General features: G+C 44.8%; 18 protein-coding genes and 4 long non-coding RNA genes across 80 annotated transcripts in view; 8 read left to right on the top strand and 14 right to left on the bottom strand.

Annotated features, from left to right (window-relative positions):
• Positions 1-654: 654 nt before the first annotated feature.
• On the bottom strand, positions 655-5,249 carry mcrs1 (microspherule protein 1). The gene is made up of 14 exons (XM_057030884.1): positions 5,046-5,249; positions 4,302-4,456; positions 4,091-4,229; positions 3,834-3,998; positions 3,654-3,763; positions 3,457-3,565; positions 3,237-3,375; positions 2,997-3,072; positions 2,879-2,907; positions 2,690-2,782; positions 2,533-2,615; positions 2,371-2,458; positions 1,054-1,181; positions 655-978 (listed from the first exon to the last, which is right to left on the bottom strand). The coding sequence occupies exons 1-14, from the start codon at positions 5,046-5,048 to the stop codon at positions 892-894; spliced, it is 1,404 nt and encodes a 467-aa protein (XP_056886864.1). The 5' UTR covers positions 5,049-5,249; the 3' UTR covers positions 655-891.
• Positions 5,250-6,798: 1,549 nt separating this feature from the next.
• LOC130524606 (25-hydroxyvitamin D-1 alpha hydroxylase, mitochondrial) lies at positions 6,799-10,784 on the bottom strand. The gene is made up of 9 exons (XM_057030881.1): positions 10,360-10,784; positions 9,750-9,940; positions 9,314-9,504; positions 9,018-9,218; positions 8,742-8,905; positions 8,499-8,665; positions 8,335-8,416; positions 8,051-8,248; positions 6,799-7,711 (listed from the first exon to the last, which is right to left on the bottom strand). The coding sequence occupies exons 1-9, from the start codon at positions 10,570-10,572 to the stop codon at positions 7,598-7,600; spliced, it is 1,521 nt and encodes a 506-aa protein (XP_056886861.1). The 5' UTR covers positions 10,573-10,784; the 3' UTR covers positions 6,799-7,597.
• A 787-nt stretch (positions 10,785-11,571) lies between these two features.
• LOC130524615 (uncharacterized) lies at positions 11,572-13,902 on the bottom strand. The gene is made up of 2 exons (XR_008950172.1): positions 13,665-13,902; positions 11,572-13,576 (listed from the first exon to the last, which is right to left on the bottom strand). It is a non-coding gene; the product is annotated as an uncharacterized LOC130524615 (long non-coding RNA).
• A 61-nt stretch (positions 13,903-13,963) lies between these two features.
• mettl1 (methyltransferase 1, tRNA methylguanosine) lies at positions 13,964-18,024 on the bottom strand. 2 transcript variants are annotated; one of them, XR_008950171.1, is made up of 6 exons: positions 17,794-18,024; positions 17,321-17,448; positions 17,042-17,226; positions 15,709-15,822; positions 14,472-14,665; positions 13,964-14,340 (listed from the first exon to the last, which is right to left on the bottom strand). XR_008950171.1 is itself a non-coding variant. In XM_057030894.1 (6 exons), the coding sequence occupies exons 1-6, from the start codon at positions 17,874-17,876 to the stop codon at positions 14,224-14,226; spliced, it is 729 nt and encodes a 242-aa protein (XP_056886874.1). In that variant the 5' UTR covers positions 17,877-18,024; the 3' UTR covers positions 13,964-14,223. The 2 variants fall into 2 exon arrangements, 1 of the variants encoding a protein (XP_056886874.1); XM_057030894.1 differs by having other exon boundaries at positions 14,564-14,665.
• A 450-nt stretch (positions 18,025-18,474) lies between these two features.
• On the bottom strand, positions 18,475-23,786 carry LOC130524611 (E3 ubiquitin-protein ligase MARCHF9-like). Of its 3 annotated transcripts, none has more exons than XM_057030890.1 (5): positions 23,435-23,786; positions 22,416-22,653; positions 20,243-20,398; positions 19,932-20,124; positions 18,475-19,210 (listed from the first exon to the last, which is right to left on the bottom strand). In XM_057030890.1, the coding sequence occupies exons 2-5, from the start codon at positions 22,647-22,649 to the stop codon at positions 18,906-18,908; spliced, it is 888 nt and encodes a 295-aa protein (XP_056886870.1). In that variant the 5' UTR covers positions 22,650-22,653; positions 23,435-23,786; the 3' UTR covers positions 18,475-18,905. The 3 variants fall into 3 exon arrangements, with proteins under 3 accessions (XP_056886870.1, XP_056886872.1, XP_056886869.1); XM_057030892.1 differs by having other exon boundaries at positions 22,416-22,650; XM_057030889.1 differs by having other exon boundaries at positions 22,416-23,786.
• Positions 23,787-23,925: 139 nt separating this feature from the next.
• On the bottom strand, positions 23,926-25,459 carry LOC130524616 (uncharacterized). The gene is made up of 2 exons (XR_008950173.1): positions 24,590-25,459; positions 23,926-24,446 (listed from the first exon to the last, which is right to left on the bottom strand). It is a non-coding gene; the product is annotated as an uncharacterized LOC130524616 (long non-coding RNA).
• A 687-nt stretch (positions 25,460-26,146) lies between these two features.
• On the top strand, positions 26,147-33,128 carry LOC130524612 (cyclin-dependent kinase 4-like). Its single transcript, XM_057030893.1, has 8 exons — positions 26,147-26,415; positions 28,816-29,050; positions 29,133-29,268; positions 29,357-29,524; positions 30,416-30,525; positions 31,354-31,404; positions 31,499-31,634; positions 31,731-33,128. Exons 2-8 carry the CDS (start codon positions 28,827-28,829, stop codon positions 31,803-31,805), a joined length of 900 nt encoding a protein of 299 aa, XP_056886873.1. The 5' UTR covers positions 26,147-26,415; positions 28,816-28,826; the 3' UTR covers positions 31,806-33,128.
• Positions 33,129-34,682: 1,554 nt separating this feature from the next.
• LOC130524602 (arf-GAP with GTPase, ANK repeat and PH domain-containing protein 1-like) lies at positions 34,683-46,444 on the top strand. 2 transcript variants are annotated; one of them, XM_057030877.1, is made up of 21 exons: positions 34,683-35,026; positions 35,155-35,264; positions 35,706-36,919; positions 39,274-39,332; positions 39,416-39,503; positions 39,603-39,688; positions 39,781-39,922; positions 39,998-40,132; positions 40,223-40,344; positions 40,423-40,587; positions 41,003-41,086; positions 41,351-41,455; positions 41,542-41,701; positions 41,775-41,903; positions 41,993-42,130; positions 42,243-42,302; positions 42,474-42,625; positions 43,219-43,309; positions 43,695-43,917; positions 44,017-44,320; positions 45,134-46,444. In XM_057030877.1, the coding sequence occupies exons 3-21, from the start codon at positions 35,788-35,790 to the stop codon at positions 45,377-45,379; spliced, it is 3,621 nt and encodes a 1,206-aa protein (XP_056886857.1). In that variant the 5' UTR covers positions 34,683-35,026; positions 35,155-35,264; positions 35,706-35,787; the 3' UTR covers positions 45,380-46,444. The 2 variants fall into 2 exon arrangements, with proteins under 2 accessions (XP_056886857.1, XP_056886856.1); XM_057030876.1 differs by having other exon boundaries at positions 34,683-35,264.
• Positions 46,445-46,538: 94 nt separating this feature from the next.
• On the bottom strand, positions 46,539-52,590 carry LOC130524609 (phosphatidylinositol 5-phosphate 4-kinase type-2 gamma-like). Its single transcript, XM_057030885.1, has 10 exons — positions 52,309-52,590; positions 51,898-51,995; positions 51,085-51,181; positions 50,596-50,745; positions 49,690-49,836; positions 49,457-49,495; positions 47,853-47,966; positions 47,515-47,776; positions 47,295-47,398; positions 46,539-47,203 (listed from the first exon to the last, which is right to left on the bottom strand). The coding sequence occupies exons 1-10, from the start codon at positions 52,447-52,449 to the stop codon at positions 47,126-47,128; spliced, it is 1,230 nt and encodes a 409-aa protein (XP_056886865.1). The 5' UTR covers positions 52,450-52,590; the 3' UTR covers positions 46,539-47,125.
• A 773-nt stretch (positions 52,591-53,363) lies between these two features.
• On the bottom strand, positions 53,364-56,802 carry LOC130524614 (insulin-like growth factor-binding protein 3). Of its 2 annotated transcripts, XM_057030896.1 has the most exons (6): positions 56,675-56,802; positions 56,047-56,160; positions 54,548-54,821; positions 54,310-54,338; positions 54,107-54,226; positions 53,364-53,996 (listed from the first exon to the last, which is right to left on the bottom strand). In XM_057030896.1, the coding sequence occupies exons 2-6, from the start codon at positions 56,086-56,088 to the stop codon at positions 53,892-53,894; spliced, it is 570 nt and encodes a 189-aa protein (XP_056886876.1). In that variant the 5' UTR covers positions 56,089-56,160; positions 56,675-56,802; the 3' UTR covers positions 53,364-53,891. The 2 variants fall into 2 exon arrangements, with proteins under 2 accessions (XP_056886876.1, XP_056886875.1); XM_057030895.1 differs by lacking the exons at positions 56,047-56,160; positions 56,675-56,802 and having other exon boundaries at positions 54,548-55,976.
• LOC130524610 (SPRY domain-containing protein 3-like) lies at positions 56,763-70,010 on the top strand. 4 transcript variants are annotated; one of them, XR_008950169.1, is made up of 12 exons: positions 56,763-56,879; positions 58,132-58,260; positions 58,334-58,409; positions 60,223-60,347; positions 61,365-61,497; positions 61,587-61,775; positions 63,939-64,088; positions 67,107-67,164; positions 67,473-67,583; positions 67,661-67,782; positions 67,888-68,099; positions 68,687-70,010. XR_008950169.1 is itself a non-coding variant. In XM_057030886.1 (11 exons), the coding sequence occupies exons 2-11, from the start codon at positions 58,151-58,153 to the stop codon at positions 68,020-68,022; spliced, it is 1,209 nt and encodes a 402-aa protein (XP_056886866.1). In that variant the 5' UTR covers positions 56,763-56,879; positions 58,132-58,150; the 3' UTR covers positions 68,023-70,010. The 4 variants fall into 4 exon arrangements, 3 of the variants coding, with proteins under 3 accessions (XP_056886866.1, XP_056886867.1, XP_056886868.1); XM_057030886.1 differs by having other exon boundaries at positions 67,888-70,010; XM_057030887.1 differs by lacking the exon at positions 56,763-56,879 and adding an exon at positions 57,811-58,054 and having other exon boundaries at positions 67,888-70,010.
• Positions 70,011-70,072: 62 nt separating this feature from the next.
• On the bottom strand, positions 70,073-78,418 carry LOC130524603 (LIM domain and actin-binding protein 1-like). Of its 2 annotated transcripts, XM_057030878.1 has the most exons (10): positions 78,176-78,418; positions 76,256-76,395; positions 76,042-76,084; positions 73,611-73,979; positions 72,604-72,658; positions 72,417-72,505; positions 72,122-72,200; positions 72,013-72,044; positions 71,811-71,944; positions 70,073-71,742 (listed from the first exon to the last, which is right to left on the bottom strand). In XM_057030878.1, exons 2-10 carry the CDS (start codon positions 76,372-76,374, stop codon positions 70,821-70,823), a joined length of 1,842 nt encoding a protein of 613 aa, XP_056886858.1. In that variant the 5' UTR covers positions 76,375-76,395; positions 78,176-78,418; the 3' UTR covers positions 70,073-70,820. The 2 variants fall into 2 exon arrangements, with proteins under 2 accessions (XP_056886858.1, XP_056886859.1); XM_057030879.1 differs by lacking the exons at positions 76,042-76,084; positions 76,256-76,395; positions 78,176-78,418 and adding an exon at positions 74,782-75,979.
• A 3,224-nt stretch (positions 78,419-81,642) lies between these two features.
• LOC130524540 (LIM domain-containing protein 2-like) lies at positions 81,643-82,513 on the bottom strand. The gene is made up of 2 exons (XM_057030783.1): positions 82,071-82,513; positions 81,643-82,002 (listed from the first exon to the last, which is right to left on the bottom strand). The coding sequence occupies exons 1-2, from the start codon at positions 82,217-82,219 to the stop codon at positions 81,822-81,824; spliced, it is 330 nt and encodes a 109-aa protein (XP_056886763.1). The 5' UTR covers positions 82,220-82,513; the 3' UTR covers positions 81,643-81,821.
• A 2,177-nt stretch (positions 82,514-84,690) lies between these two features.
• On the bottom strand, positions 84,691-86,001 carry LOC130524338 (uncharacterized). Its single transcript, XR_008950107.1, has 4 exons — positions 85,900-86,001; positions 85,692-85,785; positions 85,531-85,626; positions 84,691-85,257 (listed from the first exon to the last, which is right to left on the bottom strand). It is a non-coding gene; the product is annotated as an uncharacterized LOC130524338 (long non-coding RNA).
• Positions 86,002-89,690: 3,689 nt separating this feature from the next.
• On the top strand, positions 89,691-107,681 carry znf740a (zinc finger protein 740a). 35 transcript variants are annotated; one of them, XM_057029133.1, is made up of 20 exons: positions 89,698-90,030; positions 91,531-91,693; positions 91,878-92,060; positions 92,260-92,406; positions 92,955-93,072; positions 93,306-93,389; positions 95,965-96,048; positions 96,671-96,754; positions 96,936-97,019; positions 97,363-97,446; positions 97,711-97,794; positions 98,252-98,335; positions 100,964-101,047; positions 101,369-101,452; positions 102,054-102,137; positions 102,522-102,605; positions 102,921-103,004; positions 104,231-104,314; positions 104,652-104,770; positions 104,867-107,681. In XM_057029133.1, the coding sequence occupies exons 2-20, from the start codon at positions 91,649-91,651 to the stop codon at positions 105,038-105,040; spliced, it is 1,878 nt and encodes a 625-aa protein (XP_056885113.1). In that variant the 5' UTR covers positions 89,698-90,030; positions 91,531-91,648; the 3' UTR covers positions 105,041-107,681. The 35 variants fall into 35 exon arrangements, with proteins under 35 accessions (XP_056885115.1, XP_056885113.1, XP_056885124.1 ...); XM_057029132.1 differs by having other exon boundaries at positions 89,699-90,026; XM_057029134.1 differs by having other exon boundaries at positions 89,701-90,026; positions 92,260-92,376.
• A 408-nt stretch (positions 107,682-108,089) lies between these two features.
• Positions 108,090-109,876, top strand: smug1 (single-strand-selective monofunctional uracil-DNA glycosylase 1). Its single transcript, XM_057030750.1, has 2 exons — positions 108,090-108,543; positions 108,920-109,876. The coding sequence occupies exons 1-2, from the start codon at positions 108,265-108,267 to the stop codon at positions 109,448-109,450; spliced, it is 810 nt and encodes a 269-aa protein (XP_056886730.1). The 5' UTR covers positions 108,090-108,264; the 3' UTR covers positions 109,451-109,876.
• A 594-nt stretch (positions 109,877-110,470) lies between these two features.
• On the top strand, positions 110,471-115,045 carry LOC130524522 (calcium-binding and coiled-coil domain-containing protein 1-like). Its single transcript, XM_057030748.1, has 14 exons — positions 110,471-110,620; positions 110,875-111,116; positions 111,211-111,310; positions 112,047-112,249; positions 112,329-112,541; positions 112,621-112,769; positions 112,842-112,911; positions 112,985-113,239; positions 113,311-113,436; positions 113,606-113,698; positions 113,786-113,864; positions 113,936-114,102; positions 114,236-114,300; positions 114,436-115,045. Exons 2-14 carry the CDS (start codon positions 110,985-110,987, stop codon positions 114,461-114,463), a joined length of 1,680 nt encoding a protein of 559 aa, XP_056886728.1. The 5' UTR covers positions 110,471-110,620; positions 110,875-110,984; the 3' UTR covers positions 114,464-115,045.
• Positions 115,046-117,505: 2,460 nt separating this feature from the next.
• On the bottom strand, positions 117,506-140,652 carry LOC130524460 (retinoic acid receptor gamma-A-like). Of its 4 annotated transcripts, XM_057030618.1 has the most exons (10): positions 140,497-140,652; positions 132,448-132,753; positions 122,818-122,966; positions 122,552-122,599; positions 121,568-121,709; positions 121,313-121,476; positions 121,044-121,220; positions 120,704-120,908; positions 120,441-120,599; positions 117,506-120,233 (listed from the first exon to the last, which is right to left on the bottom strand). In XM_057030618.1, exons 2-10 carry the CDS (start codon positions 132,614-132,616, stop codon positions 119,929-119,931), a joined length of 1,518 nt encoding a protein of 505 aa, XP_056886598.1. In that variant the 5' UTR covers positions 132,617-132,753; positions 140,497-140,652; the 3' UTR covers positions 117,506-119,928. The 4 variants fall into 4 exon arrangements, with proteins under 4 accessions (XP_056886598.1, XP_056886600.1, XP_056886599.1 ...); XM_057030620.1 differs by lacking the exon at positions 122,552-122,599 and having other exon boundaries at positions 140,497-140,651; XM_057030619.1 differs by lacking the exons at positions 132,448-132,753; positions 140,497-140,652 and adding an exon at positions 128,875-129,401.
• Positions 140,653-149,639: 8,987 nt separating this feature from the next.
• Positions 149,640-178,864, top strand: LOC130523987 (sodium channel protein type 8 subunit alpha-like). Of its 9 annotated transcripts, none has more exons than XM_057029650.1 (28): positions 149,640-149,938; positions 152,874-153,211; positions 157,984-158,102; positions 158,192-158,281; positions 158,363-158,491; positions 159,658-159,749; positions 162,053-162,250; positions 162,334-162,397; positions 162,831-162,972; positions 163,215-163,421; positions 163,503-163,784; positions 163,898-164,254; positions 165,321-165,450; positions 165,574-165,812; positions 166,420-166,593; positions 166,669-167,025; positions 167,109-167,282; positions 167,384-167,677; positions 168,110-168,227; positions 168,348-168,502; positions 168,590-168,763; positions 170,014-170,136; positions 172,240-172,524; positions 172,604-172,657; positions 172,739-172,876; positions 172,979-173,083; positions 173,163-173,433; positions 174,147-178,864. In XM_057029650.1, exons 2-28 carry the CDS (start codon positions 152,930-152,932, stop codon positions 175,307-175,309), a joined length of 5,916 nt encoding a protein of 1,971 aa, XP_056885630.1. In that variant the 5' UTR covers positions 149,640-149,938; positions 152,874-152,929; the 3' UTR covers positions 175,310-178,864. The 9 variants fall into 9 exon arrangements, with proteins under 9 accessions (XP_056885630.1, XP_056885629.1, XP_056885632.1 ...); XM_057029649.1 differs by lacking the exon at positions 159,658-159,749 and adding an exon at positions 159,303-159,394; XM_057029652.1 differs by having other exon boundaries at positions 149,643-149,938; positions 163,898-164,221.
• Positions 178,865-181,129: 2,265 nt separating this feature from the next.
• Positions 181,130-191,517, bottom strand: LOC130523986 (fidgetin-like). Its single transcript, XM_057029648.1, has 3 exons — positions 191,344-191,517; positions 190,411-190,668; positions 181,130-184,753 (listed from the first exon to the last, which is right to left on the bottom strand). Exons 2-3 carry the CDS (start codon positions 190,433-190,435, stop codon positions 183,609-183,611), a joined length of 1,170 nt encoding a protein of 389 aa, XP_056885628.1. The 5' UTR covers positions 190,436-190,668; positions 191,344-191,517; the 3' UTR covers positions 181,130-183,608.
• Positions 191,518-195,504: 3,987 nt separating this feature from the next.
• The window catches only part of slc4a8 (solute carrier family 4 member 8), a 19,995-nt gene continuing 4,425 nt past the window's right edge, over positions 195,505-211,074 (bottom strand). For 2 of the 5 annotated variants that reach the window (XM_057031194.1, XM_057031198.1), the window contains exons 2-25: positions 206,729-206,810; positions 205,663-205,815; positions 205,083-205,218; positions 204,821-204,981; positions 203,271-203,447; positions 202,944-203,032; positions 202,536-202,693; positions 202,360-202,447; positions 202,134-202,280; positions 201,961-202,061; positions 201,094-201,268; positions 200,881-201,014; positions 200,555-200,800; positions 200,363-200,468; positions 199,979-200,140; positions 199,789-199,902; positions 199,559-199,720; positions 199,229-199,480; positions 199,072-199,140; positions 198,808-198,981; positions 198,598-198,729; positions 198,413-198,510; positions 198,120-198,211; positions 195,505-197,970 (exon numbers count right to left, since the gene is read on the bottom strand). In XM_057031194.1, the coding sequence (XP_056887174.1) occupies positions 197,948-197,970; positions 198,120-198,211; positions 198,413-198,510; positions 198,598-198,729; positions 198,808-198,981; positions 199,072-199,140; positions 199,229-199,480; positions 199,559-199,720; positions 199,789-199,902; positions 199,979-200,140; positions 200,363-200,468; positions 200,555-200,800; positions 200,881-201,014; positions 201,094-201,268; positions 201,961-202,061; positions 202,134-202,280; positions 202,360-202,447; positions 202,536-202,693; positions 202,944-203,032; positions 203,271-203,447; positions 204,821-204,981; positions 205,083-205,218; positions 205,663-205,815; positions 206,729-206,810 (3,231 nt within the window). In that variant the 3' untranslated portion in view covers positions 195,505-197,947. The remainder of the gene's footprint in view (positions 197,971-198,119; positions 198,212-198,412; positions 198,511-198,597; positions 198,730-198,807; positions 198,982-199,071; positions 199,141-199,228; positions 199,481-199,558; positions 199,721-199,788; positions 199,903-199,978; positions 200,141-200,362; positions 200,469-200,554; positions 200,801-200,880; positions 201,015-201,093; positions 201,269-201,960; positions 202,062-202,133; positions 202,281-202,359; positions 202,448-202,535; positions 202,694-202,943; positions 203,033-203,270; positions 203,448-204,820; positions 204,982-205,082; positions 205,219-205,662; positions 205,816-206,728; positions 206,811-211,074) is intronic. The other 3 variants (XM_057031195.1, XM_057031199.1, XM_057031196.1) reach the window with 3 other exon arrangements.
• On the top strand, positions 203,480-204,724 carry LOC130524779 (uncharacterized). The gene is made up of 2 exons (XR_008950244.1): positions 203,480-204,156; positions 204,345-204,724. It is a non-coding gene; the product is annotated as an uncharacterized LOC130524779 (long non-coding RNA).

Raw genomic sequence — 211,074 nt, 5'->3', positions numbered from 1 at the left:
TTCAAACTAGTCAAACATTTTGAGTGTCATTCACCTCAAAGCAGAAAGCTGTTGCAGCAGGACACACTATTTTTTTCATAGACTAGGGGTAGTTTTTCTTTGTCAGCAGTGAGGAAGTATGGTTTGATTATTTTATTTTTTGATATATCTCAGACCTGCGTGAGAAGCGCCTCATAAAAACTGATTTTTACGGGATGCATGGCCAAGATTTTTACGCCAGTTTGCTTTCCGGCGGCGTTTCCATGGCAACAAGACCAGCAGGCCTGTGCCATTCAAGCTTGTCAACAGTCCTTATCTGGAGGTCAAATTTAGGTGAGGAATTTTAAAAAGGGTTTCTGGAGCAGAACATCCAGTTTATGAATGAATCAGAAGGGAAAATCTTGAGCAACTTGAGCCATAAATGTTCCATTCTATTTTTGGTTTTCTTTTCATGCTGAACACTAAATTTATTGTGTTTAACATTTGCCAGCTTCACAACACAACCTTTAAGGAATTCAACTTCACTTGAACTGCTCTGATTAATTGCTGGTAAATAGGCCGACTGCATTGATTGATCAGCCATCACTATTAAAATAAGATTAAATATTTCAGAACTCAAATGATTTTCACTTTCTGTGAACCTAAAAAGCTTCCGGATCCGACTGAAGACCGTAGTCAGAAATGTGTACACCTTTAATACATGTTTAAAAGCTTTAGTACACAACTTTTATACAATATTCTGAAAATGTGAAAACCAAAGCTCTACCATGACACCATCTACAGTCCTCTTAACTATTGTATTCCAGGTTTTGTGTGTTCAGCAGTTTCCTATTTCCCACTGATGTGGCAGTCTGATTATCAGATACAGCTGGACTGGATCCGAAGTGCCCTGTGTGTTCACATCAGCTGGGTTCACTGCTGCGTCATCTTTGCCGCCTCGGCCTTTATTAAGGTGATGAGTTCCAGGTTTATCAGAAACACAAATCTGAGACCTGCGATCTGCGGAGGCGGACACAATTGGTTAGCATGATTCGATTCAGCCTGAATTTAGAGGATAATCCTTCCTGCACGTACCTCTACCACTGAGTTGTTGTTAAGTTTCCACTTGCTGCCTGACAGAACCGGCCTGCCGTCGATGTAGATGGGCCGCCGTCCCTCGTTGGCGATGAGGAAGTCCCCGTTATTTTTCAGTTTGATAATTCCTGCAGAGGGAGACGCACATGATGGTCACTTACACAAACACAGACGCAGCAGCTGCAAACAGTAGTGATGGGACGGGCGACACTGGTGCGTCAACACTGTGCCGAGAGCTCAAGAGTATCGGTGCGTGTATCGCTTTAAGAAAGAATCATGTGACCGATACAGGAGCCGTATCGTTTGGATGTGCCACGCCAAAGTGTGTTTATAAGGAAACAAACTGTATCGACATGTCGTGGGTTTGTTGGATGGAGTTATGCAGTTGCGCAATTATGGATCGTTCTAAGAAGTTTTCCCCAGTGTGGAATAGTTTTGATCTTGTGACGCCAAACAAGGGAAATCTTTTTCTCCTTTGAGCATTGTTTACTGTTATATACAATTTTTAACGGTGGCGCATTGCACTGACTTTATCAAGTGAATGACCTGTGATACATATGATAGTCAGTTAAAAAGCCTTACAGTTGCTTTATTCATTTTATCTCATAATAACGAGATCCTGATCTCGAAATCATGAGATGGGGTGAATGCAATGCGCCACCTTAGTTTTGACTCTGTTCTGGTAAGAGGTTTGAATTGTTTTCAGATAAATTCACTTTTTATGTTATTGTAGGTGAAGTGTCGGCTCTGCTCCACAGAGCTATCTTACATCAATAAGAGCACTTCATCAATGCTGATGCATTATAGAGCTCGGCATGGCAATGAAGAATTGGCAGATACTCGTGAGAGAACCAGAAAACATATCCACATCTGCATCAACTTGCACTTAAAACTCTCTGCTCACCATCGTCATCTGCACCGTGTGAAAGAGTATTTTCTAAGGCTGGGGAGCTGGTGTTTAAGAGGAGAAATCACCTTGGAGCAAAGACACTCCAAAAACTTTTGTTTCTCAATAAAAATTCATAAACTAATCAGTTTTTGTATTATTTCATATGATTTAACAGTTAAGTTAACAAAAAATGTGTGTACATAAGTAAAAAATTGTAACTCTGAATTGTAATCCTTTCATAACTACTGCAGGGGTCACTATTGGGTGACCAACACCGTATCAATACAGTGCCGACACAGTTTGTGTAGTGTGTCAATACACTCCTTAAGGTATCATCGTCCCATCACTAGCAAACAGACGCTATTAATAATCCAATATACAGCGGCAAGATCGTGAAGCATCGGTTATAAAACAGTGTATTACTCTACCTTGTTTTCTCGATATTTTCCACGCCGGCCCCTCCAACGACAGATCTATATCTATAGGTTTGTCCTTGGTCGCCCTTCCCAGTGTTATCTATATGCACAACAAAGATAATACTAATTGGCAGGCTGATGCCATGTCAACATGGCTCCTGTAGTTAAACGTACCTCTCTTGACCTCATGAGGTAGCGTACCATCCGTCCTCTTAACGCCGCCAGCGTCTGGTTGTCAAAGTCAGGCATGCTCATCCCTGATGACCCAACACACACTTCAATAGACGCAAACAAACACAAGCCTTTTCTGGGCGAGTGACCTTTTACACACCGGTGATATTGTCGACTAAGACCTGCCAACGAGGCAACTCTTGCTCCAGCTGCCTGATCTCCTTCTTTTGGTGACGATCGGAAATCATCAGTTCTGCAGTCAAAAACGGGGGTAAAGGGGAAGAATTAAATCACCGTTCAACATTCCTCTGCGGGTCAGACGGACAAGACCTTCACGACTGTATCTTACCATGTTCCAGCACCTCATCTCGACCGTCCCTGAGTCACAGAGACAAAATTAGCCACTAAATATCTAAATACAAACATTTAGCTTGAGGTGAAAACTGCTGCAGTAAAGGGCGTCTTACTTTAACTTTACATCATCGACCATCTGCTCTGCATCAGAGAAGTTCAGCACCTGATCACCTTTAGGGAGCGGCTGAACTGCAAAAGCAAAACAGAGCCAAGAATCATCACTTTATTCAAGTAAACTCAGAAAGATTCCTCGTATACTTTAACCCCCTCCCCAAATATTACATTTTAACCCAATTAAACTGATTGACTCTTCAAACGTAGTTCCTTTGCACGTGCAAGATTAATTGTTATACCAGTTTGGTCTTCCAGTAGGTAGTACTGTTTTAGTAGCTGCCAGTGAACCAGGAGGCTCTTGGGGGTGCGAGCTGAGTGAAAGACGTGAGGGTGTTTACTCAGGAGCTCCAGGAATGTTTCCAGTTTGGGCTGACTTGTCTATTCAGGAAGGGGGGTGGTGTCAATGTTAATGCAAAAATTTGGTTGATCACCACAACAAAATCGAAAAGATTTACTTACAGAGCTGATCTTGGCCAGCAACGCCTCCTCGGCCTGACTGAAGAGCGCTTTGCTTTGGATCGCTGCGATGGCTTCTGGGTGCAGCTGACGCATGGCCTGCCATGCTAGCCTTGCAAGACAAATGGCAATAAAGGGTTCATTCCTAGTATTTCAAAGTGCAAGGGTGGTGTCAAACTGCTGCACGAGATGTCTCTTACTTGGAGATGACAGGATCATAGAGAAGCGCGTACCACCTCTCTTTAATCTCCCGCAGTGTGAAGCGACAGCTGAACTTGACCCCCAGATGGACGCAGGTGAGGTCTGAGGTCTACAGACGTATGGCGGCTCGTTATTTTGTGCCGCTTTATAAACAGAAGTAAATAACAATAATAACCAACCTGTAAAACTGCATTTATGAGCAGAAGGTCATCGGTGGATTTCCACCGGCCTAAATCTTTAGTGATGTGTAGAGGTTGTTTGCTTTTTTTCACTCTTTTAGTGATGGGTGCAGGGTTTACTACCATGGTGAGAGGCGGTGTGAGAACGCCTCCTGATTTTGTTACCTGAGTTACATAAACACACACAAAAAATATCCATCAAAACGCCGCCGTCTTCCTATTCCTCTGAATAATCCACAAACTCTTCAGTTACGTACCTTCTTCTTCTCAGTAGATGAAGGCTCGCTCCCTGAACAGCGGACAGGCTCTATGACAGGCGTGCCTTTGACTCGACTGGAGGACTTCACTAAACTGCTCTCCACCAGCTCATCGTCAAACTTTTTCCTCTTTATTGACCTAATACAGAGACCAAATTCTGGTTTTGGTGCACAAAAGGTTTCAGCACAAAAAGAAAAGTTTTGTTCAAACCTGGACGAGCTTCTACGTTTAGGAACACCACTTCCAAAAGCTTGTGCTGCTGTCCTTTTTACATCTTTTACTCCAAGCGACTCTTCATCCTCAGATCGACTCTGGGCACCAGTGACCCCCATTGGTGACCCAACCACAGGGTCACCAGCCTGCATCTGTCCAGACACAAGTCAATCCAGTTAAAACAGAATACAAGTACAGTAGTTCTCATATTTACTGTAAATAATGACTCATTGAGTTAAGTTAGATTTTCCATGGGTCAATTTACAAGCCTTTTGGGCAACACTGGTCAAGGAGAACAAGAACACTCCTTCAAATTTTAATTTTAAAACTTGTAATTCCAACTCTTGTTCCAAGAACCTGTAATTACAATGTGGCTTTACAGATACAATCTGTATTATTTGTAACATAAATAAAAAGCAGCTTCTTGTTTTGATTCAGGTTTAAAGTAAATTAAAAAAATACAAAACCCAAAAAACACTAACGACTAGCGACATGTCTTTGTTTACATGCCATGTTAGCTGTGCACCGCTTCCTGTTGTCGTCCATAAGTAACGTTTGCTACAAAACACACAGCTTTGGGGACACAACAATCATGCCAATTTTCGCTGCACACCGATACGTCAAATTATCCACTGCAAATTACTCAAAACAACGCGGGTTTTACAATATAATGATACTGAGCTAGCACAGTGTTAGCTTGAGAGCTAATGCAAACAGCTAACGTTGCGCCGTATGGCTCACCATTTCTTGATATCTGGCTTCTTTGCGATAGAAAATTCCGTGGTCTGGAGTTACAACGGTCTATAATTGGTCCTGATAAATATGTACTAGCTAGCTACATGACTAAGTATCTACAGTAAATGTTTAGTATCGCTCTCTGTACACATGTTAGCATTAGCTGCACCGTCGGCCTTTTTCCTTCTGCGAGGTTTTATTATGTTTGACAAACACCTTTGTGGCGCATTAGCGCCACCCTATGGATACTGTGTGGCATGGCAAATAATCCCGTACGATCATAAGCGTCATTGTCCATATTACATTTACAGACCCTGTTACTGTTTTTTTTACGTAAAACATCCCTTTATTATTAAATAGTGTGTCCTGCTGGATAGGATACTATATTATCATCATAATTGTTTCGTTTATGTCCAAAGAAATCCACCAAAATGTGTATTATCTGTTCATATCATACATGTATTTAGTCTGTTTGGTCTGTTTTACTGTTTTACTACTCCAATTCTTAGTTCCTCAGCTTTTAGCTTTTATACCTTTTATCCCATTTACTGTTTCAGTCCTTCAGTTTTTAGCTCCAGTGTCTCCTCATGGTGTTTCCTCATGGGGGCCTGCCAGGCTGGGAGATGTTTCTGGTCTACCGCTGGAGGTGCTGTCCCATTGTCGACCCTGGCCTGGGTGGTTAGGGGGCTCTGTGCTTTGGTGTGGAGCCTCCGGTCTGTCTGGGTCCGGGTGGTCTTTGTGGCGGTACCACCTGTGGTCACGGACCGTGGCCTCCCTCGGCCTGGTGGGCCTCCAAAGGTGGCGTCTCCTTCGCCTCAGGTCTCGGTGCCCAGCCATGTCTCAGCTTGCCTCAGCTTGTTTATGTGTTTGGGTGTGTGTGTAAGTGTGTTGTATGCATGTGTGTGTGTCTGTCCTTTTCTTGATTCTGTTGTTCTCTTTGCTGTTTTTATCCTTTGTGAGGCACTTTGTGCTACCTAGCGTATGAAAGTGCCATATAAATAAAGATTGATTGATTGATTGATTGATTGATTGATTGATGTATTGGCTAAATTATGATGTGGGTATAAATGTGCATTTTTATCTCAATGTTTTATGTTCTACACTTTCTCTATTGATGTCCAGACACGTAAAAAGCCATACCTCTTGAAATGCCTTTTTTGTCACTGTATCAGATTTAGTTCATATGTTGCACGGATAACAAACTGTGAGCTAAAGTTATACATATATAGTCAGTAGTAATAGAAGTTTATATAACACACTAGGTTTTTATTTTTTACCAAAGCCAGTTGGCTTTGGAAGAGCAAAGGTCAGTGTTACCAAAATGTAATCAGCTGTTCCTGGGATCATTCTCACTGTTTCTTGGAAATTTCATTAAAATCACTTTACAGACAGACAGACAGACAGACAGACAGACAGACAGACAGACAGACGTCATCTGTCACATAACCTCCTTGGCAGAGGTAACAAAAGTCATCTGCTGCATCACAGCCACATGCAGCCCACATGGCCGCATCTCTCAGGAACTTTGGCGCTCTGGGGGCTTATTACTTGAAAGTGACTGCCTGCATGAGTCATGGGCGTTACATTGTGTTCCTTCACATTATTTGGTGCAGCTGATGTTGTTAAATCTCAAGGGGGGATGCCAAATTATGACGCACAAAGGGGATTATTCTTGTCCTAAGAGACAACTGTGCCATGATTAGCAGCAGTGAAATCACCAAAATAAAACGCGTTCTCTAATGCATAAACTTAAACAGGGGCGGATGTCAAGCATGCAATGCTTTAATGAAATTTACACTCAGTTTTTCACAATTGCATTGAATTAGAATAAATACATGATCAGACGCTCGGGTCCCTATTTACAAAAGACGGTGGCGCATCAAGTTTAAACAGGAGTACATTGTACCGCACAATTGAACTAGAAATGCAAATAATTGTACAAAATGTAACTTTTTGGTCACTTTAAACAACACAAACACATACATCTACCCATCATTTTACCATCTGACTGACTCTAACCATCTTCACCATATTTCAGTGGAAGCTGAGATGTTTCAGACACATCCATGTGTCATTCTGAGAGGCTGCTGCCAAGCTTGGCTGATCATGCATCTCAGATTTAGAGACGTGTAATGTGCCTCATGTGTACTAGAAACATTCCTAGAAACAGTCGTCTGTGTGTGAGTGTGTGTGTGTGTGTGTGTGTGCGCACTGTCAGGAGCCTGCTAATGCTGATGTACTTAAGAGTGTCTATAATCAGATTGATCTTATCCAGACTCCATGTTCACTGAGCTCTGCCTCAGTCTTGTCTTTTGTGCAAATGTGCTTTATGTTCTGCTAGCGGAGGATCATCATTCGCTCAACCTTCTCCACGCCTCAGGCCCTCCACGCCGTCAGACGAGGGGTGCTTTGGTCTCTGCCGGGGTCAAAAGTTGAAGGATTGTTTGAAGTGATCCCCCATCCCCTCACGTACGCTTCCTGGGATAGCTTCGCCTGCTAGCGTGCGCTACCGCAGAGAGGCTCGTGCTGCAGTTCGTATCAGAGGAGATTAGAGCGGGTCATCGTTCAGTGAACTGCAGGTTGATGACATTTTCAGGGACCAGCAGTGTCCGTGTCATGGGCTTCACGGAAATCCCTTCTGGGTCCGGCTTGATGTCAAACTCCAGCAGGATCTAACATGGACAGAATACAGGATGACTTCAATGCATCAGGTCCCCTGGTGCTCAAGCACATTAAATCACCAAATGAAACCAGCCGGAGAAAAGTTTGTAACCACTGTTAAAAGTGCTGTTTAAATGTGCTATAATTATAACAAACAGTTTGGGAACTTTTTCTCCTTTTATACCTAATTTTTAGCCATTCACTTTAGTTATATTATTCATTCAGCTAAGCTAACATGCTAATAATAAAGACCACAAATTCACTGTTTTGGGATTTCTGCCTTTTTCTTTTGTCCAGTAGGGTCAATAATCTAATAGGACCAAACCAGCTCCTTTGCATCCGAAACTCACCCTGGCAACAGCAAGGTAGAGCTCCAGCTCAGCGATACGTCGACCTATGCAGCTGCGCTTTCCGACCCCAAAGGGTACGGAGGCATACGGATGGTGGCTCTGCTCCTTGTTCAACCAGCGCTGGGGCAGGAATTCATCCGGGCGTGGAAACACGGCAGGATCCCGCGATGTTGCATAGTGGCAGAGGGTGATCAGAGTCTGCATGGAGTCAGAGAGCGAAGACTCAACACCCGCAGTCAGATCAGTGCAGCGTGCCGGTGCACGTTTGCCCTTGACACACTCACGTTTTTTGGGATGAGGTAGCCTCCGACTTGAATGTCTCTCTCTGTGATCACTCTGGCGTTGGCAGGAATAACGGGGTACAACCTGAAAAACAGGAGTTCGCCCTTTTTGAAAAAGGTAAAGCAAATGTTTCTCCAAACGGGGAGGGAAACCTTTTGATTCCCACCTGAGTACTTCTTTGATTGTGGCCTTCAGCAGAGGCATCTGGGCCACGTCGGCTGCCGTCGGTACCCTTTGACCCCCCAGCACGCTCAGCACCTCCTCCCGCAGCGAGGCCTGCACCGCCTGGTGACGGGACAGCTCGTACAGCGACCAGGACAAAGTGCTGGAGATCTAAAAGGAGAGGTGCGGGTGACCGGTGAGCTAATCAGCTGGACCAGCAGGAGGTCGGCGGCGAGGTCGGTCCTACCGTGTCCACTCCCGCCAGGAGCAGCTCGGTCACATTGCTGTAGACGGTCTTCATGGGCAGACTGGTCCGCGACAAGAAATAGGTGAGATATCGCCCCTCCACCTCCTCTCCGCGGGCGATTTTCTCCGCCTCGGCGGCCATTCGCTGGTCGATGTGACCCTTCGCTGCAGCCAGGGAAGGTCAGATCATTGACACGCTGTAGCTTTCATGTTACTATGCACATGTGTATCATTTCTTCTTGTTTTCTCATCCCAAAGGCAGTTTGATGAGACGTACCGAAGTCAAACATGTAGTCCCAGCACTGGCAGAAGACGTTCCAGGGTTTGGGGAACAGTTGGTGCATCCAGCTCGGCATCGCCATGGTGAGGAGCGTCATCACAAACATGGTATTGATGCACTGAATGAAACGCTCCGTCTCCTCGGGGACGATCTTGTCCAGGCAGCCGATTCTGGACTCGAACAGCACCGAGGAAACGCCTGCGATTAAAGGAGAAATGCTTCATAATCAGGTCGTAATGCCGCAGAAACCCGTGCAACAACAGCTGTCGTGCGCGTGGGACACTCCCCCTCACCCTCGAGGCCGAAGCGATAGAACTCGCTGGCGATGTCGGTGACGAGGCCCTGGGAGCTTCTGCGGAGGCGGAGTTTGGTGATCAAGTCGTCGACCACGCTGTTGAGGGTTTGGTCGTAAGCTTCCACGGCCTTCGGTCGCAGCATGTGCTTCCCCAGGAGGCTCCTGATGGACTGCCACTCCTCCCCTTCGCTGGAAACAGGAAATTATAAAGAGGATTTAGGAAGTGACCACAAAGATGACCGAGGTTGTGGGTGTTTGACGAGACAGAGTTGAAATAAAGTACATCAAAGTCCATTTGGTGCCTAATGTAAGTGGCTCAATTGACTCTGTTTAGGACCTGAAAGTGTCCTTGAGGATTTTTTTTCCGTTTGAATAAAAGATTTTGCTCAAAAATTTCAGATGCAGGCGAGTCTTAATGAGACTGGGGGACTCACGATGTCAGCAGTCCATAGTGATGTCCTCGGAGTCTCCTGTAGTCCTTCCAGGAGGAGAGGTCGGAGCGCATGGGGTGCTGGCCCTCCTTCCTGAGGACCTGCTCGATCAGCGCCGGATCAGCCACGTGCACTGTCAGGATCGGACCGAAGCTCGCCTTCCACATGGGCCCGTACCGCCTCACTCCTTCCAGCTGTGAAACAGGAGACAGACAGAGGCCTGGACGGGTTAAGACCACATTGGGCTGCTCGATCCACATGCAAAAATCCAACCTTTCAATTGAACCGATCCTGGAGAGGTGGATTAATCTTCCTTCTCCGACCTTGTGTGGTGCAGGATTGCTACAATAATGCAACATTTCTGACACTTTACAACTTCTAATGCTGTGATGGAGAAGCCCATCACGGTGCTTATCCAGCAATCACACGAGACACTCAAATAACCTCCCAGAATTTGTTCGAACTCTCCAGTAAACTTCATTTGGAACGAGTCAGAAAGTGCACGAACGGTGCCCTTTTTCTGCTCGCATCCTTTTCACTCAACATGGGGTAATAAGTCTTATTTGGTCCGCGGTATTTGTGCAGCGTGCGGGGTTTGGGTGCGTCCTCGTACCTGTAACTCATGCAGTCGCGACAGTCCCCGTTTGGCGAACAGGTCCCAGGCGAAGCTGGCGACCGACGGTCCGGGCATGTCGCCCAAAGGCTTCACAGCCTGCGGCCGGGCTGACGCGCACTCAGCCCACCTCTCCATCCACTTAACCAGAGGAGAGGCGCTCCGGCAGGACACCCTGAGAGCTTGCTGCAGCATCTTTCTCGCACTGACCATGAAGCGGTGGCCGGACGCAGATCGGAACTCATTTTTATTTGCCCAACTGGAGGCTCTATTTATAAAGGGGCGTCGTGCTCCTCGAACCCGCGCAGATAAACCGAGAAATTTGCTTATTCTGGGCCAATCGTGGATGCAAATCCGGCCGAGGCTCCTCCCCGGCTGGATGGGAGCGCGAAGACGCGGGGAGAGCCGAAGGTGTGTCCAATCAGAGGACAGGAGATGGACCATCCCAGACACTGCACACGTGCAACTCTCACCCCCCAACACCCCCCCCCCCCACACACACACACACACACACACCAACCCCCCCACCTCCACCCCATCTTACACATCTTGATGTCTATAATCTAATTTCTATGATATAAAAATCCAGACTGCAGAAGTTATTGCGCATTGTTTGTCGCTGTTTCCCAGATTAGGTAGAAAAGTGGAAGGAAGCAGCCTCTGTCAGACCTGCAGCTCTGTTTACACAGATATGGCCCCCGCTTTTTGCTGAGTTGGTGGGTTTCCCAGCCAGGGAGGAAATTCTGACCTGATTTCATACGAAGTGGAATTTGTCCAAAGCCAGTGTGTGTGAAGTAAACCCCCCTCCCAGGTTTGTACCCAGAACCGTCTGTGGCAGTCGCCCCCATTATTTGATTTCCTTCAAACGATCACCCTAATTCACAGAATTCTCACTCTTTCCCCACACTGCTGACCCAGAGGCCAGACGGGAGCTGAACAATTGACCGTTTGAACAAATTCAGAACATTAATTGTGGATATTGTTTTAAAATATTGAGTTATTGAGTTGGAAATAGGAATGAGCTCATAATTACCTCATTGCGTGCGATAGTAATCGAGACATTATGAAAGCAAGATGTTTTACCTTAACAAACTCCTGAGAGCAGCAAAAATGCGAGTTGTCCACATATCGTTTACTTTTCGGTTCACCATTAGCCAGGTCGAACAATTGAATTGTGGGAACAAGCGTGAAACACTGACGGCTGGAGTCCCCTACTCATACATGTAGCATTTGCATTTTTATTGTGTTTTACAGTGGACAATCTGGTTTGTGCGTCTTTTTTTATGACATAATGGCTTCACAAAGGTCAGATAAAGTACCAATCCAATCTCCTGCTCTCTGAGCCAAGATTAAGAGGGGAATAATGAGCTGTGATGGTTATGGGATCTTGTCTGGTATATTTCCCTCTATTAAATCACTAAAATGGTGGAGATGCAGTGACAATGCTTTAAAGTGGTGTCGCTCTATCTCAGTTTTGCTTCAACTTGGAAAAGAGAAACAAAAAAGATAAAAAGCGGTGATCATGACAACAAAGCCAAGGGACATTGCACAATGATCACTATAAGAAATGATGTGGACAAAACATTTGTATTTTGTATTTAATGACCAGCGGAACACTGCTGTTACATATCGGACTTTTTGTTGCTGAGTTATGCAAAAAAAAGCAAAAAAAGAAAGAAAACCCCTGCTGGGAGTTATCTTTAAGGGTCAGGAAGATAAAGTTGCTGACCTATGAAATGCACATGTACACACAAACAAGCGTCGATCAGTCACCGGTTCCGTTATAGGTGAAATTGATTCCTTTTGCAGAAGCGTGTACACGGCTGCACAAAACCTTTTAATGCACTCTTATAATTTACATTTGAACATCCCTTCTTCAGCTGTTTTTTAGAAAAATATTTCCATCCTGTGGGGAACGCTTCTCTTCAGTTCCTGCCCACAGCTGGATGATCACTTTGGACCACACACACGGAGGAAGAAATTAAACTCCCCCCAAAATCCAGCCTTTTGTAACTAATCACCTTGGTAACAGGGGATTAATATCGATTAAGGGAAGTGTAAGAAATCCTGCAAAAGAATGCTTTCTTTGTGCTTTTGGGGTTGTGTGAGCTGATGAGTTCCAGTTGTAGATGTAGAGGTCAGCGGGGAGAGGAACCAGGTATTCACCCTCACTGTACTGGCATAATGCCCAAAGTGGGGGAAGAAGGGTGCTAAAAGTATGTTAAAAGTTAATGGCTGCTGGTCTTGGTGGTATCAGAAGGGTGTGTGGCTCAGAGGTGGAGTGGTGGGTCTGTCAACAGGACACTGAGGATTATATTTGATCCGCTTCTGCACTCGTAGAAGACTAGGTTGAAGATTCCATCTTCTTAGGATCAAAAGGGAAGGAAACACCAGCTACTGGCTCCCCAACCCCCACACAATCGACGCACATTAACCATGGAGGCGTCCCCGGGGCACAGATGTGAACCAGCGCTCAAATCTCTCAGATCAGGAAGGTCTAGACATGTTTGGTGACCAGTCCAGACTCCTGTTTGTTCAAGCTGATGTAAACACTGAAGCAGGCGGAATGTTGTGTGCGGCAGGTGGGACCAGTTGGGAGCTGCAGCTGTTCTCCCACTGACAAAGAACCGTCCGGCATAAAAGAAACTTTGGAATAATTAACGCTCATAAAGGTTGGCGGGATAAAACCTCGTTTAAGATGTACGCAGGCTGGATGGGCTCGCTACAGGCACTCTGTTAATGAACGCTGGCCCCATCACTCATGCCCAGGTGCAACCAATTCCTGGGGTATGAAGCAAAGGCAACATCCACATGGTTTTTCTGGTGTTGCCAAATGGCGACGATTGGATTTTTAGGCGCCTGTAGCTCATCTAGTCAAAAACCATGCAGTGTCCTGATGATCGGGTTCGCTCTCAGCGGAGGGTGTGGGCTCAGCCGTCATGGGGAGGAAGGATTTTTTTTCCCCCATATATATTTCCACCCTGCAGGAAGCCACAGCCTCCATCACCATGGGAGCTTTTTTTCCTTGGCCCAGCATCTCCGCGTATTCAAAATCGGTTTGTCTTGGAACAGAAAACATCTCAGTAAATAGCAAGACTGCATATGTGCACTTAAGCCCACAAGCACATGTTTAACCCGTATATTTTGTACGGTAGGAACAGTGATCAGTGCTGCTGTCACAGATTCCCTCTGTGGAAAAGCAGTTTTCAGCGAGCCGCTGAAAGAAAAGCACTGGTTAAAAGGGCAGATTTCATTTTATATCAGGATGACTGATGCTTTTTAGCCTGTACCGGGTCAAGATTCACCTGGCGTCTGTGAAACGGGTCAACAACATGTCTGGGTCACGAACGCTGAGAGCTAAAGGAGCTGATTGGAGACTCCAAATTTCCCCTAGATGGGGATGGGAGTGTGTGTGTGTGTGTGTGCCTTGAATGGAGACCTGTCCAGGGTGTATTCCTGCAAAAATGACTGGAACCACAAACGAATCATTAGGCTCCCCTAAAACGAGGCTTTTGATTTCACGGCAAATGAGAACTCGGAACTTCCCGCCGAATCCAAGAGACAGCTCCCGACCGAGACGCAGATCGAGACATGGAAGCCATGCTGGCAAAAGCAGAGGTTTTGTTTTTATTATTTTTAGGAATTTGCAAAAGGAAAAAAAATATATTGAAATGCAACATAAAACAATTCTCGAGTCTCCTGTGCATTGAGATCCTTGTCTCAGCTTGTTCCTCAGTTTGGTGTAAAAGCCGAGGAATAAAAATGATGTGGCAAAAAAAACCCCAACAAAACACCCGGTAGCAGGAAATGCCACGAGACTGTCCATCTGTTGCGGACCCAAAGAACAGATCACGCACGTCCCTCTCAGCTCGTTTCCTCAACCCTCCGGAAAACCGCTAGAAAATTCTTGCCTCCGTTCCTCTGGACCTTCTTTCCTTCCTCGGTACAGGTCCCCAGACGACTAATGATGACGTCACTGACCTGCCAAAATGAGAGCAACGTTCTAATAACCTCATGTGAGCGATCATCCAGAACCATGTTAAGCAGCGAAGAGCTACTGAGCTCATTAATGAAGGACCGAGGCTCAGCTGTCACGTGTGTCCATATTTCACCTGTTATTAGAATCCATCCCTTTAAAGAATGTTACAGTAGGAGTTGACCTCTTTTATACACTGGTGTATAACAAGCTGCAGGAGCAACGTACCAGCTCTTCCTCCGGGACACGCGTGAACAGCGGATGCTCGGCAAAGTGCTTCACCATCCAGATGTGCACTTCCTCCACGTCTGTCATTGTGTACACCAAACCCTGACACGAGCACACAAACACAGGATCAATAAAAAACTTCTGGGAAAGAAAAAAAGAAATCTCGCCAAAGACAAAAATCGATCGCTTTGTTTAAGCAAACTGTTGTCTCCCTCCTCTTTTAAATGGTTTCATCAGCCCTTCCTAAGAGATAAAAATAACCCAGTGGCAACACAGAGGTTAATCACCTTTGTCACAGAGGAGGGTTAGCAAATAGCCTTTCTAGAAAAAAGGGTTCGAAGAAAACTCTTCTGCGACGTGCTAGCTTGTCACACATGCATCCGCCACTAAAGGAATTCTAGTGAAAGAGACCGAGAGTGCTTTTAAACACGTGGGACGGAAAAATGTGGGATCGCGACCACCTCAGCATGCGTTGCTCTGACGTGCGCAACAGCATCGAGAATGTTGCCCAACTTTATTTCAGTGAATTGGAGGATTTTCTGCGGGCAGAAATCAATTGATAAAATAAGGGCCAAGCCAATTCATTGAGCAACCTGCAGCTGGTTTCCAGAACGGCTGACGTCCTCTTTGAATGTCAAATAATTCTCATACTTGGGAGTTTAATAAAAATGCAGTGAAAGTTTGTAAGGAGGACTATAAAGGCTGTGTGTTTGTTAAGCACAGAGAACACTAAGGCCAGGATATCACTTATAAATGTAATTTTTAATTCAATGACTCAAACAGCAGATGCAGATTTGCACCGATAATTGGACCACTAGCTCAATAAACTGAAGCACCTCAAGCTAAAACTCTCCACGACATTCGCCTCTGTAAAGGTTTGAAACTCCAAGAATTCCATTTAACAGCACTCCCAAGGATGCCTACGTCAGCAAAAGCCCAACAGTCCCCTTAAAATAAAAATTCCTGGCTCTCTATCAAAATTTAATTGGTTATTTCTTGGCAGGTTCCCACCCCCGCCAGGTTTTGTTGAAACCTTTCCATTTTCCCCCATTTCTTGCACAATCCTGCTAAAACAACGGACATATTGTACATCTTATAGTCCAAATTCACCGTCAACGCCCGAGCAGGGCTGCTTTCGCACATACCCCGACTCTCAGCGTGTAGGCGTACTCTGCCAGCAGCGTGGGACTGATGATTCGCCATTTGTGTTTGGTCTTCTTGAAGTGAGGGTCAGGGAAGAGGAAGAACATCTTACTGAGCTGAAAGACACAGCATATTTGCAGACAGGCTTTAAATTTTGCTGCTCTGGAAGCTGGTTCCAAACGCCGCTTTATTGTCTCTGGTGTGTTGAAAGAGAAGAGAAGCCTGGGAGAGGCGCGCCACTGGCTGCACAATGAACCAGCTTCATGTCAAATTCTCTTTAATCATAGTAAGAAGCCTCAGTTTACGCTGCACAAATAAAAGCTTTATTGTATAAAAGTGCCCCCCTTTCTCTCTCCCTCTCTCTATTTATATACAGTATATATGATCATTTCCATTTAATCATATGTTACTCATATAGAAACCTTGACCAAAATTAAACACCGTTGTAGCGTTCTGTTCCCCATGCCCGCCCCCCTGTCATTTTCAATCACGCCGGGCACTTGAGGTGAGTTGGGGTTTTTTTTCAAGGGGCTGAAATTACCCACGGTACACTCAACCTACTGTATAAACTAATACGAGGTTCAACAAGTCACAGATTACAGCGGCTAATTGCGACGGATAAATGGCGGCTTGCACTCCTCTGTGCTGAGCGGATGTGATGCCTTGCGTCTCAGTCAATGACCCCATTGTGGTACAATCCAGGATTTATGGTGCAATTCATATAAATAATACAGTCCATATGTTGCACTGGGTACAGTAATCCCCCAAAGCCCAAACTGTTTTTCCTGGGATTCTTATGGACCTGGCATTGCCCGCAACAGCCTGTTAGCATTAACTTAATGATAATGTAGGCTCATTCTGATGAGCTGTTATAGAGACGTATATGTGGCCCAATTAGGTTCAATTTATGTCACAGCTGTATTATTACTATATAAAAGTGCCTAAAGGGTTGGGCTTTCCAGATCAGGGGAAAATGTACATGTATATTTGTTCAGCGCTGCAGGTTGAGTGCAATAAAGAACAGTGAAATCTTTTGTTTTAATAACACTGGCCATGCTAGCAGCACTGGAGACCTTTCATCAGGGATGTCATGCTATTGCCGTTGTTCTCAAGTGCTACAATGCCCGTTGCCGCATAGAAAAACAGTCGTCACAGCTGTGGATTCGATGACCAGGTGAGCACAAACCGCCATGAAAGCGGATGAACACAGAGAGTGGAAGCAACCAAACAGCTGATACATAAATATAGGGTAAAAAACATTCAACAACTGAACTGCACAGCGAGATAAGATGGAAAACTCCTGAAAAGAGTGAGGGACGACTCGTGAAAATGTACCTGTCCTTTACAGAAGAAGTTGGGGAGGTACTTCATGGCATTGCTACGAATGCAGGCTATGTTCTGGTATTTCTCTGATTCTGAGGCCCGCAGAGACTGGATCCGATCCCGAACATAATCTGAGACTTTGACTCGGATCTCAAGGCCCAGCATGAGCTTGTCTGGGAAAAGCGTTGACAACTCCACTGGAGGAAGGTAAAGACACAAAGGGAGATGGGAATGAAGCTTTTAGGAGATAACCAGCAGAACCACATCCGAACAAAAAGAACGTCAGATCACCTAAAAGTCCCCCATATCCACACCCTATGTCTGCAAACTCAACTTGATGGGTCTTATCTTCTGAGGATTTGCCAGGGAAGAAGTGTGGATACAACTGGGACCAGTCCATTTCCTCCGGACAAACAGGGCTGAGGCAAAAATTGGAGGTTAAAAACAGAACTGGTTTCCAATCAAGAAACATAAAAACAATAATATTATTAACACAACTGTTGCTAACAATTTGGATAACAATATGTATAATAATACAATTAATGTGAAAACCGTTATTGTATTTTGAGGGAGAAACCAAAGAAATTATAGCTGAATTGTAACTAAAATAAAAAGCTCCTAAATGACACTAGCATTAGTCGAACTATTTTAGCTTGCCAACTCCTTTATTACGAAAAGATAAACTGGATAATATCATTATCAGCTCGTAATAAAAAAAGTAGAGTACAATAAAGGTATTATATTAAATTATATTAGTCACTCACTAATCAAACGTATGATGAGCCATTGGGTTGGAATGAGCTCGTTGTCTGTAGTATTTTTTCTGCGGCATTGATGACGTACTCATGTCGAACTGAAAGCACTGACGGTATTCTATTTAAAAAAAATGTAAAATGATAAATTATTTAATTTATACTACAGTCGTGACACACTCCCAAAAAGTCACGCTGCGATCGGTTTTGCGGGTTGCGATCTGTTGTGGGTCGCATAGTTTTGACGTCATCGCTAGGCGTCCGTTCCTCTTGGTGGTTGCCAGGTTTGTTAACAGGCATCACTATTTACCATACTGAAGGGGAAAAAAATCAACAACAATAATAATAACTATATATGTGTGCGTGTGTGTGTGTCTACAACTAAATAGGGTTAGGGTTAGGGTTAAGACACCAGTTTCACTTTTCTGTGACTGTTGTAACACGTTTTCGGTTTCCTCCCAGCTGTACCAACTAAGCTCCAAATTTTTTTTCTGTGTTGACAGTAAAATTTCACAAACTCTTATGAAACATGTAGCAATAATTATAGTTTTCCAAAATTCCAAAGAACAATATACATTTTTTTTGACTAATATAGAAGTCTAATGGTAATATAAATGCTTTTATTTTTTGTTCTAGATAATACCTTATGTGAATTTATTTACGTCCATTCACGCATCCACCAAAACACAATGCTTTTTTCTTTGAGAAGAACAAAAATCTTTATTACAAAACGTGAGGAGTATATTTTAAGCAAATGTTTCACATCGCTTCTGCCAGCTCATCAGACCCTCAGGAGTACGTTGTTGTGTAATAGCACAAAAGTTCACACCTTTAGACCATCTATTATACATACAAATCAAATCCCGTAACAATAATTAGATTTTTTGATGTTTTTCTTCACCAAAAGCATAAAATTGGGTCATTTAGCAACATTTGTTACAATAATAGAAAAAAACACATAATAATAAAAGCATTATGCTTTTGAAAAAGGACCCATAGGTTTTATTTTGTTGTGTGCCACGTCTGTAAAAACTTTCTGTGGCAGTGTTTCTGTGACAAGAGTTTTTAAAATGGATTAGGCAAACGCTTTGATCTCCCCCTCAAATGGGAAGGATTATCCACTTTCATACTGTGGTGACTCTCATGACCACTTCTTGGTTGGCACGGTGCAGGTTGCTGGGCCTTAGTTGGCTGAGGATGTGCAAAATGGTATAACCACAGTGGTGGTGGAGAACAGTCCTCACGTGATGGCTTGTCCTCTGTCTGCTGTCCACGGCACTGTGAGAGTTCCTCTCCACGCGACCTTTACTGCTAAGGGGGTCACCTAAGTCCTTCGCCTTCTCGTAATTCAGAACTTTCCACTGCTGATTCACCGCCTGCCAGCGTTTAAAAATCCGGTAAACAGATGATCCTTCGTGGATTATAAGGCCTGAGAATAGAGGGCAAATAATGTTACAGGAAAGGCTTCTTTGTTAAGAATTAAGTGTTGCCAGGTAAAGAATGTACAGAATGATAAGCTTTCTCAAATATCTATTGCATTTGCTAGATTAACTTGGTGTTTTGCAAATAAACAAGTGTCAAGAACCACTCAGCAAGTACACTTCAGCTGTTGAATTGTGACCAGATTAAGGTCACTTCCTGAACTCACAACAATTAGAACAAAAGTACCCAGAAAATAAACCACACAGAGAGTGCAGACCTCTGCCAAACAGGTCATTTCCCCACATAGTGTGATTTGGACCTGTAGTATAATATAGGCAGCATTAATACAAGGTCTGGATGATCAAAGTCCAAGGTCCCTCCGGAAACCAGAACCAAAATTTAACAATCTATTCCATGACCCATTGTCAACTAGTCCTGGAAATGTCATTAAAACCTGTTTAGAACTTTTTGAATTAGTTTCCTGACAGACAGACAGACAGACAGACAGACAGACAGACAGACAGACAGACAGATAGATAGATGCTGGCTGTCACACAACCTCCTTGGTGGAGGTAATAAATAGCAAATTCACCTCAGCTAATTATTATAAACAATGCTACAATGCTAATGTCTAGGAGTTGTTTGCTTTATTTAGTGTGTGTGTGTTCTCTAAATTTTTATTCAGCCAAATCTTTCACAGCATGACAGCATGAGATTGTGAGATTTACCTATACAAACAACGTCCATGAAGCCGTACATGCCATAGCATATCTGGAAGAGAAGGTCTTGCCGCTGCCATTTGGCTGATGGGCTGAGAGACGACCACACCAGCCAGGAAATACTGGCAATAAGGAAGAGAGAGCCCAGGATAATGGCTGCAATCTGCACCCGCTCAATTACAGTCAGGGAGATGGCCTGCCACTGCAGAGAAAACAGAAATGGGGGGAACTCAGTACACTAAAGCATATAAAATCCTTACAATGTGGTATTTTGTCGACATGTGTGTCTCACTCAGCTCTTCTACACCATTGTTCTCTACCTGCAGCGGGTTCTTGGTGCTGATGGCCAGGACCTGGTACTTGAAGTAGCACAGCTCACAGCTCCAGGAGCCTCTTTCGCTGATCCAGCGGATAAGGCAGGACTGGTGTGTGCAGCGCACCGAGCCGTCACAGCGACACGGGCCCAATAACTCCCCCTGCAGGACACATGTTGAATAGGAATGAGGCGCATAGTTTTGCTTTGGTCTTTTTTTTTCATGTTTTAGTCTTATTTTTGAAGAGCCCCCCTCCCCGTTTTTATAGTAGGCCACTGCTATTTTTATGGCTCTTTGTTTACTGGAAGAAACCATAGCTGCACTGTTACTTTGTTTGGAGACTGAGATGGAAAATGTTTTTATAGTCGTACTGCAGATACTGTAATATTTTAGTTCTGACCTTTGCGGTGCATCTTTTTCTTTCAAGAAAAAGAACCATCTGATTTTACTTGGCTGGCTTAGTCATCACTCAGTCCATTTGGGGTGATATTTTTGGAGAAACGATCGTCTCCCAATTTGCCACACTCGCAAAAATAACTGAGTTCAAAACAGGCCAGAATTCCTGAGGAGAGATTTTGGCAGCTGATCCCCTGCCGGTTTTATTTTATTACAGCTAAGTCTCTTACAAAAACGACTGCATCACATTAATCTAAAGATATTCCAGGCGTGTTGTGCTCTAAAAATAAATCCGCTCAAAGGATACATTTGCTTTGATGATTTGAGCCGCAAACCATGAGCCAATATATAAAAGGGAGTGAAGGTGTGCTTGTTTCCCTTGAACTGCCCGTTCAGTGCTGTATCTGGATTAGGATACATCACAATTAGTCTCAGAAGCAGTAACAGAATATCCGGCTCGGTGCAAAAGCCCTCAGACTGACAACACCCTTGCAACTCACACTTTAGTTTCTGTCTGATTCAGTGTGACACCGGCTCTTTAATTAGCCCACATCTAGAGGAAGGGGAAGTGAAACTTTCCCCGACTTCAAGCAAAGTCTGTCTCTTCAAGGTTGGTTTAATCTACGGGATTTGACACACTCAGACCACCACTGAAGACCTATATACACATTTTTTTTTTAAAAAATGTTTTCCTCCTTCTTCCCTCCCTGCTGCTCTCCTCCCTATGGAGAGAAGATATTTAGGTCTTATTTTGTGTGACCTTCCTGTAGCCTGAGAGAATGATGAAAGGGGCTGACGCCTGAATTAAAGAGTCCCATGGCAGATTACTGAAGTCACACTGCCTGTCTTACTCACATCTCGCTGAATAACAATGACAATAAATGGCTTTCATGTTTCATTCTTTCACGTGTCCTTTTCGGCACTTTTTAGCATCATATGAATGTTACTACAAAGACCCGACTGCTTCCCACAATAAAAGCCGGCTCTGTGCGGACGCCCTCCATCAAGCCTGCTGCTATTTTCAGATCCCTGCCGGGTCTGAGAGATTTATTCTTTCTCTTTTGGTGTCAGTAACTCCAGATTTCCAGGGTGATATTGAGACCGCAGGATGTCATTTTTATATGGTTATGGTCACGGTGATGCCATCAGGGTCAACACCGTCTGATTAATAACATATGAGGTTTTCAGTATAAGCAGGTTCAGCCATTTGGTTGTAAAGCACAGTCCTGCAGCTACTTACATACGAACCATCATCATTCTCAGGCTCTTCTTTCCCCAGTCTGCCTTGCAGCTTTAGATATGTCATGGAAGCTTCTGAGTGAAGCATGTCTTGTGACGTGTGTACAGTTGTGCTGCACAAAGTGGCTAAAAGTGAAGCTCATGGAAAGAAACTCACTGCCAATGGTATTCTTGTTGGCTCCTTAGAAACACCCTTTTGGGAATCCAAGGTGCCCTTTCATGACATTATGACATGTGTGCGTGCATCTTGTGTGTTCCAAAATCTGCTTTTTGAAATTAAGCATTAAGTTATTTTGAAATAACAAGTATGTGAATCAGTTCAAACATTAAAATTTTAAATATTTCCATCATGTTTCTTTAACTCTTTTTATGACGCCTACTATCTAAAAGACTGCACATCATCAAGTGCCAGGACACCAATCCTGTCTGTGAAGCATTTAACCTGGTGAAAAGGTAAATTGTGTTCAGTTGAGGGGCCCATTTGACCCCCAGCAAGGCCCTGGATTGGTTCCATCTGGAATGCAACAGTGCTGCGACCGTGTACCTTCTCTGGCCCCTGGAAGCAGATCCGGCATTGCGGGGAACGCATCCCGCTGTCCGAGAGGCTTGGAAGAGAGGAGGCGTCCAGGTTTCCTCCCTTGGGCTTGAACCTGTCTTCATCGTTCTCAAACGCCAGGCTGCGGGGCCGGGGGTCTGCGCCATAATATTCCTCCTCGTCGTCCCGGCGGGAGCAGCTGAGCGACGGCCACCCACAGTCCCCTACAGCCAGCCCCCGCATCCTGCTGTGAGAGACCGTGTCCGTGTCAGTCCTGCTTGATCCCGAGCGCATCAGTAGCAACAATTTAAGTTCACTGAAAAACATCCGGATCCGATATTTGAACATTATTCAGCACACAAATAGTTCTGTGAAACCACTTTCCATTATTTTTGTGGGTGCCGTTGTTGTTATTGTTATTATTATCACGGGCTTTCACGCAGACAGTTCACGTTTATCCATACAAAGAGCTGAAGAAACACATGATAGGCTCTGAGATCAGCCCATAGCTCTTGTATATCCTGTTGTCATAGCATGTGCGCTGCCATCCAGCCAATGGGGAGCGGCTGTTTCTCATGGACGGACGCGATTTCTTTCAGGTTTCAATGGAGGCTGAGAGACACAAACAGCGAAGCACTTGCATTTCAGTCCGTGCGCTGCAGCAGCATCGCGTCGTGCAGGTGCCCCAGCGAGTAACAGACAGTCCACGAAAAGAGTATGACTGAACGGGGTGGCAAAGGGGTTGTTTGGTGCAAAATCCTGTTAAGAATAATGTGCGAGTGTGTGTGGTGCGATTTTAGACGAGGAAGTTTTTCATTTCTTAGAGAGGTGGTGAGAACAGAGATCGGATCCTTTGTTGTCTCAGCAGCATCAGATCTTCTTGTGCGATGGTCGTTGTTTTCTGTTGTTTTTTTTTTCTACATCGAGCGTCCTCTTTCAAAAACAACCCCGACGGCCCATTTGCAAAGTTGCAAAATGGATTCGACAAAAAATACGCCTGGAGGTAGAGTTAAAAACATCCGCGTCACCTGAACTTGCGGCGCCAATTCCCCGCTTTCCCGCGACCATCTTTGCACCACCGATCAGCAGGATGGCAGACACGAATTCCTGCACAAACACGGACGAGCCCATGGCGGTCTGCAGCCGGCCCCTCTGGGTGCTAAAAAACAAGTGCACGTCGTCATCACACCTTGTCCGAAATTAAATCAAGGCCCGAATCAGGAGTCCCGCAACTTCATGCGTCTTCGCCATCCACGAAATGGTCAAACTCGACGATGTAAAACTTCCTCTCGTGTATATATTTCCAGATTTAGATTAAAAACAACACCCTCCCCTCCGACGGGAAGAGCGGAGATGAAGCTCCAATCCAAGGCTGACAGAGCCAAGGTGCCGATGTTCATGTGACGTGGAGACCACGTGTTCAGATGCTGAAGAAAAAGAAAAACAAATATTGCGTTTCAGCCTCAAGCTGCAGGAAATGTGTTAACACTCCGATCAAACACATGTATCAAAAAATGTATGTGGTACGTAAGGAATATTTAATAAGATTTTTTTTTAATTTTTTCAAAATCTGAAGGGTTTCCGGAGAAGGATCTAGTAAAATAGAACTGGTATCATAATTTAGGACCACTCACACTGGAATGATATTCAGAATTTGGGCTGATAGACGCTTCTGGAGGATCACAGTTCCATTTAATATTCTTCTGAAGATTTGAGATGGAAATGTGATTTCCAGCCACTTTCTTTTATGACGCAATCCTCCTTTGTGGGAGAAATTACAGTAACTTTGGATTTGGCACGGTGAGAGATAAGGACCTGCAGGAGAAGCAAGCACTTAAACTCATCATCTCCTAGATGGATTTCAGTCAGGGCAGCTTCTGGAATATCCACTTTGCCATTATTCTTATATATGAATTTAGCTTCCTCGCTGCTGCTGTCTGGGGAACTGTTGCCATTCAATTATAGATTCTTGTCCGAGCTGCTGAGGCACATGCTGAGGTTGCTGCACCATCCCGGTAAACATTCACTTCTGACAGACAGCTGGAACACAAGCGTAGCATTACTGCACATGGTGGGTCACACATGATGCTGCAAGATGATTTCTGGTTCCTGGTATGTTAAATCCAAAGAGGAAATTTAAAGATCAGTGTACCCTTCCATCAACCCCCTCCATGGAGCCTTACCCGATGTGCTGATCCAGTTGTGTTGGTTAAAATCCAGGATGAAGTTGAATAAAAGTCTTAGTTTTCTTTTCAATCAAAAGAAAATATCAAAAAGAAAGCTCAGTGCATTGAAGAACATTAATCAACACTCAGATCCATGATGATGTCCCAACTGTATTAAAAAAAACGATAAAATAGAATAATATGAAACAGCCACGCACACTTAGATCTTTGACGTGTGTCTGTTTGCATAGACAGACGTGTCTCCCAAGAGTTTGGTTTTTTCCTGATTATTTCTCAGCTGTCAGTCCTGTGATGGTTTCCAGAGAATTCTCTCCTCACATCAGTTGTCTGAGCACCTGTCAGGTAAGCAGCCTCTGTCATGTACGACCCAGCGGTGAACCCTCTCAGCTACTGCTGCACAACCTTATCAGCATGAATACATTGATATTATCATAATGATGCAGCCGCGTTTATCACTCTGTTGATTTGAGTGTTAATGTGTTATTGATATTGTTGTGTCCACCTGCTGGTCTAAACACCTCCCGCAGCTTCTTGAGAATGAACCCAGGCGCTCTTTGCAGGGTTTGGGGGATTTTTCAGGCCCGTGTGGTTTTTGTTTCCACCTCCACAATCGCAGTCATGCAGTCGTTTAATTTCGAGGACCAGAATTCTGAACAGAGATCTGGATCACAAACAAGTTGCATCTGTAAATGTAAAAGCAAGCCTAGAAATTGTGAAATTCTTTCTTTTTTTCCATGTTTTAAAAGTTAAAAAAAACCCACCAACATATTTTATCATCCACAAAGATCAACCATTTCACCACTTTGAGATTTAAGTATCACAACCTAAACTTTCCTGTATAATCTTCATTATACTTCTTTTGTTAAATAGATTAATTATTTTTCCTCCATCATCTCTACTACTTCAAATTCATATATTATATATATATTTAACAATGAATTTATGATCCTGCGGATTTCTTCCACAAAATATGAAATTGGAGTATAATATCACAGACAGGATTACACTATTTGACTGCATCCCCCCCAACCCACACACAGACACACACTTTTAACGAGATTATTCATATTTCTGCTCAGCCCATTATTACATTAAGAAACACATCCGTGTAAACACAGCAACGGTTTCCTTTACACAGGACTTTGAGCAAAAGTTCAGATTTTCTGATTTTATTTGAAAGACGTGTATTTTATTGTGAAAAAATCCGTGTGTTTTACTTGTTAAATAATATTTAATCCCAAGAATGATATATTTTCCTTTCTACTTATATTGAAAAGCGTTCTGCCTTCTTATGTAACTTTGAACCACAACCAAAATACAAAATACAACACAAAGAAAAAAAAACATGTGTAAAACAGTTCAAGGCGATTCGAAACAGGCTGTTTATTTTTTTATTTAAATGAATTATTTTTAATAGTTTAATGTTATTAATGAAACGTTTGAGTTGATTGACAACATTTGTACAACCCGACATTAGCACGTCTCTGGTTGTAACTCGCGACGCAGCTCCGTGCACGAGACATACTCTGGAGACTTTTTTTTTAAGCCCCGCCCTCTCCAGGAGTTGCTGCTAGACGCAACAGGAAGCGACAATCCCGAAAAGAAGAGAGTTCACGCTGGAAGACAAAACCCTCGGCAGAGGCTGAAACCACGCGTGCTGAATCGGCTTCTCCCCTGCGGACCGGCAGCACCCCCCCCCCACCCTCTCCGCTCCGGTCACCGGTGACCCGGTTCTGTGTGGAGTTAGACGTGGCAGCCTAGTGACCATGTTCTCATCGTGAAGCTGTAGTGAGCCTACCTGCCGCGGAGAGCACACGGGCGAGGTGAGAACAAGTCGTCCACCCGTGATTATCCGTATTGTATACGCGATTATCCGAGTGCGCGCGCGCGACGACACACACCGCGAGCATATATGTTACGTTGCACAGATGTGGAACTTGTGTGTCGGTGATCTGTTTCCTCCGCTCCCGGCTCTACTTTGTGCTTCTGTTTTTATCCTTCCGCCACGTAAGTGGTCGTGAGTAAAACCAGTCCCTGTGTGGTCGCTTCACTTTTTTTTCCTCCCAGAAAGGAGTCTTTTTAATCAGGGAAGCAGCACCACGTGTCGAAGGGCAGGGATTTCCACCGTCAGGGCCTATTTTTCTTCTGCTCCGCCCACATGGCCTTCACTATTCGGGTAAAAAATTGACTTGATCAAGTGGATAAAATGAATGAGACCGACTGGTGATCGATACAGACAGGCGCCCCTCCTGTGATCAATTGGAGTCTGCTGGGTTAACGACCTCGGGGCTGAGAGGCATCAGTGGAAACTTGACGTGATGATCCAAAATCTGATGTGTCACTGAAGAAAAACAGAAGTTGTTTTGATGAAGGGACGGAGCCCTTCCTGTGTGGAGCAGACACAGACCAGCCTGCACGAAGGAGAAGTTTCCGCTTTAATCCCATGGCCTGAAATTGGGATGATGACAATGCTGGGTTAAATGCTGTGGGATGACTCAGCCAATTTATACTAATATTTAGCAATAGTTGTAACAGAAAAGATCTGAAATACCTGTGCTGTCCTTTTTCTTCCAAATGTATCGTCTATATTGCCCCACTACTACATAAAGGATCATTAATGCTGTTAAAATGCCTACAGATGTGCATAAGTAGAGCAATAATCTTTGCTTTGCAGAAATCTAGCATAAATTGAGTAGTCCAATAGAGGTAAATATCTGCTCCTAATGAGGATCTATCATATAATACCATTACGATGCCTTAAACTTTAATGTTTAAGTAATTTAATGTTCTCATTGAATTAAATATTCGGTGTCCTGGTCACGTTTATCAGCAGGCTCCTTTTCATTGGTGTCGCCGTGTTAAATTTATAGCCAACAAGAGGCGTGGATCATCTGTAATCATCTAAACTGTTTGTTTTGGCTTCGCCGGTGTTAGCAGAGGTGTTAGCAGGGGTGTTAGCAGCAGCATCCTGTTGTGAATCGGTGCTGCTCAGTGTTTCTTTAAAAACAACAACAGAGAAAGTATTGAACATCAAACTGCAGCGTAACAGCAGCAGCAGCATCAGCAGCAGCGATGCGTTAGCCCGATATTCAGACCTTGCTGCGTCGGGAAATGTGCAGCTTCAGCTGCACTCCCTCTCTAGACTCTATTTCTTTGATGTCTTTGTAGCTGTGCCGCGTTACCGTACAATCTGCCTACCGTATCAGGTTTCACAGCGGCTGATTCACTCTGAAAGTCCACGTTTATGAGCCAAGCTACATGGGGGAAATCTGCAGACTCATAATGCAATCACGGTATAATAGCATTAACAACATTTCCGTCAGCATTTAAATTCATATAAGAAGATTACGACAGGGTTTTTTTTAGTTATATTAGCATTATGATTATGGCAGGTTTATTTTTAAGTTTTATTAGCAGTTCATTAGCAGTATTAAGAAATAAAAGCTGGACTTTTGGCGCTTTGTGTTACTGCATCACTAAAGTAAACTAGTTATTTGCTCAGATTCGCCCAGACTCATATTGACAGTAGTTGGCGTGTGCTGCAGATCTGCTGGAATCTGGACAGATTCTTGTCTGCAGACACAGCGTGACTCAACTTTCTCTGCGTGAGAGGAAGAATGTGGTGCTTTTGACAGGAAAAATGCAATACCTCCTCCCCCGAGTCAGCTGCAGTTCAGGTCGATCACGTTGCTAATTGTGGTTTGCGAGCCGATGTGAATATTTAAGTCCTATTCTTTTACATTGTGTTGTGTTATTATCACCGGACTGCGGGCAGGGCTTCAGCCTGTCGCCGATGCAGAATGAGATGTGTAATCGTACTGCCCGCGTTTGCACTGAGCTCATCAGAAGCTCTGGGGAAGTTTTCATGCACTGCCAAAAGGCTGTAAATATTTTATCAACAAAATCTGCCCAAAAGTGCTGCTTCCTCTGCAGCAAGTCGTCCAGACTCGTTAATTGATGGTGTTGATGTTGTTGTTTCAGTCCAAGCATGCTGACTCATGGACTGAAACTTTCAGACTTTCATTAACACAATGCTGTTTGCAATAGAAATGCATGTTTTTGTCATCCTGTTGGGATCCACGTTCCATTCCCCCGTACTTTAATGCTAATTAGTAGCCTTTAGCAGCCAATGCTAACAGGCTGCACATACACCTGCATAGAAAAAGTGATGCCTTAAACCCTTTTTTCTTAACTTCCATTTGTTTTGTCTGGTTCTTTTCCAGTCTGCTTGGCTATGAAAATGGCCCACGGCACCAGTGTCCAGTACGAGCCAGTGGCAGAGATCGGAGGCGGCGCTTACGGGACGGTTTATAAAGCTCGAGATACGGAAAGCGGGAAGTTTGTGGCGCTGAAGAGCGTGCGCGTTCAAACAGATCAAAATGGCCTCCCGGTCTCCACGGTCAGAGAAGTGGCTCTGTTGCGCAGGCTGGAGCAGTTCGACCACCCGAATGTGGTTCGGTGAGACCGTTTACCGGTTTTGTTTTGAGTTGTCGGTTCGAACGCCTCTCACAAAAGCCTCCAATGTCATTTCACGTGGCAGGCTCATGGATGTGTGTGCCACCCAGAGGTCAGAACAGGAAACCAAAGTCACCCTGGTTTTTGAGCACGTGGACCAGGACCTGAAGACGTATCTAGAGAAAGCCCCCGCCCCTGGATTACCCCCTGGTCGTATTAAAGTGAGAACCATCTGAAACTTTTTAATGGAGACAAGCTTTCTGTTTTTGAGAGGTTGAGTTCAAATCCAAATAAAAACATGTTTTGTAGGACCTGATGCGGCAGTTGCTGTGCGGTCTCGCGTTCCTTCACTCTAATCGGGTGATGCATCGAGACCTGAAACCAGAGAATATTCTGGTGACCAGTCAGGGCCAAGTGAAGCTGGCCGACTTTGGCCTGGCCAGGATCTACAGCTGTCACATGGCGCTCACCCCGGTGGTAAGAGCTTCGCCGCAACTTCAAGTAACATTTATCTTTACAGCAATCAGTCCTGTGATTAGCAAACACATTTGTCTTTGCAAACACATTCATTTATTCATAGACGCTGAGTTCCATTCATGATTCAAATCAAAAATCAACATCTAATATGTGGATCAGATAAATTATGGATCAAACTGAATGTATCTCAAAAGCTTTTTAAAGGATTCCGACTCCACTCTACATGTTCGCGCCGGTCATGCGTCCTGCAGTTGTTGGCTTATTCACAGCATTGGTTCATGTGACCTATATATGATCGCAGTTATCTATATAATGTTATAACTATTACATTTACCAGCATCCTATATCCCTTTAGCGTAATGACTACTGCCAGCACATTTAGCTAGCACACTCAAACATGCCGTTCAGCACGTACAATAAGATGAACATACAGCAGCTGGACGTTTGTCTCCAGTGGAAAACCCAACCCCCCCCCCGTCCATATCCTTGTCCTCATTTTCTGTCTTCTGTGCCGTATGGAAAACCTGAAGGTGAAACCATTTAGCTTAATGTCGAAGAACAGCTAGAGCTCAGTTATCTCACTGAAAGTTTAAATTGACTTTCATTAAGGGAGAACCCTCGATCCATACCTCAGGCTAACATGTCTATTGGGAAGACGATCTCTGTGGTTCTGGGTAAGTTGGTTTTAGCACTAGTGTTAGCACTCATTGCCCTGCTAGCATTTTAGCAGGCAATCTTTAACCGGTTCTTCAACATCTGCGAACCAAGCACAAGTTAGGCCATCCTACGGTCCATCAGGACGTCCTTATATCTGCAAAGTAACAGTTTTTGTTTTCAATAAACCATGTTTGTTGCTTCCAGGTTTTGACTCCGGCCTGTTTTGTTTTCCAGGTGGTGACTTTGTGGTACAGACCACCGGAGGTCCTGCTGCAGTCCAGTTACGCCACACCTGTAGATATTTGGAGCACCGGCTGCATCTTTGCCGAGATGTTCAGGCGCAAGTGAGTCATCAGAACGGGTGCTTTTATTCTAATTATAATCTCATTAAGTTTTCGATGTAAGAGCGACGGTAGGCGTCAGCTGGTAATCAAATTAATTAACTTTGATGACATATCCCGAATGTCCCTCTGTGAGGTGGAGGCCTGTTTTAATAATGTCGGTTCTAGTTCCTCGTCAACCTTGGATCTCAGAGTTCCAAAGTGAGACATTTAAAAAAGTCACATGCGTAATCCACAGCCGTGTATGTCTGTTGGACCGTTTGCATCAAAGTTACTTGGGCACTAAAGAAAAGATTGTGAATTTAGTTAAATATTGACAGAATCCTTATCCATACGGCCAAGATCAAACGTGAAGCCACAGCTTTTTCAGCAGACAGCAACTGGAGTTGTTTTTAATATTACCGCTACTTTAAGTGCTAAAATTAAATATGTAATTTCCGGATCAGTGTCATAGTTTCCAGGTCAGTTATCTGAGCAATATTAATTAATGTTGGTGTCAGTTATTATGTAGGTATGTATGCTCTTTTTGGCATACACATTTTCTATTTCAACACTATAATGGGAATGTTACATTTATTTTACAGGAAAAAATACACCTTAAAAAATAAGCTCGGTAAACAATAACAGGAAAAAACAAACCCCAGGTGTGTTTATAGTTCCGAGTTCCTCCTCTAAATGGACAGTGGCTCCTCCTAGTGGTGGAGATTGGGTAATGCACATGGCTTTATTTGTATAGAGCCATCATTTTATTCGAATAATTCGCTGTTTTGACGAAAATGAAACAAATCCCGCTCCATTCTTCTGATTTGTCGCAATGATTGTGTCTGTCAGACCTCTGTTCTGTGGAGAATCTGAAGTGGACCAACTTGGGAAGATCATCAAGTGAGTCTCGATAGGCTTCGTCGCATTTGTTTTTTTCTGCAGATGCTGAGAGATGAAATGCTAAATCTCTGTCGTTCTTTCTTTTAAATTTCAGGGTCATTGGCTTGCCTTCAGAGGAGGAGTGGCCAACCAATGTTACGCTGTCAAGAAAAAACTTCCCTTCCGCCTCGCCGAGCCCAATAACTGACTTTGTTCCAGAGATCAACGAGTCAGGAGCTCAACTGTTGTTGGTGCGTAACATGAAATGAACCGAGCCATTATCAATGATGAGTCGTTTTCCGGTTGGACACAAAGGAAGTAATACCTCTTTGCTCTGTCTCCTGCAGAAAATGCTGACCTTTGACCCCACCAAGAGAATCTCTGCCCTGAAGGCTCTAGAACACCCGTACTTTCAGAACTAGGGAACACTGACTGAAATGATGCAGAACCGTAAAAGGTGCAGAGAGGTTTAGACTTGACCCGACCGAGGGGGAGTTCCTCTTTGATGTTCCCTTGTTACACACACCGGAGCGAGGTCCGAACCTGAGGCGTGTTAGTGTCCACCCTGTAAATGTCCCAGTCGATGATGTCAGTGTGTCTTCAGAGGTAGCAGCCTTTTAGTTTTTGGGTGTTTGATTGTCTGCATCAACAGGGATCCAGGAATAGAATCCTGCTTTTGAAATGTTGCCGTTGTTATTCCCGCACAGCGTTCCCGGCGGAAAGATGCGCCCATTTCTCCTGCAAGCTGACAGAAGCCACGCCTCCTGATTATGAATGCATCAGTGATTTTTCTGTGTTTGTGTTCATATTTATCCAGACCTAAAGAACAAAAACAGCTGTGCGATGTGCTGTGTCCTGTGAGATGTAAGGGGATTTTATTTTGGTGTTTTTTTTTTTTTTCTTGAAATCTGATGATCAGTGCTGAAAACACATGATTTAATCACATTACGTTTTTCAAATGTTTAAAGCTATAAACATAAGTGAGCTGAAATGCGTGAAAAAAAAAACAACTATAACCTATACTAGCACATTAAAATGGAAGCTACTGCCTCCCTTCGTTATCACTGAGCAAGTAAACTCTTTTACGGAAGGGTATCGCTGCCACACACACACACACACACACACACAAGGACATAGTATTGCATAAACACATTTAACTTAAAAGTTAATGTTCTAACAAAAATAGGCCTTTTTGTTTCCGCTATATTTTTCATGTTAAAACGTAACATTGCGTTATTGGAAGATGTATTTTTATCACATTTTTGTGGATAAAAAGCTTTTACGTTATTTCAAGATAAGCCAGCCTAGTTTCACATTCAAACAAGGTAAAGTTCTGGTAAACGAAGGGAATCCACATTGTGCCACCTCACTGGAACCCAGGCCAGTGGGCTAGTTTATCTGGAAACAATGCAAACGTGACGTGATTTCCCCTTATAGCGTAATAATGTCACGTTAAAATGTGTAGAATGTATTGTTAAAACCCCAAAGACATTATTTAACTTCTTTAATTACTTGACAGTAGACCCTGTGTGTATGTGTGTGTGTGTGTGTGTGTTTTGTAGCAGTGCGCTTCTATAGTCGGCAGATGTGGATGTTTAAATTGGAGGGATGTTGGTTTGCTTTTCTGAGTGACTTGTTACTATGTGGAACACGATGCAAATGATCGTCGTCTTTCTGTGAGTTCTGTCACGCTGAACACCGAGTTCTGTTTATCGCAAAGAACAGTTAAAATCTCTGAACCCCGACGAGTGTTGCCGGTGACTTTCTTTGACTGGCTGTCAGGCCTCTACAGCTCACCTAAAACAAGTAAAGTCGTTGCCATGACGATGAAACCGATCAGGATATCGGGAACAGCTGTCGCCGCTTCCTAAACAGCTAAAGAAAATGAGTTACTGATGTAAAACATCGAAACCCTAAAATCTGGACCAGTCCAACGCTCGTTATGGTCCATCAAAGCACCATCAAAGGTCACAGATGCAGAACGTCAGTCATTTTATCCACGATCGTGTAACCCCCACTGGCTCTTTTCACAATAACTAGAGAAGACAATTTTTTAGCACACAAGCAGGGAATTAATGTCAGCAACGTCAATAAAAATCATAAAATAAGCAACATTTCATCACCCAGTAGCTGCCTGATGCTTTATAACCAACAGCCATCCTCGTTCTCATGACTCCTCTTATAAGATTTACAGTTCTAATCTGTTTGGAGAGTGGTCGTTGTGCTTTGATGGCTTCTAATATTGATTCTTTTATGGGGGGCCGGGGTTAGGATTAAAAGCACTTTGAATTTTGATGATTTTCAACCATGACGAGAAGGAGGGCAGGCTCGGACCTCCAAGTCGTTTAATTTCCATAAAACCTATTTTATCTCCTCCTATTTTCGGTCCCACTGCATCACCCGGACTCCCAGAGCGGTTTTGTCACTTTACCTTTGCAGAGTCCCACTTCCTGTGCAGAGCACAGGTTGGGTTTAATAACAAGGAGTCATTTTTAGCTCCTGCCTGGTTGTTCAATTATTTTCATGACCTTTGACCTGGTCTAAAAATGAAATCTTTTGGATACGATTGCATGTTGCACCAGAGTTTTATTTCCTCAAATTAGTTCATTCCTAATTGTGTTTGATTTCATTCTTTACTGTAGGTTTTAGATTTGCTTGAGCTCAAATGATGGAAACAGGAGGGGTTTGTTCTTTTACTGCAACCGACCACCAGGGGGCGATTTGACCCTTAAATAGCAGCAGATAGACCGAGTTAAATTTTAATCTTTTTTAAAATCCCAAATGGTGGGAATGGACGGGAAAAGGGGAAAAAACCAGGGAAGTCATGGCAGCAGTTCAGGAGGGCTACAGGTTATTGTTCTGGTTTAAAGTGTGTGACACCCAACTGGAATCCTTTTTTTTCTTTTTGTTCCTGCGTCGGACTCACTTTATCAGGAAGGATGGATGGAGAGGCAGGCGGGGAGAGCGGGAGCGGCTCGTAAATTGCGTTGGAGAAGGAGAGGGAAGATAAAGAGCCGGAGACGGAGCAGATGCACTGGCAGGAGCTGAGCTCTGGCGTTCTCCCTCTGCCTCCTGCCTCTTTTGTTGCCTCGACACAGATGAAAATCGGACGAGCGTGGGCAGGGTCGGCCGCCGTCGCCATCGCCACCGCCTCGCTGCGAGCCTCTCATCCACATCCTGTCAGCTGGAGCTGCATGCTGGCTGTGTGCAGCAGGCTAACGGTGGGCTAACGGGGCTGTGGGGGGGAAGGGGGGGACTGCAAGGCTCTGTTGCAGCCAGAAGAGACAGAGGGGTGGGGAGGGGGGAGCAAAAAAAGGAGGAGGGGCTGTGGTGGTGAACTGGTGGGCTTCCTCTGCCTTACAGACACATATTATTGACTTGCTAATTGGATGAGGCACTCTGAGGAGAGGATGCCGTGAAGGAGAGGAGCTGTTCTCCAGGGGGAGAAAGGAGCACACGGATGCCTCACTTGGGTCGCGTTTATCTGGATACTATCATTTTTTGGGGGGGTTGATGTAGAATTCTGGAGGAGACAACAACAGATGTTTTCCAGCATCTCCCGGTGACCCTCACGCTGTGCAGACATAATTGTATGCATGACATTGTCGAATGGAGGCTCCAGTTGCCAGACGCTTCGTGACATGTGAATGATTTTCCTCTGGATGTTTTTTTCTTTCTTTTCATTTTTACACATTGTTCTCTCGCGCTCACCTCTTCTCCCCCTCAGACCGGATTCTCTTTTCCTCCCCCTTTCCTTTCCTTTGCTCCCAGCCTTGTTTGGTATGGCTGTTTGATCCGAATTAGAGTCCGACGGTGATGAAAATTCTCCAATAAATCAAACGCACAAGGAACGGTGTGATGGATGTTCTCAGAAAATGAAGGTACGGCTCGATCAAAACTCTGTAGTACGTCGGCGTTCTTTCGACATGCATTTTGAGCCCAGTGGAGTGAAAGAGAAGGATCAATTGAATTTTCAAGACTGTTGCATAATTCCCGTCTGAAGTTATCGCAGTGATATAACGAACAGGGATGTCTTGTGTGCTGCGTGTCTGCATGTCAGATTGGTAGCAAATGAACAGGTTTGAGAGAGGAAAGGAGATATTATGAATGATCAGCCATGAAGAGCAGCAGTAGCAGCATCAAGTGAGGAGGAGAAGTGGATTAAAGAGTCTAGACTTGTTTGACCTGTTAGCCTAAACTACAAAAACCAGGGATTTCCTGTTTTAAACACATTGTGCACGAGGCCTAATGTGAGCTAGAAGCTAATACAGAAGATCAAGTGCCTGTCTTTAATCTCAGATCTTCTCACTCTTCTTCCTCAGTCTTGTCCTGGTTGCTATGGCTGAGAGCTTGAGGACTTAAGGCCAAAGTTCAGGGGACACCGTGCTGAAGTCTCCTGTCCCAATGAGCAAGGCAGGCAACCCACAGAGACGCAACACCTACCTCATCTCTCTCACGCTGGTCAAGGTTGAGCCCGTTTCAGAGGATGTAGCCGGGAACCAAGAGGAGGCTCTTCCCCAGGGGGAAGGGACCCCAAAGCAGGAGGAGAAGAAAGAGGAGAAAGAGGTGAACGATGCCGCCGAAAAGGAGGAAAGGTCTGAACACACACAGGAGGTGAAGAGAAGAAGCACACCGGTGGAGGGAGAGGAAGAAGCGGAGAAGTTGCAGGTCAGACATGGAAGTCCTGTCAAGAGCTGGCAGACGCCCGAGAGGTTGGACTCTCGCGGGCCTCCAAAAGACGACGTTCCAGCTGGGAAAAGCAAAGACGCTTCTTTTGTACAGCCGCCCATTCGACAGATGATCAAAGTTTACGGCAGGACCACCTCCGAGGGAACGGTGCGGCGGGAAGGGTCACGTTCGGAGAGCCTTCGCCCCAAGACAGAGCTCTACAGGGAGCCCCCAGTGCTGTTCCTGAAGGGGGAGAATGGAGCGGACCAGAACAGCCGTTCACGCTGCAGCCTTCCTTTTCCCATCCTGCCACAGGTGGCCCAGCGTCCAGAAGTCCCCATGAGATCACATTCAGGTGGAAACTCTGCGGGCTGGAGGGACCTCAGAGAGGCCAGCGCGAGCCTGTATCAGTCCACCAAGACTTTAGACCGCAGAGACAACCGCATCGGGGACCATTCCCCATCAATGGCAGCTACGACTCTGGGTCCCTACAGGGCATCCTGGGCTGATAGCGATGGTAGGGGCACGCTGATTCGTCCGATTCCCCCCGCCAGTGGAGGATTCTCAGGCGTGATGACCAGGGAGAGCCCTCAGGGGGAGAGATTTAAAGCCTCTGTTTCTTACCCCGCACCTCCTCAACGGAAAGAAACAGGTCGCACCTTGGACAGCAGCGACCTACATTCGGCCCCAGAGGACCTAAAAAAGGGGAAGGAGGCCCAGGACGGAACCATCCAGCGGGCTCCCCCTCGTGACCGGAAGATGCTGAAGTTCATTAGCGGCATTTTCACCAAAAGCACGGCTGCGCCTGCGGTCAGCACCGCGAGCTCGGTCTGTACGGCTGCAGAGAGGGGCTCAAGTGAGGAGGAGGGTAAGGCCTTCAGAGAGAAAATAAGAATTACTGTAAGGTAAAAAAAGACCAAAACTTTCCCATTGGAAACAGTCATTAAGACTTATTCATATTTAACTTGTGGCCGTCGATCTTTGACCTCAGTCCAGAGAGTAATAAATATTGAGTATTACTCATTTATTTAACCCTGATATTTCATTATTAAGTTTAAAAGTATTAATTGCTCGGTTTCCATTCGGTCTAATTTAAATGCAGACCTGAAATATCAAACTGTATTTATGAGTGTTTGTCTTTCATTTATAGATCAACATGGCTATAGCCATGATCTGTAACCCCGATTATCTAATGAGAGAATAAAATCTACCTATCAACACATTTATTATGTTTTTCAGTAAAAAGGAAAAATCCAAACCATTTTTTTTCAGAAGAAGAAGCTTATTAGCATAGTTTTGAGGACACTTTCTGGATCATCTTTGGTTTATTTTGTTGCCTCGACACAGATGAAAATCAGACGATGAAGCATCACCAGCTTAACTGACAGATGCCTCTTCATTGCCTGAAGGTTCCATCAAAAAAACGTGATAAATCATCCCCTGAAAGCCTAACAGGAAGGAATAATGGCCAGAATTTGCTACAAATCAGAACCAAAGTCGAATTGTGAACTTTATTAGTGCGGCATTAAAGACGGATTCATCTTCATAGACGTGTTCAACACAATATCACCTGTGTTTTTGGAGTAAGCTCAGAATAATGCGTCTGTAGTAAGTGGGACATGAATAATTAAGGTTGTGGATACACAGAGCTGTGTTCATCAGAGGGGAGCGGGATCCTGCCACTTCCTGCTCTGTGCATAGAGTTAATCAGCCTATAACTGGACCCTATTCATCCATCCATGCCATACCTCATTTGTGCTCTCAAAGATAATCACTGCTCTTGGCCTGTACATGTGCATTTATACATATACATGTATATTTACTGCAAAACAGCAGAGAACATTTTTACAACATCATCACCGTGTGTGTGAACGTGTTCATGTATAATCAGGTGGATACGTCTCATCCCTGTATCCATGAGACCATTTATTGTAGGAGACACAGACTGGAGACTTCTGGAAAATGGAGTTGCCATGGCAACAGCAAGCCATGAGAGATGCTATTTGGTGTGCGGTGTGACGCGGTTGATGGAGGGCAGCGTTGGGGGTGGCGGGGGTTGCCCAGAGATGAGTGTCTCCCCATGGTGGCGGCCATTGTTGTGGCTCCGCCCAAACACGATGTGCCGTAACGGCTTTGCGTGTGTCTGTGTGTGTACTTGTGTGCTTGTTTTTTGTGTGTGTTCACACATATCTGTGTTATCAAGGGTAGTTTAAGTGTCAGTGTGGGCCATTTGTCTTTGTATTCAGCTGCTTATCTGCAGGTGTCCTTCAGAGCAGCGAGCGTGTGCACGTGTACGTGTGCTTCAGGCTGTTTGTGGGAGGTTATTATTGGTCTTTGGGTGAAGACTTAAATTAAGGGTGAAACACACACTGAGATTATTTTAAGATTGGTATTGGAGTTAGGTATTGGTTCAAGCCGCAAATATGACATAAATAACCAATAACCAAAGATAGCTGTACACCGTGTGTGTGTGTGTGTGTGTGTGTGTGTGTGTGTGTGTGTGTGTGTGTGTGTGTGTGTTCCAGTGAATTTCTACTCTAACTGGCACCTTTTGCGATGTTTCAGCTCAGAACAGCTTGAAACCTCAGAAAGACTTTCAGTGTATAAAAAACAGTCTCGGCAGGAATTTATTGTAAGACACATCATCAAAGGCATCATGGTGATCAGGAAACGTTTCATTTGCGCGACAGCAGTGAACTTCTTTGTCTTCTCTCAACACGACACAGTTATGCAAATCCACAAAAGGCTAATTTTAGAAGATCATTGCCAAATATAAGATATACTTGCTACAATGACTCATAATAAACCCACACAGGCTGGTCACGCTTCTCATTTTACTCAACTTTTTGCTCACATAAGATTGAGTAGTAAACACATACACAAGTAATAAAAGCATTATTTTCTAAATGAGTCCTAAAAAATTAAAGCCAGAAGCTGTGGAGTGTCTCTTAATGCCAGGGAGGGTTAAAGATATATGAAACTTTTAACTCGTGCAGACTTGTAGGTTTGTAAACTTGACTGGATCAGTGCCTGGAAGCTGCCACCCCTGCACTCACAGGGAGGCCAAATAGAAAAAGTCAAATAAATAAACCAATAGTTTAGCAGACAGACTAGCTTAGCACGACGTACAGTAGCTGAAATAAATATGGTAAGCACAGAATTGGAACATTTCTCATGAATGAATCCCATTCCATTCTCTTTTAATTGTTACTTTGTCCTCAGTTGTTTGCACCAGCAACCAAGAATGGACCATGAGCCAGCCTATCCAAGAGCTGCACCTGGTAAGAACACAGCCAATACCGTTAAACGCTGCAAATATAGGGTTTAATCATATTTTTTTCTCTCCTTATGTCCTTCCATTCAGGGTGTTTTGGGAGGTCGGTGCAGCGGAAAATCGGCTCTGGTACACCGCCATTTAACAGGAAGTTACTTGCAGGTGGAGAATACTGAGGGTCGGTGTCTTTTCCTTTGGCTCTGAAACGCCGTGTGCACGCTGGGATGCATTTATCCGCAGGGGGAAAAGGTTTATAATAATGGTTGTGTATTTGCAGGGCGCCAGTATTTCAAGGACGTTCTGCTTGACGGACAGAGTCACCTGCTGATAATCAGAGAGGAGACAGAACTCCCAGGAGCTCAGGTCAGTTGGAAGACCTAATGATGTCACTTAGGCCTCTTGTTCCACCTGCTCCTCTTGCATTGTGACAGCTCCTCTCCTCCTCGTCTCTCCAGTTTGCCACTTGGGTGGATGCTGTCATCTTGGTTTTCAGTTTGGAAAATGAGGCCAGCTTCCAGGAAGTTTACAAAATCTACCACCAGCTCGCCGCACACCGGCCCATCTCTGAGATACCCTTCGTTGTGGTCGGCACTCAGGGTCAGACACATATGCGGTTAGGACTGGTTAATGTTCAAAAATGCACAGCTTTGCTGAATTTGATTGTGTGTCTAGATAAGATCAGCAGCACCAACCCCAGGGTAATTGATGATGCCCGAGCCAGGCAGCTGTGCTCAGATGTGCGTCGCTGCACGTACTACGAAACCTGCGCCACGTATGGCCTCAACGTGAACAGAGTCTTCAATGACGGTATGTGTCATTATGGCAACAATTCTCCTAGGAAGGATGCTGCAAATGCTTCAGGAATGTTGACTGTTTTGTATTTACTTTACTCCACAGCTGCTCAGAAGATTATAATGGCTAAGAAGCAAGCTGCTCTGCTGGCTTCCTGTAAATCTCTGCCAAACTCTCCCACCCATTCAGGAGGCTCTACCCCAGTCTCTGGTGTTTTCCCAGGGCAGGTAGGGCCGTTACGGCCGTCATCTTGCTAATGTTCTTATTTTTCTTTTTAAATGGACTCTTTTTTTCTTCCTCGGTAGGCCAGCAACGGTGGTCAGAGCAGTGATTACTCTTCCTCGCTTCCCTCCACACCTGTAATCAGCCATAAAGACATTAATAGGACCAGTAAAGGGGAAAAACAGGAAAAACAGGCCACGCCCGGATCGGTCCGTAGTGCCACCCGGAGACGGACCCCTCGATTTGCGGTATTCGCTTGTCATCTCTCGTTCTCCCTCTCTCTTTTAACTAATCGGGCACTTGCTGTCTGCTCAAGCAATTCCCATGTTTTGTAATAAGGTTTGAAAAAATATTACTGGACAACCAGTGTGGCCTTCCGTTGAATCTGAAATCTCAGAACAGTGCATTGTGCTTGAAAAGTGGCTGAAAATGATCGACACAAATGCTGGTAATCGAGGAAGCTGAGTAATATTCCAGTAATCAACAGGTCGGACGGATTCCCAGCACCCATTAATCTGAGAACTCAAGATGACCAAAGCAGCGACGATATCGATACAGTTCAGCACAGACATTATCCCCTTTTCTAAAAGCTTCTAGTGTCTTTGTGATGAAGCACGCTGCCACCCTTAAGGTAAACTGATGCACCTGTACTTGTCTGTGTAGGGCCGGAGAGGAAGTGACTCAAACAGAAGGAGTGCAGATTTTAAAGGAGACCTGGGCAGTGGACGCTCCATTCCCATCAAACAGGTAGGACACGCATTCACACAGAGACATGTTGTAGCTTGTGACCCTCTGTAGAGGACATGGCCCCAGCAGCGGCCCGCTCAGGTTGAAGTGTGAAGGCTGCGTGGCCACGTGGCGTGATGGAGTGTGACATTCCATACTGACCCGATGGCACCTGAAGAAGGACAGATGCTGTGTTTTGGCAGCCTCGTGTTGCTGGAATCCTGAGAAGAGGGATGAGAATTTTTCCATTAAATATCACTCTTGGGTTTTTATCACCTCCTTCAGGGCATCTTGCTGAAACGCAGCGGGAGCTCGCTCAACAAAGAGTGGAAGAAGAAATATGTGACTCTCTCCAACGATGGCATTCTCTCCTATCACGCAAGTGTTAATGTGAGTCAGTGTGTAAACAAAAAAGCCCCTCGGAACGCCAGTCACGGCTCAGGCTCGATGGTGACAGCTGCTGTTTGGCTTGGCAGGACTACATGCTGAACGTCCCCGGGAAGGAGATGGATCTGCTGCGGGTGACAGTGAAGGTGCCGGGAAAACGTCCACCTCGCGCTGTACCACCCAGCGGCCTTCTAGTTGGGCTCAATGGGAGGATGAAGGATGCACAAACACCTGAAGGAGTCAGCCTAGGTAAAGATATATATTTGCATTTTAAGTTGTTTACTTAAGCAAAAAATTGTCCAACAATCTTGGAAATGTTTAGTCCCAGTAAGTGCCAGCAGCATTCTGCAAGTGGAGGAGATGGAAGGACTTGGTGGTCCAGTCTTCCTGAGGAATAACCGAGGTGTGCAGCGATGTGCCTCAACACTGTCTAACCATGCTCAGAGTGTTGGTGAGTTAAGAAACTTTCAAAGTCTATAAATCTCTAAAAAATGTATCTTGGGACACTAATTTGGTGTCTGTCGGCATTCATGTCGCCAGACTCTGCAGTTGAGGGTGTGTCCAGCTCCTCCTCCACCAAAGATGTAGGTTCCTCCTCCCCGCTGACGGACAGGAAGAAGCATCGCAGGAAGAAGAGCATGAACCAGAAAGGGGACGCAGCCAGTGGCCAAGCAGATGGTAAACATGGTTTATATTTACTATTTAGCAAGAAACTGTTGGATATGAATTATTCAATAAAATCTGTCACATTCTATCATGATTTTCTTTCTTCCCCCCCCCCCTCGCACAGCCAAACGCAAAATGTGGAAGATTAAAAGCTTTGGTAGTCTAAGAAACGTAAGCAAGACAGGTAATTGATTCTTAAAGGATTTTCTGTGAATACTTTCTTTATGTATAATTTACTGGAATTCTCTAGCTTAATTATTTGACTAAAACTGTCCAACTTCCCACCTTTGTGTTACCTCATTTATAAGCTGAATAATGTTGTTTTATCCGGGTGTTTTCTGTGTATGTTGTTCAGATGAGGATAACTTTGAATTCCTTATCGTGTCGAGCACTGGCCAGACTTGGCACTTTGAAGCACAGAGCGCCGACGAGCGGGACTCTTGGGTCCAGGCCATTGAGAGCCAGATCCTGGCCAGTCTGCAGCTGTGTGAGAGCAGCAAAAACAAGGTAAGAAACTACAATTACAATGCGTAGATGTAAATCTGAGGAAATTCCTTAGATTCATGTGTGTTTTTCTTTTACACCAATATTTCTGTGTTTGGTTTTAAATTGAATGTTTCTCCTGTACAAACTCCTCCACTTTCATTAAGTTATTTTTGGAAACAGAGGTACTATTTAACGCTATGCAATCCAAATTTAGAGCTGTTGCTATCCACCTTTAGTTATATTTTTATGCCATTTATTTGTACATTGAGGATAACATTTTTTTCCTCATATTTGAAGCTGGCTTTTTAATTTAAGCCAGTTAAATGAAAGATTTAAGCCCATCAAAAAACCTAATTAAATTTACCATTACAAAAAGCACAACATCTAAGGAACTGGAGGCAGGCCTGATAGTGCCAAGCTTTTATTTCTGAGCAGAATTATTTTAGTCTTTTTGCACCAAGTGTCTTAAGGCATTTTTAAATGTCATAATAATAATGATATTCCACCACTGGAGCTCTGCTGGAACAATTTTGATTGTGTAATTACAAAATTTAGCAGCGCTGATTTCAAAGAGGGGTTAGGTTTCTTATATTAATAACACGCGTTTCCCACAGACTCGCAGGAACAGCCAGAGTGAAGCATTGGCTCTGCAGGCCATCCGCAACGCAAAAGGCAACAACTTCTGTGTCGACTGCAGTGCTCCGAGTTAGTTACAACATATCACTTTTCTCCCGCATGTTCATATCGGTTACATTTGTCTTTGCATCTCACTGTAACCATATTGCTCATCCCCACCAAGCGACATTACCACACTTTTTTTCATTGAACAAGAGTGACCCTTAATAAATCTATAGGAAAATATTTCTGGCATACTGAAGATTTAGCACATTTGCTAGGAGGCTACTTACCTAATTCAACCCATAACATTAAAATCAAGTTTCAACCCTTAAACATCCCCTTAAAGTCATGAGGTCCAAATCAAAAATGTCCTCATTGTGCAGGTGATTATTGTGGTCCTCACTATGTAACATGTGCGAGAACACACACACAGACACACACCAAAACTTAATTGTTTAAATTCTCCTTACAGATCCAACCTGGGCGAGTCTGAACCTCGGCGCTCTCATATGCATCGAGTGTTCGGGCATCCACAGAAACTTGGGGACCCACCTATCACGCGTTCGCTCCCTGGACCTTGATGATCTGCCTCGAGAGCTCACGCTGGTTTTAAGTGCCATCGGCAACCACCTGGTAAACAGCATATGGGAGGGCCGCACTTTGGGCCGCCGTAAGCCAGCCCCTGATGCTACACGGTAAAACACATTCAGCAACTTGTATGAGTCGACAGGATGCATGAGGTCCGCTACCTGTTGCTGAATTTTCAGAATTTTCTCCACATTTTACTTCTCCAGGGAAGAACGGGAGTCGTGGATCAGGGCCAAATATGAGCAAAAACTCTTTGTTGCACCACTGCCTCCTCCTACTCCTGGTGAGGGCCCTGATATCACGCTGTCCGGGCGTCTCCTCTTGGCAGTGATCGAGCACAACCTCCCAAAGCTGTTGCTCCTTTTGGCTCACTGCACTAAAGAGGACATTAATGGCCCTCTCAGCCTGGCCCTCTCCTCCAGGTCGCTCTTAGCGCTGAGACTCCCGGGCTCTGCCCTGCACGCTGCCTGTCAGCAGGGTGATGTGGTGATGACACAGCTTCTCCTGTGGGTATGTGAAATATTCAGCATCAACACAAGCACACGATTGAACACTGAAAGGCCACAACGAATATCCCTTTTAAAAGCATTCAAATGTTTGAAAATATTGGTTGGTTCATTGTACATTATTAATTAGCTCAAGCCAGACATCTCAAAACCTCATACTGACTCAGCTGCTCGCTAATCTGTTCTGGAACTGTGTTGGGTGAAAGGTGGATGCTGCTGCAGTGAAGCTTGTCTTTTTGAGAGATATTTCACAACATCTAGCATGCATTCTTTCAGAAAGTGGCCTCCATTAAATGTGTTTTTACAGTCCCATTGCAATGCTTCTACTTCTACTACTACGTCTATGTTGAGTGCTTGGGGGAAAAAGTGCTCAGAGAGCCCTTTGATGAGCTGTGGATCTGGTTTGCATCCCTCATGCTCTCATGCACAGTTCTTTGAATGCTTGGTTTCCCCTTTAGGTTGTTGTCTGATAATCATCAATCAACTCAAAACTCACATGTGGACATTTAAGTCGATGTCCACAGGAGGCCACATAAAACCCACTGATGGGCAGTATCCAGTCCGCAGGCCAGCAGTTTGAGAACTCATGAAAGAAAAGTTGACTAGTCATTATTGGTAAATGCGCTACTCCAATCCTCTTCAAGAGAACATATTAAGGAGAAGACAAAGATGGTTAACACAGTGTTACACCAGATGACTCAGCATACCCTTACAGGAGGATCAATAATTTTAAGAGGCACTTACACAAAGCCAGTTGTATTCGATTCATTGTGCAATAAAACCTCTAATCTATTCCTTTTAAAACCTGTTTTTGCAGTATGGCTGTGATGTTCGATATCGGGACACTCAGGGGCAGACGGCGCTGGCTCTGGCTCGCTGCGCAGGGAGTCAGGAATGTGTTGACGTCTTGCTCCAGCACGGATGCCCCAACGAGCCAGCCACCGCGCTCTGTTTCACAGGGCCCGCGCCATCCGGCCGGCCGGTCTCCACCACGCTGAAGCTCTCGCACAAGAGCGGCAGCCCCAGCTTGACTTACAGCACTTCCAGAAGAGCGGTGTCGTAATTTGAATAAACGGTGGCCCAGCACTTGTTCGTGTCTATACCCCAACTTGGGCCTGTAGGTTTGCAACCGCCAGATGGAACCAGCAGGACAGATGTTGCACTTCCTGAGACTTCTGCTTGTGTGATTTAACCAAAAAAAAGAGAAAAAACGAGAGATTTTACAGATTCCGCTGTTAAATGAAAGAACATTACAGGTTTCTAGGAATGCGTGGCGCTGTCTAACAGCTGGTTCGATTCAAATCTGTCATGCAGCCAATATTCTATAACCTGCAGTTAGGAACAGATACTAAGGATTTGTTGAAGCGAAGACTCTGCTGTTTGAAGTCCCACGTATGATCTTCTCCCCCCCCTCACAATTTAAATTCAGAGTGCATATCATACCGTGTTATGTTCTTTCAGTACATAAATAATGTTGTGTAAAATAATTTAAAAAAACACTTTATAGTGGCTATAAAAGAGGCTGTTCTTAAAAAAATAATAACTGTAGAGAAATCCATACCTAAAAACATATTATCATTCTATACATTTAAAAAGTGCATAATTTTAAAGATAGTTATTGTATGATTTGTACAGTCGGGTCTGTGTATACCACTGAAATGCATATCTGTTAACATCACAGAGTGCGTTTTCTGTGCTACGCCGGTGTTGCGGCATGTGAGGTGAAAACCACAGCTTGTGTCATACAGACAACGCCTTGACTTTTGGATTGAATGTATTTAAAAAAAACAAAAAAAACTGCTCAGAGTTCATGATTTCAAAGACTAATATGTTTCCACAATGCTGAGATTTCCACCGACATTGCTTTATTTACCTATTATAGCTGTGATATTGAAATGTGGGGAAGGTTGTATGAAACCGCTTTGATTGTGTTTAGCTGAAAACCAACATGAGGCAGAGGAATTTTTCCTGCTCCTGCAGTACTGTATGTATTTTGTGTCCGTCTAGAGAGGCTGCTGTGTGATGTATAAGCATATCGCCATTTGTATTATTTGTATTTGTTCTTTTTTAACTCAGGCATTAATTCATAGAACATTCATTATCAACACTGTGGCTATTGCCTAAAATACCGTGAGTTGTGTCTTTTTTTTTCCTCCGGATGGATTCCATGCAGAACCCTTTGAGTTCAGTTTTTCAACTGTGTCATAAATCAACAACAGAAATTAAATGAGGAAAAACAGTTTATTATGCAGGAATTGTGTAAAAGGCTCGGCTCAACTCTAGACCGTCTGGATCAAACCAGTTCTCCACTGGCTTTGACCTATATACAGTATTTCTAGGTTGAAAACTTGGAGACATTTTTCTTTCAGATATCACAATAGAGTAACTGGGAAATCCAACTGCTGACACCGAAATATCGCAGCGTTTAAACACAGTGGATGCTTTGGGTTCTCCGGGTGGAGAGGTGCGTCTCACCGGACAGTATTTTTAACCCCTCGTCCCATATATAACGACGACGTCAACGAACTGGACGTGCGGAAAGTGGGGCGAGCTAATGGACACGTGGTTACACTGTGACGGAAGCATGACGCCACAAGAAAGCTGGGCTGAAAATGTAGATCAGAGCATGAAACCAAGGGAGGCTACAGAAGTCGGTTCTTCGTGAGCGTTGAAATAGATTAAATAGATGCGTTGAAATAGTGATGTGCTGAGCAAAGAAGCAAATCTAGTTCAATTTATTTATCTATTTATTTCCAGCGAGGAAGATGCTGCAGTTCTCTAGCTGAGAAATGTGTTCAGGCTGCCTAAACTAGGCAAAGATCTTACTGATGAACTCCAGGAAACGCTTTGCATACTGATCTGGGTGGACTGAGATTTCGGATCCCGCCTGCAACACACAGAAACCGACGATTAGACATCCTAAAACCTCTCCCGATGATAAAGATCTGACAAACGCTTTGCGGCTGCTGTTCTCTCACCCCATGTTTGACAGCTTTGGCGGCATGAGCGGCTTTCTTCTTGGTGTCGTACTGCATCAACACATCAATCAGGCCCAGGAAATAAACCTCCCTTCTGGGCGCACCTACATCAATTCAGAGCATTTGGTAAGTGGTATGATTGCTGCAGCCTAGCATCAAATGAAAAGATTAGAGGTGTTCTACTTCAATCACCAGACCTGAAATGTCTGTCGGGACTCACCAACAACACTCTGAACAGCATACACATCCAGGTATGGGTCAAACTCGCCAGGACCCATGGCTTTGAAGGAGTTCAGGTAGCCACTGATACCCTCTGGTGAGCTAGAGCCCAGCAGAGGAGGTAGATCATTTTCATCCCCCTCTTCTTCCTCTTCCTCAGAGGTTGACTCCATCTCATCCTCCTCTTCCTCTCTCTCAGCCCGTTCTATGTCATGGATACCCAGCAGCAGGCTGTAGTCCATGATCCTCATCCGAACCAAAAACTGAATGAAAACAAATTCTAAAAACAAGACATGCACGAATGGCTAAATAAAGACAACATCCTCCCAGCTTCCTTACCTCGATATCTCTGCCAAGTTTATCCAGGATCTTCTCCTTCTCCTCCTCACTCACGTACACCTTCTGCATGTTATTCCGGAAGTCCACGTCTTTAAACGTTGGGAGCTCCTTCACCTTCAAAAAGAGCGATCATTCTTGGTGCATTTCCTCATTAATGATGTGAGAGTTTTCTGTTTAATGATGAAAAGTATTCTCTTATGTACCAACTACACTCACATTTGTAGTAATTGGCCTTGGGTTTTAGGCTTTTTCTTGCCTCCATCTTTTCTGTTTTCCCCTCTTGCTGCAGTATTGTTTAGCATTAATGTGCTACATGTGCGCTACTAGTTCCTTTCAGAAGTGTACCGTGTCCTTTGGAAAACTTCCTATGAATGGCCCTTTTTGAGGTATTCATCAAATAACTGATTTGTTAGTGTTAATACAAATGTATCAATTGTGTATTTTCTTTGGAATTGCCCTCATGCCTCACAAAGCTTATAACCTTACATGATTGCTCTGAGAGTGACATTCGCCATCTTAACATCCTTGAAAAATAACTCATTTTGTAAAAGTTTATTCCCACTCAAAATTTTACCATTTTAACCCCTTTTATCCTTAACCCTAGCTGTATCGCTTAAGGCTGTAAAATACTGAAAAAGAAAAAAGATGCTTTTTCATTTTCTTGACGTTTTGAGAACAAGAACAAAGTTCGTAAGGGAGACTCGAGAGCCAGTTGCCTGGGTCTCAGGAGGCACCCAGTCAAGCTGAAATAAAGTTCAGTCAAACTAAATTAATGAATTTCACAAATAACAATAGGTCCGTACAGAACAGTTTGGGCCTTGACCTTGTAAAAGCAACATGGGAACAGCAAGCTGTTCCTGCACACGACACAGATTTACTGAGGATGTGGCGCTAAACCCAGAGGGAGCCCATGGCTGTGTCACACTGCTTCCCTACTCATGACATAGAAAGCTGGCTTGAGTGAACTACTTGGTTCACTCACTGAAAAACTAAAATTCTGCTTTGGGACACTCATACAATACAGATTGTCGGTCAAATGATTTTATTTTTTCTACGAAAGGAATAAATATGAAACTGCTCACTGGCTCACTGGTTGCTCATATATGTCATTGTATTAATTATTTAATTAGCGTTGTCTCCAGTATCTCACATGCGACCACAAATGATGATGGGATATATTGCTTGGTTAGGAAGCATCGGTTGACCATTATATTATATTATAGCATCCATTGAGTGCACTATATGTGTTGCATTGATTCTCACATGACATTCAGACATCCCCACAAAGGCGGATATTGAGGGCACTAGCGGGTATAGGGGGTGGTTTCCTCACGTGTGTTCTGAGTGCTCCTACATTGCCAGCAACCTACTTTTGTTCATTACAAAAGAGGGGACCAGCTACAGAATCCCGGTGTGTTTTGTCTGTGAAAAGAATTCAGTGAAGTCATGGAAACAGTGAGCAGTAAAATTTATTTTCATGGATGCATGGGCCGCAACATTCAGCAACATTCATTTACCCTCGTATTGAAAAAACAAACAAGTAGAGCTACAGAAACTAGAGGCTAACAGGAGTTTGGGGGTAAAATATTTTAAGTTTAGCTCACCTTCTCTTTAAAGCTTGCTTCACGAGACACCAGGGACCCCTGAAGAGAAAAAAATGAGCACAAAAGAAGAAAAACTCTGAGTTATTAAATCTTCATGCCAAAATGATCTTCATAAAGTCAGAATTTTCTTTAGCTTTGCTTCAGTTAATGAGCAATAAAGCTGAAGAGAACACTATGTTATCAGTCCTTCCAACCCCCCACAGCCACTCCTGCTTGATTCACACAGGATTTACCTTAAGGTCATACTTCCTGTGGATGTGCAGTCTGTGGCTGAACACGTTCCTCATAACTAACAGGTAGGTGTCCTCGTTCTCCACGGTCACTCTGTACATGCCCAGAAACTGAGGGAGGAGCGTGTTGCCATGGCAGGTGACAATGTGCTGGAAGACAACACAGGGTCAAAGAAATGTTGCCAGCTCCACTTCAAATTTTGTCAATGCAGTACAAAAGAAAATGCATGTTGATGAACTTTCAATAAGAATACATCAGAAATGGATATATATGGAAACAAATGAGTAAAGATCTCTATTCATCCATAAGGCAGATGACATCCTGGACTTTACCTCTTGTTCCTTTTTTCATTTATGTGGTTTTATCTTTTGAGATGTGTGTGTCCACGAAGGTTTTGGCTATCCCAGCAGTATATTTGACTGTCACAGGTTTTTCTGACATTGGGTTCATACACCTCAGTTTAATTTTTGGCAGCTTTTAAACATGAATTACTATTTATGTTCCGTCATTCATTTCAGCCTTATAAAGTGGTTTCGTAGGTTTTGTACGGTGTCGTAACCATCTTTTAAAAATGATCTCCATTCAATAAAATGCTGCTGTTTCATTGTGCAGTTAAAGGTGTTTTAAAGTCATAATTTCAAGCTTCTGGTATTCAAAATGTTGGCTTGATTCACTGGAAGAGCAATGAAGAGACACGCGTGTATTTTCTGGATATTTTATGTTACATCTATTTGTAATAAGTCACGAATGAAATATAAATGCACCTCAATCCAGTGCAGAGCTGAAACGGCAAACGCGAATGACAGATGTTTCTATAGCAACCAGGGTTATCTTTCAGACTATTACAAAAAAAAGAGACCTTCGTGGATCAAGTGTTTTGATTCCTCAATGATTTTCCCCAGTCTTACCTGGTGATACTCAGACAGGATGTTGTGCATTTCCTCCACCTCCTCACTGGAGATTTCTTTCCCCACCAACGTGCGATCGTATGACGTCATCAGCAGCCCCACACACACCCCGTCTTCATTTTTGATGGGAGGACTGCGTGCTAGAGAAACCTGTTGGTGAGAATATGACAAGAGCACCTCCAGCTGCAGAAATACATCCACCCAGAGACTCTAAATCTCATTTTAAAAGGCATTACTTCTGTTGTCGGAGCGAAATGTTCTTTTTATGTGTGCGCTCTCAGATGCATCAAAGTTTTGCTATGCAAATATGTCCTCGGTAGAGTGAATAAAGATGCCTGGTGAATGCAAATGTCCCACAAATGAATGCAAATGTTGACCGGGGTGAACTTGTCTGCAAAATGTCCAAGGCCTGGATGAAGGTTTTTCTGTTTTTCCACAAACAGGCTAAATTGTGATTTGTGGGTGGTGCTGGTGGGATATTCGTCGTACCTGGTAATCCTGGTCTTCGATTCCAAATCTCTCTCGCAGGTTCCTGAACACCTGGGGGCAGTACTCCTTAAATTTGAACTGTCCCGGAAGATTCTCTCTGAGGAACAAAGGTATTTTGTTGAATTTCCCATCTTCTCATCAAGTTTAACGTCACGTTTCCCTCACAAATTTTGACAGCGAGGGTGTGTGATGAGGAATTGTGTGATTAATCGAGCTGCCAGGTCACGTCTGATCTTCCGTCCTGACAGGAGCATCGTTCATCCTCCTTCTCTCTTTCTTATCAAAATAAATAAATAACAGTTCACCATAGCAACAGCACATTGACTTGAAGCTAATTCTTCTTGGCGCCTCTTTATAAGTCTTTTTATGACCTGAATTCCTCAATGGATTAAAGGATTTTTTAAAGCCACTCAAGTTTTGGTGATTCCGTCCATATAGAGATGGAGCCTTACACTAGAACACAAAGCTCACTCCTCATAAATGATTATTTTGGAACTAAGTAAATTTCTTTCTCTATCACTGGCTTTTCCTGATGAGAGAATCTTTTTAATCTTTAAATACAATCTGCTGGTAATGCAAACATTAAAAAACTTTTTTCTTTAGTTTTGCCTGATTTTATAACAAGTAATGGCTGTAAATCTGGAGGATTTCAGACTATTGTTAGGCTGGTAATCGCTCTCTGAAAGGGTCTGCCAGTACTGATAAGCACATGCAGGAAGACGGATCATAGGAGCCAGAGAAATGTGTGAAAATCACAGGAAAAGCAGAATGGAGGTCTCTGTGAACCGGCACACAGAGGAGAGGAGCGCTTACTTGTTGAAGAGGTGGTTGTTCACTTTGATCTTGGTGCTGGCTTTGAAATCATCTGGCAGCAGCATGACAGGTACAGGCACCTGGCTCAGGTCATTAATCTGCACATGATCAATGGGTGAGAGAAAGATCAATTCACACCCGCACGCACACACACTGGGAGGTTTACACTGTCAAAGGAAAATAAAAAATGTCTCCAAATGTCAAATGTACAGACAAAATGTACTCCAGTAAAAAATAAAAATAAAAATTAAGAAAATAATATTATTTTGGACAGTAAAAAGAAGAGGACTACTTCTATTTGTCTGTTTTAATTTGGCTGGTTTTGGTTCATTCTTATTAGAGCCTTATTAGGGTTATGCACCTTTTTAATACAAAAAATATAATGGTGTGCGTGCACGCACTCACGCTTACCGTGTGATTGACTCCCCACATCAGGACGCTCAGCACCGGGTCACTAGCGCGGAAAACCTCCACCTTCTGCTGCACAAACTGCTTCTTTTTCGTCTTCCTCTTGGACGCCAGGGTGCTGGAGGTAATGTTGGGAGAAGACATGATGCCCTCCGGCCCGTGTGTGCGCCTCTCCGCGGGCTTTCGGCCACCCTCCTTTATGTAAAGCAGCCTGGGGTGACTGGCTCAGCCGCGGCCGGTGTTAACACCTCCTGCTCCGGTCTCACAGCAGCAGGTGAAGGGAAACTTTCTGGTATATTTTCTTTATAGTTGTTGCCTCTTCCTGTATATGTATTTTTATATTTTCAACTCATTATGCTCTAAAGGTAGCGGTTAGAACGCATATGGCGAATCATCTCCAAAACTGCATGTTTTGGATTAGTTAATTGTCAAATAAATGGACTTTTGGTGTTGCGGTCCGTGTAAAATGTGACGACACCTAGCGGCGAAAATACAGAGCGCTTCTTTATGGTGCCTAAAAATTAGCACTGATATTTGAAATATGTTTAGCCCCCCAATCAAATAGTTTTATAAAGAGCTTTTTTTCTAAACACACATTTTAAATCTTACACATGATCAAGGATTTAACCTTTTATGACTAACACAAGCAATTGTGATGAGTTTTAAAATTCCTCTGATTTAAGGGGAATGCAGAGGAACAAATGCAAAATGATAAGCTAGACAGCCTCCTAAAATATGCAAATGCATAATCCACTGAGTCGTCTCCAGGTGTGTGTTGACTTGTTTATTACGTCCTGTAGCCTTTTTAGCATGAAGACCAGCACAAACTCCCTTTTGCAGAAATATTTCTCAGGAAAATGTACACAGCAGCTGCAATGAGTGATAATATTGTGTTAATGAGTTCGCATTGGTCTCATCTTGATATTTAGTGTGCAAAAACTGCTGCTGACATTATTAGAAACATCACAGGGTTCTCTACATGGCTGCGTTTGTGCGCAGTGATCTTCGTTTAAAGAGCTATAATGGAAGTATTAAAAATAAATCAACACTCTCTCTGATTGCTTAATAGGAAGATTTAATTAAAAAGAAAATAAGGGCAAAAAGACACCAAGTCTACATCACAATTTCAGGTTTTATACGTCAGATCACTTGTCACTTATGAGCAGTGCTGTTAAGATAAATAGAATCATATTAGAGATAATATAAATAAGATTAGAGATATTACAGTAATTACAAGATCAGAATTTGGAGTAATTAAAAATACTTAACATAAATGATTAAATACCAAACAAATTGATACTAAACCAATTGTACAAAAACATGAAATGTATATTGCCTGTGTTAGTGTTACTTTTGAAGCAAAAATGCCATTTGTCTGGGTGCTTTGATGGAAGGTTTGTTTAGTGAATGTGGTCCTAAAATATTCAGCAGAGGGCGCAATGAAACAAAGTTACACCTGGTTTCAAAGCAGCTCTTCACCGATGGAGTGCTGCTTCAACTGGTGGAGGGAGAGGCTGAGCTCCGATGGTAGTCCTTCATCTTCGACTCCTATCAGGCGAGTCCCCGGGTCCAGTTTCTGTGTGCGTCTAACAGGCCAGGCTCCCCTTCTCACCGGTGTTTGGTGAGACTTGCATGCCGTTCTGATCCACGCACCAGCACTGGCCGCGCCGCTTCCCTCGAGATGACCAGCACTGCACCGAGGAGCAAAAATACAGCTTTTGTTGGTGTTGCCAAATGTTAATGCTGATGCTGATTTGAGCTACACGGGCTGGAGTTGTGTGGGTCTGTTTGGGGGTCTTGCCTGCTTCTTTCTGAAGAACCCTCGCTTGTCACAGTTGGGCATGTAGATGTCGTCTTGCGAGTCAAATAAATGGGCGTCGAGACCTTGGATAAGGGTGGTCAGCAGTCTCCGACATGGACCCTGCCAGAGGAGACGGAGGTCACCAGTTCTGCTCGTGTAACCAATTAAACAATTGGCTTCTCGCAAGTAGAAATATGTTTTACCTCATTTGGATCCTCTGTCAGTGCCGGATCTGATAGTAAATAAGGACATTGATGTTGGCAGCGATCATTTATTACTGACACACATCAGCAGCAGTAATCATCATTTCATCATCATCATCATCATCATCATTATTTCAGGGATGCTGAAACCACTGAACTGTGACAAGCTCAAACGATTTAAGCTCACATGTATGTCTGAAATCTTTCCGCATGCCGACACGTAAAAGGAAGCCCTTACCTGCCAAGTTAGGATTGACGGTCGGACTGATGCTGCTGGCGTTGCTGCAGACTCCCCTGCCTTCCAGCAGGGCTCGCAGGGGCCTCGGTTCACCCGGCGGTGGCGTGCATCTGAGACCCAGGGCACAGCTGAGAGTGTAGACGCCACACTGTCCTCCGACGCCTGGAGCGGTGGCGTTCAAAACCTCAGACGCCTGAGTCTGCATGAGCTTTGGCTTACAGGTGGGACACCCCCTGGACGGTGTGGTCAGCGGCACTGGGCTCGACAGAGCCAGCTGCAGGAGGAGCAGCACCAGGACGTTAATGCACAGGAGCATGTCACACTGGAGGTCCGGACGACTTAATTCCCCCGAAGGACTTCCGAACTTAAGAGGGAATGCAGTCTGTCTGCGTCAAACTGTGGACAGTAATTCCCACAAGCCAAGGCAAAGTGATAATGAGGCTGAGAGACACGGCTGGCAGCAGCTTTTAAAGAGCCCTAACCAGTGGGGAAAGGTATGATAGGGCACGTGATGGAGAATGTTAGTTTTCTCTTTCATTACCACACAGCTGAGCACACCCCATTCACCCTCGCATCTGACACAAACACACTCACGCACGCTCATGCCATTTGTTGTCGGTCATCTCGCAGAGCAGCAACGATTTCTCCAGCGACATAAATCATGCACGATTACCGTCTGCGCTCCTTCATTTTTTTTCCCTTTCCCCTACAGGTTTTTTTTTCTTTTTTCTTTTAGGTGATGTTTTATGTAAGCAACCAATCATGACTCAGCGGGCAAGAAAATGCGACTGCTGTTCATCGTCAATTTGAATATTGTCAGCCCCTCTTTGCAGCATCTGAAACGACAAAAGACCTCATAAAATAAAAGAGAAAAATGAATCCACCAGCCGTGCTGGAATCTAATGATGCACTTTTTTTTTTTTACTGTGGGTTGTTGTAAAGAAATAACTTGCAGTTTGTGGTTGCAGAATGAAGAGAATTTTGTTCTTTATCCTTGTTTGTATTCTGTTTCTGATTTTTTTTTTATTGAATTAGCAACCACTAAACAAATGTTTCCATACAGACCGTGTTTACCGGGAATATGACTGCAGGCCAAACATTCAGAGGATGACAATGAGTGGAAGGAGTGCCACTCAAGGTTGGATGACTAAGGCTGTAATAGCCACAGGCAAAAAGTCCCACCCTGTAAATTCCATTGTCCATGAGTCATAAACAGATTAAAGTAGAAGATATGATCCTAAAATGGTCTGATCTTCTATAACTTATTTATGCTATGTTTGTAGTTTGCTGATCCCATTTGGTTAAGATTTTAGCTGAAAATATCCACAGGTATGATATCAAAATGTATTTGCGGCTTTAAAATGATGGGACTTTGTAGGATAGGGTTTTAAATGTATTGTATTCAAGTAAACTGAATCATTTTTGTCTTTATTTTTCTCAGTCATTTACAGATTCACATCTTGGAGACAACATGTCTTGGTTAGTTTGATCATACGAACCATCGTAAAAGAATAATATCTCTCACAGATGCATTGGGTCATTTGTCCATAAATCCTCAGTCATAAACTGTTCCATTTTATGATGGGGTTAACTGGAGTCAATCCCAGCAGCCACTGGTGAGGGACAGAAATACACCCAGAACAAGTCAGCAGTTCATCACAGGACATAAATCATCCACTGGTGTCAAGAACATGAAACTGTCTCAAGAAAACCCACACAGACGTGGAAGAACATGCAAACTTCACGATGAACGACCTCAGCTGGAACTGAACCATGCAAGGACTGTGCTAATCACCAATTTAAATTCAGTCAAAAGACAGTGGTTGGTTCTATAACACATCCAAATAATGCCTTTTAAAAGGCCAGAAAGACTGGCTGAACATGACCAGCATAAAATACTCACTTTAACACTGCCAAAACCTCGAATCAAGAATTTCAAGGATGCGCCTGAATGATTTTTTAGGTTCAGTCAATCATGATGAGTCCAGAAAATTTGGTTTAAAAAAACAAAAAGAAACACAAACAAAAATAAATATTGTTGAAGCGAAATATTTTCTACAAACAACCTAATGCAATTTCTAAAAATGATCGAAAGTTATAATGAATCGTTTTATGCGACATACTTACTGTACATGTCAACAATAACAAGCTACAGCGTTGCACCCTCGGCGGTACTGCAGCAGTTAATTGCTTTTTTGTGTTCTGTCTTTTGATTGGTCCAAGGGGCGGGACTTCCGGCAGTACAGATTGGACGCTAAGTGACAAGTCTTCGCCTCGTTGAAGCTTGAAGGGAAAAAAAACCAAAGGACGACGCGATACAAGTTTCTAAACAGTAAGAAACCAATACGAAAGAGAACGTTTTAAAATAGTTTGTAGATACACCGGGCTAGAAGTGTGTTTACGAGACGTTGTTAGCCATATTACACGACCATGACGACTAGCATAAAGCAGCTAGCCGGCCCACTGTAGTTGAGGAAGCGCAGTGCTGCGTTCATGGTAGCGTCTTAAATAAGTAAACACACGACGATTAGAAGCAGATCTCATCAGTTTAAGCCTCCGATTTGTACGAACAAGACTTGATATCACTCTTAAACAAACCTAATCAAAACCGAGACAACACTTCTAAAGTCCAAACTAAAACAGTCAGCATTTTCAGGCTTTCTATACCGAGTTATGATATAAAACACTGTATGTACAGTGACACGCGTTAATTTTGAGTTAAAAAGAAATCCATATCTTTTTAAATATGCTCCTTTTTTTCTTTTAATGGTGTTTCTTGTAAATAATCTCCAGTACCTCAAGACTGGGTTTCTGTCTTTTTTTCAGTGTAGCTCAGAATATGGTTGCAATTAAGAACTAAAACGAACTACACTACAGTAGTATCCGAAAACAACTATATTATTATATATTAGAATATTACTACCACTACTGTTTAACTGTCTTTAATGTAAATGATCAATATATGGAAGTCTGCTCAATACCTGCTTTATGGACCGATAATCATGACTAACAGTTTATGGTTACAAGTTCCTACTTGATTTCTTTTGTTGTTGTTATTTCGTAAAGAAATAATGTGGAGATTTGAATCCAATGGGCGTGTAATTTAACCAGTTTCGCAGCCACACACACACTTGAACACACATTAATCTGGGAGTCTCACATCAACATGAAAACAAGTCTATACTTGAGTCCGAGTTCACATCGGGCGAAACACCCACACCTGACCACCGCAACAGAGGAACAGTATCACGAACAGGAGCCTCACGCTCGTGCCTGTCAACAGATCATCTGCAGTCAATTTAGGGGCTTTTGCCTTTCTTTGGAATGTGGGCTGTTGACGGTATGGATTAACAATAAATGGAAAAACACAGACACATCATCGCCTCCCGGAAAGGGCGTGTCTCAAGGTTCAAACCGAGGTCCTTCCTATTGTGGTTTTAAGGAAAAGCCTATTACCTTTGAGCTTTTACTGCTAAGTCTGAATCATCTTTTGGTGGAGACATCTTGGTAAACAAAAGACGTATACATCATGTAAAATCACCAGCCTTTATGCCGTGTATTCATTGTTTTTTCCCCTCTTTCAGATTGTTATGATTTTCAGACATGGGAGACGAAAACCATTATCGGATGAGAATTCGAGAAATCCGGCAAGCTCGAAGGGCACGATGGCGGGGTCAGCTGAGCAGGATTTTGAGGGATGGAGACGTACTCAGGTAACTAAGCTCCCCCTTAATCTATTGGCAAAACATTTGGCTTGTGAGTTACCTGGCATTTGTTGTTTTATAGGTATCATGGGAATTCAGATGAAGTGGGATGTTTCGTGGCAGCTCGGCCTTTTTCACGAGGAAATCGCTATTTTGAAGTAAGTGTTTTTGTCGATCCGACATTCAGCCCAGAAATTAAAAGCTCTTAATCATGCCGTTTAAATGCCATTCTGGCAAATTTGGTCATAAAGGAGGTACTACATGTATTCGATTCATAAATTACTTCTTTGGTACTATGTGAATATTGGTGTACTTCTACTATAATAAAATACTTCGATTATTTGAGGTTATTTTGACTTTTTAGACAAGTTTTCTAAATAGGCCTCACATTGGGAGGGTGTTGGTATTCATAGACCAATAACCATTTGTGTTATTGTCACACAGTTCACATGACCAAAATGGTCGAAAACAGCATGTCAGACTTTATTTTCTTTACTTTATTGTCACTCAACAACAAGCCGAAGACCTGCATGAATTTTAGTGAGTGGTAAATGATGGCCTTTCAGAATGTACTCTGTGTAGGATGTTGTGATGACATTAACCGCACAGCATTATGCTTTTTAAAGACATCATTTTTGCTTGTGAGCAACAACACTTTCAGCATTTTCAGAAAGAAATGAATATAATCACTTGTTTGACACACATTTACTGCAGCATTTTCTTGATGCATTTCACAAAATGTGTACCTGGAGTGGGCACATACATCCAGTTTAATGTGACTTGTCCCTCCACACCAAAATAACAACCTGAAACATTTATTAGTGTTACTGAAAGAAGTGAGTTTGATTTACTCCATCACTTAAGCAGTAGCTTTAGCTATGCTAATTGCTAATGCTGTGTACCAGATAATCTAGTGCACAAACATCCTAAAACAGTGACTCTTTTTTTCGAGTTCAAACTTGCCTAAGGAACACATCCTGTTGCGTAAGAGTAACAAATCATCTCGAGCTTTTATACTAATGGGAGTTTCAGAATTGTGACTAAGGACTGGATAGTTGTGTCAGAGTAAGTCATTTGCGTAAATGGACACGAGCTAATACATGATAGTAAAGTGAGGCTGGTTGTAGATTTCAGGGTTTGTCTGCTTGTTTTCCTCTGGTGCAGAAAATGGAGATGTAACTTCCCACTCTCAGGAGAGTGGTGCTGAGGTCATGGGAAACGTAAAAAAATTCCTACTCCGCTTAGCCCGGATTCTGCCGCCAATGCTCTCAGATTCTAGTGTGTCCGTAGAGCACCCTTGGGATGATGTCATTTGGTCAGTATTCAGTTATGATAACAACTTCGAATGCCAACTCTCTACTCAAGTGGTTTTTTCACGGTATCAGAACATGCAGAGAGATGCAATATATGACCGTGTTACCTAGGATGTGAAAAGAAAAAAGCAGGGTTGTTAGCACAGAGGGTGGGGCTTTTCTGCTAATGCTACAATTGAACTTTGACCTAACTTGAAATCGGTGGATGGTTTTATGACAATAACTTTAACCTCGACCTGAATGAGGAAGCGGTTTGGTCTGTATATTTGAGTGCGGCTCCAGTCTGTAAGATATAGAGGCTAAAGGAATACGGAAATGTTACAAATACCTGTCACCAACTTCCACCTTTCAAACAGGTTTGGAAAACCTACAGTAGCTGCTGTGGGACAAAATGGCTTTGCCCCTGACGTTGTGATATAATAGTTGCTGGGATTACAAATAACATACTGTAAATATTTGAAATACTGTCATTTATGACAGAACATTTGCGATTTGAACATAATTTATATCTACATAATTTTAGGTAAAATAATTTTTATGTCACATAATTGAAAAGCAGCAGGAAAGAAAAGTACTTTTGATCCAGATAAAAAGTGGCGTGCAGATGGTACTTGGGCAGCAAAGTCGGTCTGATTCATTTCAACCTTGTTTTTTGCAGGTAACAATCATCGACACGGGAGTGAGGGGTATGATTGCTGTTGGTTTGGTGCCAAAGTTGTACGACCTGGACCAACAGCCGGGCTGGCTCCAACACTCAGTGGGTTTTCATGCTGATGATGGCAAGTATGTAACATCAACAGCAGACTAAATCACTCCTCTTGTCCACACCGGTGCATGTAGACATTAATGTATGATCTCTGTGTGTTAAAAGAAACATGGTTTGGTTTTGATGTGTTTAACCATGTTGCTATCCACCCATTGTGTTGATTATGAAATTGTTTTTAATGGTTATGTTTTTGCCTGCATAACTTTGTTCCGTGTGTGGAAAAGGTTAAACAGATTCGATGTGTTTTTTTTGTTATTAGTCAAAAAAACAAATGGGCTGATGCTTTGATGGGGCAAGTTCAGGCAGACGGTGGAGACGTTCAGGTTGTCTCACATGATTGTTGTCCCAGGTGACCTCTTAAGAACCTGCAGAAATAGCAGACTTCATCTCCACGGTTACCAAAGTGGAGTAGTTTGTTGCTCATTTGCCTTCATGTCATTTTATTGTCTTATTTTTGACCCCAGCTTGTAGCTATGGAGATCTTTTTCAGTTACAAAAACATTAGCTTTGAAAACACTAATATTATTAAACCCAATGCATTCTGGGATTATCCTCCAGGTGTATGCATTTTTCATTAAGGGGGCAAATATGATAGAAATACAATATTGTTAAATGATGATTACATTTTTAAAATTATAGTGCCAGCCTGCTTGTGGCCCCAAGGGCCCTTGTGTTTGACGCGTGCGCTACCATGGTAATTCCAGACCAGTCTATTTCCAACTTTGATGTAGCACAGCAGAACTAAACTCCCCTGCAGACTTACAAACTGAGAGTTTGGAGTGTTAACTTTATCTTCCCAACAGTGTTCCTCAAACTTATATTACTATAAGTCTGTGACCTGAGGTTGGTTCTGTATATATAGCTCAGGTCGAGAGCCACCACATTTATCGAAGGGAGGTTTGAAAACATGTCTGCCTTCATTGGCGGCTTTACAGAAAAAATACGCATCCATGCAGTTTTTAAGCTGTTGCTGTTCACAGCAGAAGTGGTTATATATCCTGCAGGCTAAATGCTCACAGCCTGCTTCTCTACAGGCTGTATAATGGCAACACTGTCGGGCAGCAGTTTGGGCCAAAGTGCTGCCGAGGTGATAAAATTGGCTGCGGAATATCCCCAGACTCTGACGATGGACAGGTGACAGTGTTTTTTACCAAGAACGGAAAGGAAGTATGTGCTCTCTGTTCCACCCTCACATTCAACCTGCGCACGTTTCGTCGTTTCCGGCCAAACACCCTTGTGTCTGGATGTGCGTGCAGGTGGGCAGTGTGGAAATCGCAGCCTCTCTGGACACTCTCTACCCTGCCGTGGGGATGCACTCTCTGGGAGAGGAAGTGCTGCTGGACCTGAACGCCGAGTGGGGGACGGATGAGGACGACGGACAGATGATAGTGGACAGTCACGAGGATGACTGGAGCTGTCTTCATGATGTCAGACTGACTGGCACAGTGAGTGTTCCTGTTCAAAAGAAATACCGTATTTTCACGACTTATAATATGGAGCGCCTTGTGTGTGGACTGAGTTCCAAAATCTGCTGTGCGCCTTTGGTGGGTGCACTACGGTAAACGCTCCGCCCATCGATTAGCGGCACACCTACGCGTAAGGACCCCCTAAAATGGCGCCGGTCAAGCGAGATGCGTATGAATGAGGCTTACTTTAAACTGCAGGACATCGAATATGCGGCTGAAAATGGCAATCAAGCAATCTTAGTGTTTTCGCTTTATGAGGAGGCTTCATCTCTCCATACGCACAAGGACAACTGTTGCGCAGCGGCTGCCCGCGGATCACCAGGAGAGGGCGGCCATCTTCCCTAACCCTAACCAGGAGAGGGTGGCCATCTTCCCTAACCCTAACCCTAACCAGGAGAGGGTGGCCATCTTCCCTAACCCTAACCAGGAGAGGGTGGCCATCTTCCCTAACCCTAACCAGGAGAGGGCGGCCATCTTCCCTAACCCTAACCAGGAGAGGGCGGCCATCTTCCCTAACCCTAACCAGGAGAGGGTGGCCATCTTCCCTAACCCTAACCCTAACCAGGAGAGGGCGGCCATCTTCCCTAACCCTAACCAGGAGAGGGCGGCCATCTTCCCTAACCCTAACCCTAACCAGGAGAGGGCGGCCATCTTCCCTAACCCTAACCCTAACCAGGAGAGGCGGCCATCTTCCCTAACCCTAACCCTAACCGGGAGAGGGCGGCCATCTTCCCTAACCCTAACCAGGAGAGGGCGGCCATCTTCCCTAACCCTAACCAGGAGAGGGCGGCCATCTTCTGCACCTACTGCCGCGACAAGATAACCGCGCCCAGCCACATCACCAACATGGATGAGATCCTTTTAACATCCCTTTGACCCACAAAGTGGAGAAAAAGGGACCAGCACGGTGGCGATACGCACAACGGGGCACGAGAAGTCGTCGTTCACCGTGGTTCTCGGCTGCCACGGAAACGGACAGAGCGCTGGGTGACGGAAGGCGAACACTCCTTCACAAAGACTATGAGGCAGCGGCGGGCAAGTTATGCCACCATATGCGGGTGGATTGTAGACGCACGGGCTATGACACCGTCTTCATGTATTGGAAGAGCTTTCACAAAATCAACGAACCGGAACCGGTCGGTGAGTCAGATTCAGATGATTAAGAAGAGGAATTCGGGATGTTGGACATTGAAATGGCGCAGCTGTTTAATTCAGATACAGAACATGATGACTTTGATGGTTTTGTGGCGGAAGAATGAATATTTTGTTCAATAAATGTGTCTCTAAATGCGCCTTATGGTAGTGAAAATACGGTAAGCCAATACAGGAGTTTCTCTCTTTCATTCCCTCCATGTGATGACAAATCCGCCGTGTTTTTCTTTGACTCAGCTGTTGATAGTCATGAGACTGCAGTGGAATTGGCTTCAGGCATGGGCGAGTAACCTGTATATGACTCTCACTTTTAATTAGACTTTATTACTACAAATGTGGCTTCTCATGTATGAATGCAGGGCCCACAAACCGCAGCCTAGCTTCCTCACACACACACACATACAGCTGCACATCAAAGCAGTGCCTGACAGCTGCCAGGACAGGAAAGCCTCCTGAAACAGAGGTGGATTTCAAAGCAGCCGAAGCAGTTCGGGGATTATTCCCGCCTCTATTTAGCATCCGAGTCTCATTTGAGTCAGTGTTTATCTGTCAAAACAAGAACTTCAGGAGCTGTTTGGTTTCGCGTACATGTGTGGTTGTGCTGCGCTGGCACGGGCATTGACTGATCACGAATACACAAAAGAAATGCAAGATTCGCTGTCAGCTGTCACCTAAATGAGGTGGCAACACCACACCTGTAATTTATAGCCCACGACAAACAGATTTTCCCTCATGCAGATGGTGAAGAATCTGTTGAAGCTAAAGCTGCTGCTGATGGAACTGCACATTTTACCATGTTTACTAATATTAGCTAATTACTAATTGCTTGCTACTGATAGCTTGCAATTACCGTACTTGTTCCTTATGGTCTGTGATGTCACCACTTGATTTTGTTTCTCTATGATGATCATCCAAAGCCAATGTAGCCCTCCTCCATTCCAAGCCATCAGATCTTGTCCACATCTCTAATGTTCTCTCTCGTGTCCACAGCTGCTGAAATACGTGGGTAAAGGGAAGAGCATCGTGGATGTGGGCTTAGCTCAGGCCCGGCGGCCTCTCAATACACGCTTCCATTACTATGAACTCGAGATCACCGATGCTGGAGAGAAGTGTTACATAGCCCTGGGGCTGGCACGAAGGGTAAGAAACGGTTTCACACAGCGTTAATGGGACATTGATTCTGTCACACAGTCGCATCACTTCCTGCCACATCACACACCTCGTCCTAACGTTGGAGTGCTCCAACTGTCTCATCCCTCTAAGTCTTTGTCTTGGTATGGGCTGGTATTGTCTTGACTCAGTCTCAGGTTAGGCGGTCTTGTCTACCTTGTCGCATCTTTAATTCATGTAACATGAAGGGAAGACAGTTTTCACCAGTTTGTTTGGAGTTCTTTAACTGTGTGATACCCTCATGACGGACAGCGAGGGAGCAGTTCATGGCCTGCCTTAAATGTTTGTACACTGCAGGGTGAATTATGCACGCCAGAGAAGACAAATCAATTTTGCCAAGTTGGAAAAAAAAAAAACGAGGCGAATATTTGGACGCTCTGCTCTTATCTCTGGTTAAGAAGAACCCTCGAATGTACCCCAACAACAATTCGTCATCTTTGTTGCCTGTACGCTCCGCTGCTCTCACTGTTTCCAGTCTGAGTGATGGATGACCAAAAGAGGAAAAGCTAACAGAATAAATATTGTCTCATTTCATCCCCACATCTGGTTTTCCATCGAAAGCAAGTTGTTCCGTTCAGATGCTAATCTGAAAGAAGAAAAGGGCCCTCGTGCATGCGAGAGGTTCCTTTAGAGATGAAGCCTTCTGACTTCCTGTTTCCTCGCTCACTGTCACCATCCACAAGAAGAAATCAACAAGTAAACAATAACTAAACATGTGTGTGAACTCCTCAGGCTGAAGAGCTGATGATTGATAGCCTTATAAATGCCTCAATTAGGCGGTTTTAATCTACTGACAGCATATGATGAATCACATCTTGGAAATGAGTTGGATCAAACAGAAGACTGGATGTTAATCCATCAAAGATGCAATTGGCCGCATGAAATCATCACGAACTTGTCTGCGTTATGTTTAATTGTGAAGTGTAGCTTCACGGCACGCACCGCTCGCAGCTGTGGGAGTGACTCCAGTGTCACATTTAAATCGCTGCCTGGGAGGTGGCGCGGGAGGCGCCTTGACTCGGCCGCCGGTTACTATGTTGGAGTGTTGTGCCCCTGGGTCAGGCGGCACGGAGACTGAAGCTCGCTCTCCTTAGCTGATCGTTTGCCTGGATATGTTTTTCTTGTGTGCGCCTGTGGTTCAACGCACCTTATAAATCAATGCCTGATCATTCCTGAGGTTTCTCCCATCCACCACCCACCCCGCTGTGAAAAGAAGACTCAAAATAAAGGTGTTTCTCTGCATCCCGGGAGAAAAACAGTCCTTAATAGTTGCCAGTCGCTCGGAGCGGATAATTTATAGCGCATTCCTTGTGTTTTTCATTCCTTCAGGCACAGCCGTGTTTTCTACACACTGTTCATTACAGGCTCCTTATCTCTGTAATTCAGTGGTATTCCTTCCGCCCTCTCTTGCTTTCTCCTTCCAACAGTTAATTTTCATACCTGATGCTGTACCCAGTTTCACGTCACAGCTCCGCTGGGGATGGGGGTTGTGTGGCTACTTAGAACAACACGCGTCACACTAAGTGATTACCTATGAACCAGAAGTGATATTCTTTCATTACAATTCAAGGATTCCAGAAACTGATTGTGTTGCTGTGATACACATAGCAAACATACTGTTTACTATAGAATACAGAGTATATTACGGTCACATCATATGCCATGTGCCATATTAAAACAAAGTTCTAAATGCTTCTAAAAGTCCTTTCTACTGTCTGTTGCTTATTGCATCAATACAACCATTGAAATTTATCTCCAGCCAGTGATTAGACCCATGAATACATTTATTTTGATATGTTTTCAGCTGTGGTCGTAAACTGGTTTCATTTCCATACCTGCAGCCTGTCACACGGGGGCCCTTATGAGCTGATGTCACCCTTCTTGGACATTTTGGCTCTTGCCCGGAATCCTTTATTTAATTGTAATAATGTGATGTGACACGTTTACCCACGCTTCAAGAGTGCACTTGTCAAAAATCCCGGGTATGCAAATTTTCCATTCATTTATCACATGACAAAGTCGTCAGAGAGAATCTAGGTGTGTTCACCTAAATTCCTCGTAATCAGATAACCGCCGTTATCTGATAAGCCATATCAAATCATCACATTAGCTTATTCCAGTCGCAGTATGTGTAATAAACACCACGTGGGCACATTAACAAGGTCAGAAGTTAGCTATTTTTTAAAGCTGGGCCTTGATATAAATGTCCACGGTAGGGGAGAGCAGGGCGTGGGCTCTTGGGTGGCAAAGATGGCGGCGAAGATGGCATCTCCTACGCTGTGACTGTGATGTTAACCAGAGAGTGCGCTGTTTAATACCAGGACATTGTAGAAGCGTACGTAAATGACGACGTGACCGACGTCATGTTTATTGCATGTCACGGTGGGGAAACATTAGGGAACTTTGGGCTTTGCAGAATATCCTTTCCGCACCGGCGTAATTCGCCCGTGTGCAGTAAACACACCACAAACAGTGTCAAGTGAGACAAACGAACCCAAACCCGTTATTGTTCAGCGTTTTACTGCATGACGTCAAAGGAAAAACCCCTCTCATTTTCAGTGACTAATCTACAAGAAAAGTCTGGTTATCATTTAAAAGTGTCCATCTTCCGCCAGGGAAGTTAAACATGCTACATACTATGAGCACATAGTCCATTTGTAAAGCTTATTAGGAGCTGCCTTGTTTTTCCAGAATACGTCTTTACCTGTTTTTTCTCCGCTTGGTGTCAGAGCCACATGTGAAGCGGGAGAGAGGCGGCTCCAATGGCTCCGACACCCGCGAAATAAGAGCACCTAGCAAAGAATTTAGTGATTGGTAGGAGCCCCAGGTGGCTTCTAAAGTTAGTTATTTTACCCAGTAAAATGGCACAGGAGGCAAACGTCCCAATGTGTTTCAGCCATTTTGGCCTTTTGCTGCTGTACAGAGAAGCAGAAGAGACTTCCGCTGAGCTAATGGCTGATTTCTGATGTCTTTCTGTCTTCTGTGCAGGACTATCCTAAAAACAGACATCCAGGGTGGAGCAGAGGGTCCATAGCTTACCATGCAGGTGGGTACCGCATTCCCCCCATTACAAAATCGCCTCTCTGATTTTAGGCTAAGGCTTTTTACTCCTTTTAATCTGCGTAAACTGCAGCACCACGTGCTGCCAATGGCTGTTTTTCAAGTTAGTTTTCCTAGAATGAAGTTAAAGTGAATGCTTCTCTGCCGTGTGGGTTCCCTGGTTTAGGTCTGGTGACTCAGAACAGGAGTGAATGGTTGTTTTTTTTTGCTTTGTCCACTCAAATGACGGACGTGTCTGGACGGCTGCGTCGCCCGTGCGTGTGCTGTTGAGTCCCAATCGGCTCTTTGTTGCAGATGATGGAAAGTTGTTCCACGGCAGCGGCGTCGGGGATCCGTTCGGGCCGCGCTGCTTTGAAGGAGACGTCATGGGCTGCGGGATCATGTTCCCTCGGGACTTCACGGACGGTGACGAATGTTGCATCCCGTCTTTAAGGTGCTGTTCACCGGGCTTTAACTTTCTGTCGGCGCTTTTCTTTTCCTAGATGAGACAGACGACTGGGGCTTTGAGGTCTTTACTAAACCCAGCGAGGTCCAGAACGACTTGTATGCCGGCCAGGAAGAGGAAGAGAGTGAAGGAGAAGATTTGGAGGGGAAGAAAGTCGTGGTAAGATGGTCTCAAAGCCTGAGAGGAGGGTGATGGTCTGGACACGCCGCTCGCTTCACTCATTTGGTCTGTTAATCCCTTTGCTGCCCCCTTGTGTTCAAACAGGTCTTTTTCACCAGGAATGGAAAGCTAGTGGGCCGCAGGGAAGTGGCCTTGCCTGTAGGAGGCCTGTACCCCACTATTGGAATGATGAGCTCTGGGGAGAAGGTGAGAGTGGACCTGCACCCTCTCAGTGGCTGATCCAAGGAAGGATCGAGGACGAAACGTGACCATCGGTGGATTAAATAAAGGTTACCTCTGCAGCAGTGAGCGCCAAGGTGATACTTGAAAAGGAACCTCGGAAGAACGCGGAACCTTCATCCTGTAGGAAGCGTGAAACGAGTATATAACGTGCCTCAAAAACAACGATTGCGTCTCGCAGCAGGTGGCGTCAGTACAACGATATTTTTGGAAGTTTCAACAGCGCAGACATGCCAAAAGCTAACACGTGGGCAAACCACTGAATGTAGAAATCAGAGACGTTATTCAAGGTGTGCGCTGCCTGTACGCCGCCGCTCGCAGCTGCTTTGTTAATGGGATGTGGAAGCGTTATTAACTGCATATCAGCGAGAAAACGAATTACCTTTATTGACCAACGGTTCCAAAGCGTCATTCATGAGCATGGAATCACCTGTTGTCACGATTCATCCTTGCAGTGATCTGCAGCATGAAAACACAAACCTTCCCACACGGTTCCACTGTTGACGTGTTTGTCACGCAGCTACGTTCGACAATATGTTCTTAAAGCATTGTTCTTACAGTTTGCCTTACAAGCAAGCTAACCAAATCCGAAAACTGAAAACCAAACTCTGCAGCCTTCTGATAAACTCACTCATTTAATCGTTGTTTTTTTTCTGTCACGGAGGAAACGAAACCGGTCCGAAGAGGGGAAACAACCCAGCGGAGGATCAGGGAGACGATTGTGTGTCCTAGCAACTTTCTAACTCGATGAACAATGATGTGATGCAGATATGGATGTTTGAAACGAGGCCACGCCCTCGCTGATATTTGCTGCTCTTAGGCGCGTTTGCAGATCGAAATACTTTGTCCGCGAGGGGATTTTTTTGCTGCAGATGTTAAATCAAATCAGCAACTTGAGACGCGCCGACCAGCCGAAAAATTCAAATCAAGGACTGGGCAGGAGACCTCTGGTCAGGGTCTCCTCGGGACATCTTGATTAGCTTTGACAGCTCTGAGATTCTTTATTTTTGTATTCCACCAGTCATTCTTGGTTTTTGGAGGTCTGACTGTGTCTGCACGTCATCAGTAATACTGTACCCGCGGTGCTGCGGCGGCGTCTCCTCTGGGATTTTAAAGTTGTGGCTGATTTGGAATTTTCCTCATGTTCTTGTTTACTCAGCCTAGTTTCCACTCTTGTGCAATTGAAGACTGTTGCAATCTGAGATTCTGTCATGCCAAATTTCACGCAATGCCTCGGGTTTTTGTTTTTTTAATGAATCCTGCTCCAAATCACCATATTATTTAGACACTTTTGGCTGTTGTGACCTTAAAATACAGCTTCTATAATTTACTTAAAGGTGTACATATATTCTGACCTCGCAGAGGTTATCAAAAGGAATCTTGCGTTTGGATGGTTGAGTTTGATATTTGCAGGACTAATCAAAATCTCCTGGACGGATTTCATGGAAACCTAAGAGGATGAAGAACGAGCCAAAGAAAACCAGCAAAAATGTTGCTGCGCTTTTGAATAAAGTCCAGGAATTTGACTTTAAACAGACTGTTGGGCTGCAGCGAGTGCAGCCGGGGGGATGGGGGGGGGGGCTGTAACGTGACGGAAACGGTCGCCGCCACTAGCATGAACGCATGTGTGAAAGGGATGTGGCTGTTTGTTAGGTAAACCTCAGGTTGAGAACATTTGCACTTGCACACACGTTTGCAGACGCCACCGACGCCGAATCTCTTCAGGTCCACGCGAGGCCGTTCCTTGCGTTTCCAGGTGATTGCTGCTCCAGGTTTCAACGGCTAGTTTTTGTTCAGCGAGTTCAAGGCGCCAGTCGTGAACTTTTGAACCAACCGCTTCAGCGACTGGGTCCTGATGTCGGGGGGTTTGTGCGTCGTGTTTGCTGGACTTGATTCTGCTGTTCTCTCTTCAATCAGAAATGTTTGCAATCTGGAAAAACAAGCCAAATGTAGTGTAAAAGGGAAATAAAGAATATTTCCATGTGTAAGTTAGCGCCGTCTGCTGATGTGTCTGGTCAAGTGAAGCCAAACTCACACAAACACACTCGAGTTCCGGTTCAACGTTTTAATCGCCTTCCAGTTTATGCTGAAAAGCCCAAAATGTCACATTACAAATTAGTTTTCTTTTTAAAAAAAATTCAGCAGTGCAAACATGTTTCAGATTTGAAAACCTTAGAAATGGTATCAGGCATAAAAAAGAAACCCAGGCCCCCAAATGTGCAATATATTGTGTCATTAAGGAGATTTTACTGATCGATTGATCCTTTAAGCAATGATTAGAATGATGCCAACTCTTAATCTACACTGCTGCCATTCAAGGTGTGTCTTTATTTTAGAAAACTTGTTCCCTGTGTAAAGTTCAAGCTGATATCAATTAAAAAAGCTACTGTGCCGCTTGACTTGTTTGCTGAGCGAGGGCGCCACCTGCTGGCGGTTTTCTTTTACGAGGGGAACAGACGGGGAATGCCTAACCCAGTAACTGGCCAACTAATGCAGAGATTTACTAAAAACATACTAAATACGCTCCCTTTTCGATTTGAACCATTTTTAAATGAGATGGTTCGTTAAGATAAAAACATTCTTTGGAATAATCTGTGGAAGCCCCCAGATGCTTCCAGGATTAGAACAGAAGAGTTGTACAGATGTTACAGATGATGTGAAACAGTCAGACAGTCACGAGAACAATGAGAAGGCAGTTTCCCAACAGGTGATTGGTTTTTTCTCTCTATAACACCAAAGGGTGGCAGCATTATTTTGATCTACCTCAGGTGGGCCGACGCTCTGGCCGCACGCTGCTTCTAAGAGTCAGAGTCGTCGTCGTAGTAGCGGTTCCTCTTGATCAGATCCTCCGCGCTCAGCTCCTCTGCGTCGCTCCCTTCCTTCTCGTCCTCCCAGAAGCCCACGTCCTGGGAGGTGCGGCTCTGCTTGGGCTGCAAAGGTGGAGAAGGTGATGACGCAATATCTGGCGAGATGCTTCTCAGCGAGCCCTCCTCCTTCGCCTTCGCCTCCTCTGTGGCGTTTACGCTCGGCTCCTTTGCCTTCGGAGGCTCCTCGGGCGTGGCCTTCTCCTCCAGCGATGCTCGCCACTCCATCAGGGACTTGAGGGGGCGGCGTTCCCTTGGTGCCAGAGTGGGGGCGGGGCTGGGTCTGGCGGCGAGGGTGAAAGGCCGACTGCGCTCCTTCAGAGAGGAACTCCTCCTGAGGGTCACCAGCTCTGCCCGATCCGAGCTATGGTGGACCGACGGGCCCTCGTCCTCCGGAGGCCATTTGGCTTTAAAGGGTCGTCCTGAAGCGGTTCCTTCCGTGACCGGGCTGAGCGCCGTTGTCTCCGTCTGGCCCTCCGTAGCCGGAGGAGGCCAGGCCACCCTCAGCCTGCGCGCCTCCATGGCCCTCTCTCTGGACTGCACGTTGGCCCCTGCCCGCGTCTGTGCCCGGCTCTCCAGCAAGGCCGTCAGGTCTGTGACTTTCACCTGTGGCGGCTCCTCCTCGGGCGGCTCCTCCTCGGAGCTCTCGCGCGCTTGGCGGGTCGCCGCGACCGGTTCCTCCTGTTCTCGCGGCTTCGGCGACTCCTCGCCTTCCTCTCCGTTGGTCCGGGGCTCCCACAGCTCCTTGTGAGGACGGCGGCCGAAGCCCTCGTCGTAGTTGCCCTTGGTTTTGAACAGCTGGTTGAAATGGGGCTTGCAGTAGATGTTTCCTTGCAGGGAGGCGTAGTTCCCCAGGCTGGAGACAGAAGACCCACTCAGTCATCCACAGCCTTCCAAGAGATCTCCGACCCGCCGAAGACTCACCTGACTGTTGTGTTGCAGTGATGGCAGCGGAAACAGCGTTTGTGATAGACGTGCTGGAGTGCGACCATCCTCTCCAGAGGATAAACCGTCTTCTGACAGGCAACGCACGTCTCTCTTGGCGGGAGACGGAACCTCTGAACACAGAAACGTTCACGCTCATTCACTGACCTCTTTCATTGGCCGCCGCTTCCTGCTGACTCACCTGAGGTGCTTTGCCGTGGTCGCCGCTCTCTCCTGAAACGGACGAAAACATCAGGCTGTGACACGGGAGACATTTTGACTTCATCCTGCGTGGATTCTCGCCCACTCACCGTTGCACTGAGGCGGGGGGGCGTGTTTCGGATCTGCCGACGCTGGTGATTTTAGAGCCGGCACCTCTGGGGTCACACCCTGGTGGAGGAGAGAGAGAGAGAAACTGAGAGAGAGGCCTACATTTCCTCTTTCAGCTGAGGACAGAGGGAAAAAGGAGAGAAACAGGAAGAAGGCAAACAATCCCAACGCGGCCACTTTGATGGCTGCACACACAGATAAGGCGGCATCGCATGATGTGGCTACAGCCGCGATATTTAACGACATCGTGTGCTCAGTCGTGCTGCGTGAGCTCACAGGCTGAGCGGCGCCTTGTTTGAGAAGGGCAGCCTGGTACTTGGCCATCTTCTCCTTCGTGGATGTCGACTCCAACACTCTGTCGACCGCTGCAGACAGAACAGTCACAGTCAGAGCTGACGCCTTTAAAATCGGGAGAGATTCCTGACTGAAGTGCGTTTAGTGTGGTCGAGAACGTGTATCTGACCTCCGTGTTGATCCGCATCATCTGATGAAGAACTGCGCAGGGCCGTCCTGCCGGCCTGGAAGAATATAAAAATAAGCCAAAGTAAAGTTTGGTGAGGTAAATTTGCATATCTCTCGCACCGGAATTCACTCGAGAGAACCGACTCATTTGTGAAGTGCTTCATTTGTGTGTGTCCAGGTATCACCGACAGCAATGAAGAAGCCAGCACACACACACACACACACACACACACACACACACTTGTTTAGCTGCACTTGCAGGGTCCACCCAATTAAAACAAAGAAACCTCATAATGAAATTGAATAATAAAGGGGCCCGTTTTGGTCAAACCCCACAGTGTGAGTCTTTGGATAATGAAAAACACACACAAGGAGGAGTGTGTCTTATGGGGACACCCATAAATCTAAAGCTGGTGGTTTCAGGTGCTGCTGACAGGATACACGTTCCCATTGTCTCGTTACTTCTGTACCAGCCATGACGTCATTGGGCTCCAGCAGCCAGCGGTAAAGAGCCATTAAACCGTGGCAAAGGTGAGCTTGTATCGGAGTAAAGTTTTTAAAAAAACAACAGCGCTGTTGATTTTCTCACGTCCGTGGACATGAAGTCATTGAGTCGCCGCAGAAGAGAAAAGTCAAAAGCTGAAGCTCGTCGCCACTTGAAAAGCGAAAACATGAGATGTTGCGAATGAGGAATGTGAGCGAGCGGCGAGGTGTTCCGCCGAAGTGTGGAACAGCCTTAGGTCAGGAATGTTCCTGCATTCCTCCGCTTGTGGAAGGTGAGGAGTGGAGGGCTGTAGATGTGGTCTCAGGGGGGAGGGACAAGGAGAGGGAGTGTGTGAGTGTGTGTGTGTGTATGGGGGGGGGGGTACTTTAAGAAATACAGAGAAAACAGATCTCCAGCAACAGGTCTAGAGCCCAAAATGAGCTCATCTGACTCCAACTGTAGAGTGGCTTTTATGATCACTACTACTTTGAGAGGTCTTCTTCAGCCAACAGGTCTTTAATCACCTTGTTCCGAGCGTCCTCTCCTTTCTCAAACCTCATCTTCAGGTTGTTCAGGGGCACCCGGGGTTTTTCGTAAGAGCCGCGGGGGCTGTTAGGAACCTGCTCCTCGGGCGTTTCGGGTCCCTCCCTCTGTGTCAGCTCATCACTGTCCATTCCTCCGTCACCCTGGGGGGCCTTCCCAGCTGCAGGGGGCTGCTGGTCGTGGCGGGTCGCGAGCTGACCGCCCTGAAGGAGCGGAGCCGGCCTGGAAGCGGCCGGCGGCCTGCTGCGTGGCACGTGCTGGGCGGGAGGTGGGACGGAGGGCTGCTCCCAGCGTTTCTTCAGAGCGCTGAGGTTAGCGGACCGCAGCGAGGGCGCCACGACATCGGAAGCCTACGAGAAGAAGGAGAGCCCATCAAAGACTGAGAAGCGGCCAGTCGGCACGTCTGGAAAACGGCGACTCGGCGCGATTTAAAATCAAAACGTCGAACTTTGAGCTCGGTTGTTAGCGACGGTTGAAGCTGACAGCTGTTCGCTGCAGCTGCCGAATGCAACAGCTGGCTGGAGGTGCGGGCGGGCGGGCGGCGGGGCCGTGCCCGCGGAGACGCTGCTCTTCCCGGCTGCATTCCTTTCCACACAACTTCACCTTTCCAAGGAGCGAAAAACTCAGGGGGGGGTTGTTTCGCCATTCGTGCCAACAAAACAAGGAACCACAGAGCAGCCGAAGATCATGTGACCTCCAACTTCCCCAAGTATAACAGAGGAATGCTGAACGGACACCATGCAAATAAATCACCCCTGTCCATGTTTGCTAATCAGCTAATAAAGCTTTAAAAAAAAAAAACGCCACTGTGTTAAAACCATCCAAACTTCATGTCACGCCCATTAGCGGTGGCAAATAAGCACGCGTGATTACTGGAGATCTTTTAATCTATTAGCGTGGCACAACATCAGATAACGCCATGAATAAAGGATTTAAACAAAGAGCACCCCCACCTCCTCCGCTAGACGTACAATTACTGTCTTTGTGACGCCAGTCCAGAGAGAACAAGAACTGGACAAGATGGTTCCTCCATTCACGCAAAAGCCCACGCCAACACACACACACACACACAAACTCCAAACTCCTTAAATGTTGCTGAAGTGACAGAATAAACAACCAGACCCCTTAAAAGGTCAAAGTTCCAGCAGCCACCTTCTGCAGGTCAGAGCTCTTCCAGATGTTAGCCGCGGCTCCAGAGGAAAAAAGGCCTGCTCGCTTGAACTGGTCCAATCCCTTTAACAGCAGGACAATGAATGAGAGGGAGTCATAAAGCCCATGGAACCGAGGCAGGAAATGATACATGCGGGGAGACGTTAACTCTTTGTTCGCCGTGTCGAGAGTTCGTCACTCTGGATTTTACAAACCCTGATGAGAAATGAAGCCAGTAAAACCGGCAACGTGGAAATGGAAAATTCTCAGTTCTCATTAATGGGCGGCTCCTGGACCTGCGTCTAAAAAAAGGTAACTAACAGTTACTTTTGAACACTCTGTACTCCAATCTCAAAGCATTTTTAAATATTTAGACTCAGTCCATGTTCATTGTTGTTGATGTGTTGAGTGAGTCGAACTTGTTCTACGCGTAATTGGAGGATAACTAAAACTACTGTGTCCTAACATAAACCTGACTTTGCCAAAAGATAAGAATTACTTTTAATTCCATCAGAACAACATTTATTTTCCATTATCTATTAATAAATATGACCTTTAATTGAGGAAATACAAAATCTCAACAGAACCATCTCATTTTTTACAGATAATCTTTTACATTTTCTGGTATCACAAATTGTTTAAAACACCCTTTTTCAATTTTATTTCGATTAACTTCACACTTTTATTCAGGACGTGCGTTCAATGAATAAGTCTGGAAGTAAAGCTTAACGCTTCTCCTGACCAGCAAACGGTTCAGTTCTTGTCAACAGTCAGATAATTTCACAAGGGAGGGAGGGAGATGAGCTGCCTTTGTCTCTGTCTCACACACACGCACACACACACACGCACGCACACAAAGTCCACGGTTAAAGTAACATTACCTCGTGTTTCTTCATCATTTCGGTTGATCAGTTGCAGCTTTGTTGTGAAGACTTCTGCACGCTGACAGTGCAGCCAGACAAAGGCCGCTTCAGAGGGATTACACGCTAGTAGGATTACGAGTTTTGTGATCTGCCCGTCGCAACAAGTGGCCAATTAGAGGCCAGCTAAGAGAGTTGGCATGGCGAGCCTGCGTCTGCTCATTTCAACACGCAACAGTTAGTCCAGCAACATCAGCAGTGGCTGAGCAATTGAGGCGCGAAGCACAAACACCTCGTTTAAGCGATACACTGCCAAGGAGAAGCTCATTAAAGCGATACAGGTTAGGGTGTGTGATGGATTCAGTCTGGTTTTTGACAGATTTGGACAAACAGAAATACTCACTTTTTTCTTCTCTGCACTCGACTCCTCAGCTGCCTTCTGGTACCTGACGGGGATGGACACAACACTGACCTCTGGTGGCTCAAATCAAAACGGCCTTTTTCCATATTTTTGGGGGTATTTTTAAAAGCGTTAGAATCAATGCGAGTCATTGCATCCTTATCAAATATATATTATGTGACAACCAGAAGCACAAGGACGAACTCGTGTCACTCACTTGGAGAAGCGCTCAGCTATGGCGTTGTGTCGCCCTCGTCCGCTCAGCGACAGCTCCTTAGCTGTGACGCGTAACGACTGCGTCGCCCATGACCGCCGGTTGAACGGGCCGCTGTCCATCTCTGCCAGCTACTGAATAATCTGAACAGGAAATGTTTGAAATTATACTTCGACGACAAAGTATCACTGATAAAAAAAGAGCCATTGAGGCCCTTTGAACTGAAAATTGGGACTCTGCGTCCTCGTCTCACTGAGTTTTAAGTGGAAAAATGATACAGAAATCCACTATGGTGTGTTTAGACTCAGCATCATTGCCGCGGAGCCGCTCTCCTTCGGATTAGCCGTTTTCACAACTCCAATACCTGACACGCATACCTAAGGGTGCTCCTCACTTGCACCGGTGTTCACGGAGCTATGCGTGTAAAAAAAACAAACAGTCGGCCTGCTTGAACTTGCAACCGTCCTCGTGAAGCTCAAACAGAAGCGCGGCTACAAACTGTGAGCAGACGACTCACCAAAGGTAGCAATTTAGGTTGATCACAGCCTGCAGGGCTGTTTGTCTGGACCTTTTCAGTGAGGTGGGCCCGTTACGTCACCCCTCAGATACAGATCAACACCAGTGACAGGACTTTGGAACTGAACTGGGTTGAGAATTCAAATGCAGCGCTGTGTTACAGGCTAAGCAAATTAGCTAATACAATATGCAACTCATCACCTGTTAGTTAGCTGACGATCTTCAAACTCAGATGTTCACACACAGGAAAAGATAGAGTTGTGTTTTTTGGTGCTACAAGATTTAATTCCTGACAGATTTAGATACTGTTATCATGATGACCTATTGATTATCTTCGCAATGTGGCGCTCAGCTAATGACGAAATGGTAAAACACTGAAAGATCGAGTTTAAAAGTTCAGTCGGTCGGACTGTGGAGTTATTTTTAGCACATCGACGAAGCTGAGCGGGAAATTCCGGCTTCATTAATTTGATTAAAATTAAAACGATGGTGTGTTAAACAGACAGCAGACCGAAAAGGAAACTAAACTTCCTGTAAAAAAAGTTGATGCTGCAACTTTATATCTGCTGATCACGCTCTTGCGTTATGACATTCCCCGCTGCTGGCCACGCGAAAACACACACTGAAATTCCAATTTTGAAAAAAATAAAAATAATACTATTTGTCCACACACAGAAACAGAAAGAAAACAAATACGGCTATACTCAAATAAATATGTTATAACCTCCAAGCTGGAGAAGACAGCAATTAATTGAAGACATTGATACTTGTTTAATTATTCCTCCCTGCAGTAGCAGGTGCTCTGAAAAAAGAGCCTCCAAACCTTTGTAGGCCAACAGATATATGAGCTTTTGTAATCTGATCATCTTCTTCACTTATCAGCAAAAGGTGGCTGCTGACCTTTGACCCCCTCTGCAGCAGCAAACACTTTTACAGTGTGTGGACTCAGGACGAACAAGGAGGCGACGTTGCCTAAGGCAGGAAGGTGTAATAACAATTCTCTGGGTTATTAATAAGACAACAGTCTATTGTTTGTGACCAACGGGTAAAGGCAAAGTTGTAGATTAGCCGAACGGTGGCCAAACAGGATTAGAAGATACCTTTTAAATCCAGGTGGTGGATTTAGAAAACATCTGTCTTGAAGAAAAACCTGCATAAATAGTTTCTGAGGTGTATCAGGAGACGCCATCGACCTAATCTACCCGATCCAGCAGTTGGGCTGGTTTTGGTATCGATCATCGCGGAAGGTGACACACGCACGTCGGCTCACCTTAAAGAAAAGACGCCGGATAAACTAGCTCTGAAGGACACGCTCGACATTTAAAGACTTATATTTCACCGTCGTTTAAGTCAAGCCACTTGGTGGTTGGGTTTTTCTTAAGTTGTTGCTGGGAATTTTAGTCTTACCTGTGCGAACTTCCGTTGAGCGAGTCGGGACACCTGACACTAGCTGCTGCCACTGCGTCACCGCCTGATGTGGGCCAGGCAGGGCCGGCGGGCAGCGCGGAAGGTGCGGTGGGAGTGGTCAATAGCCGGGTCACGTGGTTAAATCAGCCAATGAGAGGGGCGCTTACCTCTACCTGCCGGTCTGTCAGGTTTCGACGCCAAGTTCAGTAATAAAAATGCCTGAAAATACAGATTTACTCAACAGGAAAGGATCTAAGGGGAAGGAAATAAGAGGAGGCGCGTAGACAGCGCGTTTTGTTCCGCTCCCACGTCTGCATGTTGCGCGTCACGAATCATATGCAGTGACGCCTTGAAATGACGGAAGTAGTTGTAAAGCCATCGCTAAATAAATCGTTAGAAAGGTCCACCGTGTGATAATTTTTTGTTTAAGATAATTTAGTAACAGAAATCAAATAGAAGTAACAGGAACACGTATATACAATGTGTAGCATTAGAATGATGTTCAATTGTGGTTAAATTTACTGATTTCTTAGCTAGATATACAGCAATAATCTCTGAAAATGAAATTCAGGAGAGAAGAAATGTGCAGATAAAAAATATATATACGTGTTCTTTCCAAAGCAGAGAACATGAGTTTGTTTCCTAATACGTCCACACGTAGAGGTGATTAAAAATCTTCTGGATTTCCAAAATATTAAACTTCAGATAAGAGTGATATCTCCGGAATCTGTCAGAATACTTCAATCACCGGTGTAACCGGGTCGTTAAACCGTTCATAGTTAAAATAGTTTTGTGTGAGGTTTGTGTTTTCCTACATTATAAACTTAAGGGCTCGGTTACACTTAATTCCAGCAGTTACCATATTCCAAGAGCCTAAGCTACAGACACGAGCACGGTGGGATTTAGAAGGGGGTGTCTTTTGAAAACATTCTCCAGTGTTTTCTGCTCTCACAAATCCACAATCGACTTGAAACCATGATTTAAAACATTATTTATCTCTTCTTGTACTCGTCAGTCACGATGTTTAGAGGTTCTGATCCGGAACAGATTTTAATGCTACCTGGAACCATTCAGAGCCTATTTAAATCTCGTGGGTTTTGTTTGTTTGTTTGTTTGTTTTTGAGAAGGATGGTGCACAGTAGAGGTTTCGTGTGTTACATTTGAATGTTGCATTGTTGTGTTTCTCCTATATTGGGGTAGTTTAATGGAGAATATAATATATATTCTAATATTATATACGATAGCATTATTATTATTATTATTGTTATTATTATTATTATTATAAACCCACATCAATATAAACCCATCTGTACTACATCTGATTTGGAAAAGCACCTCAATCATTTGGTCATCATCGAACCAGCTGATTTCTAGGTTCTTCTTTTATCCTTTAGGGAATGTGTTCACTGCCCTTATGTATTTTTTTAATCAATATGTGATTTTAATATCAGTACATTTAATCTTAATGGAGCTAGGACTGATTTTAGAAGAGTCGCTATTTTTAAATTACCGGTACTGGACATTAAGCATATTGACATTATGCTAGTTCAAGAAACCCACAGTTGTCCCTACATAGAAAGTGAATGGAAGAGAGCTTTTACTGGGGATGCCATCGGTCCAGTCTTGGGGGGGGGGGGGGGGGGGGGATTTTAATTTGCTATGAGGTTTCTACATGGCTCTTTTACTGTTGGTGAAGTCATTCCCGGTGTTTTATTGAAAGTTAAAGGTGTTTCAGAAAATGTGAAACTTGTGCTTTTAATAGCATTTTTGAATAGCATTTTTAAGCAAGTTAAGTGTCTGTGTAGCAAAGACTGATTTACAGGATGCATCTGGAAAGACGCTGTATAAGATGCCGGTGAAGACCATGAACAGGCACAGACTGAACCAGAGAGCTGACATACCCTGAAGATGGTACTTTGGCCTGGCTCCAGCCCGCAGGCCCCAGTGGAGGACACTGTACAACCATCCACTCTCTAAGAGTCACACTGATCACCCCTGTTAAGTCCTCCATAGTATCTTCCTAGGAAACTTAATCATAGCAATCAATAATGAAACTGTGAAAAAGTGTCCCTTTTGTGACAATAGGGAGACAACTTTGGATACACATGTCATCACAAGTGTCAGCTTTTAAACTTTGTTTTAGGGCAGGCCAAGGTGGTAGTGTAGGTGGAGTTTTTATTTGCTTTATCTTTGCAATTAATTAATTTTATTACTCAACATTCCAGGTGTTCCTCAATTAACTTGTTTTTGATCATAATTCATCCTTCTTGTATACTTTTCTTTTTTACATTTTGAATAAAAACACTTTTTATATCACTACCCCTCTAATGCGCAACATGGGTCTAAAATGACCCATAACCATTTCCCATGTTATTTCATGTATGGCTGAGTGTTTCTAAGATGAATGTTTATAATCTATGTATTTAATAATTTGTTAACCCAACTATTCCTTCAATTTTAATTGTTTTATTTAGCACAAATCATCATATTAAGTGTTCTGTTCTTCCTTTATGAATAAGCATTGTCAGTCTTCATGAAGTTTTCACACATGGGTCAGAAATGACCCACATTTGTGTAACATGCAGTATTTACACTATTTACCACTGTGGAGAACTATTTGAAGACCTGAAACATGTAGGTCTTATTTTACAGTAATTATCAACTTAAATATGCTATATTTATATTATATTTATCATTGTAATTATAGTTATTGTTACCATCAATAATAAATATATAATAATAAAAATAAGTAAATATAACTGATAAGGTTTAAGTAACCTGGAGAAAAAGTACATTACTTGTCAGAGAGGAAAATATATTCAATACTATTAGCTATATTGTATTATAGCATATTATATTGTAGCTAGCAATCTATCTTAGCTAGGACACCAAAATAAAGCTAAACTAGTGCGACAGTTGACAGATCCTGTCACTAGAAATGCATGATCACTGCACTGTGATCAGTTGTTATATTTTATTTGGTCACAAATTAGATGTTAAATGGTTAAAATATCAACTGTTCAACTGTTATCAGAGGTATGTGTCTACAGAATGTTCATGTTTGTGTACGACAAATAAACACATTTCAAATATAAAATGTATGATTATTTGGCCCAAAGCATTGCTGAAGTGATTATTTGAAGCAAGTTATAGTTTGAAGTAATTTAATTAAAAATCACACTTGGATAAATGGGTCATTTTTGACCCATGTGGTGTAGTAATCCAAAATCTATTTTTATTCCTAAAATAATAAACAGACAATGGAAGCATTGGCCTTGTAATTGACCTTCTAATCAAAAACAAGATATTAAAATTATAATTGGGACATTTAATAATAAAATGATTTTTTTTAAAAACAGCAAAGAAACTCACCCAGCCTGAAAACACATGGAAAATGAATTTTGACCCATGTTGTGCATTAGAAGGGGTGTTCATATGTTGTGCATCAAGGGGTTAAGCTGTAGGAAAGATAGAAGAGGGTTTTATTGTTGAACCTGTTACAGTGTGTATCAACATGATCATGTCCAGACTCATCATTGATTTTAAGTATAAAAAGGCAGCTGGGAATCTGGACTCTTTTGAGCAGGTCCGGTGTTTTAATCACGTCCTTTGTTTTTTGAATCTTGGCAGCTTGGAGATGCACTGGTTACTCTTGTTCTTGTGGCTCCCCCGATTCCTCGCCTTCCTCTACATTGGTCTGGGGCTCCCCCACCTTCTGGAGTTGACTGCGGCCAAAACCCTCGTTGTAGTTGCCCTCGGTTTTAAACAGGAGCTTGAAATGGGGCTTGCAGTAGATGTTTCCTTGCAGAGCGGCATAGTTGCCCAGGCTGGAGACAGAAGACCCACTCAGTCATCCATAGCCTTTCAAGAGATCTCAGACCTACCAAAGACTCACCAGACTGTTGTGTTGCAGTGATGGCAGCGGAAACATGCTTTGTGATAGACTTGTTTGTCTGCGATCAGCCTCTCCAGAGGATAAACCGTTTTCTGACAGGCAACGCACGTCTCTCTTGGTGGGGGACGGAACTTATAACACGGCAACATTCACACTCGTTCAGGAATTGCACAGGCAAAAGTCGGACCTCTTTCATTTGCAATCGCTTCCTGCTGACTCACCTGAGGTGCTTTTTCTGTGGTTGCCGCTCTCTCCTAAAATATATTCCTTTAAACAAAGCCCATGAGCTCACCACACCTCTGGTTGAATGACCTCTCACACCAGGGGGAGCAAGGAAGACCCTTGCTGTTGTAGGCCAGGGAGATAGCCCCTACAATCCAGCGGGAAAGCCTCTGTTTGGACAGTGCTTTTCCCTTAGCTGGATTAGCATAACAAACAATCAATTAGACAAATAAATGCACACCCTGGGTGCGATCCATATGTGCATAATGTACGCACAGGGCATAAGGAGTGCAACCTCCTCTGCTCCTCAGAAGCAAAATAATAAATATCTAATATCTATCTAATAAAATATCTAACAACAGGTTGTTAGGTTTTTTTATGTTGCTGCTGGGAGTTTTAGTCTTACCTGTGCGTACTTCCGTTCAGCAACTAGGGACACCTGACAGTGACTGCTGCCGCAGCGTCGTCGATTTATGTGGGCCAGACAGAGCCGGCGGGGAGCGAAGGAGGTGCAGTGGGAATGGTAAATATTCTGATCATTTGGGTAAGCCAATGAGGGGGAAGGGGGGTTCCTTACCTCAACCGGCCAGTCTGTCAGGCTTCGACACAAAGCTGAGTAATAAAAATGCCTTAAAATACAGATTTACTCAACAGAAAACTATCTCAATGGAAGAAAATAAGAAGAGTCGTGTAGGTAGAAGTAACACGAACAGAGTGTGTAACAAAATAAGAATATTGTTCACTTTTGGTTAAATTTGCTGATTTCTTAACTAGATTTTTCACAATGAAACTTGAAATTGAAAACTAGGAGAGAAGAAATGTGCAGATAAAGGAATATATAGGTGATTAATAATGTCTGGATTTCCAATGTATTGCAGGAGCTTGGGTTCTAGGTTGTGGAAGAACTCAGATGAAGAATTCTGCCTTCACATCAGTCTCTGTATCCCATATACCTCTCATCTACAGGAAGTACCACTTTCTTAAATACACACAGGAAACACATGAACGAAGGTAAGTCTTCAATCACACACACAACCTCGCTCATGGTGTGAAAGCAACCAAAAACAGCAAATAAACAGATCAACAATTAGAGCCAAAGCAATAAAAGACCAACATTAAGGAGTTGCCAAATTGCAAAAGACAACACCTACAACAGACAAGGAAACAGGGCTAACACCAACTTGAACCCACATACACCAACACAATGCATGCTGGGAAACCCCCACATTGACCCTCTCCAGCACGGTACAGTATTAAACTTCTCTTTAATTGTCAAAACCTTTCAAATAAGAGTGATATCTCCGGAATCTATCAGAATATATCACTCCCCAGTGTAATCAGGTCATAAAACCATTCATAGTTAGAACAGTTTTGTGCGTTGTCCCACATACGTACAGACATTCGCGCACATTTGAATGCTTCATTATAAATCTAAGGGCTCCTTTATACTTATTACATCAGCAGTTACCATATTCCAAGAGCCTAAGCTCCAGACACGAGCACAGTGGGATTTAGAAGGAAGTGTCTTTTGAAAACATTCTCCAGTGTTTTCTGCTCTCACAAACCCACAATCAACTTGAAACCATGAAGGCATCAGAGAGCACGTGTCTTCACCTCAAAACATTATTTAATCTCTTCTTGTACTGTACTTGTCAGTCATGATGCTTAGAGGTGTGCAGATATGGAGCTGATACCTTATTAACTATAATAATAACCCACCTCAATATAAACCCTATCTGTATTACATCTGGTGCAAAGTGACCCAATGTGTCCCTCCTGTTGGTACAATAAGGTTTCAGGCTGCCACAAATGGTGGAAATAAATACTTTAAAAACATAACTGTTTATATTTTTATGGTTACACAGTATTTCTCCAGGCTTAAAAACTCAGACATAAAGAGTTTGACAGGCTCAAGAGCGGTTCCTCCACAACTAGTTAGTGCCAGGAATGCCGACTGGCTGGTCGTACAGGCTGCAAAATGAGTTGATGAGAATGCAGAATTACACAAACAGTGGAAGGTGTTTTTCTAAAGTGGAGGAATTGTGAAGCATGAAGAGCTGCACAGAAACAAAGAGGGTCTGAAATACTGTAGATGACATGAATGAGGGAGTTTTTTAAATTTTGAATATTTATACAGTACAAGTGGAATCTGTTTTTCAATTGTTGGTGATACAGAGAAACAGGAAATCTCTCTTTTAAATATAAATGGAAGAAGTCAGCGAAAACATTGAGTTTAAAACATTATTTGTAGTCAATGATCCTTCCTTTAACAAAACTGAGATCTCATGAAGCTCTCTGCCTGAGGTGTCTCTACCACATTAATTTTTGTTTCCTTTTTTGGTATATTCTGCAAATTGTGTAACTGCCAACAATACAAATAACCAGACAGAAACTGGGGACAGGTGTGTAAGTTCTCTTTCATTTCAAACAAGGAAACTTAAATGGCTAATTTCAGTACAATAAAGGACAACTGAAATAAAAACAAATACAGCAACGGGGAGGTTTCAGGAGATGTTACTTAAGGCAGAGCCATTCAGAGGAACTGGGATTGAAATTGCTCCAAGGATCGTTGGTGGTTCCTGGGGAACAAGATTCTGCTGCAAAGGATTCCAGCACTGAACTGAGCTGGGAACAGGAAGATTCTAGAAGCCCCAGATAGTGACTCCCTACACAATAACCATGATTAACAGTTGAATACTTTTCATTCAGATTTGGACTGTTGTTGATTTTCAGGATGTCAAGTGACTCAGGAGATGAGGGTACATCAAGTACTATAAATGCTTGGATGGATCCAGGTATGAGCAGAGCAACTGGTGGTAACATCCAGACATCCCAGCCAAAAATGCAGGAACTCGCCAGATTGCATGATGAGTTTGCACGGTTAAGCGATGAAGCAAGGCTTTAGAGTGCTCTCACACTTTCCTCGTACCAAAAGAACACCAGGTTTCAGTGTTTAGTGGGGAGTCTGGTAAGGATGGAAGAACAGGAGATTACTGATGTGGAAAGAGCATTAAGGTCAAGAGCAGTCTCAAAGAAAGCAGTGTGGCCATATATTGGCACTTTTACGCGGTCTGGCATTAGATGATGTACGGTTGGGTGGCGGAGCACTCAGTGGGACCAAATGTTCTATACTCCTACCTGAGAGATGCTATTGGTGAAAAGCACAGTCCGACACAACTTTGGCAGCCCTTTTACAATCGTAAACAAATAGATGGTGAGGATCTTCAGGACTACTCACATGCGATGAGAAAACAATCCTGAAGGAACAGTTTATTGAGCGTCTAAGGGGTCCGATGGTCTGTCGTGAGCTCCAGAAACTCCTGATTCCAGCCTTCTATAGAAGAGAAATTAAGCTCTCTTGTCAGCAAATCTGAGGTTTCAGTTATGAAGATTCCTCACGGTTCCATTGATGATAATGATGAATCTACAGCACTGGACAGTATCCAAAGGGAAGTAGCTCAGCAGGAAAAACAGCTAGCTGAGCTAACCTGTGCTGTGGGTAAAGTAAGCACAATTTAGCGACAACATGTTACGGAATGGGGGTTTCTAATAGAACCCGAATGCAGGCCATTTTACAGTGGTAAAATGGTCTAAAGGTTTTATTTACAGGGCAGGGGAGCAACACACGAGCAGCCCTCCAGGACTGCCGAGCACCAGGGAACAGAAGCAGCCCTCCAGGGCAACAGGAAACTCAGGAACAGGAGCGGCACAACCTGCTTAAATAGGCAGCAAGATGTAAATTGCCTACAGGTGCGCCTGCCTGCAGTGCCAGCTGCCACCAATCGTGCTCCACACCACCCCCTGCAGGACAAAGCCAGACACAACCCAGAACCCCAACATACCATGTACAAAGTCAAGGCTCAGGCCACAGCCAAAGTTCTCACCAGATGGCCAACCAATTTGTTTTAAGTCTTGTGCTAATGGACACATTGCAAGAAGGTGTCTGCAGGCCCAAGTAAGTCCAGGTTCTCTAACCTGTGGCCCCTTTGTAGATCAGGAAAACTTGAAAAACGGTTGAGGGCAAACTCTGGAGAGTTGTGGTGCTGCGCCTTCTTTACACCGGTAGCCAGGTCAGCGCAATATCTGAGAAATTCTTTAAAGAACATTTGGCTGAGAAGTGGGAGACCATCCATCCGACATTTATGTGGTTAAAGATCACTGCAGCCAGTGGATTGGAACTGCCCTATACAGGTTATGTAGAACTAGTGTTACAACTTGCAGCCAAAATTGCAGCCAAAGGCAGGACCCAAGAATGCAGACAGGTGAGACAGTTGACAGTGAGCAAACGATTTCTTTACACAATATTTACAGTAGTGAAGGAAAGTGCATGTTTCACTAGTGCGTGCAATGGCAAATGATGTGAGAATGGTGTTACCAGACTTGTCGAGATGAATATTGTTGGAAAGTGCAGAGAACTTGTGCACCAGGAGTTTGACCCCACCATGGGTGGGAAACTAGACTCGCGCTGGAAAGAGTTTTTTCAGCACCTTCATACAGTAAATGTAGCAGACAAACCCTATTTTGCTAGAATGGTGGGTAGGAATGTAGTACATTTACCTGCCTTGTCAGTTTCTACAGTCATGGACAAGGGCCTTCGAACAGTTGGGGAGAAAGGCTCCCTGTCCCTGTTGGAGCCTACAAGCTTATCTTTGCCAGCAGGGTTGGTTGTGTTGCGAACCTCCAATCTTTTTCCTGTCCAAGTAATTAATCTGTCCCATGAGGACATCTGGTTCAAGTCTTTGGGAATCACTTACTCGTGTGGAGGGGATTCAGAGTAACAAGACTGGTGAGGTGCAGTTTCTAAGAATTTCAGCAGACACAGGGGAAGTAAGCATTGATAGACATAAAGTAGAAACACCAAGTGTACAGTCAATTTTGGACCAGCTCAATGTTGGTGGTAACCAAGAACTGCAGAAACTGCTGGCTTCGCTAGTGGCTAAGTACTTATTTATTTTTGCTACAGAGGACAAGGATTTGGGTCAAATGGACAGAGTACAACATGAGACCCACTTTACCGATGATGTTCCTGTGATGTTCCAATACTACCCAACCAATACTGAGAAGTTAGGGAATACATTGGTAAATTACTGAGAAAAGGTGTGATCCAGGAGAGCGCTAGTCCTTATGCTTCCCCCATAGTGCTAGTGCATAAATCAGATGGTATACTAAGGCTTTGTGTTGACTACAGGAAGCTCAATACAAAGACTTGATGAGATGCTTTGAAAGTGATGAACGTTTTGATGCACTAAGAGGGGTGAAGTTCTTTTCCACCATAGACTTGGCAAGTTGACACCACCAAGTGGTGATCCATGAGAAAGACCGGCCAACAACTGCATTCACCACACCCTTTGGTTTGTCTATGTGAGAACGCCATTTGGGTTTTCCAAGTGAGATCTCTGCATAGACTGGACTTTTTTGGGGGTTTTCTTGACTACATTTCGCCTTCTCTTCAGAGGGCTTCTTCAGCTTGGAACTTAGGACTCAGAAACCACAAGAATATCATCTAAATAAACCGCAAGGATTTGGACAACCACATCGTTCATTATCACTTGAAGGCGCCTCCTGGGGAGAAGACAAAACATCTTCAAGAAAACCCTAAGAAGTCCGGTCGATCCAGAGCTCTTACTTGGATAACCATGACCTGGATGAATAAGAATCTACACAGACACCATTTGGGTTGTGTAATGCCCCGGCCACATTTTAAAGGCTCCTCCAATTGATAATGAACAATCTGGTAGAGTACTGCGTATAACATTACACCACACTCATCCACTGGATGTGCACCATAATACTTTCTCTTTGGGATACAACCACATCTTCCAGTGGATGCTTTGTTAAGAAGAGAGTGTGAGTCCGATAGCAGATGGGATTGGTTGGTTGTTCACCAGGAGAGACTCAAACAGGCACATGAAAGGTCAAGAGAGTGGATGTGTTCCGTCCTTTGGTGGAGGTTGGTCAGTTGGTGTTTCTGAGATAGACCTGTGGGCAAAAATAAAATCCAGGATGGACTCCTAAAGTCTATAGAGTGATTGACATTCTTGGCACCACACACCATTGAACCAATAGACAGAGGTCCCTCTAAGAGGGTTCATAGGTCAGGATTGAGGCCATATGGGAGGCCAGTGACCAAGCCCAGAAAAAGAGTAACAGAAGTACATAGTGCACAGCCTGCAGTGAGTCTGTCAGATGAGACAACTGAGGCTGATTTGGTTGTCAAGTTATTCTGCCTCACAACGCAGAGTGAGCAGTCTGCCTGATGTCACCGATGGGGTTGGGTTGCCTGGGGTTATGGCCAGCAGTGAGTTTGACCGGGATAGTGAAGGGGCCATTAAAGATGCTCAGAGTGAAGAAATGGGTTCTGTGGTGTCCGACCTGTCTGGTATGCCAGACCAGGAAGGGTCTGCGGTTACACATCCAGTTTTGGGTGTAGCAGTGAAGCCGGCACCCGTGCCTCCAGTGGAGAAGTACAAGGGGCAACTGCTGAGTCTCACTCGGACCCGTTTCACTTACCAAAACCCACCTCTAATGCTGTCAATGTTAGCATTGACATGGTTCCTCAAGTCCTGACAAGCCTTAGTGCTGCCTTTCTAAAAAAACATAAGGCTTTGCAGAGAACATTTGCTGCTTCAGGAGTTGTGCAGGAGAGTCTGTAACTGGGTGGTGAAACCGTTCATAGTTAAAATACTGGGTTACTGGGCGGTGATGACAAAATGAGTCGCTACATGTCTGCTATGCGTTTCATGGGTGTTCGGAGTGACTGGTATAGGATTGGTGTGAGGGTATTCTCAAGTGTAGTGCTGCTGTAGCATTTTTGGTGGCCATCTGTGAGTGCGCAATGGCGTGTCCAATTGGGTGGCGGAGAAGAGACCTTAGCAACGGCCAATTAGCTCGACATTCATGTGTAGTTTCTTTCCCACTGCTGTGTTTTTTCTTTTTGGTTGTCTCTTTATTGTACTGAAATGCTCAATTTAAGTTCCTTTGTTTGAAGTAAATATAAATGAAAACTACACACCTGTCTCCAGTTATTAGTATTCTTGCCGGTCACATTAAAAAGACAATAAGACATAACCTCTCATGCACAGTGTGGTGGCTTATCACAAAATAATGACTGAATTATGAAGTGGCATTATAAACTGTGAAAATGAATAAACAAGAGATTAGATTAGATTGCCCAGGAACGTTTGAAATCAATAATGATAACGTGTAATAGCCTGATGAGCCAACTGCACTAACAATAGCCTGCACAACAATGGTGAATAATTAACATCGGCTATAAACGAAGCGTGGCTCATGTGGGGGTGCGGGCAAGGATTCAGAACGGATCAAAAGAAAATCATTTTTTATTATCTTATGTCATCTGGCGCCCGTTTTGAGTCATTTCAGGATCCACTCCTTTTTTTTTTTTTTGCAACTGCAGCTCCTCGATCGTCGACCGGATCTGCGGGGATCAGCAAGAAGCAGCGCCCCCACATCTACAACCGCACTCGCCTTGTGCCACTCAAAGAGCGCGCATCATCATATTAGAATCGGGGGGGAATTAAACGAATCAAACAATGTCGAATGTGTGCGCAAATACGAGCGGTGTCGTCGGGGGTGGAAGAAGATGAGCCCCCTTTTTCCTGGCTGGAGGAGGCTGAGCTGCTCGCTGTGTGGGGGAGTGGGTCACATCCTGTGGCGCTTCCTGTGTTTGTAAACTAGACGGTCTCCAAAGCGTCGGGCCACACAAACCACAAGGTGGGTACGTGTAATTTCATAGAGCGGCGATCCTTTGTGAGCGTTCGGCCACGCATTCGCACGTTTATGGTATCGTGAACGGTAAACGTGCGTGTTCGATCTCCCGCAAGTGGATTTAGCAAAAATCTTACGGCGTCGGTGTTAGCCATTGCTAACTCGCTAGCTTCGTCTTCGGGAGGGGGAGGCACTTGGAACGACGGCCATCACGAATGTCTTTATCGCTAAATCTCGTATTGAACGACCACGGCCCGTTGTTAATAATGTTAAAATGGCGGAATTTTTAGTTTCCCCAGCTCTCAAGGGGGGTTCGTTAATGGAGCTCCTGTATTGAATCCTCGACTAGGTAGGCTTCAAATGTTAATTTTCCAACATTTCAGTGGGCGAGGGCGCCAGCGAGCACTTAGCTTGCTTGTGTTAGCATTTTTCCCCAGCACAAGCAAAACAAACGGTGTATTTGGTGGTTGCATTTAGACTGTTTAGCCCAAACATAGAAAAAAAATCAAACTCGAAATATTTAGCAATACTTGTGTATTTTGTATGGCCACCCGTTGCAAATAATCACATTAGCGTAGACATTTCCGAAGCGTTAGCCTCATGTAGCCTGCTAGGCTAACCGTGTATTATCGACACAATGTTAGCGGGTAACTCTTAACATAAAGCATTGCAGAGCTACATTTAATCTCTAATGTTATGGGGGCATTTTTTTCTGTGCTTAGGGTTAAACAAAGTATCATAAGCTAACGTCATAAGTGCAATTTTCCATCGTGGGCATTATGTGCACAAATACTCAGTAATTACACAGAATTCATCCGTTTATATTAGCATTGTGTTCGAGAAGAGCGCCTTTAAATGTGTCTGTACTGCTTTTGATTTGCATCATAAACAGGGATTTAATTGATTGAACTTATTCAGTTCTAGCTTTGTCATCTTTTAATTGTATTTGTGCACGAAAGTCCTTGGATCAGTTGTTGAAAACAGTTGGAAATAACTAAAAAAGACAAGTTGTCTAAAAAGAGTTTATGCAGATGCTCGTGTTTTATAATGTCTTTGAACAATATAGCAACAATATCTTTAATGTGAATCGTGAGATGAATGTTTTCTCATACTGGGGGGGGGGGGGGGGGGGTAATATTTTTTTCTTTTAAAGTCATTTGCCTTAATTATAGACTTCCCACAAACCTGCAGTGTAGCGTGCACGGGGAGGACATGTTCTCACAGTGGAAATCTAAAGTTTTATATTTGACTTTTTGACTCAAGACCAATTGTAAAAGCCGAAAGCACAAGATTAAATAGTTCAGTAAAGGGGGGACTAATATGTGAAAGCTCTGTATGCCGTTCTTTAAAATCACTACTCAGCCTTTAATATCTTTAGTAGTTCTTTGACTTATTAAGTGACCCGATCATCTCGTGTTTCACTAAATAAAACATAGACTGTGTATAAATGAAGACAGGAAGCTAGGCTGTTCTTTAATGGTTGTTTTCTCCACATCCTCCTGTGTCTCAGTTTTAATGCTAGATGAGTGAGGTGGGTGTGGCTTCCCACCAGCCCGACCATCCTGATTGACGGATCTCTGGATGACCTTGTCCCCACCCCTGTCCCTGCGCTCACATACACCACAGCAATGTCACATCTGCCCAGCAGCTCAGTCCGCGACCATATGAAATGGGTTTGTTTTGAGAACTCCAAAGTGGTTACAAATAACTTGAAATCTTATGTCACTCAGGATGTTGTCGTTGATACCTAGCTTAGCAGCTGCCGCGTCAGCGGCAATAGATTCAGATTATTTCAAAGTGGTTCCAAGTGACTGATTGAGTCCTCAACTGTTGCTCTTTCCTTCTTTTTTTTTGCAGGCAGGGCTGCTTGGATGTGAAGCTGTTCTCTCCAGTATGGCCCTAATGCAGGCCAGCTCCATGGCTGCTCCGCCCAAAAAAATGATGACTCCTCTTGGCCACGGACCACCGCAGAGAGAGGGCCCGGACCGTGGTCCCCAGAGCCACATGATCCTCCCATCTGGAATGAGCTGTCCACCCCTGGTTAGAATTCACTGGGAATGGAATTGGGGCTGTTGTGTATATTTTCTCTCTTGTAAAATATAACAATCAATTGCCTTGACCTCGGTTGACAATTCTTAGAAGCAGAAGCGCACATGTAGTTGCTCATCACATGTTTTCACGATTTGTTCTGCAAACGGAACTGAAATCAGAAATTAACAGTCTTCCTCTCGCCCTGTAGCTTATCCGGAAGGAAGGTGAATTCCAAGCTCCCCGCCTGCTGGACGAGAAGGAGATGAAGGCCAACGAGGACATGCAGCAGAAAAAAAAGAACAGGAAATCAGTAACGCCCTGTAAAGTGAGAGAACAAGAGGGAAGGGGTGGGAAGGTCAGTGGCTGTGGTTGCCAAAAAGGGAACGGTCTCCGCGTTTTCATTTCTCCCCACATTAAAATCCGCCCCGAGCTGTTTGGACTCGGGTTTTGTAAAAGAGTTGAACTTTGCTCTTCACTTTTAGTGTCTGGCTTCAAGCTGTCCACTGTGTACTTTGTGTTTGTGTGGGGGTGGGGGGAATACTTCAGCAAAGATGGGGAGGGGGAGGAGGAGCAGGAGAGAGGAAGGAGGGGGAGGGGAGCAGGGTGCAACGGAGCACAATAACTGCAGTTGTGTGTTTATCGGGGGGCTGTAACATGAGGGCATTAGGCCATTAGAAGGACACGGAAGCCATTTTTCATATTAAATATTTGTTATTTAATAAGAGGAATTAGCCAATTTTGCATTTCTTTCTAAAAACATACATATAATCCTGTTTTTTTAACAAAAAAAAAGAAAAGTGGAAAGTGTTTATTGTGGAAAACTTGCCCCCAACCTCGGTCATTTGAGCTTTTCTTTGAGTAATTGTCGAAATGAATCATTAAAATAATTTTCTTCGTTCTTAGGGCGCGGGAGACGAGAACGGTCCGTCGTCCAAGGTGCAGAAAAACTTTATCTGCGATCACTGTTATGGCGCTTTTAGGAGCGGCTACCACCTGAAGAGACACATCCTTATTCACACAGGTACGGGTCGCCCTCCCATCAGGTCCCCCTCAAGCCAAAACAGCTCTTGATGTCTGATTACACCAATCATTTGTTGCTAGGAGCCCTGAAAGTGTGAGTTTAGGAGTTTGCAGCAACTATAGTGCTTTGCAATGGCCTGCTTAAACGCAAGTTGTCTGGTTGTAGCTTTTGCCTCACAGCAAATTAGTGGAACCTGTGAGGACTTTAACTAAAACTGGTGCTCTTCGGTTTAGGGGAGAAGCCGTATGCTTGTGCCGTATGTGACATGAGGTTTATTCAGCGTTACCACCTGGAGAGACACAGCCTCATTCACACGGGTATGCGTCCTTTAACCGTACCCATATTTCCGAAAGTGGACTGCATTACAGAGACTCGCAGGGTTCATTTTTGTCTGTGGACAGTTAATTCCAACAAAGCCACCCCTTTTAGATTGGTTTATGCCAGTATTGGTTTCACACTAATAAGAGGGGGGGTGGGGGCAGAAGATGATGTCATAGTGTGGTCCAATGGTCCTGAGTCCACTATTAAAAAGTGTTGTTTTAACATGTAGCATAATTTACTGCTTAATATACTGTTTTTTTTTCCTCCTGTTTGGATATTTTAATATTTTGCTCAATTCGAGCTGTGTTTACGTCTTCGTCTCATCCGAGACGCTCAATTTAGGACATGTAAGCGTCCTGAAGGCTTGTGTTTTCACTTCCCCGAGATACACATGCTAACCTAGCAACACAAATCGCTCACAGTATTTACTATAATTTGTCTGAAATTGTGTTGAAGTTGAATATACACAAAGGCACAAAAATGGCACAAAGGGAAGCAGTTCTGTCGGGCTCGACCCCCCCCTCTCGTGGTTTCCCCCGCCGCCTCCCCATTTCCAAACGTTGCAAGCTTGGCGATGCAGCTGCCCACAAATGATCAGCCGCCTCCACTGGTAAACCGTTTAGCAAATTCTGCCAACATTCTGTTGACTGGAACCATAAAAGTACACGAGATGAGCACCTTTTCTCCAAAGGTCGTGTGAAACACAAGAACAACGATGCTATCTAGTCCCTACATGGGTGCAGTGCTGCAACAAGACAGAAGAAGCCAATGGAGAACTTTATTGGTTTATATTAAGACTTAATATTTGTGTTTTAGGACTTATCTTGCCATTGCCTAATAAACAACCACGAGCAACAATGCTCCAGTTGTGAGTTTACACATGCACTGTTTAGAAGGGGAGTGTCGGCCTCAGATGTCATCTCAGACATTTTTGCTCCTCCAGACTGAGCTGGGTGGGGCAAACACGGGGCATTCTCATAAATGTTTAACTATTGGGCAGTGACCTTGTTTCCTTGGGTAACTGCAGCTGTAGATTTGGAAAAGCTCTTGTCATCCTGCAGAGCGTCACCTTTACGCATTCGTAATCCACTGGGTGAAAATGTCGGGTGTACCAAGACTAAATCTGGTGCAAACAACCAGATATTTTCACATTTGGAATAAAAAAATCCAGATTAAACTGGTGTGAAGTGCATGGGTGAAAGAGCGCTGGGCACAGTCATGGTGGCGTGCTGGTGGAACACTGACGTCTGGTGCTGGGTCGTGCTGCTGCTCTTCAGTTCACGCTTTAACGGCATTTTTGGGCGCTTTGTCTGGATGGGATTTGACTTCAGAAAGTAGGAGTGTCCCTTTGTTACCTCGGCTCTGCTCTGGTTCTGCACACACACACGGGGACTTAACAGTAGCTGTGGTGGCAGAAGGATTCTGTGAGGGATTCTCCGGTTAACACGGGGGTGAACCGTGGCGTATATTTCAAAAAGGTGTGGTTTTGTTTTTTATATTCAGGCTGTTTTAGTTTCATTTTGTACAACGGTAGTGTGTGTATATGCAGATTTCTGGATATCATTTAAAGGCCGCTTTTCAAAAAGACAAACAAAGTATCAGTTCTGCACCTGTAATGTGAATTATGGATGCTATATGGATTAGACTAAACCATTTTTGGTGGAACATTTGCTTTTGAAATTTAAAGACCGCTGGATTTGCCTGAAACCCTTTTGACCTTAAGAAATCGAATTATGCTGGTTTATGGCAAACATTCACATAGTGGTGAGTGCAAACTCTTTACAGAGTTGTTTTGGTTTTTTGATGGATGCCTGGATAAAGTGTGTATTGAGTAGTGTTATAATACAATGCAGGACTAAAGTACAAAGAAATGAACACTGCATGACACAACATTCAATGATCACACCCTTAACTGTACCATTTGTTTTAAAATGTAGTCATTTCTGTTTGAAAGGCAGACACACGGGATTATGTTGTGCAGGCCTAATTTCATTTGACAGAAAATCAACTCTTAAACCTTCACCGGCTGCTGCGTTTTGTTAAGAATTAAGGGCAAAAGAAACAAGATTTTTTGATAGTGGACCTTAAAGTGGACTCAAACAGGTGGACCTAATAAATTTGAACGCTCTCAAAAACAGGCCATTAGACTCTAGACTTTTTTGAAGTTGTGTGTGTTTTGTCCAGTTAAAACAGCTGCATGGACATCAGAACACTGTTCATTATTTCCTAAGTCAGAGACTTTAGTTCAAATACACCGTTCTGCATCCTTTCACACAACATTCTTTGTTTTTTGTTGTTTAAGAAGTATGCTGTGGGTAAGTCATCTTTCATTCTAATTGTTCAAAGCCAGTGAATACCAAAGAAATGATCACATGACAAATGAATTTGCCTCCAGTTGTACCTGCCTATGATATTTATTCCAGTATTATCCCATTGGCTTACGTAAGCAGTCGATCTGTTTCTGTTTTTCCTCATTTCACATTTTTAGGAACCCCCCCCCCTCCCAAATCTTTTTGTTCTCAGCTGTCTGATAGGCGTAATAGCTAATAATGTTATGTTCTGTGTGTGTAGGGGTGAAGCCATTTGCGTGTTCCATGTGTGACATGAGATTTTTCCAGCGTTACCACCTGGAGAGACACAAACTCACTCATACGGGTATGCGTCCATTCACCGTACCCTGTTCAAGTTAATCCAACTGTGAGATTCAGTGGTCTTGCAGATTGCTCATTGGGATTGTACACCTTGACTACTCGCTGCTTATTGTTTTATGTGACGATATTACACACAGCAATCATAGCCGCACACTCCCTGACAGCTGGTTCAACTCTTGAATTAATGGTGGAGGTCTACGGTCTGTAAAAGGCACGCTAGGATACAGTTAATATTCCATAAAGTGAGCCGAAATTTCAGCCTGTGTTAAATTGTAACATATTCAACAGAATTTAGGAAAAGGGCTTTTTTAATTTCCATGAAGTGATGGCTGTGTAAATACGCTAATGCCCATTTAATCGCCGTCTCAGATCTTTCTTTGCCACCTTGCTGCCTTTTATGTTGTTTCGAACACGCTTGGCTCATGTCTGGTCGCTGCACTTGTTTCCTAATGTTCTCCGGGTTCTGTCTACTTGACACATTGTGTTATTAGAAGTGTACCGAATGAACCCCATGCATGAAGCTTGATTGGAATGTGTCTGGAATGTCTGCCAGGTCCTGTGACTCATGCTTTCCTTTAATGCCTCAGGAAGGACATAGCTAATGTGTTGATACTCTGTGTATGTAGGGGTGAAGCCGTACGCTTGCTCCATGTGTGACATGAGGTTCTTCCAACGTTATCATCTGGCAAGACACAGCCTCACTCATACTGGTATGCGTCTGCTTATCATAGCTCATTAAGTAGTGTTGGTTCTGACATTTCAAAACAAACAGATGTGTGTAAAGCCGAGGGCACAAAGCAAAATGATCCCCTTCTTTTGGAAGGGTTTGAGGGTTAATATTTTTCTTGTGTTTCTAGCTTTTATATTTACATACTTGTTATGTGTGTGTAGGAGTGAAGCCATACGCTTGCTCCATGTGTGACATGAGATTTTTCCAACGTTACCACTTGGCGAGACACAGCCTCACTCACACGGGTATGGGTTCAAACTTCTTTGCTACATTAGAGCCCATTTACCCAGTTCAGAGAATTGTTTTGACGTGTTTTTTTTAATGCATACATGGCAAGTAAATTAAAGATTAAAAACCTAGTTGTCAGATTCAAACTTTCCACTTTAACTCAGGGTCTATAACATATAGACTGACCTCGAAAGGTCTTATAGAAGTTTCCTGTGCATGTCAGCTACTGTCAGTATTCCTGCAGGCGTAACAAATAATTAATGTTATTTTAGTGTGCAGCACTTGGCATATCTGGATACATAATTGAATTGAGTGTGTCCTGTTGTGTTTTATACCAATAATTTTGGTCTGTGTGTGCAGGGGTGAAGCCATATGCTTGCTCTATGTGCGATATGAGATTTTTCCAGAGATACCACCTGGCACGACACACTCTCACCCACACGGGTATAAACTTTAATTATCCCTCTCACCCTACAGTCTCAGGGGTTTTAAATACATACTAACTCTGGAAATACCTTCAGACAAATCCAACTGTATTTTGTAAATATTCCTTTAAGGTGAAAGATTAAAAAGTTGTTTTTGCTTTCATTGGGGTTTATACCACAGTAGCTGTGATGACAACTGCATTAACTGACAAACTGCATGTAAATGATTTCTGCGAGGTTCATGATACATTTTTGTTAAAAGTTTGGTACTGTGTGCGTTTAGGGGTGAAGCCATACGCTTGCTCCATGTGTGACATGAGGTTCTTCCAGCGTTACCATTTGGCAAGACACACCCTCACTCATACTGGTATGCTTGACTTACTTGTTCATCTTTCATTATGAATAACCTATGAATTATTTAAATTTATAGGTTAAACAAATTAAAGTTCCATCCGTACACGGAGCGACAATTATACCATTTCCCTTCTAATGTGTAATGACACATATTAGGCTTTGTTGGAAAACTGTCCACTGAAAAAGTGACTCTGTCAGTTATATTTTTAGGGTGTGACCCTATTAATGGTACAATTGCATGAGTTTACTTTTATTGTTCAACGGCTGACACATTACACCAAGTTTGCAGATTAATTCCTGTAAAAATGGATGAAAATGACTCCAACCTTCAGTCTTGATTTATTGATGTGACCACCTGACTCTCGTAAAGCTTTTGGTGTAATGTCTCTGCAGTGTTTAATTATTCAGTGCTCACTTCATGGCCTCGCTCATTGTGTTGAAATCCATCTAACATTTCTGTCCTCCGTCAGGGGTGAAGCCGTATGCTTGTACCATGTGTGACATGAGGTTTATTCAACGTTACCAACTGGAGAGACACAGTCTCACTCACACAGGTACGTCACCCTCTTTCCCAAGCTTTAATCGTGCTTCCCCTGACTTCCATCACGCTGCATGCGCTACATATTATTGGTTACATGGCTGCTTCAACCTCAAGTCTGGGTCGCTTTCTGTCGCTAGATTGACACGCGCTAATGTTTCATGCATCTGCAGGGAGCTTCATAAACTCTTCCATACAGTAGTTGCATCTGTACTTTGTGTATGAAATGACATGATGATCGAACCAACAGGCCAACATCGCTGTTTGGTTTTTAGCTGTATTTAACAGTTTCTTCGCTTAAATAGTCAATTCTGACCCCGATAATAGACTGATGCATTTGCATCAGCGATCCGCAACAGCGGCAGAGCCGATTCTCTCCCGTTTGAATCCATGCGTGTGTGAACGCGGGCTGAGCATCTGTTGCGTTCCGAGACTCCGGAGCACGACACAGTGCAGCGTTCGTGGGACAGGAAGTTGCGAATTTGTGAAAAATCCAGTAAATTTTCAAATTAAAAAGAATAAAAATATACCCAGTACACAATAAATCATCTAACTATTTGACATTTGAAGGGAAATGATGGATTTCGCATAACAGAGGCACAAACTCTGAATAAAAACCACAGTATATCCTCTAGTCGGGAAAAACTATTTTAGTTGTCTTTTAATTGGCTCATTTGATTCACTATAAAACACTATCTTGTATTCTTACCTGAAGTCCTCAATTTTAGGTGCCGGCGTAGTGGATACGTAACTCGGCCGTTCTGCAATACAAATGCAAGCGGTGTGTTATTAGGGTGAGATTTATTGTCCACCTAGGTAGATTATATTTAACTAATCTAGTCAGCAGTGGCCATATTTAGGGTTTGGAGGTAATGATGGAAATGAAACTGAGGTCATAATTGACTTATTTGATATAATTAAAGAACAATTCTCAATGTAGTAGTAGTACGAGAAGAGCGTCTATATTTGTAAAACCCCACATTTCCTTGTCTATTACCAGTTAACCCCCCCCCCCCAGTCAGAAAATGCTGAAAGTGAAAACTGCCTCATTGAAAATTACATTACAAAAATTTCCCCCCTAGTTGATTAAATCCCATCATATTAGCTTCTGAGCATCTGAGGGGCAAACTATTTATTTACTTGATTTTTGTTCAGTTTTTCTTTTCCGTGCTTATTGAGCATAATTACAATGCTACAATCTCTGCATTTTATTATTATTACACTATTTTCACTAAATGTCGTCTGCACCACAGGTTAATTCAGATAAAGTTTTGCCTCTGGGCCGATCTTAACACGGCGTAAGTTATAGAGAGACAGCCTCTGTACCTCCATAGAGGAGCATCACTGACCCTCTTTTGGGTCTCCCAGCTGACACCACACTGACCTCAGTGGGAATACAAACAGTAACAAAAACGGGAGGAGATTCACGTTGGTGGCAGTCTGTGGGGGTGCATCAAGCTTGTCTATTACCACTTAACCCCCCCCCCCCCCCCCCCCCCCTAGAAAATGCTGAAAGTAAAAACTGCCTCATTGAAAACTACATTACAAACATTAGGGGCTGCCATGTCAGCTGGTGTGTTAATACCAGATCAATATTAGATTTTAATATGCCAGACCGTGTGTTGGTCCAGTACCAGGGGGGGTAAACTGACCTGTGAGGGGGCTCACTTGATGTGATTGAATTCATTGTGTCATTTCACATTCAAAGTAATGGCAATGAAACAACTGATTGCTGAATGCTGCTGTTTCACTGTTCACTGTTTACGACCTGCGAACAGGTTTTTAGAGAGGTGGAATATTGCGGCTCGACTTTACAGAATAGGTTTTATACGTGGAATGGTCCGAGTTAAATCACAGGTTAGGTCCTGTGAGGTTTTCTGGACCATTTCTGTGACAGTCGATATCTTGTAGTTGCTCTGCAAAGGAAATGTCTTAAAGCTGGAGTGCGGGACTTTGGCAATTACAACATCTGTTCCATTGAAACCCTCATAAAAACCGGAATTCACACTATTTTAATAAATTAATCACCACCTTATGAAGCGCTTTGCATTTCACAGGATGGTGGGATTTTAAATCTCTGGATTGTAAAGACATCTTTGCTGTATTGACAGTAGGGACACATTTTAAGCTCTGATTCGAGTCAAAACGGGGTGGAACAAGAGCTCATTATCATTGCAGGGCCAAACAGCATCCCAGAAATGTTTCTGATGCTCCAGATTAAGACAACCCGGTGCTCACTGGAATCATATCAGAACCGCCACTGTCGGAAGATGAGGAATAAAGTTCCGCACTACAGGTTTAATGTGCTGTGCATAGTTGTTTCCCAACTGCCTAAAAGCTTTCAAACTCTATGATCAGCGTCCCAAAACTCGAAACCTTTTTGACCTGTTGCCAAAAATCTGAAAATAGAATGTTGGAAAAAGTTGCTGCACAAGTTGGAATTGGGTGTTTTTTGTTTTTTTATTTGAAATTTCCTCTGTAATTTCAACTTTTTATTAGGCTTTTTCAAGCGTTCCGGACCGCCGCTGCACTCAAAGCGCTGATAATTGCCACCAAACTTTACTAACCAATCAGTAAAGTTTCATGTTGATCGTTTTCGGCAGTTGAATGTTTTCATGCTAAAGTTGGTACTCTGTGTGTGTAGGGGTGAAGCCGTACGCTTGCACCATGTGTGACAAGAGGTTTTTTCAGCGCTACCACCTGGCGAGACACAGCCTCACTCATATGGGTATGCGGCAGCTGAACGTAACCTAGTCATAAGATTAGGTTACTGAAATACCTGTGTTCTTCATCTAGTCCTAAATATTTGTACTTATGCGCAAATTGTAGCCTCAAAGACCTGATGAGAACATGAGTTGTGCTGTGTAAATGGAGTTTAGACCTGAATAGGATCATATCATATCGTACTGTCCCTTGTCTGTAATTTCAGGGTTTAACATTGGTTATTAACCACCCATATCGTGGAGCGATACACACTCTAATGTCGGACTTTCTATTTCCTGTTGGTGGCACAGAGAAAAAAGTAATTCTCTTGATGCTCTGCGTTTAGGTGTGAAACCTTTTGCTTGTTCCATGTGTGACATGAAGTTTTTTCAGCGTTACCACCTGGCGAGACACAGCCTCACTCATACGGGTATGGGTTCGCACACGTGCCCATGACATCCAGTGTTAGAGATCAGTCTGCACGTTTCATTGAGTGGTTTCATTCACAGGAATGTCAGAGTGAGTTCATAACCAGGTTTCCAGGTCTGTTGATGACAAATATCACAGTCTTGACTGGTTGGGGACACACCAAGGCCGTGACAGACGGCTTGCTGTAACGAATCCCAAAAACCAACCGCTAAACCAAGGCCCTAGCGCTCAAACAGCGCGAACCAACAGGGGCCGCTATTTGGTCTAGACGTAAATGATAGCAGGGAAACCAAAAACCAGGCGGTGATTTTTCACTGGCGCCAAAACTGGGGCTCACTGTTCTCACACCAGCAGCTGGATCCGTCAGACGGACGTGGCTGCGGGTCAGCTGACCGTCAGCTTGGTGTGTACCGGCCCCAAGTCACCTTTTTGTGCCTTTGTTTTTATTAGCTAGCTTATCAACTCCTAAACAATAGAAATGTGCTCTTTAATGGAATTGACATTTGTGTGGTTAATAACCAATAGTGCAAATATTGAACAAAGTTACATTGTAAAACTAGCAAATGAGGCAAAGTATGACAATATTGCTACTTTGCATTTAGGTGTGAAACCTTATGCTTGCACCATGTGCGACAAGAGGTTTTTCCAACGCTACCACCTGGCGAGACACGGCCTCACTCATATGGGTATGCGTCCGCCCACCTTACCCATGTCACTGAGACCAGACTATCACGATGATTTTAGAAACACAAACCAGTCGTCTGAGGCATATGGTCGTGCTCTTTTCATGATGGAAAGTCTCTCAACTGTGTGTAGATACAATGCATAGTGCTAGGAGACACAGGACTGGGACATCATCAGCTCATGTGATGTGTGAAGTTGGGGATTGGACAATTATTCCAGGCAGCTTGATGCATTCTTGATTGGATCCTGTGAAATTCTAAACTTTGAGACCAATCCAGTGGTTAACGACCCATCAATTCTGCATAGATGTTTCCAGTGTTTTGTTATTGATGGATTTTGAACACACAATACAATCTGAAAGTAATGCCACGATGCTCTGCATTTAGGTGTGAAACCTTTTGCTTGCACCATGTGTGACATGAGGTTTTCTCAGCGTTATCACCTGGCGAGACACAGCCTCACTCATACGGGTATGGGTCCGCACACCTGCCCTTCTCACATGTGACCTCGTCACTAACATCACACTTTACAGCACAACGAGCTTGTTTATGTTCAGATAGCAACGATTGGATCCGTGCATACGTCAAATCAGTACGTTTATCATCGGCAAACCATTATTAGCATGGATGCAGCTAAAACATTGAGTTTTGTAGCCATACATTGGAACCGTTCGGCATATTGTTTGTGCATGAGTTGGAAAATGTGTGTTTAATAACCAATAGTTAAGTCATTTATCTGTAAAGAATGAAACCTGAGGTAATGTACTATTGCTACTCTGCGTTTAGGTGTGAAACCTTATGCTTGCACCATGTGCGACAAGAGGTTTTTCCAACGCTACCACCTGGCGAGACACAGCCTCACTCACATGGGTATGGGTCCGCCCACCTTCCCCTTAACACAGAGATCCCACCGTTTACACGAGATGCAGGGTTGCCGTCTGAGACGAGGGTCAAAGTTACCGGACCGCGACATCATCAGCTCATGTGATGTGTTTGAAATTTGACGCAGTTGAAGCATTCTGATTTGGATTCGGAGAAAGGCGGGAAACTCCTGAAACTTACTTGTCAGAAAATTTTTCCACAGCCAGCGAAAGGTGGTTAACAGCCCATCAATTGTAATCCATAGTTATTCTGACTGCTGATGGATGGATTATGGCAGAGAAATGTAAAGGTCCTGAATGTCATAGTGGGCTCGTCTTTATCTTTTTCTGTTTCTGTCCATCAATAAAAGCTGATGAGGCCCATACTTAATATGAGTAATAAAAGTTTCAACGTAGAACCAAATATTGATCTTATATCCTGTTTGTATTTTGTAAATATATTTGGTATAATTGATTGTTATCGAGACTCTAATGGTGATTAAAGGCTTATCTTATCCAACAAATGCTACACTACAGCTTTTCTTAGTTTTACTTTAAAACCATTTAATTTAATAGCATCAAATTGTTTATAATGTAAAATCCTTGTTAGTTGCATGCCTCCATATTAAAAAAAAAGTTATACCCATCAAACGTATACCCTTTTATTAGCGGTAAAAGATATTTTTCTGATTTTAAAACTGTAAAGGGGCTTATGCATTTAACACCTGCGGGACATTTGTCTTGGAGGAAAAAATCTTTTACAACAAGGAGGGAATAGTCTAAAGCAAACTGGAGCATGTGAGGTACATTTTCTCCACGTATGGACGAGACTTCAAAGAAAAGGGTAGTGTATGTAGTCCAATGTATATGTGCATGTTTACAGTTTCACCATTAAAAAGCCAAGTGATGCTTCTAAAAACTGATTGGAGGGGTTTTAGCCATAAGGTTGTGTTGGCGGTGATGTCCAAACAGCGCGCACTAAAGACCTGGACACTTGATGCACATTGTGTAGAATCTCCAAATGACATTTCAAAATAGATTTACATATATATGATGCAGAAGATTCAGAATGTAGCTTTCGTAGAACAGTGTTAGATGTTCAGTCGTGTCAGTCTCCCAACCGGAAAACCTCTGCCAGTATTTTAGCTTTAGCCTAGTTTGAGTTTAACAGTTTTGTGTGTGTGTGTGTGTTGCACTTGTGGGTCGTAGGGCTAATGCATTGCTCTGTGTGTATAGGAGTGAAGCCATATGCTTGTTCCATGTGTGACATGAGGTTTATTCAGCGTAACCAGCTGGAGAGACACAGCCTCACTCATACGGGTATGGGTTCCCGTTTTTGCATCACAGCAGGCTCACAGCAAACTCAGACCGTCCAACCATTTGATGGGGTGTTGAACCAGCTTCAAATTCTCCCCCCACCCTTGACTTTTGGGGGCGGCTACTTTGCACGAAAATGCTAAATTCCCGATCTACACATAATGAGTTGATGAAAAAATCCTTTTAGACTGTTCAGATGACACACTGTTAATTGATCACTAGGGGAGGATTTTTGTAAGTATCTCAGTTGTGTAGATTCACCTGGACTAATTGCACAAACTTTGATTTAAATGAGGTGCCAAAACTGATGCATTGACTCTGTATTTGTGTGCTCTTTTAGGAGAGAAGCCATTTGCTTGCGACATGTGTGATATGAGGTTTATTCAGCGCTACCACCTGGAGAGACACAAGCGTGTCCACAGTGGGGAGAAGCCGTACCAGTGTGAGCGGTGCCAGCAGGTACGGCTGGATCCAACCTTTCTGAACGCTCCCAGTCTTTCTTCACCCCCTCCGATCGTTTGACTGAACAGAACCTTCTGCCTTCTTGTTTTGAAGAACTTCTCGCGGACAGACCGGCTGCTGCGGCATCGGCGACTGTGCCAAGGTCGGAACGTTGCCAAAGTGGAGAACCAGCCGTGCTGCGACCCGCGCCCGTACCCGCAAGAACCCCCGCCGGCACCCCCGACCTGGAGCCCCCTGCATCCTCCTCCGGGCCGGCTGGCTGTCTGACATTCCGCCTTCTCGACATCCCCAATGCCCCCAGAGACGGATCAAGCCACAGGGTCTCTTCCTCGCAGCTCTGTGCTGTTCGACACCGCACTCGGGCAGGCGCTGATCTTGCAGCTGCAGTCTTGGGATTACTAACGACAGAGGGACGGTCGCATTTTCGTTTGTTTAAATCTCTCTCTCTTTTTTTTACTGTGTTTCATTTCCCCCCCGGGTTTTTTTAATGACCAGACTCTTCTGCGTGGAACAGTGGTCCGTTTTTCTACTCAAACTGTTGATTTGTTGTTTCCTCAGCTTTTTTTTTATTTTATTCAGCTATATTTGGATTTGAAGGTACTTGGAAAGGTCAGGATTTGCAACAAAGTGGGATAGTGTGGTTGGATGACCTATATGAGCGTCGGATTGATACTTTTTGGCCCATTTTGAATCAAAGGTGTTATCATTTGTGTGAAAATTTAAGTTGGAGGTGGGAAAACAGAACTCCTTAAAGCAGGAAAGCACTCCTGACGCTTTGTGTAGATGGGATTCTCCTCCAGGTTTACCATGAAATGAACGGTCTTAAGGGTTCTTCTTGACTTTTCCAGTATAAGAGATACAAGTTTCAATCATTTTGTGTAAATATTTAGACTTTTTTTTTTTATTTCGCTACAAGACTTAAGTGATAATTTTTTAAATGCACAAAGGGCCTGAAGTAAATCGGTTCATATATGTTCTTTTACCATGATCCTAAGGAAACCTGTGTTACAGAAAAAAAAGAAACAGTGTTTTGAGTTGTAATCCAGGATTATTTTTTTTTAATTTTTTTCCGAAAAAAAAATGCAAGGACAACCTAGGGGAAGAACTGAGTTATGACCTCACATCTGCTCTGTGGGCTCGTCCTGGTGTGTAGATGGAACAGGTTGACCTCTTGATGTCCCATTATGTTTGTACAGATTCTCACATTGTGAGACACGCGGGGGGGTGAACAAAAATCTTGTGGCCTTAGTTTCTTTCTTTCCTTTTGCATTTTTTTCTCAGATGTTTATCCTGGCAGATCCGCCGTATTCCCTGACGAGGCAGCCCTCCATCTGTCTGCTGCCAGGGTTACACACACAAAAAAAAGAAACCGACGGCTTTAGTGAAGCTAAAATCCATTTTCCTGTCGAAGTCGTCTCGGCGGCGAATATTTTGGACACCGTTACTGACAGTTTAAGGCAACTCGAGCTGCCCTCCCGAGCTCGAAGGTTGAAGTCGGACACCAACGGCCGTCTCCCAACGCGGCGCTCTGGCGGGTCGGCTGAACGGACACTCACTTAATTCTAGTACACACTAACAGTTGCCTTTTTGTCCCAATATTATGTGGTTGGTGTGTTCTAATGGATGTCTGTCGTGTCATTGGGTTTAGCCTTAAATAAGTGCGGATACACATAATCGTAGTACTACCTGCTATTGTAACATGCGATTTCTTTGACCTACGGTCGTGCTGTGTGGAATGATTTGACCGTGAGAGATCAAGTCCACTGTCAGAAACATTTCTCAGACTTGCATCCGGGCGTGACCGCAGAGTGGGTTTTTAATCCGTAAAAGGTCCGTCGACAGATTCCAGACGGATCTGTCCGTATGAAGAGGTGCCGGCAGAAAGCGCCCAGGGCGCCTCGATTCAAGAGCTTCACTTTGCCTCTTTTTAAAGGACAAAACGGCTCATTCGGCTGAAAATTATTGGATTTTTTTTTATTTCTCTTCTGTTGTTTTCGGATGCTTTGGTAAAATGTTACAGTTCTCAAAGTGTTTTTAGGATCCATGGTTAGATCATGTAAAATTTGGCAGCATCAAAGAGTCCAAGTTTGAGAAATGCAGTCATGTGACGGCTTATTGGGTATCTGGAAGGGAAACGCTGGCGAGTACGTAGTGAACTGGCTAAAGGGCAATAGGATTCTAATGTTGACCTTTGTTAATACATTTTTGTCATTTGTTTTTTAGTATTCTTAATCTCGTTAAAATGCAATAGCATCGCCGAGTGTCGGATAACTTGTTTATAAGTTTGAGGGTTTTTTTCCCGAGATTTCCTCGTCGCGTTTTGATGATTGTTTCAATGAACTTTTTTTTTTATTCTGATGAAATTGTAAACACTGGAGTGAAAGGAAAAAAAAAACAAACCATGAGATTTTTTTTCCCTTCAGACTGAAGTAGACTTTAGGTTTTAGTCTAAGCCTGATTCTCCTCAACTCGGCACAGAAGGTGGACAGAACATTTTGGATCAGTACAGCGGGGAGCCCAGTATGGATGGTAATTAGAGGTGGTAACGCCACAAGAAAATGTTTTCTTTCTTCTACAAAGTCCCTGGTATTTGTAGTAAATTATATTGATAATGTTATTAGATGAACAACAGCAGCAGTAGGTATCACAGATTAGTTGTTTTCTTTATTAGTCTTGCATGCAGAGTTATGGTCCTCAGTTAAAATAGGATCTTGATATTGATTATTTTGTGTAGGAAAATGAGTGCGTAAGAATAACTTCCTAAAAACAAAAAAAAAAACCATGTTACAATGATTATTGTAAAATGGGGTAACTAATATGTACCCTTGTGATCCAATTAGTTTCAAGTATATAAAAATCAGAGGAGAGGCTTCATACTATTATGATAAATAAAGAATTTGTAAAGGAATTTGTACCCTCCATTTTGTTTTTTCAGATTATTTCAAACGACTGGGCTGTTTAATAAAATCATTCGGAACAAGGTGAACAACTAGTCATTAAGTTTTTCCTTCCAGTAACTACCGGTTGCAGAAAATTCCAGGTTGATCCTACTATGAATTTAGAGGTCTGTGTCAAGTAAATGGAAATTTTAAATTGCATAGAACTTGGTTACATACCAAAACATCAAATTAATGAAGTGGTTTTAGCTACAGGCATTTTTTTTGTAAATTCTTTCTTATCTGGACAATTGTGCAGCAATATACGAATATTTAATTCAGAGAATAAGTAAATGAAAGTCTATGTGTCTGCGCTGCTCGGTGTTGTAGTTAACTAATTTAAACTCTAGGGGGCGGGAGAGTGATTCCATTAGTTCTGATGACTGTAAAGAAAAATCAGAAGAAGACGCAGCTGGAAGTTTAATTTTTACCTTTTCATCACACCCAGTATCGAGTGATACACCTTAAATGCTTTAACCAACCAAGTCAGTCGCAAACAAAGGCTACTTATAGACGTATCCTTCCAAATCTTGTTTATTACGGTCGTAGTGAGACATGTCAGGCGACGGAAACCGGCTCGCTCATGGGTTCGAGGCTTTAAATCCAGCAGAGGAGGCGACCCTTTCTCCTGCCCAAAGATTCCTGCAGGTCGAACTGGAGCTGAACGTCCATCTCAAGCAGCTCACTTTCAGCGAGCCGGTCCGGTACATTTACAAGCCGCTGGAATACGCCTGGGAAACCCACCGCTGCTACGTAGAAAAGTACTGCCGAGGCGGACAAAGCATCCTGTTTTTAGGGATGAACCCAGGACCTTTCGGCATGGCGCAGACAGGGGTGAGGATGCGTAAACATACCCGCTCAACTGCATTTGTAGGGTTTAGTCCCGCAGTTATTACGCAGTTATTACGCAGTTATTTACACTAAACAAACGCATAACACCGAGTTCTTTCACCTGGGGGCAGTGTTGTCCAATCTGCTGACACATGGACGGGTCTTCATTTATTTATCTTTGTTTCCTACATTAGAACCAGCAGCCTCTCCAAGGGACACCAACACAGCTGAGATGTATTCTGAGCAGCTGTGAAAGCTTTTAACTGTCAAACCTCCCAGGTTTTTAGCTTAATTTATTTATTAATTTATGTACAGCGCCAATAACTGTTGCTTTTGTTGTTGGAAAAAATGCAAAAATGATCTGCATCTGTCTGCACAGGTGCCGTTTGGTGAAATCAAGTCGGTCGTTGATTGGCTTGAGATCACGGGGGAGGTTAGTCGGCCGCCTGATGAGCATCCAAAGCGAAGGATAACCGGACTCTCCTGCACTCGGAGCGAAGTGAGCGGAGCACGCTTCTGGGGCTTCTTCAAGAAGCTGTGCGACGAACCGGCACGCTTCTTCCAGCACTGCTTTGTGCACAATCTGTGCCCGCTCATCTTCATGAGTGCCAGCGGCAAGAACTTAACACCCCCTGAGCTGCCCGTAGCTGAACGGAAGTCCCTCCTGGCACACTGTGACACCGCACTGTGCCAGGCTGTGAAGGCGTTGGGGATCTCCATGGTGATCGGGGTTGGAAGAGTGGCAGAGCAGCAGGCACGGCGTGCTTTATCTGCGGCAGGGATCGATGTGCGTGTCGAGGGGATCATGCATCCATCACCCAGGAACCCACAAGCCAATAAAGGCTGGGAGGAGGTAGTTCGAGCCAAACTGGAAGAACTGGGTGTCCTTTCACTGCTGACCCGTGCATGACTGGGTTGAGCGCACAGAACAATCATTAACAGCAGATTCTCCATCTTTGTCACCTACAAGGCTGCAAACACCAGTCAGAATATTCTCTGAAACCATAGGTTTCATCAGTAGCCTGTCTCTTCTTAGGCTTATTCAGTTGTTTTTGTACATATTTTATGCTTTTTGGGACACCTTCTATTACATTTTACTCTAAAAAGCTTAAACTAAACATTTATTTATACTGCTGCACACACTGCACTTTTTAAAAAAACATGTCATTAATACAAATCACTGGATATTTATTTTTAAACGGTTCTTTTCCCCTTTTCAGATTATTTTAAAAGGTTGTATTTGGGCTCTTCGTGTATTGTATGTGTTTTGTTTCATATTTTGCTTCAAAATGGTGTAAAAAAAATCTCTCTTTTAATAAATAATTTCTATACTGGGGTCTATAATTCTGTCAGTTGGGAAAAAAGTGATTAAAAAGAAATTACTTGTAAACAGATTCAATTATATGGCAGAACTTTTGCTGCTAGAATCCTTTATTAAATCCTTTATTAAATTTTAATGGACGTATTTGGGCTGCAGCCAGAGTTCACTTGCTTTTGTTTGGGGTGAAACTAAACCTAAATATGTCCGTAAGCGCATTAGTGAAATCACTGAAACGTGCAGATGAGGCTGGGTGGTTTAAATGGACCACAGAGTTCAGTAGACCATAGCATGTCTGTTCCATACCCATCAGCAAATTCATGACAGCACTCAGAATAGCACTGGGAAAAATAACACAAACACTTATGCCACCTAGAACAGCTCTTCTATCCCATAATACAGTACTGGTCTCCCCATAAGCCTGAGAGAATCTCCATGCCTTATATCAAGGAGATCCCAGGTTCAATTCCATGAATGGACATTCTTTGTGGAGTTAATTGTTTTCCCAGTGTCTCTGTGGATTTTTTACAGGTTCTTCCCACAGTCCGTGTCCGTGCACATTAGACACCACGGCTGATTTTGATGAGCTGTGAACTACATCTCCCATGAGTCCGTGCTGCCACACGGGTCTTGTGAAATTCATGCACCTGACAGGATTTCTCATCACAGATCATCCACAGATGAGAGCGGCTCTGTCCTACACCGGGCTGCTGAGGAGGAACTGCTTTTTTTTAAAAAAGAGAGAGAGAGAGAAAGAATAAGGTAAGAAAGGATGGATTTCTCAAAGTTCTATAATTTAATTTGAGCATCCATGAATAAATCAGATGTCTGCTTTTCCGGGGTCTCAGATTCTGAGTAGGCATGTGTTTTGTTTAAATCGTTGTACTGCTAAACAAATGACTGAATTTTCTGATACATGTTGGTGGCTGATGTGTTCCCGCAAAGATTTCACAATAGAAATCAGAAATCAGGATATGAGTCCGCTTGTTGTTTATCAACTAATGATGTGGCCACAGGCATCTGCACGGCGTTTCTGCACCGACTCCGCTATCGCCTTTCATCAGCTGTCCTCCTCCAGACTGAAACTGGAGCACATTCCATCTGTGTTTTCTTCCCGAGCCTTTCCATGGATAAACAGCCCACAGTCGTGTTTCGAAATGTTGGGCAACTCTACTTCCCCCAAACCAGAGTGGAGTGCCACTACAGTCTGACCCCAGACCATCAGTGGAACAGCAGCGACTGGGTTGGGATTTTCCAGGTGCTTTTAACTGTGTAGCATTGAGCTAACAGGAAAAAAGGTGTATTTTGGGTGTTAGCAACAACTTTATTAATCTTTGTTTACTTCTCCATAGCTGGGCTCTTCGGTGAAACGGTATCACACGTACACGTGGGCTCTGGTCCCAGAAGGACACACGGATGGCAACAGTGCCAACTGCTGTGTTGTTTTCCATGGTAAGACCGCAGGCAGACTGGATGATAATTTGGATCGTCGTATCTGTAACACAGGGTTTCACTGTCAGGCAGAGCAAAGCCTGTCAAAGTGCTGCAAAGAAACAGATCATTTCTTGTTCCTGGAAGGATCTCTAGGGGCCCCACATGTAGAGAAACAAAGAAGCACAGACATGTTTGTGTTTCTATCTTTGTGAGGACATTGGCCTAATGCATTTTCCGCCCTAATCATCGCATTTAAAATGCTAACCCTGACAGTGACCCTAACCCCTGACCTAAATCCACATCTAACCTGAATTTTAAAACCAAATCCGAACCCTCAAAAAGACATTTGAAGTTGTGAGGATCTGCCAAAAAGTCCCCATACCCCAAAAATATCCTCACTTGTGAAGTTAAATGTCTCCTGGTTTACAATAAACAGCTAAGCAACCAGCACAATAGCATAAAAACAGAACATAAAAGCAATATAAAACCCAAGAAAAATCACAAAAAAGGAGGAATTGTGAAGAGACAACAGTGAGGGAGCAAATCTAATTTTAGGTGGGGGGTTTCCAAATCTCAGAGAAGGCTCTGTGTCAACTGGTGGTTTAGCTTCGATTAGGTAACCACTAGGGTGGATTTATCCGCTGACCTCAGTGGATGACTATAAGGTAGGGAGACGTTTGGGGAGATAAGTTGGAGTCAAATGGTTCAACAGGTTTGCTTCTTCCTGTCTGTTTTTTCTCTTTTTCCCCTCCAGCGTCATATCTGCCGCAGCCCGGTGCTGTCAGATATGAGTTCAGATATGTTGATAAGGTGGGACAGGTGTGTGCCCGGAGTCCTCCTTTCACTTTCTGCCTCCCGAAGCCACTGGAGGAGCTGGAGACGCTAAAAGAGGAGGAGGATGAGGAGGACGGCGAGGAAGAGCTGCTGCTTGTCGTCCCCAGGGCTCAGCTGTTGCAGGTGAGAACGGGGACAGAAACATGGTGTTTAGCCATCTGTGCCTGACGTTTAAGCCCCTTTTACGTGATGTTGCGGACAGAGTCGCCTGGAGGAGTGCTTAAAAAGACAGGAGGAGGTCCAGCAAGCGCTGGACGTGACCGAAAAGGAGGTGGAGAAAGAGAAGGAGAACAGCAGGAGAGCGAGGGGGGAGTGGGAGCGGGAGAGAGACGCCATGAGGGAGGTGATCTCCAAGCTCAGAGATGGCATGAGAGAAAATTACGAGAAGCTGAAAAAGATGGAGGGAAAGCACGAGGTACGTTTGACCTTTGACCCACAAAGCACGACAGGAGGAAATTGACAAGATTGTGTTTTGCTTCCTACAATCCTGCCAGGATGTGAAGTACAGTCGTGAAAACCTGACCTCTGAACTGACCACTCTTATGGCTGAAAGAGCCGAGAGTCAGCAGCGGATTAGAGATCTGGAGGAGGAGAACAAGGTCCTGAGACAGGGAGAGAGAGAGGGAAACCTGGAAATTGACAGGCAAGAGTCCCGCGCTGGATTTAACACGGCCGTTTTTATAAATTCACGAGACAAAATCGTTTTTTCTCCCAGGCTGAAGGAGAGACTGAAGAAGACCTCCAGTCAAATGAAGCATGATGAGGAAAAGAAGAAGACTCTGCAGGTGACCGCACCTGTAACCAAACAAGTTGTTTGTGCGATGAAGAGTCCTCCAGAAGTCTCCTGTCTGTTGGCAGGCAGAGACAGAGGCCGCCCTGCAGGAGGCGCGGGGCCTGCAGGAGCGCCTGGAGGTCAGCGAGCACTTGGCCGAAGGTCTGCGCAGGGAACTGAGGGAGCTGGGTGCCCGCCAGGGCTACACCCACACCGAGCTGCACCAGGCCCGCCTGCAGGTGGCCCAGCTCACGCTGCAACTGTCCGAGGAGGACCTGCTCCTCAGGGAGGAGCGCGCCAACTGGGCCCTGGAGAGGGAGGCATATAAACACGGGGCGGAAGTGAGCGCGGACTGCAGATCAACCACGATATTCCAGCCTTTTGGGTTTAACTCGTCTTTTTCTTGGTGCAGAGCGATAAGAAGAAGATACAGGAGCTGAGCTGCGAGGTGCAGAGGAAGGAGGAGTGGCTTCAGGAGGAGAGGAGGGAGAGGGAGAAGCTGGAAGCTGAGCTGGGGAGCGATCGGGAGTGCAACCGAGTGAGTCAGTGGAACCAAATCATTCAGCTATAAACATCTCCCTTCATGCATGTTGGAAGAAAGTTCATGCTCAGCTACTTGGATTACACACACACACACACACACACACACACAGTCATGTGACAAACAGCTCAGATGATCTGCATGGTGCAGCTGCTGCCCCCTGCAGGTGCTGCTGAGCAATGCCAGGCGAGAGCTGCAGGAGCTGAAGTCCAGCCTCAGAAAAGTCCAGAGAGAGAGAGAAGAGCAGGCAGACAAGAAGGCAACAACTCTTCCATTTACAGAAGTGGTGATGATGAACGAACCCCCAGGTTCCTTTTTCATTTTCCGTAAAATCTGTGTGTTGCAGGAGCGGCTGAACTCTGGCCCTTGGTCAGTGCAGGGGTCTGGAACCGGACCAGAGGTTGACTCCAGTGGCGGAGCCCCCTGTGAGTGACATCACCTCTGCACGCTTCCCGTCATTTCATGAAGTCACGCTTGCGTCCCTCCATTCAAACAGCTCCCGGTTGTTCCTCTGTGGACGAAGAAGGTTGTTCCTCAGCTTCGCCCAGATCGATCGATTCGCCTCTTTTCTCATCCGCTGACCCGGAACAACCCGGCGCACCCGAGACCTGTGCCGAGACTCGCATTGTGGACAAAGAAGACGCATTTACCGCTGGTACACAGGTGTGTCCCCTCATCCATAAAGACCCGAGGGACAAATATTTGATCAGTTTCTCACCTGTGAGACGAGTAAGGTGAGTGGGAGACGTGAGAGTTGGCTGCGGCTGACAACCTCCTCCTGCTTCTGTTTTCGCAGGATGAGGACGCGGCAGGTGACGGGAAGACACTGGACTTTCCCCAACGTGTCGACTTCATCCTGAGGTGAGAAGTCTTGTAACCTGTGAAACCATTGATTCAATTCCTTCATCACTTTATCCTATAAAAAAACCCCAAGAAGCTGATGTGCATGAAGCTAATGTTCTGATTCTGTCTCTCTCTCTCTCTCTCTTTCTGCAGTGAGCTGGCTGACTCGCCCATGTGGTAACAACTAGAGGAACGGTGCTTGTTACTGTGTTTTTTTTTTTCACCCATCTGCATATCCTAGAGACAATGATCTCTTTAGATGAAGACTCAAGCGTGTTGAAATGAGTTTCGAGTTTTTTTTCTCCCTTATAACCCTTAGAACCTTGGAATATTCCTCCAATCAGACAACAGATACCGGGATTCTTAGATTTGCGTGCGTGTGTGTGTGAGAGAGTGTGCGTGTGTGTGTGAAACACGTGTTGAAACGCGTCAGGTTTGTAAAAAATGAAATTTGACATTCGATGCTTCGGTTGGTTTTATATGACAGTAAATTCATGCTGCTGTGATCTGTGTTTTGGTTGATTTTTGTAATCTGGAGATCTACCTGCTGACCCTGCTCTGTGGCTCAGACCATCAGGTAATCTGGAGGGATTGAGTTCTTTAAAGAACCCATCGGTGATCCACCTTGTTCGATGCGGATGAATAAATGGGGTGTGAGCCATGTCAAAACGTGTAATAGAACAAATAATTTTCATGTTTAATAAAGTTTGTGAGGTTAAAAGAGCAGCAAGGATAAATAAAAAGCACTGTTGCGGCTATTGAACTGTCGCCATCACTCTGTTTAATATCCCAGGATATAAAGGAATGACTCAAATATATATTTCATTACACTGATGATCTCCTTTTTTATGTTTCCAAGCCAACAGAGTTTGTTCCACAAATATTAAAGATGTTAGAATGTTACAAACTCAGCTTTTATAAAAGTGAGGTTTTCACCGTTGTTGAAGTTACAGCCACAAATCTGCAAATCTGCAAACACTCCCCTTTAAAGTACCGAAGAAAGGTTTTACATATCTTAAGGTGACGGATACTGAAAAATGTAACAAATGTTTGAAATCTCTTTGAAATGTATTTAAGCGTGTACAACACACTCCTCACTCTCAGTCGTTGCATTCATCTTTGGCAGGGAGAATCAATTCAATTAGATGAAAGAACTTTCCAATTTACTTTATTTTTTCACCGCATATTCCCGCTTTTATTCCAAAGCCCACCTGGCCTTGTTGGAGTTTATTTGGGAATAAAGGATTCCCCAACTATGTAAAAATGCCCTACAGAATCCAGAAAGCCATGGTGGTACAGGTGGTACAGCACTACCCAACTCTTTATTTTACTACTGGGCTGCCAACATGCAACCAGTTCTGCCCTGGATGCGAGTAGGTGATAATTCCCCTGCTTGGGCCATCTTGCCTTCCAGCCTCTCTCTCTCCACACTTCTTGCTTGCTTCCCTGTCTCTGGCATCCATCCCAGGCTGGAGACTGGCAACAATACACTTGCAATTTCAGCTCTGCCTGCATGGAGCAAGTTTTGCAGACACACTGGAGCTCGCTACGTCTCTGGATGCCCCCTCTGTACTCATCTACAGGTATCGCCGCCTTCAGAGCTGCATGCAGACCCACTGACCCACTCAACTTGAATCTACCGGCAGCTTATTTTAATTAATATAATGTATTTCTGTATGTTCTACCTATTCTCTCCTCTACCTGTCCTCCCCCCTCTCCTCTCTCTCTACCCAGCCCCCCATCAGCAGGAGGGTCCCCCTACATGAGCCTGGTCCTGCTCAAGGTTTCTTCCTGTTAAAGGGGAGTTTTTCCTTGCCACTGTTGCTTGTTGGGGGTCAGGCCCTGGGATTCTGGAAAGCGCCTAGAAACAATTTTGATTGTAACAGATGCTATACAAATCAAGATTGATTGATTGATTTTGCTTTCTCCTTCACTGTGAGATGAGACCTATGAGTTGTGGCGTCAGAATGGTTGGGTGCAGAGAGGAAGGTGCGCTTGCTTCATTGCTGTCCATCCAACATCTTTCACTATATGGTCCCAGGATCCAAATGTAGATCTGTCAGATTTATGGCGTCTATCCTCTTGCGTGTCCATTTGTCTTCTATATGTGTATAATTATTCAATGCAAGCTTCTATGTCCTTTATATAGGACAAAAACTGTCCAAACTGTCCCATATTTACTCCACCATTGTGATTGCCACTGTGCTCATATGTTTTGGATGCGTTTTTCCATACATACTGGGTTTCTATATCCTCTCATGTCCGCCACCCTCTGCACACTGTCATCCACAGCCAGAGAAGCCTGATCAGCCAGAGGCTGCGCCTCCCCAAGTTCAGGACAAACAGACTGGGGAACTCATTCATCCCCCGAGCCATCAGACTGTTCAACTCCTCACTGGGGGGGAGGAGGGCCAACAGAAGGACTGGAACAACACTGCAATAACATAATACTGGGACATCCATTCATTCAGTTCATTCATTCATTCAGTTCATTTATTTACATTTTTATAGTTTTATATTTTATTTTTAATTTATTCTATTTTATTTCTTATTTTATTCTATTTTTATTATCTTTAATAGGTTTAATGGTGTGTAATGGTGCTGGGTAATATTGTACAGTGCTGTGCGTTTTTTTGGAGATGCTAATTTCCCTGATGGACACCCCCTAAAGGGATCAATAAAGTACTCTGAATCTGAATCTGAATCCTCTGTATTGTATTTTTAAAAAACCTCTTTCTTTTTGGGTGCGTTTCTTTGGTTGCCATACGTCTAATTTTGAGACACTAGGAATCACAAAATCCACATTTATTGTGGATTAGGAACATATTTGCGTTTCCATCACTCAAAAAGATTCAACATTTCAAGAGAGGGCCTGTGTCTAAATTTAAGGAAATGCAGTGCAAGGCCTTACATATTATACATCACCCATTACAGAAGGTCCTGCTTTGTGGTCTACGACTGTGAGCGTCCTCATTTAACTGGACTAACTCTGGATTGGGTTTTGAATTATGTATGTGAGACCCCCCTTTCTGTTGTTGTTTCTTTTCATTTCCCTCATGGCCCTATTTTGTATCTTTTATTACGTAAGTGTATCGGTATTTAAAAAAAACTTCCAAAAAATATATTTAAAAAAAAAGAAAAACACAGATGGAACATTTTTAGAGGGAGAAATAAAGAAATAACTTTTCCACTTCACAAAAAAGGGGACAACTGGGCACAAAAGTGAGTAAAAATGCATTTTATCAAATTTAAAGGCCATTATTAACAAATAGCATACAAGCAAATGATAAACAACAAACAAGCAAATATAAAAATTTTAAAAATAAAGGCCGATTAGACCAGTCTGTCCTATTAGGGGTGTGTACATGTAAGTGTTTTAGAGCTACACAACCCCCTGAGGACAGCAGACCTGTTGGTTGTACCTCTCCTCTGCCACAAATGTGCCATCAACGAGCTGAACTGATTTTGTTTCAACATAAATCAACATGTTTCTTTTTCCATCATGACCCTCTTTGGTTTTTGAACTCCGCTCACGCGCTGAGTCGGACGTCCTCCTCACTTTGTTAGTCCACGAGGTCAATTTGAAGCTGACAGCCATATTCAGGTAACAAAAACGCAACATTTTGGCCTCGGATTGTGATGGCTTCAGTGGAGATTTGATGCTGGACAGTTCTGATTAGGTTTTTGGCACATCTTCTTGTTACTTCTGCCAGGAAGTAACAATCGCTGTCTGTCCTGAATCCCTCACACTAACGCTCCATCAAAGAGCTGCTGCTTCGGTGCTTCACTGTCAGGCTGCTGGACAACCATATTTCTGAGGACTTGCATTGCACCAATAATGACATTTCCAAGACTTGAATGGCCTACAGGACAAGCATATTCTTAAATATTTATTGCCTAAATCAAAGAGCGCACTGACTTCTTTTGGTGTTTAAGCTTTCATGTTTAACATCTGCGAGCTCTTTAACGGAAACTAAGACTTGGACCTCTGCAAAAACATTTACGAGTTGACACTTAGTTTCTAATAAACACACACACACACACACACACACACACACACACACCTGAGGTTTCCTGTCATGTAAACTTTTTGATGGTTGTCTTTTGAATTTCTCTTTGATCTTTCAACTTGAAACTATTATTGCATATCAAACACAAAGATTTCACCTCTTTGGCACAATAAGAACCTTTGTTAGAGTTTATGGCGTCCACACTGACAGTTTTCTCAAAAACCTGTGTGAGATGTGGCCCTGATAGAGATCACCTGAGACTGTGAAATGACAGTAAATCTAGCTGGCAGATTAAATAATCTGAGTCCCCCCCACCATGATATGTTAGTTTAATCTTATTGACATTAAATTATGGTTTTTTCCTCTGCTCAATGCACTATTTTTGTAATCAGTGTTATATTCTTTTTGAAATGGAGGATTTGATTTCAGCCATTATTTAATTTTTCTTTTAGACAACAAAAGGCTGTTTGGGTTCTTTGTTTTAATGGTCATTAAAGGTGAACAGAATTCATCTTTTGTCTTCAGTTTAGTGTACCATAACAACTGAGAGTCCAGTTTTTCCAGGTTTTCCTTCTCTGAGGCCAGATGTCGTCACGGGCAGCATAAGGCGACAAATAATTTCGCCCAGTCATGTCCGGCAAGCCCACAGAGAAAAGTCGTCAAATGTATTTAAGGCACTCCTAACCTGCACTTAATCTACAGAAATCGGAGGAGAAAGGTTTTTTAACATGAAGATTTTGCAGTGGAAAAAAACAACAAAAAAAACCCAGCAGTGCAGTTTTTCACTGCATTTTTTTGCCTTTCACAATTGATGTGAAAGGCATTACTTAATCCAGGCTTATATTTTGATACACCAAATAGTAAATGTTGCTCTCTCTATTTTTCCAAAGACCTTGTTTGTCAATTTAATTTTCCTACTATATTACAAAAATATGTATTTATTTATTTTTTACTGTTTTTCAGCATCTGTTTCTGTAAAGAATATTTATTGACCCAAAGACGCACGTACCATTCCTGTCACGAGTCCTGCTCTCTGTTTTCGTTATCACCTGTGATTTTGCTTTTTTCATTTTCATACCAATACAACTGAAATGCAAAAAAGGGGCAGAAGAGACTCTTAAAACATGCAAATGGAGTGATAATGACAAAAATGAAAACAACAGAGGCAACACAGGGTCCCCAAAACAGGTACAAGGAAAGTACAGACATAAAAACATACTTGGAGAAAAAGTACAATAAAAAAGAAATAAGTAGCATATCGCTGAATTGTAATAAAAGGAATTTTGAGTAAGACGCTTGTGGCAGGTTGGCACCACTTAGAGTTTTGTTGCATTTTTAACATTGATTTTATACAAGAATAGCCCTTATAGATAGCAGAGGAGTGCATTTGCTTCTGTCCACCGCCTCTCAGTCATCTTTGGATGGATGAAACATTTGAAATTTCTTTTAAATTGTCTCTTATTTTTTTCCTGAAGAATGGGTGATATTTAGTGCTTTCGATTTTCTCATTCATTGATCTCACACATTTTTCCTTTCGGGCAACAAGTGGCGGTATATGTAAATAATGGATGTGCTGTTATGTGATGCCATTGTTGTTTAAGAGCCTAATTTGCCGCTGCGCGTCCTTGTGTCTTTCTCACTGGGGTTTTCCTTGTTTCTGTAAGTCCACCACTGCCTCCCCACATGACTCCCAGTCACTGTCTGCACTGCGGTCTTTGTCCTCATCCCAGTGCTCATCTTCCTCTTCCTCCTCAATAGTTGACTCACATCTGGTAGTCTCCTCCTGTTTGATAGCCTGAATGGCAGGAGGGGCTGCCGCTGCAGCGCTGTCACCTGAATCGCTGCTGTCCTCAAAGGCCTCAGGGTTTTCCAACATCTCCCTGATGAGGGGAGGCATGGGCCCTGGGATCTCTGTTTTCAGTGTGATGGCTCTCTCTGCACCTGCACGTACGTATGCCCACATTGGTTTAAAGTTAAATTAAAAAAAGAGAAATATCACCATGAAATTCCACCTGTTATTGCTATGATCATACAATATGCAGATGATGGTGTATTCTGTTTTAGAATACTACTTGATAAAATGGCCTTAAGCAGTAATCAAATTCAGATTTTTATTTGCTGATTGCAATATGTAAAAACCAGGTTTACCTTTGGTACTGATTCCTCGCAAGTCTGTGACTTTCATCAGCATGCGGGGGAACATGTGAGGCTTGTTTGGGCGTCTGCGACGGGTGTATATCTTCAGCGCCTCTAACAGGGGCTCCTGCAGCTTGTCCACCTTTTCTGGCTCCTCCAGGTCCATACGGTCTGAAACAAAGAGTCAACATTTAGGGAAATGAAACGATGACCATCTGACAGGGCCGTGGCAACCTGTGGCAAGTTGAAACCAATACTGGCAGAGTTGAACTCACCTCCACAGATGAGGCAGATGGCACTGAGCAAGCCTGTCTCTGTGTCATCCATCTCCAGGGGGAGCAGTTGACCAGCAAAAGCAAAGACTAGGTCTGTGAGTGGACCAAAGCCAGCATTATGCATTTGGGTCCTGTTCAGAGTCAGGCCATCTGAGAATGTCATTGTGTCCTGTTCTGGGGTGTAACGAGTACATATCCTCAGCATCTAAGAGAGGGAAGGAATTTAAGAAGAAAGAGATGGAGAAAAGAGTGATTTCTGAGATATCATATCAACAAGTTAAGCCATGTTCCATGTGAAAAAGCCTCGGGTGGATGGACGGATCAGTCATGCGGTTTGTACCAGAATATCTAGACATGCAGATTTGAGAAGGGTGATCTGGTCTGCGATGGTGAGCGTGGTGAAGCCTGGTAGCCGCTTGGCAAACTCCACAATCTTTATGATACACTTGGTGGACAGCTCGCTGAACTTATCCCACAGGCCCAAGTCCAGCTGCACTCTGTGGTCCGAGCTTGAGTTCTAGGAGGGAAAGACAGAGAGTTTGTCTTTGTGGCTGCAAGGACACGAGCTGACGCCTTGTGGAGCGGAGTTGCCAGCCAATTGAAGCTTACCGTGGTGTATTTTCCCAGTTGGCACAGAGAGGGAAACGTCTCTTGGTGAGCTTTGCTGACTTTATTAACCAGTTCCTCCAGTTCTCCACTCAGCTCGTAATTTTCGGGAAGCACCACCTCCTCCTTCACATCCTTCTTCTTTTTGTTTCTGTCGTTACGCACAGCTACACATAGGCACAGACACACGCAGATAAACATAATTTCCTAGCAGCCACCTCAAGTTATTTGACAAATAAAAGAGAAGACTCTTCTCACCTTCTTTGGACATGCCAACCTCAAAGCACTTCTGGAGGCGGCAGTACTGGCAGCGGTTTCGAGTCACTTTGTTGATCTGACAGTTTTTGTCACGGTGGCAGGTGTAAACCATGTTCTTCTGAATACTGCGGCGAAAGAAACCCTGGAGGGGACAGAAAAGAAAATCTCTTAAATAACCTAAAATATGCTCACAATATACTGTACAATATTATAGTATTCCTCTCAATAAATGTAGAAAACATTGTAATTGAACCTGGACTTCTATAGGCCGGTTTTGCTTTTGACTCTACGCATGAAGAAGTGGAACATTTACAAGAAGCACCACTGATCCATTTGTGTTGCTGACAAAAGGAATGCAATTCCACCACTTCTCTAACGATGGACAAAGTTTTAACTCATAACTTCAAATCAAAACCAAGTGTGAGTAGTTTAATTTTTTTCAGGTTTCATCTGGAATTGCTTCCAGTTAGACTGCTTATTTTTGGACTATACCAGGGCATTGTGACAGATATTCAGTGCTGCCCCCTGCTGTCTGCTTGCTGAACCGGAGCCTCTTTAATTGACGTCAGCCGTTCCCTTCATACATGTCTCCTAAAACGGCTCTAGAGCTCTTTAGCGCCGCCCTAGTGGCTCACTGGAGCTTTTTCAAAAATATAAAAATCCAAAAAGATGAATATATTTGTTGTTTTAATATAATTTCTGTAGGAGGAAAACATGACTAATATTCTTAAAGTTTTCCAATGCTGTAAAAATGTGTATAATAAATATTTAATTTCAACAGCTCTGTCAACAAAGATTTACATCATAGCCTGTGACACACATTTCTTTCAGCTCGACGATGTGCCGGACAGGTGGCTGTTGCAAACAAACCGGCGGGTGTGTCATGGGCCATGGATATCAAAGGGAAAAAGAGAACGGCAGCTAAGGGATAAGTGGATTCAACCGTTCTTGAACCGAATCATTTGGAATTTAAAATTAAAGCACCATGTACAGCAGAGTAGTCACGTGGTGCGTCATTCTCTCCAGGATGAACTGCAGGGAAATAAACACTTAATCATGAATCATGAATGCTCATTATATATTTGTAGCCTACTTATCATTTTGATAGTCGGCTAATATAGACACTTACAGCATGTGTTGCCTTCATAATAAGGCTTATATAAGGCTTTACATTTTTTGTGGCTCCAGACAGATTTGCTTTTCTGTTTTTTTTGGTGCTAAAACCTTCCTCTGTCTCCGGCTTTCTTTACCTTGCAGCCCTCGCAGGAGCTAACGCCGTAGTGATAACCGGAGGACTTGTCCTGGCACACGAAGCACGGTTTGTAGATGCGGGGCGGCGGAGGAGGGGAGGGGGAGCTGGGCACCATCTCCTCCGAGCTGGTGCTCTGGGTCTCCACCGCTGTGGAGCAGGAACAAAGGGAAGTGACAATGGGTATCAGGAATCTTCCTTTTGAAACACTGATGAAAGCTAATACAGCTGATTAGGGAGCGCTGTCAACAAATAACACCCCCCTACCCCCCACCCCTCCACATGCAGGTCACCTCCTTGGACCCAGAAGGAAGGCTCAAAGGCAGGCATTTTTAAGAGAAAAGGGAGGGGAGGGGGGGTTGCTCCTGATTGACAGGGACTTAAAAGAGACACAATTAGCTGATGGCCAGATGGTTCTGCAGATAAAATGCTGATTGGCAGCTGAGATTTGATTGGCTTCTCCATTTACAGCCGAGTGGGGGATCGACATACCTCTGCTGACTTTTTGACTGACATCTGTTTTTTGGTTTTCTTTCTTTCTTTTTTTTTGCATCAACTCGGTGAGTTTGCGGGCACACAGGCACATGTGCAAGCTCACGGGTTGTCCAGACCTACCCGTCTATATACTTTGAGCCTCGTGTGAACAAACACAAGTGGAGAGTTTACGGGATGGGGCTGTCTCCTTCTCGCTGTCTTGCTGAAGAAAGCAGCAGTCCATATAACACCATTTGCTACGTGAGTAGCCACAAATGAAAAGGGTTTCAAAAAAAGAAAAACCTGAATGTCTAGAAAGTGGACGCATAGAAGGCCCGCCATACATGGAGCAAAAACCAGATTTAAAAGTGATGACTAAAGTATAACCTTTGAACATGCATTTCAACTTTCACCTTCAGTCACCCCAACTTCACCTCTTTCTGCTGATTCCTCCCCCCACTCTCTTGTTTCCTGGCCCTAAATTCCTCAGCACAAGCTGGACAGGGTTTAATAGTTGCCCAGGCCCGTAAGTAGAGCTATAAACCCCAAGTCTAGGATGGGAAGACGGCCCCCCCGGCCAGGCTGACACCCATTTTATTGGGATCCAGTCACCTTGGGCAGCTATTCACATGAACCGCTCCATCCTTGGGTTCCTTCCTTGTAAAAATAAAGAATCTGGGGTCAAAACGCACAGTCACAGCCCCTTCTGCCACCTTCAATGGATAAGAGAGGACTGGACCAAATGTGGCCCCTGTCCCACCAGAGCAACCCCAATCTGAACCCACAGCTTGTCGTTAACAAGAGTGGTAAGGTTTCAAAAACAGAGGGGCAAAGGCACAAAGGAATAATCTAATAAAACAGACTGGGGGAAATGAAAAGAAAAAGTTAGGAGGAAGAGGTGAGTCCAAGGACAGAAGTGTCCCAGTGGCCAAGAAGTTCAATAAGACCAAGACCATTTAAATTTGACCTTGACTGAAGGAAAACTCGCTGCTAACTACACGTGTGTGAGTGTGTTCAAGCACGACCAAAACGTCTGACCTCACCCTGGTTTAGACAGTGTTGGGAACGTTTGTCATTTATTAATTTGTATCAATCAGAGACAAAGGACAATCAGACAGACAGGACATTAGCGCTTCTGTTTTTAACAGTGATTAAACTGGAATTAATCAATATTCAGAAAAATCCATCAGAAAATGCTAAAAATAAAATAAAAAAACAAAAGCTTTCCACAACTGCTGATGGCATAACAGGGAAGACTCGTTTCACCCGGGAGACGTGGTTGGGGCAGTCCTGAACTGTCCCTCTGTGGGAAAACTGGAATGACAAAGCAGGACTAAGAATGGCTACTCATGTGTTCGACACAATTGCCCCATGATGATTGTATAAAATATTTGGAAGGAAAATATTTGCTGTATTTTGACATGGAAAGCATTTAAAATCTTTGCATTAAAGCTAAATTCTTTTTCTTGGAGTCAAACCCATCCGGTAGCTCCACTCTCCTTCCCTCGTGCTAACAGCTACATTAGCACGATATGCTGCACTGGCAGAGTGACAAACACTTTGTGTTTTTTTTTCGCAGTGGGTAAAAATACATACAGTGAATACATGAATTCCAGGTGTCGGAGGTAGAGGTGGGGCTGGGTGAATAGCAGTGTAACCTGATCAGTTTTCTGTTTATATAGTAACGTGGACAATGTAACATGGCTCAGGCAGAACAAACAGCAGCCATTGAAACGGAGAGACGGCATCTGGCGCCAGGGGAGAGGCAGTGACTGACACTGTCTGGGGGTGGCATGAGAGTGGGCGAGGAGGGACGTGACTTCCAGAAACATGACGGAAAAAGACAGCGAGAGACACCAGGGCAGAAGGGGGAGGGTTGGACTTTACCTGGTGTGGAAAAAGAAGGAAAGGAGCCAAAAGCTGTCAGCAGCTGTCATCACCCTGAACTGAGCTCGGCCTTGGAGCCTCGGCTTGAACAAAAATACCTCTCTCTTCTTAACCCTCAGCTCACCCCTCAGCATGTCACAACATCAATCAGCACACCTCTGTCAGAGGCACAGGAGACAAGATGGGTCCCCCGACTCAAACCCATTTTTATGAGGCTCTCCCTTTCTGCCCAGCGCAGCTGACAAAGGTGCACTGTCATAAACATTCTGACCAATCAAATTAAACCGGACCTGTCCATTTTATTAAAGTTTTTCCCACACTGGTGTCCTTTCACCTGTTTACGGTTATTTTTAACATGTCTGATAGGACAGCAGAAGCTTCTGAAAGCACACACGTCTTGAAGAAACCCTTTTTGCTCCTCCTGCGTTAGAAATTGCAGTTCAAATTCTTGCTGACGTAATTGAAAAGACTTTGGGGGAGCGGAAGGGATCCGTCATCCTGGACGGCAGGCATGACTGAGCAGTTGTTGAAACAACAAACTGCAAAAAATGTCTTGATCTTTGTGACATTGTGGAGTGACTTTTGGGCCACTGCTTCTTGACATCACGGCCCACGGCCTGCCAACACCTCACCGAGCCAGTCTTTGACTGGAGGACCTCAGAAAGCCGTCGCAGTTGTGCAGGAATCTCTGACATCGTCATCATCAAGTCTGAGGTCACGTGCTAAACGAGGGTGCGTCTAGTTAATTTCAGCGAGCTACTTGGACGTAACTCGCCACGTCCTGACTCATATTACCTTACATAATATGCCTGAGCGGCATCCTCAACACACCAGGTGGGTTTTTAAGATGGCAGCAGGGAGGAGGTGGAGGAGACTTCAGTGATAACCCCTTTCATCAGCTGTTGTAAGTCTAATAATGATTCAATCAACTCCCCGCTCAGGCTTGGCTCATAACCCCTTTCCCCCCACTTCTCTTCCTGCCCGGCCAAGAGGAGGAGACCTTCCTGATAGTGGAAGTGCTTTTTTTGCCAGGGAAAAGCTTTGAAAACAGGACTACTGTCCAGGAGATGAGTCCATAAAACACCCCAAAACAGGACACGCACTGAAACTGCTGGGTGAGGGGGATTTTTATGAAACAGGCTTTTAAATTTGGTTCTTTCTCAGCAATTTCACTATCAAACAATACAATATTTGTTTTTTTAAAATAACACCATGGAGCTGGAGCTGCTACACTGGAATTCAATAATAATCCGCTCTAATTTGAGCAATTTATTGAGCAGAATAAACATTTTAGTGTGAAATCAACAGTATGTTGATGACATTTGCTCCATAACGGATTTGGTTAAGGTTCTAACCTGGTCAGACTTTTCAGCTTCTTTCCACTGTTGCTCCATAAATGTGCATATAAATCACCATATTTTGCTTTACTTAATACTGTTGTTATTTATTTCTTCAGGTCACACATACATTTCACCAGACTGAACTTGAATTGGTAGGTCCGATATGGTAGCATTGCTCCTCTCAATGCAGAAAATCACACTTTCTATGGATGTTTACATCCAAAAAACATCCCTTCATCTGGCAATCAGCGAGCAGCATTCCATAGCTGTTCTTTCCCCAGCTATGCAGAGATGTGACGGCCAAGGAAAGTACCTCCAAAAAGCTTAAAAAATAACAAAAGAGTGTCCAAGAAAGGAGATTAGTGATGAATGCAGAGGAGAGCAGTTCCCCCCAGGGCCTGAACCATGAGGAACAAAGAGTTACAGGAGGATGGTTAATCCCAGATCCAACCTCATCCTTCCATTCTTCTCTCCAGCCCCCCTCCACCCTGCCTAATCTCTTAATTGACCCTTTGCAATTGTAGTGGAATCGTTATAAAGTTCTTGCTTACACAACATGAGGCGTTTACAGTCAGCTGAGCCATTTAAAGCAGAGAGCACACACACACACACATACACATACACGCTCTGCAGCAAGGGAAGATCAAGTGTAAGGCAAAATGAAAGACAGGTTCTTAGAAAGAGGGGAGAAACAATGTGGCAGAGAGGAAACTCTTCCCCCCCAGCAGCAAACTTTGGTTTGCCTCTTTAATGTCTCCTGACGCTGAAACCAGCCGATGGTGGAAACAAAGGAAGGCAGAGAGGTGCTGAACAGCTTCACATAAAAAACAGGAAATGATGACCCCCGCTTAACACACACACACACACACACACACACACACACACACACACACACACACACACACACACACACACACACACACACAAAATGCTGGGAGGAATTTGGAGCTGCAGTGTCAGAGAACGGGACATGTTTTATTGAGAACCGCCTGATTCACACTGGGAATATTGTGAAATATCAAACTCAACTGTTCAGTGTTAAGTAGCAGGAGGTGGAGGGGTGAGGGGTGGGACCACTGGGACCATAGAGTGCTGATGAATCAAAGCAGGAGAAAATGTTTCTTTTTAAAAATCAGCCTTTTAACAACTCGAGATTGTAAATAAAGCTATAGAAATGAAAGAAAAAACCCAGATGATAGTAAACATCCAGGGAAGGGTTTGACCTTCACCCGAGCGTTGATGCTGCTAAAATCTTGGAAGTGGCGTGACATTTCTTTTTAAAAATCAGCCACGATGATTTCCATAGAGAGGGCAGATGATGAAAGGACACGAGTGGACATTTGTCTGTCAGGCTGACATCTGGTGAAGCTCCTCAGCAGGTTAAAACAGGCCCTGCTGTGGTGTTTGTCATCCTGACTGGTCATCCGTCATCATTAGCGAGCACCAGCGGACCGCTGCTCGATGCCGTGGTATCTAAATAATTACTGAAGACAAATAGACTCAAGGTGCTCGACGGACGGATCTAGAACGCCGTGAGCGGCCCGGAGAGAATTTATTTATTTGTAAATGCTCAGTGGCACATTGGTGCAGAAACCTCAGCAGGTCTGTTTCTATACATAGACAGAGTCAATGTTTGATTTTCCAAACCAAGAAAGCCAACAGCAATCAGACAGTCCGAAAATGGACTCCAGGACAATAACACAAGACCTGCTTATTATTTCCGCAGTCAGTTTGATGTATTTTCCCTCATTTGTCTCAGCAGTGTTTGTCTGTCTGACTGGCCTCTGTTTCCTTCAGTGTAACCTGATGCAACGTACGCCCTGTTGGCCCAGGTCTTGCGAGGAGTCGTCTAAAGAATGTCCACCTACAGGAAATAAGGAGTGCTGATACATGTGTCAGGTGACTAATGCTTTATCTTTCGGTAACTTCCATCTTACAGTCATCTTTCCCACTAAAGCTACCTTGGGCATTTGTCAGCGCTTGCTCTTGTAAACAATAATATCCTGTTTTTTTTTTTTTTTAATGCTACATCATTAGCCTCCATCTGTTTCTGCGTACCGGCGGTGATTTTCAGAGGGGGTCATTGGGTCAGGTCGCCGGAGTGTTTTGAAAGAGCTGTCAGTTGAGCAAAGTCATTCATAAAGAAAACAAACAAGTTGGTGTATAAATATGCGCTCCGCAGCCCACTCACTCAGCCCCACAAAGCACGCTAAGCACATAAACAAACAGAATGCAGGGCGAGAATGGGCACATAGAATTGAAAGGAATCTGACTCTTCCTGCAGATAGAACTGCATGATAACAAAACTGGGCTCTGATAAGAGCACACACTCACACTCTCACACACTGAATACTCACACTGAATGCTGCTAGTTCCGGCCCAGGCGAAGGGATCCAGACCAGAGAAGTAAGGGGTGGCTTTGGCGAGCATGCAGGATCCCTGCCCGGACACATCATAGAGGGGCCTCGGGGCCAACCCCAGAGCCTCCATACAGTCAAACATGTCCCTCTTCAATCCCAGCATGCGCCAATAACCCTAATCTGCTTTTGTCCTGCGACCGAGCAGCGCGAGAGCGACTGTTGACACTCAGACAAAAGTTTCCTGTGGCTGAAACTCAATGCCCTGCGTGGTCCAGGTGTTCCCTGTCTTTCTGTCCTTTGGGCCCCCCACTGCTCTTACCCCCTGTCTGCCTGTCCCGCCTCTCTAAAGCGTCTAGGCTTGGACTAAATCTCTTTCCTCTCGACCAGTCTCTGCTCTGAAAACCAGCTCGGATCACTTGCTAGCCTGCCTGGGTTGCACTGACTTCTGTAAGTGATCTCAGCTTTCCTCTCGCCTGCTCTCCGGGCCTCTCGCGCTCGGCCAACAATCTGCATGCTCTCCCAGCCCACAGAGAGGAGGTGGGGTCCAGGAGGAGAGAAAGGGGAAGGCAGAGTGCCCCTGGTGGGTGTGGAGCTGCTCTCTGATTGGCTGTGCTCCAGCCTCACCCTCCCTCGTGCTTCTCCTTCAAGTTTTCCAACTTTGCTCTTCATATTTCATAGTCAGAGCAAAAACAAACATTACCCCCAACCTCTTTCTGTCCTTCTCTTGCTGAGAAAGCCTAATTCACAGAAATTATCCAAGGAACGCGACGTTTCATGTACGGCCGATGTGTAACTGAGAGAGGGCTTTAAAAAGAAAACGGGCTTTAAAAAAAGTTGAACTCTGTTTGAACTGCAATTTGAGGTTTAAGTTGTGATGGATTCCGGTTTCACGTTAAAGCAGCAGTCTGATCTTTCGTCCTCCCACTGTTTCCTTGGAGGTTGGAGGCTGTGTGGTTTTGGCGCGCTCGGGTGTCCAAGTTCCCCTCCTGGAGCCCGCTGGATGCTCCAGACACGCTGAAGGACGACTCCGTCTTGGATCTCCGAGTCTGGATGGTTTTTCCACCCTCCTCCCTCTCCTTCCCTTGTTCAAGTTGGTGAACTCTAGAAGAAATCCCCACTGAGACCCCCCCCACCACCACCACCACCACCACTGTTCTGCCTACAGCTTCATGTGTTTCACACAACTCCTGCATCTTACAAATGTCTGTTTTTGATTTCTTTTATCTTTTAAGCCCGTTAAACTCACTCATCCTTCTTCTTCTTCCCCTCGGACTCTCTACCTGCCTTCCACCATCACAGCTTGGTCACATGTGACAATGACCCTCCACAGGAAGTAGAGCTCATATTATGGGCCTACTCTCTCCCCCAACACCTTAAGACAATTACTCACCCCCCCCCAACACATGGCTGCTTTGAGGAGAAAGAGGCCATTTAAGCTGGGTGAGTGGAAAAGTGAAAGAAAAAAACATGGCGTCCTCCCTGTTTCACATACTTACACACGCTTAGCGAGAGGAGCGAGTCACATTACAACTATTCATAATCAGGTTCTTCGGCTATTCATGTAGTCAATATGTCTGACAGGACACACACACACAGAACAATGGCCTCCCTCTCTGTCTCTATATCTCCGTCTCTCTCCGTACCAGCAGCCCCTCAGGGTCTGCTGCAGATATTTGCTCACATCTCCCTCGCACATCGACAAATATAGTCACAAATGAGTGCAGCACAATTACAGTATTATTACATTATTCTCAGAGGTGTTGGAATGTGAAATCTCAAGAGTGCCTGTCGTAAGTTTTGAGTTGTGTGTCTATGTGTGTGTGTGTGGCATGATATTTGAAACGATAGGCACTGAGTGAGAATGGTGTTTTTCTTTGTGTCTTTCATCGCAGCCACTCTGTTTGAGCGTACACACACTAAGCATCCACAGTCCCATTACACACACGCGCACACCCACACACACACCCACAGACACACACACACACACACACATTCTTGTATGTCTGTCTTTGTGAGGACTCAGACGTAATGCATTCCCCAGCTCCCAACCCTAACCCTAACCATCCCAACTAACCCCCAACTCTAATCTAAAGCCAAATCTAACCTGACCTTAGAATCAGATCTGAACACTCAAACAGATCTTTGAAGATGTGAGGACCAGCCAAAATGTCTTCAATTCCCAAAACCCCCAATCTGTGTATTTTCATATTTTCATATCCAGACAGACAGACACACACACACACACAGACACACACACACATCATCTTCTTTTGTGTCTACACACTCAAAACACACACACACACACAGACACACACACAGAGTCACATCATCTTCTTTTGTGTCTACACACTCAAAACACACACACGCACACAGACACACAAACACACACATGCGCACACACACAAAAGATGATGTGACTTGGGAAATCAGAACATAGTGTTCATTGTGGGAAATAAAGTGCCCTTTCTTCTCATAATTGCTGTGCAATCTGCTTTATTCAAATAAGAAAGACAAATAGAGCTATTTTCATTTATTTGTATTTAGAAGATAGAGGCAATTCTTGAGTTAATTTTGCCAATTTTCGCTTTGATTAAGATTGAGCAGGTGCAGCATTCTTTCAGGAAAATGTATCACTCTCTAAGAAAATGGGTTCAATATTTGTTTGATAGAATATGACCATAAATCCTATTTTGGATGGGAACACACTCATATTTTGAAGTTGCTACGGGAACACAAATGTTAGCATTTACAACTCTTAATGTATCTATAAATCCATTTAAGATCACATGGATTCAGACAGTTGCACAACTTTCTAATGGCTGCACACCAAGTTCTTTAATCCATCGGAAACAGTTTGTCTTCAATTACCTCATTAAAAAGGCAGTTAAAGAGTCCCCGTGCTCACTGTCTGACGAACGTTCAGGAGCTGCTGCTTCTATTAACATTTTCAAGGTAAAAACATAAAATAGGAGAAACGCATCTTCTTGATTGGGTCAATGTGATTCGTCCCATTTCAAAGTGACTCAGTTTAAGGTCTGAACAAAAGGTCCTGTCAAAGCAAAGGACAACAGCGCCTCCTGTGGCTCTAAACGCAACTGCACCCAAACACACCGAGCTGAAAGGAAATCTCTTTCTGTTTCTATCTGTCATCATGAGGCACTAAAAGATTTTCATGTTTAATTGGAAAGCACAAAAAATGGAACGTTTCTGCGGTTTTCATCACCGCCATTTATGCCCTCTGTTCACTTATCAGTGCATGATTTAAAACCCGATCATTGGCCCCAAATGAGCCTGGAAGTCTTTTTAACGACTTTGTCAGCTGGTGAAGGCATTCGGGACATTGTGTGGTCACATGCAAGAGTGTCAAATTAGGATTTCTCACATCCTAATTTTTTCCCATCATGAATCTCATGAGTATGATTTACTGCATTTTTGTTGCATGTCAGAAGAGGTCAAAAGTATGGTTTGGACTTAAAGAGTTTGTTTAAGTTTCAAAGGCTTTTCTTGTATTTTGTAACCAAAAAGAAATAATCTGGACCTTTTGGATAAAAAATGATTGGCATTACTCACACAAAGCAGCCATCTCTTTGGGAAGGTCTGCTCCAAACTGGCCAAAAAGGTGGCTGCTGGCCAGGAAGTCGAAGGGAGAGTGGCTCCGCATGGAGTTAAAGGTGAACGGATACATGGCACGGGAGAACTTGGTCACATGATGCAGCTGATGCTCCCTGTTGGTCGCCATCCTGGAAAGTGCTGGTGGTGGTTACGCCGTCCTCTCTGCAGTCGTTGTTATTGTTTCCACCTCCGGAGTTGCTGTGGTCGGCTCAAGATCGAAATGGCCATTCAAGTTCGCTGGCAAGACCTGACCGGACCCAGATTCTGCAGAACAGAAACGGAGACAAGTCGCTTTAGACACACAAACCGCAACAACACCCCTGAAGAAAACTGCAGCAATAAGAAGCGGAGCGCCGGCGAGGCCGCTGACGGGTCAGGGGCAGAGCAACACTTCCCTTCTGCTTTATGTCTGTCTTCAAAGTAGTGAGATGATTTCAGGCAATGCCGTATGATTCCAATCAGCGGGGCCGCATTATAAAGAGTCTCTCTGTTCCGTCTGCCAGCCTGACCTTAACCAGCCTGTCCGAGCACAGCCAGCCACAACATGGGCACAATTAACCCTTCACAGTGAGGGATGACAATGTGCTCACTCCCGCTGCACCTCGGCACCACGAGGCCGCGGCCTCAGACACACGTTCGAGAGGACCACAGTGTCCCCCATTTATCTGAGTGTGACGTGGTGCCTCTGAGATGCTGCCAAGGAGTTAAACGAGGGCAGTCCACCCCTCCTGTATCCCTCCCTCTCTCATCCCCGTCATTGATTTCATAAATGGGCGGAGCTTGGCTCACCACCGTGGAGCTGTGGTAAAGACAAGCCGGCCAAAGAATGTCGTGTTTTTCTGGGCCTGGGAATCAAACGCCCGGGGTGTGACGGACGGGGCAGAGAGCGGCGACAGCACACGTATCGGCGTCAAGAGCTCGCCAGCGTTCGACCAGAATCACAGAGGATCCTCTCAGTTACAGCTGCACGGCACACCTGGTTGAAGCAGTTTCAGTGACTGACATGTGGAAGTTGAGCCCCTTGACAAGGAAAACGCACGCAAACACACAAAAATACAATCAGGTGGGCAAAAACACCCCCCCCATCCCAAATTACTGCCTGTACCTGGCCATGCAGGCTCTGACTTTACTTGTTCTGTTAGACGCAGCTTTAAACCCTGAAAATCAGCTTCCCTCCCGACGCGGAGAGGCATCGACTGCAGCTCCTAAGAGCTGCGAAATCAGCCCTTTCTAATATCCAACAACGTGCATCTTTGCTATAAGTGGGAAATTCTCCCACATCCTTTTGTTGTTGCAGCAGCTACCCCCCCAACACACACACACACACACACACACCACACACACACACACAGATGAACAATGGCCATCCCACATTCACACGAAGCGGCGCAGTCAGCGAGGCAAATGTTGTTTTTAAAGTCATATTTTCATGTTGACGTTTAGTTTCTCTAATGGCCTTGCTCTGCTGCGGTTTTTCTTCACTGCGAGGGCCGGCCGACAAGCGCCATGAAGAGCTCCTGTGTTCGACCATCAAAGAATGTCAAACACAGGTTGGATGCAGTTCATAGTGGCTATAAAAACAATTACACACACGGAGCGGAGTGGTCACATCTAGCAAACATATGCACACGCATGCCTCTGGTACAAGCGCTGACATGCAGGCGGCAAGAGTGAACAGATGCAGATGTTCGGCGACTTTAATCATCTTCACGGCCAAGTAATCAGGGGGAACCTCGCCGCGCTCGCACGCGCTGAAGCGACACCGAGGGCTGCAATTGACCTTAGAGGACAGAGAACTCAAAACCGAAGAGACCGAACTAACCGGCACGAAAGCCAGATGTTTGAAAGGGACGGGGACAGGGGAAACCAAACCGTGTAGAAGCGGAGGGGGAGAAAAGGAGGAGGAGAGAGAGATAGCAGAGCAAAAAGAGAAAAAGAAAGAGTTTTCTAACATCTGGTGGAGCATGTGTAAGAAGTGAGCAAGAGTCCATTAATTAGAGCCAGGTGAGGAACCGGATTAATTAGGGGTGGTAAAAAACAGCATGGGGGGGGGGGGGGGGGGGCTGAAGAAAACATACATAAAAATAAAGCATCTGTTTTTTTTCCCACCAATAAACTATGAAATAATGTGTTTCTCTCTAATGAGTCACACCTCCCCTTTCCCCCGTCCCGCCCCGGCTCTGCCTCTCCAGGGGGAACACACTTTGGGCAACAGGGCAACAAAAGCAGCGCTGTGTCTCCAGGCCTCAATGCAGCATTTATGAGACCTGGCTCCTTTAGGTCACGCTGGGTCGCCTGGTCCTGCGACACATATGCACACACGCACACACACACACACACACACACACACACACACAGATGAACAATGGCCATCCCACATTCACACGAAGCGGCGCAGTCAGCGAGGCAAATGTTGTTTTTAAAGTCATATTTTCATGTTGACGTATAGTTTCTCTAATGGCCTTGCTCTGCTGCGGTTTTTCTTCACTGCGAGGGCCGGCCGACAAGCGCCATGAAGAGCTCCTGTGTTCGACCATCAAAGAATGTCAAACACAGGTTGGATGCAGTTCATAGTGGCTATAAAAACAATTACACACACGGAGCGGAGTGGTCACATCTAGCAAACATATGCACACGCATGCCTCTGGTACAAGCGCTGACATGCAGGCGGCAAGAGTGAACAGATGCAGATGTTCGGCGACTTTAATCATCTTCACGGCCAAGTAATCAGGGGGAACCTCGCCGCGCTCGCACGCGCTGAAGCGACACCGAGGGCTGCAATTGACCTTAGAGGACAGAGAACTCAAAACCGAAGAGACCGAACTAACCGGCACGAAAGCCAGATGTTTGAAAGGGACGGGGACAGGGGAAACCAAACCGTGTAGAAGCGGAGGGGGAGAAAAGGAGGAGAGAGAGATAGCAGAGCAAAAAGAGAAAAAGAAAGAGTTTTCTAACATCTGGTGGAGCATGTGTAAGAAGTGAGCAAGAGTCCATTAATTAGAGCCAGGTGAGGAACCGGATTAATTAGGGGTGGTAAAAAACAGCATGGGGGGGGGGGGGGGGGGCTGAAGAAAACATACATAAAAATAAAGCATCTGTTTTTTTTCCCACCAATAAACTATGAAATAATGTGTTTCTCTCTAATGAGTCACACCTCCCCTTTCCCCCGTCCCGCCCCGGCTCTGCCTCTCCAGGGGGAACACACTTTGGGCAACAGGGCAACAAAAGCAGCGCTGTGTCTCCAGGCCTCAATGCAGCATTTATGAGACCTGGCTCCTTTAGGTCACGCTGGGTCGCCTGGTCCTGCGACACATATGCACACACGCACACACACACACACACGCAGGCGCTCCTTTTTTAGTACAGATTATGAGGACTTTTAAAACCAGCTTTGGTGTAAAACATTTAATTCTGTTTTTCCAACCTCACAATCAATAACTTGGAGCACATTTTTGCGACACTTGATCACAGTTGAACTGACAAAAAGAATGTTTTCAGGTAGAATATTTGCAGTTTTCCCTCTGCAGGTCCTGAAACATGGAGCATTTTTCTGTTTTCATCCCGCAAAATCAACATAAACGCCGCTCAGTTTTCTTTATGTCTGATGGATGGATTCAATAAATTTGGGATATTTCCTTTCAGCCGCGGTTTTCGTCCTTCGGGTTGCCACCGAAACGCTGCTGGCTCTGTCGCCAGCTCCGTTTTCCTCACTTTACCAGACGTTTCTAAGGTAACTTCAGCTGGAATGTGCTTTTTTCCTCTCATTCTTGGAACCTTTAGAGTTGGTGTTTTCATATGGACATAAACATATAACAGATAAGCTTGAATCTAGAATCCAGTAGACTTTCAATTTCTGTAAATGAACAAAGACTTTGGGTAAATAAAGGAACGTTATTCTTTCGACGCTTACATCACTGTTTACACAGTCAGAAACGCACCTTCATATTATGGCGACTGACTACAGTGGTTACAACCACCAGAACCAGAATGGCTCAGATTCCATGACTTTTTGTGTGGGAAATCTACGAGTCTAGTCCTTGTGTCAGCTCCAGTCCTGAATATATCTCTAAATCGCATGAAATCTACCCGTTGGAGCATGTGTGGCCTACCAGTTATTGCAGTTAATTATTCCAAACGGTGTCTTTGATGATCATGAGCTGTGTGTGTCGCACGCCTTGGCTGAAAATGTCAACGTCAGCGTCGCCGCTGTCTCGGAAAAAGGCGCGAGTGCCACAGGAACACGGGAAGAAATGAGCAACTGCAATTAAAGACAGTTCCAAAAATAAATGGTCACATTTTCCATCCGATTCGGGACGTAACAAACTGTAGCCAGAGGGCCTAAGAAAAGGGATGCCTTTTATTTTGGTTTCGCTATACTGGAATTACATGTTGGTCTTTCGGATGCAGAAAAGGACACATCAAATGAGAGCTCTGTTTCTCTGCGTTTTAATTCTGCCGTTTGCTCTCATTCATCCTCCCTGAAGTGTTCTCAAACCAGCGCAACATGATCTGGAAATAAGCAGGTGCTGAAAGGGTAGCGAAAAACGCTATCGGCGTCCCCCTTTTTGAATATTTCGGTCCAGCTTTGATGTAACGTCTGCGTGAGTTCTCGCTGCTGTTCTCTCTCTGTTGTAGCTTCGTACCAAGAAGAGAGTCGGTGGTTGCTTTCTGTCGGTGATGTTGTTTAGCTTGCGTCTGTGCTGAGTGTGAATACAGCCTCTGTGTCTGAAACCGCAGAACTTAGAGCGGGCCTAAAGACAGAGTCTGGCCGAATATGAGACCCAAGATGTAGACAAAGGTTTAAAACAATGATGACGTCAGCGGGACAATTAGCATCTCGCCGCAAAACCGCGTTTAAATTTGGCCTCTGAGAACTGCAAGAGCTGAACTGTAAAGGGCGGAATATCCCAAATATACAGAAACCGTTAGGGAGGAGAGAACTTCAGTTTTAAACAACATAATTGGATTTAGCAACAAATGACCATATTTTACTTTGTCTTTCAGATCTGCAAGAAAGCCAAAGGAGCCAAACACATATTTTAACCCTTTAAGAAACAAAACACACGCATATTTATCAAGCTTAAACGCTGACGTCAACTATCAAAATGATTTCCACACATTTATTTGATGGAAATGACTCACAATGCCCCTTTTTTCTATATTTTGATGCTGTTTTTTCAAAAGACCAGAGCTGGAACTGAACCCCTTCTTGATGGCACCTTGTTTAAATTTGGGAGCGACTTCCTGTCACTAGGCAGGATCTGCTGATTTCCATGGCAACAGTACACAAATGTTCTTTGTTGGAATGATTTAAGAGACATATGGGACGCAGCCGTCCTAAACAAGACAATGCGGCCACACTTCTTTTTTTGCCGTCAGGTAACGTGTGGTCAGAGCCCCAAGACACATCACATTTATGACTTCACCATGTTTAGTACAAAGAAACAGCATTTCTCTGAGGTTGTTGTTAATTATACAGACAGTAACTATATGCTGCAAATTACTGAATGGATCTTGAGCTTCTCTGTCTGTTATAACATCATTGTATCTGTCCAGTAACTCTGTAAATACATAAGATCTGGGCTATATTACCCAACTTTTAGTGGCAGAAGGCAGATTTTAGTACCTGAAATAGATGGTGCTATTTTAATAGATTAGTTGATAATTGGTCCTTCCTGCCCGATTAACAGTCGATATTATGGAATAATATGAATATAATATGAGTATAATTTGTGCCACTGAAACCAGTCCAGGGACCCTTTCGTCCCATGTCTTAGTGTGGGGTTTAGTCCTTTGTCAGAACATTCATTTTATTCAATTGATTCATAAACAAACACAAGAATATAAAGTGCTAATCATAATTTAGAATCTTATCCTTAAATTTCTTTTTTTCTTTTTCTATTTCTTTATTCATCATCCAAAATGATCTTAATAGTAATGCAAACCTTAACAATTACTTACAAACACTAACAGAATGCTAACAGAAGTAATAGCATTTTAGCACACATAAACAAAATAAATTCATATCCATTTTAATCACTACACCTAAACACCCCATAGAAATAAAAATAAACACCAAATCATTTTTGCTCGAAAACAACCTAAACCTCATGACGGAACCTGATTTATAGACTTAAACTTAACCCCCAAATGAGGCCTGACGTATTTGTAATAACATGTGTGTGAGTAGTGTGTTGGACCCCATTGGTGGGAGTGACTTTGATAAGAAGCATGTTTCATAAAACACATAATGTTATCATTATGTGGAGGCAACCCTGTCGACTGTCGGGGGGCGCCAGGTCAGAGCTGGGGTCAGCGCCTTGTCGCTCCAGGCTTGATACCCCAACCACGGGTCAGGCCTAAATGAGCCATTTGGTAGGCAGCTTTTCATTTAGTATCAAAGTGAAAAGTGAGCCTGAAGACTTTTTAACCCCCCCTGGACACGGACACAGACACACACACACACACACACACACACACACACACACAAAAGTGTGTTTCTCTCTCAGTCACATACTCTGAATCAGTGTGTCCTGCTGTTCCTTCACAGAGAGGATTTGAAGTGTATTTAGAAGGACTTGTACTGAAGAACAGCCGCAGGCAGCACTGATTAAACATTCTGAGAAGCTTGATAGGCATTGAGAGATATTCAGGACTGAACAAAAAAGTGACTTATAAAGTCTCTGAAACCAATTAGACACATCCAGTCAAGCCAGCAAGCTCTTAAAATAACTTTATGGAAAATGAAACTCCATCAAAAATGTCTTTGTTTTTTAAGTCCCAAGTGGCCATTTCTGTGGGGAGAAAAAACTCATTTTATTTCCTCTTTATGCAGAGAGAAAATATGGAAGGAAGACATCCGTTGGATGGAGAGAAAGAGGGAGAGGAAGAGAAAGAGGAGCCAGACAGCCTCCTCAGCCTGAGGGGCTGCCATTCTGGAAGCGTGTGGGGAACAAAGATGAGACGCCAGCACAGTTTAAAAAGTTAGCATCCAGCACACGCACACACACACACGTGTGCGTGTGTGTGGAAATTAACAAAATGCCGATGACTCATCCAGTCTTAAACATCTGAGATAAGCAACCAGCACAAAAGATTAGTGCTGAATTGAAACCAAGCTCTGGATGAATGGCAGACCAACGGTACTATAACCAACACACACACACACACACACGCACATACACTCCAGTGACGTCCAAAAAAACGCGCATGCAAATCAACCACCAGGCGCCCGCACAGCCCGGTGATATCAGCTGCACACAACCCCCACCCCCCCATCTCTGGTGCTTTCCAGCCCATTCAGTTGCGTTGATGGAGACCTGTTTACACAAGTGTCGGGCCGGTGTTGCCGGTGGGGTGAGTGTGTACACACCCAGGTAGACCAGCGCTACTCAGCCATCGAGGTTGCTGATGGATGGTCCTTGTAACCCTGACAGCCACCCTGCAGGCTGAAGAAAGCTCACCTGGAGCGCTCGGTCTGACCCTGAGGGATGCAGGCGACCGTCTGAAACGGCGACGCTGGCGTTGCGCGGGGAACACCGAGGTTCTATAAATAACCGCCGAGGTGCAACATCTGTTTTTAGCACAAAAGCTTCACTGATGAGCAGAACAAGACTTCAGCAAGAAATTAGAGAAAGCAAACACACACGCGCGCTTACACAGAGAGGAGTGGGGGGCACGGGCAGACCTCAGAGCACATGCAATTGCTGATCATCTTTCATTCCCCTCCTTTGCTGTTCCTGTTCTTTCTCCCGCTCTCAAAATCTCTGTTCCCAATTAAAGCTGTCCTCAGGAAACTCAGTCGTTCCTCTTTCCCCAACCCAGAAACACACACACACAGACACACACACACACACACACACACACAGAGGCAAAGATAAAGAGAGAGAAATACAAAAACATCTCACTCATGCTCTGGCATGTCTTCTGTCTCTCTTCTTCTCACACACAGACCATCAAGGAACTGAAGTTGTTGAAGGAAACAGCCCTCGAACCGGCCAAACTTACCCGAGGAGGTCGGATGGGCTCGGCACGCGGTCCCGTGGACGGAGAGGGTAAGTCAGTGGTGAAAGGAGCCGGGAAAGAGCGACAGTATTGGTGTTTGTCGGTCTGAAGTCCCTCTGGCCGCAACGAAAGCTCAGCCTGTTGCATTCCGCCTCCTTCTCCTTTCCCTCTCTCTCTCTCTCTCTCTCTCTCTCTCTCTCTAACGCACACCCTCTCCCTCTCTCCTCCTGAAATCATTGTGTACTTTGATTCACAAAGCCTGCCTCTGTCATGTGATCCAACACTTCAAATATACAGCACTACTTTTCTTTTTTTTTTTTACCCGCCACAGAATGCCCAAAGGAAGGGAAAATAGGGTCCAAACGGCTTGGGTTTCCTCCCCTTCTCCTCTCCTCCTTTGTTTACCCTCTCTCTCTTTCTCTCCTGCCTCTGCTTCTTCCACGCTGGTGTTAAACACACTTGTTGTATTTGCATGAGTGTAACATCTACATTTATGGCAACACCCTCTGGAGAACACTACAGGTGCACACGTGCTCACCTTAACAGTCCCGCTGCGCGGCGGCCGGGCTCCTTTGGGGAAATCGGGATCAGCCTTCAGCTTTCACTCAGTGTTTATAATGCCTTGACTTGGTGATTGGGGCCGGTATCATGGGACCCCCAGAGCCTGGGGCCACTGAATAGTCATCCAACGTGAAAACTTGTGAGTAATGGCAGACAAATACAGCGTCCCCTACACGCCCGTAGCGATGCTGCTATCCAGACATTCCGGATCCACTGGAACATTCATGGAGCTGACACGATGGTGATTATGTCTATACATCAAGGGCCGCAGACCGATGACACTTCACAAATCCTCGCAACACACCTTGAAGGTGGCCGGTGTGTGATACAGCACGCAACACTGCGCACACACGCTGCTTCCCTGTCTCTGCCGGTCTGTTTCAGCTGGAACTCTGACCATGAGGATCGACGCGCAGATGGCGTGTGTGTGTATTTGCACAGATTTATTAAAGGCAATCACAGCAGCAGGTCTCTGGGAGCATTTGAAGCAGGCCCCTTGGTTCTGTGACGAGATGGATCCTGAGGGGCCGAGGCCCCGGGGGACAGGGCTACCTGCCTCGTCCTGTCAGACCTCAGCGTCTGCTCCCGTCTGACCGCCCACAGCCGTCAGCGCAGTCAGAGCCCGAAACCTGGCCGTGAATACGAAGCGTGAAAACATGTTACCGAAGGAAATCTGTAAAACGTCGTCTGGCGGTTAATCTGTAAACACTGTTTTTTCGATGCATCTTGGTGCACTGGATTCGCATTTTAACAGTTTATATCATATTTTGTCAGCTTTCAAAAGAGACGTCAGCGTTCTACCTGCACCAAAGTAGTGTTTTGATTCAATGATTTGCTCGCAGGTTATTAAAATGACAACTAAATGTGGATCAGATCCTAAAATAGAGGCAACTATATGATTTTTTAATGGAAACTGCGGGTCTGTTGGGCCTAGTTGATGGTTTGTGCTGTACTGAACCCAACAGCCCTCTCAAACTATTGATTAAGCCCGACACCTGGATGATAAAATCCTGTCTTCCTTCTGCCTTAAACATTAAAAGTCCGGTATGATTGTTCCAATTGGCAAAACTGCTGTTAAAACCTCAGTGTTTTGCGCCGAACATGTCGACGGTGCACTTCTGTGAACTTTGCATCTCCATCTGTGACTACCTCTACGTGGTTTCCTTTCATGACAATGAAGAACAGATTAAAGCCACATGGCAAGGAAGGAATGGATAAATGAATAAGTAAATAGTTCTCTGAGGGGATATTATATGTATGTTTTCAATAGTGAAACAAAAGAGAGGGTGGGGGGGGTATCTGGAATGGATTTTGCCTCTGCACTGCTGCCAGCCGCAACACCTTCAGGAGAAGACAATCACAGATGAACGTTCAGTATTTCATATTTACATATTTATATATTTGCTTCCAGACGCCTGACTCGAGTCGCACTCTGGTTCCTTGTGGGGGCCACAAATATTGACCCGGGCACCGTCCAATCACAGGATCAACACCTCGAGCAGCTCCAGTCACGCTGCTCATCAATAGTATTGGCAGGGAAGGTCAAAGGTCACTGGTGTTTGTGTTCCTGCAACAGAGGAGGGCGGCGTGGATGAGTGTGAAGCAGTGTTTGTGTATCTGTGCAACTCTACGAGGCACATGCGTCAAAGTGGTGACATGTGCATGCAAACACACACACACACACACACACACACACACACACACACACAAGTGTGTGCGTGCACGCTCGCAGGAGGACTGATTCCTCCAACTTTTGTTCTCATATGCTGAGTCGAAGCAGGTCAGATAGAGCTGGGACGTGAACGGGGGCCTAGACGGAGCCTGCAGCAGCTCGGGGATAAAGGAAGCACAAAGGAGCAAATGGAGAAAACCAAAAAGGGGAAAAAAAGGGCAAATCATAACTTTCTGTGGAGCTACAAATGGGGCCCTTTTTGGCAGGGAGCAGCAGGAGAAACCACAGAATGGTGGGACTGACTCTGGAGCTGAGCAGCAGAGGCAGAGGTGGTAGGCTGTGGAGGAGGGGAGGCGGGGAGGGGACGGCGGCGCTGACGGCAGGTTTTAATCAGCAACAGGCCGTCGGTAATGAGATCACTGTCCCACTGCTCTCAGATGGATGTCATGTGAAGCGCTGCGGTGCAGAGAGGCATGCGGAGGATGACAGGCATCCACCACCAGTCAACCCACTTGCAGGCCATCAACGCTGAAATGGTAGGTCCATATCGCGTTTGGCGAGTGTCCAGGAACGCGAATCAACACTGGCGCCCCCACAGGTGCAACTTCACACCCACACTTTCATCAGAAACGTAGATTTTCCCCTCATAAGGCGCCGGGCGAGAGGGCAAAAGAGAGGGAGCAAAGGAGGAGTGGAAAAAGAAGAAAGGTAATAAAACTCAGGAAGAGGAAAGTGGCTCTGGGTAAAAGTTGTGAGTTTGAGGTCGCAGCACCGTTGCTTAATGTTCACTAAACTGCCTGTAAAAGAAAGTGCAACCACTGACCGGCACGAGTGTTGCTTCTGATTGGTGTTCGGTCGGAGAAAAGAAAGAAAGAGGGCGCCACGGCGAGCGACGTGGGCGTACATGTGCATCCAATGAGCTGCGTTTTTTTCCTATACTTTCCCAAAAATTCAACCATGATGTCACCATGAACCTGTCGTGAACTCAAGTCTGTCAGTCGCCATTAGCATCTCGCTCCCTCATTCCCACTGCGTCCCCAACCGCCTCACCGCACTGCCCACCCATCTTCTTCCACTCCTCATCTCCTTAAAGGGCTTCATTTCTTCTTCGTGGCTGGCCAAGCGATGCTCTCGGCGGCATTTCTTTTTCCATCAGTCCCCCCCTGCCTGCGACGCACAACCGCTTTCTGCCGTTTTTCCGTGACCCCCCCCCCGGACACATACACAAACGACTCACAGCCATTTGGAAGGTCTCTAGAACAACGACAGTTTTAATCAGAACAAGCTGGTATATTTTGGCCGGGACCTGCACTTATGGTAATTCAATCAGAACAGGAGAGGAAGGTGTGTGTGTGTGTGTGTGTGTGTGTGTGTGTGTGTGGTGTGTGTGTGTGTGTGTGTGTGTGTGTGTGTGTGTATGTGTGGGGGGGGGGGGGGTGAAAAGGGGCATGCAGAGGGTAGTTGAGTTTGTGATGAAAAAGAAAAAAGGAGGAAAAAGGAGACAGCGGGTGGATGGGAGGGTAAGGCGGGGGTTGAGTGGGTGAGGGGGTTTGATCCACATGTGGGAACGATTGTCTAATTACGGCAGATATGTGTAAGTGTTCCTGCCTGCGGGACAGATGGTGACTGTCGGATGCAGAAGCTGCGAAACCAATATGATTGGATGAGAAAGAAATTAGAGCCGAGGAGGTGAACTGTTCCGGGAGAAGCGCCGGCGTGGCTCAGCGTCTCCCTCGTATTCCTCCGCCAGCTTCTGCATCTTTAAAGGGTAAAGCGACTGTCGCTTTCTCTCCGGGCCTGATGCAGGCTGACCTCTATTTCTGAATAAATGCCTCACCAGTACCTCAGGGTTCTGCCGGGGCTCCTGGCACTAACTTACTGCTACAACAAAACAAACCGGACTGCTCTGCATTTCATTAGGCCTTTTTTTAATGAAGCCAAGACAAAATTAAGGTGTGAGGAGTTGAGACGCTGCCTTCAGGCTCGCATCAAGTCAGACTTCCTGCTTGCAGTGAGAACGTAAACAGATCAAACAGCCAAACCGGAAAGCAGTTTTTTTTCCAACTGTGTAGTAAGTATGGCTCAAGATGTCCCCAATACTCAAGCATCTGTAGGATTTTCCATTCCAGTAAAAAAGAGAACTTTGACCAGCACAGGATGCGTGAGCTAAACGTCGAGCATAAACACAAACGGCTCGTGCGGTACAGAACTGACTCCCAATCAACCAGATGGTTGGTGGCGATAATACTTGTCCTAGAGCATCACTGGTGTTCCAAAATCTGCAAGAACAACCCGGGTCCATTCATCAGTGTTATCAGTGAATGAGCGCACAGAGACTTCATGTGAAAGTGAAAGTATTTCTTGTGCAACACAATACTGCAACTCACCAATATTCATCATCTGATTACCTCATCGTCTTTCCTTTGGATCAACTTTGAATTCTTGGTCCTGGCTTGTGGCTCCATCCTGTTACTGTCATTCTCTAGTGCAGGAGATTCGCCCCCCCCAACAGCGCCCTCTTCTGGACTTCCTAATATAGAGCAGACGCACATCTGGTCCAGAATTACCAATACCGGTATTTACAAAGAGGGTGTCATAATGAATCAGCCTGAGCTTTCTCAGAGGAGAAACAGCCAGTTGTGGAAAGAGCTCAGCTGGATTAAGATTGTTGTGTATGATGAAACTGCAGCAAATATAGCGATTTAAAACCGATTCGACGTGGAGCAATTCCAGATACTTCAAGCATCTGCACATCCTGACATTCTGCCAGGGAAAAATCTAACCGGGCGCTTAGCTTTTCCATCTCCCGCTGTCCAAGTTCCTCTGCATGACCTGGCAGGGAAACGCCCTAAAAAAGAGGAAAGGGGTGAGTCTATTTCTGATGGAGGTTACAATCAAACTGCACAGAGCAGAAGGAACCCACACAAATGTAGTAGTAGAATAAAAATGGCCAAACCACACACCATCCTCAGAACTTCTGGTGCTGTTGGGAAAAGGAGAGACTGCCAGCTGTGAGCAAAACAAAAATCTGGGTTAGTTTGGATGAATTGTAGCAATTTGGTTATTTCAAATATGGGGCAGCTTAAGGCTCAGCATTTTTCAGAGAAAAGGGCGTGAAAGATCATTTAAAAAACAAAGCAATGCACAAGAGGAGAGGATCCACCCAATTAGAGGGTGGACATAGATTCTTAGATGTATACTGATGGTTGAATGCACACTCAGGCCACGGGATAGTTCTATTCTGACTGAAGAATGAAACTCCACCAAGAAACGCCTGAGCTTCAAACCTGAATCCCTCTTACTGTGGTGACTTATAAGAAAGCATTCACTACCATGTCACTCTTATTTCGAGCTATTAATTTACTGGTATTTCATTTGCTGTTTTCTCTCAGTACATATAAATTCGTACATAGTTTTGATAAATGATTGCCATACAATTCATTTTAATGGACGCAGACCGCTTTTATACGTACAAACACTGCCCTCTTGTGGAATAAATGCGCCGCTGCATTTTAAGATAAGATAAGATAAAACTTTATTGATCCCACATCGGGGAAAATTACGTGTTACAGAAGTAGCCCGTGGTGTACAATACAGTATAGTACTAAAAGAAAGAATAAAAAAGACTATTATGTTATGTGCATTACTATGTACATTATACATTATATACAGAAATTTAAAATTATATACAGAAAGGAATGTCAGACAATATGAAGAAAAATGAATGTGCAAATAAGACATTCCGGAGGTAGAATGAGGAAGTAGTGCGGAGAAAATATGAAAAACCATAGGTTATGGGTGCTGCATAAAGAGTTGTGAATATTGTGCAATCTGACAGCAGTTGGGATGAATGGCCTGCGGTACCGTTCCTTTTTATACCGTGGGTGTAACAGTCTGCTGCTGAAGGAGCTGCTTAAGGCCCAACACAGTGTCGTGTAAGGGGTTGAGAGGGGGTGTCCATAATTGATGTCAGCTTGGCTAACATCCTCCACCCATCCCCCACCTCCTCAATGGAGTCCAGAGAGCAGTCCAGGACTGAGCCAGCCCTTCTGACCAGTTTGTTAAGTCTCTTCCTGTCCCTCTCTGAGTTTCCACAGCTCCAGCAGACACCACCGTAGAAGATCACCGATGCCACCACAGAGTCATAAAAAGTCCTAAACAGTGACCTGCACACTCCAAAGGACCTCAGTCTCCTCAGCAGATGGAGATGACTTTGGCCCTTCTTGTACAGGGCGTCTGTGTTATGAGTCCAGTCCAGTTTATTGTTGAGATGAACACCCAGGTATTTGTACTCCTCCACGATCTCAATGTCCAAACCCTGGATGTTCACAGGTGCAATGTGAGAAGCCTTCCTACTGAAGTCGATCACCACTTCCTATGTCTTGCTGGTGTTGATGCGCAGATGGTTCAGTTCACACCAGGCGACAAAGTTGGTGATGACCTCCCTGTACTCCAGTTCGTTTCCCTCAGACACATGTCCAACGATGACTGTGTCATCAGAAAACTTCTGGAGGTGGCAGCTGTCTGAGTTGTAGCTGAAGTCAGATGTGTAGAGAGTGAAGGGAAGGGAGATAGAACTGTACCCTGTGGTGCCCCCGTGCTGCAGACTACCACATCGGACTCACAGTCACGGAGCCTCATGTACTGCGGTCTGTTGGTGAGGTAGTCGGTGGTCCAGGCAGCCAGGTGACCGTCGACTCCGGCTCCCTCCAGATTCCCTCTCAGCAATGATGGCTGGATTGTGTTGAAGGCACTGGAGAAGTCAAAGAACATGACTCTCACAGTGGTCCCGGTGCCCTCTAGGTGTGAAAGTGACCGGTGCGGCAGGTAGATGACAGTATCATCCACACCAAAGCCCGGCCGATATGCAAACTGTAGAGGGTCCATCTTGCCGTCCACCAGCTGTCCTCTCCATGGTCTTCATCAGGTGAGAGGTTAAAGCCACTGGCATGAAGTGGTTGGGCTCCGTGGCGTGCGCAGTCTTAGGAACCGGAACCACACATGAAGTTTTCCACAGGAGTAGAACTCTCTCCAGACTGAGGTTTAGGTCACAGATCTGCAGGAGTACTCACAGAACTCCACAGAACTGATCTGCACAGTCCTTAAGTAGTCTGGAGTTGATGCCATCAGGGCCAGGAGCTTTCCTCGTCTTGGTCCTCCTTAGCTCCTCCCTCACCTGATCAGCTGTTATGGAGAGGCGAGGTGTGACTCCTGGTGGGTGAGGACGGGGGTTGGAGTGTGGGGGTCGATCCGGCAGGGGGTGGAGGGAGGTGGCGTGGTGTGAGGAGATAGAGGGGGGATGGTGATGTGACAGCACAGTCAGGTCTGGGCTTTGGTGAGGGGGAGGGGCGGCACAGTTGAATCTGTTGAAGAAGAAATTCATCTCATTTGCCCAGTCCTGGCCCCCAGATTTAGGGCCCCTCCCACTGTCCTTTATGTGCCCTTGTGTTTCCTGGCGTTGCTCCCCTTGAGGTGCTCCTCCAGCTTCCTCCTGTAGCTGTCCTTGCCTCTCCTTATCCCCCTTCTCTGCTCCTTCTGGACTCTCCTCAGCTCCTCCTTGTTCCTAGATTTAAAAACCCTCTTCTTCTCATTCAGCAGGGCTTTTAGTTCAGGGGTCACCCAGGGTTTGTTGTTGGGGAATCACCGAACCTTCCTGGTAGGCACAGTAATTTCCACACAGAAGTTAATGTAGTCCGTGATGCAGGTCGTCAGGCCGTCAATATCCTCCCCATGAGGTTCACATAAGCAGTCCCTCAGAGCCATGCTGGTCTCCTCAGACCAGCTCCTTACATACCTCATGGTGGGTGGTTGTTTATTCACCATAGGTATGTATGCAGGGGACAGATGAACCAGGTTGTGATCACGGCTCCTCACCCCTCCCCCCGACCCAGGGGGGGAGGGGTGAGGAGGTGTATGCGTCCTTGGTGTTCACGTACATTAAATCCAAATTTCTATTGTCTCTTGTGTGGCATTTCACATACTGGGTGAAGGTTGGGAGAGTGGAGGACAGAGAAGCATGATTAAAGTCACCAGAGATGAGGGTGACGTGTGAATCCGGCGAGAGTCCATTCAGCCAGGTCTCTCTGTGAAGCACATGAGGCTACACTCCCGGTACTCCCTCTGCAGCCTGGTTAGCGCCGACAGCTCATCCATTTTATAAGGGAGAGATCTCACGTTCCCCATGATGACAGACGGTATGGATGGTTTATACCGTCTTTTCTTCTCCCGACGCTTTGTCCCTGCTCTGCATCCCCTTCTTCTCCTTAATTCCGTGGGGATCTCCGGTCTTTCCGCGGGAAGCACCCTCGTGTTGCTCACTGCTAACAGCTGTTCCCGGGTGTAAACAATGGCGCCATGGGTGAAAGGGTCGGCCGATGTAGATTTAAATAGTCCCAGTGAGACGAAAAGACACCCAAATGATTTCGCTTATGTAATTAATGTCATAAATAATGTAACATCTATCTATCTATCTATCTATCTATCTATCTATCTATCTATCTATCTATCTATCTATCTATCTATCTATCTATCTATCTTGCACAATTGGTAATCTGAAACTGTCTTTGGTGTTTTTGAAGGTAATTTCAGACATCCCTCCAACCACTGCCATCCACACACACACACACACACGTGCGCGCGCGCACACACACACCACCACCACCACCACTATAAATTTCCCTAGCTTGGTGGATGGTCGATTCAATATTATCGCACTAATCAAAGGTTCAAGCTTTCGATTTTTAATTTTCCCCAGCAGGATTTTCTCCTCCAAAGAGGGCCCCTCCACCCCCCTATCCCCATGTCCCTTTTTAAAATGGAACTGAGCGGGTGGCATCGCATCCGTCCGCTCTGATACAATTTCAATTATTTTATAGACACCACTATTATCAGGTCATGTTGCAAAGTTTACATACGGCGTGTATCTTAATAAGATGCGCATCCGAGCTCCCACTGTTTCATTCTTCCGAACCTCAAATCATAGAGAATTTTTTTTTTCTTATGATGCTGCGGTCTGTGCCCGTCAGTGAAGCTGGAGGCATTTGCCGACACTCCCTAACAATTTGCTGAGAGTCATCAATTATGCAGGGGACCCGCACGCACCGAGAAGCCAGATAGCAGCAACAATATGGCGACAACCGCAGTTGCTGCAGACTCTTTTCTGTATTTGCAGCTCAGTAACAGCAGCCTGGACTCCTGTTAATGCCAGAAAAAGTAAGTAGGCGCTCTGTTTTCGGCTTTTCCTGCTTTAACGCGTGTTCGGACGCATCCTTGTCCGACTTTGGACGCTGACTGCATCCCGGCCAGTGCCGCAGAGCGGTGTCTGAGCTCAGCGCCTCATCCTGGCGTCTATGGAGGGCTGCCTGCCATCACATGCGCGAATATGAATGCGGGGCACCGCTGACAAAGACGCGTTTCTGTGATTTTTCGCCTCATCGCGCAGGGTGATAGAGAAGCTGGTCATTTTGGGGTGTTGGCCTGCAGCTGGATGGAGTGACATTTGAATGTACGCAGATGGGATACGGAGGCGATCGCGTCAAACTTCTTTAAACTGGTGGCACTTGTGTGTCCGGCGCATGAGAGCGGCTTCTGCGTCGCCCGCAGCGGGACTGTCTCGCTTCCCATCAGTTTATAACTGGGACCTTTCAATTTCCTCTGTACTGCGTGAAGGAGGCCGGTGCGTCTCCAGTAGGGCAGCCCCCAGACGGGCCGCGGCACACCTTTCTTCTGCTTTCACGCAGCATTCACTGAGCATGAAAAAAATATGGCCCGCATCATGCGGAGTTTCTGACGCCCGTTCCTCCGACTTCAAACACGGGTGTGGTGGCCCATCTGCGGGACGAACATTTGCTGCGGGAAGGGTGTTTTAAAGCAGTTTTGGATGTGAAATCGGACGGCCCGGGTGCGCAGGGTACTTCAGGCCAGTCATGGCATTGTGAGAGTTTGTTAGTCGCAGTCTGTCCAGCAGCAATAAACCACACTGCAGCATTTCAGGTCCTGTAGGACAGGCGTGAACCTTATGGTGACTAACTCGGTTCGCATCGGGATTAAAAATGCAGCGATTCGGGTGGAATGCGGCTCATGCGTGAATCTGTTGGTGCTTTTATTCGGCCGCGCGCTGATGCTCTGGGCGTGTAAATTCTAGATGGGTCCGTGCGACTCTGATGCAACTGTCCTGCACATCAGCCTCCTCACGGTGCGGTTCTCCGCGCCAGTGGTGGATCGTCATCGCCGGGACGGCTTGAGTGACGTGTTTTCCGGGAGCTTTGCTTGAAACTGCTGAGTAGAACCCGGTGCTTCTGTCAGGGTGGAGTTGCGAGCGTTTCGTCATGCATCGGTTCTGATTTCCGGATAATGGATCCATCCGAACCGAACGCGCTGAATGGGGCTTCAGGATTACGTGCGTAATGATAATTCCATCACTGTAGCCGTATTTGATCTTAAACATCGTTTCGTCTTGGGCTTTTTTCCCTTTAATTCGTTATTTTGGTGAGGGTTTGGAGATTAATTAAAGCCTTTAAGGTGGTCGCTCATTCACTTTTTGAGGATGTACACTGGCGTTATGCGTAAAGTGTGCTCGCCATGCTGTTGCATCCTGTTTTCAATCACCTTGACTGTAGATCAATTGACGTCCTAGTAGAAGGAGACTTGGAGGTTGTGCCGAGGTCGGGTTACTTGACTTCATCTTTCTCATCCACGGGCGCGCAGCACCGGATTGTTCTCGCATCGGTGGATATCTGCCTCTTTTTACGGCTTCATTTCCAGGTTTGTACCGTCGTCATTGTTTGGCTGAACGTTATTTTCAGGTTCCCTGAATTGTGCCTCGACTGTCAAGCAGCCTCTGGCGTGTCAAACTCCGTGGCCATCAGCCAGCTGGCCAGAGGAAGTAATCTGAATTAGAAGTCTGGGTGTAGTTGATGTTGTTTAAAGAAGAATGAATGAATCAAAGCCTCAGAGTTGAAGTGATGTCCTGTGATAATTCCTCCACTAGCAGTAATTATAAAACATCACAGCAATTTTCTGACTGGAAAGCCTTTAAATTAGTCCCAGTTAATAAACTGTGTGCTTTATTGTTTCTTACCTTTAACAAAAAAGCATCAGAAGCTAATCAAAATTAGAGTAATCAGCTTTGATGGCCTGTTGGAGGGTCCAGCCGCACGAACATGCCCGTGATCTTAGAACAGCTTTTGTGCTCGGAGCTGCTTTTTTGGTCATTTGAAAGCTGGGAGACGTTCAGACTCCAGACTGCTGAGCCAAAACAATAAGCTAAAACCTGCACGGAGCGCTGGACCCGTGTGGTTACTGTAGATCTGCGCTGAATATTGAAATACTGTTGTGCACAACAAATGTCATTCCAAATGCTGCTGTGTCATGTCAGCACTGAAGGAGAGGGCCATGTGTCCTGGGACGAAGCCTTCTTGGGTTTTTTTGTTTGTTTGTTTAAAACAAAAAAGAATTAATGCAAGAATCGAAACAAACCTGACACGATCCATCTTACTGCTATAGTGCACAAAGTGTTGCAGGTTCGGTACTGTAGCCATTGCAGCTGATGGAGGTGGCCGAAAGAGAGTCTTCCAGATGTTCCAGTATGTGTTTGTCACTTGGTGTCTTTTTTTGCAAGGATTTCACAAGAAAAGTATGAAGGAGATCCACTTTGCAGATATTTTCTGCACCAACCTGACTGTATTTTTTAATGAGTGTCTCCTGATCCAACACCAAACCGGCAGAAACGAGTGGCAGGAGAAGCAAACAGGAAATACTGACAATTTGCTATGTGAAGAGCTAAGTTGGATGGTTGTTTGGGGCTTGTCAAAGTGCTAAAAGTCAAAGTCAAACTAAACTTAAAGATGTTACTCATCATCCTAAAGGTTCTTCAGCTAATGTGGGTCTCAGGTTTTTAACCTCCAGTGAGGTTGGCCCTGCACCAAGGAGGGTAGGCGACCTTGTCGCTGTATAATCCCGGTTATCACCGTCTGGTGGAGGTTAAAGATCTGGGACTGGGAGTTAAAAAAGCCTTTACAACGAGAAGGAAAACATTATCAGGGATAAATCCAGTAGAATTTGACTCATTTGATTAATAAATCAACATCATGTTCGTGAAGGTGATGTCTTAACGCCTCCTCGCTCTTTCACCCTCTCTTCCTCTCAGAGCTGGGTGTCTGGGATGGAAAACAAATAAAGAGGAAATAGCTGCAGGATGAAAACATGGCCGCGCCCCTTTTTGCACCTCCAGGACCTGACAGCTTCAAGAAATTCACCCCGGAGTCTCTTGCTAACATCGAGAGGCGCATCGAGGAAGAGAAGAACAAGAAACCTCCCAAGCCCAGATCGGACAGTAGTCACCGTGACACCTCTGACGAGAATGAAGAGAAGCCCAACAGTGACCTGGAGGCCGGGAAGAGCCTACCCTTCATCTATGGAGACGCTCCTTCGGGGATGCTCGCCACACCGCTGGAGGATCTGGATCCGTACTACATGAACAAGAAAGTGAGTTTTAAGCCCACAGATCAAATGTGCAGCCTGGTTTGTTGTTCTTTTATCAGCTAATTCCATTAAATTCAGTCTGTAAATCTGTTGCATGACTTGTACTAAATGTACCTCTGATTTTTACCGTTATTGGGTTGGGCGCTTTTGAATAGTTGCGCTTGAGTTGCTAAATGATTGATGTGTTGGATTTGAACGTTGGGGAACCCAAGACGGTTCTCCGACGAGCTGTTTCCTGTATCTGTCACGTAGCCAACCATCAGACACGTGGAAGGAACATCCATCCCAGCGGCAGGAACGGTCTCGGGCGCAGATTGCATTACATCTGACCCATTTTCACAAATGACATCCCAACATTAAGACGCTGAATAAGAAAAAAAGCCACAGCGGCTCAATAATGCCTTTATGAATTATTCACTTGTGGAGTTTGTTCTTCAGTAACACCCTGAGCCTCCTCTGGCCACGGTGTTTGCTAATGTTGCTGTTTCAGATGTGGTGGGCTCCATCAGGAATGTTCGTGTCTGGGTTGGGAAGCGGGGTTTCGTTCCATCGTGTGTGGAGTGTTCAACCTTCATCTGCTCCTTAATCGCCTCCCAAACCTGAAATATTAAAAGGAAGCAGGCTGGAGAGTAGGGGAGGGGAGGGGGGCCGCGGCCTGGCAGACAGGTGGAATAGCGTGATGGAAGCGATCATGTGAAAGAGAATCTGCAGCAGCGAGAAGCCCCATCAGCAGGACTACCGCTCCCAGAGCACGGAACCATCAAGTCTTTGTGCCTTTGGTGATCTATTGATCCACAGCTTCACTTTGCTGGTGCACACAGGAAGCCTCTGCCCTGTAAAGCCCAGCGCACACTCCCTTATATCACATATATCATGTGTGATCATCAGTGAAAGGAAACAATGTAATTTTTGTATTTCAGCTTAATTTCTCAGGGTTTCCTGCACACCAACCAATAGAAGCTAACATTGCGCGACGAATGGGAACGGTAGCTAGCTGTGTGCAGATGTTAGCGGCAGGAAAACATGCTCATTTGAGGAAGCTTTAAATTTAACTGGACATTAAGCATATTTATGTCTGGTCATGTCATTTCTCCAGTATCATTTGGTGCAAAGACCCATTACAGTGTTTCTAATTGACCGAATTAGCACTCGGCTGCTCGATTACCAGCTAAATTATTTAGCACACAACTGCTAATGTCACACGGTGTTCCAGTTCACAGGAACTTGTCTTCATTCTGCTTAGTCAAGGTCTGACTTCATCATATCTGCGTCGTGTCAGCAAATTCGTCCAGAGTCGGAGCCTCGTCTTCTCTCTCCATCTTACGATCATTCATAACCATCGTTTTTGGATCCCGCTAATGCATTTGTCCTTTATCGCACCCGAGAAAAGTGCCTTCATGTGATTTCAGGGTTTTCATCGTCCCCCCCGCTCAACCCGCGGTCGTCCCGTTGCTTATCATTGTGTCAGTGAGAGAAAGGGAGAGATTTACTGTCAGCTGCAGGAAACCTGATCGCAGCACTCATGCATCAAAGAGGAGGAAGGGGCAGCGGCGAGCAGGAGAAATGCAGCGTTGCAGTTCTCCTTTTCCCCTGCGATGGGCCGAGGAGCGCCTGGGCTTTTCAAACGTCTGATGCCATTAGCTGATGTTAAAGGTGCTGCGGTCACACAGGAGGAGCGGGACAGGATGGCTGGAGGGCGCGCTGGCGTTTTGACATCCGCGCTCATGTGATCCAGCGCCGCGAGGACGAGCTGACGGTGGCGTTGGTGCAGAAGGTTTTGTGTTTGCAGATGATGGATGAAATAAAGCCACTCTTAGTCGCCCCCTAGTGCCCAGCCCCAATAAGGAACCTCTCCATCAAGCCAGAGAAAGTTCTGAATTAGAGGTTTTTGGTGAAATTCTGACATGTGTTCAACTTTTGTTTGCGCTCATCCAATTCCATTTTGCTTAAGCTGATGCTCGAGCCAACTTTTTTTTGGGGGGGGTGGGTGGCGAGAATTCTGTTCTCATCCCATTTCCCCTCCACCATTTTGCCTCTGGGTTCTGCTCCTTCCTCTCCGGCGGTGTTGTTTTCTCCGGATATAGTAAATTAGAGGAAGGGCCAGGCCTTAGCGCTCCGTCTGAGTCCTCCGTCTCTGATGACACAGCATCCTTCCACACTGCGCCGGGGAGGGAGAGCTCGGGAAGGGAGGGTGAGCTGCCACTGCACACTTCCAGAGGTGGGGTGAGGAGGGAGAAGCAGGGCTTTTGCAGCAAAGCGTCCAGGTGATGATGCAGGAAATGAGTCTGAATCTAACATGTCGCTGCAGCCGATGGTGTTTTCCAAACCGTCAGAGGTTGATAAGGAACGAGTGTGGCAGCGTTGCCTCTGGCTCCCTGCAGATTGAACCGAGCGGCTTCAGATTCCCCATCAGCTGCAGACCCCTCCCCCGCTCATCCGAACATTCTTTGATTTGTTTTCCTGTTGAGCTGCCAATGGAAAAAAATAAGTGAGGAACTTTTCTCGGACAGCCGACTAACGTGATCAGTAAAATGACGTCATGTGTTCTTAGAGGCTTTTCTGAGGCATTCGTGGGACTTCTCCCTTATATCCACAGTCAGTTCAGTACAACGGCCCCCCCATCTATCTTTCGTCTCTATTTTTACCCTGCTTCTTAGATCCCACTCGTTCTCCACCCCCCCTTTCCTCCTTTCCACAGTCTCACTTCTCTGCTGCATGCCTACCCAGTCGTCCTCCTCCCTCCGTCTTCCTATCCATCTCAGGTTTGGCTCTCTCCCCTCTGCAGCGCTCTGTTCTGCATCACTCCCCCTCCACCCCCTCTACTTTCTCTTTCCTATGAATTCTAGCTAAAACCAGAGCCGATCTGAAAACCTGGAGCTAAAATGGGTCTGCCTTCTTTAAAGGACCCAGAACCATAGAGTTATACTAGTGTCTGTCCAGAAGAGCCGCCCTTTGCTCAATATTTCACCTTCAATTTTTAGTTTTGTGTTGTGGATTTCCACCTGTTTTTGTGTTAGTGGATGTTTGCCTTTGGTTTGATTATAATATGAAGAGTAAAGAGTATTGACGGAAGACATCTTTTCAGCAGCTGCAGATTTTCCGTCTCTTGGCTCGTGTTCGGGAGGTTCCCGAAGATGTCCAACATCGAAATTCAGCCCCAGCAAGGACAAGCGTGTGTCCGAGCCACCCACGATAACATGATCCCCATGAGTTGATCAGCTCAACGTAGTTATGCATGTGGGATATCTGCAACCTGCTAATGAAAGATTGATTGTTTCCATCCTCCTCCGCCTCCTTCCATCCTCATGCTTCCATTCTTGTGCGGTCAGCGCTTCATGTGACCTCTGCAAGAAAGATGGACGTCACTTAAGATGCCTTTTCCTGTTGCATCGTGTTGATAAGGTGATGATAAGTGGTGGCTGCGCTTGATGCGCACATTCGGAGAAGGAGGTGTTAAGTAGGGCAGAGGCTCAGCAGCAGCGAGCGGGGAAAAGGAAGCAGCGAGAGTCTTCTGATGCAGAGAATACATTTTGTCTTTCCCCAGACTGCGGACACTATTTTTAATTTAATTAGATTCCACTGCTGGTCTCGGGACGCTACTGGTCACCTCTTCCTTTCCTTCCTGAGGTCTAAGCCTTGAAACCGTGGTGCGCTTTTTAGGAACGTGGCTGGGTGCACGTCTGTGTTTGCTACCACCAAAGGTTGATCACGCTCGACCGTAATGAGATCGTTCTGTCTCGTTCTGGTGTTGGTGGGTTCTCACATGACTCCGCCGACTGTCAAAACTGTTCCTCTTTTCTGTTTCTCAATTTTTCCCCCCCAACGATTTCCTGAATCTCTTTACTCATCGCCGAACCTTTCCTCCGGACGTCCTTCGGTGAAACCTCTTTTCTCCTTCCGAACGTCACGAGTCCAACTTCTTTGATGTTCCACGAAGATGCATCTGTATTAAGGGCAACGTGCGCAGGAAGGGCAGCTGCTCATGGGCAGCCGAAGCTGTGTGGTTGTTCTGGGGCAGGCTACATAGTGAAGACAGGGACACCCTGTTCATCTCCAAAGTGAGGACAAGGTCCTCACAACTTCGGGCTTGTTTAAGGGTTTTAAGGTTAGAATTGGGCTTAGGTGAAGGTTTGGGTCAGAGGATTAGGAAATCTATGGGAGGGTTCACAAAGATGATGCTCATAGGTGGATGCATGCAGGTCCGAGCGCATTCCTACTGCATTTCCTTCTTCTTGTTTGTGACAAACTTTTCCTCTGAACAGTCAAATTCAGAAGTCGTACTGCAGCAACACTTTCACTAACTTTTCCGGCGGTTTGTTAGCGGTGGTTTTCCATCGTTCAGCGTTGACCCCACGGGCACAAATACCCAAGACTCACTCGCTGCTGCAGACAAAAAGACGTCGCCGCTTCACCCCCGGCGTTCAGCAACATTGCTGTTTATGGGTGGGGAGTGGTTGTCAAGAGCCCAGAGTCAGCACATCTGCCCCCTAATCGATGACACCATTTGCGGTTCTCTTCCAGTAAGAGCTTTAAACTTTGGTCGAGGCGGCGTTTGGCCACGAGAGCTTCCTGTTCACCTGCATGCTGCTCGCACAGACGTGTTTGTCAGTGGGGAGAGCCATGGGGGCCGTTTGTACAGCAGCGGCACACAGTAAATCTGAAATGTTAGCCTATGTTGCACAACGCTAGCAGGGATTTAGAACACGGCAGAAATCAGTGAGGTCCTCATGTTCTACAGATTATGCACTGACTGTCTTCTCTCCTTCTCTCCACAGACATTTATAGTCCTAAACAGACAGAAAACAATCTTCCGCTTCAGTGCCACGCCCTCCTTGTACATCTTAAGTCCTTTTAATCTACTTAGGCGAATAGCTATTAAGATTTTGATACATTCATATCCTTTCAAGAGCTGCACCTTCTCTGTATCGCATGACTGTTATTTAAGCAGAATTCCAAGACTTTCCTTAACGCTGCTCTCCTCACGTTGTTCAGCATGATCATCATGTGTACGATTTTGACCAACTGTATATTCATGACATTCAGCGACCCGCCAGAGTGGTCCAAACAAGTAGAGTAAGTCCCTTTTTGCACGTTTTCTGCAGCTTCCGCGCACCCCTGTCTTTGCTGTGTAAAACTAGCTCCTCTGTCTTGCAGGTACACCTTCACGGGTATCTATACGTTTGAATCCCTCACTAAAATTGTGGCCCGAGGCTTCGCCATAGATGACTTCACCTTCCTCAGAGATGCGTGGAACTGGCTGGATTTCATGGTCATCTCAATGGCGTAAGTATTGGCGTAAGAGATGGTTAAACACCAAATTGTGTATTCACACATGCCGAAACAGAAGAATGTGGACTAGAGAACATCAAGGAAATAAAATGTGAAACTCTAAAGGCATTAGAACTTAAAATTATTATTAAAGTAACTTAACTGGGCACCCATGTTGACTTCACCACAGTTTTCTTCGAGGCTAAACTGGTTTATTTACTGGTTGTTTTAGTTCTACTACATTTGGAGATAAACCCTGTACCTTATAAGAAACAGAAAAGGATAAAACTGGAGCACTTTCACACCAGGAGAGTCCGGGGGACGTCTAATCTTCCTTTGGTTGACCTTCAGCTGCCTGTTTGGGCCGGTAATCGGGAAAAAAAACACTAAGAAGAAGAAGAAAACCAAACTAATGGATTGGCCAGACCGAAAAATGGAAATCCAAACCCTTCCCCCAAAATAAACGGTAGCTTTGGCTAAGCAAAAGACATTTTCCCACTTTTTCTACTCCCGCTAGTCCTCGTCTTTGGACTGCGCCTTTTGTTTCACTTCCTCTGGTTGGTCAGGTAGTCCGATAGATAAACCAACGTTTTGTGGCGGCCGCTTTCAGCCCTGGTGTGAAAGCGGCAGTACGTCAACACTCTGGAGCCGCAGAGGCTGCAGAGCTGATGCAGGCTCCGACTCCACGTGTGCGCGACTGTGGGCTCGACTAACCTGCAGCGTCATTAGCACAGTTTAACGTTGATTCTGCACATGTAACTATCTCTACTTTTCTCTCCTCTGTCTGGGATGGCTGCTGAGTAACTGTATCTGATCCACCTTGCAGGTATATAACAGAGTTTGTAAACCTAGGCAATGTGTCAGCTCTGCGTACGTTCAGGGTTCTGAGGGCTTTGAAAACAATATCAGTTATCCCAGGTAAGAGAGTCCAGGTGTGTGGGTTTGTGGATGGGCGCGTCGCGGGGTTGATGTTAGGTGTGGTTTTGTTCCAGTCCTCTCTTCTCCTCTTCCTCGTACCTTCTCTGGGGCTCTCCCTCTCACACCGTGGTGTCCTCCTGGTCTTCGGTGGTGGTGCTGGTGTCGTGCTCTTGCGCGTACATGCGTGTTGATGTCGTTATTGTGCGTGCGTGTCGTGTGTCATGGGGTTCTTTGTTCTGTGTGTCATCCCTACCTTGTTGCAGATATATTACAGAGTTTGTGGACCTTGGAAATGTCTCGGCGCTCAGAACGTTCAGGGTTCTCCGAGCATTGAAAACTATTTCTGTCATTCCAGGTGAGATTCCCATTTAAACACAAAGGCTGAGTTCATTTATTTATTCAAAAAAAAGAGAAGATTTGAGCATCTCTGCATTTTTGTTTTCGATCAGAATCAGAATCGATATTTTTGATAGGCTTAGCAGTCTGAGTGCTCCCCTCCTACCTGTTTCGCCATTTCTGCCACGATTGAAACAAAAACATTTGCCCTGGGACAATTTAGAGGACGCGTCATGGCCACAGAGTTTTAGGATGCCAAAGTTACTTTTTTGTTTCGCTTTATTTCAAGCATTGCCCCAATTTTTGCAAAATCTCCAATGTGGCCTTCTCAATTTTTAGGGCTTTCCAAAGACTGCCAAGTCTAAATTTCATGCTGCATGAAGCTTTGAGAAACATGCTCCACTCTTTTTATTACATTTGAATATTTTAGCGCTGATTTCTTTGCTTCCAGCTTCTTTGGAGATATAAATAATACATAAAGAAATGAGTTTTGTTTCTTTTTTTAGGCAGATATTAGCACCATGTTGACGTAAGGTAGAGGGTAGTGAAGACAAAATGTATTTCAAATGAATGTTTTAAAAATGTATTAGAAAAAAAAATGAAGGGCGTTCCCAGATTTCCCCCGTGGCCTGTGTGTTTGGCCCAAATACGTACCGTACTTCTATTTCGACCAATATTACTCCAGTGGGCTGACAATCCTGAGGCTGAGACCCTTACTGGGATTCAATAATGCCAAGTTGAATATACAGTACACTTCCTCTCTGTTGCTGCTTCAGGATGGGTGAGGAACGCCCCGGATTTAATGAAAATATCACTGAAAGAACCTATTTTGCGTCATTTGCCCTTATTATGATCGGATCACAAACCTTTGAAAGCATCTCTGTTAGTAACGTGTTGCTGCCAGAAACAGTCCTCTTGCCTTTAGAAGGCAGCGACCGGGTTTAACCCTTTCAGCCGCACCCGCCAGGTCTCAGGATGGTGCAGCCTTGATTTGCAGTAGACGCTCTGCCTTTAAGACTCGGAACCTGACTGCAATAAACGGACAGTTCACGCTGAAATGAAAACCCCCAGCATCGCCACCATATTGATGCGACACTAAAAGCAACCCCACCACACTGACTCGGAGGCTGTCTAAGAGGTCCTTATAAAATAAAGATAGCCAAGAGTTTGATTTATTTATTCTTTTATTCATTCATGTATTTATTTATTTGGCCAGAACACCGTCACCTTCAGCAGAGATGAATCTAACTTCAGCCTTGGCGTTTAAATGATCTGCATGCCACCTCTCATTTCCACCCAAACTGCTCTTTCTCCTCCTTTCCTTCCTTTCTTCCTTCCTCCTCCTGAGCTTGCTGCGCTGTTCTCTGCTGGATTAAAAAGTATTTAATATGAAATGCCTGCTAAACTACCTGCAGCGTGGAATGTTCCCTCGGGTGGACCCAATAAGTGGAAATTTTTTTAAAATCGGATTCCTCTCATCCAGATGCATTTGAGATCCAGCATCTGTTCTTCCTCAGGGGAGCATATTTACAGTTACACTGTTGTGTAGCTCTTCATTTATACAGTCGGTCCTAATTATGGGTCTTTCTGATGGAAACATCCCATACAGCTGCGGTGTTTGGAATGGAATGTGTGTCTGCGGATGAACTGGAATGCAATGTCAGAGTAGAATAATTGTTTTTGTTTGGAATCTTTTAATATTTCTTGATAGCAGAAATCTAAGAGGGCAGCCAGAATTCATAATACATACGTATATAGATACACACAGGCTAATTACTTATGATATTTAGTTTTATTGCTAGAAACAAGTTCTAAACATGTTGGATTTTATGGTGAAAAAATGTTTAATCAGAGAATTCCTTCGCTAAATATTTTTACACCCCTGTATATTTAAAATTTTGCTTCAATGGAATCTGCAAGAAATTCATGTTGCAATATTTAATTTCATTTAATCTTATAAATCACGAGTACTGTACTAATATGATAATACAAGAAAATATATATACAATAGACAGACAGACAGACAGAGCCAGCTTTAATTAGAGTGAATCAAAGTTATTAAAAATTGAATTTTTGTGTGGAGCCATTTACTCTTTCCCTTGTGTTCAGGAACATCAAACTCAGACACAAACGCTCCACTCCAACTCATGTGGCTGTTTATTTCCACCATGTTTTTTAGTCATCCATGTATTCTCAGCTCTAAACAGAAAAATACCAGCAGTACTGATGTGTGCCTGTGTGCTGGCTGCCTGTTTTCATTTCTGTGCATTTGTGCACACCTGCGTTCGTATGCGTGTGTGCTCATCATGTTTTAACTGACAGGCCTGAAGACCATCGTGGGCGCCCTGATCCAGTCTGTGAAGAAGCTGTCGGATGTAATGATTCTGACCGTCTTCTGTCTTAGCGTCTTTGCACTCATTGGGCTGCAGCTGTTCATGGGGAACCTGCGGAACAAGTGCGTAATCTGGCCGGTCAACATGACCAAGGACTTTGACTTTGGAGAATACATCATGAATGATAGTGAGTTTCTACTGTAGCCTGCGAGAGTTTGGACCTCAGTAGTTTAGCATCTGGCTAATTTGGCTATCTCTATGTTTCCACAGGTAATTTCTATGTCCTTCATGGTGAGTCAGATGCGCTACTGTGTGGCAATAGTTCTGATGCAGGGTAAGTTTGTGCTTTTCTTACTGAATGCGTGACTTTATGTTTGAAGGCTCTCTGTCACGATCTGATCTGAGTTTGCATGCGTGAGCGGAGCAGGATCGCCTTCGTTTTGCGAAACCATTCAAGCCAGTTGATCCTGGGCTGTGATGAATCTAGAAAAAGGCTATTTTTAAGCATCAACCTGGTGGCACATATATTACTCAAGTAATATATTACTCAAGTATGAAAGAATCCAGTGAAACACAAGCATTTCAGATGCTTAGGAAGGAGCTTGTTTGTAGCTTCTAACATTATGGTCTGTGTCATCGTCAGATTTCTTTCAAGCGCTTTCTTGAATAACAGGGTTTGTCTCAAGGACACGCAGCTTCAAATCCCGTTCATGCCCAGCAAAAGTAACAAGTTTAAGTTGTGTTTTCTTTTTTAATTGTAATTTCAGAAATTGTCCAGAAGGCTTCGTGTGTATGAAAGCTGGACGGAACCCCAACTATGGTTACACCAGCTTTGACAGCTTTGGGTGGGCTTTCCTTACCTTGTTCCGCCTCATGACTCAGGACTACTGGGAGGGTCTTTACATGCAGGTAAATCACCTGTTTGTATGGCAGACGTGCACACAGATGCAGGAAGACGAAGCATTTTACAATTCACATCCCAGAGTGACTCAGCAAAAATGTTTCTCAGCACTTTAGCTCAGTTCATTTTCCCTGAATGCAGACTTTTAGCTGCGTGTATGTGTGTGTGTGTGCGCGCGCGTGTGCGCTCATGAGACTGAAAACATTATATTCTGTGTTTTTATGTTTGTTTGTTTCTTTGCACCCGTCAGACTTTGCGAGCTGCAGGGAAGACCTACATGATCTTCTTTGTCCTGGTTATCTTTGTGGGCTCCTTCTACCTGGTCAATCTCATTTTGGCTGTGGTTGCCATGGCTTACGAGGAGCAGAATCAGGCAACCATCGAGGAGGCGCAGCAGAAAGAGGCTGAATTCAAAGCCATGCTGGAGCAACTAAAGAGGCAGCAGGAGGAGACGCAGGTTGATCTGACTCTCTCTGTGGAGATCTCTGCCCACTTTTTTGGAGCCCTTGATTATTATGAGTTTCTGTTTTAATTATAGGCTGCTGCCATGGCAACATCTGCGGGCACCGTATCAGAGGCTGCATTAGAACATGAGGGAGGGGGGCACTTGTCCCGCAGCTCCTCTGAGGTCTCCAAGTTGAGCTCGAAGAGTGCCAAAGAACGGCGCAATCGGAAGAAAAAGTGGCGCCAAAAAGAGCAGGAGAAGGAGAAAGGAGACAGCGAGAAGGTTGTTAAGTCTGAGTCGGACGATGGCAGCAAGAAAAGCACCCTTTGTTTCCCAGGAAACCGTTTGGGGAGGAAGGCCTCCATCATGAATCAGGTGCAGGTGCAATACACTGCAATGCTACGCAGACACAGAAATGAGAATAAGGCTTTTGTCGTTAATGATTATTCATCCATTGACGCTCCTCATCTGTGTCCCCCCTCCTTTAGTCGCTCCTCAGCATCCCCGGCTCTCCTTTCATGTCTCGCCACAACAGCCGGAGCAGCATCTTCAGCTTTAAAGGCCGATCAAAGGACATGGGCTCAGAAAATGAATTTGCAGATGATGAGCACAGTACGGTGGAGGAGAGCGAGGACCGCCGAGGCTCTCTGTTCATCCCGTACCGCCGCAACAGCTACAGCGGCTACAGCCAAGGCTCGTCACGCATCCACCCACTGGCGCCCCACCCTGGAGGGAAGAGGAACAGCACAGTGGACTGCAACGGCGTGGTGTCGCTCATTGGCCCTGGGCCTGGCAGACGGCTTTTGCCTGAGGTGAAAATTGATAAGGCAGCCAGTGATGACAGTGTAAGGACGTCCATGGGACACCAATTGAGTTTAGGCATGATGACGGTGGCCCCCGGCTTCACAACCTTCTCCTCTGGCTCTCCTTTCTTCTGCTAAATCTCCTCTTGTCTCTTCCAAATATCAGGAATTGTTCTATCAGGCTGCCCCCGTGCTTGAGGATTGTAATTAAAAACTTCTTCTCTTTTCTGGAGAGATTTCTAAATCTAACTTCTATTTTATCCCACCTCTCAAGCCCCTTTTCTGCATCATTTCTCTCATTTAAATGCTAAAACTTTTTTTTTATCTGTAACTGGATTTCTCCTCCTTCTAGCTAGCATGGTCAATCCCCTTCGACTCCGCTGACGTACCTGCTTAAACCTCTTTACTTGTCTGTATATGCGGCATGGTGATGAAGGAAATGTCTACGTCCCCTTTGTCCTTGACAGCATGTCGTGCATGCAATCAAATGTTTCTCTTAAGAATTGTAATTTGGCTAAGGATTGTACAGTTCACATTAAAAAATATCAAACACAAAGCTAATATAGCTGCCTGTGAGCACCTGCAGTTCAGACAGTCAGACAGAACTCCACAGTCATCCATCCAACTCGTGTCTCACACCTGAAGACATGGCTTAGAGGATTTTATCTTCATAAATATTTGGAAGTTTGTTCATCCATTCTGAAGACTTCTAACCTTTTTCTTCTTATTCCGAATGAATCAGCTGTCTAGTTTAGTTTAAGATCTATTATGAAGTCCTCATATATTTGCACTGGTTTCGCCCTTAATCCAGTGGTAGTAAATCCAGACAACAAATTTAGATTGTTTAGCCTGGGCTTGATCTGTCAAGAGCAATTAAAAAGCTCACATTAGGCAAATCAGGTAGATTGAGCAAAATTCTACATCAGAAACAAAGTGCTAGTTGATAAATGAAAGGTTGTGATCATCGCTTATGTTTTGACTAGGTCTGTCCTGCCGTTTATCACATTAACAGCATAAAAGCATGAGACCCGTGACATGTCTGAGTATGTGCTGCATTTCATGACTGTGGTATCTGCGACTGATGTTACATCCATCCCTCTGGTTGCAGAACACTGATGTGGAGATAAAGAAGAAGCACTCTGGCTCCCTCATGGTGTCAGTGGATCAGCTCAGCTCTTTCAGGGGAAAGGAACGTGCCAACAGTCAGATGAGCGTAGTCACCAACACACTAATTGAGGGTACAGACAGGACACACAATGCCTGTAAAGTGATTCGAACGATTCACAATGAGAACTGCTTCCTTCAAACAAGGAATCGGTAAAAGCCATCTGTTTTTTGTTTACCCTCATGTCTTCCCGCAGAGTTGGAGGAATCTCAGAGGAAGTGCCCTCCTTGTTGGTATAAGTTCGCCAACACCTTCCTCATCTGGGAGTGTTTTCCAGCTTGGCTGAAAATCAAGCATATCGTATATTTGATCGTCATGGACCCTTTTGTTGACCTGGCTATCACCATCTGTATTGTCCTAAACACTCTTTTCATGGCCATGGAGCACTACCCAATGACTCCCCATTTCCAAGATGTTTTATCGACTGGTAACCTGGTACAAAACTGCAGTTCTCCTCTTTGTTCCGAGCCGCCATTTGTCTTTATTACTTTCTATCCCTGCACGAAGTTCAATATCTCTCTCAGGAGTTGGAAAAGCACTGCAAGTTCAGTTTGCTCCTCCCACATAGCCTCAAACCGATTCGTCATTCAATAATTTGGGATGTGCACTTAACATAAACGAACGTTGTGTATATTGGACTCTGATGGGGCCTCATTAAAAATGTATTTCCATTTTAATGCAGCCAGCTATCCTACTCCCTGAACTCTCCTCATCTCTGCATTCTCATCTCCACTGAGCTCCGTCTAACACTCCTGCCCATCCACACACACTGCACTGACTTAACGGAGTGTGTATAACCCGATATTAACTATACGTACAGTGGATATTTTTAACACTTACTTGCCTGTCATAGTTAAGATGATTGCTCAAGGTTAGCTAATTTGTGTTCAGGGTATGAGCATTAGCTTGGCTGTAGCATTGACTGCAGCACGACATTTTACACTTCCCAACCACATCCTCATCATTTTGACCTTGTTTGATTAGATTTTCTTTTTCATGGCGTATTCTCCATTGTCACAGCGTGTGTTATGTGGATCTACAGGTTTTCACAGGCATCTTCGCTGGGGAGATGTTTGCCAAACTGATCGCCATGGATCCATACTACTACTTCCAGGAAGGATGGAACTGTTTTGACGGCTTCATTGTGACACTGAGTTTAGTTGAGTTGGGACTGGCTGATGTGGAGGGTCTGTCTGTGCTCAGGTCATTCCGATTGGTAAGTGAAAGAGTCCTTACAGTGCTGGTGGTAACTGCTAAATCTGGATGTCCACGACTCCTCTTTCTCTTGCAGTTACGAGTGTTCAAACTGGCCAAATCTTGGCCGACTCTAAACATGCTGATCAAGATCATCGGTAACTCCGTGGGGGCTCTGGGTAATCTGACCCTGGTGTTGGCCATCATCGTGTTCATCTTTGCCGTGGTGGGCATGCAGCTGTTTGGCAAGAACTACAAGGACTGCGTGTGTAAGATAGCCCCGTCCTGCGAACTGCCTCGCTGGCATATGCACGACTTCTTCCACTCCTTCCTGATCGTGTTCAGAGTTTTGTGTGGGGAGTGGATTGAAACCATGTGGGACTGCATGGAGGTGGCAGGACAGACCATGTGTCTGACTGTCTTCATGATGGTCATGGTCATTGGAAACTTGGTGGTAAGAAAACACTTAAGTAAAATGTCAACAATCCACTTCCTGTAAGTGCATGGCCGTCAGTTCTGTATTTTTTTCCCCCGAAGGTGCTGAACCTGTTCCTGGCCTTGCTACTGAGCTCATTCAGCGCAGACAATCTGGCTGCAACAGACGATGACGGCGAGCCCAACAATCTCCAGCTCGCAGTGACGCGGATCAAGTTTGGAATCGGCTGGTTTAAGGCTCACATGCGGATCCTTGTAGCCGCAATCCTCAAAAAGGTAACAGCCAATTGAAGAAGTCCACCGGTACCGGCGCTGTTTGTGTTTTTGGTGAAACCACCTCAGTGCACTTTGCTGAGCACGGCTCTGTTTCTGGAAAGCAGCCCGTGGAGGATGAACAGAAGCCTCTGGACGAGTATGGGAAGAAGCTCAACTGCATTGCAAACCACACTGTGGACATCAACCGCGAGCTGGACTACGCTAAAAACGGCAATGGCACCACCAGTGGCATTGGGAGCAGCGTGGGAAAGTACATGATTGATGAGGACTTCATGTCCTTCATCCACAATCCCAACCTCACCGTCTGTGTCCCCATTGCGGTTGGCGAGTCAGACCTGGAAAACCTTAACACGGAGGACTTCAGCAGCGAATCAGATGTGGAGAACAGCAAAGACGTGAGTAGCAAGCTGCGTCCAAACAGAAGCAGCGATATCGAAGATCAGAGACAATTTAGGGATTCACCACGGTTAAAACAGATTATTCACAGCTCAGAGACGTGCTTGTTTTAATCCATTATGCTGCCGCACTACGGACAACATTGAGCCAACATGAACAGAACACTGTTAATGCGGGAAAAAGAGCAAATCAGGTACAAAGCATGCTGGGATGCCTGATGAATGGGTCCCCTTGACCTGGTTTCTAGTTAGAGGACGTTGGAGCACGCATCGCATCTGTACCTGCACCAGGTTGATATTCCAGTGGGCTTTCATTACCAACCCCAAAGCAGTCATACCCAGAATAGAACAAATATTTCAGCCAGTTCTTTTTATCTGAATTCTATGCCACTGTATCAATTGAACAATCTCCTCTCTCCTCTGATTGTCCAGTTGGACGACACCAGCTCTTCTGAAGGCAGCACCATAGACATCAAGCCCGACGTGGAGGAGGTGGCAGTGGTGGAGGTCGTGGAGGAGTACCTCGATCCTGATCCCTGCTGGACTGACGGTACCCCATTTTGTGCCACACACTGACAGCCCGACATCGTTTCAGTGCCGCCGGTGCTGAGATTTATCACGGGACTGCTTGTAGCTGTTTCTTCAGCTGTGGTTTTGATTTGTCGTGCAGAATGTGTGGCCAAATACAAGTGCTGTGACGTTCCCATCACTCATGGTTGGGGGAAACACTGGTGGTTCCTGAGAAAGACCTGCTACCTGATCGTTGAACACAACTGGTTTGAAACCCTCATCATCTTCATGATTCTGCTCAGCAGCGGAGCCTTGGTAAGTGGATTTGTGCTACATTATTATTATTTTTAAGAGGGTATCATTTAATTAACATACCAGGCTAATGTTTCTGCTGTTCCACAGGCCTTTGAGGATGTGTACATCGAGCAGAGGAAAACCGTGCGCATCATTCTCGAGTACGCAGACCGAGTTTTCACCTACATCTTCATCCTGGAAATGCTGCTGAAGTGGGTGGCCTACGGCTTTGTCAAGTACTTCACTAACGCCTGGTGTTGGTTGGACTTCTTCATTGTGGATGTAAGTATATTTCACCCACTAAATTATGGGAAAGACTTGAGAGAATACCCCACTGATTATTAGCAGAAGAGACCCTGGTAGTCATGCTGACTCGTGCCCTTATTTTTCGATGCAAATGTTCAACAAAGTGGGCGGGTGTAAACGCTGCTCTATCAGATTTGCTTTTGCAAATGTGAGCCATTAAGGCAGGAAGTGGGGCTAATCTGTTAGCCGTTGAGCTGCCTCGTATGATGCTGTTTATGTATCGCTGTTTTTTTTTACTTGTGTGCTAATTTGTGTTATTCGTGTAGCTCGGCTGTCAGGCGCTAAGCTACGACAGCACCTTTGATCTCCGCACAAGGGTCTGAACACGGACAGGATCGGTGGCATCTTGCAACGCTGCCTCCTCATGTTCTTCATGTTAATAATTCCCAGACACTCATAGATATTCTTTGATGGTGGTTTGAAATATAACATCATTTGTTAAAGAGGAATGTGATGCAATAGTGTGCATAGCTGCAAAACCTGAACTTAAAACATTCATTCATTCATCATCTGAGTACTCAGATTTGCACGTCTCTGAACCAGCCTGGCAAGCTTTGATTAAAGTTGACTTTCGACGGCACTGACAGATGCAGATGTGACTCGTTTGACTGTCCTTTTTCTCACAGCAGGTGCGTCTCACTGTGTCTCTCTTAAAGTTAAGAGGCACGGTGCTCAGCAACCAAGAGGGAGTCAGGGGCCTGTGTTTGAGGGGGCCAGGGTAAGGCTTGTGTGATGTGGACTTTCACAGGTCATCCTCTCTTCTAATACTGAAAGCTCTCCTCGACCCCCTGCGTTTTCTCTGAAATGCTCTCTGGCGTGGAGACTGTACCGTTTCGTACTACGTGTGTACCGTGTCATGTTGGTTTGGTGTTTGTGGATACGTCTCCTCTAATTTTCTTCCCCCTTTGTTTGACTCTTTATCTTCTCTTCCTCGCAATGTGTCAACCACAAGTTTCTTTCCAGGTGTGCTCACTTTGCAGACTGGTTTGCCAAAGTGAAACAAATGCAAAGACACTAAGGAAAATGAGCCACATGAACTTATCGATCTTTTCCTGGTTTAGAAATCCCTCTTTACCCCTTGTAACACACCTTTCCTGTATATCACCATTTAGCATCCTCAGATATTTCCCTGTAGGACCCACCTTTTCTCTATATCTCTCTCTAACTGTGTGGGTCCTGTCTTCCTTTGCCTCTGTCTCCATCTCCATCTGTCCCTATCTGTGTAGGTGTCTATAGTCAGCCTTGTAGCTAACGCATTGGGCTTCTCCGATCTAGGCCCGATTAAATCACTCAGGACACTCAGGGCCTTGAGACCCCTCAGGGCCCTGTCTCGTTTTGAAGGGATGAGGGTAAGACCTGTAACGTACCCGGCTGCATGTTGACTAAGTAAATGCATCAGAAGCATGCTAGAGATGGCGATGTAGGTCTTAACAAGATTCCTTTATTTCTTAGCGTTTATTAGTGCAAAGCTTTTTTTGCATGGATGCATCTCGGAGAGTATTTTTACATCTAATTTTGATTTATCATATTTTATTTCATGTATTAAATATAGTGATCTGCAATAATGTAATCCTAAAATAAACAGTACCATATATATTTTGCAATACTCTATTTAGAGCAGGGGTGCTCACACTTTTTCAGCATGCGAGCTATTTACAAAATGACCAAGTCTTTGTGAAGGAGTGTTCGCCTTCCGTCACCCAGCGCTCTGTCCGTTTCCGTGGCAGCCAAGAACCACGGTGAACGACGACTTCTCGTGCCCCGTTGTGCGTATCGCCACCGTGCTGGTCCCTTTTTCTCCATTTTGTGGGTCAAAGGGATGTTAAAAGTCAGAGGGATCTCATCCATGTTGGCGATGTGGCTGGGCGCGGTTATCTTGTCGCGGCAGTAGGTGCAGAAGATGGCCGCCCTCTCCTGGTTAGGGTTAGGGTTAGGGAAGATGGCCACCCTCTCCTGGTTAGGGTTAGGGAAGATGGCCACCCTCTCCTGGTTAGGGTTAGGGTTAGGGAAGATGGCCACCCTCTCCTGGTTAGGGTTAGGGTTAGGGAAGATGGCCGCCTTCTCCTGGTTAGGGTTAGGGAAGATGGCCCCCTCTCCTGGTTAGGGTTAGGGTTAGGGAAGATGGCCACCCTCTCCTGGTTAGGGTTAGGGTTAGGGAAGATGGCCACCCTCTCCTGGTTAGGTTAGGGTTAGGGAAGATGGCCGCCCTCTCCTGGTTAGGGTTAGGGTTAGGGAAGATGGCCGCCCTCTCCTGGTTAGGGTTAGGGTTAGGGAAGATGGCCGCCCTCTCCTGGTAATCCGAGGGCAGCCACTGTGCAACAGTTGTCCTTGTATGGAGAGATGCCGCCTCCCCATAAAGCGAAAACACTAAGATTGCGCGAAGGCGCACCGTCGAATTTTGAGAAAATCTTAGTGTTTTAGGTGCGCCTTATAGTCGGGAAAATACTTGCATAACCGAATGAGCCAATATTACAAAACACACATAATAATTAACTATTAACATTTCCCATTCCGTATGAAGGTGATATATTTTTGTGACCATAAGGTTTAGCGATGGCTTAAAATCATGGGTAATTCGCTGAATAGCTTAGCGCTTAGCGCCGTTGTTTGCCTAAAGGTCAAAATTCACTTGTCATCTGACTGGTTGTCCTGTATGGCAATCAAGTAATGGGATTGATGATAGGCTGACATCGTAAGTTCTGCTGTACTTAGTGGCTTTGTTTGCGCTTGATTGGTCACCTAAATGTCAAATTCAGTTGTCATCTAACTGGCTGCCCTGTATATCAATCCAGTGACGGGATGAATGATAGGCTGATATTTTTTAATGTCACGCCGTGATCGACCAGTACTACCTCCGCGATCGACCAGTAGATCACGATCGACATAATGAGCACCCCTGATTTAGAGCATGCGCACACCCGTGAAAGTGTGTGCTTTGTTTTCCAGTCTTTTTGCCTTCCTCTGAGTTGAGGGAAGGATCGGGTCGACCCTTGTTGTTAAGCAGAAGAACAAATCCTGCCAATCACAGCGTTCTTTGACTGTCCCCCTGCTTCGAGTGTCCCGTTATCTGATCTTATCACAGTTTGGCTTTTGGCATTGTCACACTGGAAGACCAACAAACTTCTGGTTGCAACCCTCTCCCCCACCCCCCTGCTCACCTTGCTTCCCCTGCTTCCCCCTCCGTCATTTACACAACCACCTTTTTGTGGTTGTTTCATGGTTTCATGGTTTGGCGTTTGGTTACCATGGCACCACTCTTAAGAATTGCACATTCCTGTGTGATAATCCTTGAACTGGATTCATCATCTCCACACCACTTTCGAAACAAAAATGTTCTACAGGCATAAAACCTTCACAGGAACGTGCATTTCTTTGTGTGTTTTTTTTAACTATGGTTCCATGCGGTGAGTGCGAACTTACGCTGGCTGCATTTCTTTGCACTCGGCTCTCAGGTGGTGGTGAACGCCCTGGTCGGCGCCATTCCCTCCATCATGAACGTGCTGTTGGTGTGTCTCATCTTCTGGCTCATCTTCAGCATCATGGGTGTCAACCTGTTTGCCGGGAAGTATTACTACTGCTTCAACGAGACGGCCGAGGAAATGTTCCTCCCCCATGAAGTCAACAACAAATCGGAGTGTCTGGCGCTCATCAAGGCCAACTACTCTGAGGTCAGGTGGAAGAATGTCAAGGTCAACTTTGACAATGTGGGCACGGGTTACCTGGCGCTTTTGCAAGTGGTGAGAAACATTTGTTGCCACTTGTCCTCTTTTGTCGTTGAAGCTCTTCTCTCACACCAGACTGTTGCCCGCTTTACAGGCAACATTCAAAGGCTGGATGGACATTATGTACGCAGCTATAGATTCCAGAAAGGTACGTTTTATATGTTTGAAATCCAGACTGGTAAGCAAAATGATTATTATGTTAAGACTTCTCTCATGGACTACTGTCCAGGTGGAGGACCAGCCTATCTACGAGGACAACTTATACATGTACATCTATTTTGTCATCTTCATCATCTTTGGCTCGTTCTTCACCCTAAATCTCTTCATTGGTGTCATCATCGATAACTTCAATCAACAGAAGAAAAAGATAAGATATATTTGCCTCAGTTTAATCCATTTAATTAAAAACTATAGGTAGCATTTTGATTTCAAGCGGCAGATTGTTACCATATTTGTTTTGTCCCTTCACTTTGGAGGTCAGGACATCTTCATGACAGAAGAGCAGAAGAAATACTACAATGCTATGAAGAAACTGGGGTCAAAAAAGCCGCAAAAACCAATTCCCCGGCCTCAGGTGAATGCCTCTTCACTATTCCCCAACACCAAGGGGGTGGGATTCAAATATGTAACCATCAACTTTTGATCCTCCTCAGAACAAGATCCAAGGGATGGTGTTTGATTTTGTGACACAGCAAGTCTTCGATATCTCCATCATGATACTCATCTGCCTCAACATGGTCACCATGATGGTGGAGACCGACGACCAGTCACCTGAAACAGAGGAGGTGCTTTACTGGGTCAACTTTGTATTCATTGTGGTCTTCACTGGTGAATTTTTGCTGAAGCTGTTTGCGCTGCGTCACTACTACTTCACCAATGGCTGGAACATCTTCGACGTGGTGGTGGTCATCCTTTCAATTGTGGGCAAGTATTCACCATTAAGGATTAAAGCTTTCTTATCTGTAAAGTATGCTATGCAAGATACAGTAAATTGGAAAGTAGCAATAATGTATTACTGAAAATGCTAATTTCAAATTTGCCACATTGGCTTCCAGCACCAAAAAAAGGCAAGCCCAATAAATAATAAATAAAAACACTCTAGAAACATCTGTGAAAAGTGATTTGTTGTGTGCATGCCAGAGTCCTGCAGTCTTACTGCTGTGGAAAAGAAGCTATTACGCACCCTGCTTGTTTTGATTCTATGGAATGGGATGGATGGTAAAAAGATGGAACAGTCCTTGGGAAGGGGGTTTGGGGCGCGCTCATAATGCAGAAGAATTTTCTTCCTTCAGTGGAGGAAAGAAAGACCTTTCTGACCTTCTCAGCTCGACTCCTCCTGTCAGACACTGCAGTTATAAAGATGGACGATGTGCGAGTTCCTGAAAAGTGAGACTTGGAGTCATTGGATTGCCATCTGGAGATTGAATGGAGAAAATGAAGTCCATTCCCTCCATATTGCTTTAGACGTCCTAACAGTAAACTAGTCCCCTGCAAATGTTCCCCAAGTGATCTATGTTCTCATCAGTTCAGTTGCTGTTTATTTTCTGGTGTGTTCTGTTCGTGTTTATTTGCTTGTTTTGTATTTCAGGTTGCTTATGCGCAGTGAAAATCATGTATGTGTCTTTTTTTCTCTTCAGGAATGTTTCTGGCAGACCTGATCGAGAAGTACTTTGTGTCACCAACCCTCTTCAGGGTGATTCGTCTGGCTCGCATCGGCAGGATCCTTCGTCTCATCAAGGGTGCTAAAGGAATCAGAACCCTGCTGTTTGCTTTGATGATGTCTCTGCCGGCCTTGTTCAACATCGGTCTCCTGCTTTTCCTGGTCATGTTCATTTTTTCCATTTTTGGAATGTCGAACTTTGGCTACGTGAAACACGATGTATTAATCGACGACCTGTACAACTTTGAGACCTTCGGGAACAGCATGATCATTTTGTTTATGATGACCACGTCAGCTGGCTGGGACGGCCTGCTGCTGCCCATCCTAAACTACCCTCCGGACTGTGACCCCTTACTGGAGAATGCTGGAACCCCCAACACAGGAGACTGTGGCAACCCTTCTGTGGGCATCTTTTTTTTCGTAATGTACATCATCATTTCCTTCCTTATTGTGGTCAACATGTACATCGCCATCATCTTGGAGAACTTCAGCGTGGCCACAGAGGAGAGCGCCGACCCACTTAGTGAAGATGACTTTGAGACCTTTTATGAGATTTGGGAAAAGTTTGACCCGGACGCGTCCCAGTTCATCACATATGCCAAGCTTTCTGACTTTGCTGATGCACTGGAACACCCGCTCCGAGTCCCCAAGCCCAACACCATCGAACTGATCACCATGGACATGCCTATGGTGAGTGACGACCGCATCCACTGCCTGGATATCCTCTTCGCCTTCACTAAGCGCGTGCTGGGCGACAGCGGCGAGCTGGATATGTTGAGGCAGCAAATGGAAGAGCGTTTTGTGGCCGCCAATCCCTCCAAGGTCTCGTATGAGCCGATCACCACCACTCTGAGGCGTAAGCAGGAGGACGTGTCAGCCAGGATCATCCAGAGGGCCTACCGCGTCCACCTGGCGAGGCGGGGGTTTGTGTGTAAGCGCAAACCGACCAATAATGCAGTTGAGAATGGTGGGAACAATCAGGAAGAAGAAAAGGAGGGCACCCCCTCCACTGCCTCCCTGCCCTCTTATGACAGTGTAACCAAACCGGACAAGGAGAGACAGGACGACAACGACGAAGGGAAGGGAGGGAGGAAAGAGAAAGGACGGAACCACAAAGACATCAGGGAATCTAAATGTTAGAGTGGGATAATAATCACAGGAAAACATAATAACGTAACTGCAAGCGAGGCAAAAGGAAACTCACCCACAGATGTACAGAGTATTTCATTTGCAAGTCAGAGAAAAAAAAATCAGTAATTTTGTTTACTGACTTCATTCTTATATTAATGCGGAGGACACAGCCTGGTCTGTTATCGCTTGAAAACTCATTCAAACCAAACATAATCAGCATACTGTGTGACATTTTAACTAGACTACTGATCCTAACAAAGGGGAGAGAAAAAAGGAAGTGTCAGCGTCTGCTGACGGGCAGAGAGATCAGGCACCCCGGGGGGTGAAGAAGACTAACTCTGCACCGGACAAAGAGATGCTGACGGAATCCAGGAAGTAACAGATTCCTGCGGGAGATGGAGCGCTGAAGGAAAAGACTATGAAGAGTTGTCCTCTTACAGTAGCTGCTGTGTGTGTGTGTGTGTGAGTGTGTGTGTGTTAGCGCCGAAATGTATAGAGGAGAAAAATGGACAAAGACTAAGAGTTGGACAGAGGACTGGTGAGTGACACAAACGAGAGCGCTGGAAAATAATTTTGTTTTATTGAAGCTAGATTTGTTCATTTGAGCAGCAAAAAAAGAAAAAAAAGAAAAGCAAACTGACAAAAAAAACCCTACATCTGACCTAAGCTTTTACACACATTGAAGAGCTTTTTTTTCTTCTTCTTCTTCTTCTTTTTAACATGGGCTTTCACACCGATTGATTAAGGGGCTGTATATTATGGGGTCGAATCGGGTCAAGGGCTCACATTTACTCGGATTTCCAAACAAATACATAAATAATTGTGCTTGTTCAGTGCATAGAAATGACTTGCATGATGGCATGTTTTTGATCAGAGATCTTGCATGAATTTTCATAGTCCACAAGACACTAATACTCAGACCACAGCGGTGGATCCGCCGCGGGACACAGGAGTTCTTTTAATGAGTCGGGAAGCTCGGAGTTCAGACAGATTTTACGGACGGTCGATCAGCTGAAAATGCATCTGAATTTCTGTCGCATTTTTTTAAGACATTTAAATCACCGTCACTTTAGAGTCGTGGAACTTGACGGTGCATTATCCCGCAGATCACCGGGTTAAATCCAAACAATTATTTGCTGCTCTGGAGATTAGGAGGGAGAGAGAAAGAGGAAAGAGAGAGAGAGAGAGACGGATGTCTGCGTGCATCATGTGACTGAATGTTTTCAGTGGCTGGTTAGACCTTTCCAAAAGCGCTGAAAAACAAGTTTGGACAATTATACAGTCTACATCATTTATTGTCACGTGTTTTGTTGTGTTTCTCTGTTGTTTTGTCAGGGGATAAGTTGCATTTTATGCACTGTCATCTGTTGAAGTAGCATTTTGTTTTTTTCATTTAATATAATTCTCAGCGATGGAAACCTATGTGACGAGAACCTGGCGTGTGGAGAAGCCAAAGAGATCTGCCTTGTTACCCCTTATTGCCCTTTGTCCATCGAATGGGACGGGGGGAATTACGCCCTGCTCCATTTTTTGCTGTCATTCTAAGACAGGGACCCTAGAAATGTATGCAATGCTTGAAAAAAAAATCATCCTTTTTCTCAGGAGATATTACTGATGTACTTTTATGAGCTCTGCAACAAAATGCAAGTGAATGTCTTCGGAGTATTTATGAAATCATGATTTTTTTTTGTGTTCTGACGCCATTTTGACGGACAATGATCCTGGCCGGCTGCATTACTTATGACAGCTGCCTGATCAGAGGCCAGTTTGGTGCTTCCTGCTTACCACACTTAGAATTTCTGCATAGGGCTAGAAGCATCTCAGCGAAATTGTAACATTTCACGCGCTAATGGCAGCATTTATATTAACAGCAAACTACATTTGTGGTCGTCACTATGGATCGTCAACCCACCTTAGTTGATGGGTGATATGTCACCGCAGTTGCAATCACAGACACAGGAAACACTGAAGGGATATCATGATGTGATGGTTCGAGCCGTTTCCACAGCAACAGCGGCACACTGGGGGGATAGGCCCCAGATGTCAGTAACAACAGCGCCTCTCCTTTGCCATCTTCCTTCATATTACTCTCCTGCATCACAAGAATCAAACAAAGCACCAAATGCGTTCTTATGTTACCGTGAGCCCCTGCACTACACCACGGAGCTCCACTGTGTGGGCCCCCTCCCACACACACACACTTCCTGTTGTGCAGTGATGTCACATCCTGTTTGAGAATAACTTCCACATTAAGTTCTCAAGTTTTACGGTCCAGTTGCTGCATGAGATCTCCCAAATCAGTGTGGTGTTAATCTGAACCAAATAAAACTCTAAATGATGAGAATAAGAGCTACTGCTGTCCATTTTCTTAAAGGTAACCATGGATACACAGGGGAGTACCAGAAACGAGTGGAGAAACCCAGAAAGTCAAACACATACAGCAATTTGGGGGGGTATATTATTGAAGAGTGAATAATATTTTTAAAGGCATGCGTAGTTTTTGTTTTTCTTAAGCTAAAATATAGCTAACACCCAATAGTAAACATAAATAGGACGGCTTCCCCTTTTATTCGATGGAGTTGAGGGTTTTTTAAGGCCATTTTAACATGAAAAGTGGAGAAAATAAAAATAAGTAATAAAAAACAAAAGTGTATAAATTGTATAAAGCAAACATGTACAGATATGTTACATATATGTATACTTATATGCAGTATACATATATTTATGGGTACCTGTGTACAGTGCATGGTATTTACCGGCTGCTTGCTGAGATTTTGGAGCCTGCGAGAGAATTGTACTACCAGCATACCATTTTGTACATGTGTGTTGATGTCTTGCCCCCAGTTTCCTGTTATATACACACAAGCATATATAGACGCTGACACTCACGGCCTTCTGTGTCACACCTCGTGTGGAGTCACGACTCCCCCCGTTCTTTTGCTCGTTTCCACTCTAATCTCCGTCTTCTCTATTTAACTCTCTGCTACAGACCGAGGGTCCACCTGTCATCCCGCTGTCAATATGATAATATGTAACAATTTAAAGGTTAGTTCATTTAACCGTCTGTGTGTTTGTTTATGGTGCAATATCTCATAACGGCACGTGCCTTTCTAGCTTCCTATTTAATGTGTCGAGAAAATCTGATTCACAGGATTGAATCGAGAGCACGAAAGATGTACTGAGTTCAAAATTAACCTGTAAAGTGAAACACACCAACTATATTAGACTGTCTGGACTAACATCTCTCTCTGGGTCTTCTGTTTACTGGCTCTTAGGTTGGTAGGAGAACAGGTTTTACTATATGTATTAATTTCCAAATGTTGGTTTAACAATTAATATGATTCATTTTTCTTCCTTTTTGTGGCATGGCTGATACAAAATATGTCCTTTTCTTTCCTGAAAATTGCCCAACTAGTAACAAATCAAAACAAACAAAAAAAAATCTCTGTGGAGAGAGGGTGCGTGTTGCCTAAACACACGGGACACTTATGGGAGAATCGGTGAAAGACTTAATTTCATTTGAGCACGAATCAATTTCCAAACAATAAAGCAGCCTTACAGTTACGCCTCTGGCTGGTGTCGTTTTTGGGTTTTAACTGCTGCCACTTTGGCTTTTGTCGCTGTACCGGAGCTGCAGTGTCGCAAGTAACCAATGTGAGATCTTTTCAGAGGCAAATCTTAATGGCAACAGCAAAAACTGACACAACTCTACCTGTTTTCCATGAGAACATGTTCTTAATGCTGTCAGATGACCATTTCTTTAAAGCATTGGTGTGTGTGTGTGTGTGTGTGTGTGTGTGATGGCCTGCTATGGGAAGGGGAGAGGAGGGAGGTAAGCAGAGACAGCACTGCAGTGCAGATAGATGAATGCAGTGGCCTGGGCTGAGTCAGCAGCATGTTCCCAGCAGGCCCAGGCGTTACAGTGCACTGTACAGCAGCAGGAGAGCTAAGAATATGAAGTCTGCGCGAACAAAAAATGTTCTTTTTGCTCTGAATCGGGGATACTGACAACTGGTTACTGACAAGATTGAAATGAAGGAGTTGCATCACACATATAGAAAGGGGGTGTGTAAGTACAACAGTGGTATTTCAATTAATCAGTGTGAATTTACTTTAAACAATTTATTGACCCAGTCCCTTCGTCAAGCGTGACAGCGTGATGCCTTTGTGCCTCTGCCTGTTTGTTCTGTCGTGTTGTCACTGCAGTTTAAAGTACTGCGTTTATTACAGGATCACTCAGCGACCCCAGTCAACACTTACAAACATCTGGCGCCCTCTAGCGGAATGTTGAGGCGTAAAGACAATTTTGCTGCTGCTGTGGGATTAAAAATAAATAATGGATGATGACATTCAGCTCCCAATACATCCGTTGCGCCACGTCAGTACTGTTTTAGCGATGATGAAGGTAAGTGGTGGCTTTAGATTTAAAGGTGGCATTCTTTAGATTTAAAAGTGACATTTTCCCACCTGAAACATTGTATAAATCGTATACAGCTGCACAGAAATTGAAATGTCATTGTGGTGAGAAAAAAAAATCACATCCATAATCTGTTAAAGAACCTGAGGAGGTTTAACCTTCCAGAGCACTGCTGGGTCACATCCGTCTCCACCTCCTCCATCACCGTCTGGTTACGCTGCTGCCGTTGCCAAGGGCAGGTCGCCATGGTCAAACTTTCTCCTCGTCTGTCACTTTTTATATATAATATAGTGAAATAATTCGTCTTAAATTAAAGCAAATTTTCAACTTTCCATCCTGCTTCGTATTTATTCAGACAGGTTTTGTCCTTTATGTCCTTATTTGACTGTGGTTTCAGTGGTTGCTATGCAACAAGCTATTTTATGGGGGGGTTAAGCCTCCTACATTACATCCTACGTTATTGTATATGCTATATGGTTGCTCCTTATGTAGGCTGATGGTATTTCGGGTACCAATCAGGACATCCGATTAGGTGTATCGAGAATCAACTTCAAAACTATGGGGTGTGCAATAGTTTCAAGTGAAAACCGAAATGTTTTTTCCCCGCAGGTGAATATAACTCTATCTAGTTACACCTGTAGATGTCCCCATTGTGCAGCAGCTTAGTGTGACTGTGCAGAGGAACTCCATTTGACGAAAAGAAACTAACTCCTCACCAGTGTTGGTAAACAGACATAAATGAGGGATCAGACTAAATAGTTGAGTAAATATGCCTACGTTTATGCAGAAATGGTTGGTGATTATACGTCTCTACAGTATATGTTTGATGGAGCTGCAGAAGGGTTGATTTTAGAAGTGATAATAGGATAAAAGTCGCAAGCTTTCAGTCACTGCCTAGTGCGCGCCCCCCACCCTGCAGACAATGCAATGGATGGGGGACCTGAATGGGGTGCTGTCTACCAGAGGGGCCTCAGGATGGTCGCCCCCCATTCTCTCTAATACTCTGCTCACTTTGGTTTCCAGTAGAGTCTTAATATTAAACACTTCTCTCGATCTTTACTACGATTATGCTGAAAACATCAATTATCCCAAATAGCAGGTATTTTGTCTATTAAATAAAAATCCTTCTGGAAACTGTTAAATTTAGGAGAGGACCCTATAGTGCCCTATAATCCGGTGCACCCTATGTATGTGTTAGATACAGAAGTAGCACCTGTAACTGAGACTGTGCCTTTAAATACGGTGCGCCTTATACGGTAATTTTAAATGTTGTAACAGATCTATGTTTTTGTATGGAAAGAACAGAAAAGGAAACATCTTTACTTGTCCATTCTAATGTCTAGTGAAACTGCAACAGCTGGAATCTTAATTGTTTCAAGACTAATTTCACAGGCAAGAAAGACAACAGGAGGTTTGACGTGATATCTTCATTTCCATTACACAACAGCCTTTAGTGAGGTAGACTACAACAGGTCAAGAACTGGAAACACTGCTCTGTGAAAGGAGCGAGTGAGATGACAGGAGATAAATATTTCCATGAACAAAGTCTTCAAAATGAGGTAGAAACGGTTAGAGGAAAATGTACATGATACAGCAAAAGCACAACAGGACAGCAGAGACTGACAACACTGATTTTCTTTCTCTCTGTTGGACATTTTTCAGTGACACCCCCCACCCCACCCCCACAAAAACAAAACAAAAAAAAAAAGCAAATGTCACCATCTGTTTCAACTTGTAAAGCACATTTCTTTCCTGGCACTGAAGAGCATTCATTGGTTTTTGCCTTAAGAGCTTACAAAGACATCATTGTCGTTATTATTATTTGACTGCCTCGTTATTCATCTTAGCTCTTGTTGGGCCTGTGTGATGAGGGCAGGGTGTGTTTTTACCCCACACACAGTCACATTCCAAATATGTTTAAATGAATATGTTCTTATATCTCTAAAACAGACATTGAAACACCTTAAGTGGGCAGTTTCAGATTAATGACAGGCTTAAATTTTATGATAAAAATGGTGATAAAATTGGATCCACTTTGTCGGCAAAGAAAAAGAGCTTCTTCCAGCTGCCTAACTGGCTTATTGGCACACCATATTAGATGATGGCTTGGTGGAGAAAAAGAGCCACATCTCAGTTGTTAAAGGTTTAGAGGTGTGACTGTATCAACCATTCTAACAGTGTATACTATTAAACCTGTCCAAGAAGGTCAAAAGACTGATGAAGGAGTGAAAATGGACACATTAAGACATTAAAAAACCCAGATATTTTATACCATAATATGTGTTTTGTCTTGATATGTCAAAGGTCATATTATTAGGAGTGCTTTGTTTTCATTTAGCCATGAAACCCGTTTCCCACTAACTACACTAGCACATAACACGTCATTCATTTCTCCACCAAAACCTATAAGAGAATTACATCTATACATGAAAAAAATATGCTTTATATATCTAAAGACATCAAAGATGTACATTATGGCATGTATTGTCATTAACAAAAGAAGGAAAAATCAGAATTACATTCAACGTTTCAGGCCTTGTTTCAAAAACCTCAAGTTTTTTAGAGCCAAGAAGCTGTGTGTGCATGTGTGTGTGTGTGTGTGTGTGTGTGTGTGTGTGTGTGTAGTGTGGGTGTGTGTGTCATTGCTCTATTTTCATCTTGCGCTTTAAAGCTCCCTACAAACACTGTCAGGTTAATAATATACATTCTTTTTATCATTCTGAGGTAATCATATTCTTCCTGAGTATTCAATAACACAACTATAAATCATCCGTTTGAGACACAAAAGTAAAGAGAATGTGTTATCTTTTTTTTTTTTTTTTTTTACAAAATTAAATCAGAGCAGGCAAGCAGGTTGATCTTCATAAAGAAAAAGTGGCCATCGCTGAAAACGCCCGATGCAAACCCGCGGGCTTCATTTTTGGCCTGTGCATCCAACTGAAGCGAAATCAAGGCTTTCAAACCATTTCCCCCAAAGCAAACACATTTGTATTTTTCCACTTCTGCATCATCATCATCATGGTTTGCATTTTCTGTAGAAAATATACCTCTCCCTTTTTTGGATCATCAAAACTCCTCCAGTAAACAATGTGTTGGGAAGATGCCTTGCATATACGCGTGTACGGTAACCTTCTGATGCGCTTGATGAGCAAACGTATAATTATCCTCTTCATCCCTCACATTAAAACCTTATGAAGGGCGGCACCATGTGTGTCTGATAAGCAGCGTGATATGTGTAAACTAGAAAGAAAAAAAATTGTCTGAGTAGCTCAGAAGGAGATGAAGGAAACAAAGAGGAAAGGCTGAGGAGACCGAACAGTAAAGGTCAGGGGGAAAGAGTGTGACAAGCAGTGTAACATTCATTTCTCTCGATCCGGTGAGACACCAGCCTTTGGAGTTTATCGTGTAAATAAGCAGTGATTGTGCTAAAGGTTGTGTGGCAATCTCACCATTTCACTTATTGCTTCTCCTGCCTTTTTGGTCAGTCGTGATTTTTGCGGCAATGTTGTAGAACTGCTTGCAGTGAACATAGAGAATGGCTACAAATTTTTACACCAACGTCTGAAACAGCAACGTGGCTGTACTGCAAATACAGTAGTGGAAAGGAAATAAATAGGATCCTGAGAGAGACAGACACTCATACATTTAGAACGTCTTAAAGCTGTTTTTGTAGAAGATGCCTTAGCCTTAACCCTAAGACTTACCTCAACCTTTTAGCGCATAAGGCGCCTCTAAATCTTTGGGGGGAAAAAACATGTCAAAATATCAAAAATGAAAGACCAGTCTTGTGCTCTCGCATGAAATTAAAAGTTCACTCATCCAGGTGTTTGTTGATTTAGCACCTGGTGGCTTCACAGAGTAAGAGAATCCTCTGATTGGGGTTTGTGGTGGTCAGCGTCCTCCGCTGGGGTCCTCGGAGCGTGTGTGCGAGGCGGGTATCTTCATTGACATTCTCTGTTGCTGGGGAAAGCTGTGCTCGCCTGGCACGCTCTCTCCCGCGAGGCCTGAAGGGGGGCTGTAGTCCCTTGTCCCACCATAAGGGGGAGACATCAGGGGCTTTAAAGGTTTGAACGACTGTGGGTCAGAGGCAGATGTGCTCATGTCATAGGCATTGCCATGCCCTTTGCTGTTTCCATGGCCATTGCCGTACTTTCTATAGCGTGATCCCTCTCCTTCTGTGCCTTCTGCCCCCTCCTCTGCCATCTCGAAGGCCTTGCGTTTTAGAGGTATGCCTGCCTCTGAGCTTGCTCCAAGGCTGTGAGATTGGTAACTGTAACTGCCTCCCACGGTTGGCCTTGGTGCAAGAGGAGTGGGCGCGCTAATCCCAGAGGGCAGGTAGGAGGCACTAGGGTGGTTGTATCCAGAGGACAGGCTGGTTTGGGGGTAGCACCCCGGGGGGTAGTTGTATACAGGAGTGCTGGCACTGTAACTCGGCACCAAAGTGGAGGCAGCCTGTAAAGAGTGCAGAGGGGTTGGAGGAAGTGCTGCACTGGGCTGTGGGCAATATCCTGAGGACAGGTAGGTGCTATTGTAGGTGGGTGGGTATTCCTGAGACGAAGGAGCACTGCAAGGGCCGGCACCACTGTAGCCTGGCTCAGATGCCAAGTTACTGCTAACTACTGTCACGCTACCCGTGGCTGGGATGCCCACTGATGCAGAGGCCACCTTGGCACCCGATAATGTCTCCAGTCCAGGGTAACATTCAATGCCTTGACCGAGAGGCCATTGCTCGGGCTCGGTTTTCATGAAAGTTCCAGACTCAGAATATACCCCTGTGGTGGGGCGTTCGTAAGAGAGCTCTAGACCCGAGTACTTCTCAGCATAACGTTTGAGCAAAGAAGAAGCAGTCAGGGCTGATATGTCGTCACTGGCCCAGGGGTAACCTGCAGGGCCAAAGCCACGGCGGGCTGCTGTAGAGTAGGGATCATGTTTGTGGGCAGAAAGCGGGGAGGTGGTGGAGGTGACATCCAGGTCTTGCTCAGGCCACTGAGATAAGGGGGCAGCGTGCTCCGGAGACCAGTGCATCTTCAACAAACCTGAAAGAAAGAATTTGAAAACATAGTCAAGAAAAACACTCGTCTCAATCTTTATAAAAGTAAATTTAAAATGAAGTAGCAGTACGTTTATATCACGCCCTCAATACTCTGGATTAATAATTATTTGCCCTTATAAGTGTCTTAGCTTGCGGTCTCTTTTCCAGAATCATGTCAATGCTTAGCCCATGCCCCTCTGCACTGTCTTAACCATGCAGGGGACAACAGCTCTAATCTTTATTTGAAACCAGAAGCATAGCCCCCAGCCTGGTCTCCACGGTGATAAGCCTCTATCAGTGTGCTCACTGCTTTATGCTTTTGCCTCTTGCACATTGGAGCCATTGTTGTCTCTGTGTGACTCTCTTAGCGCACAATCCACCCCCACTGGGCGTGTGATCTAATTCAGCCCAAATCTCAGGGGTCTGCTGGACAGGGGGAATAGAGGGCTGGTCCTGCTTAGTAACGTCCTGCAGTAGTTTTTTCCCCCATGCTGTAAGGGAAGACTGTGAACTTTAATGTAAGTGCACCCATTTTTTGTACAGGCAGATTTTCATATTCCATTTGTGATTATACATTCATATTTACACAAACGGAGTAATCCTCTGCTTGGGTGATTGGTTGTTTTCCCCTGGCTGTTGAAGGCCTTGTCTTTTTTCAGCAGGCATTAGGATAGCATTCCAGAGCATTATTAAACAGTCCTGACCCCAGGCCTAGGCCACAGGGGCTTCCCTAGAACGGCACCAGACAAGAGGAAGACACCTCTGTTGGAGTCTGGTAAAGATTAATAAAGAAATCAAATAATGGATCACAAAATATACATCAGCGCTAATATCATGATGCCCTCTATCCTGTTTGAAACAGATCTGACTGTTTTCTTTTTACTTATTTAAGGACTCTTTTATCTTAGCTAACACACACACACACACACACACACACACACACACACACACACACACACACAATACAAGTCTGCTTGTAGATTGCGCCAGGTCAAGTCACATGTCATTCCGACCACCAGATGGGCCTCAAATGATCCACATGTAGATCCCTAAATTAAATGATCCTTCAGTCCAATAATCCCACTCATCCAATCCACCACGGAGCTCTGGACCAGCCGACACTCCTGCCTGAATCAAAACAAATCCCTTTGCTATGGGGAATTCCAAATGGCGCCCTTCTTCACCACAAAAACATTGCCATTAACACTTTTAGCAAAAAATCTCTGCAGAGACTCAACACTGAAGAATATTTCTGACTGTATGCTCAGTTTTGGTTCTTCGGGAGTTTGCTGTGTGTAAAAAAGCTGCAATTCAAGTGGTAAATGTACCAAAATACTGGACAATACTCTGGACTATAATCTCACAACAATGAATGAGGAAAATCCCCACGAGAACCTTGGTTTATGAAAGATCATATGATACTCACTCGTCATGATGACCACAGACGCAAGCTAATCATGCACTGCTTTGCCTTCATACTACTCCTCTTTGTTCTCCTTCACAACGCTCCGTTTGACTCATTAAATTCTTTTTCCATTCCGCAAACCGGACGGATTCGACGTGACTGGTAAGGTGCACCAAGAACCAGAGTGAAGAAACCAGACTAATGATGGATTAGAGCTCGGAGGGCTTATGGGAGTGTTGGCGCTCGGTGACAATCTGACAGTCATGGAGAAGAATTTAAGCACCACCAGTTTGAGCTTAAGGTTTGCGACTCCTCCAATGGTGTTGTGTCGCGGCACCATTCAAAATTTAAATTCTAAATGACTAAAACTCTCCTTTTCTCTGCACACAATAGTGGAGTTTCTCTCTGAACACATTACATCGAAGGCAACATTGCCTGCTTGCCTGTTTTTTTGGATTAATGCAAACCTACTCACTGTTCACTAGTAACGTACCATTGTCAAAACAAGGATATTAGGGACTGTGGCTGCATTAGGAGGGATGAGCAACGGAGCCCCTAACCCTAATCTACTACCTCTTATTGTTTTGGATCTCGGAAAGAGCCCTGCAGGCTCGGTCATGCTTGGCTTACCAAGCGACAGAGATGACCATTAAGCCAGATTGGTGCAATGACAGCTTTCCTTAATCATCGTGATTATTGTACCATTGAAAGGCCCCGGCGTTTCATCCTGCAGTACTTTAGCTGAAGGACACATCAAATGATTGGAAAGCCGTGGAGAAGAGGGGAGAGAGATGGCGATCAAAGGTCGAGGCTTTGAGAGCTGTTCGTTAAGATCTTCCTTAGAGTGCAAAACGTTGTCAGGTTGACTTTGTGGCTGCTTCTGTGCTTGTGTCCTAACTGCCTAGCAGGACCCTTGTTTCCTTTCTGACACAGTATGCATTCACTGATCTACACGTGGATCACCACCACCTTGCAGATTGAGGAGATTATTAACTACTCTAATTCTGTGCTGCACTTAAAAAAATCAGCACTGAGCTGCTCCATGGAGCCTCTAAAGAGATTTAGCCTCTCTCCTATCTTCATCACACTCATACATTTTGTGAAGCCCACTCAAAAGGTGATTAAATAAATCAGGTTGAGTGTGGTAGATCCGTTAGCTATGCCTTTGTACAACAATCCACACTGTTTCAAGCCAGCAGTCTGATTTTTAGAGTGTACAGAAGTGTCCAAAAAAAACTGTCACAAATAGCCCTGTGGCGGTTTTCAGTTAAACTCTTCTGATTCATCAGCATGTGCACACTTGCACCTTTGCTTTGGTGCCAAGGGGATGCGAAGACAGGTCAGCAAACACAGGTAATGCAACACTTACGGATGACAGAAGGAAGACGCTGAACAAGTTTTACAGAGTTGTTCATTTTGTTCTCTTTTCGGTGACATTGCAAGGGAGGATCTGCTGGTGTCAAAGTCCTGTTCGTGTCTCAACACACGAGAGGGTCACTGGAAATGTAAAACTGACGAATAAAAGGAATTTTCTTCGAGGACTGATATTTTGAAACGCATCGTTTGTCAGGCAAATGTAACCCCGATTTATTGACTTGAGGCAGGAAAGAATCTGCTCGGGAAAATGGATCTCATGCTGGAAGCGTTCCTCAACATTTCAATTTGACCACATGAGGCACAAACATCAGCATTCCTGTTCCTGATTGACTACCATAATCCCAGCAATGTCGTCAATCATCTGCACCAGTGCAAATGGATTTCTGTCTGTATATCAAGAAGTGACAGTCGTGCCTAACGTCAGGAAGCCCCTAAACACAAAAATATACACCCCTTATGTACTTTCATGCATAAGCAGGTCGACCCACCTTTTGGTGCTCTAAACTGAAATCATCAGCCTGCAACTAGAAAAACTTTCTACTACCCAATCAGGAATTTCTTCGATTGCAGATTGAGTTTGTAAACTCGGCAGATGATTTCCTGCGTAAAGGAAGCACAATAATGCAAGTCATGGGTGTTTTCTCAGGGGAGGCAAGGTTGGCCCGTCGGCCGCTGCATGGTCAGTATGAGTAATTAGGGGTTGATTAGATGAAAGTGTGCGTGGGGGGAAGGGTTCCGACTGGAATGGGATTTGGGGGTTGTTGAGCATCAGAGGCTGGGTGACTAGTAACAAAACAAGCTTTCAGCAGCTAAGACTTCTTGCTTTGGGCTTTGTTTTAAGTTATTGCTATACTCACATTAAATACAGACCATTACTTACACACAAAGAGGCTTTTACTGTTGCCAACAGCCAGAAGAGCTCTTGGTCATCCGCGGGATGACTCAGACTACTGGAATTCCAGGAATCTAACCTAAGATCTATTTACAAAGCACATATCCTCTCCATACGCACCCGCACACTATCCATTCCGTGACCCAAGGAAACGAGCAGAGGAGATGTTTAGGTATGCAATGTTTTTGCGCTGATGCATGAACCAGCTTTCCGTTCATGGTTATTGGGTCATTTGTATTAATTACAGAGAATTCACGCCTGTAAAATCAATACAGAACAAATCAAGGGAGAAATGCTGCATGCAGAATATCAAGATACTTTTAGCGTTAAGCTAAAGAAAGCCACTACAGGCGTACACGCTGCATAGTTGGCTTTGGTGATCTTGCTAATGGAGTAAACAAAGGTGAGATTGTTATGTAACTGCTGACCATCTTCTCCAATGCAGTGCGTGGAGCCTGAAGCAGGAACTGCTGGGCAGAAATCCCACCCTTCTCCCTTGTCCCTTCCCCCCCACACCCTTTTTTTCCTGCAGGCCAGGATGGTCCAGCAGGCCACGCCGCTGTCAGCCAGGCGGCCCCGCTTGCGTTTCTGTCTCCACTTTTGCAAATCTGTAACCAGAGATTTGCTTTCCTGCTCTGACAGCACGAAGCAGAATTTACCCTTCAGCGCTAACAGACGTGCCGGGACGCGCGTTTCTTTTCTCTGAGCGCTCGCCGGCTATTGAGCCATCACAGATGGACGCAACTTTTCGTTGTGTCTGTTCTTTTTTTCTTTTACTTTATTTCCATTCTCCCCCTCTCCCAGTTCCCCCTCCTTCCTGCACCATTGTAAAGACTGGACCGTGTGTCCGCGCTTGTGGTCAGTCGTCCCCCTCCCCCACGGCTTCAGCACACACACATGCACACATGTGGCCTGGCCCCTCTCTGCTTATTGTGTCCACTCATATATCAAGCTGCAGTTGACCAGTCTCTCCTGTCCTCTCCATCTGCCCTTCACTTTGCTCTCTCTCGGCCTCTCTGTCATTACACTAACAGCGGACCTTTGCGCGGTGCGGTAATTTGCCTCACAAACCCCCTGATTGCTGTTGAGCGCTCACGTTAGTGCGTAATGTTTAGTCGGCACCACCATACAGGCCTAATGAGAAGCTGCTGACACCAGCTTACTAATGATGCGGCTTTCATTCACAAGAATCGCTTTGACAGCGAGGATAGATGCTCATTACTCTCTCCATGTCACTCTGGCCCCAGGGTCCATAATGAGGTGTGCGTGATTGAGATTATACGTTCTCCTGGATCCTCTTCCAGGGCGGCTTGTCAAAAGAAACGCCAACAAAAGCCCATGTGTAGGTTCCATGGACAGAAATATAACGTAATGCTGCGAGAGCCTTTAAGGGAGGAATGTGACATTCGTGCGCTAGTAAAGACTTTCTTGCTGTCTGCCGCAGAAACCAGAAACAAGAACTGAATCCCTGCTGCATTATTCCTATCAGGTTAGAGTTGTAATCCTGTTATAGCTCAGTCTAATCAATATCACGGTCAATCAATAGGAGTATATTCATCAAGCTAAGATAGCAACCTCACAATTAGCAGTTTTGTGTCAGAGATTAATTGGATTTATTCTGCTATTTTAGATGATGCACAAAGTGTGTGAATAGATTAAGGTCACGCCGTTGCCTGTGTAAACAAGTTGTTGCCATATAGTCATGTGAAATAACAGCAACTGACCACTTTCTGTGAAATTCCTCAAAGCAAAGCCTGGAGACTCAGCTGTCAAAACCATTAGCATATCTGCCATCTTCAAATGACTTCTCAACAACTCCCCCCAGAACCACGGGAGATGAGCCCCAGACAAAAGGGTTGGAGCCAAACTCAGTGAGGTGGTCCAGAAAATGAATCTAGGTCCTGTTGTTTCCATGCAACATGCCAAACAGTCTCATGCATGTGGTTGTGGTGAGCATAGAGAAGGGGGGCGGAGAGTGAGGACTTACTGTATGAGAGGACTGGACTGAGCATTCTGCAGCCCTGGTCCCAGATGAGGAGGAAGAGGACCAGGTCCACTCGGTGTTAGTGTAGGCACGGCCGCATGCTGCGGGGTCTTCCCGGATGACTGCTAATGGTGCTGCTTCTGCTTCTACTTCTGCTGCTGCTGCTGCTGACTGGGCGGCTGCTGGTTTGGCTAGTGACCGTCCGCTCGCTTCCCTCCATGGTTCATTTCACAGATCAACAGTCCTCCGACACACTGCCAACTGAACAGAACACACACGCCAGGGGCCCGTCCAAAATTGTCGTTAGGCTGTCTGCTTCTCTTTGATGGAATCACTAAAGGTTAATTTGAGGTATCGGCAAAAAATATGTAGAATGTGCAGGTGCTGGGAGCAAGGTGTTTAATATTCCTGCCAAAATGACAAATGACTACTTCTCACGTGCAAACAACATACTTTATGTTCGTTTTCAATGTTTGTTGTGAATCTGTCCACACATGCACGTGTGGGTGTATGTGTGGACGATCGAGAACCGCTTGAAGGCTAAATGCTCTGACAGAAAAGGAGGCTTTTTGCCTCCAACAACAAAAACTGCACGGCTGGTGGAGGGAGGTTGGTTTCTAACTTTTTGACGCCACCAAGTTTCAGTACAAACAGTGAGCACAGACGCAGAAGGAACTTTGTCCTCTCTGCAGAGCGAGGAAGTCTGCTGGCTAACATGTGGGACGTAAAGGTGAAAAGGAAAACAGAAAAGGGGGGAAACCTGGAGAGCCAAGCTACAAGCATGCTGTGCGCGCAGATCAAATAAATGATGATGCACAATTAAAAAGGAGACTGAAAAGTGGGATGAGCCGTGGGAACGTGGGAGATGACAGAAATCACAAGAATCAGCAAAACATTTGTCTTTAATGCTGAAAGGTAACAAAGTGCTTTACTGACCTGGTCATGCCTCAGACTTGTTGACAGTTGATTCTGAGTCTAGATCCACAATTGTCCAAAAAAGCGTAGCACGGGGGAGCCGCCTTGCATGTGTGTGTGTGTGTGTGTGAGTGTGTGACTGCCTGTGTGAAGCACGTACTCACTCCTAGGACCCTATCCTTCCCTCCCACTGCCACCCCCCCACACTGCCAAGCCCCCTCATCCCTCCCCCCTTGCTCTCCTCGCCTAGTGACAAGAGAGCAGCACACGCATCCCCTCCCCCAATCAATGCCACCCCTCCCCCTCCCGCTGCTTTTGTTAAAAGTGTTTCAGCAGGAAAGGACAGAGGGAAAAAGTGACAAATCCTGCAGTGTCAGAGAACCTGTTTCCCCTGCCGTGTGTGTGTGTGTTTGTGGGCACGCGCGCGTGTGTGTGTGCATGAATTCTGTACATTTCCCGTATGATCTGAGTCCCACGTGCGAGTGTTTTTGGGGCGGGTGTGATGGATGAGCTGGTGGGACACACACTGCTGAAAAATACTGAATTTTCTTCTTCACTGATCACATGAGAAGTTCAGTTGTTGTCAATGACTCCTATTGATCTGGCACATTGATCTCGGCATTGTTGTGAGGACGGGGGTTGAATCAACCATGTCAATATTACCTAATTCCTGTAGTGTCCCATCCCCCGCCGCGCACAAATAGTTGTACGCGCATGGGCCGCCACAAATGACCTCCACATTGGCCTCAAACCTCTGACTGAGAAGCAAATTCATTTCATAGGTGGGAAATGTGTCAATATGTGATATTGTGATCAGCGGAGCGCCGTCTGGCGTAGATCAGCTCCGGTCCGTCGCATGCAGAAAACACAGCTGTGTTTCTGCTTTTAGAGTTATGGAGTAGGAGGGACGGACTGCTCATGTTACTGCTGTAAACACTCAAGGCCCTGCAGCTCACACTCCTGCTTTCACTGATGCACAGGCGCACGCACACACCCACCACACGTTTTACACGAGCGGGACATATTTCAGGAGGTAGATGCTGGAGGCTCAGCCGAATTCTGGGATTACAAATCAAAGCTGAGGCCAAGCGTTGCCGCATTTCCTCCATTTGTGATGCTTTTGAGACCTCACGTCAGGTGACTCGACTCCTTTTCTCTCACCTGCTGACAAATGCTAAAATAAAGCAATAGTCCCGAACAACCCCGAATGTGCCGCCCGGTCTGTTCCTTTCAACGTGGTTTTGATATATTCCCGGTTGAAGCTCCCATATGTGCTCTGTTATTACGTCACGGGACGCCTCCCTGTTTTGTGGGCGTTTGGGTCTGAAGCAGGTCACTGGGACAAGTGGCTGGGGGGGGGGGCACAAAGGGCAGGACATGTGCTAGCGACAGTGGAGCAGAGAGGCCCAGCTGACAGACGAGAAAACCCCTTTTCATAAAATACGGCAAATAAACAGGAGAGATTTACACGCAGGCCCCAGCACGTACTGGAGACGGTAACCTTAAACCCGGGTCCCTTGTGGGTGGGACGCGTCACATGATAGCACCCAGGAGAAGCTCAGCTGTTTGCCACTCTAATTCTGTCTGGAGCAGCTGGGTACCGGCCCGCTGCTCCACTGAGCTGTCACACTCATGATAATAGTGCACGTGCGAGTCTGTGTGCAAACAATTGTGCGCACTCGCCATTGGAAAGAAGCTAATAACCTGGGACAGGCTGCAGAGGAAGTAACTTAAGCCACAACAACATTTTGGAGAGGGTTTTCATATTTGTAGGTCGATGACTTCAGAGACAAAGGGAATGGCATCCAGATAGAGAGAGAAAGGACAAAACAGGAAGAGGAACTCTTTATAACAGGAAATGTGTGTATTATTTCACAAGCAGTGTCAGCACAGTAGTGAACAACAATGCTACTGCAATCTACCCCCCCAAAAAAAGAAAGGAAAATGAAATGTAACAGATTAACGTTTCTTGATTTTATTCTAGTGTTGCTGAGGTGGAAAACAATGTTTTTATTCAAGTCAGAGACACACACCCCCCCCCCCCCACACACACACACACACAAGAACTAGTGATACACACTATCATGAAGAGGTTGTTGGTTTTATTCTAATTATGTATTTGTAACTGGTCTCTGTCTGGGAAATGATACTCTACTGAAGAGGCTCAGTGGAACAGCTCCAGCCAGAGCCTGGCAGACACCGTGGGACATGTGCACATTTCCCATCAGGGGCTGAACGTCAGTTCAGCTTCAAATTGAAGCTAAACATCAGTTCAGCTTCAATTTGAAAATACCCGGCAGCAGCTTCTACACTCACATCATAACAGAGATTTATTAACTCTTCATGACCAGGTGCCTCAATCTCTGTAACAAGACTGTTATTACCTATTCATTACAGCTTTGTCTAATTCCCTTCAGTATACTGTGTTGTATAATCATGGCACCCATAAATGTAGAAAGAACAATTTGTTTATCTGCTTTTATGAGGATGACTCAGCTAAATGGCCTTAATCATTGTCCTAAACCCAAGCAGAGGGAATGTTATCAGTTTGTAGAAAAACTGTTTTTAATTGTTCAGATATTATTATATATTAATTATACATGTATAATACTTTATATTGCTTTGGCTGGAATAAAATGAGCCAAGAATATTCTGATGGAACAGCAAATCCCAAACACAGTCACACTGAGATAGGAAACAGAGAGAGAACGCGCACACACAAACACACACACACACGGAGGTCCAAGCTAAAGTGGCTCATTGTTCTCCAGTGTAGAGAACACAATATCCAAGTCTAGTAATGGAGGTTAGATTAATTGCTGACAAATCTGTATTCAGCAGTTCCTTTTCTTTCTGCCTGACAGATTTATGACAGAGATTGATGGAGGGGAGGGAAGAGCAGAGAGCTGCTTCTGTGTTGTGAGAAAAAAAAAAGGACAACAGCTCAGCGAATCTGACCGAGATAGGACCAAAGGAGCAGAAGGATTGTTTTTGGTCGGATCATACACATCACTATGTTGTCTTTAAGCGATGAAATGCTCTGAACCACTGGAGTTTTCAAAGTTCTCTGTAGTTTTTACTCTTTTGTTAAATGGAATCCATCCTTCATCAAACCAAAAATAATGACAAATTCGTCAACCTTCTGTTAATTTCTTTCTTTCTTTTAAAGCTAGCCGTGTTGGTTTTTACAATTTTATCTCACTTCCACAATTTGCATGCACTGACACCCTTAATTAAACCTCCTCCCACATGCGCTAACAAACCAAACCAAACCAAACACTCATAAAACAGCTCAGATCCTCCGCGGCAAATTAATGACACTGCAAAAAGCCATTAGGACCACCTAATGGCTGCTAATCATTTTTAGCATTTTGGTGATGAGCCTGTGAAGAGGGGACAGGCATTCCAGCCTGCATTCCGGCACCAGTGGCGTCTTCTGCTTTTCCTTCACAAAACCACAGGACGTTCACATGAGCACAAAGGCTTTCTTTGAATGCTGAAGACAACAAAGACATTTGGGAGAGCTGAACAGCTCTGCGCTGGACAGGAGCTCAAATATACACAGGCCGTGACGCGTATTTTAAATTCTTTCAAAACCTTTTTGAGCTCCAAATCTGACCTGAGAATGAATAAGTCATAATAAATATACCCAACTTTGAAGCCCCTCCCTCCTCTTGATGTCAGGGCCAGCAGCTTATCTGATTGGCTGAGGCTGGATCCCGCCAGCTGTTTGTAATCAGCAGCATTTGGTGTCCGGATCACATGACACCCTCCAGGCACACATGAACACGCGGATTTAAACATACAGAGTGCAGTGTGTCCTTAACCTGACAGCCCTTCCCCACAGGCGAGTCAGGATCACCTCCAGATGTGCACACCATGTTCTCGCCCCAGGATAAAAAAACTGGGGGAGGGGTGTGGCACCGGGAGGGACGGGCCTGGCCAATAAAAAATGAAATGAGAGGTTGGAAAGACACGGATTAAATACCACGTATGTGATTCCGTCTAGGGGAATGTATTATGGCTTTAAATTTAAAGAAGTATTTTGAAATCTACTCGCAACTGTCACCGTGAAGCGCTTCGTCTGCCCCCTCGTGGCTGAACCGGGTAACGACTGATCCCTTCCGCAGCGCCGCATGTTTGTCCACTTATTTGATGCAATCATTGAAACAGCACCGCACGTCCTTTGAAATGTGTGGATTTATTTCGTATTCTCTCAAAAATTAAATCACATATAAAACATATTATTTCACACAATACTAATGTTTAAGGAATCGCTCTTCCAGGAGCTCCACAACAATGGGAATAGGCGTTTCACAGGTGCCGGCGTCCTTAAATCCTCTCTCCATCCTGGAGGACTGACCTTGTCCTTGAGGGAGACGTGTATTTTTTTAAATTTTATCCAAGGATACAGCCTCACTCAGGTCACAGTATTCACTTTATTGTTTTCAAGGACGGTGACGCTGGAAGGATTCGAAGGATGTGACAGCAAAATTGTACAAAATGCAACAAGAGCCTAGTGCTCATCAATGGCTTTTTTTTAAGGTGTGTGTGGTCGGATGAGATATCACCACAGTTTTTATGCAGCTTATGACAAACACAGCACATATACAGAGTTTATGCTCACATCCATTGACACCTGCAACCTTTTCTGGAGCCATGTTTAAAGTGGTAACCCTACAGCACACTGAAGGCATTTACTGTACGATACTCATACATTCACACATACACTGAGAGTGAAAATCAAATTTAAGACACGTCCTCATCAGTGCTACAGTTGCTAAATAAATTGCACAGATCCTCTGAATGTCTCCTCCGCAAGATTCGATCTTTTGTTGTCCACAGTGGAGTCATTTCTCCATTCTTTTCCCCCCTCCTCCATCACAATTCACACATTTGACGACACTCGCCGGTGTGGTTTTAAATACATATTTAAATACATATTTACACAGTGAATAATATTTAGCCATGCTGTCCGTTACTTTGTGGGGCCCCCACGGACACACGGAGGCCGTTCACATTCAACCATGTGGACAGAAACATGGCCACAAACACCAGAGAGTTTACTGCATGTGAGAATTGTGCACTTTGTTTTCACATCACCTGAATAGAACCGATGGAGGAAGGAGCCTTGAAAAAGGGATTTTGGACTGGACGATGAAGGAACCCCTTTTTCTAGATGATTACATAGCTCTATTTTTATATTCTTCCTTACATTTTCTAAATAAAAAAATACATTAATTTAATAATTAAAATAAAAGAACTCTAGTTGCGTTATTTTCCAGTTAAACTGGTCTAAGAGCAGGTTTAGGGGTCTTTGGCCCTCCACCAGGAGCAGATGGATCTGACAGAAACATTCTCTTCTCCTGTCATCTCTTTTGGCTTTGTTTAACAATCTAGGACATTAGTTATATGCTGCATTCTTCAGCCGTTCTTATAGCTTATCTTTAATTATAACATATTTACACACAACAGAAAGTGAACTCACTGGAATTTCATCTAAAATGTGCTTGTAATCAATAATAATGTAGTTTGAATTTACTGTTAAATCTCTCAGAAAAGTAATGATTTTCAAAAAAAACAATCTACAAATAAATGATTTAAATTGATTTTCTTTACACTTTAAACGCTGCTGCACCTGAAAATCTTATATATTATTTATTATTCAGCCTTTTTTTAAAAAAAAAATCATTGCTTACATGCAACAAATCCACTGAATTAAGGTGTGGAAGTGTTGAAGGGTTTATATATTTTATCCAGTGTGTTTGGAGGATGGAGTGATGAAATCTCATGTTCCTGGATGAAGATCTGCAGAGAGATCCGTGAGATTTGAACCCTGGTGGAGAGTGAAATAATCTGATGAACCTGCCATTTCTGAGGGCCTAAGATCAACTAGACAGCCTCGATCATGGAGAACAGATGAAAGTTACATAAATAACAACACAGGCCAGTAGATTAAATAGCATGTGAGTGTTGTTCTATCTTTGTGAGGACACTGTCTGGCCTTATTTAATGTTTAATATTTGCTTTTTTGAATAAGTTGGCTGATGAGATGGCTATGAAGGGACGGTGGAAAGGGGGAACACTAATGAAAAACAGCAGGATTTACAACAGGCCGCGGTCTTGCTGGGGGCTTGTAAAGCTGATATTTATAGGTTAACAACAGCTGCGTCTGCCTGAGCTAAAAACACTCTCTCTGACATTTTAGGTTGACATTTTTGGAGCTCGTGACACTGAACTGCTGACTGATGTGACAATGCTTGAGATCACACAGACCGAGTTTATGCCGCCACTTCGCAGCAAAATCACTGCGACACTCGTCACACAGGTGAATCACCTCTCTGTTAGATGATCTATGCACAGGGGAATTCATGCTAAATTATCTGTAGCTATTGCTATTAGCACTGGGGTTTTGTGTTTCCAGTTTAATAGGTGAAGGTTAGGAGCTAAAGTGCTCAGTCCTCTCAAAGATAGACGTTTATGTGTGTTTTTTCTGATAGGTTTGTTGGTACAGAAGCTGGTGGAGAGTCGATTCTCTGAAGACAGTGCTGACTTGCAGTGGTCCAGAAAAACGATGCAGTGACCCAGCTGAGTCCAGCGGGAGAGGAACGCATCCGTCACTCATCTATGAAAGTGATCCCCTCAATCCTGCAGAGTTAAAGGATACAAACTGGGAATTTAGGCCCCACAGAGCACACTTTGGCTGCTGCTTTGATAGATTTTGCAAACCACAAAAGAAGTGATTGTGTATTATTTCCACATGAAGGGGTGAGGAAATGAGGGGGCGGGGGTCTTGCCTTCTTTGCGGTCCTTTTGGTTGGAGTTGAGGGATTTCCACACAGTGGTTTTAGACATTTCATCAGATATGTTAATATCAGAGGGGTCAGACCTGAGGAGCGGGCAGAGGAAGAGGAGGAGAGCGAGGGGGGGTGAAGTGGGTGCAGCTCGGGGAGAGAGGTTAGTCGCACAAGAAACCAGACCAGCAAAAAGGAGAGAAAGGTGAAATTCACCCAGTTCCCTACACCATTAATCATGTCAGTGTGTGTGTGTGTGTGTGTGTGTGTGTGTGTGTGTGTGTGTGTGCTCTCACCTGGGGTCGTGTGTTTTCTGGACATGAGCGGGCTTGCTGCTCTCCATGGGAATCTCAACAGTATTTTCCCTCTTCTCGCTGAGCATAACCTGTGATTCCTCAAGGACAAACAAGCCCACAAAAAGTCACTAGCTGCACTTTTACACATGCGCGTTCACTCGGTTTGAGTATTCCGTCTAAACTACCTCTTCTATCTTCTTGGAGGCGTCGTCGAGGTTTTTCTTCTTCCACTCGGGCATTAAGTCGTCCAGGTAACTGAGCTCCCGGTTGGAGAAGCACAGGTCGAGGACCTTTCGGACGAAGACCAGAGCCAGAACCTGCAAGCATAGGAAAAAAACTGTTTATATTGTTCATATTTAGAGGGGGAACGGGGGGAAATGTGTTTGTAAACTCGCCATCATGGGGAAAACAATGGCGGCGGGTGAAGTTTTGATGACCCAGAGCAGCACCAGGCACGTGAGCTGGGTGACAGTGAACAGGTGAACCTTCCTCAGGGGGACGTGGCGCAGGTAGATGAAGTCGGGTTGGTGCTTGGGGGGCATACCGAACAGCTTCAGACGGTCGAAGAACTGAGCAGAATATATGCATCAGCAATAACATCGAAGGAAAGCGATTTTTAAAAGATTTTAAAGAAGAAGTTTGTTTCGATGGTGATTCACCTGGATGCCTTTTAATGAGGAGACGCCCATGTAAAGAAAAACGCCATACAACACTGGCATCGGAATGAACTGGGAAGAATTAAAACCGGATGTCAACGGTGCCGTTCAATCTATGTTTCAGCCACAAGAGGGCGGCGTTGCCCAGCGTCAGACAAACCTGTAGGGCTCCGGTCATGAACACAGAGCAGCCCATGAGTAAAAAGATGACCAGGCCCGTCAACCTCTGCTCCCTGATGCCCAGGAAACGTGGCTGCTCTCCCGGAGCCGAGCTCTCCGACTCCAGCTTCAGGCTGTTGACATGCGTGATGGACAGAACCGTGGCCGCGACGAACCACGGCAACCCCATGATGGAGCAGACCGCCAGCATCACCCCGACCATCAGCAGGTCCAGGTGGTACCCGCAACCCTTCTGCGTGACAGAGATGAGAAGCTATTAGGACTTGAGCCTCAGGCAGCAGCTCTGGCCTGGGTGAACAGCTTTTTCTACCAGCAGTTTATGTTCCTTGCGGTTGATGATGACAGCAGTTATCTGTTGGTCCATAAAGATGAGGATGGTGCAGAGAAGCGCAGGAATAGATGCAGCCAGGACTGTCCACCAGGGATTGCGTCCGATTGGGTTGATCAACCAACCTCGGTCATCTCTTGTAGGCTGAATTTGATTAAATTAAAGTCAGGGAATGTTTAAAATTCACATTATCAATCATGTCATCTCATTACCTGGAATTTGCTGGGCACCTTTAGCTTCTGAGAGGGCACCCCAATGACAAAGTCGAGCAGGACCATCACGACAATAGTGAGGAACACGGCAAAGTCACTGATGGTGGAGCGGACCTGACACAGAAAGGTCAAAGGCAGTTAATCGTGTGGACATTCTTATGCTCCAGGAGGAGTTTCACCAGCTGGTCACCTTGGTGGGGAAATAACGGCTGGTCTTGAACTGTTTCAGGAAGGTAGACATGAAAAAGGTGGAGAAGAACAAGATGGTGGACCAGAACAGGACATCCGGGGTGTAGGGTCCATGATGACCACACGCCGTCCCGACAAACTGACCGTGCAGGCTGATACACTCCTGCAGAAATACACAGGAGGAAAAAAAGGGGTCAAGACTTGTGTGTGACCGGTGTCCTGTGTCAACGTCTCGGTGCTTGCAGAGGTTCTTAAGATAAGAGGGTTGGTTGAATGTTAACAGAAGTAAACACAGCGCATTAATGTGTGAAAGTTATGCCGAAACTGCGTGTGCGAGCGTGCGTGCGTGCGTGCCCTCGTGTGTGTCTCCACAAAGTTGCGTTACCTTGACAGTAAGGTTGGACCAGGGCACCACAGAGGCTGTGACGTTCCTCTCTCTCCAAAGTTCTAATGTTTTGTTGGTGGGAATGTCAGGCTCTGCACAGCGACAGCTACAGACAGACAGACAGAGAGGACCTCAATGACTGACCAAAATAATCTTAAAACCAGCAGTAATAGTCTGCAGCGCATTTCTCACTAGGCCAGCGTGAGGTGGTCCAGGTCGCTGTGGGTGTTAAACGGATAGACCTCCCCCAGGTGGCAGAGCTTCTCCAGGGCTTCGTAAATGAAGATGAGGCAGATGAGGGCAGCAAACGCCTCCTCTGTGAACCGTGTAATGTAGCACACCAGAGAGCTGGCGTCCGTGGCAACCAGGAACAAACACAGGAGGGCCGTCCACAGGCCGATGCAGGCCCTCAGGGACAGGTAGGAGAGGTCGTAGTCCCTGGCGCGACATTTGAACAACAGCTTGACGTCACGGCGGTGACGGTGGGAATGTCACGGGGAAGGTGTTGGGATACATACTTGCAGAACTTGAAGAGGATCTTCTCGAAAACCAGCACGGGGCCGGTGCTGCCCAGAATGGTGAGCGGCTGCCCGGCAAACAAAGAGTAGGCCACTCCAGTCATGGAGGCGCCGAACAGGGATTCGATGGCGCTCTGAAGCACACGGTCGAAATACAGATGTGTGTTTGCAGCACAATACTCAGCATTGGCAGTGTGACGCGTGAGCTCTTACGATGCGTCCCTCTGTGGCCTCCCCCAGCAACCCTCCAAAGGTGATAACAGGCGACATGCAGGCACAGTAGAGGAAGAGGAAGGAGGCCACGCACTGGAGGCTCATTCCATCCTTAAAGTCACTCAGGTAGAACGGAGCTTTCCTCTTGATGTCCTGTATCAGCCCCCCAAACAGCCTGACCACAGCACACAGACACACGCAGAGACCTCAGGTTTACCATCAACACCAGGAACATCATCAGCAAACTCACGTTTAACGGTGGTGACCATAATTAGAGCTCTGGTGTTCTTAGCTCCTGGTTATGTTGATTTCTGGAATCTGTGGGCGTGTGGGTTGCATTTGTTTGAAATCAGCCCACGAGGGGTTCAGGTGTTCTCATTTATGTGAAGCTCCACATTAATGTTGTGAATTTGAGACTTTTGAATGCTAACTACACAAATGGGGGACAGCTTTGGCAGCCGTTAATGAGATTGTTGCGCCCGGAGGAGTTGCACCTGTGTATGAAGCCCAGTTCAAATATGTGGTGCGGCTTGTGTGGGTTTCCCTGACTGGTTTTGTGTGTTTCATGCTGCCACATTGGCTCACGGCAGCTGCCAATGGAGTGTCAAACTTCATCTGATCACAAACCCAGATTTAGAGCTGGTGACCAGGGACACAGACAAACCCAGTGGCAGGTGTGAAACTGAGCCTCATGCTTCCACAGGTCCCTATAGTGTGCCAAATCTGTGTTTTTCTGCAGGCTCCCTCCAGCTTAGCTTGATATTCAGTGCTTGTAGGCGTTCCTGTTAGCCTTATCATGCCTATATTTGTTATTTTTGCCATCTGCTTGGCATGCCTGATGCAACAAGTTTATAGGAAACTTCTCACTTTCCAGTTCTCTGCAGTTCCGGTCCGTGGTGCTCCGCGTGCAGCTCCTCCTCCACTGGACAGGCCGTTCCGTTCGGAACCCCAGGCATTTTCCTTTTCTCCTACATGTTACAGACAGATTTTAAAACTGCTAAAGAGTTTCTTTGAGTCTACAAGCTGGGCTTTAAACCTGCCTGAGAGGGGACGCTCTTCGGCGGTTCTATGCGGATGGAGGGGTCCCACTCTCCTGGCGGGAGCACGGTGACCTGATCCAGGAACTCATCTATCCCAGCCAGCAGGTCACTTCTGTCCTTTGCCTTGTAGGCTACATCATGGAAGATCTGGTTCAGAGAGAAGTGAGACATAGAGGACAGATTTAGAGAAGCTGGATTTATTTCTAATTTGCTGGAAAGTTCTTACTTCGTCCGTCATGATGGTCGCCATAGAGCGTCCGATTTCATGATACTGCTGCGCCTTTCCGTCTGGGCCCAGGAGGATGAAGAGGAACCTGGCATTTGTCAATGGATTATTTTAATCTATGAGGCCTTCCTGAATTGCGGAATCTCCACAAATGTATTTTAATTTGGTCATCACACCTGGTAGGAATGGGGACCTCAGTGAGCCCTGTGAGCAGTACAGCGGGGGAGAGGCGCACGAAGGCTACAATGGGCCTTTCAAGGAAGTCCAGTTCTCCCACCAGCACATTGGAGGCCTCCGCACCCTCAGGGATCTTCTTCATAAAGTGCAGGTCCACCTGAGGAAAACCAGTAGAGAACACTCAAACTCAACTTCCCTACAGTTCAACTTGATGTATAGTTCCAGTTGAGAGTTTAGGAACACTCATCATCAGAGTTTTGCTCTGTAGTAGATTCTCTTGCTCTGTCCACTTCCCATATACCTCATATCAAACATTTGATGTCCTGCGGAAATTTGCTTGAACACATGCAGTTCTGAGTTGGTTCCTAGAGGGCACTGTTTTACCTGTGACTTGGACCTCAGTTTACCTTGCTCAGGTCCACCTGGGTGCTGTCCTGTCCACCGCCGTTCTTGGCAGGATCTGCAACAGGCTGAGGCTGAGGAGAAGTGGCCGTCCCTGTCAGACAATATTGAGTGGTCAAAGGCCTTGATAGCTACATTTAATCAAGGACTGTTGGGTAATTTTCACATTCTGGCAGGGAAGTCAGAAAGTTATTATTAAGGAGTGTTTTTTTATATCAGCTTATTTGGTGAAAACAAGATTCTCTATTTCATCTAACTCCATTGATTGAAAAGCTCGGGTGCACTTTAAAAGTGACTTCCTGTGGTGTTCCCTGCTGAACTGTTATTCCCACCGATCAGATGGGGTTCCGACTGTTTGCGGGTCCCCTCGGCAATAGAGCGCACAATGGGGATCAGGTTCTTCTTCTTCTCATTCTGGTGGTGGTGCCTCTTCAGCAGCGCCTCGCGCACCTTCACCCTCACACTGTCGTCCAGCTCGCTGGATGCCTCCTGGTGGTCCAGCACCATGTCTGCAGGCAAAGGACAAATGGTTCATCCTGGAAGGAAGGTCTGTGTCTCTCAACTTTAATTTTTTACAAAGACTTGTTGAGTCAGTCTGCAATGTCCCTTCCTTATTTCTTGCCCTCCTGCACAATGAACCAATTTGCACAATACACACACACACATACACACACACACACACACACGCTTCAGTGCCTGGATTCATTCTGTCCTAAGTTAATGTTTGCTAACATAATCTGCCCTATAAATAAGTGTTGTCACAAGACACAAAGGAGCCTTGAGCATGTTCAAGGCTGGTAACGGCTACATAATCTCCTAATCTGAGACAAAAGCTCCCCCAGTGTGTGTAGGACTCAGCGATTAAAGAAACTCATTCAAAAGCTCTTTTATTTTACCCAGTTGTTTTTTTCTGTACTGCAGTTTTTTTTTTTCAAATTGGGCCTTGAGGTTGAACCTTGCACAGCAGAATTGATCAACTGATAAGACTGTGGAGAAATCACTATTTAGCACTCCCTTAATTTCAGTTTGTTCTGAATTTTAATTTTTTTTCAAATCACAGTCTAACACTTTGGCTGCCATTTTGAGTCCAGGTGGAGAAGAGAGGGAAGTGAGAAACGGAGAAGAGGAACGGTCGCAGGCAGCAAGGCTGCTCAATACTGTAAACCTGTCACACTCTGACCATGGCGAGCACTGACTGATGGAGCCGCCTAAGTGCGGGTGCGCACGTGTGTGTGTGTGTGTGTGTGTGTGAGAGAGAGAGAAAGCAAGAGAGAGCGAGAGGACTTGGACAATGTCTGTCCCCTCTGGCATGGACTGCGTATGTGTCTCCTCTCTCAGGAGGATAAACTGATTTGTAGCAAACATCCAGGAATGATATACTGTCTGTTTTATTTCAACCCTTCCAGAACTGACTCCAGGTCGGAGGGAAATAGCTGCTCCAGGAAACCAGTTGGAACATAAACTATGAAGCTGAACATCGCATATCACTGTCACAGAGCAACACAGGCATGTCTGTGTGTCTGTCCCCAATCACACACACACACACACACACACACACACACACACACACACACACAAATAACTGGCACCTAATTCGTGACCAAGATTAATGCAATATAGAGTCACAGTAATCAAACTAATGTGCATGTTTTTAGACTGTGGGAGGAAACTGGAGAAAACCCAGATGGACCCAAGAAGAACATGAGAGCTTGCATGAGGTGCAAGCTAACCTGGAACGTTCTATTGCCCAGAAAAAATATGTAATAAAATTATAAAACGCACAAAACTTCTCATCCCCACTGATTTCCTTGAACTAAAACCCACACCCACAATGATCCATGACGGATACACAAAAATGTTGGATTTTCACAACAAAGATCACCTGCGATCTCCTCAATGCAGCTTGCGCGCATGTCAAGCAACACGCTGCCGTTGATGATGCAACTCCGCAGCTCAAACAGACTGTGCAGGGAGAGGGTGGCCACGTAGGGTTTGCTCCACCTTTCGCCTCCATCTTCCACGTCTTCTTCAAATTTCAGCCACCTGTGAGGGGAAGAAGGGAGGCAGAAGAACTTCTTATTCCATTTGAATGATTCTGGAACAGGAGGAAGGAGGAGCTGAGAATGCAGGAAACAGTTCCTGACCTGGCTGTTTCCTTCCACTCGGCATCCTTTCCGTCCTTCACACAGATCTCATCCAGCTCCGTAAACAGCTCATGGGCTACATGCTCGGCGTCGTCCTCTGCGCCCAGGATGAACTGGACCCGCTGAGATGGTGTGTCTGATGAAAGGAGACATGAGAGATGCCTCAAACACACTTCCATGTTCATACAGTCCACACATGAACGCAGGCACAGGCCACACGTCGGCCATGTTCTCTGGGACCTAATTGGGGCTGGTCAATTTTTGCCTGGGGTGTTTTATGCCTGGACCGAGCTGACGGTATTGATATGTTTAAGGCCCCGCCCCTTTTCTGTCACTTCCTTGTATTTGGAGCTTTACCTCCTTCCTCACAGTGGAACTTTAGGTTGAAATAAGACACATTCGAAGTTGACAGTGGTTTCCAATAGGCCACAAAAATGAATGAGGTTGTAGGATGTGTTCAACATCATCCTCAGACCGACCAGCAACGGTGTTTACAAGGTCGAAACGCATCACTGCGGATGCAATTTTGATGAAACATGAGCCGTCTTGATCTATGTCGTTCTAAAATATGACACGCTACCATGACTGGAGGTAATTGTCACAGACTCTTCACTTTGCTGCGTAACAATGCTCCCCGTTCTCTTCTCTCTCTTGCGGTGTCGGGAGCCGTGGGGCTTGTGGTGGCGATGACTCTGCCGGGGCATCCGAACGCCTACAAACAGAGTCCTGTGACCTGAAAATGAGGCAGGAAAGAGAAACGTTATTCATGCTTAACAATATAAATACCCAGCAATGTAACAGCAACTCTGAATATCACATCGTCCTACAGGAACGAGAGGGTCAATTAAACCAGGAAATCACTGAATCTTTTCCACATGTCAGTCATCTGCAGTTATGTGTAAGTAACTAGAGAGAAAAATATAAAATATATAGGTTTATATTCAGATTATATTTGATGTGAGACAAATAAGTAGAAGACTTGACTGACAGTTGAGAGGCGCTCTATTTCCTCATGTTGGCTCCGAACTAAACAAAGGAAACCAGGCAGCAAATCTCTTTTTATTCCCAACTGTATTATTCAATACTGTATTGATCACAGCTACAGCCAAAAGGCAGAACAGAAACAGCTTTTTCTATTCTTTGTTTCTCTCTTTGAAAAAGAGAGAAAAGCTCATTCACAAGTGGCAACATGATAAAGTTGGTTAGGCGGCACGTGTAAATGCAAATGTGCTTGCATTAGTTCACGCTGCTCCTTTTAACCCGGCAACAAAAAAGTACAGCAGCGCCCGAGAGACGTTTGAAATGTGATTTATGGTCGGCGTTTGCTCTCAGTCTAATTAAGTAGAAACGGATTTCCTCCAGCCAGAGAGTAAGTTGCTGCTGTGGAGGTAGTTGCTATGTAAGTGGGCACAAGGGAGCAGCGGTGCTGAAAGAAGAGCTCCTGATTGGATGGAGAGGGAGAGCAACCTGTCAGAGCGCCCAACAGCCGAGACCAGCGAGACCGCTTCAGTGGTTTTAGGAACAGTCACGTGATGATGTAATGATTTCTGAGAATATGAGTCCTGGAGACACATGCAGTCAGCATTTGGGAAGAGAATATTATTGTCACATTTGAAGCGTGTGGCTAAAAACCAGCCTTCCTTCACCTTCCAGTTCTTCCTTCTCATAGTGGATGTTCATTGCTGAGCTGGTTCCTCCCTGGTCCACCACCACCTCCTCATCTGGCCTCTGGACAACACAGCAGCACACACAGACAATGTGAATAATAATAATCACATGAATAACATAACAGTCATCTGTGTGTGGCAGCCATACTGCTCGTTAAGACAAGGTCAGCTTTGTGGAACGCTGTTGAGTGCATCGAGATCGGCCTCTGAAGGTCAACCATCTGGAAAAACTCTGTCAGGAACAAACTATTGACCGTGTAGCAGAGTTGCTAATGGATCAAACTGGCACAAGCCTTCCAACACTGAGCATTTATGAGATAGAGCCCAGGAGAGATGTAGTTAGAACCTACACAAATCTTTGTGCTGCTACACACGCATGCACGCACACACACACAGACACACATATACACATGCACGGCTCCACTTTATTGGACATAAGATCAAATCAAATTAGCGGTGCTACATCTGCCAGGATGCTGCTGTTGCCAGGCTGCTGCCGCTCTCTGAGTGACCAGCATTTCTTGGTGCTTTTGTGTTGCGGTTGCGTTACCATGGTCATGTATCGGTCATACGATAACCAGGGCGGAAGAGCCACACACAGGGGGAAAACCTTTTGCTCCGTTCTACTGAGACGCCTCATACGTGATTTGAGCAAATCGCAAATCTTGACCTGTTTTAGGAAAATGAACATTCAAATCTTTGCCAGAAATTGGGGGGCTTCAAATGTGGCGCCGAGCGATCAAATAATGCAATCTATGGAGGAGGGTAACAAGTACACAGAGATATACATCTTAGTAATTGCATGAATAGAATAGATGCTTCTGAATATATGTTAAATTCAGCATAAAAATTGGTGATTTATGGTGCTTCGAATAGATGAGACGCATACAGGAGTATATTACAAAGGGGTTATACGTAATGACATCATTGATCTTTCTGAGCTGACCTTTCATTGTGTCTTTTAGTATCATTATCAGTATCATTTCAGTATCATTAAGCAAGTCTAGCATTTAGTTAACATTTCAGCTGGTGCTCAGCTACGTAAGAAAACAAGTATTGACAGAGGGAATATGGATCACTTTATTTGTAAAATGTGCAGCGTACATTTGACAGCAGTATTGCGTGAGGATTTTATTCAAATATTTGAATCTGTTGCCCGGACAGAGCCTTCTGAACAGGCAGGTGGGTCGTGCGAGGTCCTCGCATGCAGTCCTGGCATCCTGCAGACATCTCACAAGTCTCTGTCTGTCTGACTGTCTGCAAATGAATTACAGTCTTGCACTTCGCGTTGGCAGAGGATGAGAGTATCGTAAAAAAAAATTAAAGCACAGATTCATCTGCATTCGGTCCAATATTGACTGGCTCTTACATGACTGAGGGTTAAATAAGCTGTTTGCTTGTCTTGTCTCATCTCTCCTCTATCTGTCCTCTCTCCTTCTCCTCTTTCCTTACCCAATTGGCCTGGAGGGTTTTTCCATATGAGCATGGATCTGCTCAAGGTTTCTTCCTGATAAATGTACGTTTTTCCAGCCCTGGGTTTCTTTTAAGTGTCGACAAATAAATAAACAACCAAATTCAGCCGTTGAAATGGTCGGAGCATGATAATGAAACATAATCATTACTAGGATCCTCAAGGACACACATTTCCATTTACAATGACCTTTGAGAGTGTGTGTTTTACTGTACAGCATATGCATTTCACCAGCAAAGTGAGGACATCTGGACCAGTCCTCACAACTTTAAGGGGCTGTTTAAGTGTCATCATTCAAGGTTACGGTTAAAATTGGATTTGGGTTAGGGGCTTGTTGTGATGATTAATTTAGGCGTAAGGGTGGCAGGGAATGTATTTTGTCTAAGAAAGCCCTCACAAAGATAGAAGTAGAAACATGTGTGTGTGTGCGTGTGTGTGTGTGTGTGTGTGTGTGTGTGTGTGTGTGTGTGTGTGTGTGGTGTGTGTGTGTGTGTGTGTGTGTGTGTGTGTGTAGCAGCACAAAGATGAGTGGAGGTTCTAAACAGGTCTCCTTGGGTTTATCTCATAAATCCTCTGCACTTTCAATGCCTTCAAAAGCTATGACGCTGCTTTCTTTAGCTGTTATGAAAGGTGACAAATGGGACTCGTGTTTCCGGTTTATGCAGCTTCTCTGCCGCACAGCCAAACAGATTAAAATAAAATTGGGGGAGAAATCTAATTAACATGCAGGGAGATAAATGATTTACGTAATCATGTGACAGGAATAATGTAATCCAGGGTAAGTTGTCTGTGATGAGTTTTTTAGTGCAGCCATATTGATCAGTGCATATCAGTCAGTCACTCATAATTCACAGGTTCGGCAGCCTAAGACATCTGGACTTCTGCTCGGACTAATTTCCTCTCTATCACGTCACTCCAGGGGTTTGTTTATCACTTGTTCCATGAGTACTTCTGTGTCCTAGGTATCGCAGATCTTTCCTGCCGGCTGCTGTCAGACTGCACAATAAACATAACGCCCGCTAGCACAATCTGAATATTATATATTCTGTATATTGTATATATATGTATATTGTATTCACCCTCTGTACTATGTACAGGTATACAGGAACTGAGTATCCATTTTTCTGGATTACTGTAAATATACATCCTCTTTGTATATTCCGAATTCTATTCTATTTTATTTTTATCTTAGTTGTCTCTGCATGCTCTTGCTGTTGTTGCGCTGTAAATTTCCCCGTGTGGGACAATAAAGGACCTGAATCTGAAATCTGAATCCTGCAGTTACTCTGTTCTTATAAGACTTATAAGACCATTTAATTAACAAGTCAATATGGTGAAAAGGTCACCAAAAGTTTTATACCACAAGGGATTAGACAGAGGTTTAAAATTAAAGGCTTTATTTGCCATCTTATTTTTAGAACCCTAGTGGGAGCTTTTTAATAGGAAAGACCTGACTTAAAACAATAGTGTCTAGCTCAGACAGAACAGAAAATTCTGTCCTCGCTGTTTTCAGCTTGATCTCTTCTTCTCTGAACTCCTGCCTGCTGAGATGATCCAGATCTCCCTCTTTTTATATCTCACTCCAGCAGCTCAATTTCATCGTCCAGCAGATCATTTTGGACATACTCGGATGCTCAGATCCAACCTGATCTCCTCCTAAAGTCAGACTAACACCGACCAATTCAACAATTTCTTCCTTATATTCCTGTTTCCAATAGAATAGGCTTTAGTCTTCAGTGCTTTGTTACTGCCACAGCAGTGAGGATCTTGGCTAACTAGCGGAGTTTTACCACAGCATTAGGACACAACGGCCACAGGACAAAACAGAAAAACAACGTCAGTATTGTTGCTGGAGGTGCTGCTAATGGCGAACTGAACAGCATAGTTTGAAAAGACACATTTCAAAGTTTATCTTATATATATCACATTTCAAACAATAATCAGAACAATCTGGCAGGACGACATTTTAAATCGATCAACAGACTAGATCGTGAACATAACTGATGCCTGAAAAGCAATGATAAAAATGTTAAAGGAACAAAACGAAACGCTGGTCTAAAGGGAAAACGGGAGATTGAGAGTGAAAAGTCTGCTTTGCTCAGCTCAGGCAGGTGATTCCATGGGGGTGTCATTGTGAGAGCAGCTGATGTCACGTGTCAGCTGCTCCTGAAATGCTCTGAAGAACCTTGGAAACAACAATCAAGGCAAAGAGATTTACGGAGCCAAAAATCGGTGTGGAGACCTCAAAAAACCCATAATATCAAGTATGAATTTACTTCTTTACCTAGCTCACGGTAAGTGAGGAGAGGTTAACATCATGCAATTCATTTTTCAGGAGCCTTCCCACTCTGTATCACTGCCCTCTTTTATATTTGGTTGACCCCCCGAGTGCTGAACCAGAAATAATGCAATTAAGTCAGCAGGTCTGATCTGACGTTCCTCCGTCTCCTGAGCCGTGCGTCCCCGTCAGTGTTTTCAGCTCCATCAGTAATTAATGTTTACATGAGGTGTCCCGGAGGGCTGGATTTGAAAATGAAAGTGCACAGCAGAAAAAGGAATTCCCTTTATGATTACACTGTCACGGTCTGCTCTGTCCCTGTCCTGCTCTGTCCCTCTCTTCCGTTCCTGTCTTGCTCTCTCTCTCTCTCCTGCTCTGTCCCTGACATCTTCTCTTCCTGTCCTTCTCTCTCCATGTCCTGCTCTGTCCCTGTCCTGTCTCAACGCTCACCTTCAGTGGAAATTTCCACTTCTCCTCAGCCTCTCCTGTAGCACCCCCCCATCCGTGAAGCTGCTCCCACCCGCTCACATCACCGTTTAAGCCGCGCTATATGCGGCTCCAATCACAGTCGCCTCT

Source organism: Takifugu flavidus, chromosome 4 (genome assembly GCF_003711565.1).
Source record: "Takifugu flavidus isolate HTHZ2018 chromosome 4, ASM371156v2, whole genome shotgun sequence".
In the NCBI taxonomy this organism is placed as follows: domain Eukaryota; kingdom Metazoa; phylum Chordata; class Actinopteri; order Tetraodontiformes; family Tetraodontidae; genus Takifugu; species Takifugu flavidus.
The sequence above is the reverse complement of the archived record's forward strand: the minus strand, read 5'-3'. Positions and strand labels throughout refer to the sequence as shown.

Coding starts and splice junctions, on each gene's coding strand:
- LOC130524522 (XM_057030748.1), top strand. CDS start 110,985: ATGGATAAACAGCCCACAGTCGTGTTTCGAAATGTTGGGCAACTCTAC. Junction 112,770..112,841: donor GGAAACCTGGAAATTGACAG/GCAAGAGTCCCG, acceptor TTTTTCTCCCAG/GCTGAAGGAGAGACTGAAGA. Junction 113,240..113,310: donor CATATAAACACGGGGCGGAA/GTGAGCGCGGAC, acceptor TTCTTGGTGCAG/AGCGATAAGAAGAAGATACA.
- LOC130524603 (XM_057030878.1), bottom strand. CDS start 76,374: ATGGACAGCGGCCCGTTCAACCGGCGGTCATGGGCGACGCAGTCGTTA. Junction 73,980..76,041: donor CGAGTGCAGAGAAGAAAAAA/GTGAGTATTTCT, acceptor TTCTTCTCGTAG/GCTTCCGATGTCGTGGCGCC. Junction 72,201..72,416: donor AACAAGGCGCCGCTCAGCCT/GTGAGCTCACGC, acceptor CTCCTCCACCAG/GGTGTGACCCCAGAGGTGCC.
- mcrs1 (XM_057030884.1), bottom strand. Junction 2,616..2,689: donor CTTAGTCGACAATATCACCG/GTGTGTAAAAGG, acceptor TTGGGTCATCAG/GGATGAGCATGCCTGACTTT. Junction 1,182..2,370: donor GAAAATATCGAGAAAACAAG/GTAGAGTAATAC, acceptor CTCCCTCTGCAG/GAATTATCAAACTGAAAAAT.
- LOC130524606 (XM_057030881.1), bottom strand. CDS start 10,572: ATGGTCAGTGCGAGAAAGATGCTGCAGCAAGCTCTCAGGGTGTCCTGC. Junction 8,666..8,741: donor TCCTGGCGGGAGTGGACACG/GTAGGACCGACC, acceptor CTCTCCTTTTAG/ATCTCCAGCACTTTGTCCTG. Junction 7,712..8,050: donor TCTACCTTGCTGTTGCCAGG/GTGAGTTTCGGA, acceptor TGTCCATGTTAG/ATCCTGCTGGAGTTTGACAT.
- LOC130524609 (XM_057030885.1), bottom strand. CDS start 52,449: ATGTCTTCTCCCAACATTACCTCCAGCACCCTGGCGTCCAAGAGGAAG. Junction 51,182..51,897: donor AACAACCACCTCTTCAACAA/GTAAGCGCTCCT, acceptor TTTGTTCCTCAG/AGAGAATCTTCCGGGACAGT. Junction 50,746..51,084: donor TCGAAGACCAGGATTACCAG/GTACGACGAATA, acceptor TCTCACCAACAG/GTTTCTCTAGCACGCAGTCC.
- LOC130523986 (XM_057029648.1), bottom strand. CDS start 190,435: ATGCTCAGTCCAGTCCTCTCATACA. Junction 184,754..190,410: donor CAGTCCAGTCCTCTCATACA/GTAAGTCCTCAC, acceptor TCTTTCTTTCAG/GTTTGTTGAAGATGCACTGG.
- LOC130523987 (XM_057029650.1), top strand. CDS start 152,930: ATGGCCGCGCCCCTTTTTGCACCTCCAGGACCTGACAGCTTCAAGAAA. Junction 168,764..170,013: donor TGGACTTCTTCATTGTGGAT/GTAAGTATATTT, acceptor CTATCTGTGTAG/GTGTCTATAGTCAGCCTTGT. Junction 172,877..172,978: donor TCAATCAACAGAAGAAAAAG/ATAAGATATATT, acceptor TTGTCCCTTCAC/TTTGGAGGTCAGGACATCTT.
- znf740a (XM_057029133.1), top strand. CDS start 91,649: ATGTCACATCTGCCCAGCAGCTCAGTCCGCGACCATATGAAATGG. Junction 96,755..96,935: donor ACACAGCCTCACTCATACTG/GTATGCGTCTGC, acceptor ATGTGTGTGTAG/GAGTGAAGCCATACGCTTGC. Junction 98,336..100,963: donor ACACAGTCTCACTCACACAG/GTACGTCACCCT, acceptor CTGTGTGTGTAG/GGGTGAAGCCGTACGCTTGC.
- LOC130524540 (XM_057030783.1), bottom strand. CDS start 82,219: ATGTTGCCGTGTTATAAGTTCCGTCCCCCACCAAGAGAGACGTGCGTT. Junction 82,003..82,070: donor CACTGCAACACAACAGTCTG/GTGAGTCTTTGG, acceptor TTCTGTCTCCAG/CCTGGGCAACTATGCCGCTC.
- LOC130524614 (XM_057030896.1), bottom strand. CDS start 56,088: ATGACCCAATGCATCTGTGAGAGATATTATTCTTTTACGATG. Junction 54,339..54,547: donor CGTCAATCCTAACTTGGCAG/GTAAGGGCTTCC, acceptor ATTTACTATCAG/ATCCGGCACTGACAGAGGAT. Junction 53,997..54,106: donor GGTTCTTCAGAAAGAAGCAG/GCAAGACCCCCA, acceptor TCCTCGGTGCAG/TGCTGGTCATCTCGAGGGAA.
- LOC130524612 (XM_057030893.1), top strand. CDS start 28,827: ATGAAAATGGCCCACGGCACCAGTGTCCAGTACGAGCCAGTGGCAGAG. Junction 29,051..29,132: donor GACCACCCGAATGTGGTTCG/GTGAGACCGTTT, acceptor TTCACGTGGCAG/GCTCATGGATGTGTGTGCCA. Junction 31,635..31,730: donor CAGGAGCTCAACTGTTGTTG/GTGCGTAACATG, acceptor TGTCTCCTGCAG/AAAATGCTGACCTTTGACCC.
- LOC130524610 (XM_057030886.1), top strand. CDS start 58,151: ATGGGAGACGAAAACCATTATCGGATGAGAATTCGAGAAATCCGGCAA. Junction 67,165..67,472: donor GTCCATAGCTTACCATGCAG/GTGGGTACCGCA, acceptor TCTTTGTTGCAG/ATGATGGAAAGTTGTTCCAC. Junction 67,783..67,887: donor TGGAGGGGAAGAAAGTCGTG/GTAAGATGGTCT, acceptor GTGTTCAAACAG/GTCTTTTTCACCAGGAATGG.
- smug1 (XM_057030750.1), top strand. CDS start 108,265: ATGTCAGGCGACGGAAACCGGCTCGCTCATGGGTTCGAGGCTTTAAAT. Junction 108,544..108,919: donor TCGGCATGGCGCAGACAGGG/GTGAGGATGCGT, acceptor CTGTCTGCACAG/GTGCCGTTTGGTGAAATCAA.
- LOC130524460 (XM_057030618.1), bottom strand. CDS start 132,616: ATGGCGACCAACAGGGAGCATCAGCTGCATCATGTGACCAAGTTCTCC. Junction 121,221..121,312: donor AACTGGGAAAATACACCACG/GTAAGCTTCAAT, acceptor TTTCCCTCCTAG/AACTCAAGCTCGGACCACAG. Junction 120,234..120,440: donor GCGAGGAATCAGTACCAAAG/GTAAACCTGGTT, acceptor ACGTACGTGCAG/GTGCAGAGAGAGCCATCACA.
- LOC130524602 (XM_057030877.1), top strand. CDS start 35,788: ATGAGCAAGGCAGGCAACCCACAGAGACGCAACACCTACCTCATCTCT. Junction 39,504..39,602: donor GCAGGTGGAGAATACTGAGG/GTCGGTGTCTTT, acceptor GTGTATTTGCAG/GGCGCCAGTATTTCAAGGAC. Junction 41,087..41,350: donor GCTCCATTCCCATCAAACAG/GTAGGACACGCA, acceptor CACCTCCTTCAG/GGCATCTTGCTGAAACGCAG.
- mettl1 (XM_057030894.1), bottom strand. CDS start 17,876: ATGAGTACGTCATCAATGCCGCAGAAAAAATACTACAGACAACGAGCT. Junction 17,449..17,793: donor GCTCATCATACGTTTGATTA/GTGAGTGACTAA, acceptor TTTTTGCCTCAG/CCCTGTTTGTCCGGAGGAAA. Junction 15,823..17,041: donor ACTTCTTCTGTAAAGGACAG/GTACATTTTCAC, acceptor TGTGTCTTTCAG/CTCAGTAAGATGTTCTTCCT.
- LOC130524611 (XM_057030889.1), bottom strand. CDS start 22,754: ATGTTCAAATATCGGATCCGGATGTTTTTCAGTGAACTTAAATTGTTG. Junction 20,399..22,415: donor GCTTCCAGGGGCCAGAGAAG/GTACACGGTCGC, acceptor TGTGTCCTGCAG/GGGGAGTTATTGGGCCCGTG. Junction 20,125..20,242: donor GCACCAAGAACCCGCTGCAG/GTAGAGAACAAT, acceptor TTTTCTCTGCAG/TGGCAGGCCATCTCCCTGAC.